The sequence below is a fragment of the Vespula vulgaris genome, chromosome 7, assembly GCF_905475345.1.
Source record: "Vespula vulgaris chromosome 7, iyVesVulg1.1, whole genome shotgun sequence".
Taxonomy (NCBI): domain Eukaryota; kingdom Metazoa; phylum Arthropoda; class Insecta; order Hymenoptera; family Vespidae; genus Vespula; species Vespula vulgaris.
The window spans coordinates 7,489,694-7,752,500 of record NC_066592.1 but is presented as its reverse complement, the minus strand read 5'-3'; the positions used below and the strand labels follow the sequence as shown (position 1 = coordinate 7,752,500).

Here is a 262,807-nt window from a genome sequence, read left to right as displayed (position 1 = left end):
AAAATGGAAGCATATGCGAGATTATGTTTGCACGATCGTAAGAAACGAAACATCTTTTTTGAGAAACTTTAGAAGATAATGTAATAACGTACGTACAATTGTTTTGATAAAATAAAAAGAAATTAACGAGTAAAAAAGATTAGAAAAAGAAGATGAAAGGAAAAAAGAAACAATTTTTTTTTTAATAGCAACAAATAGAGAAACCTATGTGCGCGCGAGCGATAGAAGATATTACACTTGATTAGAAAATTTTGATAGCGCATTAAAATCGTCATTAATTATATAAAAGGTCCTAAGAAAGAACTAACAAATAATTTTATTGTTATTTAGGGTTCATGATCGTGCGAGTCGTCTTATTTGTTAACGTATAAATAAATCATACTTTCTCTAACGTTATGCTCCCAATGATATTATAATTAAGATAGTTGTATATATAAGATACAAAATTAATTACACAATTGTAGTAGTTTATGCTCTATTGTTACTATTAGAATATTTTATTATAGGATATATATACATATACATATATATATGTATATGTATGTATATATATATATATATATATTATACATATATAGGAAGATATACTAAGCGAAGTCCGTTTCTGTGAATTCTCGACGACAATGACAGTGAAATCTCTTATCTTTCTTTTTTCTTTTTCTTTTTTCTTTTCTTTTTTCTATATCAGTCGAATACGACTAATACGAAAATGAATGATTACAGGAGAGGTTAAAATCGTAATCAAGGGACCAAGACACAGGGAAGTGCTCGAGGTACGAGAAAACGATTACGGTTTATGCTGCCTTTCTACGCGGAAATATTTATAAATAAATATTATCTCAGCCCGTTTCTTTTTTATTTTTTCTTTTTCTTATTCATTTTCTTTTATTACTATTATTATTTTTCATAAAAATGTAAAAGATATTATTGTCCGAGTAATTGAATTTTGATCGAAAATTGAAGAAACTTTGATAAGTATATTATGCGGTTAAAAAAAGAAAAAAAAAAAAAGGAAAGATAAAGTAAAAAGAAAAAGAAAAAAAAATATATATAAACCAAACGGGCTCTGTATAATATTTTTTATTAACTCTGAATCCGAAGTGTTTGAAATACTTTTTAGTATTTACTAATATTTACAAAGAAGTCGAGTTTTTGAATTCATTCATTCGAGAATCAACGATATATTATAAAAATGGGATAACGAGAGAAATGACATACTTACTATATAAACTTGGAAAACAATCTCGATTACGAATGAAATTATGTAAATAAAATAAAAATGGCCGAAAGTGAAGCTTTTCGAGAATGCGTAATTCGATTTCGTATTTTCTTCGAACGCTACGATCTCGAAACTCGAAAACTACATATACAAAGTGTTTCGTTTTAAACGATATTACCAAATATCGCCGATCATATTAGTTCTATAAAGAAATGTTACAAATAGAAGTTGTTAGGTTTTGAGGGGAGAAATTTAATATTTATTGCAGTTATTTTCAGGTTGCTGTTGTCGATGTAATTCATAATAATTGTTTTTTATAATAATTTTTTTATCTTGACAACAGCGTGCTTTATGAAATAGCTGCAATAAATATAACATTTTCTATTTAAAACTTAGTTACTTTTGTTTGAAACATTTGTTAATAAAATCAATAGGATCGGAGATATACCATATCGTTTAAAATGAGACACTGTATACAATCACTTGGACGATACTCGAAATTGACCAACTGATAAGCGTCTTCGTTGTTATTCATCCCTCGATCGGAAGATCGAGATACGAAAAAACAAAATACAGTGCAACGCGAAGATATTCGATGACATTCTAATACACGAATCGATTTTATTAATATTCGTTCGAAGAGAAAGAAGATAATTATAAGCTCGTACTATCTCGAACGAAGCATTTATGAAAGCATTTTATCGAAGCAAATTATACATAATTAATAATAAAAGCGAGAGAAAGATAAGAAAAGAACATTGATATCGACTAAATCGTTTTCGTAAAGAAAAGAAAGAAAATGGTGCGTTTTTTGTACGAAATTAAATCTTGATTCCTCTTTCTTCGTCTTGTTTCTCGTTCGATGCAAGATTTACTTTCGTATAAATAATGTTTACGTAGGATATAGAATAATAAAATAAGAGAATGAGAAAGAAAGAAGAAAATAAAAGAATACAACAAAAATGATAAAGTCGATCTATGTAAGTACGTACAATATACATACGCCTCGCTTTAGATCGATAGATTGATTGATAGATAGATAGATCGATCGAGTTCAACTCTTGAACCCCGTCGTCGTTTCTTCGCGTTGATTTCAAAAGCACCAAATAAAGAGTAAATAAAATCGATTGATTTAATTAATAATCGAGAATGTATATTATCGAACTTAAGCGACTCTGTCGAGCGGCGTAAAAACAAAGATACTATATACAATACATGAAATTTTATGTATAAAAAAAAAAAAAAGAAAAAGAGAATGAAGAGAAAAAAAAGAAACGAAAAGATAACGAAAGTCGGAGCGATGGTGCCTTCGATTCCGAATATCGCGATACATTCGAGAATCGAAAGTGCTCCATCATCATCGACGAGTCTCTCGAATTTTTTTGTGTATTATTTTTAACGGAATGTAATAAAGTACTGTTTAAAAGGAATCGTTAATTCTTTTCAAATCGTTCTATTATGTGTATTTATTTTCAAGATGGTGGATAATCATTGAAGGATTTACGCATAAGTGATGGAAGCGATCGTTTCGAGCCATGGATCCCTTCCCATACGATGATATATCAATTTATATTATACAGGATAAGTCATCTAAATATCTCTGTTATTTACGATTTTATATAAAAAAACCTTTGAGAGAAAGTGACATTCGAAGAAGCATATCTATAGACGATTAGAGAATTTTTATATCTATTTATATATACTTTTTTGTTTGCGCGAATTGATTTCTCGTGGCATTTGGAATAAAAAAATATATATGGGTACAATATCGAAAATGATTAATTAACAAGATATTTTGTAAATATTTTTATTTTGTAAATAACAAGCAGTATCTTTGTTTTTAATTGAAGTTTACAAAAAATATTAGAGAAGAAAAATGGTGAATGGTTCAAATTGGACTACGTATTTACGATCATATTTTTTTCACAAGTGAAATAGATTTATTTTAATGGGACCCCATGAATTTGTAAGAGATCTTCGACCTCTCGAAGATTAAATCGATCAATAAATAATGCTTCTCTTTGAGAAAATTAAATAGAAAAAAAAGAGATAGTGATAAATGTAATCACAAGAAACTATTAATTCTCTCTTCGAATAAATCTTCTTCAACTCGGTATATTACGAAGTATATAAACATCTTTATCAGTTATGTTATACTCAGTCCACTTTCAATGAATACGATGGATTATATCAATGATATTTCGTTCTTGATGTTAGTTATACGCCAGACAGCCAAGACGATTGATGTATTCTCATTGATTCTCTTCTTCTTCTTCTGAGTCTTGCTTCATAATCGAAAATTCTTCAACGATATAATATCATTTTATTCTCCACGATATTTCGATTTTTCTGCAGTAAGTTTTTTTCTATTTGATATTTTTAATAATAATAAAAAAAAAAAGAAAAAGAATTATTATAGAAAATAACATCGAACGATTCTCTTTTTCTGTTTGTTACATAATAATTATCTTGCTTATCTTTTCCTTGTATGGACTGTTTACACTATGTGTAAATAGGAAAAGATTAATCTCATAAATATCTTAAGAAATTTTATATTGTCTGTATATGTATGAGTGTGTATATATATATATACCCATACATATATACACTAACTATATAAAATTCCTATATGTATAATACGCGTATGTATGTGTTATTATCGATAACGTAAATGCGCGTTTAATTAAACTGAAATTAAAAAAAAATATATATTCACCCTGATAAGAGAAAGATATTGTTACAATTATATTTAACGAAATTAGAGGATCATGAAATGTGTACATTACGAAATTTCTAAATAATTTATTACAAAATATGTATTCTCGATTCAAATTTATTTTGCTTTTTCATTTTTGTACTTGTCTGTTCTTCTTTTTCTTTTCTTTTTTATTTTTAAAGGAAAATGGCGAGCTTCGTATGCTTGGAAGATTACGAAAAATATGCGACTAACAATCTGCCGCCAATTGTAAGAGATTATTATAAAAGTGGAGCCGGTGAAGAATCTAGTTTACGATGGAACAGAGAAGCTTTTAAGAGGTACAAAGATCGCATTATTTATACGCTTGATAATAATATTGTCTTATAACAGAGATATTATTGTTGATGATACATCATCGACATTCGATACCTCGTTTAAAAATGATTATTATGAAATTATGATAAATTAGGATCGATAACATTCATACGATATATAATCCATCGAATTTATTTGCGAAAGTTTGTCAAAATTTTGTCAAATTTATATTTTCTAAGAGCAAAAGAGAAAGAGCAAAACAAGATTAGATTTGAATTTTTACAACATATGAAATTTATAAATGAATTAATTAAATATATATCGTTTATGTGTCGGATAAAATACAAATATCTTTTGTATGTTTCGAAAAGGGACAAATTCTTTAAAACATTTTATAAACAAAATAAAGAAAGAGAAATTAACATTTTCATATTAATACATTAAAAATTCGAATGAATTAATCAAAATGAATTATATATGTTATCGTTTAGGTATCGAATAAAACCTAGATTTCTTCGGGATGTTTCAAAAAGAGACATAAGCACGACGATATTAGGTGAAAAAATTTCTATGCCATTGGGAGTAGCGCCAGCTGCAATGCAACGCATGGCTCACCCCGATGGCGAATGTGGTAATGCTAAAGGTAGGTTGAAAATTGATATTAACAATTATATGAAAAAAACAAAGTACTCCTAGACATTTATTAAATCATATAAATGTTTTAGAAAAATAATAATCGAATGTTACCAGATTTTTATTATCATAATCGTCATCATAATCTTCGTAATCACAGTCACTTAATAATTACTACGCTTTTGAGAAATGTATGTATATTTATGTATATATTCGTATACACACACACACACACACATGTATATATGTGTGTATATATATATTTAATTATACTAGTCATTTAAAGTGTAGATTATTCAACTAAAATTATTTATTCAATTCGATATAATATTTCATTATGATTATTACTTCTATTTTTGTTCTGTTAAATATAAATAATTCCTTGTTTTACTAATTAAATCCTATAATTTTTATTCGTTTATCTTATCTTCTGTAAACAGTAGAAATATTTTTTCTTTTCGAATCTATATTAACCATTCATTTGAATGGAATTTATTAGCGATATATATATATATTTTATAAAAATATTTAAATATATATATCTTTTTATGATTGTTAAATGTGTGTGCGCATATATATATATATATATATATATATATATATATTTTTATTAAGATATCTTTAAAATTTTTTAAAGCAATATCTTGTTATTTATTAATTTTACAAATTTAAAAAAATTCTTTTCAATAGGTATCTTTTGAATATCTGAGTGCTAAAAATCTTATCTATGATATTATTATCATACATATGTTAAAATATTCAATGGATTCTTTCGAAAGAATAACTTGACATTTTCTCGGCATAAATGTGATAGAAATTTGTATTGTAGCACTTTTTATATTTCCAACTAACGTTATAGAACGCTCTCTTAGAAATATATAGAATATGATATCATTGTTAGCACCTCGTCTTTTCTTCTAAAAATTTATGAAAGCGCAAATTTCTTCCTATGGCAACCATATCGTTAATATAATCTACTTAACATTATATCGTTCAGTCGAATAACAAATCTATTGATGTTTCTAATTTTTTTTTTACATGGTGTTCGTAATAGAACGAGAAGAAAATAAAATATTTAAAAAGAAATTTCTTTTAATATGTATTAGATACAAAACCATATTTCTCACATAGAGCACAAATCTTTATTTTTATATTTACAAACTTTCTTTCAATCGACTAAAGTAACGATAATCGAATCTCAACGTCGAATGACTAGTTGGAAACAGCAGGATCTGCCAATATTTACATTCAATCAATATTGCAGCGCTTAAATGTAACTCAATGTAATATAAAATTATGGCATTCTATGGCAATACAAAGGAAGAAATTTATTTGAGCTTTGGTCCCACGTTCTCCCAATTATTGATAGCTTTCATATTGACATTCTCTATTCTCCATTTTTGAGTAGGAGATGATTGATCGCATGTAGTCACGTAAACCTTTTTACTACCTGGGTCGGTATCCAAACATCTTGGTATATAACCATGCATCAACCATTGTTTTTCTACGTCATATCGCCATAACTGATTACCCTGTTTTCCATGACAAGGATATAAGCTCACCGGGGCTTTGATATCCGATTTAAATACGTCTAAACAATTTGTGCTATTTTTTGGTCTAATATCTTTGCGCCACGTCAATTTAAAATCTTGTTCTCCTGACAATACTGAATTATCTTTTTTACAAGTATCTATATTTATATTCTTATCTTTTTTTATCTTCTTAGCATCAAGACATAATTCTGGTGCTCCCATATTTCTGATTTCTCCTGAAGCGAAGTCATCGGGTTCTATCGGTGGATACATTTCGACAAGGTCGAAGGCTATATTTTCTATAAACCACTTGAACGGTTTGCAATGTAATTTCTTTCGAAGTTTTCTTTGTTCCGTTAAATCACCCGGATCTAACGATCGTAAATGAGGCCGTCTACGATAAATATACTCTGCGTACTCATCCATCCATACTTCTGCTACTCTCTTGAAATTTTTTCCTAAAAAGTCTCCACGACCAGGATTAGGAAAGGGTGGAAACTTCCTGTAAATATGGCCGACCCTTGAACAAGGAGCGTCATAGATTTGACCACCGCATTGCCATATCTTAAATGACAATTCATATTGTTCTCCACCCCATATATCTAAGCCAGAATCATAACCACCTAACTCCCAGAAAAATTTTGCATTTATAGCAAACAGGCCACCAGCCATGACCGGACTCTTAAATGGTTCAGTAGGTTGTTTTAGATCCTCTGGAAGTAGTGGTAGACGTTTATAATACAATTCCCAATCGAAAGAACCTCTAGCACCTTCATCTTGTGCTAGGTATTTAAATGTCTCATACTGTATTACGTCGATAAAGGGGCAGACGCAAGTTTTATAATCTTGAGCAATTGGTTCTAAAAGTGGTGGTAGCCAATTCACATTGGCTTCACTGTGCGAATCTAGGAAGACGAGAATTTTAGATACTGCTTTTTTTGCACCAGCTAATCGGCCTTTTATTAATCCTGATCGTTTTGGTAATCGTATTATCTTTACCTTTGGCATATGTTTATTCACATAATCATCCAACTTCTTTTTTAATTCTATCTTTGTGCTGGCATCGTCGACTAGTATAATCTCATTGAGAAGCGAAGGTGGAGAACGGTTAATAACGCTCCAACATGTGCGCATTAAAATGCTAAAGTGTTCATTGTGGAAAGAGATTACCACAGAGACAGAATCGAGCGTCTTCAAATATTTCTTCTTCTTACATTCAGAATGTCTAATATCAGGGACTGAACGATTCAAAGAAATTTCATCGCTTAAAGCGGCGTTGAAACCATTGGTTTTATATAATTTTTCCTTCAGTGCATCAAGAGAAGGAGATAAAAAGGCTGGCTTTCCTTGTTCTCCTGTCCCACTTCTTTCTGCATCTTCTTTTATCTGTTTATAATTGTGCCAATCGATCTTCTCATCTATATTCTGTATAGAGAAAGAAAATAATACGTTATGTAAAGTACATTTATCTCTATTTCATGCTATTTCTATAAAATATTATACCTACAGTATATAGATAATGTCATTGATAACTGATAAGACCTATTTAATATATTCCACATTTACCCAGATATTACACGTCACATATGCAAACATTTGTTAGAATGAAAAGTCCAAGAGGAAATAGACACAGTCGATACGCAACAAAACGACATATTAAAAATATGTAAGCACAATGAATCGTCAATAAGTTATATACCTGAATTATCAATAGAGTTAAAAGAAAAAGAAAGAAGAAAAAGAAACAATAGATCAATTTATGACATTAAGATATTCATAAACGTGGAGATGATCAGCACCGTCTCAAAAGAGATTCGCTTTCAATGAATACGAGAGAAAAAACACGAAAAACACGTGTCCGGTTCACGATAGTTAAATACGATTTTGCACGAGTGTAGAGTCAGGCTAGTGTGGAATGTCACACAACCTGTTTGACTCGCTTAAATGATCGCGCGTAGGGTGAATGGTTCTTTGACCTTCTTTCGGTAGATGGCTTCGAAACGAACAGAGAAAGTAGAAAGAAAGGAGAATGAAAGAGAAAGAAAAAAGTAGGTAAAGCTCACCTGTTCGTTAACATTTGGACTCAAATCCATCGGAAGCTTTCCTCCATTTTCTATCAATGCGAATGGAATCTGTGAGGTTGTTAATTCACGATATGGTCGTCTGATATATCGAAAGATAATTACGGTCAGAAAAATGGTAAATACCGCTAGAAAGAAGAACTTAACGACACTTATCACATTTCGTCTCATCATTTCTGTTCTGAACGATCTTCTGTCATATCTGATAGCTTATTACGTAGCTTATTAACGTCACTTAATACTATTTATCGAGAAAATCTCTCATCTATCCTTCCTACAAATGAAATTATATTTATTGATGTACATTGCGCGAAAAACGGTAGACCAAACGTTACGCGCCGAACAAACCGTCAACGGTAATAACGTTGACTCCACTAGTTAAAACGCGAGTGGAGGGGATTGGGTAAAGGTGTGTATAGATATCGGTTCTGCGCATGCGCATATTTCATTGTCGTTGATTAATTGCCGCGACGCTAGAGCGCGCTGAGTTTGAATTACGTTTCGGACGTATCGACCAATTGGCGATCGAAAATCAATTTTTTTATTCGAAATTTTTTATTCGAGGTTAGAGTAACTCTTTTCTTTTCTTTTTATTCTTTGAGTTAAGACGATGTATATGTTATTACGTCTATTATTACGTATAAAGAAACTTTTTTAACTGTTATACAAACTTTATATATTAACTCTCATATATTTATATTAAATAAAGAGAATTCGTGTGATTTCTTTTTAACAAAGTGTTTCAACGCGATACCGGGAACTTTGTATTATTTATTTATTTATCTATTTATTTATTTATAGCTGCCGAAGCAATGGGAACGATCTTTACACTATCGACCATATCAACCAGCAGTATCGAAGAAGTCGCCGAGGCAGCACCGAAATGTATCAAGTGGTTTCAACTTTACGTTTATATCGATCGAAACATAACGTTGAATTTAATAAGACGAGCCGAGAAAGCTGGCTTTAAAGCACTCGTTCTTACAGTGGACGCGCCAATTTTTGGCGACAGACGAGCCGATTTGAGAAACAAATTTTCACTTCCTAAACATTTGAGGTACGTATAAATATATTCTTCTTTTTATTTTTTTCTTTTTCTCTCTCAAATCGATTTGGACATATACGTAATTTTGAATTCGTATAATTTCTTTAGATTAGCTAATTTCGAAGGAATATTGTCGAATAAAATAAACACATCTAAAACAGGATCAGGTTTAAACGAGTATGTTAGTGATCTATTCGATCAATCACTTTCTTGGGAAGATGTTACATGGCTCAAAAGGTACGTACATTATTTATTCGAATTCTCAATTTTTTTTTCACACAGGGTATCTTATTAAAAATTATTTTAACTTTCGATTATTTCATTATTGACAAAATAATTAATTTATTAAAAATTCATATTATTTTATTCTTTAGTGTTACGAAATTACCGATCGTATTGAAAGGTATTTTAACTACCGAAGATGCACTTTTAAGCGTGAAGTATGGAGCCGCCGCCATTATAGTTTCTAATCATGGTGCACGTCAAGTTGATGGTGTTCCTGCCACGGTTTGTATTAAAAATTATTTACATTATCAAAATATATTTTTACGTGTTATTTCTTTTAACAAACTATAATTTATCGGTATTATATATAGTATATCTCATTTTAAACGATATAATCGAATATCTTTGATTCTATTGGTTTTATAAACGAATGTTTCAAATAAAAGTTATAATTGTATGTAATCGAAATAATATTCATTATGATTGCTAAAGTTCACCGCGTTTCGAATGATTACAATTTTAATAATGAATTAAAATCAATAAATAAATAAATAAAGCTCAAGACAAAAAAGAAATTAATTATTATATCTATTGATTATCAAATGTTTACAGAAAAATTAATCACATAATTTGTTAAAGTTCAAGGCACCATTACTCGATGAAATATTAATGAAAAAGTAGATGCTCGTTACTTTCACATCGATATTATCTAAACCTTTTGTTATATTTAAAATATTGATTTCCATTAATAAAACAAAATTGTTATGACTTTCGTATCTTGACGACAGGGCTTTCTATGAAATGGTGCTGTAATAAATATTGTATTTCTCTCTCAAAACGTAACAACTTTTATTGGAAACATTTCTTTATAAAATCATTAAGATATTATATAATTCTTAAAATTATATAATTTTCAAAATCAAAAAATATGAAATTTTGAAAAGTAAAATATCTAGTTAATTACTTTTAATTATGTATCTTTTGCCTTTTTATAGATCGAAGTCTTAGCAGAAATAGCAAATGCGGTAAAGGATAAAATAGAAATTTATATGGATGGAGGAATTAGACAAGGCATTGACGTTTTTAAAGCTCTTGCTTTAGGTGCTAAGATGGTAAACGAAAATAAACTTTTGACGCGATAAAACAAACGTATTTATATTATAAAATTATATCGTGATTACTTCAAAACGATAAGTGATCATATAATATTTTTTATAAAGATTATAAATATATTTATATCTTTATTTACTATCAGAAATAATTATTCTTGTATTGTATTTATTATTAAATCAAGTGATTATTTGTAATATATATATATATATATATATATATATATATATATATATAATGATTAATTATTTAATAATGATATAACATACGATTAATAATCATATTTCAATTACTATTACAAATAATCATTTTTTATTAATGTTTACATGTTCGAGCAAAGAATATTATATGAAAATAAATTATGATTATGATAAGTTTATAAATATTAATTTTAACCAATTACAGGTATTCATAGGTAGACCGATGTTATGGGGTTTATGTCATGCTGGAGAAAAAGGTGCATTAAATATTCTTGGTATGATGAAAAAAGAAATCGATCAAGTCTTCGCTTTGACAGGTAATCAATCAAATTTTACACTCTAGTAATTCTTTAATATTTCATATATTGTCACTCTTTTTTTACAGGTTGTACGACCATAAAGGATGTCACCAGAGATATGGTCGTTCACGAGTCATGTTACAGTCACTTGTGATATTGCCTTCCACACGATAAAACAATTTTACGACAATTTATTCGACGTTACGTATACGACAATATTATATTAGACAATAATGGAAAAAGCATATGTTCGTTGTTTATCATTTTCGGTAAGTTAAAAAATAATAACATTAATAAAACTACGATATAACAACAACAACGACACACACATATATATGTATATATATGAAAAAAAAAAGAAACAAAACAGAGGAACTAAGAAAACAAAAACGAACATTATTAGAATTGCAATTGTAGTATAATTCGCAATACTCGTATGGTTGGCATTTTATTGAATATATATCTATATATATATTTTATTTATTTATTTATTTATTTATGTTCATATATGTATATATGTATATCATATGTATACCCGTGTGTGTGTACTCCTTCCACTTCCCGTACTTGCGTGTGTGCGTGTTTGTGTATATATACGTACATAGATACACATACACGCACTACACACATATACATATACACATATATGTACTTATGTATGTCGAGGAAAATTCATTCAATATTTTCCATCGAAACGGATCATGCACGTTCGCGTTATTCACGACATTTAACAGCACCGATCACCAAAGGATCGATTTTTTTCGAAATCTAATCCGTAAAAATAAATCGTTCTGTTCTTTTTTATTTTTCTTTCTTTCTCTTCCTTTCTTAATCATTCACAATGACCAATGGAATTCGGTACCGTCGTCACAAAACGTTTTGAAATTTACAGCTTTTTTTTTTGCAAAGGTACAAGCTAGCCGCTTTGTATTTTCTTTTTTTCGTTTTTTTTGTTTTTTCTTTTTTTTTCGTTTTCTTTTTTTATTTTTCTTATTCTCTTTGCACAATATTGTATTTTCTGGAATCTATCAATTTTTCTTTTGTTCCTTTGGTCTAAGATCATCTTTTTTCAATGTATATGCCTCATCGACACAATTAATATTATGTATAATATGTATACGCAATATACACATGTTTATACGATATATGTATATATAATATATATATTTTTTATTATTATTATTGTTGTTGTTGTTGTTGTTGTTGTTGTTGTTGTTGTTGTTGTTGTTGTATGTACGATATATACACGCATACACACGCTTGTCATTCTGCCTCATTGAACATAGAAATATATTCTATTTCTGACGTTTGTTATATTCTTAGTTTCTTTTTTATTCTTTCACTCGATTTTTTTGTAATTTTTTTCTTTCTTTTAAATCATTTTTCTTCCTTTTTAATATTTATTTATTTATATATTACACGAACATCTTCGAACGGGACGCGCTCTATTTCTTTCTCTTTCTCTCTCTCATTCCTTTTGGAAATTTTCTTTACACGCCTTGCTTGAAATTTTTTATTAAAATAGCTTAGACAAATTCTATGAAAATTCATTTGAAATTTCTAACGAAAGGTTAAGCTTATTAGATTTTAATAAATTCCTCGAAGGTCGCTTGTATAAATTGTTAGAGAAAAAAGAAAGTATATTGATACTAATTCGGATTTAATTTCTTTCTTTCTTTCTTTCTTTTTTTTTTATTTTCAAAAGAATTTTTCTTATTGCATTATTTATCCAACAAATATAATCGAAGAAAATTGTCAATTATAATTTAACAAACATAATAATAATAATATTAATAATAATTCTCATAAGCTATTCATCGTCCGTGTCAGCTTATCCTTTCGATCGATAGAATAAACAATGAAAAAAAAAATATATATATATAAGATTCTATTTCGTACAGATTTCATTCATATTAGACAAATTCTAAGTTCCGTATTCGATGAAGAGCGCGTCCAGTTGTCAGGAAATATGCTATGTAACGTATTACTACATACATATTCGATATATATCGGATTAATCACAATATATTATGATAACGATAGACACACAGTGTTCGGTGATCGATTGATTATGTAGCGGTAGTTCCTGCGAGGATAATACATATGTATAATACACGTACGAAAAAGGAGAATACACATTAGTTAATTATTTGTGTAAGTATCGAAGGAGGGTGAAGAAGTTAATAGTTCATAGTGAATTAATAAAGTATATAGCGAATGTTTCTCTAGTGTTCTTTCTTCGTTTTTTTTTTAATTATTATTATTATTATTATTATTATTATTATTGTTTTATTTAATTTCTTTTCTCTTTATTTTCTTTTTTCTTTTCCTTCCTCCTCCTCCTCAGTATCTTGATATTCAAAGAGATCGGATAGATAGTGTTCCTAAGTGAATTAGTACGTATCAATAGAAGTGTAAAATTTATTGGTCCAGATAATTATTATTGTGTATTTCAAAAAGGGGCGATCGCTTTTTGGCCTATTAGTTAACTCTTTTCTTTTTACTTTCTTTCTCTTTCTCTCTCTCTCTCTTTCTTTCTTTCTCTTTTTCTGTCTCTTTCTCTCTTTCCCTTCTCTCTTTTTTTGTATTTCTCTATGGATGCATACGAAAGCTTAGAAAATTTTTACTGAAGATTAGATCGATCTTATCCTTCGAAAATTTCAGAACAAACGTAGAGATTAAAATACATTATTTATTTATTTGTTTACTCTTCTCTCTTTTTTTTTTTTATTATTTTTTATATCGGGGTCTTGATAGGAACCTAACATCGATACAGCATAAGAAAAACAATTCGATTAGGTCGATCGATAAAGTTTTCTTTTCATTGCAAGTAGCAGATATTTATATATGCATAGTGTATTAATATAATTTGTATAATATAATGTATTAATATATATATATATATATATATATATATTCAAGCGTAAATCAATTCTAAAAGTTAGAGGGTCGTTCAATGTCTAACAAAAATTTAATTTATCGAACATTATGCCACGGCCAATTTATTGCTAATTTCCAAAGTATTTCATTCAGAAAATAAACGCATAATTCTTCTCTTTCTTTTCATAATGAAGTCGATCGTATGTTAAAAAAATAGTAAGTTATATTACTAATCAATAATAATGATAATAATAATTATTATTATTGTAATTAATAATTAATAATAATAATAATAATAATAATAATAATAATAACAATAATAATAATAATAATAATAATAATAAATTGTACATTCAGACACGCGATTATCTATACTTGTATCAATGTTCTCGATCGCGCTTTCAGTAGTATTCATGTTAAGTATGTGTTGTATCATGTAAGTATTATCGTGTAAAAGTGTATATATTTAGAATATCGCTTTACAACCTGCTCGTAGGAGAGAATCATTTTTCATATTAACGTATCATATCTTTTGTCAAATTGAAGGACATTTGAACTCTCGGCAAAGTGATAAAAATTAATTTCATCATTCTGTACTAAGTATATAATTTTAATCTTTTATTTCTCTTTATTTTTGTCCTTTTTTTTAAGATATAAAATTTATCGAAGAAACACAAAATAATTGATCGATCGTCTTTGTTATTATCTGTCAGTATTATTTTTTTATTTATCTTTTTTAAGATCAAATCATTCGTTTAGTTTATATATAAATAAATAAAATTTGGGAGCTATGTGTGTTTATAGACACACATAGATATTTTTAAATAATTGAAAGTTTTAGAATTAATATAAAAGATAAATAAGTATGCCGGAGATATTTGAAATAGTATAAAGAAGTTATGAAAGACAAAATTTAATAAAAAAGAAAATGATTTTGCCCCATAGAGAATTACATACGTATTTATGTGTTAGTGTCTGTATCTATGTAGATCTACATCCAAAACAAAAAATTGGTCTTCGTATGTAATTGTAAGTAATAAAATGTAAGTACGTGTATCATTGAAAAGTGTTTAGTGTAATGGTTTTTGGTGTAAATTTTGTTTTCTTTCTCACTTAATCGTACGATAATTAATTCCGATCCAGTGACGTAACGTAAGCTTTAAATTCATTTAGAAATAATATCGTTAACTTTCATTATTTTTAACGAATTAAAAATATTTATGCATATATGCATATATATATATTTCTCTCTTTTTTTATTTTCATGATTAGAAGAAAAAAATGATAATAATATTTTTGAGAAAATAACGAGGAAGGAATTATTAAAAGATTTCCATAGAAAAAAGAAAAAAAAAAGAAAAATAAAATCTCTCAAAATTTGTTCCTTTTATTTTCAGTAGGGAAATTAAAAAAAAGATGATCTTTTATCCCAACGTTACTTCACTGTTCGAACTATATATACAACGCACGCTTTTTTCTCTTTATTTATTTTTTTTCTTCCGTTTAATATATTATTAACAACGACAACGATATTATGTTTAGCTAAAACATCGAATTAACATTGAATCGTTTATGCGTTTTTCAATCCCTGCGATCAGTCTGAATCTAATTGACAATGTGTACAGAAAAGGGTCTTGTATCTTCCGATGTATCTTTCTTTATTTCGCCTTTCTCTCCTTCCTTCGAATAATTATTTTTATCTTCTCGCTTTACTTTTTTGTTTTATTTGTTTTTTTCTTTCTTTGTTTTTTCTTTTGTTTTCGTTTAAATATCTCATTTATCATCGGCTTAGCTTTCTAAATACGTCTAATACTATTGTGAGTATACCAAGGACATACAAGATTAGTATCAACGACGAGCGTATTTTTAATCATTAATAATGTAAACATTCTTCTTATTCATTCTGATCTTAATTATCAAATCTAATGTCCAATAATGATATCAATCGTATTAATCAGGGACTGAACATAATTTTTATTAATAGTCGATCATTTAACTTCCCATTTATCTTATTATTCTTCTGTACGTACCGAATTAAAATATTAATTAAAATAGATATTAATTATTCCCTATCGATATGTGTTTCATCGAGATCAAGAAAGCAAGATTAATATCTCCGCTAAGAAAAAAAAAGAAAACAAAAAACAAAAAAGAAAGGAACAAAATAGAAATAATTCAAAAAAAGAAAAGTAGAACAATTTTACAAAATATTACAACATTGTTATTCTTTAATACAACGTCGTATCTTTTAAATTTATTATTTATTATGTACCACTAATGGTTTAATTGACGACCGCTAATAATAATTTATATCGAATTTATATCGATATAGAAATTAATATCAATTTGTCAGTCCCTGTTCTTCAACACATACAACGATTCGTTTATATCGAAATAAAACGATGTAAGCGCGTTTTATTTGTTTGTTTCTTTCTTTTCTCTATTTTTTTTCTTTTTTTAATTTATTTTTATTCTTTTTTTGTATTTCTTTTTTTTCTTTCTTTTTTTTGCTCTTTACATTGGAAAGGTCTTTCTTCTTGTCAAGATGTACAAGGACGATCAAGCAAATTTTTATCGACGTACAAGAACGGCCTTTCCTTTTAATTTTGTACATCGATCGACATCAATCTTTTTTCGAGATATACTTCATCTTTTTTCTTTTTCATTTCTTTCTTTTTTTCTATGCTTTTATATATTTTTTATTTCCCTTTTCTATCAAAAAATTCTACGCGGTCGCCTGAAGAAATTGATTGAAATAGTCATTTCAAAATAATATTTTCTTGGTATACCTTTGAAGCTTAGGAACAAAGACGATCCTTTTTTTGTTTCTCTTTTCTTTTTCTTCTTTTAAATTTTCATTCTCGAAATAATACTTTACTCAGCGCCTCTCGATATAATCGAGAGTTCCCTGCTTTCCATTTTTTTGTCTTTTTTCTTTTTTTTTTTTTTTTACTAAATAAGAAGCAGATCTCCTAATTTGTTTCATTCGAAAGAAGGTCTTTACTCGTCGGAATGATATAGGTATATGTATGTACGTTTATATGATATATATATGTATATATATACACATATATATACATATATACACATACACACACACAGATATATATATATATGGATAGATACAGATATATAGATACAGATGTATATATGTTGAGTACTCGTTTCATTTTGTAAGTCGTACACTTTTAATCTACTACTACAGTATTTTTTAAGGGCAGTAGTATATTTTTTAGATCATTTTGCCATTCGTATTACGGCACTTTTTGAAGTTTCAATACAGAATTAATAAAGCCTCTCGCAGAGAAGAAAGAAAGCAGATTTCGGGCAGTCGAAACGATTACAATATATATTTTTACAATAGACAATTATTTTGTTATTGTTGTTGGTTTTTTTCTTTTTTCTTTTTTCTCTTTTACCTTCGAGTTGACATATTCATTCGTTTCACCATTATTTTCACACCACGTCATTTTCTTCTCTTTTTGTTCTATTCTATTATTTTTATTTATTTATTTATTCATAAAATCTATTGTACTTATTATATCCATTTGTTTATCTTCTTTTTATTCGTAATATTTTTAAATAAGACAAAACAAAGGAAAATACATAAAGAACGATTGAAAATTCTTAGAGAATTTTATTTTATGTAAAAAAAAAAGGAGGAACACTTCCAAAAGTAATTGAATAAATCAAAAAGAAAGAAAATATATAAATATATATGTAAATAAATTTTGATTGCGTCAAACGTAAAATAATGTGATAGGCATAAAAAAAAGAAGAATAGAAAAGAAAAATGAGATTTTTAATGCGATAATAATAGTTAAGAAAGAAATAAACAAAATATTCGGATAAATTGCAAAAAGCGAAATTAGGTCGATAAAGAATCATAAAAATATATATATAAAAGAAACGAAAGAGTAAACGAAAAAAAGAGCATTCCTTTTCTTCAGACACACTTCACTTTTTATTTCCTTACAACTTACAATCATAACGTGGTTTTTATTTTTCATTTCAACATCGAGGCTCGTGAGTATGTCGTAAGTAATATGTATGTATGTATGTATATATATGTATGCATGTATATATATATGTATATATGTATGTATATTTGTATATATGTATGTATTTTTTTATTTCTCTCTCTCCCAATCCCCAATCTCTTTTTCTCTCTTTCTCTCCCTCAAAGAAAATTTCTTCAATTTTTTCAAACCTGCCTATTTTATTACACTTAATTTATTATCTCTTATCGTCTCGATTGTTTTTCTCAGTGTATGTAGGTTTTATACATATATATATATTTTTTAATAGTTTCTTTTTGTTCATCATTAATAAGAGAAAGCTGCTTTTTTCAAGTCTGTGTTTCATTGAATTGATATACCATCGAAGCGACTCTCAGTTTTATATATATATATATATACGTGTTTGTTATTTATTTTTTTACTTATTTATTTTTTTTATTCATTCATTTTTTTTTCTTTTTTTTTTTTAAATCATTATCATAATATATAGCAGCAGCAGCAGCAACGTGTACGTGTGTGTGTATGTATGTATGTATGTATGTGTCTCACCTTGTAATGTAACGTATAGTTCCTTGTATTTTCTTCTTTTTCATCTTCATTTACATGATATCACAATAGTATGCACGTACATACGTCTAGATACTAAATTAATATATACTCTAGGCAAAGTTTATCTCTTCCACCCTCTCCCTCTTTTTCTCTCTCTCTCTCTCTCTTTCTCTCTGTTTTTATCTCTATCTCTATCTCTCTCGTTCTTCCATATCTCACAATAATGTCGCTTCACGCTGCTCTTGCATATAACACCCGAAAATATATAATAATAATAATTATATTAATAATGATAATAGTAATAATATTAATAATATTAATAATAATAATATTAATAAGCCGGTTTTGTGTTTCTTTAGTTATATAACACGTTTAGTGAGGATTTTGTGCTTCAGCCCCTCTTCTTCTTTCCTTTTGTTGTTTTCATTATTCGACATTTTGTTTTGAACATCGAACAGCCATATTTATTTACTTTTTTCTTTAATTCTTCTTTAATATTCGTTCCGGCTAATATATTACGCATGTATGTATTTGTTTCAATGTATTTTTTATTCTCTCTCTCTCTCTCTTTCTATATATAGATATACGTATACACAGACACACATGTATATATAAATACAGAAAGAAAGATTTTACTAAATATCGCGTGTGTCATCACATAGTGCGTTTCGTAACTAGTGCACAGAGAAACTACTATATTGATAATATCCTTCCAAATAGAATTAATTTTTTTGTTTTTTATCCAGAGTTTCCGCCCCTTATACACACTCTTTTTATTTCTTTTTTATTCGTACGTTGCTTTAGATTACATTTTTTTCTTGTGTTATTTGCTTTAGTTTAGTTTAGTTTAGTTTATTAGTTTCGTTTCTGGATTTTGTTTGTTTGCTTTTTTCTTTAATACATATACATATATTTTTCTTTTGAATCATACACACTCTTGATCGATACGGCCGTTCAGTCTTACGAAGTTCGAACGTACACATGTATGTTATGTTAACCTTGAAAGATTTCTATGTTGCTCTTCGTCGGAAGGTTTAATAATAATATAAATAGAGCTGGGCTTGTAGTTAAAGTGGGGGAAGGGAAAGAAAGGAAGATAGGTTCAGAGGAAAGTGGGGGATACGCGGAGAGTGGGGGTTGAGGGTAGATTTTAAGGAAACAGACGACCACCAAACTTCGAACGATTTAGTCGTCGTGTTTCTCTCTTCTCGCGCACATCATTTACCGATAGAAAGATTTTCGTTTTATACTTTTCGATTCTTTTCATTGTCTTTTCCTCCTTTTTATTTCTTTCCCGACGCAACACGACAATATCACGCGCTTTTTATTTCTTTTTTTTTCTCTTTTTTTTTTTAGAAAATACACTCGTAAGAATAAGAAGATTGAAAAAATCGTATAATCGTATAGAAACAACTCGATGCTTGTTTCCTCTCTTTTTCGCTCTCTCTTCTTTCGTCCGTAATTTTTTTGTTCTTTGTTCTTTTTAGTAGCAAGTTTACAAACAGTTTGAGATAACTATTATTATTAGTAGTTAGTTTTACAAGGTTCGAAGAAACGTTTCGATAGGTCCGTATTTTAACACGGTCGTCGAATTGGTTTTTTTTTTCTCTTTTTCTTTCCTCTTATTTTTCTTTTTTTTTCCTTTGTTTTCGATATATATAAAAAGATGAACATTTTAGTGGCATACACACGTTGGAGACGTTAATCCGGAAAGATTTATAATAGCAGCACTTTTCTTCCTTTTCTTTTCTTTTCGTTTCGTTTCATTTGATTTCCGAGTTTTAACTTAAACGATACGTCGTAACAGAATTGATCAATCTAACGTTGTTGCTGTCGTTTGTTTGTTTGTTTGTTTGTTTTGTGTCGATAGCTGCGCTTATTCTCACATTTTTCGATGCGAGTTTCGATTTTTATTGTTACTTCGTTTCGAAGGTAATCATCAAAAGAAGGCATTAAATATTATAGTTTTCTCGCAGAAGCTTTTCTCGAATTTTTACCGATCAAATTGTTTTCCTACCTTCCCTCTTAATTCCTCATTCTCTATCCTTAGAACAGTCTCGAAACGATAGTTCTTTATTTTTTTTTCTACACTCATCTTATTCCTTCGTTCGCGTGATATTGTTCCTTCCTCTTTCGTTGATTTGCGACAAAAAATTCTCTTGCGAGACTCTACTCTAAGAAACTTAGTTGGAATAAAAGAAAACATAAACAAATACAATCTCAAACGTAAAATTCATAGAATAATAAATAAGGTAATCATTGTTACTTAAAGATTTACTACGTAATAATTATTGAAGGACAAACGAAGACAATTCACTTGTTTATATGTATCAAATGATAACGATGAGATTCCTTTTCTCCGAAGACAATAGAATATATTATCAAAAATAGAATAAAATAAAAAAAAGAAAAAATGATAAGAAAGTTGAACAAAAAAAAATTATTCTTCAACGTAATTGTCAAATACAAATGAAAACAAAGTAATATTCATCAAAATCTTATAGTCTTGAAATTTTTGTCGCAAACGAAATTCCGATTTGATAGAAGTATTTCTCTCTCTCTCTCTCTCTCTCTATTACATTAGGTTCTGGTATTACATTAACGTACCTTTTCTAACAGTAATAGCTAATGTGTTGACCGAGCCTAAGGTACATATATAGCAGCGATGCGATCATTTTATAAACAATCGGTATCGACAACAACGTTCGCAAGATAGGAGAGACAGTAAGCTCGGATAATCCTGAGGCGTTCTTATTATCATCGTGGTTTTGCGCGAAGAAGAGCATCGAACTGAGTAGATATATCTATATATAATATACACACGCACACTCACACATACACACATATATATAAGTATTTATATTATATTAATTATAATTATTATATATATACATATACAGCATGATATTTATTATATTAATATCGATATAATATATATATACATATATATATATATATATATATGTATATATATATAGTATGTATTATGTATGTATGTATGTATGTATGTATGTATGTAAGTATGTGTACATATTAACGATCATTTATCGGTATGGAAGTGTGAGGTCGCATTGATTCGCACGAATTGATTGCGTGTGTTTCTCAACGATATGCAACAGCAAACGCTCCGGTAATTTGTACAAAGTTCGTACAACCAGAGATAGACAAAGAGAGCGAAGCGAGGCATAGATATAATGTTTGCGTGTGTACGTTTTTCTGTGTTTCGTGTATATATATTTACACACACATACACGAAATATATATATATATATAATATATATATGTATATATTTCTCTTTAATCTTTTTATTACATTATACAGTTTTAAACACACGAACACAGATTAACCATTTACTGACTCGATTCGAGCTCTTTTACATTCGATATATTTTTTATTTTTTATTTTGCTTTATATTCGTTACACAGCCTCTCTCTCTTTCTCTCTCTCACTTACTTTTAATATAACGTTACTTATCAGATCCTACATCTTAAACATCATCATCATCATCATCATCATCATCATCATCATCATTTTTATGATTAGTTTCATCATCATTTTCAGATCACGATCAATTTTATGCAAAACATACATACGTGAGAGTTTTCTATAACGCATTCGTGTATCGGTAGTTCCCGTTTTTACGAATGAATTTATTCCAATCTCTCTCTCTCTCTCTCTCTCTCTCTTTTTTTTTATTCATTCATTCATTAACTATTTTACCTGCATAAAGTGAGAGAACTGACATCTCTCATAGATGCAATATAATAAACATGACATCTTCTATTTTTGACAATTTAATTTTTCCCATCGAAAAATTTCATAAAAATAATAATAATAATAATAATAATAATAATAATAATAATAATAATAATAATAATAATAATGATAATAATAATAATAATGATAATAAGTATAGTAAGTATAATAATAATAAGAAGAATAAGAATCAGAATTAGAATAAGAATAAGAATAAGAACAATAATAATGATGACGATGACGACGTTAAAAATAAAGAATAGATTTTTTTTTTGGATATAGGTTATATTACTTAAAAACAGAAAAAAAAAACAAAGAGAAGAAAAACCAATTTTGTTTTTATAGGTGAAAAATTCATTTAACACAAGAATTCGTCAAGCGGGAACTACCTGTATATATGTATGTGTTTCTCACAAACTGTGTTTCCTTTTTGTGTACCTGTGTGTCTTCGATTATATGCAATTTTTCTTTTTTTTTATATTTTTGTTTTATTTCGTTTAGTTTCGTTTTAGTATTATTACGAGCTAACGGCTACGTAGCAGTGTTCCTCTGCAATGTTACCTAGTGGTAAAATTAATACAATAACATATGATGTATTTACATTAACTATCTACATTATCTACACATCAACAAACGGTTAGATTTAGTTGTAGTGAGTTGTTTCATTATCGTTTTATAATATTTTAGTTTTATCCACGTTTGCTGCTCTTTTTCTTTTTTTATATTTTCAGGAATATATATATATATATATGTATGTATGTATATATATCTCCTTTTTCTATCATACCATTCTTTTTTTATTCCTTCGTATTTCTTTTTTGTCGTTTCGTTTTTTTTAAATATCTATCATCATCATCATCATCATCATCATCATCATCATCATCATAATCATCCATCTAAATCATTCGCACTAGTCTCGCACTCTCTCACTTTCGTTCACACGATTATATCGTCGCTTAATAATGGCGTCACAATCTCTTCGAAAAAAAGAAAAAAGAAAAAAACGTCTCATAATTTCGCGACTAGTTCGAAACAAGTTATCATTGTACAAAAATGCGATCGTCGTGTTCCTTCGACTTCTCTATTTGATTTTTTCAATTAGCAATGTGACGATCGTTCGCAAGAGTGTAATAATAATAATAATAATAATAATAATATAATAATAATAATAGTAATAAAAAAAAAGTAGAAGAAAAAAAAACAACACACGTACACGCAAAATGAAATAAATACGCAAACTTAGAAAAAAGGAAAAAAAAACAGGACAATTAACGTTAATAATAATAATCATAATCATAATATTAATAGTAATAATATAATAATAGTAATAATATTAATAATAAAATAACCGATAGCTACACAGTCCGTGATTTAAAAGACTCTGGCGCTACGTTTCCGAGAATTCATGAGCCTCTTTTCTTTTATATTTCTCTCTTTCAAAACCTCTTCATTTTCTTAATTCTCTACTACCGTCATCGCCATTATCTTTTGGCAGCTCTAAAATAAAATCTGTATCTCCTTCTTATCTCTCTTATTATTCTTATTACAACGGATCTACGTGGATCCTTCGACCTTTCAAAGACACGCGGATTTCTTGATCCATCGATTGAACTCAGTATTTTTATCATATTTCCTTTCTGCTCTTTCTCTCTTTTTTTTCTTATATACTTGTTTGTTAATTATTATTATTATTATTATTGATTTTTTTCTTTAAAATACCCTTAACTGTGTATTTGCGTAAACGACAATCAAAGATTATTAATATTTTAATCTCTTCGGGCAAAAGTGTGGTCTCTTTGTTATTTCTGTTGTTGTTGTTGTTGTTGTTGTGTTGTTGGTATATATTATTGATAGTATTGGTGTTTATTTTATTTTACTTTTTTGTTGCTTCCCGTCAAAAGATTAATTCTTCATGTCTTCGTCGTGTCCTCTTCTTTATGATCCCTCCTTAGAGATTTGGATATCACTGGTGGAGAGAGGTATTCGGATTCAGGTTAAATTAGGCTGCGGTATGGGGGGCGAGGTAGCAGATGAATAATATGAGGCCAAATCCTATATAAACGCCCAACATTCCAAAGTCTTAACTACGAAGTCTTCATGTGGCGCCAATGGTTCATTCCCATACGTGCTACATGATTGTGTCCTTCCTTGATAGAGATCACCGTCCAGCCAGAGTCCAAATTTACCACTACAAATAATATTCAATGTCAATTTTTGTCAGTTTATTCTTTTTCTTTCTTTCATTCTTTTTTTAAGTCTGTCAATATAAGAATTTATATATAAGGTGAATATATAGGTGTATATAAATATTTATAAATATATTTATGTAATATGTATATATACATATATACATACAATTACATATTAATTATATTATAATTTTTTTATTATAATTGTTACATTATAATATAATTGTATATTAATCCTATATATGTGTGTGTGGGTATTAACAGTAGCAGTTATATAGTTATATATAGTATATATATTTTTTTATTTAAGCATAAGAAGACTTACTCTCCGGCACCTATGGCAAGGCTCTCATTGTTGCCTTTGATGAAGTAAAGATTGTCACCAGTCCAATTGAAAGCTTGGAACCTTGGTGTGAACCTAAAGAGTAAAGACTCTCCTGTACCATAAAAGTGATCGCTCACGTGTAGAGCACAAGAAGTCAATGCTCCAAACACCTGCAACATTAATTATTATTACCTGTTGTGTTTGTATAATATATATACATAAAAATATGAGAACAAAGAAGACTCAACTTTTAACAGATGTAATATTAACTCTAATCAAAGAGTTCAATATCTATGTGTGTGTAAGTGATCACTTTTTATAAATTTCATTTATTTAATACGTTTCATAATTCGAATTAAAGAAAAATATGATACAGTAAAAAAATATATAAATATATCTCGTATCAACAAAAATATATAATTTTTCATCACTTTTGGAATAATCACAATTACTAATAAGAAACTTAATTTCATTTTTTGTTGATCCAATCAGATTTTTTGAAACTCATTTGTTTATTATTAAAAGGAAAAAATAATAATAAATAAAATAAGAAATTAAAAAGAAAATAAAACAAAAAAAAAAATAATAAAGAACAGAAATTAGGTAATACTTACGTTACCCTCGGTGTCCTCGATAACGAGCAGAATCGGGCTTTCAATTTTGCCCATTTTTCTGTACATACTGTTCAGACTAAAGCCATGTTGGCTCGTACTGAATACCAACGTCCAAAGGTAGCCTTCCGCTCTCGCTGGTAAATGTCTGCATAAGTGTTCTCTGTGTTCGTCGCTGAGAATCTCCGTCGTACCAACAAGATCCGGTACAATTATATCATTGTCCAACGAGACTGCGCTATTCGCATATAGAGCTCTTCTAAGCTCCTCGCTCATAGACAACACCTATACGAAATTAGAAATAAATCATTTATAGATATTCACGTAAAGAGGCACAAAGAATGTAAAAACATGAATGATAAAGCACATCGTGCTTTTATTATGAAAATTTGATAACACGAAAAAAGAAACCATTGGAATCAGTTTTATCGAGCACATTGTCGAATTTTCATTTATTTGTTTTTTATTTATATTCGTATAAAAATAATTAATGAGAATGTCAAAATGAAATTTTCAATTTGATCAAATCTTGATCATACAATTGTATTTTTATTTTATTACGATTGAATAAAATTTTACGAAGACTATCGACATATTATTCTCGCTATAGATGTATATTTTTTTTTCTATTTTTTATATACAATTTTTAACGAGAAATTGTAAATTTTGTATGTTATTTTAATCGATCAAAAATGTGCATATTCTTTTTCTCTTTACGCAAGAGAATAAGGTATATAATTAATGATTAAAAAAATTTGAGTTCTTGACAATGTATTCGATTAAACAGTCTTGATCTTTCAAAAATTACACGATGATATCGATGATTTCTAATCCTAATCTAAATCTAAACATAGCTATAAACACTTATGGCTAGGAATTCAAACATCGTGTTCTTCATTTTGTTCTAGTTACAGTCGTTTGTATGAAGGTATAAAGAAGTTTCGTGTTTATAATGTAAAATGTGCAAATTCTTAGGGCGATGCTGTGATTAAAACGATATTTTCTTAGATGATAATTAACAAAAAGGACATTTATTAACAAGGATGTATGATAAGCTAGAGGCGAATAAATTTCTTGAATAAATTAATGATATAGAAGATTTAGTATATGTATAAGTATACGATATATATACACATACGATATGTAAATATACATATATGATTATACTTGATGTATATATTTTCTCTCCCACAAAGATTTTTATATATGTATATATCATGTGTATTATATACATGTGTGTATGTGTGTAAGTGGGAGAGAGAATGAAAAAGAAAAAAAAAAAGAAAAAGAAAAAGAAAAAGAAATAAATCTTTTATCACCCCTCAGAATTATTTGTCTAATAAACATATTCACGAAATTAGATCGATCTAATTAAGAATTTGTAGATTCAGTAAAAATTTTCTTTGTAAAATCATTTATATAATCATCCTTCTCGATTAATCGAACACAAATAAATCGATTTATCTGACGTATTAAAAGAAATAATAAAGAAGAAAACGAGAATGAAAACAAGAAAATAAGAAGATAGAGAAGAATCAGCATTAGCGAGCAATATTTATTGTCATTTTGTTCTGGACCGTCTTTTACAGTTGATTCATCGTTTCGAATCGCAAGGCGCATTAAATTGCATATAATATAATATGTACATACAGCTGGCAATTCAAGTTCATATAACAAACCGATAATAAGACCATCTTAATACATATTGCGTTACGATTAGAACAAAAGAAAAGAAGAAGAAAAAAAGAAAAAAGAAATGAAATGATGTCGTAAGAGGCTTAACATGTCATTTTAATATATTATGAAAATTTACATCATAATCGAGACTTTTCTTTTATGGTGTCTCATCTATATTTAATTAGATAGATCGCCATACCGCAATTTTATATCATACCGCGTTACTTAAACGGATTTATTTGTCATCATCGTTATCCCGCAAATTGTTATTGCCTATATTATTTTGCATTTGAATTATCAAGGATTTACTGCAATAGGTCATTACGGTATCAACGTCGACCTTGTTCAATGTTATATCAAAGATCAATTCTTTTTTTCTTTTTTTCTTTTTCTTTTTTTTTCCTTATTAAAGAAAATACTTAAATGCGATCAGTAAATCTTTCGCTTCGAACAATTTTGTTTCCTTTTTCTCTTCTTTGAGAAAATAAATGATCGATTCGATTTTTTTTTCTTTTTCTTTTTCTAACTTTTTTTTTCTTTTAACACTCATCATTCAAACATCGTCTTTTTAAATATATTCTTTACAAGAATAAAAGTGTGTTATTAGAGTGATGTAATATTAAAGTTGCAGAGAAGAAATAAAAAGGGACAAAAAATTATCGTTCAATATTGCAGTTTCGAAGATAACGAAAGTAAAAATTTCAAAGATAATTTTACAAAGATAACGAAAGATTATCGTATAAAAAAAGAAGAAGAAAAGAAATAATATAAAATATATTGAAGTGATGTAATTGTAATATTATAAAAATTAAAAAAAAAAGAAAAGAAAGAAAGAAAAAACAAAAAAGGAAAAGAAAAGAAATATTCGTTTAATACTGCAAATTCTTATAGTTTAATATCAATAAGAATGAATGATATTCTGATCGTGTTTGATTTTCATCTTTGCAAGGATAACCAGAGATCGTCGTGTGAAGAACAAGAAAGAGAGAAAGAGAAAGAGAAAGAAAAAGAAAGAGAGATCAGTGTCAACGACAAAATGGTCATGGAGGATTGGATCGTTCGTTGCAAATAGTATGACGACACATTCCAGTTATCTTACGTACGATCCTTTCGTATAACATTACACGCACATATTCCATTACATCGTATTTATATATATATATATATATGTATCTACATTACTACTAATAAGTAACTACGTTAGATTCGATCGATATAAAATACATATGTTTAAAAAAAAAAATGGATACAACAAGGATAACAAGATGTACAACAACATTTTAATATTAAACGTTTCAAATTAATAGTTCTAAGATAGAGAAAAAAATAATAGTAATAATAATATTATTAAAAAAGAGGAATAAATAAATTTGAGAAAATAAGACGTTCTTTGTTTCTTTAGGACGAGCGAATGTTTAAAATGAAAATTATTTAAATCGCGATTAAAGTTTTTATTTGAAACCTCTGTAATGCAAGCTTATGTTTGAGGTAACATATTAACATACATACATGTATTTATATATTTTTATATTTTATTCCATTTTATTGTAACGATATTAATTGTTACTTTATAACCGAAGATTTTCAGTATGTTCTTTTTTTTTTGTTTATTAATTTTTATTAATTTTTATAGTTTTAGTAAAATACGATTGTAATTGTTACGTTATATAATGTTATTTTAAATGTAAAAAAGAAACTGATGTTACATTTATATTTAATTCATTTGGAATGTAATGAATAAGAGACAATTAAAAAATAGAAAAAAAGAATCACCTCGAATAGAAAAATAAGAAAAAGATTATTCTACAATAATATGTGTAATGTTTTGAGGAAATTTTGTAATCAATTAAAAAAATTATTAATGATTCCTTCTTTTATCATTTTACTTATTCATTACATTCCATGTTTCTTTTGTAAATAAAAAAAACAATTCAAAGAATTTTATTCTAATCATGAAAAAAATATAGATACTCATTCGCTTTTGCTTTTTCTTTATCTTTTCTTTTCTTTTCCATGAATACGATGATAAAATAGAGAGAGAGAGAGAGGGAGAGAGGAGAGAGATAGATAGAAAAAAGTCGCACGAGGTCAAGGTGATAAAAAAGTATGCGAATTTTTTGATACTCTAGACACTCGAGGCATCGAAGAAGAATTATCATGGTTATCTTTCATCTTATTAAATTCGCTTTGTTCGTACACGTCGACAAAAAGTACTGAGAGATACTCAGAGATCCCTTTATTAAATAACGATCGATTGTACGACTGTACATTACGAATGTTATCGTCATTTGATAAGACATCAATATTCCAAGTCAAAGTTCACGTCTCGTTTATTATTCATCTCGTATATATTTATTGTCATTTAATTAAATATATATATATATATACATATTAAATTAATAACAATATTAGAGAGAAATCATATTTTACATATATGTACGTATGTATATAAAAAAAATAATCTATTAATGGTAATTTTTTTTTACATATACACACATATATATAATATTATATAATTTTAATTACTATATAATTTTAAATATATAATATGCTGTATATACATATATATGCAGAAAATGTTCTAATTAAAAACAATTGTTTATTATCGACAATCAAGAAATTTATATTATCCATATAATCGCGGAATTAAAAATAAAAAAAGATAAGAGAATAAATGAACAAATAGGTAATAAATAAAGAATATATAAAAATAAATTAAACAAAAAAAAGAAAGAGTCGATCATTCATCTTGGAGTATTTGCTTCTTAATCCAAAAAATCTAATTATCTTGCATACGAAAAATATGACTAGCATCTTATCCTACTCTTCTTGTAATCACATTTATTATCAATATTAATTAATCTACATATACATATATATACAATTATATCGTTCGTTGAGTATAAGAAAACCGAAGATTTCGAAAACAAAAGCGTATGTTTTAAGTATCGAAGGATTTAACGATTAACATCGATGTGCTCGCGCGCGCACGCACACACAAATTAATACATCGTAATTTGTCATATAAGTTACCCGTGAGTTTGTCTCTTGATGCAGTACATTTCAAATTTATATCCGTCACTTTATCTATTTAACGTTAATTAACATGTCGTACAATGATGGAAGAGAGAGAGAGAGAGAGAGAGAGAGAGAGAGAGAGAGAGACAGACGGATAGAGAGACACATACGCAATCTAAAGACATGATACGAACACATCTTGTCTCGTGCATCATCATGTACTTATACTTAGGACAATGTCGATGGCATAATAACATTCATCCTCGTTTGTTATGCACCATGCAAGCAGAAACCCATGTGCTTCCTTCGCGAACGTGAAATTTAAACCGCTAGTTAGATACACGATACTTGTCAACGTCCATGATCGAAAACCGAGTTCATACATATGTACACGTATACATAAATGTGCGTATGCGTTATATGTACGTATATAATTTTTAATAAAAGCTAGACCTTCGGTATAATGTATCATAAAATTATAATCATTTTGTTTATTTGTTAATGAATTATTATCGAAGGATATTAATATCAGAGATATTTAGTTTCGTCAACTTTATAACAATTCGTTTTTAATATAGATTTTTATGAGAGCATTCATTTTAACGTAACATTTGAGTTTTGTCAGAACGTTGATAATATATTATATGATATTTCTTATACAACTAAATTTTATATAAATCAATTTTTATATTGTATTTTTTGTAATTGTACTTTTATATAATATATTATTATTATAATATATTATTGTACTTTGTATATGACAATCTCTTTTAACAACAACAAAACAAAACTCTTTTTTAATATTTCAATTAATAACAAATTGTCAAAGATCAAAAATCGATTAAAGAAAGAGAAAAAAGATAAAAGATAAAAGATAAAAGAAAAAAAAAGAAAAAGAAATAAATTCTTACCGAAAGCATTCTGGAGGAATGTTGAAACACGTAATTAAGAATTGGACAAGGATCGGCGAACATAGCGTTAGGCGTTAGATCGACAAACGTTTTGATGAAATATCGTCTCTTCGAAATATTTTTAACACTATGTAGGACTTTTCAAAATTTTCAAAAAAGATATTCTCTTTCAAAATTATATCTTATTACACCTTATAAAACTCAACCGAAATTGTGCGTAACAACGATTCGATTCTCGATTCGACTGTTCCGAACGATCGAAACGTTCGATACTGAGTTTGGAGGCAAACTTACCAGCGGATTTCTTTAAATGGCCGTCGCGTTGCAAGGAGTTTGTAAGAAAAAACAGAAATTTACTCTCTCACTCTCTCTCTCTTTCTCTCTCCCTCTCTTTCGATTTAATGTCAAGTACGTATAAATTCCATAGAGTAGCAACGGGGATCCTTGACGACCTTGAGTGCATTATTCTCCAATCAAGATCGTCCTTCGATCTTTCTTTCCTTCCTTCCTTTTCTTCTTTCTTTCTTTCTTTCTTTCTTTCTTTCTTTCTTTCTTTCTTTCGACGCTCAAAGATGCAATTAACCACGAATTAATGAACTCTAGGTAAATAAGAGAAGCGTTTTTACGTACGCGAATAAAAACTCTTGAGCATTAAAAAGAATAATAATAATAATAATAATAACAAAGAAAAGGATCAAAAAGAATCTTTGCTTGTTTGTTCGATAAAAACGATCGATAAATATTTATCAATTGCTTTCATTTTCTCTATCGTTATATTGGAATCAAGCATAGTCGAATACTTTGAACGTGTTACACAGTTTTACTTAAAATATGTGTAAAAAGAAAAATATATATATATATGTTTATATATAATAAGATAAAATAAAATATAATATATAATGATAATAATATCTGAAGAGAAATTGAAGTAATTGAATGGAAAGAAACCGTGTTAAGTCGTGTTAGAACAGAAGGGGACAAAATTCCAAGTCTGCGTCAGAGTTATGTCATATTAGTTAATTATCGCTACCATAACAGGTAGACAACAAATTACTTTCGATTGCGAATTAGGTACTCTGCTCTACCGTCTAGTCGAAATTTCCTTCTGATCACATTCAACACCTCGATAGTCGCTATAGAAAGCGATATATATGTGCCAGAAAGGGGACGAGATTAATTTCCTCCTATCAATTAAGTGCTATGTATAATTACGTAATTTCAAACGCACGTCTATGTATGTATATGTACGTACGTAAATAGAAATGAATATAAGAGCGCCATATATGTATCTATTAGGAATACGTTCCACCATTTTTAATGAATTACGGACAAACTGACAAAGTTAAAAATAAAAACTTATTACTATATGTAAAGATGATCGTCTAAATATATTTCCTTGTAAATATTCTTCAAAATTGTGATATATATATATAAACTTGATTTTTCTGTAGAAAGAAAAAGAAGAAAAAAAAAGAAAAGAGAAAAAAAAGGGACAAGTTCGTAAAAGGTATTAAAAGACGACGAAGTAACGAACATAAACTTTCAAGGAGATCAGGAAATGAAAGATTAAATGCGAAGGTATTCGTTATTGACAATCGTCGAGGAAAAGAAATAATAATGATAAAAAAGGAATAAAAATAAATAAATAAATAAAAATAAAAGGAAAACGATCTTCATAGAAATGTAGGCAATAGTAAAAATATTCGATGAAACTCGCGAAAATCTCATAGCAATCTTTTCACGTGAAATAGATATTATAAGAGATAGATATTATATTGCGAAGTCAACATAACTTTTCATCTTCAAACAAATAAAAAAGAAATAGGAAAAATACTAAAAAGGAAAGATTTATATAAATGTAAACAAGTTTTAAAATAGACATTATACAATTATTATCTATGTTATTGCGAAGTCAATCATTTTCCATTTTTAAACATAAAAAAAGAAACAAAAGGATATATATATATAAATTTTGAAATATAAACTATGTAATTATTATTAATAATTAATTCGCTGTATCATTGAGAATAGCGTCAAAGTTATTAAACAGGCTTTAATGAAAAGAAAAAAAAAAGAAAATAAGTAGAAAATGTATAAGAAAAAAGAAGAAAAAAGAAAGAAAATGTTATCTGAACCGATATTGACGGTGTCAAAAGTTCAATAATTCGAACAATATTAAAATGAATGAAAACGATATATTATGATTCGCATTATTTCTGGTGCAAGGATGAGAACGTTAATAGAACGGTTTATGTTGATAAATAAACTTGATAAACTCTAAATGATGTATGAATGATTTCTGTGTAACGAGAAACGTCTGATAATCAGGTTACCAGCAAATGTTAAATATATTTGATTATGCGAGAATGTTCGTAACGAAATAGAATAAATGTCAAGGATTAAGAGATACGTTCAAAAGTAGAGAAAAAATATGTTCCTCGTATCTTTTTTCTTCTTTTTTTTTTTTGTTTTATTAACGTAAATTAACGTAATAAAACGTTATTGATGAACGTATTGCTTTTTTCCCCTTGTTTCTTGTAAAAGAACACGGATTGTTTATTAATGCTTATCTTCAAAATGTTTCTTTAACGTCAGATTTATTTTTTTTCTTTATTTTTCTTTTTTGTCTTCTATTTCTATTTTTTTTTTTTTGTTATTTAAAATTGTTCTTCGTCCTTTCGTAAGACCTAAATGTCGATGGAAAATAAACGTGTGTAATTATTCTAGGAAAAATAAGAGAAAACGAAGCAATAGAAAAATTATCATCATACTAATTCATTTTTAAATAAGACGTATTGAGATAGATACATACAAACGCACATTCATGCGAATGTAGATACTTCATATGTAATGTCATAAAAGAAATTATATATATATATATATATATATATATATATATATATATATATACATAATAAATAATATATATAAATAAAACTAAATAACTTGTATATCGGAACGAAGAAATAAGCAAAAGAGAAATAAACATATAAACGAGTACATTGACCAATCGAATTTATTTCGAGAAGAGAAACGTTTCGATATCAAAAATGATTCGTCCATTTTATAGTACGAAAAATTCCTCGAAAACAGGCACAACAAGGAGAGATTACAACCCGTTTAAATTCTTAATTATGTACAGGAACTCGGTAACCTGGGTTACACTTGGGCTACTGTTGATACGCTGTAACCCAGGTAACTCGTTCTGGAAGCGAATATAGCGTAAAGGTATAATGTGAGTAGAGTGGAGGTAATTTCTTTGCCGCAAGCCATGCGGTCCTTATCATCAATCAATCCGATCACTTATTACTTAAGTTCACCAGCTACCACTCCAACCAATTATCCATAAATAAAAAGAAACAATAGTTTCGTGGTTCGCCAGGTACGATAATGTCGAATAGTGGGAGGTTGTTTTCTCCCACCTTACCTGAACAGGTAATAAGTTGAAACGACGACGTCGTTCTAACGGACGTTAACGACGACGTTAACACAACGTTCGTTTTATATATGTATATTGTATACGATGTTCTTATACTATATATAGTATAAGAACCTCACGTGTTATAAGTACGTTCAATTAAACGAGTCAGGAAGCATAAACACAAATGCATGCAATAAGATATGTGAATGAATTCACAAACATATTTACAAATCTTCAGATGTTATAATATTTTTCATTCGTGAAGTCAAAGCAAGTTATTAACAATGACCTGTATATATATATATATTCCTTTCAGAATTTAAGAATTGATTATTATCGTTAATCGGTCAATATTTTGTAATATTATATGCATTTATCATGCACTTACCACACGAACCGTTTTATTTACTTCTCTTAACTCGTTTCATTGAACGGCGGACTCTAAAAACGTATGTGTTTACTGTTTGTCCGTGCTTACGGTACAACCAGTAGAATGCAAGTAACTATCAAAGTAGGATTATTGCACACGTAACACACAATGGACGACTGAGTTTGATTCAATGGATTCAAATTCGATATGATAATTCCATATTTATTCGATAATCTCCAATCATGGATTGAATAATTCGATCAGATTGTACAAGAAATATTGTCATTACATATTGAGAATTGAACACGTGCATCGACGTGCGTTGACGAATGTTTCTAATATATCGGATTTACTATATGAAAATATAATTTTAATATAATAACGTATGTATACATGTTTACGTGTAAATATATTGTATATATCTATGTATATAGTATTTGCAAAAGCAAATAATTGAAATATACCAAAACGTAGAAACAACTAATTAAAAGATAGAACCGTAACCGGAAATTATAACCGGAAAAGTTTCATTTTCGATTAGAGGAATACCGATTTAGATTATGAATTGATCCTACGAAGAAACGAGAGAAAAAGAAAGAAAGAAAAAGAGAAAATAATCGAGAATTTTGATTCTCCAAAAGTTAACATGAACAATATATTTCACATTAAAGAGCAGCAGATTTAATAATTTTATTTCTTGTATCATTCATTTCTACGAACCGATCAGACTATTGAAAAATGTTTCAAGATTTATCACCGGTACGGACGAACATTAACGTACAGCATTTTTTTAACTGTCCGTCAAACGTGCGTCGCGACGGACGTGTATGTATTTCGAATATATCAATGCACACGAGAGTGCAAAATAATACAAAAAAAAAAAAAAACAGTACAAGAAGAAAATGAATACTGCTTTAGTATTCTGAAGAAAAAAAATATAAATATTAAACATAAAAAAGAAGTAACAACTACTTCAATATTCAACAGGCATTACATTCGGGATCTCGAAAGTTGCTGACTTTTCAGTCATTTCTTATAATAAATATCTAATACGCACATACACGAACACATACACACACTTATAAGAAAAACAAATGATCCTTTCTTGTCAAGTCGCTCATTCGACAATGAGCAATACATGGCGCCGTAAAAAAACAACCACGCTAAAGAAAGCATCATAAGATAAACAGTCTCACATTGTTAATATATCATAGTGAAATATATAAATGTCTCGAGAGATCGTAATGACTCGATTATAATACGCATGCATGCATGATATGTACGCATCGTTGTGCAAACAATAATTATATGCAAAATAATACATATCCAATTTATATATTATTATACTTATAAGTGTGTGTCGCATATATCTCTTATAATGATCTCGGACATTTGAACGGGAATTGCAAAAAATAAATAAATAAATAAATAAATAAAGATTAAAAAATCTATTTGTCTTATAGTTTGTATATCATATTTTTATGTTGTAATATAATTGCAATTCTCGATTGCTATAAATTATAATAATCACACTCGGGTAACCCTGTTTGTTGTTTGGCAAGTTACTATCCCCGCATTCGCGAACGTTCCACCCTTCTCTCTTTCTCACCCTCTCTTTCTCTCTCTCTGTCTTTCTGTTTCTCTTTCTCTCTCTTTGCCATGACGTGTTAAAGTTATTTTCATACGGTAGCTCCGAGAAAGCGAATCGTGAGTTTTAATGTAGACCTTGCGGAAGTGTCGACGGAAGCGTACTAAATTTGTCCATCTTTGAAGAAAAAAAAAAAGAAAGAAAGAAAGAAAAACAGAGAGAAAGAAGACAACAAAATTGTCCATTCCTTGTTCTTGAATATTCATGGGGAAAAAATATCCTATTTATGGCGAAATTTAAATAAATCAAGTAGATGAATTTAACTTTTAAAATTAATGTAATCACAATATCATAATGTATTAATGTTTAATTTGCAATGTAATGTAGGAGTAACGATCTAATTTATTTTTCATAAAATTTCATAACTACGATTTAGGATTATGTAATTTTGTCGTCCATTATTCTTGGATTTAATATTTACTTTATAGTGTTGGTATAATTACTTTTAATTTCTTAAACTCAATAGTACATGCGCTTGAACTTATTATTTCTTTTTTATTTCTTCATTCAGGTATATTTTTAACGAGTGTCTAAATTAATTTCATTTGAATGCAGCCGTGACAAGAAAGAAGAAAAAAAGTAAAGGAAAAAAAAATTAATGATTGCAAAAGAATAATTTCACAGGAATCTCTTCGTTAACAGATTCGTATCATTCTTAAAATATAATGAAAAATTTAATATTCTTTCATATCTTATATATCATATACAATAACAATAAATTCAAGCAAAAAAGAAAAAAAGAAAGGGAGAAAAAAACTTACATCCATTGCAAATTAAACACGTCACAAATAGTTTCTTTTTAAGCAATAATAACAAAAAAAAAAAACAATTAAAACTTTTTATAGACATAATTAGTATATCACGCATAAAAAATATCGAAAAGAATTCGATCGAAAGAAGAAAAAGGAAAGAAAAGAAAAGAAAAAAAAAAGAATAAATCCATGCTTATTGATCCATTAAAAGATTTCCTTTGATCGTCCTCATTTTATAAGAATTAGCGTGATGTTTTTTTTATGATATATAATTAAGAACAATATGGACATTAAAATCTAAGTGTCCTACATATATAATTGGATAATTTTATAGACATATACATACATACACAAATAAATACATACATATATATATATATATATTATATAAAGACGAGAAATCGTGATTTTTCGTTTGGTTTATTTTCCTTCGAGTCGGCGAGTTCGGTGAAAGGTGAATATAGGCACGACCAAGACCGGTTGTTAATAGCTATCGTAGATATGTATATCAACGCGTTTTCCACGGCGAATAGCCACGAGATGGTATTAAATGAGAGTGCACGGTCGAACGTCAGAATAGATTTTATTACGATGGCTGAACAATTTTCAAAATTGATCTCGTTAACGAGACGAATTTCTGCTAATTAGTGTACAGATTATTTAGACGTATATATATATGTATGTATGTATGTATATACATATACTCACATATATATACATATATACATATATGCTAGTAATTATGAAAATATTCTGAATGGAAGATATATAAATGATTAAGAAGAAAAAAAAAGAAAAAAGAAAAAACCAATTTTATTCTTTTCTATTATATTAACACTGTATAATATATATATGTATGTATGTATGTATGTATATATATGTATGTACCGTATGTCCTATCAATTATCAAATATATAAATAAATATATAAAATTCTATTTATTACGTAAGTTCTATTATATCGATTTACTTTTTAATAACGCTCGCTTAATTTAATATTTTCATGATTATCGGCTTATAGATAGATAAGATTTTATAAATTTCTATGAAATTCTAAGAATTAGCAATTTATTCATTTAACTCATCCAAAACACTTATATATTATTTTATTAATCCATAAGAGCATATCGATCGTTATTTTTAGAATACAAATAAATATGAAGTAATACAGATAAATAAGATAAAATTATAAAGATCGATTTGATATAGAAACAAAATAAAATAAATATAAATTAAGTATATCGTATGATCAATGTAAATACACAAGTAATCGCTTTTAAGCATATTTCTTGGAGATATTTAGAATGGATTCGATTTTCTTGGAGAGATAAGAATTGTAAATGCGATAAGATCGAACATATTCTTTCATAAAATAATGATCATGGATTTGAATTTTTTCAAACGAGAAAGAGAAAGAAAGAGACAAACAGAGAGAGAAAGAGAGAAAGTATTATCGCAGATCATTCATGTATAATTATAAATTATACTTAAAAGAGATTATTTATTCTGAATAAATTCAATAAATAAATTCAAACGAAAGTGTAATGTTTAATTAATATGAAACAAGGTGTCCACGATTTCACGACGAATCACGTGACAAATTGTACAACCGGGTCATGACCATCGTTCTCGTTCGAACGAACGAGAAAAAGGCAAAAAAAAAATACAAAAAAAGGATAGATCAAAAAACTATAAAAATATCGAAACGCTTATAAATAAATAAATAATTACAAAAAAAATTGCAAAAGAAAATAATTACGATAGTCTAAAAATATCTTTTTTTTTACTGTACTTTCGCATTTCTATTTGAGGAACTTTTTGTGATTTTAATCGAGAAAGAAGACGACGGAAGTATATAAATATTTGTAAAGAAGAAAAAAGAAAGAAAAAAAGAATAATTTACGAAAGAAATATATGTAAAACGATTTCGACGAATATCCTTTAAAACATTTTCCCTTCGTTTCTTATCTACATCTTATATTGGAAGAATCTTTATCATTTGAATAAGAAAATAGTATATATATATATATATATATATATATATATATATATATATATATATAAAGAAAAAAACGGCGTGTGTGCAACCAAAAAACTAATTATCATAAAAAAAAAAAAAAGATTTATCATTTCCCTTGTTTTACCTTCGTCTTCTGCTTGAGGAACTTCGAGATCTTGGCTATAGGATTGGGAATTTTTGGCTTTGGCATCTTGATGTATAGAGACTTTTAATAGAAATAGAAAGAAGACAGTTGTCGTTGCTTTAACTTCTTGAATCCTTGTGTCATAAGCGCACAACAGTCTTTAACTTTTTGTTTTTCCCCGGAGAGAGAGAGAGCGTTAGAGATTAAGATAGAATAAAACTTTGACGTCAAATGTACACTTGGAATAGCACCAAATAAAAGAGAATGTTACGATATATTTCCTTCTCACATCGTTACTCTTTTATAGTCTGTCAGACGACGACGAAGCTTCTGCTGTGCATCGGGCTTCGTTCATTTCAGGTTTCATTCAGTAGGGAATGAATCTTTCTAAAAACAACAACTCTTTACGTATTTAAAATATCTCTCATTGAATAAAAAAGAAAAAGAGACAAAAATAAAACGACGATTATTATCCTTTCTTCACTACGATTTTTTACGTAATTTAAAGACAACGTTTGATCGTATATATGTTAATGATAACAATGCGATTTCATCTCGCACGTAAATTATTATTACGTTGATGTATCTTTCTTCGTCTTTTTAATCCCCTTTGCCTAATCTATTTCTCTCTCTCTCCCTTTCTCTCCCTCTCAATGAAGTCACACTTATTTTCTCAAACTTTTCCTTTCCTTATTCTCTTGCAATAAAATATTCCCAACGACGTACGATAAGGAAGATGTCGCGATAATTTAAACAAACAAATGAACAAATAAACAAAAAATAAGCAGAAGAAAAAAAAGAACAAACAAGACAGTTTATAACGAGATTCCTTTATACTCTTTACCTATGCACGTAACTCGCGCGAAGTCGAAGCGAGTACTGAAGCTTTGAGCCTGAAACTTCGGGGTGAGTCTGTGCGTTGGAATAGAACAAAGCGTGAGTGAGAGAGAAAAGAGAGAGAGAGAGAGAGAGACAGAGAGAGAGAGAGAGAGAAAGAGAGAGAGAAAGAGAGAGAGGAGTTTAAAAAGAAGGGAGGAAGTGGAAGGGGAAAAGCATCGATGTGTGTAACCATTTCCATACACACGTATATATATGTACATATATACTTATATATATATAAGTAAGTATACAATATATAGACGGTGAGTTTACATGTCGATGCGCATCTTCGATTGCGCAGCACGTGCTGATCGGCAGGCAGTTCCATTGCCTCTTCATTTTTTTTCGTCTGATGGGAGAAGGGAAAACAGTGGGGAGTAAGATCAGCTAACACACATCCACCCACGCTTTATTCGTCGGTCCCTCTTCCTTCCCTCCCATTCAACTCCCGCTACCCTTTTCTCCACACTTTTCACTCTTTCTATCTCACACGCGACCTGACAAACGCGTTACCGTTCGTACCGTTCGTTTCATGGAAATATGTCTCGTCTTTCTTTCTCTCATTTGACTTTTTTCTTCTTCTTCTTGTTCTTCTTCTTCCTCTTGGAGGTTAAGTCATACAGGATATATATCTAGGTTAAGATCGATCTTGAAAGATCGACAAATTCAATCGATCGATCGATTTATTTTATCTCTGTTATCATTGTAAAGACAATTATATATATATATATACACGTTTAAATATATATATATATATATAAAATTATACTTGATTTTATATATATATAATGATTTTATAAATGCATTACAAAATCATTTAATAGTAAATATGATCAAATTATTATCATAATTCGTTTAAATAAACCACATGTCCTTATCATCGTATTAAAATACTACTATATGTCTATAAAATAAAAGACGATGGCTTTATTATCCGTGACATTTTTAACTTTTTAAAATAAAATGTTAATGGAATCCATAATCTCTTGGAGAATAATTTTCTTCCTTCCATTTTTTTCTTTCTTTTTTAAATATATTTTATGTCATATTTTACGTCATATTTTACGATGCATGTTGCAAAATTAACTGGAACGAAACAGAAACGACTCTATGATGGAAGTTCCTCCGTCTTTAAAAAAAAAAAAAAAAAGAAAAAAAGAAAAGAAAAATGAAGAAAAAAAAAAGGAATTGTTAGGTGATAAGGATAATCTCTTGAAGGTCATTGTTTAATCGAGGGTAAAAATATCCATAAATATCATGAACTTTGCTTTTTAAATATTTTTGTTACTTTCTCTTCTTCTTTTACTATCTTTTTTTCTTCATCGACTAAAGATAACCCGAAATAATAATTAACGTACGATCTTATGATCTTTTTTAAATAAATCGAAAGTCTCCGTGTGAAAAATAGTGTTAATGGGAATGAGAACCCCTGATGTTACATCTTATCCACGACCATTGATATCGGCGTATATCGCCTGTTGGAATACGTGCCAATATGCAGTCGTTCATATTTTATACTAATTACTATGTCAGAAGTATCTATGTTACATATGTGTGTATATATATATATATATATATATATATATATATATATATATTTATTTAAATGTGTGAATGTATGGAGAATATCTATATCGAGAATATACATATAAGAAGCGAGACATATGTGCGAAAAATCTATGTAAACATGGGAACGGTAGCTGAAGGAAACTAAACATCATTATCAGTGACGTATCAACTTCTTCAAATGATCTGTTAGGACATTTACGGTAAAGAACATTAAATTAAATTAAAACCACTGATTAAACTTTGTATCGATAAGCACGAATGAAAATAATAAATGAAAATTTCTTTCATTTCTTTTTCTTTTTTTTTTTTAAATAGAAATTTTCCATTTCGTTCTCTTGATAATAAGATAATAATTATGAAATAATGAACGTGACGATGTTTCTGGTTTTTTTTTTTCTTTTACCTTTTTCACAAAAATAGTTTGCACATATTATGGTTTCATTCAAATATGTAATACGAATAGAAAATATATTAATTAATGAAAATTTGGACGGGAAAAAAAAAGAAAAAGAAAGGAAAAGAAAAGAGAGAAGAAAATAATAAAATACATGGAATTTAAAAGAATCTGTTTTTTCGTGCCGTACCGCGAGTTACTCAGTTCTTTATCGAACGTGCTTGGACAAAAAACGATGACTGGACCTTGGATCAACATCGAACGATTATAAAAAAAAAAAGAAGAATAAAAGAAAAAATAAGAGAAAAATGAAGAAGTCTCTTGGATTCTCATCTCCTTCGACACTGTAAATCGCTACGCATTATGAGATATCACGGAAAGAAACATTAAGAATGATAAAAAGCTTCCGTTCGAAAGTCTCAAATTATAATGTTTTCAGACTTTTCCGATTAAGAAAAAAAAGGATAAATAAATAAAAAAATAAAAGTGCATAAATAAAAAAAGAAAGAAAGAAAGAAAGAAAGATAGACAGACAAACAGAGAGAGAAAGAGATAAAAAAAAATAGAAATAAAAACAAAACAAAATTGTAAAATCATTAAATTAAAAATACTTTTGAAATTTCTTTTCCGAGGAAAAGATTAAATAAATAAATGAATAAAATTAAAAAAATATATATATAAACAGAAAAAAAAGAAGAAGATAATGCAATATTACTTCCCAATCCAAAAGGTGTTGCAGATCTTTTAGGAAGTAAAAGAAAATAAAATAAAACAAGAATAAAAAAGAAAAGAAAGAAATAAATGAAAAAAAAAAAAAAAAAAAAAAAAAAAATAGTAGAGGAAAATAATATCTATGTATTACATAAAATTATGAAATTGTGAAATAATGTGAAATAAAAATTATCATTGACCATTGTAGATCTTCGATAATATTTAATTCTTAATATATCTTCGTTGTTTATTCATTAAATGATAAAAATTAAGTAGAGACGATAATACCGTTAACGTTTCAAGATCATTAGATACGAAACATATGGGCGTACGTGTGCACTGGCATTCATGCGTTCTTTAAATATTCACGCATACATACATATGTATGAAGTATGTAGGCATGGAAATCCACGGAATTCCGCGGGAGAAAAACAACTTTCTATTTTAAGTACACACTTTTGCGTGAGTAATCGGTCTTTTTGGTATTTTTTTCCCCTTATCCCTTCCTTTTTTCTTTTTCTTTCTTTTTTTTTCTTTTCACGATTCTATTCGGAACGTCTAACTTGAGAGAAGTTTATTTTACTTGCGTGTTAGGAAAATTACATTTGCCTTAAACGAATTTCTCTCCTTTCAATTGGACAACATCAGGTGTCCGACATACGACAATATTGTGTAAGAGCTTTGTGTGAAAGTTGTCAACATTTTTCCTCATTTTTTTCCTTCGTTTTTTTTTTTTTTATTTTTTCTTGTCTTTTCTTTTTTACTTTCAAGAACATTCGTTTCGATCGTTAGAGAAGTTATCGTTGGTTTAAGTTTATATACGAATTATAATAATTATATTGCGTACAATTTAATTTAATCGATTAATTTTTATGCTAATTATTATTATTTTTTTATGATCATGAAAAAGTTTAGATGCTCTATGACCTCTCATGTTTATCATTATAGATCCATATATATCAAATTAATTAAGTTAAATTGAATTGAATATATTGAAAACATGTGACTGATCATTCTGTAAGATAATTCGAATGATAATTTACATGTTTGACTATTGAAATAAGTTGTACTTATCGTAACGACTATATTTATTTAGGTCATGGTAATAATTTAATCTTCTATCATAAAAAAACTTTAAACTTTAGTTGTATAGATATCAGCACACTATGGTCAACCATAAAATTACTGTCTTTCTATTCCTTTTTTCTTTTTTATTTTTCATGATTTTAAATCAGATACAATTTGTATTTGTGTATGTGTGTATGTGTGTGTACCTGGTGCATCAGAACTAAGACGTCATCAAATCAAATATTTATTCTTCCAAATGTTATCATACAATGGACGCTAGTTGTGTACCGTTAAGTAAAGTTGAATACGTAGTTATCTATTGTTTTCAATCATGAACGTACAACTACAACAATATTTATACTATGAATACGAAGAAACTTCTGTTCTTGTAAATTAATTTCTATTTTTAAATCATTTTCAGTATTACGATTAAAATCGAATTCAAAATATTTATCACACGTCTTCCTAACTTCGATGTAATACGCATTTAACTTGATTTACTTTTTTATCACGTTCGTACGATATTCTTTCTTTAAATGAATTATTACAATTAATTATAGGATTAATAATAACGATTATCCACAAATTATTAGGATTTTAATTTAAAATAGAGAGATTTTTTATCAGAATTTTTAATTTAATTTGTGCTTTGTACATTAAAAATTTGTTCGTTTGATACGCATGAATTTTTGTTTTTTGTTTTTTGAATTAAAAAATTATCCCGTTTTTTTCATTCTCTCGATGTAAACAAAAATGTACTAATAACGATTTTCTACCAAGTATAAAACCTTTTCTTCTTTCTAAAGCTCTTCGAACTTAAAATTCTATTTGTTAAAGTACATATAATTTAATTCGCACTATATCTCATTGGAATTAAATTGATCTCATTTTGATTTTGAATTTTCGTTTTAAATTAATTACGAATTATTTTCGTCCCAAATTTGCCGACTGATATTATCAGAATCTTGACTTAAATTCCTACTTTGTATTTATATCCAATGTATTTATAATTTGGCTGCTACATTAGAAATAATTTCCAATCTGATTTTCGTACGAATTTTTTTCTTTTTCTTCATAATTAAAAATTGTATCTTTACTGATTTTCTCGACATAAAAATGTATCTAATAATAAAGATTTCCTCGTTATAAAAAAAAAAAGAAAAGAAAAGAAAAAGAAAGAAAAAAGAAGAAAGATATTGACTTAGACATAAGCTTCTTAACTTAATTTCTTTTGAACTCGAGATTGGAAGATTGATAGAAGAAACGAACGTTTAAAAATATCGAAAAAGACTTTGAGAGAAATCATTAGCGAGAGAACACTTTTGTTTATACGAAAGTCTGACCGCCGGAAACAAGTCTAACTTCGTTTTCATTTTCGTTTTCGCCAGTGAATTTTTCTTTTCGACGAAATAAAACGTGTCTTTGGAGGGATGATAAAATGAATGAGGAATTTTGGCAGTAAGCCGAGTGAATAAGAGTATGAAGGTTGAAAATTTAGAACGCTAAGCGTCCTCGAATTGACGTGAGACAGAATTCCGAGATGGAAAAATTAGCCAACGTCTCTTGGTACGTTTAAAACGAGATAAATCCTCTTTCTCTCTTTCTGTCTCTCTCTTGAAATCTCATTTTCTAGATCATTTGATCTAATTCGATAGATATGCGTTTCAAAATTCAAAAGTTTTTCGTGAAAATCTTTAAAAAAGGAAAAAAGAAATTCGATTATAATTTTTTTAAAAAGTATAGACTCAGAAATCAGTAAATATTAAATTTGTCATTTCAGCCATTTCTTTTTTCAAGTAATATAAATTCTGCTATGAAAAATATGAAAAATAAATATATAAGAAACAAAATATGAGTTAAAGTTAATTGTAAGCTACAGATGAATGTCTTTTTATATTTATAATTACAAAATGTTAAGATAAAATTGGCAATATCGAATTTATCATTCGAGCTATTTTTTTAAAGTATAAATCCAACTATGAAACAAAAATGTGTTAAAGCTAGTTTCAACTAGAGAGAGGTATGTCTCTTTTCTATATATATGTATATGTGTATCTATATATATTTATAATAACAAATTTCAATACAGTACAATATCCTCATGAATTAATCAAAAGAAATATCTTAAGTGGAATGACATTAATGTATCTTTTTAAAAAACTACTATAAGTCCATTTGCATCAAAATAAATTGTAACTCCGTACAAAATCAAATGAAGGCTAAAATATGAATAAAATTTATTAATACTATCCTTCACTTAATTATTAATTTATACCTATATGTATATATATATATCTTTTTCATTAAACTTATCATAATAGTATTCTGAAAAATTTTTATCAAATAAATAAAATTTTTTTACGTTTAATAATATATTTGCAATATACTTGTAATTTTTTTTCTGTTTCTCGGAAGAAACAAAAATGGATTTATAATACTTTCAATAAAAACTCCTCGTTTATATTTCGATTAGATCAATCTATTGTTACATTAATCTACTTCGATCATTTTCAGAATCATCTGGCTCAAATAATCAACAAAAATTTTTATAAAATTATTACAAGATCTTTCAAATTTTTCTTCTTCCTCGATTTTCTATCACAATATTTTCATAAAGCTTGCAAGATATCTCGTACAAATATTCATTTTATCGAACAAAACAAAAAAAAAAAAGAAAAAAGAAACAGACTCATATCATTAAAAAAAAAAAGGTATATATCTCGTGTGTAGAGCGTCAACGAACATATTCTTTTTATCGCATTTATCCTTCTTACGTAATCAAAACGACGAGATATATAGAATAAAATATTGCTTTGATTGCCGAAATCTCAACTTTTTTTTATTTATTTCTTTTTTATTGTTTTCTTTTTTATTTTACTTTAAGAGAACCACGTAGGAAGAAAATAACGAGTTATATTAATCGTCCTAGTCGTACGTCGTTGCTTAAGGCGATGTAATAAATAAAATGCAAGCCTTGTGGGACGACATAGTGCAACGACCTTAGCAAGGTCCACCCACTGCTTATTTTATTATATGAATTCAGATAGTAACATACTAAATACGAACTCCTTTATTTATGTTCCGTATCATGGAAGGCAAATAAAAATTATTTAATTATTTAATTATATATTATTAATTATTCAATTAATATTATATAGATATTAAACGTATATCGTGTATATCGTCAATAAAGCGTATCAGTAACATATGTTTTTAATATTTATGGTTTCTTTCTTTTCTTTTTTTAATTTCTTTTTTATTTTTATTTTTATATAGATATATATGTAAAAAAAAAAAAGAAAAAAAAAACGAGTGGATTATCATCGTGAGAAATATTATATTTAAATTACAACATATGTATATATGTATATAGTTCAATACACGCATATCTATATTTCAAAAATAATGATTGTATATACGTATAAAGAAAATGATTCATTGTCAAATCAAAATTAAATTTTATTCAGAGGCAATGATATTCTATAAAAGCCATTTCGAAAAGCTCGTTAAATTTTCATCGAATCACAGATGTCTTTAAAGATCAAGTATTTCGTCAGATCGAGTACGAACGTTAAACGAACGAAATTGTTTTTAAATTTTTATTTTTATGTAAAACATATCGTAAAACACGATCGAATAATTTATATACTTCGAAGTATTTTCGTTTTTATAAAGAAGGTCTTATTATTCGCTTTTTTTTTTCTTTTTTTTTTAAAAAAAACAAACAATCCAGAACATCGCATGCCTCGTTTAACTTAAGAATATAAAAAAAAAATAAATAAATAACCAGAACCAATCTCAAGATTGTTCGTAAGCAATTAACAAAAATATTCCCGTGACAAATAAGCCGGACATAATGTTAAATAAAATTTGATTCGTCAGTACGTCATAAGGTTTAATTCGAAGAATGAAAATGAATAGAAACGAATAATTAATAAAATCTGTTAAAAATTCAATCAAATACAAACGTAAATGTCTTACGAAAGACACATCGTTGGACGAAAATTTTGGGAAAAAGAAAAATAATGCTGAATATACAGCAAATATATAGAAATGATTGAATACTATACGTAAAGATGTGACAATTGATTTCACAAAAGGGTATTTAATCTTCTTTTTTTTTTTTTTTAGATTTATGCGATCTCCATAAAGAAATTTTAAATGAGCAGAACAAATAATTTTTTTCTTATTACGTTCAAACCAACCCCTCTCCCATTTCTTTATTTGAGTCTAGACACGCTAAATCATTGGTCAAATATCTTATCCGAACAGTCATCCGGTGAGATGGCTTTTTTCATGGGGCAAACATTCTCTCTTTTATTTTTCTTAGAAAAATCCAAAATTATTTTATTATGATTATTCACGTATATATTTTTGCAAAATTTTCTGTTTGCAACAGAAAATTCAATTAAAAATATCGATTATTATTTCGATCTTTGATAATATATCGATTTGCATAATACCTTTATCAATATCATAATGATTTTTAAATTACTTTTTAAATTATAATACCGATATCAAAATCATATCGATCTTTAAATTATTTCTCCAAGTTAACAACGATCAGATTCATAAATCATATCCCTTAAAAGTAAATAAATAAAATTAAAAAAAGAGAAACAACTTCGAGGAGATTTTTTTATATAGATAATAATTTTTGTATCGTTGTATACGTGTTCGGAATATATTTAACTCTTTCCTATCGAAATTTAAGATTTTTTTGAGTAAACGTTTTTACCGCTTACTACTGTTTAGAAGGTGACCTTTAATCAGCTGATTTTATTGTGTAAAACGTTCACGCACATTTTTTATTACACCATATACATATATAAAATATAAATGAGAGAAGTGAATCTATTAATCCGTAAGATTAGAATTTCTAAGCAACAGAAGATTGAGTCACACGTTGTACTTACGAATAGAAATAATTTCGACCAATGGGATATTAAATGTCTATTATTATTATTATTATTACTATGACGGGAAAGAGTTAATATATTATTTTGATATGATAAAAATATCAACTTTTCAATCGTGCAACCATGCCCATTCAATCTACTTCACGAGATACACGAGTTCTAATATCTAATCAAAGGAAACACACGGAATGCTCTCGACGAATCAGGAAATAGCAAGCGATTCCGTACATGCATTTAACATTGATTGTTGTTTAACGAATGTATCGATTCGAAAATGAATTATATGAAAAGTGTGATTTTATGTAAGAATTAACAAATGAAAGGAATGAAGAAAAAATGGAAATAAAAAAGAAAGTAATAGAAAAATTAAATGAAATATTCGAGACAAGTAGTGAATAAAATTTCTTTATCGAGAATGCATCTTTGTTTTCGTAAATACAAAACAAAAATATATGTAGCATGACTCATAGCGATTACTTTTAAATTTAACATCCGCGCGTCGCGAAAAAGAATTTGACTGTATATTCTATTTAAAGAAACAACGATCACGATCGAAGGATTTCTTTACGTGAATTAGTGGACGAGATTATTTTCATCGTCTTTCTTTTTTAAAAATGAGCGAATACGATGTGAAAGCATATGATGATGTCACCAATGATTGAACGAGGGTCGAATATGTTCGAGCGAATACAAGAGTTAACCTATTAACTGCCGAAATATTTTAAAAGACGCGCGAGACTCACGTGACGTATATCACGTGGTACGTCACGTGACGTAAAAATATTACAAAGTTAAAGAAAGACAAAGAGAGAAAGAGAGAATATAAGTTAATTATAAATTAAGGGCCAATTGAATATATTCTTTGTTAGAAGTAATAGAAATATATATATAATATATATAAATACATATATATAATATATGTAAATACAAATATTATATATATATAAACACATATAATATATAAAACTCTATTGCTATATATTGTATATATAATTATAATATTAATATCATACTATTACATATTATTAGTATATTGCTTTCAATAAAGGAGATATTCAATTGATACATTAATTTATAATCCATCTGTATATTTGGACGAGAACAAGAAGTAACAGCAGTTCATAGGTTAAAAAATATCTTCGAACGATAAAACGATAGTAGTAGCACCAGTAGTAGTAATAGTAGTAGTAGTAATAATATTAGTAGTAGTAGTAATAGTAGTAGTAATAGTAGTAGTAGTAGTAGTACTAGTAATAATAATTGTAATAGTGCGGTGCTGCTTAAAGAGAATATGAAACGTGCTATATATAATATGTTTAATAAAACATATGTATATATATATATATATGTTAATATATACAGGGTGCGTAAATCGAACAGATAAAATCGAGCATAATCAAGGGTGCAGATCGACTATGAAACATCAAAAAAGGTGGACTTTGGGGGATATCGGGGTAGTATCGATACCTCCGGGTCCTGGGCCTGTTCGGAATCAGCCGAGGTGCTCGATGTCTTCAGGATGGTGTACAGCTTTACGTAGGGGGCCTTGATCAGCTGTTAGCCAATACAATCGCCCATTTTTAGCAACAATTCTCTTTCGAAACCATTTTTTCTCTTTTTTTCGTTCTTTTTTATTTATTATTATTATTTTTGTTTTCGATCTTTTTCAGAGGATCGACTATTAAATCGAGTCGATAACGTAAATAAGATCGATCATCGCATCGATATATTCAGTTTCTTTTTTCGAATTTAAATGAAAGATTACATTACTCGATTGTTTACGATTTCAAACAAAGTAGAAACCTATTATCGATCATTTAGAAATTGACTTTATCGATGTTATCAAGCTAAAAAGTTTCGAAATATGGGAAAGAAGCGAATCGATCTTCGAAATGATACATAAAGTATATTTTGACAAATATATAATGTATTACTTCGTAGGAAATTGTAGAAAATCAGATCGAAAAAAAAAAAATATATATATATATATAGAAAGAGAGAGAGAGAGAGAAATATGTCGCGTGTTCTTTACCTGTGTAATAATGATATATCACGGATTGTTTTTTTTCTCTTTTTTTTAAAAATAGCAACACGGGTATTCTTCTTCAAGGACGTGGAAAAACAACAGTACTTTGGAATTATTTAAAGATCCCACGTGTGACCGGCTTGCACGAATGGAATACTACACGCGTATATTATATTGTGTGTATTTACGACAGATGATTTAACACATGTTGAGATCGAATTAAAAAACATCACGAAAAGAGAACTACTATGTTCTAGAAAATTATATAACGCGAATATTGCGAGTTTATTTGTAGACCGAGGAAAGAACGTATAGGTGAAATTCAAAATTCAAACATATTAAAAAATTGCACGAAGATGTCTAACCATTATTTTTTGTTTTCGTTTTGTACTTCTTTTTTCTACAATTTCCCACGTTTTTTTATCTTCATTGATCTTAATTCTCAGTGACTCAATCAATGTCAATAAAATTTTTGTTAAGAGTTAAGAGATTTCTCGAAATCGATAATCCATGCAATCGCGAATCGATCGAGTTTATCGTTTTCAATAATTTAATTCGCAAAATATTGTCGATAAGATCGTAATCTTCGTTATCGATGCGACGATCCTAAGATCGAAATAACTAACCTCTTTTTTAATTATTTTCGAATGGATCGAAAATAACAATACAAAAACTGAAGATCTCGAAAAAATACATCGACGATTGATACGATCAATGTATTTAAACAAATTTTCTTTCGATAAAAGACAACAATATGACTGAATAAGAGAGAAATTTTAATTATACCGGTGCATAAGAATAAGAATAAGTGAGATAAAAAAGTCAACTACATATTTAACGTGATACATATCGTCAAGGAGCAATCACTTCAAGACATTGAAAGTTATAATCGATTAGAGATTCGATTTCTTTTCGAGAGCATGCTCTCGTTCATTCGAGATATTAAAGTATTTAACACAGAATATAAATCTATGTTCTCGTATATATGTATGTATAGATATATAGATGATTTCATTTTGAATTAGTTCGAGATATATTGAAATATATTGAAAAATATATTAAAAATAACAATTATCGAATATTTGTTAACGAAGATATTAAATTTCGTATTGTTGCGTAACGCGTAACAACATCGAGCACAATTTTCTCGTTTATATATATATATATATATATATATATATATATATATATATATATATATATATATATAAACTGGATCGTATAAATGATCCCGTCAGAATTTTCTTCGTTTTTCTTCTTATCATGTATTTAATTGAACTTACTCGAGAAAGGGCAAAAAGAGTAAGTAATAAAATTTACGATACGAAAATTAAGTTATTAAAAAAAATATATTAATAGTTTATAAGAATAAAAAGACTCACCTCCCAGGATTCTCTCGTTAATTCGGATATCTCATCGCCGTCTTGATTGCGAGCCTTTCCCTCTTCAGTTGATTCTCCACTTTCGCCAGATTCCTGTGGTGTCAATTCTGGCGATAAATCTGTGTCGGTGTCGGATAGAATATATCCACGTTCCCTCCAATAATTTTCATCGAGTTCACCGTAAAGGTTAGGCACCCACGCGTGAATAAACCTATAAAGATCATCGACCCTACGAAGAAAGAAGAAACGTATGACATATACCTTGATTACACGAATAATGAAACATCTTAATATAAATTCATAATTTTAATTGTATAAAATTTGTCGACAAATTGATCCTTTGAGTAATATTATATCATAACCTAAATCAATCAAACGAATCCGATTATCGGAATTTTAACAATTAAAAATTTATCTATACACACGAATGTTTTTAAATCATAACCTAATCAAACGGACTTAGTATCGTTGAAATCGATTATATGAATTTTATATAATATATATAAAATCAACAATTGTTTTAATATAAAATTACCTGTTATAAATAAAAGGCATCGTTCTTCTAACTGTATCTTTTACATGATTATTATAAATCGCATCGACGAATCCGCCTACGGTACTCAACATCCAACTCATTTTTAATTCTGTATTATACATATATATATATGTGTGTGTGTATATAGATATATGTATCCTCTCGTTTTGCGCATTAAAATTCCAGACGATTTACGCAAGCATTTTCTATCGCATCGTAGATACGAATAAAATATATGAAAAAATATGAAGCAAGAATCGAAATTTCTTTTACGATTTCTTATTTAAAATGATCGATAGAAATAAACTTTATATAAATTACTAGAAATTATAACGAATAGTGACAATGACAATTACCCGATAAGTATAATTATATTAAAGTCGCGCCCTTGTTAGTTTCATATTGTCACGTGATCAGCTTAACCTCCAAATAGTCAAAAAAAAGTTCTTTAAGATCGTTCTCTTTTCATTTCGATTACCGAGCGAGTATCGATCACGATTTTCTACGACACATATAGAGGCCGCTACCGATCTAAACGATTTTTATTTGGTTAACTTATTAATATTTAATCGAAGAATATATTGTCACTTATTTCCTTCTTATTCTGTATCGTAACGACAACCGATCGCGGAACATAGAGAGAAACTTCTGGAAAACTTGCAAGCGTTTGCTTTGCTCTGCGAGTAACTAACGGCTTATTGGAGCATCGCTAAAGTCACATGACCAACTTGCCGATAGAAAACGTGCACATGCACTTTCGAAGGTTGCTTCAAGTAAGTATTTATACCTGTTTCTCGCATATGCGTAACACGTTCGAATCAATGGCGCAATAAGTGACGCGCTTGAATTTATTTAACATATTTTCTTTTATCTCTGTATATTTAATTATTAAACGTTCTTTAATCCGATCCATATGTTCGTAATCGTCTTATTTTAATTGTTTGTTCCAACACCATATGAAAAATTATGGAATAATTCTTCTTTGTTATCGCTCTATAATTGCCTATATTTTTTGTCGTAATAGACTGTATGCGTTAGATAGGTTATGAAGAGTATAGAGTATATGTAATGGAAATGTTACATACCTATTACGTGGAACGCTAAACCAATATTCAGGACGCAGCTTCTTCTTGCCATAACTCATAATAGGCGTAGATCGTGGTATTTTTTTATCTTTAGGTCTACCAGTCCGTAGTCTCAGGTACAACGGAGGATCTTCGCAAGATCGTGCAGGTCGTGGTATCAGTTCTGTATAATTGGAATAAAAATATTTCATTGTAATAGATTAAAGTACATAATTATCTTAGATATAGCATTGTACTTTTATTTTATAACGAATCCTCTCAAATATTAAAATTAAACAATTAGTGTTATTTTGGATTTGTATATACACGAAAGGTCCTCACTCTTCTGTACAATAAAAAAGTTAATGTCATCTTAAAATAGCTATAAGAAAAAAGAACACTGCGTAATTGAATAAAATGATTATTTTCAACTGGTCCTCTCAGTATTAAGCTGAATATATCTGTGTAAGAAATACCACACTAAACGTTTGACAATTTTATAATTGCTTAAATATTTTTTGAAAAAAAGAAAAAAAAAGAAGCGTTTTACAATCAAAGTTTATCATATTTATAAAAAAATTCATGCACAAAATATATATAAATATTGTATTTAACATCAATAATAATATATGATATTTAAGATTCAATTTCGTTCAACTACATAAAGAGCGGTTCAATAAACTGACAATTATTACACCCAAACTAACATCATAAAAGATATAAACATATATCTTCAAAAATTTAAGAAAAAATTCATTACTGTAATTCTAATCTTTTTCATTAGTGTGATTTTAATTTTATATTATTTGATAAGAGATATACAGAGGGCAATATCTAAACCAAGATAATGAAAAGAGTCGAGATAGAAAATTGAGAAATATGATATCACACATAGAAGAACAATTTAAACAACATCGATAATAAATTATGGTGTAAAGTAAATGATCTGATATATTCTTAAATATACTGTGCACCTGTAGGCAGCAAACCGAAGATAGTAAAAATATAAATGTTTATAATGTTGGTCATTAAAACTTAGCAAATAAAAGAATCTTTTGCATGGTAATATAAAGGGAAAATAAAAATTTAGAATTAAGCTGAAATATAATGTCAAAGAAAAAGAAGAAAAAAAAATGGATGGTCATAACACAAGAATAGGGACAGAGCAAGCTAATACAGTATGAACCTACCGAGGCCTTCAAGTTCAGGAAAATTAGGTGCTTGGACTAGAGGGACAACAAAAACATGTAACATTACTGCATTAGTATGAATTTGTTGCTAATGAATGATGAAACCCGTCGTGCTAATGAAAAATTCCCTATCTGTATACATTCATGCATATTACTATCAACATGAATAATGTATAAAAAAGTAATCTTCTGAAAGATAAATATTATACTATAGAGGAAATGTTAGAAGAGCATTACATTGTTATAACAATTGTGTGATCATACAATGAACAATTCATAATCGTCTTAAACACGTAAAACGGCACAAAGGGTTTCAAGATTCTCAATAGATAATCATGTTTCTTATCGAAGAAAGAAAATTTGGCATTCCTAATATTTTATGTAATGAAAAAGCTTTTTGTATAATGAGAAATTTACAAAAATAATCTGTTTACATGTACCATTTATTATTAGATATAAAATTAGGTCTTGTAATTATATTATGAAGTAACTATCTTTTTTTTTGTACTATCCATCTAATAACTTTGTTCTATATTACTAGATTTTATAATATGAATATAATAAATAACATTACAGTCTCATAACCCTTTTAAATTAAAAGGAAAAGGATATAAAATTGTAACGCACTTAATATAGACTCCAACATGACAAATGAGCATATTTCAAAACTATAATTTAAAACGTACTTCAAAAATATAGAATACGTAAACTACTTGAATATAGAATGAAATAAGCGCATTTGGTTACTATTTATTTACATTATGTTGAGATAGAAATATTATTATATTTTCGATTTAAAATCGCACGTATCAATTTTAATATTTATTTGTATCCAAAAGCGCCCAATGTTTATGCAAAGGGACACTAATACATTAGCAACGTAACATTATCTAAAAAGCCGTCTAGCATATACGAGCGAGTGCAGTGCGAAACACGTAGTTCCCGTTTGCCATTCTTACCGTTAAATGTATGTGTTTTTTTCTTATATCAAAGTTCTTACGAAAATTAGCCCAACTAGTATGGAATCGCGTAAATGAAAAAAGTTCGTCAGAGAAGGAAAGTCTATCTTATTGTAATGTGTTAAGACTAGTATCGTTATTCTTTCCGATAAGAATGTATAACTTCCAGACTAAAATGTTATTTCAATCACAACGATACTTACTGTCAAAACTAACGAATAGTCCTGGCATATCCTCAACCGAAACCATACTGCGGTAATCCAGTCGTGGTGCTTGCGTTAAAGTTTTACTTCCACGATTGCTATCAACACTGCTACTACCTGAGGATGTTAGAGGTTGTTGTCTGATGAAAGTACCCACGGAAGAACGCCTGAAAAATAAATCAAGAATGAAACTATATTCATAAAAATGTGTTTATCGACATTACGAGTGTAAAATCAACGAATGTCCCTTGCATCTTATGATAACATTCGAACGACATCATCGTAATGCTAAAATTATTTTGATTAATATAAGTAGACAACATCGACATTGAGTAGGAGATACATCCAATGCAAAATTTGTATGTCCAGTGTATGCTGCGAACTAACTTTGTGGCTATTTCAAGATACTATATATGGTGTGTAGATTAATAATGTATTGTATTTGATTGTAAGCAGTTTGTTAAGCTTTAGTATAGCAGATCGTAGTATTTGATAAACTTGATAGAGTTCTGGAGAGATGTAACATTTACCTGAAAGCAGGAACCATCTTCTGGGGGACCCTTAACCCCAGAAAGATAAAAGTTTAAAGATACAAAGGTGAAGGTTAAAGAAGTGTACGATACGATAAGCATAATATATAGACATATACATATAAAACATATATAAAGAAATAAAAAATATCCCTTTACAACGAATATAATATCGTCCAAAAATATTTTTAGAGATTTTTCAAGACCATACACAATACTATACATAATCGTAATAACATTCCACTCGAGTACACAAAACAAAATATAATACAATCAGAGTAAATACCAAATGATAAAATAACTAAGGAGATCACACATTTTGACAGACAAATACCAAGGATCAATATATATATCCTATATAATAATGCAGGTTGACGATCAGGGTCAAACTCACCCAATTAGGCCTCCTGGACCTGGTGAAAATTGGGCATTGCTGGAGTCCTGGGAGAGAGAGGAGGCGATAAGTGGAGGAGTTCCTCCAGCTCTACCGCCCCCACCACTCTCTTCGCTGGGAGTTTTAGCAAAGAGGCCCGAGCTAAAGTCACTCACCAGGTTGATCGGCGAGCTTTTACCACCACCATTACATATTTTTTGTTAGTTATGTTAGAAATCATAGAAAAACTTCGAACAAATAATATTGAAACTGATCATTCTTATTAGAAAAATTAAGAATGTAAGCTCCGTTTCAAAATTAAGAAATCATTTTTGTAAGAATATTCAGTTTCAAACGTTAGCAGCATTTCGTTATCACAATTAAAAGTTGTTAGTATTGCAACTGCTCTGAGAACTCTTTCCTTTCGCGTGTCTTCAGATTTGTGTATTTCTTCATTTCTCTTTTGTTTCTTTTTCTGCTTTTTCTTTTTATAGAAAATAGATTTTCATAGTGCCTGTTAGAAATGCAGGAAGCCACTCTCTATGCATAAGTAGCTACTGATAGTTCTATTTTACAATACCTGAGGATATTCAGACTGTACGTTTGTAGAAAACTCAACTTGCTCGTTGCTTATATCGTAATGTATAGATTGAATATATTTTTCTATGTATCATTTAATGGTCGACGAATAACCTCAAGTATATTCTATGCTTTCTAAAAATTTGCGAATAAGCAATCACACGTGATTGTAAATAAAAATTTTAACATACAAGACAGATTTCAGCGTTCCAATTTATCAATCCTGTATAAAACATATGCTGTATATATCTGTTTGAATTTTACACAATCCTAGGACAGCTGAATACAATAATAAATAACATAAGCATATATTAAATTTATGAAGATTATCTTACAAAAATAGTTTTAAAAAGACGCTGACTAGTAAAGAAATAATTTGAAAAGGATAAATATAATATGAAAATATGTTCACCTTGAGAAGACTTTACTGAAGACAGACGAATGATGCGAATCAGCACTATTCGGCAAGCTTGAAACTCTATCGGAAACGGATTTATTTTCTTCCTCTCGGTCACCTGTGAGTCCTTCCATTCCAACCCACGACAATGGATAAGACAAACGCTTTAACATCTTAAAAAAGATATAAAAGTATAAGGATATCAAGAATCATATTTACAATTGCACAATTATCAATTATATTTCTTTAGAATACCTTATTTTTTCTAGATTCTTGTTTATCATCCTCCTTATGTTCTTCGTCCTTTTCGGGTTCTTCGCTATTACTATCTAAACTAAACGATACTGAACTAGCTTTCTTTCTACCATTGATGTTAGGACCGCTATCTAACGAACTAGTTGTGATATTAGTTGGAGCTATTGTTATTGGTGGGACCCATTCCGAAGATAAAACAATGTCTGCGTCCGAATATACTTTCTTCGATGGCATAGGTTGAACAACTGGAAGCGGTGGGTTAGGATCACGTATATCTATGCCAGAATCATGGCACGACAATTTGACTAGAGATCCTTCTTCATCTTCAGGAATGGCATTGGATTTTGCTGATTCTGTCTGTGAAAATAATTGATATTTATTTTGACGTAATTAGACGAAATCCGTTATTAACAAATAATATAATATTATTTTTACCTTATCAGAATTCAAGGAATCTTGTTGTTCGTCATCAACCGAAAACGTACTTCGATCTTTACTAGGAACTGCCCAATGATGATCTAACATCGATCTCCTACGTTCTTCTAACGTTCTACTTGCTTGACCACCAACACATGGTTCTTTCTCAGTACTATCTTTCTCCTTTTCTTCCTTCTCTTTGGTTGTCGCTAAATTATCGTCCTGCTAAATAGAATCATGTTTTTTTTTCATTTCATTAAAGGAAAATTCATTTATATATTAAAACAACATTCGATACATTTTACGTATACATACACTTTGAAGATTGGTAGGTGTTACGAGCTCTCTATCGAAAGCTTTTGGAAAAGCATCACCTTCCCTTTCCGCACAACTGCATACACTTTCATTATCGTCACCTGCCAATTCAGGGAAAGTTTCATCTTTGCCCGGTGACTGAGATTTCTGACTATCCCCTTGAGAAGGTTTCTTCATATAGTATATATCAGGCTTTTTGTCTAGATTTCCGGATTTTGTGTGTCCTACTCGCATATGAGCAATATCATAATATATCGCAGCATTGACCACAAATTCCATTGGAGCGATAACTCCATAAGATTCAGCACCATGTTCAATGACAAGAGGATCCGAGACATTTGGATCAAACATAACTGCATTTGGTGTAACCAATAATACACCGCCTACCACACCCTACAATACAAAAAAGAATTCATAACTTTATAAAATTTTTTAATATATATTTCTTCATTTCGCATTATCCGTTTTAAATCATTTCAATGTTGTAAGTTCACTTATCAATTCAGAATATTTCAAATTTATGAAAACCAAAACAATTAATATATAAATTACCTGTCCGTCTGTAATATGGCGTACATTGATTTTCAAAAATCGTTCTTTAAATGGTTGTTCATCATCTTCCGTAACAGCATTTCCACTGCCAAGAGGAGTCTTCACTCTTTCAATGTGGCCCGGCTTTGGTGACACAGGTCGCAAATTATCTAGAAGTTCTGCAAAATTAAAAAAAGAATTACCTAAGTATAAAATTTATATAAAAATGCATAAATATTGTATTTTCTTGATTTAATAGTATTTCATATTAATTGAGATTAAAATTAACTTTATTTATCAGTTACAAAACACGTATGTTTAAGAAATCATATCGAATTTATGCTTTCCAATTGCATATACGACGTGTATCTACAAAATATGGTTGTTATATGTCTATATTGACTATTGACTATTTATGATTGACCTATCTATCTATCACTGGACGTAGGAACGTGATTGAACGGCCTCGAATAAACGTGAAATTTACTAGAGATGGAACTAGTCAGCAGTTTGCATTTACAATAATATAATCGTATATGGTAGTAATCGAGCAAACGTGGCTAATGATTGATTATACGTTAATCAAGTAAGAAATCTATTATTCATAGAGTGTAATATATAATGAAAATTCATCTTTATTTAAGAATAATTAATTTTAACAGCACAGTAGCTATTTGTTGATTGACTCTCACAAAGTCTCTCTTCTTTTTTTTTTTTTAATTCATCAAACAAAAAAGAAAATGAAGTAGAGATCGTTACATAAAATACTTTCAATGAAACCTCATCGTGAAAATTGTTTTAATCATAATGCACTCTTTGTTGGAAGCTATCGACTATATATATATATACATACACACACACACACACACACACACACACACAGTGCATGTGACAAATGGTTCAGAGTCGTAGCATCAATCATTTATTATTACAACGGCTTATAATGTCGGAAAGCAGAAGCTGCTTCTTGCCGACTACGCCAGGATTATTTTTTTATGTCTATCGACGTAAAAAGCAGTCTATGACAACGTGGCAAAAGTATTCCAGAATAAAATAAAATAAAATATAACAACAGAGAATTTCATATCGTTAAATTGTGACATACAAAATCGATGAGATTTCATAAATAAAATTAAATAAATATCGGGATATCTTTAATTAGAAAAATCGACGATCGATAGGTGGATAAATAATTAAATTCGACTTTGACCTTTTACCGTAACGTTACGTATAGAAAGACGAAATGGAAAAGTTTCGTAGAATAAACGAAATTTTTCCAAATCACTTCCATAACAATTTTGAAATGGGAACGTTCGTTGAGAAAAAAAAAAGAAAGAAAGAGAGAAGTTGCAATTTCGTTGATTTCGAAACATATAACTTTTATATGAGAAAGGGTTCCGTCTACTTGTCCTACTCGGTCTAGATATATTGTTGTAATGGTAACGCATTAATATGCAATAGGAAACCTTCCTATTCTAACATGAGATAACATCGAGTTCCAATTCTTTCTAGACGTTTGGCCAACCGAACCACCGATTTTTACCTTGGGCTTTACGAAAATCCTGTTCCATTATTCATATCGTACTATCCATATCGAGAAAGAGAGAAAGAAAAAAAGAAAGAAAGAAAGAATTTCAATTTCATATTATAATAATTGACAATAAAGCATTTGAATTGATCGATAGAAAGCGAAAATCAAATTATCGTACAGATATTACACGTTCGTCGTCGTTTAAATAATAAGATCAAACGTGAATTATAAATCGTAAGTTCTTTCTCGAATTTTTAAATCTCGCGTATTAATATTTTAATCGAGTTTGAAAACATTTCAGGCAATTTCCTTTAACTTTTAAGTTTGTTATAAAAAAAAAGAAAAAAGAAAATAATAATAATGAAATAACAAATACAAATTCTTTTTTCTCGATCTAAATTAAATCCTAAATTATAGCCTTAGCTTCTAACATTTTATTTGGACCCATACTACGTCAAGTTTCAAAAGGGATAGAACAAACAAAACGAGAGAAAAAAAGAGGAAAAAAGGACAGAAAAAAGATAGAAAGGGGAAGAAACAAAAATAAAAAAATTCATTGTTAAGAGTACCTTTCTCTTCCGGTGGTAAATCGTCCTGCGAGTCGTGATCCTGTGGAGGATCTGGACTGGGCGCGTCTGTTATGGTACCGCCTCCAGCACGGCCTTCTCCTTTGTTTGGAACCCATAATTGCTGTCCTGAATAGATAAAGGTACTACCGAGCCTGTTGAGTTTACTCAGCTCGGAGGGTGTGGTGTCAAATCTGGCTGCCACTGACGTAAGCGTATCTCTGTCGCCCACCTGCAACGAATAAAAAGAGAAAACATTTATTAGAGAGATAGAAAGAGAGAGAGAGAGAGAGAGAGAGAGAGAGAGAGAGAGAGAGAGAGAGAGAGAGAGAGAGAGAGAGAGGGGTTCAAAGGACAAGTTCCTTTGAAGACTATTAACTGTACAACGTTCAACCGAGTTGACTACGATTAGGATCGTCGAAATAACGACTACGTATATCTGACCCGTGACATAACAACACGACGATGAAATATTTTTTTCTATATTTTTTTTTTTTATTTTTACTCTTTTTTTTTTAACGTCTCGTTCGGAGATATCAATTTTGATATCGTGTACAGCCGATAAAGCAATTATTATTGGCTGCAAAAAAAAAGAGAAGAAAAAATTGTATCGGTGTAAAAAAAAAAAGAATAAAAAAAAAGAACCATTATTCTTTTCGAAACAAAAATTTCTCCGATTGATGTCGCATTTAATTATTTTATATTTTCAATATTTCATTCAAATTCAGTATTTTATAGGTCGTACAAATATTACAAATTACTTTCGTACAATATCAAGTCTATGTATATATTATATCAGACCGACGCTCATATGTTGCAAGTATCAATCTATCTAATCACGTACTACGATATTGCAATATTCTAATATACTATGCGTGATCTAACGACAGAGAGAGAGAGAGAGAGAGAGAGAGAGAGAGAGAGAGATGATAATGCATTATTGGTTAATTACTTCGTCCTCACTTTAAAGGTCGATTCACACAATTTTAGTTCGGTAGTCTCCGCGTTTCGATGTAGTTCTCGAAGCATAGTGATTTTAATTACTATTAAAATTTATGATTCTAATGATTAAAATTTATGATTTTAACTATTATTAAAATTATCGTTTTAATTATTATTACACGTAATTAAAATGTATACAAGATTCACATATATCCCTGTTCAATATTAGTTAAATCATCGTCATACAAAATTCATTCTCTATATCAAAAATCAAAAATTTATAGACATGATATTTGTTTTTCGTTTTTTTTTCTTTTCTCTCTCTCTCTCTCTTCTCAAATAATTGATGAAATTTCGATAACTTAGAGTTCTTTGTTGTATAATAAATTGTCGCGTTGCAAAGAAGTAACAAAGTATCAACTGACATATAAACCATTCATTTACCAACTCAATTAATTCCAACAAAAAAGAAAAACAAAAGGAAAGGAAAAGAAAGTAGAGAAGATTAAGAAATAATATTAAAATTAGTATTAAGAATTATTATAAAAAGTTGATAAAATTATACACATCGTACGTTTTTTATTATTCAACGTCCATAAAAATTTTTGCCATTTAATATTGTTAAACAAGATTATCAATGAAATTTATCTTAAATATAAAAAGTTAAGAATCGTGTGATCGCTCCGGCACTAAAATTAAAAGAGAAAAAGAAAAGAAAAGAAAAAAGTATCTAAAAGTCGAGCTAATCGCTTTGATCTGTGTGAATCGAATATATTCTTGAAATATATTCTAATGGATACATCCTATAGAATAAAACAGGCACGTGTAAAATGTGAACGATTGAAAATTACGATAACTGAGAACTATGAAGATCGAACTGAAAACGTATGAATCGACGTTAAAATTTCCGAGAAAAGAAGAAAGTTAGTTTCTTCTTCCTTTTCTTTTCTATCTTTCCTCTGAATTTCTCTTTTTTCTTTCTCGTCTTTCTTTTTTCATTTTATTAATACGAAAAGGAGATCGAAAAGTTTCTCTTGTCCGTAATCGATCCAATTCACTTGTTATTTCAAATAAATTTATCTCTTGAACTCTCTTTTTTGTATAACAGAGAAAACCTGTCTTCTCTTTGCGTTATCAAGGGATCATAAAAAGGAAAAAAGGAAGATAAAGAAAAAGAAAAAAGAAATTAAAGAAAATAAAAGAAAGGAAACAAAATGGCCGCGAGCTATAGGACGAATAAGGAAGAGTCCACGACGGTGTCAGGGGTGAAATAGTGAGTAGAAGAAAAAAAAAAAGATAGTGGGGGCAAGAGTAAGGAGCAATGACGAAAGAAGAGAGTGGGGATTAGGTCGAAAGTGATCGCAACGGAGAAAAATTAACGCAGAACAGCTCCAAGGTTTTTTAATCAACGTCCGAAAGCCATTCTGGATGAGAACACTATAGGTAATTTCGTATAAGCTATTGTTATCCAATGTTTCGCATAAACAATCCGATGCGCGTGCGTCACATGCATAAATGAGAAATCGATAGACATCAGTTACTACGTAAGCTGATTATTATCGATCGCAGTGAATTCTCTCTCTCTCTCTCTCTCTCTCTCTCTCTCTCTCTCTCTCTCTCTCTCTCTCTCTCTCTCTCTCTCTCTCTATCTCTCTATCTATCTATCTATCTATCTATCTATCTATCTATATATCTCTGTCTCTCTCTCTCTCTTTCTCTTCTATACCGTGTGTTCAAAGTTTTATTCATGTATGTTCTAATAACGTTGAACATGTTTGATGTTAAACACGTCGTATAAACAATTTCATTGATTTTTCAATATGATATGATATTTCATCGAAGCTTTGAAATTGATTGGAACAGAAATCGTAGGAGAGTCTATAAGTGGATTAGAAAAAATGATATCTACGAAATGAGAATATTTTCTGGTGAAATAATATTAACTTTGATATTGGATGTAAAATTTTGTAAATGATCGAATAGATTGTGTCGATAATAATGTAACGCAGCATTATATTTTCGTGGAGATAAATCTTTCTTTTATATTTTCGTCGAATTAGATTTTTTGATTTAGATTTTATATGTGTCTGCGTATATGTAATATTATATTTGTATTAACCTTTTTATTCTCGATTATATATTTATATAGCGTTTACTTTATCTATAAAATAAATTCGCGTTGTACGTTCTCAAATATATTCCTTTCCATTATGGTCAAAGGTTTGCTTGAAAACTGAAAGTTAGGAAATAAGAGAGCTCATTTACAAGATACGTATGAAAAATATATGATGCAACGTAATGGACGGAACTCGCCGTCTTTATAAAATATAAATAAATTATCACGTAGAAAGGTCTGTAAATCGTTTGGTTCTTTACGAAACCGGAAAAGAACGATTTACCACTTTGAACGTGCGATACTTTAGAGTCTTCAAAGAAACCGTAAAATAAATTAGAGAAGTTCGAGAAAAACGTTTTCTCGACGTCAAAGAAAGATAAAAGAAGAAAAAGAAGAAAAAAATGCAGAAAAAAAATGGTCGAACGTAAAAACGAGATGACTTATTTAAAGCCAATTCGCAGAGTTCAATATTCGTTCCGATTATTAGGCCATAGTGATTTTAACGTTATATAAATATACTTACACGATTTTTTAATGTATGTATGTAAAATTTAAATGTACACATAACACATTGTATCAAAAAAGAAAATCATCGTTCGAGATATTGGTCAACGATGGTCTTTTTCTTTTTTCCATTTTTATTTTTTTTTATTTTTTATTTCATAACACACGGTATCTTTTAATATCGAATACCTCGTAAACGCGGCATAATAACAACGATATAATTTTGATTGCAAATGGCAATCACATCATATGAATATGAAAAAAAAAAAAAAGAAAGAAAAATTATGGGTGCCTATTAAAAAAAAAGAAAGAAAGAAAAATAAAAGAGAGAGAGAGAGAGAACGAAAGAAAAATAATAAAATGTTTACATGCACTTTGTAACTGACTCAAAGCAGGGCAGCGCAAAACTTCTCTTATTAAACTTTCTTGTAACTTCAACCAGTCGCGAGATATTTGCTCGGACATCTATGGACGACGGAACTAGCTGTATAATTCGTATTTACTTATCTATTTTTGGTCTTCCCTTCTTTCTCTCTTTATTTATTTATTTTTTTTTTTTTTAATTTTCAATTCGAACATCGAAAGATCATTATTTAATTGGACAAACAAACAATGTCCTCGGCGATACTTTCATTAGAGAAAAATTGAAGTGGACAACGGATACTTTTAATCTAATCTTTTCTTTTCCCCTTTTTTGCTTTTTTTCATCTTCTTTTTTTCTCCCCTATGAAATCCAAATGAAACGGATCAAAGGATGTGTGGATTTCATGAAATTCCATGGAATTCGAGGAAATTCCTTCTGGGTATTCGGCTTGGTAGCCAGGGTATGCCGTGTAAATCAATTAATTAACTGGAGAATGAACACGTACGTGCATGCGTGATATGTATGTGTATATATATATATATATGTACATGTATATGTACATACATATATATACATGCGTGGAATAACGTACATAGATCGAATCTTACACAATGATTATCTTCTTTTTCTTTTCTTTCGATTAATAACACGAATTGCAATTAGAAAAAATGTTCTTTACCCAAGACACTCATTAAACATTTCAGTTTAATTTCGACGCGTTAATAAGCGACGACCATTTTTATTCGTTATTTCCAACTTCCCATTAAAAAAATTTATTTAATATACGTGAATCTACGATAACATTGCGATGTGATTTTCGTTTCTTTTCATATTCTTTTTCTTACTCTCTTATATTCTTTCTTTTTCTCTTTCTCTCTTCCTCTCTTTTTCTTTCTCCATCTCTGTTATTTCATTGTATTTTTATAACTAGAAATTTACGAAAAAATATTAAACAGCTTTAAATAATAATCTCCGATCTTTTATTATCTTTAATAGATGAATAGAGAGCAGACAAAAATATAGTGCACAAACCTAATTGCTTTTATATTTTCAAGTGCACAGATATATACTTTTGGCATATTTTTGGTATGATCCATAAGACGAGATAAGAATTAAAGAGGAGAGGAGAGAAAATAGACAAACAGAGAGAGAGAGAGAGAGAGAGAGAGAGAGAGAGAGAGAGAGAGAGAAGGAGAGAATGAGAGTGAGAGAGAAAAGAAGATAAAATTGGAGCAGGAGAATAGGAAGTGGTTTCTGAACCATTAAGAGAGAATGCAAAAGGAATCATCGAAATATTAAAACGAGAAATTAGGGCCAACAGAAAGTTGGCTTGGATAATGCATAGCGATTAGAAAGAGTAGATAGAAAAGAGATAAGCAGAAACAGAAATAAAAGAGAGAAAGTAGAGAGAGAAAGAGAGAGAAAGTGCGAGAAACAGAGAAAAAAAGAGTGAATAAGAGAGAGTGCGAGAAACAGAATGAGAGAGACAAAGACAGACAGACAGATAGACAAAGAGAAGGAGAGAGAGAAAGAGAGAGAGGAGGAGAAAGAGAGAAAGAGAGAGAAGAGAAGAAAGAGAAAAAGAGAGAGAAAGAGAGAGAGAGGAGGAGAAAGAGAGAGAGAGAGAGGGAGAAGAGAAGAAAGAGAGAGAGAGAGAGAGAGAGAGAGAAAGACGGAGAGAAAAGGAAAGAAAAGAGAAAGAAAGAAAAAGAAAGTAAGACGGGGAGATAGAAAGAGAAGGAGAGGGAGAGAGAGAATAGAAAGAGATATAAAGAGATATAAACAGCATAAAGAAATATAAAGAGAGACAATAGAAATTAGGGACTATTGTTTATATCTTCATATATCAGAGCCTTGAGTATTTTCGATTGGTATATACGCATATTTGTTTAACCTTCGCTAAACTAATGCCTTTGTTATTTTGATCCGACCATTACAATGTTACCCTTAACCGTGATAGATACAATATTGTTATCGGTTATACATAAACAATCGACTTAGTCATCGCACGGATGGAGGACGTTGTAGGATATCTACAACAGTAGTGTACAGCATCGAGTACGAGACACACGTGCTTAATATAAGACTCCATAGTATTTTTAAGAGTGCTTCGCAAGAAAGGAATATTGCAGTACTACGCAGAATAATCGTTTAGGACTACTAAAAGAAAAGGACAAGGCGATTCGTCCGCACGAAATACAGCCGTAAGTACACCCTTAGAAACGATCTTTTAAAGTAAGTTCGCCATTAATTTCATGTTTCTTTTTCCATTTTTGTCGTCGCAAAAGTCTCCATTAATCGTTTAAAAAAGAGCTTCGTACAACATTTAAAGACAAATTATTATCTTTGAAATCATTATGAACTTCGTTTCTTCGTTAACTTCGAGCTTTATTATTTACGGAATAATGATATTGTCCTTTAAATCGTACATTAATAAATTCGATTTGATTTAACCTAGAATTTTACTAATACGCTTTACTCTACGCTATTTTTAATATAAGATACTCGTAAAATGTAGGATAGAGCGATAAAGACACAGAAAGAGAGAAAGAGAGAACGAGAGAGAGAGAGAAGTTAGACAGATTTTATTGTTACTATAAAAATAGATAGTAATAGAAATTAGAGAAAGAAATATAGAGATAGATAGATAGATAGATAGAGATAAAGATAGAAAGAGAAAGAGAGAGAGAGAGAGAGAAAGAGAGAGAAGGTTAGATTTTATTATTGCTCAGGATCTACGGATATATCCTAACCTTGATTTTATAGCTCGAGCAGTAGGATATCCTTATAGTAAAAGCTCTTTACTATTGCATGGATTTACGGATATTTTAGGGTCTTGAATATAGTACTCGAGTACTCAAATATCCGGGTAGTAAGAGAGTCCCTAGTTCGAATTGATGAGAAGAAAGTAAGAGAAAGGAGAAATAGAAGAGGGATGATGTTTTCTGTAACGAGAGATGAAAAGGAAGTAGAGCCTAGCTAGAGATACCGGCCGTCGCCATTGTTTCACTTTTTGCGTCTTTTTTTCTTTTTTTACTTTTTTTCTTTTTTTATTTAAGGTACGACATCTCCTCTGACTTACTCAGGCGATCCTCGGTGGAGCTATAAAGGGTGGTTTTCGTCGAGTACACTAAGGGGTGGTAAGGAGGGACTTCTATTCGACAAAAGAAAAGCTAGAAAAGCTACGATCGTCCCAATTTCACTTCTTGCGCCTCTCTTCCTCCCCCTCCCTTAGCCCTTGCCACGAGCTTATCATCCTTTCTCTCTCTCTCTCTCTCTCTCTCTCTCTCTCTCTCTCTCTCTCTCTCTCTCTCTCTCTCTCTCTTTCTTTCTTTCCAACAGCCGATATATAACCATCTTCTCCTAATCTTTTTTCTCCTTCTCCTTCTTTTTCTTTTTTTATTTTGCTCAGTAGGTCAGCTCGTATATTATATTTCAGCCGCTCGACTAAGAGTTTCAAGGTTTAAATGCATTTAATATATAAATATATCTATGTATGTACATATGCATTTATGTTTGTGTCTGTGTATGTGTGTATGCGTTAATTAACGTTCTGCGTGCATAGCTCCTCGAGATATTCGTGGTATTCAGTGAGTCTTAACCATGCATATATATGTGTGTATGCGTGTGCACGCTCGCTTATATGCGACATATGTACATATGCGTGTATTGTATAAGAGTATATATATGTATAGAAGATTGATTATAAATTAAGAGATAATTAAAAAGAGAGAAAAACTAAAAAGCATTAAACTTTCGATTTAAGCAGAACTGTTGATTTTTTTTTATTTCGTACTATTAAAATATTCTACTTGATCATTTTTCGATTCGATCTATACATTTTTATTAGTTTTAATAAATGAGATATTCAGTTGACTGTTAACTTTGTAATCAACCAGTATACATACGTATATGCATACACGTTATATATATGTATGTTACAAGTGCATATATGATGTATATATATATTACGTATTTACGTTGGGCAAACACAAATCTCGATTAGTATGCTTTGCTACGAACGAAAATATATCACTGAATAACATAATCTGCTTTGTTTTTCGTAATTGCACGCGTGAACTATTCCTTTTTTTCTTGTCTTTTTTCTTTTTCCTCTCTCCTTCCCTTTTTTTACTTTTTTAATTCTGAGTAAAAAAGTTTAGTTCCCACATAATTGGTGTTTGTTCGGAGGGGATGCAAGCGTACATGTGTCTAGTAAAATATTAAATTTCTCTTCAAAATAGACGAAAGATATCTCGACTAATGAATTTATGGATGTTGGTATATAAATAAGTACGTGTAAATGAGAAACGGTAAAGCATCATTTTGTGCTCCATTATTTCGTTCTCCAACGTTTCTCCGTGTTTCATTAAAATATATTAAATAATGTTAATAAAGCTATAACGCGAGCGTTTTACTTCGATATTCCTATTTTATTAAAATCGAATTATTAATTCGTATTTGTCCGAACAAATAATAATTAATTTCATTTGATTATCTAACACGAATGTTTTCGAATATTAAATACAGATAATAAATAATGATAGTAGTAATAATAATAAGAAGAATAATAATAGCAAGTATGTAATAGCAATACTTGAAAATATCATTTAGAATCTTTTGTATGTAGTTTTTTTCAAAAAAGAAATTGTATATATCATTTCTATATATATATATATATATATATATATATATATATATATATATATATATATTTCTGGACTCGATGTTTATAATATTTATATTGATCAATAACGTCAAAATTTGCAGTTTTATATTTAACATAAACTATAGATTTATACATTATAACTTTATTATATATATAACTATATATAATAAAATTATTATTATTATATTTATACTATATATTTATATTAAATATATATTAAATATACATTATATATTTTCTTTTACTGAAAATTTTGATTAATATTTATTAAGCAAACCAATTACAAATATAGTCGATATTGACTAAACATATCCAGCTTCACGGCTCGCGGGAGATAAGAGGAATCACCAGATTAGAGACATTAATCGATCAACGAGGTGAAAGGGACCGAAACAGACTGGATAAGCTGCTCTTAATTGTTCAGGGAGCATCCTGATCGTGATTATAGAGTAACACGGGGATTATACACGAGTAATGGCGATTACGATACCGTTATATGCTACAATAAGACCAGACGATGGTGTTAGTTGCGTTAAATCTCAGCCTCGCTTAACACACTAATTAACCTCAAAATTCTGCATCGATTGGCCCGGCCTATTGTTCGAATTCGGAAAAAGAAAAAGAAAAAGAAAAAAGAATATAACAAATAAATCGTATCATTATCTTTTAATTATCATTTCGAACGACTTAAATTTATCAAATTGATAATAATTATATAATATATTGATGTATATAATACATCAATTTTCCGTGATATTATAATGAAATATCGACATTTTTGGAAAAGTATTATTATTATTATTATTATGATTTAATTAATGCCACATTATATATACATATATATATATATTTTATTTATATGTATTATAATATATAATTTATCATATTGATAATGATATTATGCAATTTAAATGGTAGATATTACTGAACGGTATTATTCAAGAAATAAAAAAGAGTAAAAAACGTATCACGAAACATTATTTATACGAACGATTCGAGAGAGAACTCTTGATTCTTTCGTTCATCGGAAAACTGTACATTGTTGCATGTTACTATGTAAGTAGTTTCTTTATGAGGTATGTGTTAAAGAAAAATCTGGATCGAGATGAAAACGAAGAAAATATTTCCTTTGTGTTGCATAATACATGCCCGATAACGTGTCTTTTCTTGGCGTTAGATTTTCATTCAGATGAAAACCGTAAAATAAAATCGTTCTTCTTTTCAAGAATCATGAATTCGATTTTACATTATGTAAATGATAGAATAAATTTCATCTAATATGAAATAAGATATAAATATCTATTTCTTTTTAAATATATATATATATATTATCTAAATATTGAAATATCTTTTCGTTTGATAATTTAAAAAATTGATGTTTTTTTTATTATATAAGAAAATATATAATTAATCTGCCAAAGTAATAAATGTAATTACGTTAATCTTTTACGACCGAGTTTTTTATATAAGAAAACACAGAATTAATCTATCGAAGTAATAAATATAATTACTTTAATCTTATATGACCCAATTTTTTGTTATGTCTAATAAATTATATAATATGAAAATTATAATAAAAATTATAGTATACTGTAAAATGTGAATGTAACACACATACACATACACAAGTTTAATTATATTAGTATAAATAATATTATAATTTTATATTTTTCTTATTTATTTTTTTATATTCATATTTATGTAATAGTATTATTATATCACTAGTATAATATAGTATAATATAATTATATTATTAATATAGTATACTACAATACAATTATACTATCGATATAGTAAAATATAATCATTTTATATATATATATATATATATATATATATATATATCATACTAATATATAAAATCTTTTCTCTGTTTTGCTTTTCGTTTCGGAATATATTTCAAGCTTACATTGTCATATCTCGAAACATATTAGTAACTTCTCGAGATGTTTTGTTTATTTTCTTATATCGGAAAAACCGCAGAGAATTCTAAAACGAAAATATCCTTCTGTCGAATAAATAAAATTTTTGATTATCGATAAAGTACAAATATAAAACCAAGAAAAAATGATCTCCGTATATTTTTCTTTTCTCCGAAGATAATAGAGATATTCAGAATAAAATGTCCGAACACATTTCATCTAAATAAATCGCTTTCTTTTTCTTTTTTTTTTTTGTGAACAGAAGGAAATATTTCGAACAGAAATTGTGTAATCTTTTAGATAAAATATAACAAACTTCAAAAATCATTCTAAAACCAATCGTTTGAGATTAATAATATTTTTTATTTTTTTAATATACTTTCAGTATCTTGTAAAAAAAAAAGTCATAATAGCATGATACGATCAATGCTATTAATCAACATTTAACAATTATTTAAAAACAAATCATTTATTTTCAATTATTTTCACGTTTGAGTATTAAAATTTACCACTTTTAATAAAGAAGTTTTGTTTTATATACATATAAAAAAAAATTATTAAAGCGTGTTTGAAAATTCTATCAAAATTCTATTACATTTTTCTTTGTCTCGTTACACATAAGATAATCGATCTATTTCAAGCTTCCAAGCATCAAATATTGTTTACATTCGAGGAATCCAGATCTCCGAGAATTTAGGTTATATTCCACGAATTCCATTCGATTGGTAATACGCAAAAGCAAAACAATGATGAATCGTCCTTCTCAATGGCCTACGAAACTACTCTTTTGATATCACGTATGTGTACATATATACATACACACATATTATAGGCCAGGCCAGTACTTCGACCTTACAAACAGTTCGTATCGTGCGTATCAAGATGGCAGACGGGTTTCCTGCGTACTCTCCAAAGGAATTATTCAATCAAGAATACAAATCAGAATCTTTAAGTATAATATCTACATATATAATATAAATATAATATATACACGTATATACGTTTATCCGCATAAAACATATCGGATTTTTAATTCGCATACTAATATTAGCATTAAGTTAGTAATATAACCTACAAACGTTAACAACGTTTTTAGTAAATTTATATACGTATTCATGATTTCGAACGTTCGTAATGGTAATTAAGTTATATGTATATATTCTATGATATATTAATTATAATGTATAATGTGTGTGTGTGTATATGTGTTTGCATAAATGTATATATAAGAATTATATGTATCATTATCGACAAATCAAGTATCTACTGTTTTGTTTTGTTAGGAATATATCATTATCTTAGTTATATAGTTGATCCAATATTTTCAAGTTTAGAAATTATAGAAGGAAGATGAAATAAAGATTATTATTTATCTCTGCTTTAGTAAATAAGGCTGTACATATACTTCATCTTCCTCTAACCTAATTTTCTCAACTAAAAAACTTTGTGAACCAGATCTTGAACTTGGCAAAGTACCGGTGATTTAGATTGCCCCATTGCTAACAAATCTAATTTTGGATTTAACTACAATCTCTTCCAAGGGACTCTGAATAGATAAACTTTTAGAGCCATGAGTGACTTCTTTTGCCAATTTTATCGACGCCTCGCGATATAAGCTTACTTTGTTCATTAAATTAATCATCTTATTACTGAGAGCCGTAAAATTAGTCTTTAGGTTTTTATAACTTTTCCACACGGATCTAAGAGAAGATTATACATCACTTCAAAGCTTTTAGGTAAGGATTGACCATTACTGGATTAAGATGAAGATATCCAGCAATATATTATGGCACATGTATTTCATATTTTCTCATCATAGAGAAGAATTTGGCTATTGCAGACTAGAAACTTTTAGACGTAATATAATCTAAGTAAGAGATTTATAACCTAACCTGTCTTAGATAATTTACAGCGTCTGGATATTTCGGGATATGAGAAAGATGAATTAAGAACTTATTGGTTATGTTTTCCTTTAGAATTAAACTTTATGAGAATTTGTTAATATAAATAGGGAGGTCTCTTAATTTATCTTTTCTAATTTCATAGATTAAGATGATAGATTCAATAATATATAAGCATTAAATTGTGCCACATCAATAATAGCTATTAGAATTCCAATTTTGGAAAAATCAGATTCTAATAATATATCTCTCGGGATGTAATTTTTAAGTACTTTAGCAAAAACTGTCATAATATTACTTGGAACAACCGATTGTTTTTTTAGCTATAGTACGTATTATCATTAGATCAGAATATCATTTCTTTTTAGAAAGAGATTAATATTTATGAAATAATTGATGGAAGCATTTTATAGAATTCGTAATCGATTTGAAAGTAGAAGAACAACGATTAAATCAAGTAAAGTAATATAGTAGTAACAATAATAATACGACGTGATGAAAGATGTCCATCCGAATATATTATTATCCTTTTAATGATATATATTTAATTCCTTTAAAAAGTATATATATATAAATATATAGTTTTTCTTTATTTTTAAATGTAGAAACTTAATTTTCTTAATTTAACATTATAATGTTCAACAATTGATTAATAATTTTTGTGTTAATTTTTAATCTCCTTTGAGTTTACAATGTTTGTCGGATATTTCGATTATACGTTTAACGAGAATCGTACGATGAAGAATATGCAGGAGCGCGTATAAAACCGTAAGAAAAGTTCACGACTGCAGTGCAAAGGTTAGGATAATTCTCCTTGGCTTCTAATCGTACGCTCGACATCGTCGATCGTCCGATTGATTCAATAACGAGGAACGTGTCTTATGATTTTATATTTTATAAATTACTCGATTATATAAAAAGAAAAAAGTAAAATAAAATAAAAATACAATAAGGGACTCACCGTGTACGCGATAGTGTTGTTTGGTTGAGAAATGCGACCATGTCTTTTTTCTTGTGTCGTAGAACCATCTTTGCTCTCATTATCGGAATCTGAAATATACATAAAAAAATTAAATTATTATTATTATTATCATGATTATCATCATCATCGTGATATATTTTTGTTTGAAATAAATTATTCGAATAAAACTGTTTACTGTTTTATTCAATAACAAACTTTTAATTTCTTCGTACAAAATGAGAAAATATATATATAAACGATTTCTTTCTTTCATATAATAGTTAATAGAATAGTTAAAATCATCGTTCATTTAAAAGGAAAATTATCTTAGATGTAATAAACGAGCGAACGTTTAAAATCAACGACACGTGATTTTCCGAGTGTTACTACTGATCTTGATAAACAATTGACGGTTGCTTTTAACGATCATCAATTCGATTGCCTCGTTCTCTTTCATTCGATGTATTTTTTCGTCACGTGTTAAACGATATATAAAGCAATCCAAGAAATTGTGCGACGACAGGATCATAGAAATAATACGTATTTAACGAAACAATCGTAATTTTGCTTACATATGTATATATAAAATTATTTACAGGCCGTTGAAAATTTCGATATAAAATACTTATAGTAAATGATCGACTTCGATTAATCGAACTAACATAGTCATAAACGTATTCAATTATATTGATATTTTCATATTATTATTATTATTAAAAATACCAGTATTATTTCTAAATTCAAAACGAACGGATTCGTATGCAACCATTATTGTCTTTGTTTTTCTTTTTCTTTTTTCTTTTTCAATTTCTAAACAAGCAGATTCATAAACGGATCGACAAGTGATACAAAACAAAACGATAAAATCTAACGAACAGATATTACGAGATATCGAATTCAAAAGAAAAACAAAACCTTAATATCTAAGCGATATTTAATGATTTAGAAGAACGATATCATTTTTTAGCATCCTCAGCATACCTGCAATAGGAGAAGAGTATTGAAGCGTGGGCAAACGAAGCTTTGGATCTCCTTTAACGACGTAGTAGACAACATAATCTCCAAATGATTTTTCATAAATACGAACATTATTCGGCAAATACTCCTTAGATTCACCAGAATTTAACATTTTCGTATCTTTGCAATTCTTCCTTATCGAAAGAACGCAACGATACGAGACGATGTTATATTCATTATAACATCTCTCTTATTCTTATTATTTTTCTTCTTTTTCTTCTTCTTCTTGTTATTATTATTATTTTCAAAAACTTAATTTTTCTCGTTAAAGAATATCACACACTAATAATCACACAAAAAAAAAAGAAAAAAGAACATTTGAAATAATATCGAACAAATTCAACGAAATTTACCTAAGTCAACCTAACCTTCTTTTTATTAATCGATTAAACTAACCTCGGAATTGATTAGTGGACATGATTTCTTTTTCAAGTGTCACTGATTAAATTTTCTTTTTTATTTTATTTTTTTTTTCTTATTTCACACTTAGAATAGTTCGTCGAAGAATTCATTCGAATTTATTTGAGATAGAAACGAATCTTTATGTATAAATATGATATATATATATATACATATTACAGATAGGTTAATATCGATGCAACGAGTTTCTAAAAAGACAAAGAAGAAATCGAACAATAGAAAGGAAGAACTTCGCGGCGAAAATTTGACATGTTAATAAAAATATCACAAGAAACTTATATATGCATATGCAATAGATTAACCATCTCACGTTTAAAAAATAAACGAACTTACAAAAATTCGTAGCCGAATCGACGATGAAATGTTTGTTATTAACAAGCTTGACGAGGAAATCGATGATTAAAGAAAAAAGAAAAAGAAACAGAATTATAAAGATTATTTCTAACAGATATATACTCGGTAACGTAATCTGTGAAATAATTCGAACGAACTCGATGATCGTCGCGTAAAAAGAATGAACGTCGATTATTCTCGTAAGATCGCGCACGTGCGTTGTATTGTTGCGAAAAAAAAGAGAAGAAAACACAAAGAAAAAAAGAAGGGGAAAGAAAGGAAATAGGATTTATAAAACGAATAAAAAAAGTAAAAAGAAAGATGAATTAAAACAAAATACTCGATATTCTCGATCGTTGTCAAAAGCGCTATCACTATACAGATTTATACTCGTTCGTAAAAAGAAAATAATTGCATCTGGATGGTTTACAGATCATTCGTTTTGTGATAATGCGGGATAATGGTGGGGAGGATGAGGAGTAGGGGAAAAACTATACGAAAAAAGCCGAAAAAAACCGAAGAAGTCCGAATGTACCTGTCTCGATCGTAGTAAAAACGATGCATCACTTTCTACTTATGTTTCCTCTTATCTCTTCTTTCTTTTTCTCTTATGCGTTAATTTTTTTATCGCATGACGAAGAAAAAGAAGAGAGAAAGAAAAAAAAAAAGAAAAATAAAAAAATAATAATAAAAAAGAGAAAGATAAAGAGAAACGAAAAACGCGATATTGTCTTTTATGCGCGAGTATTTTTTAATTATTATTATTCTTTCTTCTGTTTTCTTTTTTATTTTCCTTGTATCTGAATGCTTTTTATAAAAAGCGATGAACTATTCTCGTAACTCGACATATGGAAAGAGGAAGGGAGAGAGACAGAGAGAGAGAGACAGAGAGAGAGAGAGAGAGAGAGAGAGAGACAGATAGAGGAAGAGAGAGAGACGTGAGAAGTGAGATGCTTAAAGCCTACTTCTCACGTGACGACTAGTCGAAGGACAATTTGTGATTCGTTGAAACTTATCATCTATTGGTTCTCACAAAATCGCATATAAAACTGATAGAACTTCTTTCTTCGTACCGTTTTCTTTCTTTTTTTTTCTTTTTTTCTTTTCTTTTCTTATCTCGTAAGATTTTCGATAGATTAGATACAACTTTAAAGATAACGTATTATGCTTTGCTACTTTATATCTCTTAGTATTTATTTTCTCTCTCTTTCTTTCTTTCTCTCTCTCTCTCTCTCTCTCTCTTTATTTGTCTTACTATTTTTGAAAAGATATTTAAGGCTCGTATAGCGTTCTCACTTTTTGATTTCTAAAATCACATAATCGTGATCGTTAATAACGAAACTAGAATGTAAGAGTTCGCGAATTAAAAATTAACGTATGTAGTAACGAAGACGAAGACGACGACGACGACGCAACGACACAACACGACGACGACGGCGATAACTATAATGACAACACAACACTCATGCAACTATCTCGAGCGTTCGCCAATGACTGACGTTCGTTACTCTTGAAGCGGCCATATTTAATGCTAGATACGTCATAGAAGGTGCAATGAGTTAATATTAATGTATTATTATTATTATTATTATTTTTATTATTATTATTATTATTGTTGTTTTTTTCCTTCTTCTTTTTAATGTCTCACAGAGAAACATTTGCATACTTAGTACGACGAATTTGAGATGGTATGGTTTATTAAGTCGTCGTGCGAACGTGTACCGTGTATATGTCCATCTGTGTGTACTGCTGACGATTATATGTAATACGATTATATGTAATACGAATCGGATCAGAACTGATATTATTCACAAGAATGCATTTGAGACGGAAATATGTACGTAAGTATGTGTGTACATATAAGTACGTTTGTTTAATTACATATGTCATGAATCTTTTACCTTTATCGAATGATTGAAATATTCTTTCATTCATATAATATCTTTGATAAGAATGTATATTATTTCGTAAGAACAATCAAATAAATGTTAATTTCGTTTTAAAATCGTTTAAAATTAAAATGATGGAACACACACACACACGCACACAGATACACACACAAATTTTCATTCGTATTGTAAGGGATAACTTTGACTCGTTCTTTTTTGTAAAGATTTGTAATAAAATAGGAAAATATTAATTAGATAGAATTTCTGTATCAAACTCGTACGTTTTTATCAATGTTAAGATTTATATTCTCGCTTATGTCGATCTCACTTATCAAAGGAATGATTCTAAGAAAAGATTAATAGGAAAGTTTCTAAGTTAGAAATATGCAGGTGTGTACATAAGTATAATATTAAGTGCTATATACGCTATAACGTAAGAAAGTATCGTTAATTCGAACGAAATATAATCACAAAGATCATTTAAATATTTTCATTTTCGAAAGAAAGAGTTATATGTATGTGTGTGTGTACAGGGTGTACATTCATATGTATTAGAAAGATTAGTTTTAGCCTACTAAAAAATGTATATAAACAATTCTTTTTTTACTTGCGACCTTTTCGAGTTATAGAGATTAATCTAGTTTTTTTTTCTTTCTATTCTTTTTAAGATAAATAAACTAATATAATAATTTCAAATATCAAAATTATGTATAGTAAAAAAATTGATAGTACTTATCGATTATCAGATAATCGCTATATTAAGTATAAAAAGTAATTAATATTTTATAGAACGATTTTTAAAAACAATCGTCGAACCATATAATATTTTGAAATTGATTATGTCGTACAGAGTTATGGCACAGAGTGTATATCACAGTGAAGTACGAATTTGTTGATCAATCGTGAAGGTGTCAATTATCCTGTAAATCACACATAGTAAAGAATTTTTTTATTAGATATCATTTTGATAGTAGCATATAATTACTGCTATATAAGTATGTAAACAAATTATAAGTCTATTTAAAAAAAGGCAAAAAAAGAAAAGAAAAAAAGAATGTTTACAAGTACTTCGTAGAGATTCCAATTTGGAGACATACAAATTTTTTTAAATAAATTTTCATATAACTAATCGGTCATGTAATATTTGCTGATGGACATTTGTGAATGGACACCCTATGTATGTGTGTGTGTACGTGTATGTACATATATTTCAGAGAAGTTAGAGTCGTATGAAGTAAGACTTCTTTTCTTTTTCTCTCTTTCTTTCTTTCTTTCTTTCTTTCTTTCTTTTTTTCTTATTGGTCCCATCGTATTCTGCATGATGATGTAATCTAATAAATGTAGACCTATTTAGAAATATAAAAGCCACTTTGTGCTGATTAGCCAATTATAGGTGTATCACGCCTACGTAACGTCCGATTGCCGATTGAGAAATAAAATTATATAAAGAATAAAAAAATAAAATATTAATAAAAAACTAAATAAATAAAAAGAAAGCGAACATAACTTTAATAGACGACGAAAGATCTTAGGTGTCCATTTTATTTTTAATTATTTCATTGTAATTATTCGATTGTGAAGTCTTACGTTGAAATTGATAAATATATTTTTAATAAGATTAAAAAATTCGTTCGGATAAAATGTGCCGTGAAAAACGATCAAATTCAAACATCAAAAATTTGTTATCGTCGTGCGGAATTATGTAAATACTTACATCATCATTTAAGTTCGTCGTGTTACGACTTAAGATACATTGAACGATACGTGCAATTAAATGATGTTAATTAAGTGTGTTTCATTTCAGTAATAATTTGTATGATACGTGTGCATGCGCGTTTAACGAACAGATTTTGCACAAATTATTTATTAAATGTTCGTTATGTACTTCCTTTCTCAACCGCGCGAGTTTAATCTATTAATCTGTTTATTTTATTTTAATTTATTCTTTATAAAAATTTGATAAAACAATATCTTTAAATGGAATGATCTTTTGGATAAAGACAATACTGATAAGTAAATATGTATGAAAAAATTACGTTTTTTAGTGAAAGTGAAAAATAAATAATACGTTTACTCTTTTATTATATATTGTTTTTATACGTAGATCATTAATTATTATATACATATTTTATTATTTTATATAAACTATATATATATAGTTCTAATAAATAAAATTATTATTATTATATAATCAATTATTATATAGAGATTATTATATTATATATTATAGATAATGTAAATTATTTCCTTATTAATATATATAGATTATGTATATATAACAAAATTACCTATATATAAAAATAGTAAAATAAATATTATATAATCTGCATACACGTACATACATAAATTATACAAAAAAGATTATAATTACAAAATATCTTTTATATTCATTTACTTCATTCAAATTTTATTGTTAACTCGAAGATAATAATATTAATAAAATTTTTTAGATTGTACCGTGGAAAAGCTAATGGTCTAAAATTTAACGATTTCGATGTCAATCTAATCGTAAAAAACAAATTGAGATTCGATAATATTTTAGCGATCGTTCTTCGCGATTGAAAGACGTTAGGTATTAGAAAATATATCTAACACTATGATACTGTGACACTTGTTAAAAATTCGTTGTTGTTACGGTAATCGCCTTTAATAATTAATTATTCATTAAAATATGTCGGTATTAGTGTAATACGTAACGTATCTCTTTTAATCTTATCTAATATTAGCGAGAATCATTAATGATCATTATTTTACTTTATTAAAATATTTAAACGTTGAATCATTATCACATCATATGTAAATTTAAAGTAAAGTAAACAAAAATTTCATTCGAGAGATATTTAGATTTGTACAAGATTTCGAAAATTTTTTTTCATGAAAACGAAATCGGATAAAACTGACCAAATGTTTTTTTTTTTGTTATTGTTTAATTTTTTTTATTTCTTACGAGTTTAACAATGTTTCGTACGAAACAGTGATCGACTTTTTTCTTTTTTCATATCAATCACGATTGATATTAAATGAATGAATCATAACGAATGTTTTATATTAATTGTTTTTCTTGTAAAAAATATTGAAAAATGTTTCGCGCTTGAAAACGGATAAAATTCCCATTTATCTTTTCCATTTTCTTTTTTTTCTTTTTCTTTTTTTCGTCGGCCTAATTTCAACGAACTTTCAACAATGTTCCAAGATGATGTCAGATAAAACGATGAACAATGAAAAATAAGTTGGCAAGCCTCGAAGAAATTTGGCCGATTTCATAAATCTTTCGTTTTATTAGGTCAATTACACGATCCTTCTCTGTGTAAATATATATATATATATATATATATATATATATATATATATATACATACATATATACACACACGTGTTGCACTTACATACTAAAGCATTCCAACGCGTTTTTACGTGGTAGAAATAATATAATTATACGAAAATAAAAATCATATGAATATACGGGTGTGGATATAACGACATATAAATATACGTGTTGTACTTACATACTTACGCATTCCTGTGTTTTTACGTGGTAGAATTAATATAATTATATGAAAATAAAAATCGTGTGAATATAGGGGCGTGGATATAATGACACATACACACACACATATATACAAATCCTTTAATCGAATGGAATAATCGCGATGTCCCGATAGAAAGGAACATGGCGTCCGTGCCACTTTAAGAAAGTAAGTCAATGTAATTCGTCGGATTTGTAAGGTTGCATAGTCGTTAAATAGCCATGATCTCGAGACCTTCGTTTTAGTCTTGATATCTCGTTACAAGGGCAACCTCTAATTCATTTTTCATTTGCTACCTTCTAATCCTATGTTCATGCTTCCGCCTTTTAACAGAGACTTTTTAATGTAGGTTAATTTGATTACTAGTTAAATATGTCCACGATCATATATTTCGAAATTTTCGATTTAATTCTCAAGTTTTAACACCGTTCGACCTAATAAATATACAGATTTTTCTTATAGATATTTAATTATTGTTCAAGTCATATAAAATTAGTATAATAATAATATGACTTATGAATTGAATTAATGATCGAATAAAAATATTATTCGTAATTTTGTAGATCGATTTGATTTAAGATTGATCGATTGATACATTGATCGATATTAATTAGAATCAAAGTCTCACCTTTCGATAGCTTGTCGACGGATTCGAATCTTCCTTCGACCTTGTTCCTCAAAGTATCCAAATCAAATGGTGCTGTGAATCCGTGATCCACGCTACGGCTTTTACTCCTGTAAAGATTCCAACGATAAATAGATTAGACAGAAGAATAATCATTTTAATTATTATAGAATTTCAAACATTAACACAAATATATTGCCCCATATCGTCGAACGTTGAAATATTTAAATGACTGATCTAAAAAGTTCGTCTATTTTTTTTTTTTTCTTTATTATTCATATTTTTCTTTTTTTATTTTCTACGTAGAAAACATTAGATACATAAACGACAACGAATATCTAGCTATAAATCTAACATATAGATGCAGCATAGCATGCACTATTCTTTATATGCTATATATATATATGCAAATGCGTGTATTTGTATGACTCTTTCTCTATATATGTGTGTGTTGTGTTGCGTTGAGCGGGAAACGTGCATACGCGTGTGTATAAATGCCGTCGTATATAAAAAAAAAAAAAAAAAAATAATTCCAAAGATAAAAGAGATTTAAGAAAGAATTTTTTAATTTATTAACACAAAATCTCAATTTAAAAATGAACGCGATCGATAATCGATCGTATGATTTATTCTCATTGAGTATTAGAAATTTCTTATTGATTTAAAATTTGTTGTATTTCAATCTTTTATTGTTTTACAATATATAAATGATAATTAGTAAAAATTAAAGTTACCATTAAAGACTAGCGTGGAATTAAAAAGAATTTTTTCACAATTTTTGTACTAATAAGAAAAAGAGAGAGAAAAAAAAAGAAATCATTTCGTTTTCGAACAGTGGCACAGCACAGTGTTTCGCTCAATGGACACACATAAAAAATTTCAAGTCTAAAATTTAAAAAGATCTTAGATCCTGAAATATTAGTAACGACAGTAACGAAGTAAATAATTGATAATATTATTTATCTATAATTTTTATTAAATATATCAATCTGTTGTTTAAACTGAAGAGTAAAGTTTAATGCAAAAATCAATGCATTTTTTTTCCAATATAATTTTATTGAACATATCTTTAATATAATTTTATAGAATATAATGTCAATACGATTTTTTTTTAATTATTTTTTTTTATATAAACTTTGTTAATTCAATGTCAAATTTATTCGTTCGAATTTCCATTTTTTTTTGGCGTTCTGATAATTTCATTTTAATATTTTTCTTCCATTTTTATTTTATTTTATTTTATTTTATTTTATTTTTAATACAATAAGTAAACGTAACTTTTTTCATGTTTTGGGAATTACGTAACACGTAATTAATTATAAAAATAAGTAAATAAATAAATAAATAAACGAACGAATTGTTATGCTTTTATTTTTCTCGGTTACGAACATCCATTTACACGAAACACTGTGCATCGATGAAAGCTTTTGTTACGATGTTACATACGTACCTGGTGTAAGTCCCTATAAGACTCTCCGTTGATCTCGAATGTGTGACATCCTGGGACATTCGCCTGGACCTGATGTGTAACAAACAATCCAAAACAAGGCCAATAAGAATACATGCAGTCTACATGCAGTGGAGCTTAAAAAATGATAAAATTAAAAATGATTGAACAAAATTGAGAAAAAAGAAAGGGATATAAAAGAAAGGATAATCTAAAGAAAAGAAAGACTAAAAGGAATATAAAAATATAATAAAATCTAATAAAAAGATTTAAATAAGAAAAATAAGAAAAAGAAAAAAAGTAAGGATGGAAAACTATATTTTGTTCGGAGTATCGATCTCTTCTCTACTTTTTTTTTTTTTTTTATTTATCCATATACGATATATCAAACGATGACAAAAATAATTTATAATAATAACATAATATATATGTATATATAAAATACATATATATATATTTTATTTTTATTAATAACAACTATAATATCGATAATGATAATTATGGGAAGAAGAATTTTTTCACAAATCATGTGAAGAACATTGCATAAGTATCGTTCTCTAAAGCGAGAAAGCGGTCGAAATATAAATAAATAAAAAGAAAACAAAAAGTCAAAAATAACAGTAAACATTTCAAAAACACAAAAAGGCATAGGCGTCAAAAAGCGTGCGGGTTTTTTTAAATCATTACCACGCAAAAAACAATCGATTTACAAAATAAAACGAGCGGGCTGGGATAGGGAAGACGAGAAGAAACAGAAAAAGCATGCTTTAAACAATTATCAAACAAATTATCAGTATTTCTGATGCTACTTTCTTTCTTTCTTTCTCTTTTTTTTTTTTGTAAATAATTCAACTTTGTAACTTTTTTTATTTTTTCTTTTCCTTCTTTTTCCCTCTCTCTCTCTCTCTCTTTTTTTTTTTAAATAATGTAGAATAAAACATCTAAATCATTTCTTAATAAAATGATATTATTATAAGTTCGGTCATACGTATCCAATATAATTGTTTTCTATATTTTACGAGTGAAATTACTGCGAATAAATGAAAAAGAAAAATAAATAAAATAATATCAGATAATAATATTTTTTCTCATTACCGTTTTTTGTTACATGTTTTCGTCGGATAAATATCGCAAACAAAGATATCACTTTTCAAGTTTTTTATTTCTTCTTTTCCGTTTTCTTTTCTTTTCTTTATCCTACTTTTTTAAAGTTAAACGAACGAAAGCTACGAAAACGTTTCTTTCGATAGATTAATTATCTTCCGGTAGGAAGTGAAAAGCGTTTATCGCGAATGTATTCTCCAACACCCATCTCACCCATCATCACAATTCCTACTCGCACTCCTACCCTCTTTTCGCCATCGTGCTTTTGTTTGCCGCGTTGAATGTGTCAGGGAAAATTTACGATTGTCGAAAGATAATCCGTCATTTTTTTTCTTTCGCTTCCGCCAAATCAATCCTTTTAACGAAAACATGGAAAATCTTCTAATTTATCATTCTAATTTCAACTGCTCTATTTCTTCTGCTCTAAACAGGATCTTCGTAATACGATAGAAATAGAATATGATGGCGTATAAAGAACTTATTAAAAATTTCAACCGTAATTGAGAAAAAACTCACGATAGATTCAAAGTGCGTATCAAATTAGAATTAATAGTCGCATGAATTTTCTTACGAAAAAAATTGTTACACACAGGTTCGCTTAAAATGCAATACTATGAAAGGTAACACACGTTAGATCTATTTGAATACAATATCTATCTTTTTATACTCGCACGTGTACCGGCTGTAACATAGTAAACTTTCCAATCAATTGCGATAGTTAATTGTATGTATTGTACGTATCAATTAGAACACATCAAAATAGAGGGATATAAAAAAAATATTTAACTCTCCCTTTGTCACTTTATATCGGTTTGGCCCAATATAAGTGATATTGGAATTTTCAATATATGTATATATATATATATATATATATATATATATATATATATAAAAAGAAAAAAAAACTAGTATTGTTTATTTACACGTGAAACACTAAAAAATATTTCACTGAACGAAATTCTTTCTATAGCTTTATTTTTATTTATATATAAAATACTCCGTTTTCAATAAAGAATACTCTATACTATTAGTTATTTATTAACTTTATATATTCGTACACACGTAAACGCACGCACATATATGTACATACGCATATTATCTGTAACGTTGCATTTTCTCTAGTAATTGTTTGATAACTCTATTGAAATTTTTACAATACTGTAATAATCAATTCAAAGAAGTATAATTATATGTGTTACGTGTAACAATTAGAACACGAAAATTAGTAATAAAAAAGAAAAAAAAAAAGGAAATGGACTGTTCCTTTCGAAATTATTAGATTGGTGAATACAAGTGATGTCGGAACTCTATTAGTATTGTTCATTTAAATATAAAATACTAGAAAATATTCCATTAAATAAAATTCTATCTGTGTTATTTTTATTCAGATATAAAGTATTAACAATTTTCTATAAAAATTACCCTATATTGTTATCCATTTGGATATAAAATACTAAAGATTTTGTCGATAGAACAATATCAAAATATACGATTTATTTTTATATAAGATATATTCTTTCATTATTTCGATATAAAATAGTAAACATTTATAATAACAAAAAAATATATTAATACAGTATTATTTATTTAATACTTATATTAATATTTAATATCCTGTATAAAACAGTTATCGCAGTCGGTAAGAAAAAAGATAAAGTGAATTATAGATTTCGTTATTACCGACTCGAATAACAGGTAAATAGGAAGGAAAGAATATTAAAATACGAAAACATTAAAAAGTATTCGCCAAGCTAATCGAAACGGAATAAGTTTACATTTTTATGCGTGGAAGGACGAATGAGAACTCGAAAATCTTTAAGAGATGTGTGTTACGAAGATAAAAATAGGTAAACGATTGGCAATTTGCCATTACTATGAGTAATCTATTCGTGCAGCACGAGACTTTCGAAATCGCATAAACGCACATAGGTGTAATACTTGTATATATTTAATACATAGATACTATATATGTATATATACATGTATGTATGTATATATGTGTGTATGTATTTATGTACATATTTAAGAAGAGAGGAATTGATTACCGTGGAGATGTTTCCCTCGATTAAAACGACTAAGAAGTTCTTTGTGCATCCAAGTAAAACAGGTGCTCGGTTTACTTCTATTTATGAAAGACTATTTCTAATTAAACTAATCCATTATTTATGACGTCAACGATATTTATTTGGTCAGTTTCGTATCATCGATATGCGACGTTCTTGTAAATGAAATTTTATTATTTCTTCTTTATTATTTTATTTTATTTAATTTCTTTTTTGATAATTATATTCCTTATCAGAACCGAGAGTGCGATTTTATTGAAGGGTCGAATTCACCCAGTTTCAATTTCATTCGAATCGAATCAATTTCGATTCGAATTAACAAGATCCTCTGGATACTTTTTCGATTTAAACTTTTGCTTTTCTATTTTTTTCATTTTATTTTAATTTTTCATTTCAATGTATTCCAATTGTTTGGAGCATGCGAGAATAATAAAATAATAAAATATCGACGATAACAATGAATAAAATTTTTATATGTATATATAGGTATGTGTATATGTATATACGTATCGATAAAAATTTTACTTGTTATACTATAATAAAAAAGAATAAATAAACTATATGAAAAGAGTATGTATATATATTATACACATACATACATATTGTTTATTTATTTATTTTTACTCTTATTTTTATTTGACATACACATGTTCCATTTAAATCAATCCCTATAAAATATCTGCGAAATAAAAAAAAGGAAAATGAAAATTGAATGGTTTCGATGTAACAGTAATATGACATAAATACTTTTTTCTTTTTTTTTTTTTTTCTTTCGATCAAGCCATAGAAGATCGTACGGTAGAGTCAATTTCATTTTATCAAATTAAATCACGTATTTTTTGATTGCATTCGTCGATGTTGATTCGTCATAACTTTTTTAATAATACCTATATATGTACAATATTAATCTATACACATTGATATATGAAATGTACATATATTCGTACGTATAAAACAATTTCTACGAATTAATGAATAAGATAAAAATTCGATTTACAAGATAAAATTCGATTAGAATCGTTCTCGTAGAAAATTGAATTCAATTGATCATCATTAAACGCGAATTCATGCACAATTTGCTTACTTCGTTCGAGAATTTAAGGGATTAAACAAAGTTCATCTCAGATAGAAAATTACGATTGTTAATTAAATAATTAATTAATTAATTATCTAATTAATTAATTAATTTCGTAATATTAAGACCGTATACTTTACTATTCGAAAGTGGAAATCCTACGGAGTGTTACTAAGAACTTTTTATTATGGCCGATCGATCGATTCTCAGCCAAGTTATGTGTCTTGTAATTAAAGCTGCACCACGACGAGAATAATCGTTCATTCGTTCGTTCGTTGGAAAAGAAAATTAGAGAAAGTAGTATAAATTACTATGTCGTAATTACGTTAAAACAGACTATTTTATAAAAAAGAATTTTCCTTCTTTCTCTTTTTTTCTAAATACAGAATAGAGTTTAATCAAGAACTTATAAACCTACTTAAATACTTTTCTGTTACGGTGATTTGCATTTTGAAATTTTCTTTTTTCAAACGATTTTTTAAAAATAAATATTATCGAATCGATAATTCTAGAAATGACTTTTACATTCTTTTTTTATCGTGCATCGCTTAGATTTTTTTTTATAGAAAATAAAAGTTCAATCAAACGAGAGATAACAGTCATTAAGAGATTATATACACCTTGATGCTTACAAAAAAGAGAAAAGGATAATTTTTATGATGCTTTTTTTTGCGTGTGATTTACTTTATTAATAAAACATTATTAAATGTATGTACTTCCGGGAATATTTTTCAACCGAAAAATTTTAATAAGTTATCTTCTTGGAATTATCGATGTCGAATCTAAACAGAGTTCTATTGTTAAAAATAAGAAAAAAGAAAAAAATGAGAAGCTCTTAAAGTACATTAAAAAAAGAAACATGACAAAAAACTAATCCTTTACGACGTTGATTTTTAATGTTTTCATTGAATAACGAAAATATCGATTGATTGAATTAACAATTAAAAGATTTCAGTTGTCTCTTAATGATCTCAAAGAAGTAAAGAAAAGGATAATTATATCTCTCGAAAAAAAATGTTCGTATAACAAAGAAGACTAAGATAATGATATGAGAAAATAATCGTATTATAAATAGTATTTAAAATTTAAGATAAATATTATGTCTAGAATTGGACAATCTTTCAAATTTTTCGAGAATATTTTTAAAGTATAAAATTATCAAACGGGTATCAAAAGAAAATCAAAATCAAAAGAAAAAAAACCGATTCTTTTTTTAATTTAACTTTTTAAGGTATATGTAACTCGTTAAGGTAGTTTTTTGTTGTTGTTTTTTTTCTTTATAATTCTTTTTTTTTGCGGTTTCCTTCACACCATAGGAATTGCAAATTGCATGCCCTTTTTTTTCCTTGCCTTTCGCCCGCAACCTTAACCCACAATCTTAACACAATAGCAGCTAATTTAATACGGCGTACGTGATTTGTCTTAATCTTCAAGTTTTATTTTCAAAATAGGCATGCTAATATATCAAGTTGATTTGATTTCATTGTGAAAAGAAAAAAAGAAATGTACGTGATTGATGAAAACTGAGATTAGTTCTTGAATAAGTTGGAAAAGAAAAAAGCGAGCTAATAACATATATTAGTTCGCAATCATTGCGATCATTTGATATCATGTAGCAGGATGGTATTATTATTGTATACAAAAAAAAAAAAATGAGTACAAAAAGAAAAATGGCCGAATGAACTTGCCAATGTCATCCTTTTGTTCATTCTACGGTTTTAAGAATTTAGAAAGATAAGAAAACAAATAAAAGAAACAAAAAAATAATAATTCAGTACTACAATCGGTATAAGATAAGATGAATTCAAGTTTTTTAGATTTCATCTTCTTTTCCTTTTCTTTTCTTTCCTTTTTATTTATTTCTTTTTTTTCTTAATTTAAAACTATATAATTAATTGCATAACTTCGCTGTCGCAATTAATATCCTTTACGCCATATTATTCCAAATGGAAAAAGTTATTGAAGAAAGAAAAAGAAGAAAAAAAGAAAAAATGAAGGTAAGAGGTAGGTCTTGAAGAAGATTATTTAATTCAATCGACAACGTGACACATTGACGAGATGAGATTAAAAAGAAAGAAAAAGAGAAAGAAACACAAAAGAAACGAAAGAAATATTCGCAATAAAATAATTACCCCGTTAAGCTGCCATTATCTTAATTGAATGACTATACAAAGAGAATTAAGAATAAAGTAAAAACAAAAATACAAAATACAAAATAAAAGAAAAGAATAACAAGTTTTAATACTACAAAAAAATATAAAACAGGATGGGTTGAATCTTTTTTTCATAATATTTTTCTTCCTTTATTCTTCTTTTCTTTTTTTATTTTTTCTAAAGAATTAAAACCACATCGAATTGCAATTTAACGTCGTTATATAAAATTACTTGTCGCAATACAAAAGATATTATCTCGTAAGGAGACAGAAGAGGATTAAAGGAGATTAAAAAAAAAAAGGAAGAAAGAAATAGAAAGAATAAAAAAAAAAATGGGGGTAAGAGATGGGTGGGTGTGTATGTGTGGAGTGGAGCAGGGTGATTGAAAGGGGTAAAGGAGTGAAGGGGGAAGGTTGAATGCGTAACGCGTTTTCTTTTACGTCGTAGACGATAAGCGTAGGACGAAGGCGAATCAATAAGCTTCCGTTTCACGAGCAAGTGCTCGTTCTTGTCTCGTTGGATATAAATAATAAGACCGATGCACGTTGCCAATCCATGAATTTCCTTATCCAATAAAAACATCGACACTTTTCTTACGAGTAACTTTAAGGCAATTTTCAATGATTTACATGGTTTGCTCGATATCAAAATTTCGAGATTTCGATCGATCGTTATCTCTTTTCTTCTCTTTCTCTCTCTCTCTCTCTCTCTTTCTGTCTGTCTTTTCTCTTTGTTTTTAATTTTCATTTCTTCATTTTTCTATTTTTCTTTCAATTCTTTTCACGTTTGTTTTGTGTTTTGGTTCATCGTTCTCTTTTTTTTTTTTTTATCTTTTTTTCTTCTTTTTTCTTTCTCCCTTCTTTTTTTTTTAACGAACTATCGTTTCGTTAAGGAAAACAAGAAGAACGTACAGTGCCGATTTTACAACGAGCAACTTTACGGATATTTACGCTGGATGATTTAGTAACGCATCTGCAGTTACTATGTGTCATGGCGATTCGTTTCCTCCGACGTAAGTACTTAGTTACTTACGTGTTCAATTTCGACATCGATTTTGTATGTAGGTAGATAAAGTAGACTCACTAACATATGAATTAATGGAAAAGACGTAAATGATGAAACGTGAGACGTTATGTACTTGGATGAAGTAATTTTTTCTTCTTTGTTTTCTTTTTTTATAATTATTTGATAAGCACGAAATTAATTTTGTCAATATTATATATATATATATATGTATATATATACACACATATATAATTTTAAAAGAGAGTATGTTTTTGAATAATAATGAAAATGTATTTTGAATAATAAAATGTTCGAATGAGAGACAATTTAAATATGTAAATGTACGGATAATGAAAGTTCCGTATTTTTTTATAATAATGGTTTTACTGCTTTTTTTGTCTTTATATTTTCTTTTGTAATAATATGGTTTCATTTGATCGAACAAACGTAATCGATTTCGACATAAATTTTGCGCGTAGGAAAAACAGATGAAATAATGAAAAATAGAAGACGTGAATGATGAAATGTGAGACGTAAAATGTGAGACGTAAACATGAAGTAATTCTCTTTTTCTTTTATTTTTATAATAATTTGATTGGAACGAACGTAATGTTTTAATTTTATCAATAATACATGTGTGCATATATATATATATATATATATATATATATATATATATGCACACACATACATATAGAACGTTTTATAAGAAAATACGTTTTTGAATAGTAATGAAAACGTATTTTGAATAATAAAATGTTCGAAAGAGAGACAATTTAAATATGCAAATTTACAGATAATGGAAGTTTCATATTATTTTATAATAAAAATAGAACAGTTTTACCATTTCCTTTTTTTTTTAATTTCTTCTTTAGTTGTATTAATGCTTTTACATGTTTTCATCTTTTTCTTTCGATTTATAAATTTTTTTTTTTAGTAATAATCATTCAACCAAATTTTCGATTTGTTGTTGCCGCTTTTTCACTTTGGTATCTTCTCTCTCTCTTTTTTTTTTTAAATGATCATTAATTCAATTTAATCATAAGTAATAACAATAATAATAATAATAATAATAATAATCAATAATAATATAGATAGATATAATGTTTCCTCGAAATGGATACACGTTCTCGTTGAATGCAGAAGGTTAAATTAAAAATTCTCCCGACGTGTAACGGTAAGCATATGCTAGAGAATTAATTATAACTAACTCGGTATGATAATATATCACGATGGATAGAAGAAAAAAGAAAAATATCGCATTGAATTCGTTTACGGCATTAATATGATAATTCCTGTATTTTATATTTTAACCCGACCCGATACGATCTCAACCCCAATGCATTTCTTTTATTTATTTCTTTTTCTTTGTTTTTACTTCCTTCTTTTAATACTTATTACGTGGATAATAATACGATGTAATAAAGATTCTTTTTTAAATTATGCTTATACAAAGAATTAGAGAAAAATAATCAGAATTAAGAAAGAGAAAAATAAATATATTACTACGATATTATAAATAAAATTAATATCACACAAATTATAATAATAAAATTATAATAAGACTTTTTTCTTTGTTGTTGGAAATGATTTCTCTTTTTAACTTTGTTACTTTTGATCAATGACATTTTCGAACATTATATATTAATGTAATTTTCTTAGATGTTAGATTGATATGAGATATGATTTTCATATGTAATATATCTATGTGTATTTATATATATATATATGTGTGTGTATATATTTTATTTAATAAGTAAAATACATTTATAAACATTTTTAATAATTTAGTAAATATGAAATAAATAGAATAAACAAATATATAAATAAATACATGTATTGTATAAAGAATGAAAGATGAAATAAAAGTATAGTAATCAATAATTACGGTAAAAGCTTTAAAACGTTTATACTATTCGTTCGCGTTTCGGTCGACGGACTTGAAAGGAAATAACGTTTTCGTAAACTAAACGCATTAACATTAAAAAGCTATTTCAAAGTGGGTAGGAACGTGCGAATATGGTACAGTCGTAAAAGAAAAAATACATCGATAGTTTATATTTAGATCCCAATTCCGTTAATAGATCTCTTTGGTCTTAAACATTCACTTATTTTTCGATTCAAATCCGTTATATTAGTTATATTAACAGTAAATAACAGCTCTTTTTTTTTCTTTTTTCTCTTTCTTCGTTAATTCTTGCAAATTATATTGCTCCGACGATAGCAACATCCTATTATGAAAGAAAACATAATGATCCAGAACGATCGATAGATTAAAAAGTTACGTGAACATATTACGTGATTTTATTAACAATTTGTGAACAGTTATTTTGGTATTATTACAATTTTTTTTTGTATATACATGTGCATAAATAATTATGAAAATGAAAATGAAATATATATATACACACACATATATTTAAATATTATTTATTTACATATTATAATATTAAAGTTAGACGGTTTTACTACGTATTAAAAGCAATTATTGTTTTATTATATAATTTATTTCTTTTCCATATAAGAAAAATCTCTCAACAAATAATAAAAATGATTAACGAGTGAAGAATACCAAAAAATTAAATTTCTACTTGAATCTACTCTGTGTTACATTATAATAATAACCTGAGATCATAACGAAAAGAAAAAAAAACGTACATAGACACACACACGCGAAACAAATATATGATATGTGCATGTATGTATATGTAAATATACTATATATATATATATATCTAATCAAAGAAATGGCGCGTATCGATAATTTCTTACTTACATCACTGCGATGTAATAATAGTAGCAATAATAATACAAAAAGAAAAGAAAAAAGAAAAGAAAAAAGAAAAAAGAAAGGAAAAACAGAAGGAAAAAAGAACTTATGTAGCTACTTCTTTTCCTGATTACTTTAGCCACTTCGTCAGTCACGTTCAGCTTTCTAACGAATTACATATTTGTATTATAACATGTCGAAAGAGTTGTTTCTTTCTTAACGATGTATGCATGTAACTATATATACATATATACATATATATGTATATATGTATGTACGTATGTATTTATGTACTCGAACTCGATTATGATCGGTGCGTGACTTCGAGCACGCATGCATGATCGTAACGCATGTACGCGGTTACGAACGATTTCTCAGGGCCTTTCTTGTTGTCCCTTTTTATAAGACAGATAACTCTTTCTCTCTCTCTCTTTCTCTCTGTCTCTGTCTCTGTCTCTCTCTCTGTCTGACTCTTTTTCTGTTCAGACAACTTCCATCGAAAGAGAGAAAGGCGATCGTGCGGTGCACGAGAACCAAGTTGGCCATTTCGAAATATCCTGCAACACCTTCAGCAGTCGATCTTCCTGCAATCGATTACGTTACGACTTACGAGTATTCGACAATGAGTATCGTCTTTCGTATCTCTTGCAATCGAGAAATGATTTTATTTTTTCTAATATCTTCTTTTGATTTTTCTTTTCTTTTCTTTTTCTTTTTTGTTTTTTGTTTTTTACGGTAAACGAGAAAGATTAATTAACGATGCCATTAACATAGATCAATGTAATATAGGCTGATGCTATTAATATTGGTTTAACGTAGACGAGTAGAACGAGTTATATGATAAGGCGGAAAGAATATTTTTTTAATATTGTATAATTCTATTAATGTAAATTCTTTTTATATAAAAATCATAGTTGGATCTATATAATAATAATATAATATTGATAATGAAATTATTGATAAGAAAAAGGAAATCTTTTAGAAATTCTTTAATTGTTAATTTTTTATATTATAAAAATTATCGATTGATTTATATAATGATTTTACATTGATAACGAAAGTATTGATAAGAGAAAAAGAAAGATCTTGTAGAAATTCTATAAATATACATTTTTTTTATATAAAACTCATTGATTGATCTATATAATGACCTTACATTGATAACGAAAGTATTGATAAGGAAAAACAAATATTCTTCTAAAAAAACAACAAAAATGATCAATTGATTTATTACATCTTGTATATTATATACAATAGATTATTATATATTATATATATTATATAAATCATTATTTAAAAAAAAAATTGAATAGCATTAATAAGTAATATCAAAATTTTGTAACACTGTATCTAAACGAAAAAGTATTTTCTATTAACAAATTTTATTATTATTCATTAACTAATTCAATATTATACTATCGTTATTAATGTAGATATAATCTATTGAAAATTTTCGATAGTTTAAATCTATCTTTTGAGTTTATTATTATAAATAATAAGAATAATTAATTAATATTATTTTATTAATGAGAATTAGCAATTATCTATATACATATATACTGTAATATTCCATACGTATACATATATATATATATACAATATACATATATGTTGTATTAAAACATATGTTACACACGTATCATTATCACGCAATATCATTGATTTACTTGTTACTGCAAGGAATAAGATAGGAAACTACTTTACCGACTGACCTATATTCAGTCGATAATAAGATACGCGACCTTATTAAAATCTATTTGAAAACAAATGATTACATTATTCATTTTATTATACCAATGGAAGAAAAATAAGAGAAAAAAAAAAGATTAAAAAATAATTCGTAATTGAAAAGAATTCAAAGTTCGCTGTGGGATAATGATCGAAAGGCGGATAAACGAAGGACGATCTATCTATGATTTTCTTCCTTATTCTTGGCCTTCCAGACCTCTAATCAACTCTGAAATAAGGAAGTTTTATTTTCTTACATTATATTATACTTTAAGACCAGAAAACAATTATGGTTTAGGACTAACGAGTTAACGATAAGTTAACAACAATTGCCATTTTTGCAAGAAATAAATAACGATACGAAATTCATTACTAAATAATTTTATTTTACTGTTTAATTACCATTTTTGTAAAAGAGAAAAAAAAAACAAAAAAGGAAAAAGTAAAGATGAAAATAAAGATAAAGATAAAAGTAAAATGATAAATCATTCTAATGTCTTTCAAAACGATAAGTTATTTTCATGATTTTCAAAACGTTAAATCATTCTTAATAATTTTCATAATCATTAAATTATCCTCATAAATTATTGAAACGTTTTAATTATTTAGAAAATATTAAATCAGAAATTCAGAAAATTGTATCGTCCTAATGATTTGTCGAAATATTAAATCATATTCTCAAAAACATTCGAACGATTTTCAAAATATTAAATAATATTCATAATATTAAATCATTCTAATGATATTCGTAATACTACATTAGATAGTCACAATATTAAATCATTTAGAGATTTTCGTAATATTAAATATTACGATATATATGATAATAATTTACAATATATATATATATAATTCTAATAATAACAACGATAACATTAAATCATCCCACCAATATTACAAACATTCTAATGATATTCGAAGACATTAACATTTTCTATGATCGTTCTAAAATTTATAAAGCTAATAATATTCATTCCAATTATTTTGTTTTCTTCTTCTTTATCTTCTTCTTTTTTTCTTTTAATCAACAACAATTATATGGATGATATATACTTACATATATATCGTACGAATAATCACGATCGAAACGGTAATTGCTCGTTAATCCGATGCAATACACAGTTCGATCACTCGAGTCTCGATCGATATCGATGACTCATTCTATGACGTAGGAAATACCGTTCTCGAATTAATCTCGAATAAAGTTCTGTAAGAAACGGAACAAGGAAAAGAAAAGAAGATGAGAGTTAACGGAAACCCAGTTTTCGAAAAAAAAGGGAAAAGTAAAAAAGAAAAAAAAAAATGTATTCCTTAGGTGGCATTATACTTTGCAATATACTTTGCAATAAAAAAAGAAAAAAAGAAGAAGAAAGAAAGAAAAAGAGAAGCAATTGTCATTCAGAGAAAAAGAAGAAAAAAAAAAAGAAAAAAGAAAAGAAAGATAGATAAGTAGAAACGTTCGTGTAATGCAAAATTAACACATCTTAGTTTTACAATAGATGTATCTTTACATTGTAAGTCATCGGACTAATTGAAATATATCTGCAATTTAAATGTAGTATTCATATCCGCACAACAAGAAATGTATGTGTGTGTGCGCGCGTATGCGTACGCGTGAGAGGTGAGATAATCCTAAAAAAGAAAACTTTAAAAAAAAAAAGGAAGAAAAAAATATCAACAAAGAAGTTGACGTGATCGTTGCCATAATAAACTTTGCAGATGCATTTGAAAGTTTTATGATATATTCGAGAGTATGCAAATTTTACGAGTGACGGTTATATACATATATGTATCATGTATATATATACATATATATATACATAGTTTTTACAAAAAGTTGTTTCGATCACGTAATGATTACTCAAACATTCTCCGTTATTTTTAACACGTTTTAACGGAATTCTTTCTCAGTTTCTCTTTTTTTCTTGTTTCATTTTTTCATTTTTGTTTTTTCAATTTTTACATTCTTTTTCTTTTCACATACGCGTTTTATGTTTTTCTTTTTATATTTACAGTTTTATTATCTTTCAGACATTTTTTTGGATGGAGTTAAAGCTTTTAAACGAAGGATGTATATTTTTGAACCTAATCCTACGTAAGTTGCAGGGGTCAGTCTCTTCTTTCTCTCTCTCTTTTTCTTTCTCCCTCCCCCTCCCTCTCTCTCTCTCTATATCGATCGTGAATAACATTTCCTTTTCTAAAAGTGACCTTAAACGGGGACAGTGACCTTCTATAGTGATCGAGGCGTCGATCGATCCTACGAAGGAAACGGCCTTGAACGAAGACGATCGGTTTTCTGTGTTCTTTTGTTCGTCCATCGAAGGACGAACGAGTTTCTGGCGAAAGCGAAAGATAAAGGAAAGAAAAAAATAGAAAAAAAAGAAAAAAAAACAAGAAAAAACAAGTATATTTTTATTCTTTTTCTTCTTTTTTTTTTTAGATAAAATTTGAATTTATTTGTAATTGAAATGAGACAGATAAAGAGATCCAGATAGATAGATACAGAGAGAGAAACGAAATATTTTAATTAAGTTTTTTGGGATAATTACAGATTTCATTTTTAATTTCAAAAATTATTTTTATTTGCGATAGAATTAATTAACTCTTATCGCACCAATCGACAGTATCTAATACTGTCGACTGCCATTTTTTATTTTCATTCGTTTTTGATAATTGCGCTCAAGCAAGGTTAATAAATATTTTTATTAATAGACGACAAAACGATATACGAATTTTGATAAAACTATAATTTGTATAAAAGACTTTAATTTTTGAAGTTACGATTTTTAACTTTAGAAATAGAATTAATAATTAAATTAGAAAGATTTTTTTTTATAACATCATAATTTTTATTTATTCTCCTTTAGAAAATTAAAATGAACAAACTTTCTTTTAAGTTCCGTAACAAATAATTACAATACTCCTTCAATAATAAATAGTAATAATTGTAAGAATAAGAGAGAAAACGAGAGAGATAATTAACGAGTTTCGTGAATAAAAAGATAATTATTTATTTAGTTAATAAGAATAAAAAAAGACAATAATCGAAACAAAAAAGAAAGTAAATTCAATACGTAGACGTCCATATTGTTTTAATGTACGATACAAGTGTTAAATAGATTTTTTATAAATAATTTCTTTTTCCTTCAGTAATTAATTAAATTTGACGATAAAACCTCACCATACGATGATCAATATGTATTCGATAAAATGTCCCTGTCGATGTTTTCGAAGAAAAAATTTCATTCTTTCAACGTATATAATAGAATGATGAACGAAATTGTGATTTGACTTTTTAATTAAGAACATATCTTATTGTAGAATCGATCGAACGAGAATCGAACACTATCGATATGTAACACACTATCGACTGTGACGATAAACAATTCCTTAAAGCGATTGCCAATCGGCCGACTTATTAGGTTTACCATTTCCGGCTTGTGTCCTTTCGTATACACACGCATACGCACATACGTTTTTAAACACTACTAGATAAACCAGCTGCGTACAGATAGCGAAAGAAACTTAGGACAACCTGTGTATGTGTGTCTGTGTGTATGTATATATATATATATATATATATATATATATATATATATACACGTAAATATATATGGCAACATATATTTATTATATTTATAATATTGTATATATATACATAAATACATATATACATGCATATATATACACACACACATATATGTATACATGTATATAATATGTATATATGTATATGTAAACACGTGTGTGCGTTTGTACGCATACATAAATATCTTCCATTAATTAATGCACGTCGCTCTCGTGTCTTTGAGAATGCGTGACCTTCGTTAGTGATCGTTAATGTGGCATAGCAATCGGATACACACTTCGTTTATCTTTCATTCGATATTTTATTTATTCGACTTTGGTCATTCAGTGTTCATTAGGTTGATTCGTTTAAATTTATTTTTAAGAATTTCGTTCTTTTCTATCTTTTTCTTTTTTCTCAATATTGTACATGATAATTCGTTCATTAGACTTTAGTTATTCGCGTGTTCGTTTAAATCGTAAAATATTTTTTTTAAGGACACGCGTTATTTTGTCTTTTTTTTTGTTTCTTATTTTTCTTCCATGGTATAGTCTTAATTTTCCAGATATGATTTTTCTTTTTGCGATTGATGATATTTATAGCCCATTTGTTTTTTTAGAAGGGGGTTGTTTTACTACTATATAAATATGTAAATGAAAATTTATAGTTATTCATTTAAAAAGAAAAGAAACTATGTTGACCTTCGTAAGTACAGTAAAGGTGACGAGTAAAAACAAATTTTTATATGCACTTTCTAATTGATTTAGAACCGTGAAAATTTTTCTTAATAAATTTTCTTGTAATTTCAACCCATCGCGAAATATTTACTGGGACATATATAATTCTAAACATCATAGAAGACATCGTAGAAGAAATCTTGGAAAGAATCCGCCAAACTTCCTATTAATTAATACTTATATATATATATATGTGTGTGTGTGTGTGTGTGTGTGTGTGTACAATATTTTAAACATAAAAGAAGAAATCTTAGAAACGTTTCAAATGAAATCTTTAAAATCGTATGTCGTTCACACCAACATAAATATAATGTGAAATTTTGTGATAATCGAATATTTTTCCTGAAATTATTTAGTTTGTAGTATATGGCTCCTTAAAAAAAGAAAAAAAAATAAATAAAAAGGATAGAGAGAGACAATGAAAAATATTCGACTAAAGTGCTGATTGCAAATCCACCGGAGATTTCTTAATGCGATCGTTGGATAATAATATCCCTCGGTTTAAGTGACTCCATTTTGTAACTCGCGTAAATTAACGTCATTGCATAGTGCGGCAAGGTAAAGTAACTAACACAAAGAAACTTTTGCAAACATTGTAGCTGACAGCACACGAGTTGTTATTAAGCGCATTACCGTTAGAATGATTAAAGCTCGAACACTGATACGATGACGAAGGAAAATTGTGATTAGGGGAACGTTGTATAATGAGACAGAAAGAGAGAGAGAGAGAGAGAGAGAGAGAGAGAGAGAGAGAGAGAGAGAGAGAGAGAGGAGAGAGAGAGAGAGAGAGAGAGAATTTGTTGTCTTTCTCTGGCTTGAGGAAAAGTTTAACAAAAGTTTCATCAAAAAAGAGAAAGAGAGAGAGGGAGAGAGAGATAGGGAATGAGAAGAATAAAAAGAAAGAAAAAAGAAAGAAATAAGATGCCATAATATAATCTTTTAATTGATATAACTAATCGTTCAATTCTTTTTTTAAATTTTCAAATAAAATATTTATCATTTATTAAGTTTCTCAATAGTATTTTATATAGCTTCAATGAAATTATTTCGATTATTGTATTAATTATTGATTGAAAAATATTTATAACACATAGGGACATCATCTTGATCTTTCAATTTGGATAAAATTATAAATGAAACATATATCACGTTTCATTTCGTTAATTATTAATCGAAAAATGTTTGATAATAATTAGAGCTCATCAATTTGTTCGTTCGCGATTAAATTAAACTGCGTAAATGCAGTAATGTCCTTATGACTGTTGAAGTACAGATCATAACTTAAAAATCGTAGGAGCAATAATAAATTAATATAAAATAAATTGATATAAAAAGAAAATATCAATATGATTCCAGATATTTTATCGTATTTTATTCGTTAAAAAACGAGACAGTTACACGCATTATATCTCGTTTTCTCTCAGGACGTTTTCTTTTTTCTTTTCTTTTTACGAATTTAATGATCTTTAAAAAAATTATAAGAACATTTCGAAATGGATGATTCGTTCGTTATTTACGATTACTAAAAATCGATATTAAGTATTAACACGCATTAATAATTTCTTTTAATTCACTGTGAATAATCATAGATAGATTTTACAGTTATATTATGCCAATGGAAACGCTTTCTCTGATAAAAGTCATCGATGTGAACGCCGATAAAATTCTAAAAATAACTTGTACGTCCTAGATTGAATAAACATAAAGATGGATAAATGTAGCTTCATTATCATTCGTAAGATCGATCGGCATGATTGCTCGGCACGAAAATCAATTGCAATTCCAATAGATATGACAGATAAGAAATTAGAAATATCAAATTATTTACGTATATTTATATATATATATATATACTTATATACTTATATATCGATTTTATATATTATCAGTAATCTTAAGAACCGGTCTTAGGTACTATCTCAAATCATTTTGTTTTCTTTGAAAAGTTAATTACGTAATAGGACATACTCGAGATAAGAATTAGTATAATATCTATATAATCGATATTATCATTTAAAAAGAGAAGAAATATATAAAAAGAAAAAAAAAATCATGTTCATATTTGTATTATTAATATCGTTTATATTATTATGGTTTATATTAATTATATTTATTATTAATAGAATTTATTTGTTTTATATTATTGATTAATAGATTACTTATATCGTATAATTTTAATATTATTTATATAGAATATAAAATAATCTAAATGATATATATATATATGTATTGTTTAAATGTATTAATTTATTATTAATAGTATTTATGCTTCATATTATCGGGTATTGACAATATATATTATATATTATTAATATTATGTCTCCATATTATATATATATTAATATTATGTATATTATATACATTTATAAAAACGACACACACATATATTTTTTATATTAATAAGTAATATATAAATTACTTTTTCTACTTTTAATTTCTTTTTCATAAATCTCAATCTCTTAATTTGTAGGCGAAAATATTAGAAAGAAAAATAAGAGAAAATAATAATAAATAAATAAATAAATAAATAAAAAAGAAACAAATAAAAAGAAAACGAGGAGTCAATTCAATTTCTAAAACGTAAAACTTGGTAGTGTAAAAGAATCGTTTAAAGTTTTTAAATGTATATACAAGAAGACTATTGCGAGACCTAGGAGAACGGAGAAGATTTAATTGTCCTTTAATTAGTCACTTCGTACTTACCGTCGTCATTATCGCAGACAGTCGTACACGAGAATATTTAACCGGCAATCGTCCAATCATAATTCGTGTCGTCATGAAGTTCGCCGTTAACATCCTCTTAGAAATGTATGCATGTAATTAATTTTTACAGTTCCAAACGAAACGAAACGTAGATCGACCATTGTTCTCTTCTAACTTCGAAGTTGAACCATTCTTCGATAAATACGTCATTGTCTTTCTTTATGAAGTCATTTGAAAATTTTCCATTTGAAATTTTCCGATATGTTCATTACCGTTGTAGTAAAATTATTATAAAAAAAAAAAAAAAAAAATAAAAGAATTATTTAAAAGTATTATAAGCGTATACCCACACACGATATATAATTTTTCCATCTTTATCGTGACTCGTTGAAAGATTATATGGAATTATTAATAATTATAAAAATTGCTTAATTAATCTATAGGTTTAGTAATTTTATTTATAATTATTAAGTTTTTCAAGTTTTAATAATAACGTGTAATAATTTTTCAGATGTCTCAAAATCCATTAATGACTTATTTGATTTTTTATATTGAACGCTAACATAAATAATTTTCTAAAAATCTAACAATAACACAAAGATCGATAAAATTTTTTCAAAATCAAATAAATTATATAAATTTTCAATAAATTAAATCATATTTTCAAAATTCATCTAGTAAAGAATTAAACGATGTAAAAGATTTATTAAAAATTCCTTTATATTAATAATATATATATAAATAAAAAATTAAAAAACGAAAAAATCTTTAGATCGATCGACTATTCGAACACGTTAAACTATGCATCTACAAGATACGTAAATATGAAAAATAGAAATAAAATTCGCACGAAAGACAGTGATTAAAGCAATTAATTTTTGTTCTTTTTTTCTTCTTCTTTTTTTCGCACAAAAACAACTTGGTACGCGACAAGTGATTGCCAGTATTTTGTGTTATAACACCTACGACATCTTTTATATCTTATAATGCGTTCATTAAACCTGGCCACGAATCAGTTCTACTTCATTCTTGAGAATTCTTGGCAAACAAAAGTTGGCAAATCGCCTGCTATCTATTCATCCAACGAGTCAGCCAACCAATCAACCAACTAGTCAGCAACCAACCGGCTAACCAGTTAAACAGTTAACCAACTAGCCGGCTTGGTCTCTCTCGTTTGAAGATTCAAAAATGAAATGAGTAACAAGGTACTGTTGACAAAGTTAAACGTCGAGTTGCATGTACTCATATGTAGGAGAAAATAAAGAAAGAAAGAAAGAAAGGAATAAAAAAGAAAAAGGAACAAAAATTGTTAGTCATGTGCTAGGAAAATCGTTTGAAATTGTCAACGCTAAAAGTTTTTTCTTTTCACATAAATACAGTGAATCAAGTCTTTGTAAAGTGATATATTACGGTGACGAGATAGATAGATTACTATGAATTAATCTCATTTTTTAATCATCAAGGAGTTAAAGAAAATTGAAAATAAATAAATAAATATATATATGTACACGATGTATACATTATTAAATGCTATATACGATATGGTTTAATATAAAATATTTGTATGTATTAATGGAATATTTTGTATAATTGGTATATTATTGATTTCACTTATTACGTTAATAAATATATATATATTTATTTATTTATTATTAATTTATAATGATGAAAAACTATTCATTTTATCGAATTCACATGTAATAATATTCACGTGTACAAGTTTTTGGATTAATAATAAGAATAAGAAGAAGAAACAAAAGAAGAAAAAGGAGAAGAAAAAAAGAGAAACGCGCGTTTCATTACTTGTTATTTTCCTATAATTTTTTACGAATTTTGTTAGTAAATAATTATAAGCATTTGAACGATCCTAATTATTGTATAATTACACCTTATTATATACACGTAAGAGTTCGTTAAAACATAAGAGAATGTTGGAAAAACGTGTCGCATCTTTCGTTATCTCCTCTATATGTATGTTTTTCTTTTTTTCAATTTTGCTGAATCACGTTTTGCAAACGTGCAATTTTTTGAACGGGTCAAAAAAACATTTTGTTTACGCTCATCCCTCGTTTCGTCATTTATTTTTAAGCAAAAGTAAACTTCATTTTGCGAGACGATTTTTCGTAATAATTCTCGAAATGTTTGAAAAGGTTCGTTGCTCCAAATTATTATTAATAAAATACTAATTTATTTATTAATAAAAAAATGATTAATAAAATACATTAGATTTATCTCTGTTGGATCATTTCAAAACGCTGTTGAGTAACGTGAAACCTATCGAGTATTATGACGAAACGTACGGTATATAGACTCTACCAAGAATACGTATAGTAAACAGCAAATCTGTAAAACATATGGCAAGAAGATGATAGTGATATCGGGCGCCAAAAAATACTTGGCTCGACTTATGAACACTCATTATTATTATTATTATTATTAATACGAAAAAGATCTGTTGGAAATAAATTCGATTATGTGCACACAAATGACATTATTATTTATGCTGCTTAAATTGAGTTATTCATTAATATACCTATCCATATATATATATAATATATATATATATATCACAACAATAACAACAACAACAATAATAATAATATATGATTTAATTATTAATTTTAGATTTATATTTGTTTAATAGTTCTTTTTCTAAAGATATTTGATCAATTGATTAGAAACATATAAGTATGCTTCATAAGAAAAAAAAACGTCAAATAATTAAATTTCTGGTTTAATTTAAAAAAATACTGGGTGTTTTATCTCGTACTCTTAAAACATATGATAAATAAAATCATGAAACTTTTCTTAATATACTTCTTTTTTCCTGTTGTTTCTAACAAACGTGATATTTAACTGAACCTTAATTTATAATCAACTTATATACATATGTATTTATATGTGTGTATGTATATGTGTTCTAGATCTTTTATCTTTAGATTTAAATTCCTTAGATTTTTTCTCGTCGAAACTATGTCAGTATGTTTTACGTGTGTAGAAATAAAAAAAGTATATATGTCACATAAACAATATACTTACAAATACCTCATTAAAAGTTACGACACAAAATTAAATGAAATGATAATACGATTTGTTATATAGTTATTAATACTATATTTACTGCAGGAGCAGAGAAAAAAGAATAAAATGAAATGAAATAAAATAAAAGCAATTACAATTTTATGAATAATATTCGTGTAATTCGATAAAATAATCATTTTTCATTATTTGATCTATGAAGTAACATTTACAAAATATTATATTACATAATAATCATCTTTATGAAGGGGAGAATATTAGAAAATTTCTTTCAACAATGATTAAAATGTAACTTAGTAAATGGTGGACATTTTCAAATGAAATAATAATGATAAATGCAATAGATCGTTCGTAACGCATCAATGATAAAAACTTAATTTTTGTTATAATTATTGTTTTAAGAAATAAATTTGTGGGTTTATATTTTGCCTAACATATTTTTCTTTTCTTTTTGTCTTTTTTTATTTATGTATCTGTTTTACATATGTATCTATGTTTATGCGCCTTCTTATGCGCGATTACTTCTTTTCTTCCTTTTTGTTTTTTTTTTTTCATTTTTATGCACGCTCTCGAAATTTATTTTTATTTTTGATCGAAAATATTTTTCTTTTCTTTTTTTTTTTCTTTTTCTTCTGTTTTTTTCTTTTTTACACTTTCAGTTAAATTTATCAACATCAACAAGACAACTCGTAACCTGTCTGTCTGGTCGATGATGATACGCATATAGTATGACGATTAAAAATGACGTAAATGTTTATAAACGTTATATAAATTAACATAGATATACTATAAATTTAAACAAGCGCGTAAATTAAAAAAGAAAAGAAAGAAAATAAAATAAAAACTATTTTTATCATTATTACTAATAAGATAAAAAAAGATTATTCGTAAATATTGAAAATAACACGAATTCACATAAATTTTATAAATGACGTATAAATGTTATAAATATGAATGGACGTAAATGTTGAAAATAATAAATGAATGTGCATAAATGTTAAGAATAACATATTAATGTTATAAATAAAAATTAATGTGTAAACGTTAAAAAATAATAAATTAATGTATGTAAATATTAAAAATAATGTATCAATGTTATCGATGTAAAATACTTATGTCGAAATGAAAAAAAAAAATGAAACAATTTTTTTTCTTAATGAAAATATATTTCAATAATTAAAATTTAAAATTAAAAAAGAAATATATATATCTTTTTTACTTTCGTTACGATAAATAAAAAGAAAAATTTTTGTAAATTATTAAACGTGTGCAAATATAAATAAGTGTGTTTCTTTCTGCGCTAGAAAAAAAAAAATAAAAATAAAAAAAAAAAGAGATAAAAAATAAAAAAAGGAAGTAAGAAACAAATGAAGCAGACAATAAAAATAAAAAAAAAAAATGAAAGAAAGAAAGATTATTGTCGAAAAATAAAAAAGGATTATTGTCGTTGTCGAAAATAGATGGAAACTAAAATACTTTTCGTTCTGATCAATATCCTTTGATCCTTAATCTTCTTACTTAATCTTCTTTCTTTCTTTTTTATTCTTTATCTTAAACAATATAATAATAAATCAAGTAGAAATAACATGTTCATTAAAAATGGATGCAAGCGTGCGCTTTTGCGATACGAGAGAGTCATTTTCAAGGAGCGATGAAATAACACGAGGGGGTATGATTGAAATTTCAAATCTATCGTGTGAACGATCAGAAACATAATTTCGAAGTATTTCGAGCGTGAATCGAAGTGAATCTGTTTTCCTCCTTATTCCATTCGTTACGAAATACATACGTCGTTCTATAGTAGTACCTTTCGTCGGGTTTGTTAACTTCGACGGATAGAAAAAGAGATAGACAGAGAGACAGAGAGAGAAAGAGAGAAAGAGAGAAAGAGAGAGAGAGAGAGAGAGAGAGAGAGAGAGAGAAATAAAGACAGAGATATAGATAGATTGTTAGAGAGAGAAAAAGAAATAAAGATAGAGATATAGATAGATAGACTGATAGAGAGAGAGAGAGAGAGAGAGGTGACTCGAGACTTTCTAATGGTTTTACCACGCTGCTACAAAACGAGTCCATCGTGTTTCTTGTATTTAGAGACGGTCGACGTTTATGCTTGTTAGGTGGAAAATAAATACGCTCATTCGGCCGCGCCCCATTCTTACTCGAGCGAATATCAAATTTTCGATTTCACGAATTAAATTTTCATTAAACATTATCTGTATCCCGATTTTATCTCGTAACGTTCCCTTTCTTATTCATGATATTAGTCGTTTTGTATTATCGATTAATATAATATATATTTATCGTTTTATTTTATTTTTTTATATCTTTTTTTTTATTTAATTCTTTCTCTCTCTCTCTCTCTCTCTCTCTCTATATATATATATATATATATATATATATATATATATTCGTCAATTTTATTTTTATTCTTTATTTCTCTTAGAAATAACAGCCCTTAACATCTTCAATTCATCCATGATTTTTAGGACATTCTATATATATTACACGCGTGTGCGTGCTTGTGTAGATATATCAAAAACATTTTTTTATTTAAATCATCTTGAATCTATTTAATTTTATATATAGGTAAATATGTAAATCAAAGAAAAATTTTTTTAATTTATTCGAACTTTGATTAAAGACGATAAATCGTATACGTTATATATTATAGATTACTACAATTTTTCTATTATCTCTCTTACTTAGAATTAATTTTATATATATATATATATATATATATATATATATATATATATATTTATATTTACCTACTTACGTGTTATTGTGTATCGAATAAATTAAACAAAAATTTTTTACGAAGTCTCGATAATAGAGAACAACTTTTCTTTGTCAGTTTTATTTATCTTTCTATTTTTAACATCATCATCCTTTCCCCACTTTATGCATTTGTCTACCGAACACAAAAAATAACGAGAGAAAATGAGAAAGAGAGACAGACAGAGAGAGAGAGAGAGAGAGAAAATTATCGTGATAGCTCGATCGATAATAGCACAAACGGCCCCTCTAATCCGGCCATAATCGTAAACTCAAAATTGCTTTTCGAAATCTGGGCCGGACTATATATATATATACATATATATACACACTATGCAGACATATATACATGTATAATACACATGTACCAGTTAAATGCAAAACATAAGTTTATTCTTGATATCGTATACAAGGAAAGACTATTTTTAAAGATTTTTATCTGAAATTTTATCCGCGTTCGAAAAAAGGCGATGCAGTATGCGTCGGGTGCAAATAGTGGGGGATGGTAGGGTTCAGATAATCGAATATATATATAACGGCGAAAGAATTAAAATATATTTTTGGTGAGTCAATCTGAGAGTCGTATAGCATAAGTATTTATGTACATACATGTATTCATACGTACACATGTATGTATGTACATACTTATATATTAAGCTTGATCTTCATCGTATACTCCTTCATTCGAGTTTATATATATATATATATACACACACATACACACATATACACATTCCATATCGTTGTTTGTCGATGTTCAAGACGTCTTTGGCACACTTTCAGACACATTCGTGATACAAAAGTGCATTTGCAAGGAGTTACGAGACATAGCGCGTGTTCGTATATAAATGCATTCGTAATAACATATGAGAAAGCAGAAAATTAAATACGGAAATATCTATGTATGTATGTATTTCATATATACGTACACGATTTGTAATAATTATAGACTTTACATTGTATGTACTCGCTTCGATTTTTTTTCTCTTGTTTTTCTTTTCCCTTTTATTTTTTTTTATTGCATACATATGATGCAAATCTTCGTAGTTTATCGTAGATATTATCGTAAAAATCGATTGATTGAAACGGGGATCAAATTCTAAAGATACATTCAAAAAATTAATCACAATTACTCCTTTATCAATTTTAATTATAATTTCGCTATCACAAGTAAGAAATAAGATAATTTAATATTTAATTGAGATTGTTATCATTACTTTCTTTTTTTTTTCTTTTTTCTTTTCTTCTTTGTTTTGTTTTGTTGTTTTTCGTTTAATTTTTCAGCAAGATTTTTACAATTCTATATTATATTATATTATATTATATTATATTATATTATATTATATTATATTATATTATATTATATAAATTGTACTTTCACTTGATTTGATACGATCTACATAATCATTATTAGATTATAATCATTTATATTATCCCAGTTATTTTATTATTCAATTAGATAATTAATTAAATCAAATTAGTTTATTGCAATAAATACATAATAAGTTTAAGCAAGTTTGACATTAAATCGAATCAACTAATGTTCGTTCAAAGAGAGTACAATATTGAAAATACTAAATAATATAAACCTAATCGATAATCTAATCTCCGACCTAATTTCGTAGCTTCGACGTTCGAAACGATAATGCGAACTTGTCGATGATCTAAGACCTACATAAATATGAAACAAAATGTATGACGAAAGAAAAAGTTGAGAAGAGATTATTGTTTTGACCTTTAGAAAATAATGCACTGTGAATACTATCTGACTCAAACGCAATATAAACTCTAATCATCATGTGGCACGCCCTCGTCTAGTCCGTTACATCGAACTATCTCTTTCGTCGTTCGCCATATTGACGGACAGGAATGACCACATGGAATGTCGTATGCGGTTAGACAGTCGATATATAAATCAAAAGAAAAATATAGAAAGAGAGAACGACGTAAAAAGAGAGATAAAGAAAAAAAAGAAAAGAAAAGAAAAAAAAAGGATAAAGAGAAAAGAAAAAAAAAACAATGATAAATATATAAAGAGTGAAGAAGTGAGATGGAAAGAAAAACAGTGTGACAGGGTGACAGAAAGAAAGAGAAAAGAGGAGAATGGAAAAGAGATTAGAAAAAAAAGAGAAAAGGATAGAGAGAAATAACAATGAGAAAGGAAGATAGAAAGGAATACATAGAGAGGGGGGGGGGGGGGAGGGACAGAAAGAAAGACAGTTAGAAAGTGAAAGAGGAAGAGAGATAGTGATAGGAAAACAGTTAGAAAGTGAAAGAGGGAGAGAGAGAGAGAGGGAGAAAAAGAAAGAGAGAGAGAAATGGAAATAGGAAGACAATGAAAAAGAGATAGAAAGATAGTGGGAAAAGAGAAAGATAGGCACATAGAAAGACGGTGAGAAAGAGAAAGAAAGACTGATGGAAAGACGGTGAGAAAGTGAGATAGATAGAAAGATAGAGAAGTAAGGATGGAGAGAAAAGTAGTGAGAAAGATAGACGGAAAATAAGACATTGAGAAATAGAAAAAAGACTGATGGATAGATAATGAGAAAGAAAAAGAAAGACGGATAGGGAAACAGTGAGAAAGAGAGATCGAAAAATAATGAGAAAGAGAGACAGATAGAAAGACAGAAAGAGAAAGAAAGAGAAGTAGAAAACCAGGCAGAGAGACAGGTAGACAGACAGTAGGAAAGAGAAAGATATAAAGATAATGAGAAGAAGAAAGACAGGTAGAAAGATAGTGAAAAAGAGAAAGATAGACTCATAGAAGAAAGATAGTGCAAAAGAGAAAGATAGATAGAAGAAAAACTGTGAGAAAGGAAATTAAGCTAGAGAGAAAGAGAGAGAGAGAGAGAGAGAGATGCAATTGATTCATATAGATCTATGCATGTTCGATTGATCGAAACACAGAGAAATATAACAGAATAGAAGAAAAAATATAATAAGAAAGGATGAAGATACAATTGATCCATATGGATCTATGTTTTTTTATTTATCTTCCATTAAACGTTAACCGGGCTATCGGAATATATATATATATATATATATATATATATATATATATATATGTATATATATATATATATATATATATATATATATATATATACAAAAGTGAGTGAGTGAGAGAGAGAGAGAGAGAGAGAATAATCAGAGCATAACGACGGTGGGATCCGCTTTCGTCTTACTCGCTCGCGTGTGCGCGCGATCACATATTTCTTAGTTTTACTTATCTCTGTCTGTCTGTCTGTCTCTTTCTCTCTCATTTTAGTATTCTTATCGTACACTCGATGTCTTCTTTCTAAAAATTTATGATAATTTCATATCCTTAATCATAGTATTGTGTGTGTGTGTGTAGGTACGCATAAGCACGCGCGCCCACGTTATTCATATTCTTACTATATTCATACATCTTTTTAATCATGAATATATATCGTATGAATTCTTTTTCTTTCTTCGTCTTCTGCTTTTTCTCCTTTTTCTATTATTCAAAGCGATATTCATCAATTGAAATCGTACGATTTATTTGTAATAAAATATCAGTAACATAAGTGTTAGATAGTAATTATTAAGTGTCTCAATTGCATTTGGAATTATTATAAATAATGTACCATTTGTTTATGAAATATTGAGAAATTATTATGTTTGCAAATATTTGAATTATGATACTGACAGTCTTTGTATTAATCAGTATAATATTAATCATTTATTAAAAGTACTAAATAAAAATGATTTAAAAATTCTAATCCAATAAATGGTAGTATTTTTATTAATATTTGTCACGAAGCTACTAGGTGAAATAATAAAAAAGAAAATTGTTCGATATTTTGTAAAGATATTAATTAATTATTAATTGATCAATGGTTACATTCATTCGATTGAGATCGAACAAGTTTAATTATCTAATGTTTGTTCGTAAGATTTTAGTCCGACAAACTATTAAAAGCGTTTCTTTTTCTGGTTAATTATATTTAGAGCGTATGAAGCAATAAGAAAGAAAATTCTTAGAGATATTTTGTAACAAACTTAATTATTAATTACTCAATGATTATTTTCATTCATTTGAAATCGTACAATTTATTATCGTAAGATTTTAATTATACTGAATATTTCTTTATAAGATTTTAATTCGGCGAAATATCAAAAGCGTTTCTTTTATCTTTTATTTACATTTATAGCGAATGAAGCAATAAGAAATAAAATTTTTAGACACTTTGTAACGATATTAATTATTAATTAATTAATCAATGGTTACATTCATACAATTGATATCGTACGATTTTCATTATCTAATGTTTGTTTATAAGATTTTAGTTCGGCGAACTATTAAAGTTCCTTTCTTTTTTTTTCTTTATTTATATTTATAGAGAATGAAGCAATAGGAAAGAAAATAGCTAGATACTTTGTAATGTCGGGGAATGCACTATGCAAGATCGTATATATGTTTGTATATATACATATATGTGCATCTGCATGTACGAACATATGTATGTAGGTGTATATATGTGGGTGTGTGTGAGTGTATGTATGCATGTATATAAATTTAAACATCTCGTTCGTTCTATCGATAGTGCTAATTTTCTATCTTCTCTTGTCACTTCTCCAATCTCTATCGAGATCTCTTTAACGAGAAAAGTTTCTATCTCTTTTTCTCGCTCTTTCTCTATTTTTATCTCTCTCTTTCTCTCTCTTTCTCTTTTACTTATTAAATTAGTTCTTCTCTTTCATAAAACGACCAACCAGTTCTTTCATAGCAATTTACACTTTCCTTTTATCCATTGTTATCCGTTTTACGACTACTATTCGAGTTTAATCACGACATTTGTTTTCGTTTTTTTCTACACGCTTCGACGATTGACCTTTTCGAAACAATTAGAGTTAGAAACATAAATGGGATAAACGAGATCGTGAATATCAGTCGATATGAACTTTCAGCTTTTCTCTTTTTTTTTTTTGCGGATTTCTATTATTTTCAAAGTCTGCCGGTTATTAATTTATAAGAAAAAACAAAAAAAAACATTTGATTTAATTTATTTTTCTCCGCCAAATCCGTATCAAAAAAAAAAAAGGTGGTAATAATAATAAAAATAAAAAAAAGAGAGAGATCTATTTCTATCAATAATTGAAATAAATTCCATGATAAAAGAAATTTTTATAAAACTCTGATGGCTTGGTGAACGAGTATTAGTTAGAATTATGAAGTTTCTAGATAAATTTATTTACAGATAAAATATATTTGCAAGTGTTATTTATTTAGTCGGTATTTTTAAAAGATCATTCTATCGGTGTTTTAAATAGATGATTAGTATTTATACAAAAATATTTTATAATAAAATATCAGTACGTAATATAATATATATATATGTACTAAACTTATTTTAGAAAATACTTATAATTAATTAATATGCATAAATAAAATAAATAAATAAATAAATAAAGAAACAGAGAAACCCTTATAAATTATAATAATTAAAATTCAACGTAATATCAACAAACATTGGATTTTGAAGGTGAAAGTTGAATAATAAATGAATAAATACTATAAATAAATAAATACCATTCCTCCTTCCATGGATAAATACCATACGCGAAGATAGACATAAATGATAAAATATATTAATATAATTATTATTTTTCTTTTTTCACAAAAATTGTTTCTTTACACAAAAGATATAATTTATATTCTTTCGTACACCCACTAGAGAGATATTTACGAGGTGAGATTACTCTTACGAGGAAAAAGAAAAATAAAATAAAAAAAAGAAAAAAGACAAAAGCCATTTATAGTAAGCAAAAAGTGTAACGAGGCAATTTCCGCGTGTTGAATTCCCCGTCGCGGAGTCACTATCGCAATTATCGATCGTCTTTCGATCTGGTACCAAGCTTCCTTCTGGTACCAACTAACCTTCCTCATTCTTTTTCACACATTGTCCCTCCCACGACTACGTATTTGTTGGCACACGTTAATGTTTTTTATCTAAATTATTCGAATATTTTCAACAAATATTCATATAGGCTATTTGATTTTTTACTTTGATCGCGATAACATTCTCTCGTAACGTCTTACGTTTCGCGATATTTTTTCATTTACACAATTAAAAGTTCATTATCAATCTCAGCATTATATTGTTTTATGTTGAAATATCGCAAGTGTGCACTTTACAGATCGATGCAGACGAACGGTTAATGACGCACCGTTAACGTTGCGTTGACGGTACGTTACCGTAAACGAACAGTGAAGATCGTGCACGTTGCCTTCACGTATAGTTTATTTTTTCTATTTTTTGTTATTATTGTCTAAGAAAAATAAATATGAACTTTCAAGATATTTAATTTTTTCATCAATATTATTAGTACATTTTCGACGAGTGTTCATAAATGCTATTTCAGTTTTTATTTTGATCGCGATAATATTCTCTCGTAACGTCCTAAATTTCGCAATATTTTTTAATTTATACAATTAAAAGTTCATTATAAATCTCGCCATATGTTGTTTTATGTTGAAATATCGCACGTGTGCGATATTTTACGGACTGATGCAGACGAACGATTAGCGACGTACCGTTGACGTTGCGTGCACGGTGCGTTACTATAAAAGAGCAGTGAAGATCGTGCGCGTTGCATTCGCATATAGTTTTTTCTAGATTGTTATTATTATCTAAAAAGAACAAATACGAACTTTTCAGATATTTTTTTGAAACTCTTTTGTCATAATTATTCGAATATTTTTGACAAATATCCATTCAGGTTTTTTCACTTTCTATTTTTATCGCGATAATAATCGTGATTTGTTATTAAAAATTTATGTATAGTTTAAAAAAATTATATTTATATAGTTTTCATTTATAACGATGAGAAGTAGGATTACATGTTTTTTAATTTTTGTTCGTAAAATAAGCAGTAAGTAGTTTTTCATCTTTGCAAATGTTTTAATCTTCCTAGAAGACAAATGAACTAAACGGTAATTAAGTGAATGTAATAATTTAGATAAATGATACGTTCTCATTTTCGAAGAGGTTACCAAAATATATTATTCTTTTTAGAAAACCGCGAAACGTTCATTGTATCGTGGCTAATGATAAACGCGTTACTTTTCAAAAGAACAAAAATTCGATACGTGCTTCTTATCGTGATAAATTGAAATGTTCTACTAGTTCACAAGTGACAAATGTAAAAACGTGCTACTTTTACGTTAAAGCGGGTCAAATATGTAACTTAGGAGGTCGACTTTATCGTAGAACGTAGTTGACCATTGCTTCCAGATCAATAGTCCTCAAAACGCGAAAGGAAAAGAAAAGAATTTGAATATTAGTTGCAACGAGGCGAACGATGCGAAACTAGGTTGCTTTAAAAGATAAGATCTTTTTTTTATATATATTATTACAGATATCGTTTTGTTTTAACAATCGTAAGCTCACTGTAATTGTCGACAAGTTCGTAACGATCAGTATCACTGAAATAGTGAATACCTTACATCATATAGTGTTTCTCGCAAACGATGATCCCAATTGTAATAAAACATAAACTTGACTTTAATAAATGTAATATTTTTATCGATAAATAAGCTTTGCTTATAGATATGATAAATAGACGGAACCTATTGTTGCGTGGAATGTACTTAGATATTAAACAAATGTGATTAAAAAAATTAATAACATTAAATAATATTAATTAATATTAAATCAACATTAACAAGATATATTCTTTTTTCTTTCTTATTCCATTTAATAAACGAGATATTCAACCGGTCATTAATTAATAATCAACTTGTGGTTAATGGTACGATATAGTACCATAACATATGATATTTATATGCCGTGTGAATTATATAGCTTTTGTTGCTGACTATTTCTGGATAGTCGTTTGGAATGGTGGCTAGTTAACTTACATAAGCAGGGTGGGTTGGGGAGGGAATGAAGGGGGACAGATTGATTGATGATAGGGACCGTGCTGACCGCAACGAAGAAGAAGAAGAAGTTACCCCTTGCCTTAAATCATCGTTTCCCGTTAATTATATCTTATTCATGAAATATTTAAATGTATTTGCCACGTCCTTTGTCCCTTATACGACCTACATTACGGACGATCATCATTTAATCTGACGACTTTGCGAGAGAGTAAAAAGAGTTTTAAAGAATTAAATTAAATTTATTTAAAAACAAAATTTCCTATCTGTCTCTTTCTCTTTTTCTGTCCCTAAGTTATTATAATTAACAGTGATAAAATAGTTTTTATAAATAATTGATAGAAAATTTATAGATACAAATAAAGATCTCTTTCTTGCTCTTTCTAATTAATTGTAAAAATACATTTCTTGCAAATAACTGAAATAAATTTATAGTAAAAATCTCTTCCTCCCTCCCTCTCTCTCTCTAATTAATTGTAACTAATCGTAAAAATATATGTCATAATTGAAAAAAATTTGTATTTAAAAAGACAAAAATAATATATGTACACTTGAAAGGAAAAATAGAAAATATAAAAAAAGGTATCGCTCTCTATGAATATTTAACTGGGTCATCCTTACGTCTTGTAAGAAAATGAAAGAAAAGAAGTAAAAAAATTAAGTAAATAAAAAACGAGCGAAATTATTAATTAGAATCGAACGAATCATTGCATGTTAATTTCATATTTTTCTTCGTAATGAATTACAATGCGTCTCTATCGGAATCGTTTCCCTGTATGTATGTATGTATGTCGTATATAATAATATTGCAGATGCACGACTTACTTAACCACGTTTGTTTTATTCAGCGCGTACATCTGCTCATGTCGCCTATCACGAATCCTCACGTTCCTTCGTTAAAGTTTTTGACGTCATCAACGAACCGACACGTGTTTTCCCTACTGATTAAGAACCCATCCTCGATGACGATCATTTTACGACGAAGGAAAGTCTGAACTTAGAAATCGAATTATAAATGTTCGTAAAGTTTATTTAGGAAAATTCATGGATATTAATGTAATTAATTGCGGAATTGGAAATCCGAGGGAAAGACATAAAAAAAAGAAAAAACCAATAATAAAAAATAAAAGCGACAGATAAATGCGTTGAGTTCCCCGATCGTAATTAAAATTTTACAAGTATAATAAATTACAAATAAACAGGTATTAATCTTAGTCGATGTTAAATCTAATAGTTAGTGATATGCTCGGTTTCACGAGAATTTTAAAAACTTGTAAGTCTGGTATATAAAATTATTTTACACGCATATATGACATACATATTTTACACATACACATATACATAAAGAATAATTTAGAAATTATTTCATATGCACATTTTGGGTCATATTTTTTGTACAAAAATTCGAAAGTATGTATATGTATGTGCGTGCGTATGTGTAAGAGCGATTTTAAAATTATACGTCATTATAGAGAATTAACGATCATTAACAAGTTGCTGTATTTCGATCGTTTATTATTCACCATAGCATACTGAAACGATAAAAAAATAGAAGAAAAAAAGAGAAAAAAAAACATACATACATCCATACATACACCATGTGTCGGAGTTTATGTTGTTCGATAAAACTACGTATTACAATTACATAAGATTAATACACAGACAGTTGATCCCAGGTGCAACACCTGCGTTCAAGGACCGACATTACCATTTGCAATGCAAACATAAGACGTTCTTTAGAACGCAACGTATCAAAAAGTTTATGACATTTCTTTATCACGCGTAATTCCCTTATCTTTCTCTCTCTCGCTCTCTCTTTCTCTTTCTCTCAATCTCTCTCTATCTCTCTATTTCTCTTTCTTTCTCTCTATCTCTATTTCTCTCTATCTCTTCCTCTTTCTCTCTCTTACACATACACACATATACACACTTATATATAGATATACATAATGTATAAAACGTGTTAAACGAGAGTACGAAATCAGTTAGATGTTACACACGTTATACATTTATTATCTCTGAAATACTAGTAGATGATTAAATAAAGCATTTGGGTTCAAGGACGTATTTAAACACATTTAATGTTTGTCTACTTATCAAGATAATTGAGATATCTAATATATTTTATAAAATAACATACCATTCTGTATTATTAACGCTCGGTTAAATTCTCAGTTATCGTGAATTTCATCGAATAAATTTCGAATTTATCGAAAACTCGAGATAAATGGATAGATAAATAGATAGATAGATAGACAGTGAGACAGACAATGAGACAGTGAGATAGAGAAAGAATAAAAGAGAGAAGAGAAAGAGAAGGAGAGAATATGGGTTTTTTTTATTATACATATATATACCACTTTAATTCCATTACGTCAGTGATAAATTAATCGACTATAATCGTTTACCTATGTCGCATGTGTTGCGATTATTAACGACTCAATCGATTCTTTGTTTACGTTTCGTGATATTAAACGCAACGAATTGGAAATGATTTTTTTTTCTTCTTCTTCTACTACTTCTTCTTTCGTCGAAATCGAATCCTACGAATCGTTACAACGTTTCCACTTGAAATTTCATGATAACGCGATAACGACGTTTTATTATATAGTAATGAAAAATTGTACATTAATTTATACAGTTGGCCCTCGTGTCAATTAGTTGTAATAAGATTAATTAAAACGAAAAGAATTATATTTCGTATAAGAAAGGAATTCATTTGTATTTATTATAGTTTGAATTAATAGAAATTTTAATTAGAAGTTTATCAAATTAAACGTTAGTTTTTCTTTTTTTTTTCGATCAATGAATTATATAATCAATTAAGAATAATTTTTGTTTGCATTCATAAGAAAGTATTTACTTATACACATACACACACACATATATTATAAACTAATAACTTGAATTTTTAATAAATCGTCATTCAATACAATCTATTTTTTAATTTTATCGTATTAGTTCTATTTTAATTCTTTTACGATGATCCCACAAAATCGTTTTGTTTTATTTTCTATCTTTTTTTTCATTTCTTTTACTTTTTCTTCCCTCTTTCTTCTATTTTCTCTTTTTTTTCTATTTTTTTCTTGTATTAAAAGTCTTTAAAACGACGGTAATTAAACAATCGATTAAATATTAAAACACAAATTCACGTGAATTTCATATAATCATTTTAGAAATTATACGAAAAGATAAAAATTCGAGATTCGATTAATATTATTAATCTGCTATGAAAATTGATTAGAATTACGATATGTATGATTTATTAATTAATTTTATTGATCCATCGTCAATTAAAATTTATATATTAAATTTATAATTTTGCGTGTAGCGTGTATATTCAATACATATTATTAATTTCGATCGAGAAGAATGAAATAAAGAAAAAAAGATATTATTTTCCTACCCCCCTTTTTTTTCTTCATACTCATTGTGCAAAAGGTCAAAGTAAAATATTTTCTCACGTTGCATACATGAATCACGTAGAAAAACGAACGATATGTATAAAAACCTTTCGAAATTAAGTAGTGATAAATGATGATGATGATGATGATGATGATGATGATGATGATGATGATTATTATTATAACGAAATAAAAAAAAAAATAAATAAATAAAAATTCTATCTAAGATTATTTTAAGAGATAAGATCTGTCTTACGTGCCATTAATTTCAAATATTAAAATCTATATTCTTAGATCTTACATCTTTGCTCATTGCTATGTTAACCATTAAGCAAGAAAAACAAAAAAAGAAAAAACGCGAAAAAGAAATATAAGTACTGGTTTAACCGTTAAATAAGAAAAAAATAAAAAAATAAAAATAAGTACTTTAATAAGGAAAGATGCGATATTAAAAAAAAAAAAAGAAAGAAATCGCGTTTCTTTATCATCTTGGAAGAATTTCAAAAAGTGTTGTAAGGTCAGAAACTTATTTAAAAGAAAAAAAATTAAATAAAAAAACGAAAAAAATAAAAGAAGAAGAAGAAGAAGATAAAAAGATAAAAAGTACGTATAAAAATATATTGAAGTAACAATTTTTTTTTCTTTTTTTCTGGTTTTCATATCTTTATATAATAATTTTCATAAATGTTCGATTACTGATTCTTTCGAAATTTAATTCGATCAACAAAAAAAGTGAGACATTTTGTGTGCTTGTGTGTATGTGTATGTGTATAAATACATAAAGAAAATATAAGTAAGAATAATCTCAATGAAAATTTGACTAAAAAATTATTATTATCATTATTGTTATTCATTATTATTATTATCAACATGTAAATCTTGACAAGAGCAGTAACCTTATTCGCATAAATGAATAAGCACAAAGATGAAGTTACGTGTCACGAGGCACGTGACGTTTCAATGCAGTAAGGAAAAAGTATGGGAATATAAACCGAATGATTCACAGACGATACAAAACTCTTTCACGTTGGTGCTAACTATTGAAAGAAGAGGAAAAAAAAATAAAAGAAAAGAGAAGATGAGCAAAGAAAGCCGTAGGAAAAACCATAAGCTTTTTCTTTTCTTCTGTCCAGAATTAGTCACGTTTGCATTGAAAGATCGTTTCAACTCAGTTTTTTTATTCTTTTCTTTTTTAATTTTTAATTATTATAGTATTTTTTTAATTATTTTCCGATGTCGAGCAGAAAAGATATTTTTAATTAGAAAATCATTCGTTTTGCTAATAAAAGAATTAATTAAGATTATATTCAATAATATTCGTAAGTCTTTTCAAAAAGTATTTCTAGCATAATCTTATAATTAAAATTAGTTTCGTTATTAGAAATCAAAAATTTTTGATTATTAATAGATCCTTTCTTTTTCCAATTTCATAATAATGAAATTATTATTAATATTACAAGATTTATGGTTCACAAATAAAAAACACGATTTTATATCGTTTTTAAGAAAGCAAAACTTTTATAATAACGTTATCATTAATATTATAATATTTTTCGTTCCCCTAATCGCAGTTTTTTTTTCTTTTTCTTTTTTAGGAATCACAAAACTCAATTTCAAACTGCTCTTAAAAGATATCAGAAGATTAATAATAATAACATTATTATTAATATTATATGATTTATCGTTCATAAATCAACAACACGCTTTTAAATCATTTGAAAGAAAAAAAAAAAAGCGAAACTTCAATAACAAGATTATTTCTTCTTATGTAACTTCCATTGATATTAGATTTCCCGTTAGTATAATCTTAGATTTTTGTTAGAAATCAAAAATACGATCTCGAATAATTTTTCGATAAAAATGAACAACTTGATATTAATAAAGTTATTATTAATATCAAGAGATATCCTGTTAGTCTAATCTTAGATTTTTCTTAGAAATCAAAGGCTCGATTTCGAATTGTTTGTATATATAAAAATAGGTTAGATTTTTAAGGATAACCTAACAGTTATCATTAGTCTAATCTCACGTTTCGCTAGTTAAGATTAGATTTTTAAGGATAATCTAAGACTTATCGTTAGCCTAATCTTATGTTTCATCAGTTAAGAATCCAAAACTTAATTTCGACGATATTTCTGAAGAAATCAAAACTTCAATATAATAACATTGTTAAGAATTATTATGACTCATCGTTAGTCTAATTACAGTTTTTTAATTGAACTAATTCAATTATTCAAATGGTTTCGACTTATCGAAACTTTTCTAAAAACGTATTCGAGCTACGATCGACTTTGTACATTCGTTAAACCGTAAAATCATTTTATTTTAATTCCCCATTGCATCGGCATGTGTTTCCATACACCGTTAACTCTTACGGCAAATCAAACGAATAGATAAGTTTCTCCTTCGACATTACAGTGATTTTATAATCCCCCGTTTGATCTTCTAACGAACGTAATATTTCCCGGAGTTCTCTATTCAATTTCTAATCTCACGGGAATATTTATCGGAGATCGTATACATTAAAAAAAAAATATATATATATATATACGAGAAAATATGATGAACAGAAAGAGAAATCTAATTCAATCGTATTCCTTGGAAGGAGTTAGTCTCTTCTTTTCTAATTCTCAAAAAAGAAAAAAGAAAAAGAGGCGATAATAAAATATCTAGAAGCAATTTTGTAATATCTTAGTAATTATTATAATTTATAATATTTGCTATACACACACACACACACACATAAATGTAGATTTATATAGGTATATAGATGTGTGTGTGTGTGTGTGTGTGTGTGTATATATATAATATATATATAAACTCGAGAACAATTCTCCGAACATTAAAAAAGGAAATTACTCATGTTCCAAACGCGAAACAAAAAATAAAAAAGAGAGGAAAAAAATAAATAAATGAAGAAAGAAAGAAAGATAAGTAGATGAGCAAAAAAAAAAAAAAAAGTAAAAAAAGAAAAGAAAAAGGTAAAAATACCTGGAAACTGAGTCAGGTACGAATATATTCCACCAAGACGGTCTCTTCTGTCTCGTATGGGTGTAAAGTGCTTCGGCACTGGCGACTTGCTCGGGAGGTGCACCGACAACGGCCTTCTTTCTTTTTCTTTCAGATTTCGATGGTTTAACACCGGCAAGCGGATGCCAAGATTTTCTTCGTCCCTTTTTCGCTTCGATTATCGCTGCTCTTTCCTCTTCCTTATTCACGATAACATCCTGTTTTTCTTCGAGTAGATCATCGGTAACGTAAAAAACGGATCCTCTTCTGGCGGCGCCACTATCGCTACTCCTTCTCTTTTCCTTGCCATAAACGATTTTCTGTTGTTTCGCATTTTCTTTTTCCTCGAAGGTACTAGTACGGCGTGCCCTTTGCCAAAGACTGTCCCTACGTGCTTTCAAATCCTCGAGTACGCTATACCTTCTAGCTTTAACAGCTGATACAGTGCTCGGATTAGTATTAGTTGTAGTAGAATTAGTAGTAGTACCAGTACCAGTAGTACTCTCTCTCAAGATGGCCGCCGATGCCGCCGACCTAACGCCGGCAAATCTTTCACCCATGATTCTTCTATCGAACGTATTTTCATTTTCCTCTTCCATAGTCGATGGTATCGAATTAGTCGAAGCGTATTTCATCGTGATTTGTTGTTGCTGTCCGTTCTTTTTACTATTCAAATTATATTCTATCACCTCTTCTTCGTTTTGGTCTTTAATGTACATCTCGCTTTCCATAATACGGATAATTACCGTATTATATTTATTATTATTGTTGTTATTGTGAAATAGACGAGGATAATTCAACAGACTATTAACACCTATCAATATATGCGTATATACACATATATATATATGGATATAAGAACATGTATCAGATAATAGGACAACAATCGTTTCTCTTTATCTCTTTATCTTTCTTTCTTCTCTCTTCTTGCTCTATGTAATATATATATATACTATATAATATATATATATATATTCTTGTTTTTTGAAGAGCAAAGAAACTGTTCAAGAGGCGAACGACTCGTCGACGAAACGGAAGAACGTTATCATTTCTTCTTTCTCTGTACCGCGTTCGCGAAAGACCGTTAACGTGCCGTCACGAGTCAGCGGGGGAGCAACAGAGAAAGAGAGGAATAAATGTATATATATATATATATATATATGTATGTATATATATATATGTATGTATGTGTATGTATGTATATATATATATAGATAGATAGAGAGAGAGAAGGAATACTCGGTGAAAGCGGCACGACCGCCTTTTCACTCCGGACGAGCTCGTCGTCTTCCTCTTCTTCTTCCTCTTCTTCTTCTTCTTCTTCTTCTTCTTCTTCTTTTTCTTCTATTTTTTCTATTAATAGTCTTTCTCTCTATATATATCTATCTATCTATCTATCTATTTATCTTTTTCTCTCTTTCTTTCTCTCTTTATATAGTAATAATCCGTGTGCTTTCTTCTTCAAAAAAAAAAAAAAATAAGAAAAAAGAGACAAAGATAATTATCGATCTTCGATCTTTCTTCACAGTTGACTTCCCGCGTTTGTTTATTATAGTCAGTCAGTCAATCAGTCAGTCAGTCAGTCAGTCAGTCAGTCAGTCAGTCAGTCAGTCAGTCAGTCAGTAAGTGCAGACGGACAGAGCAGACAAAACATGAAAATGATATTCCTCTTTCTTGGCACATGTGAAATCTTTCTCTCTCTATCTTTTTCTCGCTCTTACTCTCTCTTTCTCTCTCAGCGTTTTTCGTACGATATTGAGAGAGATGAGAAGAAGACCGTCGAGAGTTTATGATGAAGATGAGGAGTTTTTATTTACGTGATAATGTGAGAACAGGAATAAAAAGAAAAGAAAAGAAAAAAGTTGATTACCAAAAAAAAAAAACAAAATGGCGCCCACCAAATTCAGCCCTCACCCGCGGAGGGTTGAACGCACGAACGCTTCCGGTTTTCACTCATCGCTTTTCTTGGAGTTACTCGACAACTCTATCTCTTGCTCTTTCTCTCTCTCTCTCTCTCTCTCCGTTTCTCTGTCTCTCTTTCTCTCTCTCTTTCCTTCTCCTTTTCTTTCTCTTTCTCTTTCTCTTTTCCTCGAAATGAAACGGAGCCCTGCTTTCTTCGAGAGAGACACACTTTCGCGCCGGAAGAATCTAATGTAATAATTCTTTTTATTATTTATTTATCCTTTTCTTTTTATGTATTTCTTTTTACTTATACACACACATATATATTTTTTTTCACACGTTCTTTTGCTTATTTCATTTCATTTCATTCAATTTCATTTAATCTCATCCTTTTGCTTTCGTTTAAAATTTTCTTGAACCAATTTTATTATTCTCGTTCGTTGATTCGTTTCTTTTTATCGAATCCGCGGCACACTCGACGGGTAAAACGACACCATATCACCAGCACCACTAACACTACCTATGATACGACAATGACGATGATGACGACGACGACGACGACGACGACGACGACGACGAACAACAACGACACAACGACGACGACGTCGACGATGACAACGACGTCGGATGATACTATTTCGTTCACGTATCTTCTTTCGCGCTTGCAGACGAAACGACGAACGTCACGAGAATCATGTATCGCGGCGACTAAACCAGAGAGAACGGCCCCGCTCGTATTTATACGGCTCGAAGAGAGCGAACAAACTGTCTCTCGTGTTCGCGTCCTCATCGCTCGCCTCTCTCTCTCTTCTCTCTCTTCTCTCTACGTCTCTCTCTCTTTCTCTCTCTTCCTACGGCTCCCCCTCATCACCCTCACCACACTCCCCCGCCCTCCACGGTCCCGCCACTACCACCCGCCAACCGCACGGCACGATCGCTGCCAGTAAACGCACGATTCTTCGATAGAGTGAGTGAGTGAGTGAACGAGCGAACGAGCGAACGAGCGAGTGAGCGAGCGAGCAAGCAAGTGAGAGAGAGAGAAAGAGAGAAAGAGAGAAAGAGAGAGAGAGAGAGACAGAGAGAGACAGAGAGAGAAAGAGAGAGAGTGTACGAGACTACACTGTTGCCAATGTTCAGCCCTTTACAAACCAACAGTACGAAGAGAAGGTACTTACTTGAACGTACATATATACATCTTTGATATACGTATTAAATTTATAGAGACGACAGACATCATATATACATATATACCTATACTAATTTTCTTTATGTATAATATATAAAAATTACTAATGCCAAATGAAAGTCATTTCTTTCTTTTTCTTTTTCTTTTTCTACAGAAATTGTATCTCTATCGATTATTATTATTACTTTATTATATTTGGAGAAGTTATTACTATGCAAGTCGAAATATTATTTTATAGAAGTAAATCTCTTTTTCTTTTTTACTTCCTTTTTTTAGAAATTATTATTGTAATTGATGAGACTTTATTCTTCGGAGATTGTTAGTTAATCAGGCTTTATTATTTAAGAATTGCGGAGATATAGAACTTTAATTTTTTGCAGAAATTATTATTAGATATAACCAATAAATATTTTCAAAAACTATTTTTTAAAGAAAATTTTATTTTTTTATTTATTTTTTGTTCTTTATCAATAGATTCATCGAAAAGCTTTGTTTGCGCGATGCATAAATGTGTTTAAATAAAATCCTATCTTCGAACGATCTTTCTTCTTTTCCAAATAGAACTATCGTTTCAAATTTATTTCTTAGTGTTAAATAAATTAAGATAAGATTGAAATTTCGTACGACATACAACTACATAACATGTATATGCGTGTGCGTGTGTGATCTTAATGTGATTTTTTTTCTGTTTTTATCTTACACGCATCACACACACACACACAATTAATCTAATAATAAATATCATCGATCTATGATTCCCATTTCTAATAGTTAATGGATGATTGATTAGAGCGATTATTTTGAATCAATAAAATTCCTCGACAAATTGATTTTTATCGTATTGTGTAATATTAATCGATGAAAAAGTTTATGATCGATATTCGATGCTCTCGCAAAAACAGAAAAAAAAAGAAAAGAAAAGAAAATGACAGAATTAGTTAGATACGATTGAACGAATCTATAAAATGCAATGACATTTGCAATTGCAATTACAATTTTGTTGTAACTCCTACAAGAAAAATTGATGGTTAAATGTTACTAAGTACATACATATGTAGTTTAGTCGAAATGAGAACGGCTTGGTACGAAGGAAGTTAATAAATGGCGTATCTCCTCGAAGACGCTTGTAAATAAGATGTTGTGATGCGTTTTAATTGCCTCCCATGAGGAAGAGAGAGAGAGAAAAGGAAAAAAATAAAGAGAAAAAAAGAAGAACAAAATCACGCGAGAAACGTCATGCCTTTATTAATGTCTCTGTCTCGTTTCGACATCCACATGTACTTATGTTAATCATGTATATTAAAATTATCTTCCAATTTTTTTTGTCTTTTTTTTGTTTGTTTTTTTTTCAATCAATTCTGTTTTCTTTTCTGTTTTTTTTTCTTTGATTATTTATTACTATCACTTATTACACGTTCGATGAAGAGTAGTTTCATTTCGCGAAAAAATTTTCCATGGGAAAGTATTTTACAACGAAAGCTCAAATAATAATACTTCGAATAATTAATTAATCGGTTCTATGCGTTTTGTTCGAAAAAAAAAATGAAAGAAAAGAAAATGGAGAAGAAAGACAATTAATTTAATGGACGTTATTACAATGCAATTCGTCGAGGACGAATAAGCTGGGAATATTTTAATCTCTTTTAAAAAGATATCTCTTGTGTTATAGGTCATATAGAGGATACATACGTCATGGCAGCTTTGAAGCGTCCATATTTATTATCTAATTTTGCTCTTTTTCTTTTTCTTTCTTTCTTTCTTTCTTTCTTTCTTTCTTTCTTTCGTTTTTCTTTCTTTTCTCTTCAATTCTCTTTTCTTTTTCATTTCTCCCCTTTTCTTTTTTTAGTAGCACGAAAAACGATCGATTTGTTTTTCTCTTCATTTCGTGAGGCGCACGAACGAATTGTTTACAAAGAACGCGGAACAACGATCCGCATTAGATTATTTCTATCTTTTGCGTGATAGTAGATGTATTTGCATTATGTAAAAGAGATTTACGAGATGCCATAAAGTTTCTTCCCCCTTTTGAATCCGTAGGAAGATCCAGTATAATAGGGAATATTATCTCCTTTGGTTTCTTGTTAAATAAAATATCTTCTTTGTTATCATCGTTCATCGACGCTGATGATTCCCCCTATCTCGAAGAGACTTTCTTGATAATATCGCTATACTCTCTCATTGATAATACTGAATAAACTGCGCATGAGAGACTACCTGCCACTTATTTTCCTTCTTCTTCTTTTTTTCTTCTTTTTAGTATTATGTGTGAGTATTCACTCCAAACTAAAATGTAAACAATGCATAATGAGCAAGAAAGCTGTCAGGAGGTAGCTTCGTTAAACAGAATTTTACTTCGCATTAAAAGTTTCTTAAATTAAAGAAATTGTTCGAAGTTAATGAAAAAGAAAAAAAAAAGAAAAACCAATATTTTTACATACTGTTTCTTTTTTTATCAATCTAGAAAATAAAATATAATGCGAATAATCAAAAAGAAAAATGATATTAATAAGTATATGATCGAATTATTTACTTTAAAGTAAAAGATAAATTTCGAAAATCGAAATTAACTCGATAAAATTCGAATAAGAATATTGACGAGAGATACAACAAATGTAATAATTATAAATTCTACGTACGAATTGTTCATGTTTTTTCTTTGAACTTTTAAAAATAGATAAAATTTAAAAATTATAGGTTCTTACATTAAAAAGACGTAGAGATAACAAAATTTTTGTAACATCGGTATGATATATTGATAAAGCCAAAACTATATGATAGCTGGTCAATTCTTTTTGTTTTTTTCCATTACAAGAAAATTATAATACGAATCTTTTATTTAATACTTTTATATATACGTACGATTTATACTCGTATTAAATTAGATATCGCCGTTGATTTGCTGTTTTTTTCTTTTTTCCTTTTCCCTATTTATTTGTTTATTTTTTTACTTTGTTCGAGAAAATATATTTTTATCGAAAGATTATTACACATCCTTTATTTCTTTAACAAAACATTCACGTACAAATGTTCGTCGATATATTCTTCATTTTTTCATTCGAAAGAAATGTTACATCTATCCTTTTTACTGTTTCCCTCTCTTTATATTTTTAAAAATAAAAAATCAAAAAGAAAAAAAATTAATCTACAACATACCTTGACGCTATAATTAATCATTAATACAGTATATTTACTGTTCATTTTATTCCTTCATCAAATAAAATTTATTTTTTAATTTTTTAATCACATTACACACATGATATTCTTTATTAAAATAAATAAAAAAAAATCATTATTTCGAAAAATAATTCGATATATCGTCTGATAAAGAGAAAAAGGAGGAAAAAGAGATAAAGAAAAAAAAATATTTGTATTATGCAATTATATTTTGTTTGATAACCCTATGCAATTTGATTCATCGTCGTTGCACCGGCATATCGACGCTACACTTTTTAAACAGAGACCGTTCTTTTCTTCCTTCTTTCCTTTCCTTTCTTTCTTTCCTGCATGTGTTTCATTGCATTGGATTGCATTGCATTGCACTGCAATGAACTGCACTGCATCGCGTTGCATTGCATCGCGTCGCGTCGCGACGCGAGCCGACCTTAACCCGATTTTAAAAGAGCGAACTCTGGCCACGCCCGACTTCTCCCCTCTCATCCCCTCGACAAACTCACTTGACTTTTCTTTTCCTTTTTTCTTCTTCTTCTTCTTCTTTTACTACTATCACTACTACTACTACTAGTAGTGCTTCTTCTCCCTTTAATACTGGTTGCACTTCAACCCTCCCTCACTATACGCCACACGTTTCTTCTCTCTCATTTTACTTTCATATTTTCTCTTTCAACTCGTACCTGTTATTCCTCTTTCTAACGTTATTTTCGTTTTTTCTTCTTTCCTTTTCTTTTCTATTCATCTTTTTCTCTTCTCCTTCTCCTTCTCCTTCTTCTTCTTCTTCTTCTTATCATTATCATTATACGTTATTGTTGGTTGTGATATTATTTGAAAGAATTACTTTTTCTATTTTTTTCTTCTTTTTTAAGTAATTTTTTTTAATATCTACGCGATGTACGTGATGTATATTCGTGATCTACGTGTACGCGTATGTGTGTGTGTGTGAGGTTAACGACGTTAAATTTGTTTTTACCGCACGTTTCTCGACTTTTTCTTTCATGAAAAATTATAAAAAGAGAAAGAAAAGGTTTATAATTTGTAAGAACCGAGAATTTTCTCTACAATCATGTTTCTCTTATTTTCCTTTGATTTTTTTTCTTTTTTATTGTTTCTTCTTTAATTTAACACGTTGCACGATTTAATGTTTGTATATAATTGTATCAAGAAATAGATTATACACACACACACACACACATTTTTATTCTTAATTTGTCATGTAATATGTTTTAATTTATAGATAATTTAAATAGACAAAGAAAATGTTTCTATTTTTCAATAAGTTCATACACGTACAAACGCATAAAATATGTGAAACTATTAAATTATTGCTTCGATAAATTCGCTCGTTTGGTAACAATAAACGAAATATTGAAATCGATAATAACGACTAGCAAGGTGTTAATTAATCATTAAAAGACGACGAGAATAAAAAGTAACATTTGTCTGCCCACGGACGTTCATATATCCGAACAGTTTGACGTCAGAAACGCGCGCGCGCGCGAGAGAGAGAAAGAGAGAGAGAGAGAGAGAGACAATTGATGACAAAAATCTCTTTCTCATTGATACATATCGATTTTCATTTACTCATACAATACACAGAGGACATGTAAAATAAGCTACGACATTAGTTATTTATAATCGAAATGTCAAAACGGGTTAAAACCAATAAAATAGTTCTTTAAAAATGCAAGACCTTTATGTTTCGATTATTATCGGCCGATTGTTAAACACTTTTCCATTTCAGAAGATTTCAAAAATAAATGAAATAAATAAAATCATTTCTATGATCTTCAGACGATTTTGCAACCTTTGGAGGATTTCTATCATCACGATTATTATAATAATTTGCGATATAATCAATTGACCAATAAAGTAATGGAAATAATATTTTTAATCGTTATTTAAAAAAACGAAAACATTAAATTTTTCTCAAGCAAAAGAAAGGAACGAATGAAAAAAGGAGAAATTAAAATAAATTCAATAAAAAATGTTTAAGATAAATAAAATCGTGTATTCGTTATTTTGTAAATCTCATGATTTCTATCATTATAATTATTATAATTTATAATACAATAAAAATTAAGAAATAAAATAAAATAGCCATAATATCTTTTACCCTTATTTAAAAGAACTAAATGCATACATTTTTGTCAGAAGAAAAAAAGAAAAGAAAAAAAATAATTAGGATATATTTGGTTAATAAAAAATTAGATTACATTTATTTTACTCAGTGTAACATTTACATGGTTACTCGAACAAAATAAATAACATTTGTAGAACAGAGAAGAAACAGACATTTTCATAGTTACACACATACACACATGTAGTGGAAGTTGTTAGTTCCTAATTTTAATGATCCTACGTTAAAACTACAAGAAAATGTTTCCTCTAACTCTTTAAAACGATCGTATAAAAGCGGGGCTTGTGATATTCGTTGGCTTGTACAACAGCTTAGGAGCTTTAATTGGCTGAATCGAATTAAGAACGAGCGGTGTATTTTCATGGTGCAATTCTGTAATTGGTCGCGGACGAATTGACCAATTGTTTGGACAGTTTCGTACGTCCGTATCTTGTTAACTCTGACGGTCACTCAAATTAGAAAAGGAAATCTAGGAAGGGAAAGATGATCAAAAATAGCTCGCTATACAAATAGAACTTCCGATAGAAAAAAAAATAAATAAATAAATAAATAAAATAGAAAATAAAAAAGAAATATATAGAGAAGTAGACAGAGTAATTACAAATAAAAAATAAATCGAAGATATTAAGAGCAATGATAAATATAACAGCAATAATAATAATAATTATTATATTATATTATATTATTTATATATACATTTAAGCAATATTACAACTTGCATGTTATATAATTTTATTTTTCTTCATGGTAAACACGAAAGAAAAATTTAATTACAGAGGGTTAAACAAATTTATTGTAAAATTAAGACTAAAAATTAAAATTATTTATATTCGAAATATATTGTGTAATATTAAAAATTTTTCCATTGTTTGTCCAGTAGTTATTAACCAATTCAATAATCGTTACTTCCAACAATATAATTTATTAGAAATTATAAATATAAATAAAAATGTATAAAGAAATAAAATTATAAATAAATCAAAATCTTTTCTATACCGTTAAAAGATTTTGTTATAAATATCTATCGTATTGTACTATATAATGATAATAAAATAAAAAGTTTTCGAAGTATGAGTGAATTAATGTTACGCAAGTACTTTTCTAAGAAGCAATAGATGACTATAGTTATCATTAGAATCTAGAAAAATATATTTCACGCACTTTTACTTTTGTAACCATAGCTGATAGTGATTTTACAAAACGCAAGCATAGTATTTGATGATAAAAAGAGAAAAAAAGAAAAAGGACGGTGGAGTGCATCGACAACGATTAAAGTGATCACAATGATTACACATATAAATATATATATATATATATATATATATATATATATCATATATATATATATATATATATATCAATGTATATATAACTTACGTAATATGAATCCAACGATTTCGCACCAGTGAAAGTCATCGATCGATAAAAACTTAAGGTCTGAACCGCACGATCGTGTCATTCTTATCATTGCACTACGATGACTTTCGATTTAATTATCGTAAAACAATATTCGTTTTTCTATTTTCGTTCGGAGATTGACGTTCCATAGATAATATATTCCATTAAAGTATATATTTTATATACGTAGATAATAATTACATTAAATTTACAGATACGTATAAAAAATGAATTAATTTTTATGAATAAAAATTCTTTTTTATCTGTAAGGATCGATATTTAATTTTCTTTTCTCCTCTTTTAATTATATATAATGTACACACACACACACACACACACACACAAATACTATAATAAAGAATTTAAAGACGAAAATTAATGAATAATTAAATTAATAAATTTTGAAAAATATTACATTAATAAATACGAAAATTAAATATAATTAATAAAAATAAAATAAAGCGAAACCCCGATATAGTTGAAGACAAACATTTATACTGATACAATATTTTTCCACACATATAAAATGAAAAAAAAAAATAAAAAAACTCAATTTAAAATATAATTTAAATTAATGCAAATTGAAATAATACAATACAAAAAGAAAGAAACGAAGTTATACAATCACTATTTTATTTAATCTTTTTCCTTACCATTACAAAAACTTCTTCGTCTCCCCTCCCACTCTCACTTTCACTCTGTTTTTTTAAATAATAAAAATAATGCAAACAAACTATGTTTTAGGAAAAAAAGAAAAAGACAAAAGAAGAAAAACAGGTGTGTCTATTGGAAGATCTAGGATATCGATCGTGATGGTTAATTTAATATCGACTCACGGAACTATTTGAAAATATCAACGCGTATCGGATCATAAAAGAAAATACGAAGAGGATGAAGAAGACGACGAAGCCGATGAAGATAAAGAAAACGAAGAAGACGAAGATAAAGAAAACGAAGAAAACGAAGAAGACGAAGAAGATGAAGAACACGAAGAAGTAAAAGACGAAGACGACGACAATAAAGAAAACTTGTCACAGTATCTGCCCCCTCTACCGCTTACTCACTCCCACCGTGTGCGCATGTATATTTATACACATATATCTTTGTCGTCCTCATACGCTTTCGAGGAAGCGAAGAGAGAAGTTCGTTGCGATTCCGGTGGTCGTACGTAAACCTGTTTCTCCATTATTTGATTCTCTTTTATGTATTTGTCTATATATATGTATGTGAACGACGATAAACAGTTAAACAATAGTAACACATGCATTGGAACCTCGATTTCTCGATAGACTGTATATAGTCTTTATGTTAGTAAAGTTATTTCTTAAGAAGAGAGATCTAAGCACGCATATAAATGCTATATATATGTGGATATGTATATATGGAGATATGTGAATATATATATATCCACATATGTAATCAAATATATATGTACATGTACATGTACATGTACATGTATGTATGTATGTATGTATGTATGTATGTATGTATGTATGCTTGTATGTATGTATGTATGTATGTATGCTTGTATGTATGTATGTACGTATATATGTATGAACGTATATATGTATGTACGTATATATGTATGTACGTATATATGTATGTACGTATATGTGTATGTACGTATATATGTATGTACGTATATATGTATGTACGTATATATGTATGTACGTATATGTGTATGTACGAGTGTGTGTGAGCGTGCGCGCGCGCGCGTGTGTGTGTACGTACGTATGTATGTACATATGTATGTATGTATGTATGTATGTATGTATGTATGTATGTATGTATGTATGTATGTACGCTTGTATGTACGTATGTACGTATGTACGTATGTACGTATGTACGTATGTACGTATGTACGCATGTACGCATGTACGCATGTACGCATGTACGCATGTGTACACATGTACGCATGTGTACACATGTACGTATGTGTACGCATGTACGTATGTGTACGCATGTACGTATGTGTACGAATGTACGTATGTGTACGAATGTACGTATGTGTACGCATGTACGTATGTATGTATGTATGTATGTATGTATATCTGTCTCAATCATTCCCTTCTGTAACCATTTTCGCATGTTCTTTTTCTTTCTTTCATTAAATCTTTCCTTTTCCATTCGTTTCACCTTTTGAGTTTTTCTTTATTTATCTTTATCCCTATCTCTCTTTTCCTCTCTCTCACTTACTTGATGACCGTTTCTATTTATTTACCTTTATGTGCTTTCTTAGAACTCCATAACAAATTTTGTGAAGTTAAATTCGAGATGCCTTTTCAAATGCAAAGTGCGAGACGCTCGTCACAATAAACGCTAAATGAATTTAAATTAACAGAAAGTATCGTTCTATTGTACTTTTTTGCGCCATTTTGTTTCTTACGTCTGCTTGATGTGATGTACTCTTCTCTTCAAATTTTATTAGAATAGACAATTCGAGATTTACATTCCATCATAGCAAAATAAAAACAGCTCACACATTCACACAATACAGATATATAAATGAATGTAAATTATTATATGATATTACATAAACGATATATCATACAATATAACAACAATAAACAACTGTTAATAAATATAATTATAAAAATGTATTATCATAATACAAAACAATAGTTATATGCAAGTGAATACATTTTTATATGTACTTATTGCAATATACAATACAATACATATTATCATGTATCAATTGAAATATTAATTACATTATAAAATACCTAATTCCTTGGTATTACGATCTCGCATCATTAATAAGTCAGCATTTTAAATAAATATCGTAAACAAAGGACGAACTTCATACGAAATAAATTCCGTTTACATAAATAGCTATTCTGAAAATCATGAGAGAAGATAAGAAATTCCTCCTTTATTTATATGAGGAACATTCATGCACTATATTGTATTATACTACAGCGTAACATGTGAAATAAATGATTTATACATATAATAATTAAAAATAATGTAGTAATCAAGAATAACTAATAAAAGTTATATCAAACCAGATAATATAAAAAAAATTTGAGCATTCTTTATTACATCCTATCCTTAAACTTCATATCCAAATCAAGTAAAATCCAGCCAAATAGAGGTAAGCTATCATCTCCTGTTAATAATTAAATGAAAAACAAAGCGTTCAGGTTCCCCGCAAACCGAGTTTAGTATTAGGATCACATGATGTGACAAGAGGTAGCAGGTGAAATCCTGCCACCTCCAGGTAAGTCATCATCTCCTGTTAAAAATTCAAATAACTGAAAAAGCGTCCTATTTTCCCGCAAACCGAGTTTTGTACTAGGATCACATGATGTGTAAAGAGGTGGCACGTGAAATCCTACCACCTCCAGTTACCCTATTGTCTCCCGTTAAAAATTCAAATTTCTGCAAAAGCGTCCAAGTTTCCCACAAACCGAGTTTTGTACTAGGATTACATGATGTGACAAGAGGTGGCACGTGAAATCCTGCCCCCTCCAGGTCAGTCATCATCTCCTCTTAACAGTTCAAATTCCCGGTAAACCGTCCAAGTTTCCCGCAAACGGAGTTTTGTATTAGGATTACATGATGTGACAAGAGGTGGCACGTGAAATCCTGCCCCCTCCAGGTCAGTCATCATCTCCTCTTAACAGTTCAAATTCCCGCTAAACCGTGCAAGTTTCCCGCAAACCGAGTTTTGTACTAGGATCACATGATGTGTAAAGAGGTGGCACGTGAAATCCTGCCCCCTCCAGGTCAGTCATCATCTCCTCTTAACAGTTCAAATTCCCGCTAAACCGTCCAAGTTTCCCGCAAAGGGAGTTTTGTATTAGGATTACATGATGTGACAAGAGGTGGCACGTGAAATCCTGCCCCCTCCAGATCAGTCATCATCTCCTCTTAACAGTTCAAATTCCCGCTAAACCGTGCAAGTTTCCCGCAAATCGAGTTTTGTATTAGGATTACATGATGTGACAAGAGGTGGCACGTGAAATCCTGCCCCCTCCAGATAAGTCATCATCTCCTGTTAACAGTTCAAATTCTAGCTAAACCGTCCAAGTTTCCCGCAAACCGAGTTCGGTACTAGGATCACATGATGTGTAAAGAGGTGTCACATGAAACCCTGCCCCCTCCAGGTCAGTCATCATCTCTTGTTAACAGTTCAAATTCTAGCTAAACCGTCCAAGTTTCCCGCAAACCGAGTTTCGTACTAGGATCACATGATGTGTACAGAGGTGGCACGTGATATCCTACCACCTCCAGTTACCCTATTGTCTCCCGTTAAAAATTCAAATTTCTACGAAAGCGTCCAAGTTTCCCGCAAACCGAGTTTCGTACTAGGATCACATGATGTGTACAGAGGTGGCACGTGATATCCTACCACCTCCAGTTACCCTATTGTCTCCCGTTAAAAATTCAAATTTCTACGAAAGCGTCCAAGTTTCCCGCAAACCGAGTTTCGTACTAGGATCACATGATGTGTACAGAGGTGGCACGTGATATCCTACCACCTCCAGTTACCCTATTGTCTCCCGTTAAAAATTCAAATTTCTGCGAAAGCGTCCAAGTTTCCCACAAACCGAGTTTTATACTAGGATTACATGATGTGACAAGAGGTGGCACGTGAAATCCTGCCCCCTCCAGGTCAGTCATCATCTCCTCTTAACAGTTCAAATTCCCGGTAAACCGTCCAAGTTTCCCGCAAACGGAGTTTTGTATTAGGATTACATGATGTGACAAGAGGTGGCACGTGAAATCCTGCCCCCTCCAGGTCAGTCATCATCTCTTGTTAACAGTTCAAATTCTAGCTAAACCGTCCAAGTTTCCCGCAAACCGAGTTTCGTACTAGGATCACATGATGTGTACAGAGGTGGCACGTGATATCCTACCACCTCCAGTTACCCTATTGTCTCCCGTTAAAAATTCAAATTTCTACGAAAGCGTCCAAGTTTCCCGCAAACCGAGTTTCGTACTAGGATCACATGATGTGTACAGAGGTGGCACGTGATATCCTACCACCTCCAGTTACCCTATTGTCTCCCGTTAAAAATTCAAATTTCTACGAAAGCGTCCAAGTTTCCCGCAAACCGAGTTTCGTACTAGGATCACATGATGTGTACAGAGGTGGCACGTGATATCCTACCACCTCCAGTTACCCTATTGTCTCCCGTTAAAAATTCAAATTTCTACGAAAGCGTCCAAGTTTCCCGCAAACCGAGTTTTGTACTAGGATCACATGATGTGTACAGAGGTGGCACGTGATATCCTACCACCTCCAGTTACCCTATTGCCTCCTGTTAAAAATTCAAATAACTGAAAAAGCGTCCTATTTTCCCGCAAACCGAGTTTAGTATTAGGATCACATGATGTGTAAAGAGGTGGCACGTGAAATCCTGCCCCCTCCAGGTCAGTCATCATCTCCTCTTAACAGTTCAAATTCCCGCTAAACCGTGCAAGTTTCCCGCAAATCGAGTTTTGTACTAGGATCACATGATGTGTAAAGAGGTGGCACGTGAAATCCTGCCCCCTCCAGGTCAGTCATCATCTCCTTTTAACAGTTCAAATTCCCGCTAAACCGTGCAAGTTTCCCGCAAACCGAGTTTTGTACTAGGATCACATGATGTGTAAAGAGGTGGCACGTGAAATCCTGCCCCCTCCAGATCAGTCATCATCTCCTCTTAACAGTTCAAATTCCCGCTAAACCGTGCAAGTTTCCCGCAAATCGAGTTTTGTACTAGGATCACATGATGTGTAAAGAGGTGGCACGTGAAATCCTGCCCCCTCCAGATCAGTCATCATCTCCTCTTAACAGTTCAAATTCCCGCTAAACCGTGCAAGTTTCCCGCAAATCGAGTTTTGTACTAGGATCACATGATGTGTAAAGAGGTGGCACGTGAAATCCTGCCCCCTCCAGGTCAGTCATCATCTCCTGTTAACAGTTCAAATTCTAGCTAAACCGCCCAAGTTTCCCGCAAACCGAGTTTGGTACTAGGATCACCTGATGTGTACAGAGGTGGCACGTGATATCCTACCACCTCCAGTTACCCTATTGTCTCCCGTTAAAAATTCAAATTTCTACGAAAGCGACCAAGTTTCCCGAAAATCGAGTTTGGTACTAGGATCACATGATGTGTACAGAGGTGGCACGTGATATCCTACCACCTCCAGTTACCCTATTGCCTCCTGTTAAAAATTCAAATAACTGAAAAAGCGTCCTATTTTCCCGCAAACCGAGTTTAGTATTAGGATCACATGATGTGTAAAGAGGTGGCACGTGAAATCCTGCCCCCTCCAGATCAGTCATCATCTCCTCTTAACAGTTCAAATTCCCGCTAAACCGTGCAAGTTTCCCGAAAATCGAGTTTTGTACTAGGATCACATGATGTGACAAGAGGTGGCACGTGAAATCCTGCCCCCTCCAGGTCAGTCATCATCTCCTCTTAACAGTTCAAATTCCCGGTAAACCGTCCAAGTTTCCCGCAAACGGAGTTTTGTATTAGGATTACATGATGTGACAAGAGGTGGCACGTGAAATCCTGCCCCCTCCAGGTCAGTCATCATCTCCTCTTAACAGTTCAAATTCCCGCTAAACCGTGCAAGTTTCCCGCAAACCGAGTTTTGTACTAGGATCACATGATGTGTAAAGAGGTGGCACGTGAAATCCTGCCCCCTCCAGGTCAGTCATCATCTCCTCTTAACAGTTCAAATTCCCGCTAAACCGTCCAAGTTTCCCGCAAAGGGAGTTTTGTATTAGGATTACATGATGTGACAAGAGGTGGCACGTGAAATCCTGCCCCCTCCAGATCAGTCATCATCTCCTCTTAACAGTTCAAATTCCCGCTAAACCGTGCAAGTTTCCCGCAAATCGAGTTTTGTATTAGGATTACATGATGTGACAAGAGGTGGCACGTGAAATCCTGCCCCCTCCAGATAAGTCATCATCTCCTGTTAACAGTTCAAATTCTAGCTAAACCGTCCAAGTTTCCCGCAAACCGAGTTCGGTACTAGGATCACATGATGTGTAAAGAGGTGTCACATGAAACCCTGCCCCCTCCAGGTCAGTCATCATCTCTTGTTAACAGTTCAAATTCTAGCTAAACCGTCCAAGTTTCCCGCAAACCGAGTTTCGTACTAGGATCACATGATGTGTACAGAGGTGGCACGTGATATCCTACCACCTCCAGTTACCCTATTGTCTCCCGTTAAAAATTCAAATTTCTACGAAAGCGTCCAAGTTTCCCGCAAACCGAGTTTCGTACTAGGATCACATGATGTGTACAGAGGTGGCACGTGATATCCTACCACCTCCAGTTACCCTATTGTCTCCCGTTAAAAATTCAAATTTCTACGAAAGCGTCCAAGTTTCCCGCAAACCGAGTTTCGTACTAGGATCACATGATGTGTACAGAGGTGGCACGTGATATCCTACCACCTCCAGTTACCCTATTGTCTCCCGTTAAAAATTCAAATTTCTGCGAAAGCGTCCAAGTTTCCCACAAACCGAGTTTTATACTAGGATTACATGATGTGACAAGAGGTGGCACGTGAAATCCTGCCCCCTCCAGGTCAGTCATCATCTCCTCTTAACAGTTCAAATTCCCGGTAAACCGTCCAAGTTTCCCGCAAACGGAGTTTTGTATTAGGATTACATGATGTGACAAGAGGTGGCACGTGAAATCCTGCCCCCTCCAGGTCAGTCATCATCTCTTGTTAACAGTTCAAATTCTAGCTAAACCGTCCAAGTTTCCCGCAAACCGAGTTTCGTACTAGGATCACATGATGTGTACAGAGGTGGCACGTGATATCCTACCACCTCCAGTTACCCTATTGTCTCCCGTTAAAAATTCAAATTTCTACGAAAGCGTCCAAGTTTCCCGCAAACCGAGTTTCGTACTAGGATCACATGATGTGTACAGAGGTGGCACGTGATATCCTACCACCTCCAGTTACCCTATTGTCTCCCGTTAAAAATTCAAATTTCTACGAAAGCGTCCAAGTTTCCCGCAAACCGAGTTTCGTACTAGGATCACATGATGTGTACAGAGGTGGCACGTGATATCCTACCACCTCCAGTTACCCTATTGTCTCCCGTTAAAAATTCAAATTTCTACGAAAGCGTCCAAGTTTCCCGCAAACCGAGTTTTGTACTAGGATCACATGATGTGTACAGAGGTGGCACGTGATATCCTACCACCTCCAGTTACCCTATTGCCTCCTGTTAAAAATTCAAATAACTGAAAAAGCGTCCTATTTTCCCGCAAACCGAGTTTAGTATTAGGATCACATGATGTGTAAAGAGGTGGCACGTGAAATCCTGCCCCCTCCAGGTCAGTCATCATCTCCTCTTAACAGTTCAAATTCCCGCTAAACCGTGCAAGTTTCCCGCAAATCGAGTTTTGTACTAGGATCACATGATGTGTAAAGAGGTGGCACGTGAAATCCTGCCCCCTCCAGGTCAGTCATCATCTCCTTTTAACAGTTCAAATTCCCGCTAAACCGTGCAAGTTTCCCGCAAACCGAGTTTTGTACTAGGATCACATGATGTGTAAAGAGGTGGCACGTGAAATCCTGCCCCCTCCAGATCAGTCATCATCTCCTCTTAACAGTTCAAATTCCCGCTAAACCGTGCAAGTTTCCCGCAAATCGAGTTTTGTACTAGGATCACATGATGTGTAAAGAGGTGGCACGTGAAATCCTGCCCCCTCCAGATCAGTCATCATCTCCTCTTAACAGTTCAAATTCCCGCTAAACCGTGCAAGTTTCCCGCAAATCGAGTTTTGTACTAGGATCACATGATGTGTAAAGAGGTGGCACGTGAAATCCTGCCCCCTCCAGGTCAGTCATCATCTCCTGTTAACAGTTCAAATTCTAGCTAAACCGCCCAAGTTTCCCGCAAACCGAGTTTGGTACTAGGATCACCTGATGTGTACAGAGGTGGCACGTGATATCCTACCACCTCCAGTTACCCTATTGTCTCCCGTTAAAAATTCAAATTTCTACGAAAGCGACCAAGTTTCCCGAAAATCGAGTTTGGTACTAGGATCACATGATGTGTACAGAGGTGGCACGTGATATCCTACCACCTCCAGTTACCCTATTGCCTCCTGTTAAAAATTCAAATAACTGAAAAAGCGTCCTATTTTCCCGCAAACCGAGTTTAGTATTAGGATCACATGATGTGTAAAGAGGTGGCACGTGAAATCCTGCCCCCTCCAGATCAGTCATCATCTCCTCTTAACAGTTCAAATTCCCGCTAAACCGTGCAAGTTTCCCGAAAATCGAGTTTTGTACTAGGATCACATGATGTGTAAAGAGGTGGCACGTGAAATCCTGCCCCCTCCAGGTCAGTCATCATCTCCTTTTAACAGTTCAAATTCCCGCTAAACCGTGCAAGTTTCCCGCAAACCGAGTTTTGTACTAGGATCACATGATGTGACAAGAGGTGGCATGTGAAATCCTGCCACCTCCAGGTAAGTCATCATCTCCAGTTAACAGTTCAAATTCTAGCTAAACCGTCCAAGTTTCCCGCAAACCGAGTTTGGTACTAGGATCACATGATGTGTACAGAGGTGGCACGTGATATCCTACCACCTCAAGTTACCCTATTGCCTCCTGTTAAAAATTCAAATAACTGAAAAAGCGTCCTATTTTCCCGCAAACCGAGTTTAGTATTAGGATCACATGATGTGTAAAGAGCTGGCACGTGAAATCCTGCCCCCTCCAGATCAGTCATCATCTCCTCTTAACAGTTCAAATTCCCGCTAAACCGTGCAAGTTTCCCGAAAATCGAGTTTTGTACTAGGATCACATGATGTGTAAAGAGGTGGCACATGAAATTCTGCCCCCTCCAGGTCAGTCATCATCTCCTTTTAACAGTTCAAATTCCCGCTAAACCGTGCAAGTTTCCCGCAAACCGAGTTTTGTACTAGGATCACATGATGTGACAAGAGGTGGCATGTGAAATCCTGCCACCTCCAGGTAAGTCATCATCTCCAGTTAACAGTTCAAATTCTAGCTAAACCGTCCAAGTTTCCCGCAAACCGAGTTTGGTACTAGGATCACATGATGTGTACAGAGGTGGCACGTGATATCCTACCACCTCCAGTTACCCTATTGCCTCCTGTTAAAAATTCAAATAACTGAAAAAGCGTCCTATTTTCCCGCAAACCGAGTTTAGTATTAGGATGACATGATGTGTACAGAGGTGGCACGTAAAATCCTGCCCCCTCCAGGTCAGTCATCGTCTCCTGTTAACAGTTCAAATTCCCGCTAAACCGTCCAAGTTTCCCGGAAACCGAGTTTTGTACTGGGATCACATGATGTGTACAGAGGTGGCACGTGATATCCTAACACCTCCAGTTACCCTATTGCCTCCTGTTAAAAATTCAAATAACTGGAAAAGCGTCCTATTTTCCCGCAAACCGAGTTTAGTATTAGGATCACATGATGTGTAAAGAGGTGGCACGTGAAATTCTGCCCCCTCCAGGTCAGTCATCATCTCCTTTTAACAGTTCAAATTCCCGCTAAACCGTGCAAGTTTCCCGCAAACCGAGTTTTGTACTAGGATCACATGATGTGACAAGAGGTGGCATGTGAAATCCTGCCACCTCCAGGTAAGTCATCATCTCCAGTTAACAGTTCAAATTCTAGCTAAACCGTCCAAGTTTCTCGCAAACCGAGTTTGGTACTAGGATCACATGATGTGTACAGAGGTGGCACGTAATATCCTACCACCTCCAGTTACCCTATTGCCTCCTGTTAAAAATTCAAATAACTGAAAAAGCGTCCTATTTTCCCGCAAACCGAGTTTAGTATTAGGATCACATGATGTGTAAAGAGCTGGCACGTGAAATCCTGCCCCCTCCAGATCAGTCATCATCTCCTCTTAACAGTTCAAATTCCCGCTAAACCGTGCAAGTTTCCCGAAAATCGAGTTTTGTACTAGGATCACATGATGTGTAAAGAGGTGGCACGTGAAATTCTGCCCCCTCCAGGTCAGTCATCATCTCCTTTTAACAGTTCAAATTCCCGCTAAACCGTGCAAGTTTCCCGCAAACCGAGTTTTGTACTAGGATCACATGATGTGACAAGAGGTGGCATGTGAAATCCTGCCACCTCCAGGTAAGTCATCATCTCCAGTTAACAGTTCAAATTCTAGCTAAACCGTCCAAGTTTCTCGCAAACCGAGTTTGGTACTAGGATCACATGATGTGTACAGAGGTGGCACGTGATATCCTACCACCTCCAGTTACCCTATTGCCTCCTGTTAAAAATTCAAATAACTGAAAAAGCGTCCTATTTTCCCGCAAACCGAGTTTAGTATTAGGATCACATGATGTGTAAAGAGCTGGCACGTGAAATCCTGCCCCCTCCAGATCAGTCATCATCTCCTCTTAACAGTTCAAATTCCCGCTAAACCGTGCAAGTTTCCCGAAAATCGAGTTTTGTACTAGGATCACATGATGTGTAAAGAGGTGGCACGTGAAATTCTGCCCCCTCCAGGTCAGTCATCATCTCCTTTTAACAGTTCAAATTCCCGCTAAACCGTGCAAGTTTCCCGCAAACCGAGTTTTGTACTAGGATCACATGATGTGACAAGAGGTGGCATGTGAAATCCTGCCACCTCCAGGTAAGTCATCATCTCCAGTTAACAGTTCAAATTCTAGCTAAACCGTCCAAGTTTCCCGCAAACCGAGTTTGGTACTAGGATCACATGATGTGTACAGAGGTGGCACGTGATATCCTACCACCTCCAGTTACCCTATTGCCTCCTGTTAAAAATTCAAATAACTGAAAAAGCGTCCTATTTTCCCGCAAACCGAGTTTAGTATTAGGATGACATGATGTGTACAGAGGTGGCACGTAAAATCCTGCCCCCTCCAGGTCAGTCATCGTCTCCTGTTAACAGTTCAAATTCCCGCTAAACCGTCCAAGTTTCCCGCAAACCGAGTTTTGTACTAGGATCACATGATGTGTAAAGAGGTGGCACGTGAAATCCTGCCCCCTCCAGATCAGTCATCATCTCCTCTTAACAGTTCAAATTCCCGCTAAACCGTGCAAGTTTCCCGCAAATCGAGTTTTGTACTAGGATCACATGATGTGTAAAGAGGTGGCATGTGAAATCCTGCCACCTCCAGGTAAGTCATCATCTTCTGTTAACAGTTCAAATTCTAGCTAAACCGTCCAAGTTTCCCGCAAACCGAGTTTGGTACTAGGATCACATGATGTGTACAGAGGTGGCACGTGATATCCTACCACCTCCAGTTACCCTATTGTCTCCCGTTAAAAATTCAAATTTCTACGAAAGCGTCCAAGTTTCCCGCAAACCGAGTTTTGTACTAGGATCACATGATGTGTAAAGAGGTGGCACGTGAAATCCTGCCCCCTCCAGATCAGTCATCATCTCCTCTTAACAGTTCAAATTCCCGCTAAACCGTGCAAGTTTCCCGCAAATCGAGTTTTGTACTAGGATCACATGATGTGTAAAGAGGTGGCATGTGAAATCCTGCCACCTCCAGGTAAGTCATCATCTTCTGTTAACAGTTCAAATTCTAGCTAAACCGTCCAAGTTTCCCGCAAACCGAGTTTGGTACTAGGATCACATGATGTGTACAGAGGTGGCACGTGATATCCTACCACCTCCAGTTACCCTATTGCCTCCTGTTAAAAATTCAAATAACTGAAAAAGCATCCTATTTTCCCGCAAACCGAGTTTAGTATTAGGATCACATGATGTGTACAGAGGTGGCACGTGATATCCTACCACCTCCAGATCAGTCATCATCTCCTCTTAACAGTTCAAATTTCCGCTAAACCGTGCAAGTTTCCCGCAAATCGAGTTTTGTACTAGGATCACATGATGTGTAAAGAGGTGGCACGTGAAATCCTGCCCCCTCCAGGTCAGTCATCATCTCCTCTTAACAGTTCAAATTCCCGCTAAACCGTGCAAGTTTCCCGCAAACCGAGTTTTGTACTAGGATCACATGATGTGTAAAGAGGTGGCACGTGAAATCCTGCCCCCTCCAGATCAGTCATCATCTCCTCTTAACAGTTCAAATTCCCGTTAAACCGTGCAAGTTTCCCGCAAACCGAGTTTTGTACTAGGATCACATGATGTGTAAAGAGGTGGCACGTGAAATCCTGCCCCCTCCAGATCAGTCATCATCTCCTCTTAACAGTTCAAATTCCCGCTAAACCGTCCAAGTTTCCCGCAAACCGAGTTTTGTACTAGGATCACATGATGTGTACAGAGGTGGCACGTGATATCCTACCACCTCCAGTTACCCTATTGCCTCCTGTTAAAAATTCAAATAACTGAAAAAGCGTCCTATTTTCCCGCAAACCGAGTTTAGTATTAGGATCACATGATGTGTAAAGAGGTGGCACGTGAAATCCTGCCCCCTCCAGATCAGTCATCATCTCCTCTTAACAGTTCAAATTCCCGCTAAACCGTCCAAGTTTCCCGCAAACCGAGTTTTGTACTAGGATCACATGATGTGTACAGAGGTGGCACGTGATATCCTACCACCTCCAGTTACCCTATTGCCTCCTGTTAAAAATTCAAATAACTGAAAAAGCGTCCTATTTTCCCGCAAACCGAGTTTAGTATTAGGATCACATGATGTGTAAAGAGGTGGCACGTGAAATCCTGCCCCCTCCAGATCAGTCATCATCTCCTCTTATCAGTTCAAATTCCCGCTAAACCGTGCAAGTTTCCCGCAAACCGAGTTTTGTACTAGGATCACATGATGTGTAAAGAGGTGGCACGTGAAATCCTGCCCCCTCCAGATCAGTCATCATCTCCTCTTAACAGTTCAAATTCCCGCTAAACCGTCCAAGTTTCCCGCAAAGCGAGTTTTGTACTAGGATCACATGATGTGTACAGAGGTGGCACGTGATATCCTACCACCTCCAGTTACCCTATTGCCTCCTGTTAAAAATTCAAATAACTGAAAAAGCGTCCTATTTTCCCGCAAACCGAGTTTAGTATTAGGATCACATGATGTGTAAAGAGGTGGCACGTGAAATCCTGCCCCCTCCAGATCAGTCATCATCTCCTCTTAACAGTTCAAATTCCCGCTAAACCGTGCAAGTTTCCCGCAAATCGAGTTTTGTACTAGGATCACATGATGTGTAAAGAGGTGGCACGTGAAATCCTGCCCCCTCCAGGTCAGTCATCATCTCCTTTTAACAGTTCAAATTCCCGCTAAACCGTGCAAGTTTCCCGCAAACCGAGTTTGGTACTAGGATCACATGATGTGTAAAGAGGTGGCACGTGAAATCCTGCCCCCTCCAGGTCAGTCATCATCTCCTGTTAACAGTTCAAATTCTAGCTAAACCGCCCAAGTTTCCCGCAAACCGAGTTTGGTACTAGGATCACATGATGTGTACAGAGGTGGCACGTGATATCCTACCACCTCCAGATCAGTCATCATCTCCTCTTAACAGTTCAAATTCCCGTTAAACCGTGCAAGTTTCCCGCAAACCGAGTTTTGTACTAGGATCACATGATGTGTAAAGAGGTGGCACGTGATATCCTACCACCTCCAGTTACCCTATTGCCTCCTGTTAAAAATTCAAATAACTGAAAAAGCGTCCTATTTTCCCGCAAATCGAGTTTTGTACTAGGATCACATGATGTGTAAAGAGGTGGCACGTGAAATCCTGCCCCCTCCAGGTCAGTCATCATCTCCTTTTAACAGTTCAAATTCCCGCTAAACCGTGCAAGTTTCCCGCAAACCGAGTTTTGTACTAGGATCACATGATGTGTAAAGAGGTGGCACGTGAAATCCTGCCCCCTCCAGGTCAGTCATCATCTCCTCTTAACAGTTCAAATTCCCGCTAAACCGTGCAAGTTTCCCGCAAATCGAGTTTTGTACTAGGATCACATGATGTGTAAAGAGGTGGCACGTGAAATCCTGCCCCCTCCAGGTCAGTCATCATCTCCTTTTAACAGTTCAAATTCCCGCTAAACCGTGCAAGTTTCCCGCAAACCGAGTTTTGTACTAGGATCACATGATGTGACAAGAGGTGGCATGTGAAATCCTGCCACCTCCAGGTAAGTCATCATCTCCTGTTAACAGTTCAAATTCTAGCTAAACCGCCCAAGTTTCCCGCAAACCGAGTTTGGTACTAGGATCACATGATGTGTACAGAGGTGGCACGTGAAATCCTAGGTTAACTATTGTCTCCTGTACAAAATTCAAATTTCTGCGAAAGCGTTCAGTTTTCCCGCAAACAAAGTTTTATATCAGCATCGCGTTATGCGCGAAGTGGTGGTAGTTGAAGTAATGCCATCGCTTGATAAGTGTTATTGTGCTATGAAAAATGTTGAATGCTGGAGAAAACAAAAATTTCTCTTGCAAATCTAGTTTTGTATTCGGATTATGTCATTTGGGAAGAGTTTGTACGCAAAATCGTTGCACCATCTTATCGCATTAGATAACAAATTGTTTACTTGAATATAAAAACGTTCCGTTGAACTGGATTCCATATCTTTCTCTCTGGTTTTTTGTTGTTTTATTTTTTGCAAGTATACATTGCTTTATGCAAGATTACGTTTTCAAGAATCATTCAATCGTAAACTATATTAGATTTATCACATCATGAAGTACGATAACATGTAGTTTTTTTTCTGTTTTATCTTTTTTTGTTCATTATCAATACTTCCGTTACTACTAGATATTTATTAGATGGAAACACTTCGCATCAACATGCAATATAGCTATCTTTTCTTATTTCTATTTTTAGTTTTTATTCGTTGTATTTTGTTGTATTCCATTTCATTGTATTTATTTCGATTTAATTATTTTAAAAGTAACGTATCAATTGGAAAAAGTTATTTTATTATTATTATTTTTATTAAATGAATTCGGCTGGAAAATTCGTATCATAGGAGAAAAGAGGAGAAAAAGAAATGAAAAAATTGGCACATGAATCGAATGTTACAGGAAAACGAATTTTATCTTTCTTCTTCGTTTCAACAGTAATGAAACTTGAATTAATTGATATTATTCTCACCTCGTAATAATACGCGAATGAAAATTTCTCTTAACGATATCGTCGACAATAAAGCTGCACGAATAATATGCATTTAATAGCAACATAATTAACTTACTAATGAGAACTCTGGGATGATTTAATTCGAAATTCATTTTAATCGTTTCGATTATCGAGATGTGTCCTATCTAATTTTCTCCCTCTTTCGCTACTCCCTACTCTTTAATTTATTTATCATAACTATTCGATTTTTCTTCTAATGTTATTATACGTTCAGAAATACTTATTGTTTTCTTTATATTTTTCTTTTCTTTTTTATATATAACTATAAACAAATTAACCAACAAAAATTCTATTCTTTGAATTTATGGAATTTGATAGAAAAATGTGATTAATATTTACTTAAATGAATATTAATATATTTATATACATATGTATGTATGTATGTATATATGTAATCCATCTTATTATATATATATATATATATATATATATATATATATATATATAATCGGATCGAGTATAAAATCCACAGTGGCAGATTTGAAACGTTATCTTCGTCTCGTTATCCCTGTAATATAGAAAATGAAGTTGATCTACGTGTTTATTACGATAAGGAAGATAAATATAATAAAAGAGAAATGAAGAAAAAAAAAATACAACAAAAGGAAAAAATAAAAACTCTGACGATGCAGTTTCATCGTTCAGATCTTAAATTCTTGGTAACAATATCAACGTTAGCTAATGCTTCAAAGTATTACTTCAGAATTACGATGACAATCCAAGGGGAAATATTTGATTACGGATCAAAAAGCAATTGAGCAAGTATCTTACGAATACGCGCGCGCGCGCGCGTGTGTGTGTGTGTGTGTGTGTGTGTGTGTGTGTGTGTGTGTGTGTGTGTGTGTAGATATATATACATACATACACATATATATATGTATATATGTATATAAGTACTATATCTACGCAATGTGTCTACGTAAGAATACTAATTGTAAGATTTTTAGGTCAAGGCCTCTCTTTATCGTTCAACGTTTCGTGCAATTCGGTGCTTACTCCACATTTTACATATTATTTCTTTTTTCAAAAAGAATACAAAGTTATAATTGTGCGAACTATTAACGACCGAAGTAACATTCGGGAAACATGAAATGTCATAGTCGTCGTGATAATTTATAATCGTAACATTAAGATAAAATATACGAAATATTAAGTAAATAATTGATTTTGTTCTTTTTTTATTTTTTATAAATATTGTTTTATTTTATAAATATTACAATTATTATAAATATTTCTGGCGAGAACGAGTAAGATGTTCTTTGTATTTTATTTTTTCTTTTCTATTAATATTGAATCAATAAACGATCTATTTCCTCGGGAAGCAAACTTGGAAAAAAACTAGGAAAAGTTTTTAATTAAAAAAGAACAAAAATACAAGCGAAAAGGAAAAGAAAAGAAAATTTTTAATTATGAAAATTCATAAATATTTATTATACACAGAGCATTCGTTCATAGATATCGGAGCAAATATTTCAAAACCGATTGCAAGAAAGTTTTAATAAGAAAAAATTTGCACCGTTCTCATTCGAATTACGAAGTACATGTAAAAATTTTTTTCACTTTCTTCTTATTTTTTTTCTTTTTTTATATTCCTGATCTTTCAAATTACGAAGGTCAACATAGTTTTATTTTTCTTTAGTACCGTGCAAATTTCTCTTAACAAACTTTCTTGTAACTTCAACCGATCACGAGATATTTGCTCTGACATTTACAAATTGATACTCTGTACCACTGTATACTTACATTTATATTTATTATATAATATATATTATATATATGTGTGTGTGTATAAATATAAATATATATATATATATATATATATATATATATATATATATATATATGCACACACACACAATATATTTTATATTACAAAATATTTAAAGATCTTAAAAGAATAATATTTATAAGTATTATAATTATACTTCATTATACTATACTTATACTTCATATATCATACTGCAATTATAATTATATTTCAAACTATAATTATACTTCAAATATCACACAACATACCTATAAGAATATAGATCGTTCAAATACGTCTAGATAAACACACGTTTACGTAACAAGAATCAAAAGTGACTAGACGAAAAAAAGAAAAGAAAAAGAAAAACATAATAAAATCCCGTGTAAATAAGAAAAATAATCAACCAAAATTGTCGGCCAAAAGCGAATTAATGAAATTTACGATCGACTAACGGGAAGAGATGAAAATCTCGCATTAGATTTACAATAGTGATAATAAATTTTTTTTCTACACTTTGTTCGCCTTTCTTTCTTTATTTCTTTCTCCCTTTCTATTTTCTCTTACTACAATTTAAAAAAAAAAAAAAGAAAAAAGAAGAAAAATAACGAAGATATAAGAGTATTAGAGTAGAAAGAAACGTTTAAAGAAAAGCATTATGTTAGAAATTCAATGGAAAAGTCTAATTAGCGTGACAAGGTGCACGACGTATTATTGATTAATTATCTATCCCATAAGAATTGAGATACGAGTTAATATCGAAGAAAACGATATCATCGTTCTTGACCCACGACACTGATCACCTTTCAACGATGAAGTATTACCCCCCCCCTCTCTCTCTATTTTTATTGCTTTCTTTCTTTCTTTCTATCTCATGGGAGAACAAGATCAAATATCTCTCTCTTTATCTATCTATCTCTTTCTTTCTATCTCGTGGGAGAACACGATCGAATTTCTCTTTCTCTCTCTCTCTCTTTCTCTCTGTATATCTCTCTCACGACTATATAATTTCGAATCAATAAATCCGTTCTGCTCGTTGAACCGTTGGAATTTCAAAGCTTGGATCACACCCTTCCGGATGTTAATACTTAATCCAACTACGAAGAAAATGGCTTTGTTGATATCCTTTCGTTCAAATCACCTTTTGAGTCACCTATTGTCTATGTCTATCGAGTGTTAAGATTAAAGAAAGGAAAATACATTTATCTTTTGATACCGTTATACGTTTATGTGTGTGTATGTTCGTATGTTGAATCTTTCATTCTGAAAGTGTCTTAAGAGTCCATTTTTCTTTGCAAATTTTGCTTGCAAATTGCTTAAAAAATGAATAAATTATATAGAATATGAACTATTATAAATACTAACTGGATTTCTTTTGGGAAATGAAAATTTCAAAATAAATGTCTTATAGATATACTTGTTTGTGTGTTTGTGTATGTGTGAAATTGTTTTATCGATATAATACAAGTGTTATATGAATTAAAATTTAATAACTTTATCTTCAAGTCATCTTCCACTCAACGATATTAACAATTACCTTGTTTTGTAGGAACTCACATGAACTGGTCATCTCAACGATAGTCGATAAAGTCGAAAAAGAAAAAAGAAAGAACGTTTCTATTTTTTAACAATAAGTGGATTGGGTATGCAGAATTGACAATCTCTCGTAAAAGAAAGCAGAGAGAAAAAAGAAGAAAAAATAAAGAAAGGAAAGCTTTAGAAAATTGATATAACAAATGTGTCTCAACTAATGAAATCATGGGAAATAGACACTAAATATAATCTGCACCACTTAAATATAGTTTTCTCATTTTAATAAAGAGATAGCCACGGTTCATTGATCTTACATATATGTTTATGTTAAACATGTTATGTTTAAAATGATCCTTCACTACTACACATATACGCATATATATATATATATATATATATATATATATATATATATACGTATTTATATGTACTTAAATGTGTGTGTGTGTAAACTCTTTAATTTAATTATATTGTAATTATTCTAAATAATATACACGTCATATGATTTTATCTCGAAACACTATTTATTAATAAATTCTACCTACTAATATTAAATTAATTATTATGCATAATAACAATACATACTTTATTTAATATTTATTTTCAATAGTTATTATATTAATCAATTGTAATCATTATTTACTCTTTCTTTCCAAAAACAATTCTGTCCTACTGTATTAATATATTTAATACGTACTTATTTATTATCAATCCATATAAATTATTCTGAATCATTTCTCTATTTGTTATCATTCCATAAGAAAAAAAATTCTTTTTTAAATATCAAATTAAATTGGATACTCTCTGGATATACAGGATGCTTCAATAGGTATCATTATCATTAATAATAATTTTGTTCTAAAATATTCCCTTTATAAAGAAAAATAAATTTTACTATCTGATTATATGTTATATCCTTGTTATACGTGGTGTCCCTTAAATAATTTTTTCTTTTTTTTATTACGAATAGAACGACGACCGACATACTTTACGTGTAGAAAAAAAGAATAAAAATTATTTCACATACATGTGGGCACGAAAATGTTTCGTTAAAAATTAATACAGAAAAATACGAGATAACAACCAAAGACTGATTTTCGTTTCGACATATCGTAATACCTATCAACACATACATATTTTAAGAACGGATTGGTTGTATTTATCTAATCTGTTTATACAAGCTGTGTTTAATACTTGTGGTCGTTTTAAAGAGTAATGTGGTTCGTATTAACAACAGTTGATCATTAGAAAGTTATACGATTTCGTATCAACACATGCCCCAGAGAGTGTTCTCATATGGTTGAATAATAACAACATGCATTTCATTTTGTGGTTTTACCAAAGGAAATGTTTTCTAACTGTTATGTTTTATTGGAATATCGACAAGGATTACAGAAGATTTCCGGTTCTACAAATGTCATCAATTTGTTATTTCACCTGCTCTTACATAGAATGGTAGAAAATTATAGGTCATGACCAATACAGTGAGATTCTAAATTCTTGTTAAATTTTGGTGATTCGTTGAAAGATAAAAAAAGAAAAAAAAAAGATTGCCCTCAAACATTGACTTTGATCATGAAATACGAGATCAAAACAAGCTTTTTTCTCTTTTAATTTTTTTTTCCCTAATCAATAAGCAATGACGGAATTTTTAATGGTTTAATACCGTCGTGAACTTTAATCGATCGGTAAATAATATTCTGTTGATTCGAGATGATAGAAAATCGAAGAAGAATGATTAATTCGTAAGAGATATCCAAGACAGTTCTCATCGAATGTTATTGCGTAGTTCACCGGTAATACTACAATAACAGATGTATCATTGACATAATATACAAGCGACTATGAACCACGAAACTTCTTAAAAATGTTATGTTACAAACATTCGGAAGGGTGATAGAGGAGAGTGGGGGCGGGAAGAGCGGTTCGTGATATATAATATTACAAACGAATGGATTGATTGAGATGAAAGAAGAAAAGATAAAAAAAGAAAAAGAAACAGAAAAGAAAAAAAGAAAGAAACGACTGAGAAATAAATCACTGATCTAGAGTATCTATAGAAGATCTATATGTATGATCGAACGATGAATATTTCGTTTAAATATTCGACCAGAGATATGTCTGAAGTCGTAGACATAGAAGAACTGAATGTTCGAGTGATTTAGTTAAGAATGGGGTGGTTGATCGGGGGAAAGAGAAGAGAAGAAGGGAGAGTCGAAATGGCGTCCGATTTCACGCTTGGAAACCAGACGCTCGACGGAATTCCTTTCGGAAACCAAAAATATCTCTTTAAGCGTAAACTAAAGGCATTTTGCAATAACGATTTCCGAGGGAAAACAAAAACAGTTTATCTCGCGGAAACGTTTGTCCGTAGACTTTACTTCGATCGTACATCTTCTTCTTTTTTTTCTTCGTCTTCTTCGTCTTTGGGATTTCAACGTGATGGACGTAAACAGAAGACTTTCGAAAGAGAAAGAGAGATAGAAATAGAGATTTATATGGTTACGAATGATTTTTACGTGTGTGTATATATACATTCATATATATGTATATGTGTGTGTTTGTATGTGGGTGGATGGATGAATGTAAAGGAATTTTATAGATCTATTGATAGAACTCATTGAGAGGATCAAATATTCGGATAATCTTTGTTATGTACGTATACGTAACTTCGTTATAAATTCGAATTTCATAGATTAAAACAATTAATTAATTTATTAGTCGTTCCTCTGTTTTCTTCTTCTCTCTCTCTCTCTCTCTTTCTCTCTTTGTCTTTCACTCTCTCCCTCTCTCTCTTCACTCGTAATTACTCTCTGTACTAATGTCTTATAATTTTTAATTACATTTTAATTATATTTTAATTACATTTTAATTACGTCCCTTTCTTTCACGCTCTCTTCGATAACAACAATTAACAGGTATTATCGTTTCTTTTAATTCTACATAATTTAATTCTTAACTTTTTTATAGATTGTTTGCTTTCTTTATAATTCCATGCAATTTTATGAATTGCGATACAATCAACGAACATGGGCTTGTATTAGCACAAATATACACTTATTATTGTTAAAAGATAATGTCATAAATCTTCTTTTCTAATATATTAAATCTTTTAATATCAGGTATTATTAATGTGTATATACATATACATACATATATATATATATATATATATATATATATACACAAATGAAAAATAGAATATAAAAGAATATACAATATTGCATTGAAAAATTTATTGGATTATTTCCATTGGGTATATGTATATGTGTGTGTATTTATTTTAATTTTGGTCAAAGCTTTTAGATGAAGCATCTTTTAAAATATATTTAAAAACTATATCTATTGTATGTGTATATGTATGTATGTGTATATATATTTTTTTTGTTCTACTCTTTGAACATATATTAACGAACCACATTACTTTTCATTTCACGTTACTATAAATTATCGTAAAAAATAAGTTTTCTAGACTTTATAGAAAGTATTATGTAAGGAAAAGAAAGTTTGTGAATCCAATGATATAAAAATTCTTCAACATTTATTTATAACTATACTTAATTCATCTTCAAGTAAGGTAATTTATCAAAGAATATCGTGTTATTTGATTTTGATCGAAAAATGAAATATTGATTTTTACTAAAAGGTAATATTCAAAAAATAATTTTGCAAATAAAATCAGATTATTTTAATGTTTTAATTTTTGTCTTTAAACTTTTTCAAATTTCTTCTTATAATATAACTTTCAAATTTAATATACAACTTTTAATCGAGTATAAATAATCTCACACACACTTAAAGCAATATATATATATATATATATGTATGTATGTATGTATGTATGTATGTATATCACCGTACAATATATCATCATGCTCGTGATGCATAATTCTCAAATTTGATGTCTTAAAGTTTAATCGTTTTCGATCAAATTTAAATAATTTTTCGTATATACAATGTATGTATGTATGTATGTATATATACATATATGTATATCGCACATGGTTCATTGTTTCGACTAAAACGAGGTTACAAGAACTTTTCATGATCGAAATCGACGTGTTCGTGACACGACACACGTAGCCATTCGATTATCGCTCGTCTCAAAAGCCAATAGGATTCGAGATCGAGCAATTTGTGGAGAAAGTCGTTTTTTCTTGCAAGGCAGACTCTTCGTCATTTGCAAGGTGATATTTATACTACTGACATTGGCTCGCCATAAAAAAGAAAGAAAAGGAAAAGAAAAAGAAACAGAAAAAGAGAAAGAAAAGAAAAGAAAAGGAAAGAAAAATTAACTCGTATCTTTTAAAAGCCTTATTATACCTCAAGTCCGTTGTCGTGATTAATGATATCGATATTACGATATCGTAAGTTGTAGATAAGGAAAGCAAAAAGAAAAATAATAATGATAATGTGATAAGAACAAAAAGAAAAAAAGAACAATTGACTCATTCGAACAAGACTGTAATTATTGTAACAATAATAATTAATTGCATCGTACGATACTCGACTTTCTTGAAATTTTCTTTTCTTTTTTCTTTCCTTTTTTTATATTAATTATATATCATAAGAATATTAATTAATAATATTTATTGGATCATTTGACTTTAAGCTTTTTGAAAATTACTTTTTTTTCTTTTTATATAATTTATATGTATATATAATAATTAACGACACTAATTGTATCATACAAAATTACACTTTCTTGAAATTATGTTTTAGATAATATTTATATAAAAAGAAAACTATACGAGCTTTTACGTATAAGTATGTATTGTCATTCGAGTGTTCAAAAGTCGAAAGAATTTCTCAAAAAAAGAAAGGAGAGAAAAACAATCGAACAAAAAATATTAAAAGAAAAATTGATTAAAATGAATCGATATAATAATAATCTATGAGTAAATATTTTAGCTAATAATAATCACTGACAATAAGATAATTTTATAAAACATTATACCGCAAGAATAAATAGTATAAATTACTAACAAAAATAAACAGAAGAAAGAAGAAAAGAAAGAAAATAATATTCGGACTAAAATAATAACCGAACTAAACGAACAACCAATGAAACGTCGAAAATAATGTAAAAAAAAGAAAAAAAGAAAAAAAAATCGATTAAGATGGTATTGAGATAATAATAAGATACAAGTGGATTTTTCAGTTAATAATAATTATGAATATGATAAGAAAGTAAGATAATTTTCTTAGTAAGAGACCCAACGAAGCGGAAATTCGTTGAATGTTAGTTCTCCGAACGAACGAGCGAACGAACAAACGATCGCGATCACGATCGTGATCACTTAGAATGGAAAAGATCGATTCTATATATTATAAGTGAATCTCTATAGAAAGTTTGTTTTTGATCGATCGTGTTACTTCGTAAAACGAGCTTGGGTAGTTCCTTACGAACGATCAATAATACATTGATCGTCGTTCGATCGTTATTAAAAGCGGAAGTTACCAAGACTCGTTAATGTACTCACGAACTCACAAAACTACTCACAAATCCCTATCTCCATTTTCTCTCGGTAAACGATATTTCCAAAGGAAATTTCATTAGAGCTTAACTATAAGCGCACATAAAAAAAAAGGAAAAGAAATTGTTCCATTTACACTGAATCTATAAAAATCAAAATGACCGAGTTCGATATTAAATTTTTGTTCTCTTTTCTTTTAAAAATTATCAGACAAATGTTAATCGAAAGAGTTGTTTCTTTATTAATACACGTTATCTCATTTCATACGATAGAAATTTATTATCTTGTATCGATTTCTATTTAAAAAAATTATTGTGACTTCCGTATCTTGACAATAGTATGATGACAATTGCGAAATAATTACATTTCTCTTTGAAAACCAAAGCAACAACATTTATTCGAAACGTTCGTTTATAAGATAAATAGGAACAAAGATATTTGGCCATATCGTTTAAAATGAGACACCCATTATATATTATTATGAGATTAAATATAAAGATACACACATATACATACGTACACGTAAGAGAAAATTGTTCTATTAATACTTTGTGTGTATGTGTTTGTGTGTATATTTCTTATGTATTTGAAATTTGCTTCTTTTACGATTAATCGAAATAATAATTATTAAATAATTGTTAACATTAATGTACCGTAGCAATTTTTGTTTTATTTTCTTTTTTAATTATTTTTAAATTAAACAAATAACAAATATAATAACGTATAAAGCGTATGGTTTTTTTTTATTATTAGAATAATTATTTGTTTAGATATTTATATTATAATACAATATCTAAAAAAGAATAATCTTTCTTCAAAACGTTTCATTATTTGTCATGTGTTCGACAAATATGAAAGTTCAATAGCAAATAACGCGTTCAGTCATTGATCGAAATCTTTCTCAAAAAAAAAAAGAAAAAGAAAAAAATGTTCTCTCGTGTTACTCACCACGAATAAATGAACCATGCAGATATGATAATTGGCTGTATACATATTAGCATGTAACTCAAAACCGACACACGAGGGAATAATATTTTTCTGAAGCTTACATTGAACATAATCATGTGAAACATACTCACGCACAATTCATACCGGTACAACGATACACAGATGATGATTACTCACCTGAAACAGAACACCAAATTTTTGCATTAAAAATAGAGAATGGAAGATACGATGTAAAAAAGCAAAAAAGAAAAAAGAATTGAAGCAAAATAAATTAATTAATATTATTAAAAAATTCATTTCGGTCTTGCTGGAAACGTATACAAATTTATTTCTTGTTTTTCATATTAGAAATAATCTTAATGTTTTGAAAATAATAATTTCGACTATTCAGTATTTAATAAATAATCATTAAATACTGTAATAAATTATAATATATATTATATATATACATAATTTATATATATATAATAATTATTAATAATTATATATTATTAATATATATTTTATAATAAATTGTTAAATGTATCAATTTATTACGTTATATAAAATTGTATTTTTTATTCATAGTCTAATTTAAAATATATTCACGCTAAAGCAATATTATTTATTAACAGTATAATACACTGAAAACAACATAATATAACAAATTACATATTTATTAACAATACATTAAGTATAATTCAATTATACTATTATACTTATTATATTATAGTTAACATTAATGAGTTATATTGCATCGCGTTTTTTTCTTTTTTCGTACAAACATATTACAGATATCGTTAAAACAATTTATTACATTATATTATTTATCGTGTGAAAAATTCATTTACTTCTAATATAACAATAATAATAAAAGAATTTTGACATAAAGTATAACGTCGCTTTAATATTTGATACGTATGATACGATTGGCTTTTAAACGTTAATGCGTTGACCTTGATGCTCAACGTTTGTTGTAAAATCAATATATTGAGGAAAAAAATAAAAAAAGAAAGAGAAAGAGAGAGAGAGAGAGAGAGAGAGAGAGAGATATAGTATTAATTCTATTATTAGAACAAGTAAGTACGAAGGAAAACGTCGATTGACGTTGATATCGGTAATCAGTGCAAATAAAGTCGAAACGCGTTCGACATAATGAGATAAAAATTTGCGCGCGAAGGATTCACAATTCAAATTGAGGATTCAACGAGCGAAACACGACAGCGAGCGAGAGACAGAGAAAGAGAGAGAGAAAGAGAGAGAGAGAAAAGAGAAAAAAAGAGAAAGGAATTCGCATTGCTACGTACGCAGGAGTCATCGTCTTCCATTGGACGATCTAACGATCCTTACGTGGAAGGAATAATTGAAAAATTCTTAAAGCATTCTTCCGTTTGTTCACGAAGTAGACAAATCCGATCGAAATTCACGCAGGAAGCATGAATCATAATGTCATTACGTCAAAGTAAGTTCTGTTTTGTTTTGTTAGATTTTATTTTAACGAGATAATTTCTCTCTCTCTCTTTTGTTTTTAATATTAAGATATAATTAATTTATACGAAACGATTATATATATATTCTTCTTCTTTTTTTTTTATTTATTCTTTATCTTTTATTTATTTGAAAACATTTTGCTACAAAACGAAGAACTCGAAGGAGTAATCATAGCAATTTTGTTCGTTCAAATTGATTTTATTTGTTTCATTATAAAATTCTAAAACACTAAATCTTCGTTCATACAGAGAGAAATAAATAAATTAACGTAGTATAATACTCCAAACGTATTAATTTATAAATGATAATAATAAAAAAGAAAAAAGAAAAAAGAAAAAGAAATGAATCTCAAAGGATGTAGATATTTTTTTAGAACAAATTAAAATTCAAAGAAACTTACTATATAAATATAAAAATAGAAAAGAAAATAAAGCTACAATCGCAATTAAAAATTAGTTTTTTAAATCATTAAAATGACGAGTGAAGAAAGTTTAATCTTTTTTGTGGAAGAAGAAAAAGAAAAAAATAGGAATGAAAAAAAAAGAAAAGAAAAGGAAAAGTAAAAAAAAAAGTTTGTTTTAACGCCTTACTTTAACTAGTACACCGAAAGGGATCATTTTTATATACATAGGTATACATTATGAAATAGAGAAGTCTTTGAAGATTTATTAAGCGCACGACGAACATTTATTTTCACGTTCCGTTTACGTTAATCCCGTAGTTCGGACGTTGGATAAGCGTGAATCGAGGTAGATTTTAAGTTAGAGCAGGTGCACCTTTCGAAATATAAGCCTCGTATAACACGTAGAAGCACACATGTACATACCTATGCGTATAAACGTATACGTATATATGAACATAAATACACAATCGTTTCTGCAATACTTCTCTTCCGGGTGAAGGTTTAAATCCCGAAGGAAATTAAAATCGTGCCAGCGACAAATTACAATCTCACTGTTCTCCAACTTTTCTACTTCATTCTCTCTCTTTCTCTCTTTCCTTTTTTTCGTTTCTCTTCTTTTTCATTTTCTCTTCATTTTTTAAACGACCCGCGTAAACATACGACAACCACAATTATATCGTTAACGCGATAAAATTACTCGTGTCCTATTTGCAATATTAATAACTTGACTGGTTTCCGTGCGTTAATTGGACCAGAAAATATTTCAACAATTTTTTAAAATGATATTACAAGATATCAGAATTTTCTTTTTTTTTTCTCTTTTTTTTTCCTTTTTTTTGTGTTGTTGAAATTTATCAATTAATTGATAAAATTCATATAATGTTAATGCTGCTTAACCAATTTATATTACTACATAGAATTTTATATCTACAATATAATTTATTTTATTAAATAAATATAAAATTAATCTTACAATAGATACTTTCGTAACAAACTAAAACCAAACAAAAAGAAAATTCTAATCAGAATTAATTAAGAATCATTATAAAAATTCGCATATGATAGATACCTATATATAATATCGTTTATATAATGGTAATATTAATTAACGATTATTATTTAACGTTTTCTATTTAAAAGTATTTCATATTTAAACTAATAATTATTAATAAAATAATGATAGAAACGATCAAAAAAAAAAAGATGGTAAGTTAGTTTAACCAAGAAGAGGACATACGAGTTAGTCTTTCCTTTGTGCATACACGATTAGGTGCAGTCCGTGAAGTCACCCAATGGTAGGAACCTGTTTGACACCCTGCAGACGCATCCAACAAAGATTTTTTTATTCAGGTATAGCAAACTATAGATAGAATTCCCGGAAGGCTATGAAACAGGGAAAAAAAGAAAGATAGATAGAGAGAAAGGGAAAGAAATAGAGAGAGAAAGAGAAGTCGATGAATCTTTCGAGTCTCTCTCTCTCTCTCTCTCTCTCTCTCTCTTTCTCTCTCTCTATTTATTTCTATCTTTTTTTAATTCGTCGTTTTTAGGTTTCAGCGGTGAAGAAGCGTCTTGCAAAATATCCTAAGAAAAATTAGGTTAATGCAAACGACACTCGGAAACTCAACAAAGCGTGTTACGTAATAAGAAGAGTGTTAGACAAACTCGAGATTAACTAACGACATTCATTATGTTCTAACGTCGCGCGTCGTCTAATCTTTACGTACGAAAGGAACCTTTCAATTTTCTTCATGCTATCATTAAAATTATTTCACTTCGGGCAAGATAAAATCGAAAAAGGGTCTTGTAGTAAAAATTGTTATAGAGGTAAAATTTATATCGTATATTTTTACTTTTTTTTTCTATTTTTACTTATTTTTCTCGTTTTATCTTTCTTGTTTATTCTTTCTTTCTTTCTTTCTTTATTTTCTTTTCTTTTCTTTCTTTCCTTTTTTTTTTTTTTGATTTATTTTACGACATTTCATCGTCATCACATATTTTAATCGTAAATTTCTATTTTATTAGAATTTAATTCTCATGATGAATCTTATTCTTGAATTTATTTATTGCGAGTTATTTATTATGGTGAATTTATTCTTGTTTTTCTTCTTTCTTCTTTTTCCTTTTTTTAATTTATTTATTACAGCTAATTCATTTTTGAAGATTTCTCTTTTTTTATTAATTATGATCTAATCGATATACAATGTCGTTTTTAAATTCGTTTATTATTACGTATTGTTAAGCGGAAAAATCATTTATGAAATATTATATAAAATTAATAAAAAAGAAAAATAAATCGAACAAAAGATAAATAAATAACAATAACAATAAATAAATATTCAATAATGTGTAAATCATTGAAATTTTTCTCAATCTAAGCGAATATAATTTTAGTATTATCATTTTTTATTTTATTCTTTATTCATTTATTTTCTTCTTTTAATAAAATTCATTGTTATTAAATCGATCCTCAACAATACATTGATTTTTTTTATTAGAATTCTACCTTACTCTTTTTGAATAGAACAACCAATACATAAATGCGATGCGCAAAGTTTTATACATTATAAACGAATGAAACAATTTTTGTAATCCTACGCAATTGACTAAACATACATTCATATATATATATATATATATATATATATATATATATATATATATACATACACATATATCTATTTTATAAATAATCATGACTCAGAACCGGATACTGAATTTCTACAGGAACATTGAAGTTGACCTTGTTCCTTTTGATCCAAACAATTTATGGATAAGTCATCGATAGTTCGAATAAAATTAGAATCTGTGAGAAGAAAAAAAAGAGAAAAAGATAAAGAGATACAGAAAGACAGAGAAAGAGAAAAAGAGAGAGAGAAATATAGAGCTCATTAAATCGAAACATATTTTAAAGAAACTTCGAAACATTATCATTAAAACTGATTTGTTTATGTGATCGTAAACGAACAAAATTATTATTGATCATTCATTATATCATAATTATGTTAATTAGATTGAAATAATGAATTATAGTCAGATTAATTATTTATTTGTTTAAATCAATAAGATGATTAATTTTGGCCAGGAATTAATATACCTTTATAAATAATGATAATAATAATATCAACGTTTATTAATTAATGAGTATTATTATTATTATTATTGTTTCTTTCCTTTTTCTATTTTTTATTTTTATTTCGTTTTACATTTCTTCACTCATGCTATTAATTTTCCTATATATGTACGTATGTATACGTGTGTATGTGTGTATTATAAATATCGTACGTTAATATCTATTTGAAAATTAATAAATAAATAATTATCTCAGTAATAATTCGATAAGCGAATGTTCGATGAGTTCAATGCAAGATGTTTAATATGGAATTTAATAATATGAGATTCTCTCTCTCTCTATCTATCTATCTATCTATCTATTTATCTATCTATCTATCTATCTATCTATCTATCTATCTATCTATCTATCTCTTTCATCGTCGGCTTTATCGTAGCGAATAGGAAATATTAAACGTTCCTTGCATAATTTCAATTTTATTTATAAGATGACTTTAAAACCTGCCAGATGATTATTAATACCGACATAACGATCGATTTATGATTCGAGAAATTTTTTATAGTCATATACAGTAGTTCATAGAGGATGAAGCATGTAATCAAGATTTACCGATTTCGATTGCATTACTTTAATAAAAATTACATTAATTGATCCAGCTCCTTATTCTTTAGGAATAAGTATTTAAAACAAAAAAAAAGGAAAATACCAAAGCATTTACGTCAAACAACCGTTATAGTTTAGGAAATATTTTAATTGAAATATTGCAATAAGAAATCACGTACACGTTTATTATAATATATAGTAAGTAAACTTTAATTAACTTCAACGACGTTAGGTTGAAATAATATTTAAGATTAATTTAGTTACTCGGAATTTCGTTTATCGGCAAAGGATGGTTCTCGTAAAAACGATCAAGATTTTGCTTCAAAGGAGAAACGACGAACGATAGATAGATCGTTGCTCGTAAATCCGAAAATATATTTCCGCGGAACGAAACGGAAAGGCTCAAAAAAGGATTGGGAGCGTTAGCACGAACGATCCTCAGCCGTCGTTCGTCGCCAATCCAGTTTATTTTTCTTCGTTACGCTACGGATCCGTTCGATTTCTCCTTCTATCTTCTTCAACTTTTTTTTGTACTTTCTTTTGTTTTGTTTTTCTTTTTCATTTTCTTTATTTCATTCTTTTATATCTTTTCTACGAATCGTAGTAGCCGAATCGACGATAAAAACCGTGTTACCAATGACACGACGAATCGTAAATCGATCATTCTATGATCTCAGATCAATCATGTTCTTTATATAAATAAACAGACAAAAATAAAGTATTATGTTTCAATAAGTTATTCTATACACACACACACACACACAAAATGTATTGTATATATCTAATCTAAATAATTCATTTCGACGAATTATAAATCGATCATTGTTTACATCAATCATATTGTTTACATAAACTGAACATGAAATTAAAAATAATACACACTTACATATCCACATATAAATATATATATATATATATATATATATATATATATATATATATATATATAAAATTTATATGATTTCAAAGAAATCTTAATCTCTCGAAAAGAAGATTCAGAAAAAGAAATCGAACAAAGGATTCGAGGTAAAGGACAGATCCAGAGAATCGAGAAAAACGAAATACTATAAAATCAGATGCTTCTCTCAGATTCTATACCTATATCTACGTATTTATGTATCTATATACATACAGATCTATGTATGTATGTATATATGTGTACACACACACACACACACACACACACACACACCTATATCTCTAAATATACATACATACATACATACATACATACATACATACATACATGTGTGTGTGTGTGTGTATATATATATATATATAATATGTATGTTGAACCGGTCGTACGGCTCAAGAGCAACCACATTCCTCGAAATTTTTCTGGAACTCTCGGACGAATAACGCTTCGAATCGGAGCAGCCATCCATGCTATGCCACGTCATTGTACTCTGGGATTGTATCCGGTATTCGCAAAAAGAATTAAATCGGTCGATGATCGCGAATCTCAACCACCCCACCTCTCAATTCCCCCATTCCTCTATATTCCCTCTCTCCCTTCACCCATTCCATTCGTACGCCCATCATCGCACCCGGACCTACCCAAAAAAAAAAAAAAGAAACATGTAAGATCCACGAGAAAGGAAAACAAAAACATACAGGACAAATCGTTTCGTTCTATTTCTCTCCCATACTCTTATTCGCTATCTTATTTTATTATTGTTCATTCAAACGAATTATTTAGTTATTATTTTTTTTATTTGTTCTTTTTTTTTTTTATTACGAGATCACCTGATACCCCTTTTCTTTATCTCCTTTTACCTTTTCTCATTTCTTTTTTCTTTTTCTTGTGTCCTTTCTTTTTAATAACAATCGATTTGGCTTCCTTAGCTAAATATTTGTTTAGAAAAGTTCATGTGTCGATCAGGTCTCTTTTTGTTCGATTCTCATTTTATCCATTAAGAAAATCGTTTGTTATAATTTTGTTGGAAATTTGTTTTCTTTTCATTCGATGAATTTTTTAACTGATGAATACATTTCTGTTTTCTTTTCTTTTTTTAATGAGGTTTTTCGATAATGAGGCGTCAATGTTTGTTAAGAATACGTAATTATTTTTCCCTCCGTTCTTTCTATTTTCTTTTCTTCTATTTGTATTAATTACTTTAAGTTGGTCAGACGGATTTGTACTGAACAAACTTTTTGAAAAATAATTAAAGTACGAAGCAATCTTTTGAAAAAAAAAGAAAAAAGAGAGAACCAATTACAATACTTATTAAAGAATCTTTTAAAAGAAAAAAAAATTATATGAAACAATCTTTCTAAATAAGAACAAAAGAGCTTTAGCAGAAAACAATCTTCTTTAAAAGAATTATGATACCGAAGCAATTTTTATCAAATACATTATACTCGGAGGAAATTTTCATCTTTCTTTTTATTTTTAAATTATAGCAAAAAATAATTTTTCTCGAAAAAGGAGAAAGAAAAAAATAAATTAAAGTACGAAAGAATTATAATTCGATAGCGTGAGCGGAAACATATTAAAATATAATAGTACGTAAATTTTACATTAGCTTTCTCTTTACGTTAAGATAAAAAAAATGAAAAAAGAAAAAAAAAGAAATAGGAAAAGAAGAAACTACATACACGTGCACATAAATATTTTATTTAATCGCATAACTTCCCGTCGTGTTGGTAAAAATAATTATTGATAAAATTGAATTGACTTCACGTAAACACATCCGATTTTATTTTACTTTTGATCACTTCTGTGTGTTTTAAAGACCTCCTTAACCCCTCTCCTCTACACCCTTTCTCTCACTCTCTCCATCTCCCTCCTGAATAATCTCGTTGCACTTTCACCATCCTTTACGATTTTACACTCGTTACATTGTATATAAGTAACGTCAGATTAAAAATTCGCTACAATAATAGCGAGTTTCATGGCATGAGCACACACTAATTGTAAATATGTACGATCTAATCGAATTCCTAATATAAACATGAAAGTTACTAACGTTTAATAAATTAATACAATAACTGACAATAAATCCTACACGTTATACTATATTAAATATGCATACATACATACATATACATACATAGATATGTATACATATATGTATAAGTAAATTATATATATAAGTAAATAATATATAATTAACGAGATATCATAGTAAATAGTTATATGATCAACAGTATATATAATGAAATTATATATATATATATATATATATATATATATATATATATATATATATAAATGAATAATGTTGAGATAATGAAAAAATGGAAAGCATAGAAAAAAAAATATAGGATGTTCCATAAAAAAGAATTAAAGATCATTGAACTTCTGTTTTAATCGAAAAATTCCACGATGTTTTATTTCGTACACTTAATATATTTGAGAAATGATGAAACTTTTTTTAATTTATTTAAAAAAAAAAAGAAGAAAAATATATATAAATATCAATTTTTCTATTGCTTCTTTTATTTTGTCAAAGGAGATCTTCGACTAGTTCTTAATTAATAAATAAACCTATATATATTATACATATATGAATAATACATGTACATATATATGTATATATATATATATATATGTATTATACTATATTATAATTCAACATGTGGGTAATAATTTTTAATAGTAAAAGTAGTCGAATGCAGCTGCGTTTGAAATTGACAGTTTCGATATGAACCAACTTTGATAAATAAAATAATCAAGTGGTCGTTATTGAAAGACGCGGACGTGCATAACAAATAGAAATAACAGTTAATTAGCAATAGTATACCAAGCTTACGTAAGACATATTGCACTCTCTCTCTCTCTCTCTCTCTCTCTCTCTCTCTCTCTCTCTCTCTCTCTCTCTCTCTCTCTCTCTTTCTTTCTCTCTCTCTCCCTTTCTTTCTATCTTGCTTCATTCTCTTAGTTACTCTGGCATTTATTTATTTACAGGATTACGGTACTTGGCAGCACTTTGTTCGCCAACTTCTGACAGTAACTAAAGAAACGAGAAACCGCAGGGACCAACCTGTTGTATGAATTTACTTAGGAATGAGTTTCGTAAAGAGAAAAAGAAGAAAAAGAATAAGTAAAACAAAAAGAGGAAGAGGAAGAAAAAAGAAAGAAGAGAAAACTTAAAAATCAAAATTTATCTGTAAATACGTATAATTAATTTAACTGGCAAAAACTTGATTATATTATTTCCGTATAAAAAGTGTGATAAAGTTGTAATAAAACGATTGTATAAAATTGTATAAAAATTATAATAAAACAATTTTTCTCAAATATTTGACTTGTTAAATAGAATTATTCCGTCTATTATTTATTAATTACACACACGCACATACACACATACACACAAGATATAGATTTTGAAAATATCAAACTTTTTTTTATAACAACGTATTATACAAATAGGATCTATAATTATATATTTATATACGTGAGAAGTACATCTGCTGCAAATAAGGATATGTACTTAGATGTATTATATTTCTAGAATTCGTTCAAAAAATAAAGAAACGAACAAAGCAAAAATCTACAATGAAAAGTTCTTTTCAAAGATATGTGTATACACATTGATGATCTTAGCTTCTAAATTAATAAATGATTAAGAGCGAGTGGATTCGATTGGAAATAATGAGCTGATGAAGCGGCTGCATCAAGTTTCATATCACAGATGCGTATGTATATACTTATACACAATATATATGTGTATATTATGTATGTATGTATGTATATATGTATGTATGTATGTATGTATGTATGTATGTATGTATGTATGTATGTATGTATGTATGTATGTATGTATGTATGTATGTATGTAATGTTTGCTTTTACGTTATGCACACGTGTATATGTATATACATATATGCATGCTATTAAGTTTGCATACGTGTATATATGTACATATATACACTATGCTTTTATATTATATACATATGTGTATACGCATATATATATATATATATATATATATATATATACACATGCTTTTTTTATGTTATATACATATGTGTATACATGTACACATATATATCTATACCTTTACATTTTATACACATATGATACGTATACATATAAATATATATGCTTTATAACATATACATGTATGTATGTATATATAGATATGTATATACATATACGTAAATAATACCTATACAATCTTAAGTTCTAAATTAACGTCATCTCGTTGCAGTTTAAAACGATAAAATTAGAAACGTTGTTGTTAACGTGGATCGATCGTTATTTAGAAAATCGTTCAATAAAACGTAAATAGAACGTTTCCAAGTGTCTAACCAAAATTTATTACATATACATAATAATAAATATTTTGTAAAATAAATGGTCTGTATACATATATGAATATTTTGATTAGTATTTATAATAAAATATCAATACGTAATATAAATGATCAATATAAATAATTAATTGTCTGCTTTGTGTTTAAATTGCATCTGGATTTATTATAAATATCTTTATTTATAATAACCATCTATTTAACATGCTGACGAATTATCATACGTATATACAAATATTTTAATTAAGATATTAACAATTTCGATCAATATAATACGGTCCACTTGTATCAATTATCGATACTTTATCATAAATATCGATGATTTATTTAAAATACTGACAAATTATTATATATAAATATTTCATTTAAAATATTGACAAACTTTGTATTAATCGATATAATACCGATCACTTGTATGAATTACTGAAATTTTTTATTATAAATATTGATCGCTTCATTTAAATTAATTACGGATTAAAAATGATTTCAAAATACTAAGACAGTAGTCAAATAAATAAATGTTAAATATTGTTAATATTGTTATATATGGCAAAGACCTGATTTTTTTAAATCAAATAATTTAATAAAATAGAAACTTTTAAAAATTGCGGACTCTAGGGATGACTGTTAAGAATTCTCCTCAGTGAATGATATAATCGATGAAAGCAAGTTTAACACCCATCGATAAATAATAAATATACACTATATATGAAAAATATGTTATTTAAAACGCATATTACGAGTACGTTGAGATTTAATAGAAACCATTCTAAAAATCATACTTATGGAAAAAAACAAAACTATAATATGAGGTAGCAGATCGTCGTAAACAATAAACAAGATTTATGATACCGTGATATACAAAATCGATGTAACATCTAGGATATCGTCATTTTATTTAAAAAAAAAAATAAAATAAAAAGAAAAAATAGAGAAGGTAAGTACTAAACTCAACATCCTGTAATAAACAAGCATTCTCTTAAATGTATGGGCACCATAAATGGAAGGATATGTATCTATAACCTTCATATAACGCGGTACTTAAACACGCGCTTTTGATATAACGCTGTCTTGAAATGCAGATAGTAAATCTCGTATAAAACGATACTTAAATAACGCGCAGTTTCTATATAATAATATTTTTATATTCTTATCTTCTCGTTTTATATATATATATATATATATATATATATATATATATATATATAGACACACACACTTTTTAAATACGTACATATATGCATTAGTTTCTTTTTTAATATGAATTACTTGTTTCTTTTTCTTTCTCTTCTTTTTTTTTTTGTCGATAAAAATATATTCCTGATCGTCGCGTTAACGTGTTCTTTATATAATTAAAAAAAAAAAAAAAGGAGAAAAAGAAAAAGAAAAAAAACAATTTAAATAGAAATTTTGCAACCTAATCCTGTTTTTCTTTTTTTAGATCTGAATATGCGAATATATATATATATGTATTTTTTTTTTCTAATATTGATACGTATTATGAACTTATCTTTGTAAAATTAACATCGAAAAAGAAACACAGATAGAAATGGAATATCGATCGTTATTTCGATAAGTCGAAATTCTATAGTAGATATTAGAAGACGTGTCCGTTAATAGTCTCGTCTGAATGAATTCTTACATAACCGAGTTAAAGAGACCAAAATGGTAACGATAATACGTCGGAAACGATTAGATCTCCTCCATATACATACACACATGTGTACATACATACGCATACATATATCAGACATATATATATATATATATATATATATATATATATATATAACAGTCATACATACATACATGTATACATACGTAGATATAGATATATACATACATACACACATCACACATACATAGATACACATATATATATACATATACACAAGCATATATATAGATCTGTCCACTCCTTCAGAGCTTCTCTCCATAACGAACTAATCGCTTAACGAGAATAATTAGACTCGTTACGTTGTACGTGGCCGAAATTGTTATCGCTTTTGGTATACGATCCAGTCTGCGGTGTTAATACCAGCCATAAACGTTTTGATATAGGAGAAGATAATTATGAACAGGTTGCCTAAGGGCATACACGGTTGAACTACTTCCTGATCTAGGTTTGTGAATGTACTTAATATGTAATCAAGGAAATATGTCATATCGAACGATCAAATATCGTCTGCTAGATACAGATATATATATATATATATATATATATATATATATATATATGTATATAAGTATACATATATCTATCAATAACAATGGAAATAACAGGATGAAATTATCGAATGAGTAAGGTTTAATTAAAAATACATTCTTCCTTTTCTTTTATTTTTCTTCTTCTTTTTTCTTTCTTTTACGATAAAAAAGAATATTATAGAAATGATATAGGTATATGTAGTTGTATGAATAATATAAATATATGACACATCATTATTTATCAAATTAAACTTTGATTCATGTGTAACAATAGAAACTGCAAAATAAAATTGTAACTTCTATATGATTCCATTGAATGATAATTTTTTTTACTGTAAAAAGAAATACACACACACATATATTATAAGATATATGTATATATATATATATATATATATATATATATATATGTATATGTGGAATAATCTATTATATATATATAGATGTAATCTATATACTATAATGATTATACTCCATAGATAGATAAAATTCATATTTCTGTATTATTCGATAAGTAATTATAATCTATAAATCTATTATTCTATAAATAGATAAAATCTCTATATATCTATATTATTCAATAAATAGATAAAATCTGTATATCCCTATTATACGCACGCGCGCGCACATACACACACACACACACACAATATATGTATTATTAAATAATTTGTGGATACTAATTAATAGATGAAAAAAATGGACGAATATTTCGCTTTTTCAATAATTTTTGTTGTATCGTATTCTTCTTTTTTACGATCATTATTGCAATCGATTTATGATCCTAAATGAATTGATAATAATTATCATTAACAGACATTATAAAATGAATAAAATCGCCGATTGAGTCATTAACAATTATAAAACATGTGCGAAAATCATTTTACATGTGTAAAAATCGCATAAAAATGACTTCGAGAAAGAATCGACCACGAAAACGATTTTTTTTATTAGCCAATTTAATTGCAACCGTTCGTTCAGAAATTTCGTGGAAATATCGCTCACGTTACACGAAAAAATAAAGCATACAAATACAGTTAGTAAGTACATCTGTGTAATTTTATGATATATATACATACATACATACATACATACATACACACATACACACACACACACACACACACAACGCGTATATGAGAGTATACATTTATACATACATACAGTCAGTCACAGAAATATTGAAACATTTTTTATTTTGCTTTAAGTGAAAAATTTGCTTTTATTTATTATTTTATTTTTTATTTTTCTCTTCCATTTCTTTCTTCTTTTTAATAAAAATATTTCAAATTCGTCGAATTCATCGTACGAAAAAATCTGTTTTTTTATACGAAATATAGCATTTATTTTAACAGGTAAAAGATAAAAAAATATTTTTTAATTAATAATAGAAACTTTTCAAAAATTTGTTTTAAAAAAAGTATGGTTACATCTTGTATGCGTTAAATACAAAAATATTGTTAAAATTTATCCATACAAATAAGGAATTTTATCATATATGTACTAGAATATTTATAATCATAAATATATATATACATAAGAAAATATATATTATTTAATTTTTACAAGATCTTGGAAGAAAGAATTTATATATATATATATAAAAAAAAAAGAACAAATTCTTATTTTTATCTTTTTTCTTCTATCTTCTTCCACAAGAAGATACTGATCTCTTTTCTTTTATTATTTTCTTCTTTTTAATTTCATTTTTTTTTTTTTTTTTTTTTTTTTTAATTATTTTTTTTAATCTTTGTTCAATTTGAAAAAGTACTAAAATAATTCTATCTCCGACTGTATGCACGGTTACGTACACACATATATACATACATTCACTCATTCATACATTGATACATAGATACATACATACATACATCATACATACACACATACATCATACATTACTCATTCATATATGCATACATACATACATACATACATATATACATACGTATTACGATGCGTGAACGTGTTTACAAGCGATATCACTCGAAGCAGAACATTTTTCCGAGAATCGTATCGTTTGGTTGTTAATTCGAACATATGGGCCGCACGTGGGGCCACGATACTTTTTGCTCATCCGTATCGCGACCTATTTATGTCGACGTTCCTAAAATTCAAACGAGAAAGAAGAAAAAAAGAACCAAAAATAAAAAAAAAAAGAAAAAAAAATATAACGATTTCTTGAAACGACAGCTTGGATACAGAGATCGAGAGAGGGAGAGGGAGATGGAGAGGGAGAGGGGGAGAGAGAGAGAGAGAGAGAGAGAAATAAGAAAAAAGAAATAAAAAAGAAAAACACGACGATTATTTCTCATTCGTCTCATGATCTCATAATCTCGTGTGATTAATGATAATAATGATAATAAACAAATCGTTTTTTACATTTTAATCAAAATTGCCGTTTATCAGAAATAAAAAAGAAAAAACGTTGACCTTCTAAATTAATCTTCTTAAAAGAAAAAAGAAGAAAAAAAAAACAGAAATACTACCAACAAATATTTTTCGATCCAATTTTAATTCTATCACTTTTTTTTCGATGATGATTTTTCGTGATACCAAGTATTTGCAAATTAATCAATTTTTCTTTTATTATAATTTATACACAAATATTGAATTTCGAAAAACATATTCTCGTTTATCGTTATGAATATATATAATTTATTTATAACAAATCAACTCTTGATTAACACGTATCACTCGAAAAATATAACAAATTTAATGATAATAATTTTCTAATCGACTATTTAAACATTTATCATAAATCATTATTTTTCTCTGTTTGTACTTTCTGATATTTTCATAAATAGGTTGGCAATATTTATAATAATAATAATCATAATAATTATACTGATAATAATAATAATAATAATAATAATAATAATAATAATAATTAATAATGTACATATACAGGTACCCACAGGTGGATACACATGATATAGAACTATGATAATTTAACTTGGTATAGTTGAATATATTTAAACGGGAATTTCCAACGTCTGTTGCATCTGATAATGTTTACGAATTATGCAGCTGCAACTCTTCTCATCATATGTATTAATACACATATGACACATACTTGTCTTGTTTATATGTGCACGATGATAAACAATTATACGATAATCATCTCAAATATCGAACGATATGATTTGTAAAAATGATAATTACAGAAATTGATAATATTGTAAAAATAATTATGATTATTTTAATGCATAACGCATAAAAACATGTTAAATAATCGTGTAAAAAGTGGTGTGAGCGCGCGTATTGCATATATGTATGTAACAACAATTATTATGATAATTATTATTAGAATTTGTTACAATTTCATTTTATTTTAATTGTAACAGTTTCATTTTATTTTAATTAATACATATCTAATATATTTAAAGGATCCATTTTTGTAAATTAAAAATCATCCAATTTATATACAATTAAAGTAAATTTTTATATATGCTGATTTAATCCGAAAAAAATAAAATAAGAAGAAAGAAAATTGTCTACTAATGTTTAATTTACTGTAATAACTAAAAGAATTAATATATATATATATATAATATTATACAATTAATATAACAATTAATATACATATTAATATCGCTATGTATAAAACACAATAAACACACAAATGTTATAGATTCGCCTTAATTATACAAAAATTTAGAATATATATCTATAATCAATCAGCATATATATTTATGTGAGAGATAATTTCTTGAATGTAAAAAATCATTCGAAATATATGCATGTATACTGGTATTTTTCTTCGTCATAAATTCCTTGACCTAATTTTATTCGTCCGTTGACTATTTTCGCAAAGATGGTAGATAGATGGATATATAGATAAATAGATACATACTCGTAAAAAGTTTTGCATTACTATGCGCGCTCTCTCTCTCTCTTTCTCTCTCTCACTCTCGCTCTTTCTCTCTCTCTCGTTATCTCTATCTCTTTTCCCGATAAATGATGAATTCAATGAATTCACTGGAGCAGATAAAGAATTCTCGATTCATGTTACTCGAATCGAGTTGGAGATTTTCAAAGGAGTGCTATATGATCTCACGATATCGAAAAGCAGAATCCGCGTTGAAATGGAAACGGAAACGGAAAGACGACACATGGAAACTCTCGGAAACAAGAAGATAAAAAAAGAAAGAAAAAAAGAGAAAAGAATAAAATAGAAGAAGTAGAAGAATAAAAGAAAGAAATATGACAGATTTCAATTTAAATTCTGCAATCTTCTTTCTTACGTACAAAAGAATTTTTAAATTTCACGTTAATATCCATTATTCAAAGGAATATTTGCATTTTCTAATTTTTCAGGTCAGTATCTCAATAATATATATATATATATATATATATATATATATATATATATGTCTTTGTTGGATATAGATTAGATTTCGTTTAATTTATTTCTATTTTATATAGTTACTCACTAATTTTTATTTCTTTTTTTCCTCCTTTAATTCTCCACATCATTCCATTTTAATAATAATAATAATCAATATAACATCTTCGTTACAATCAAAAATCAATATAATAATAATATTAATATAAATAATAATAATAATCAGAAAAGAAATCTAACAAAAATTAGCCTACAAATAATATATAGGGAGTAATTTATTCTATGAGATATTGCGACGAGTTCATTGTTAATAACATAATTAACAACCAATATCCTTTCGCGTTTTGTTATTCGTATTCTATACATACTCCTTATTTTAATAACAATAAGACGACATCCTATTGTTACAATGATCGTTCTTTTACCTTTGTAAACACATACACACAGAAAAAGAGAAAAGGAGACAGATAGATAGACAGATAGACAGCCAGACAGCCAGACAGCTAGACAAACCTAGATATATGAAATAATGTGTCATGAAATATCGATCATTACGAAGTACACGTACACACACACACGCAATATATATACACACACACAAAGATAGACAGACACACACAAAGCATATGAAATAATATGTCATGAAATATTACGAAGTACACACACGCGCACACAATTTATACATATATATATATAAACTTCTATTTAAGAAAACTTGTCGTTGTAAAAACGAAGAAAAAACTAATGTGTAAATATGTAGGCGTCTATAAACTTTAAAAGACAAGCTATGCTCATTCATTATCTCCCGTATGTATTCATATATATATATATATATATATATATATATATATATATATATATATCATATATTCATATATATATATATATACATCATATATATATATACACACACATATATTATATAAAAACTTATATACTACAAGATGATTTCATGCAAATAAGTATCACATATAATATGTCACTGACCTATATATCTCTCACGGTCGGTCATAGACTCATTCTTTCTAACTTGAAAGAGGACGGTAAGGTGCAGAAGGAAGGCAAGTGAGAATAATGAGAGAGGGGGAGAGAGAGAGAGAGAGAGAGAGAGAGAGAGAGAGAGAGAGAGAGAGAGAGAGAGAGGAAGTTTCAATTATGTTCTTATTTCTCAGAACTCGTGTGATAATATCACACGTAGAACGATCAATGGTTGCATCGTGATTCGATTACGATAGAACGTTGAAATCAGACGAACATTATCTATGTATTATGATTTTCTACGCTTATGAAACATTCATTATTCGATAAATATTAATGCATTAGAATTATTTTATAGAAAGAGTCATAATCGTTAAAAAAAAAGAGAGAAAGAGAGAGAGAGATGGAGAAATGTTTTAGTAAATATCCAAATTTATATCTATATTATTTTATCTTTTCATAAATTGTATATAGTATATTCATTATCTCTTTTATTTTTTTTCTTTTCTTTTTCTTTTTAAATGAACGATGACAATATCCTAATAATTATCGTATTAGATCGTTCTAATGTATGATTATAAGAATAATTGTCGTAGAACGTAGCACGAAAGTCATAAAGCTTTGAATTTTTCCATTAGAAATACACGAGAGTTCGACGGACAAAACGTAATTTATTCTTTAACGACCTCAACCATGCGATTCCCCGTGGAAATTGTTAATGGGAGTGCAGAAATAGACGAGCCAATGGAGGCCGAAGGGTTCTCAATTTGGACCAATTGAAATAGAGGGTTATATGGAGGGGGAGAAAAAAATGTGTAACCACAGCGACCGCTAAGGAGAGACGTCGTTAAATGGAAACAGCGAGCCTAACGATGTTTCCACTAGCGGTCGATCGATAAAATGGCGAGCATTTGTTACCGTATGTACATATATATCTTGTTAAAGTCTTTTAAAAAGACTGCATCTATTTAAATTCAAGAAATCCTATCTCGAATATATGTACTTATATATGTATGTATGTATGTATTTATTATACATCAAATTATAACTTTCATCACGATATTCTAAATCGCAATTGATTTTATCTTTCTTTTATTTTTCTTTTTTTTTATAACATAAATAATTGATAGTAATTATTGTAATAACTGCTAATCATTGATTATAATAAAAAATAGTAATAATCACAATAATAGTGGATTAATAACTAATGATTAATAATAATAATAATGATCGCTATAATATCTATTAATAACTAATGGTAACACAACGATAAAATAATAGAATTATTAAACAAATGTACTGCATTGGTAAATAGGATAATTATTTAATAATTAACGCCGTGAAACAATGAAATCACGACCACTCGTTCATTATTATGGCGGATAATTAAATTACGGATTGATTTCTATTTTAAAAACATTAATTTTCAAACATTTTAATTTTCTCGAACATTTTGATCAACATCTAGTAATTTTTTATCATCAAAAAATATAAAACTATATCTGATATGATGAGAATGATTTTTTTTTTTTTTAAATCAAACACCCTCAAATAATATCACATCCAAGAATAGATTTAACTTGGTAGAATACAAATATTATTAAAATATTATAATAATATATGTCGAGGAGAACATAGAGATTCAACTTCATTATCATCAACGTCAACCATACTGAATTTAGAAATTACGAGTACAAGTATGGAGAGAGTTATAGATTAAGGTTAGAGATGTATTTGTAGATAGTTGAACTGAAACTAGATTTCACGAAAACGATACTATATATAAACGGGTAGATAGGTAGATAGGTAGATGGTAAGTAGGTAGGTAGGTAGGTATGTATGTAGATAGATAGGTAGGTATCTCTGTTATACGTCTAAAGATCGTGCTTCGAAATTCTCAGTTTTCCTCGACCTTCGCAAATTCTTCCTTTGAATACAAATCGAGCGAAAAGAAGGAAAAAAAGAGATAGAAAGATAGAGATAGAAAGATAGAGAAAGAGAAAGAGAATATTACGATGGCCTCTCGAAATAAATCAAATTTCAAGATCACATCTTTTTTGCGAGCAAGGATTATTGCCAAGTTATTATGAATAATATAATACAATACTTGCCAAGTTATTATGAATAATATAATACAATACAGGGTGATCCAATAATTGCTCTCAGCTTAAAATAACGAAAAAAAGAAAAGAAAAAGAATTTATTCAATGAAACCACTTGAATAATATTTCCTAAGTCAAAGAAAGGTGATCTGTTGTAAAAAAAAAAAAGATAAAGATAAAGAAAAAAACAATATCTAATTCGTTGAAAAATAATCTAAATTTTACATAAATTACTTACTTATATTAAGTAATATAATATCCTATTACTACTAGTATGAATCACACATACATTCGTATATATATATATATATATATATATATATATATATATATATATAAAATCTTAATATTTTCAAAGCGATCTTATCGTACAAAAAAAAATAGGATGAAATAAAATATGCAAAAAAAGAAAACGAAAATATCGCCGACAATAATTTAAATTAATAATTAGTGTATCACCCCGTATAAAGGGATCTCGAAAGAAAAATCCATATGTATATCAAAATATCGTCTCGAGAAACGATTTTACAAGATATCTCGCGGGAACAAGGATTTAAAAGTCCTTCGTCTTCTTACCAAAGTAAGAAGTACGCGAACTCCAAGGATTACCAGGATACCAGTATCTACCACTGAGGATAATGTTCTATACGAGTTTCGCGTAAAGAAATCCTACAAACGCTTTTTGCTTTTTCTTTCTTTTTCTATATTTTTTCTTTTTCTTTTCACCTACAATCATCATAAAGGAAACTCGAAAAATGTAAATCCTATCTACAAAACTTTCTTACACATATACGAAAGTCGTAGTATATGTACTACTCGCTTGAGCGACATACAAATATTTCCTAGTAACTTTAGTAAATTTTATTGATATTTATACTGTAACAAAATAATAAAATTTACTACTACTTTATTATACAAAGTAAATAAATGAAACGAATAAATCATCATTAAAAATTTTCTAACATTTACTATAAACTCGTGAATTTCCTCGATGTTCCCTGAAATTCATTGATTATTTGAATATTTTGAAAAATTCTAGGGAAAAATTAGAAATTTGTTACTTTACTATTGGATTAAGTACTCGTAAGTAAAAAGTGAAATAAAAATATATAGAAATAATAGGCATTAGATAGAAAAAATTTCTTATTTGATTACAGTTACATTATTTAATTTATATTTAATATATAAGTTACATTATTATTTGTATATTAATTTGTATTAATTTTTAATTATGATATTAATCAACTGTAATATTGATTTTTTATGTATTCTAATCAATTCTTTTACAATTGATTTGTCATTCGTCAATCTAGTTTTCTTTTTGCGAATAAACAAATTTATTACTCTTCAATTTTCTACTTGCATTAATTGAAACTGATCAACTTTTTCGCCATTTTGAAAAAGTTTCGAGAAAAATTAGACTTCACTAAGATCAATAATAAGAAAAACAATAAAGTTAATTTAATAAAAAAAGTCAGTAGTCAATAATAAATAAATAATAAAGTCAAAGTAATAAAGTCAATGGTAAAAAAAAAATATACAGAACACTCATTTCAAGTGAACAAATTTCTTATTTGATTGGTTAAATTATTACCATTCGTTTATTGATCTTTATTTCACTTTTCACATATATATGATTTAACCTAATTTTTTTCAACCGATTCGTCATCTTTCGTTTGAGGCATTTCTTTTTTATGATAAAAAAAGGAAAAAAAAAATAGATATATATACATATATATTCGTTGATAAAAAGAAAATTTACGATGAAATTTAAGATCTATGATAGTTATAAATCAAAGAAACGTAAAATTACACACTAAAATAATTTTCATCGTACTTTTACATACACGCGTAAGCAAATATAATACATAATACAATACATAAGTCTTTCAACAAAGCACACAAGTGTTATTATCGTATATATCATACGACTAAGATATAAAAATCATTTTTCTCGTTCGTTCTTTCTGAAACGTCTGCTCGAATTATTGGGCCCGAGTGACCTTGACATATTTATCGCGTGAGATACTTTCCTTCGCACGCGCGCGCACTTTTCTTTATTTCACATCGTCGATCTACGTCCCATAAATCTCTGTCCGATTCACTACTTCGTTCACCGAGGATAGATCATAAGAACTTTAAAGAAGAAGAAAAAAAAAGAAAGAAAAAACAATAATTTTGTAGGCGTTGATTTGTACTCTCGAAATAAAAAGTTCATATTTATTTAATTATTTTTTGCAGGTCGTTACGAGAAATTTTATATAGAAGTATTGTTATTAAATAATATACATCTAACAAGTATATTGAACAAATATATATGTATAAGTTTTATTTAATTTTTATTTGATTATTTATATCAAAAATTATATGCGTGTGTGTGTGTGTGTATATATATATATATATATATATATATATATTCTTTTAATACAATATAATTATTAATATTACATATGCATCATTTGATATACTGCATTTTTATATAATTATACATATTTTATTTTTATACATTTATAATATTATAATTTTTATTAAATATATTGTTTAATCTTTCTTCATTCAATTCAATATTATAAATTATCATTACACGCGTAGTTAATAAATACATTTTATTATATAAATCGACTAAAAAATAGATAAAAAAAAAAAAGAAAAAATAGAATAATTTTAATCGGAAATAAGAGAGAAATGTTTCGTCACTCTTAAATAATGATTCTGAGGAATCAGTAGGCGCGAAATCCGTTTTGTCCTCATTGCACTTCTTTGCAACATACATGAACGACGCCATAAGCGAATCGAAATTGCCGAGCAATTACATTGATTATCGTGTGAGGTTCGAGCGTTCTCTTTTTTCCTTTATATCCTCCTCCTTTTACAGCCGATTGCTCGAGAGTCACGGTAAAATAAACGAAAAATTATCCCTTGTCACGTCTTTAATCCGTTATACGTTTTCTACACGTATTATACATATGTACCATATATATATATATATATATATATATATATATATATATATATATATATATATATATACATACATACATAAATACAATTATATTATTCATAAATCATTCGACACTTGTTCTCCTTCCATTATATGTACATATATGCAATATAATTGTATCCACTATATTTATGATTTATGTATTCCGAATTTTTATTTCGAAATTCATTTTAATTTTTAAATTAACCATATCGCGGGTCATTAAAAAACAAAAAAGAAAATCGATACGATCATTTATATTAAAAATAAAAAATAAAATTAATATAAACATAAACTTTTTAAAAGTACAAACATTTGCACACGATTCTTTATAGAGAAATATTAATATAAACATATAAGAAAACAATTATTAAAAAATAATATGTATATATGTATATATACGTATTTTAATTTTTATAAATATTAATTTTCTAACAACATTAATATGTATATATGCATATATAGACACAAACACGCACACATATATACACAATAATGAAACAAGAAATGAATAATGAATAAATTAAATTAAATTAAATTAAATAAATTATTGCAAATCGTTTCATAATTTACAACGAGTGATATAAATATCAATTCATCGCTCTGTATAATAATAATAAAATAAAATAATGACAAGCAAGAGTATAGTAGAGAGGCCACGTGTCTGCAAGATCTTTTGAAAGTTGATAATGTAGCGAAGCAAGAGGAAGGAGCAGATCAAGTACGTCCACTTGTCAAATCCTTGAGCCAAATCTTCAAATTGGAACCCTTCAACTCACTCATTCACTCTCTCTCTCTCTCTCTCTCTCTCTCTCTCTCTCTCTCTCTCTCTCTCTCCCCACTCTCCCTCTCTCTCTCTCTATCTCTATTTCTCTCTCTTTCACCCTCTCTATTTTTTTCTCTTTCTCTACCTCCCTTTCTCTTTAAGGACTGTATGTCATCATTCAGCCTTATCTATCATAATCTTTATCTTACAATCTTGATGGAAACGACAAGAATTAACTTAAAATAGATATATCCTCGTTTAAAGCTAAATAAATATCGGTGATGAACTATCGAAACGATTAATCGAAAACTTTCACTTCATTCAAATCCTTAAAACTTTAATATCAAATGTCAATTTATCAATATTTTCATCATCATCATTATTATTATTATTATTATTATTATTATTATTATTATTATTATTATTATTATTATATATCGTTAATTCAAGATATTATATAATATTTCAAAAAGTTATTGTCCTATTACTGAACAAGAAAAAAAGATTATTATGTAATTTTCATCCATATATTTTTTGTTTGTAACGAAAAAAATTTGATTATATTATTACGCTTTGTTTGTTATAATAAATGAATTATTATAAATAAATTGTTATGATAAATATATTATCTATATTAAATAAAGTATTATATTAAATTTCTGGAACGTAGACTAATACTTATTTATTATTCCATTATTTATTATTTCTTTTTCATATTACAAGAAACTTATAAAATATTATTAAAAAGATATCAACTAATCTCTAATCCAAATAAAAAGAAAAGATTATTACATATTATTAATAATAAGAGCTCATTATATTGTATACATTAATCAAATGCAAAATATAATTTACTTATACCATTTTTTATTTATTTATTTATTTATTTGTTTGTTTCTTGTTCGTTTTTTTAATTTTCACGATTACGATTAACTTATATAATAATTAACACGTTATGATAATTATAAAGTTTACCATCTCTGTATTATCCTATATTACGATACATTATATTTACTAACTACGTAGTTGCGGATAACAAACCAAAATTCAATTAATTACGTGTACCTGACCGACGAATAAATTTATCTAGATAGAAACAATAATGAAAGAGAGAGAGAGAGAGAGAGAGAGAGAGAGAGAGAGAGAGAGAGAGAGAGAGAGAGAGAGAGAGAGAGAGAGAGAGAGATGATACTTGTTAACGAAAGATATTTTTTCTAATTATAAATCGAACAATGACAATTTTGAAAAACATGAAATTACTTTATTGATCGAAATTCTAGTGATAGTCGATAATTATGTTTAATTAACTTAATGAATTATTAATTAAATTTAATTATTTTCGATCGAGATATTCTCGTTTATTTTCTTTTGTTTAAACATTAAGTTTAATTAACTTCAATTAGAACGTTCACAGTATCATTCACAATTAATTTTTTCAATTAATTAAACAATACTAAAAAAAGTTATTACTTTAAAGTGTTTATAAATGAATGAAATGTTTATAAAGAATAATTGAAGAAAAGATAATAAAGAATGAAAAAGAAAAAAAAACAAAAAAACAAAAAAAGAAAAATCTTAGATAACTAAATAAAAAGATGTATAGACGAAATATCGTATTTATACGTATTTTCTCGTACGTTGTTGTCGAATATTTATTTTTCTTTTCTATCTTTTTTCTACTTCTTCTCCCAAAAAGAAACTTCTAAACTCAATTTTATTTCGAATCGGAAAGTAAGTATATCAATGGTATTCCTACAACATCAAGATATTTTCACTTTTACGCAATAATCGAGTAACAGATACCAAATGGTATTCGTTATAAGAAATGGTCAATTATGTATGTTACATGTAATGTCGTTAAAGAGTGATAGAAAGCTCACGACTAGAGGCTTGGGAAAACACGTTTAGACGAGATCTAAACTAGTTTAATATGTCCAATTAATCCACTCGAGCTCGATCATTATTCCTCCGATCCACTATTCGACATTACGTAACGCTGATTCAAGTTTTCAACAATGCTATTAATTACCTCTCCCAACACCCCCCTGTAAACGCATACGATTCATCAGTTTCGAATGTCTACTTGTTTTTCCCCAATCTCCATCCCTTTCCCTCTCATTCCTCCACAACTATTACCAACAATAACATTCCGTTCCCTCCTACTTTTATAATCCAAAATAATATCGATAACATCGATACCTCATACGAATTATCGTTCATGTAGCGATATTATTCAGTTTATTCATCGATATTTATTTAATAATATTATAATCCATAAATTATTGATATAATTCAGAATTGTCGAGTGTCCATATCTTTTATTTCAATTTGTTATCATTTTATATATAATATATAATATAAAATTTATTTATTATAATAATATCGAAGTTACATGTTTTTTATTTAATTTATTGTACGATTATCAATGTTTCGTCGTTTAAAAAATAATTTTCTTTGACTTCGTCGTTCTTCCCTGTTCGTTTATATCTTATTTGATTTATTTTTCTTTTTATTTTTCAACCTTTTCACATTTCCTTACCTCTCAGGAGAAAGAAGGGTATAGCTCTACCTTTCAAGCATTTGTATTCCTTCGCCGTTTATCTTTCGAATGCTCGTAGGTGTTAACTTTGACATGGGTATTTACCAAAGGGACAGGAAACGATTATTTAGTCGACATTGACCCAAATAAACACAGAAAGTAACCGACAGTCATTGAATCTTGACATTGAAAAGCTACTACATCGCTTTGTTAATGTTTATTCTTGGTCCTCGATTTTGTAATTTTAATATTTTCGTTATTTTAATATAAATATTTATTTATTTATTATTTTTCCTTCCAATTATTTCCTTTTATTTTTTATCTCATGAAATTATCGTACGTTAAAAAAAATCAACACGTATAGTGTTTAATAAAAATATAAAATATCTATGTATGTAATATCAGATATGTTTATATATGTATATAATACGTAGATACTGTGTATATATGTATGTATGTAAGTATATTTATATCCAATATAATAAATACATAGTATGCATTGCATATATATATATATATATATATATATATATATGTATTAGTAAAAAAGAATTTATATTCCTTTACCTCTTTTTCCTTTTCATAAATATCACCTTTCAATTTTATACATATTCTAGGATATCTTAAAAAATTCTTGGAAAATATCGTACTTTAAAAAATAAAAATACAAAAGATATAACTATCGAATAAATATAGACACAAATATATATATATATGTGTGTGTGTGTGTATATACTATATTTATGTATATATAAATATAAATATATACGTATCTAAACCTTTAGAATGTCAGTAAAAGGAATCCAATATCTCTCTTAATCTCTCTCGATGGAAGAATAAGCTGTAACTATTTCTATACTTTTTCCCTACGCCTAGTACCGATTTCTCGCTCCATTTTCTCTTTTTCCACGATGAAAAGAAAGAAAAGAAACGAACGAGAAACTACGAGGAAGCTTAACAATACCCACAACGAAACATCGACGAAACACTATCTACATTGTAATAAAGAAGTAACTATATACATATATACATATATATATATGTATATGTATATATATATATATGTACGTACTCATCATTTGTAAATATATATCATAACACAAATAATTATCAAACATGTCCACCTAATAACGAAATTACAACATATTAAATTTGAATGATGAAAATAATAAAAAATCAAAGAAAATATAATATAATAACACAATAGATAGATACTTTTCACTGATAAAACGAACTTCGTAAACTTACAATTATAAATTATTGTGACTTGGTAATTCGATTTTAGTTCGTTGCTAATCGAAAGAAAAAAGAAAAAGAAAGAAAAAGATCGCATAAACTTCTTCCGGTATCTAAATAATAATATGCGTGATGTTCTTGGCTACTGAACTTAAGTAGGTAACAATGTGGGTGGGAATGATAAGGGGCAGGGGGATCGATTGTTCGATGGCTAGAATTATGCGACTCACGTCGAAGAGGAAGTTAGTCATCCCTGATTTACATAAATGATTAACATTTATATATCAACATTGTGTCCTTCATACTCTTAATTAAAACGTTTTAATAATTCTAACGAAGTAGAAATAGAAAAAGAGTTTTACTATCGTCCTTGTTAATTCGAAATATTATTAGATGTGACTCCAAACATGTCAGTTCGATATCATTATCTTCGATCGATCATAACAATCGATTTAAATTCAAATAACTTTTGTTCGATGGGTTTTCAAACTCAAACCTTCAAGATTTATTAAAACGAGCTACATACCTCAATAATACGCGCAATATAATCAGAAAAATATTATCAAACGTTACGACGTTGTTCGAATTTCCATCCTTTTTGGTTTTTCGATTAAAAAAGTAAAGAAATATAAAAGAAAAAAAGAAAAAAAGAAAGAAAGAAAAAGGATACCTAAGAAATGTTTTTGAAGGCTAGCTGTGCAGGAACGGGTTAGGTGTTGTTACATATAAAACTTGTTTATAAGAATAATATTTCTAAAGAAAATATTTCTAAGAAAAATTTCTAAACGACAAAAGAACGTATCTACTGGTCAGTCAAAAAAAAACTTTGACGACGACAGAACTGTGATGCAATTATTCAGTGAAAACTCAACGGAGAAACTGAACTGTGAGCTTCCTGAACAACTTGGGAATAAATAACCTGACCGAGTCAATTTCCATTCGCTTACACAAGCTGGGTAAAATTCAAAAGGAACTCTGATATGGGTTTCGCACGAGGGTCAAACTGGAGAACAAACAGCAAAGATTTGATACTGCGATGTACTTGCAAACAAGTTAAATATACACGAACGAACATTCAAAATTCTCTGTGGAAAATGAAAAAGTGAATCTCCTGTGACAACTTTTAAACGAAGATAATCGTGGGTACATATATAATATTATAAAGATATAATATTACTTAACGATAAAAAAAAAGAAAAAGAAAGAAAGAAAACGAAAATATTACGAGACTCATAAAAATTGATCGATTACTATTAAAAATATCAATAAATTTATAATGCAAACAATTTGCATACCTTTTCTTTTCTCACCTGTAAATATTGTCATAAACAATAATTGTTTCTTAAAATCAGACATATATAATATAAATATAATATTATGAAAATTAATAATAGTTATAAATAAATAAATAAATATATATATATATTGTAATAAAAAAAGAATAAAAAAGTAAAAAAGAAAGATTACAAATTTTCTTCTAAAAAAGAAGAAAAAAAAAAAAAGATTTATTTCTAACGTTAACTTAAAACGTAACTTATCTTCTCTTTATTAATTTTTTGAAACAACACTAATTTAGAAATTTGAAAGATATTTAAAAGGATTTCTAACCGAGATGCGTCCAAGTAATTTCATGAAAAGATCAATGCAATAATAAAATGAAGGACTAGGATATGACACGCATGCATCCTCTTTCATAAATAAAAATCTAATGCCACGCAGTAATTATTAATTAAAGAGGTAGAAAAGAAGAAAAAAAGAAAGAAAAAGAGAGAGAGAGGAAGGAAAATTCTCTTTGACAAAACAACACTCAAACGTGCGTGTAATACCTAAGCTGAATGCTTATAGCACATATACATAACTATGTATATATATCACATATATATACATATATATATATATGTATGTATGTATCATAAATATATATATATATATATATATATATATATATATATATTGTGAATGTGTGTGCTTCCAATCTTACAAACACATTTACGTAACTAGAATCTGCATAGCAAAGTTCACGTCAAGTGTACCTGCACATCTACTTGACCCATTTACCCAATGACCTCGCACCGAGACATTTTCAAAGGGAGTAGTATCTGCTTAATAGCATTGCTCAGCTCACATTGAGAATTAACTGGCAATTCGAATATACATATACGTATGAACGAATTAAAATGACGTTTATGTTTCGTAAAAAATGTGTTCGGTAAAACCGGATGAATTATTATCTGAAGGAAAAAAATGATGAAGGTTTAAAAAAGAAAAGAAAAGAAAAAGGAAGAGAAAAAGAAAGAAAATTCATTGGATAAACTTCCGAATTTTCGACGATGATAAAGTAGCATCAATTTGCCCTCTTTCTCTACCCATCCGTCTCTCATTATATGAAAGTCGATCATACAATTTGATTTAATCAAATAAACATTTTCTAATTTATTTCGTATCGTCTGAAAGTATCATACGATCTTGAATGAAAATATATTTCGACGTGCTTCATATGAATTAATTAATTCCAACAAAAATTGCACATATTAAAAACAGTAAAAACATATCAAATTTGCCTCAGGGTCTTCCCTACTACTACATACACGCGCGCGTACATATACAATACATACACAAAAAAGAAAAAAAAAAAGGAAGAAAGAAAATTAGGAACAACATATTAGGAACGATCGTAGACGATTTTAATTAGGTCAGGGACACGTCAGAAAGGATGCTTTAGATGTGTTACCAAAACCAATGTCACTCCTGATCACGAATAATACTGTTGATAGGAAAAGGGAGAGGGTTGAAGAAGAAAAGAAAGAGAAAGCGAGAGAGCGAGAGAGCAAGAGAGAAACAGAGAGAGAGGGAGAGAAAGGCAGAAAAAAAACAGAGGGAGGGAGGAACAGAGCGAGAGAGAGAGAGAGAGAGAGAGAGAGAGAGAGAGAGAGAGAGAGAGAGAGAGAGAGGAAGGGACGTTGCTTCGTTAATGGAAACGAAATGACGCGTGTCGGAATCTCCGAGCTTTCGCAACGAATGGAAACAAACGTGGAGGAGTCGAAACGGTCGAGAACAATTTGACGCGTCGTTTAAAAGGGAATACGTAATTATCGGATGGCCCAGTTCTAGTCTGTGACGAGTATATATATATATATATATATATATATATATATCTACATACATTTCTATATATCTACTACATTTCTATATATTTGTGAACATCGTATATATGCGTATATTTATGTATATATGTATATGTTCGTTTATTATACTTATGGCTAGAACGAATTCATAATACATAGATATACATAAACACATATTTGCCCTCACATATACTCTGAAGATATTTACATGAGGTTTGAAGCAGCCTGGAATACATAATATATACTTATGCATTTAAGTACGTACTCTTACATATGTTTACTATGTTAAACATAATATTCATAGATAGGTGTTCATTTTGATCTGATTTCACCGTATATTCTTTTCTATTATTCATGAATTCGATATTTAAATATGTGTATATCTAATTGATATATTTCAAATAATATGTATTTATATCGATATTTGATAAATTATCGTATAGATATTTAATAATAATATGCATTATTTAATATATTCACGTTTATATTAATATATATTTACATATGTACATATTTACATATGATAATGTTACATATACATTGAGTGTGTGTGTACATATTTATACAGATGTATATTATATATATTTATAAATAACTAAATATATATAAATAAATTGTAAATATATATTTATATAGGCACATATTTCTAACAAGATATTTATTGTCAAAATATCAATATAGATGTGTGTGTGTGTGTATCCTTAACGATATATGTTATTTTATCATATAGCATTTATCTACATAATATATCTCAGTATAACATTGGTTTTTATCATTCGAAAATACGTGACAACCAATAACAGAATAATATATAAACTTTATATATATATATATATATATATATATATATATATATATATATATATAAAATAGTCGATACGATATGCTTGTATATCTGACAGCTGGATCGACGTATGCACACAAATGCATCACGTGCAGAACTAAGGGACGTGCTCTCTCTCTCTCTCTCTCTCTCTCTCTCTCTCTCTCTCTCTCTCTCTCTCTCTCTCCCTCTCGCTTCTTTCAATCGTATCTCGTATCTCGTTCATGTCCTTGATCGTCCTTTTTACTATTCGATGTAGAGCATCATTTTTCTCCCTTATGTGTTCTCTCCTGCGGCAATCTTTTTTTTTTCTTTTCGATCGTCGAGTTCTTTATATCAGAAATATAAGAGCAAGCAAGTATCGGTTTTATAGGAAAGAATTGACACGTACAAATAATTTCTATTTTTCCTTTCTCTTTTTTTTTCGATTTCATAACGAACGATCCATATGAAAATTAAAAATTTCGCTCAATTTTTCTATTTCATTTGATAAAATATAGCGATAAAATAATGTTTTATATATATATACTGTTATATAGACATATTGTGTATAGTATTATATATACTGTTATATAAATATTCCGTTATATATACTGTAACATATACCGTTATATATGCTGTTATATATTCAGTCTTAGAACTGTGTGTGAGTGTGTGTGTGTGTGTGCACATATATATATAATGTAGTTTAAAAAAGAAATACTAATTCTATATAAGTCCCAAATATAACGCGTGCGTATGTGTGCTAAGACTTACATAGGATTAATATTTTTTTAAAAACCTACATTATATATACATTATATATAAGATCTATATAATATAATTAATTTATATATATATATATATATATTCTATATGAAATAATTAAAAAAATATATACGCATATTTAAATATCTAATAATAAATAAGAACTATGTATGTTATAAGTAATAGAATTTCCTGATAAAATACAAAAGATTTTCCGTCGAAGAAGAAAAAGAAAAAGAGAATAATAAAATTAAGTAGGAATGATGTAGTAGCCTAATAATAAAAAGAAAAAAAGAATTTCTAGGACAAGCACGAAAATTTATCGATGGTAAATTCAAGACTTGCCAATATACCAAAAGGATTGTCACGAGCAATAGGTTTAAAATGGCCGCTGAGAGGTCCATGTAGATACGAAGATAAAAATGGCGAATGTCGACAGCTTGGACCTCGAGTATCGGAATAATTTATTACGTCGACCGAGAAATTGGCCCGATTTTCCTCAATAATTTATAGTTTGTGAAGGAGAGACATACGACCGGTCGTTCGTGCTTAACCTCCGTTAAATTGTTCTTCCTTCGGAATATTAAGCTAACACGATCGGAATAATATCCGCATATGTATTATCCAATAGAAAGCAATATGATGAACAACGTTTTTAAAGGTTATGTATATGGATCCAGTTTATTAAAACATAAAATATCAATTATACATGCTAAAACATAAAATTTTAATTGTAAGTAAGCACTTCGCACGCATTGTCTCTCTGGATCGATGGAACGATCGTCGCCATCTAGTGGCCATTCTACGTACCATTAAGAGTTCGACTAAAAGATAATGAAAGAGAAAAAAGAAAAAGGGTAACATTAATGTATCCTACATATCGATCGAAATTCTCCAATAGTAAACTACGTCGCTTTAATATCAAATCTTCTTGCGGCGTACTATTCGCCATTTCTTTTTCCTTCTTTTCACTTTTTTCCTTTCATTTTCCTTTTTTTCTTGTCGTACTCTGTCGAATTCAAAATAAGCAAATTAGATAAACTTTGACATTTATCTCCACTGAACTCTCAGCACGACTCTCTCTCGAAGTGGCACATCATATTTTTCAATTTTTCATATTTTCTGATTGATTTCGAGGATAATGAAAAAAAAAACAAAACGAAAGAAAGATAATCAAAAAAGAGATGAAAGAAATAAAGAACAAGAAAAAAAAAAAGAAAGAATACCAATTAATCCTATATCTAAATTTTAATCGATATCACTCCGCTTGACAAATACGAATGGATGATTTCAATTCGTTCTTTAAAACACAAATCTCCTCGCTAAAAGATCGATTATCTTTTAACCTAAAAATAAATAATCTCGATAAGACGAGATATAAATAATATTAAGCGATTTATCGAAAGATTTTTTCTTCTTTTCTTTTTTTTTCGAAGTACACGAAGAACGATATAAAATAGAAAGGGGAAATAGAAAAATGAAGAGAAAAAAGAAGAAAAAGAGATAGAAATAGAGAGAGATGACGAGATGACACAACCGACATTCGAGAACATACCTCTCGGCGCAAATAATAATTCGAAGAATATCTCGCAGATAATAATAATAAAAAAAGAGGATAGAAAAAAGACGAAAAAAAAGGAAAAAAAAAAATAGATTAAAAAGGTTGACTATGATCGAGAAATCCCTGGAAAGGGTTCCCACTCGAGACTCACCCATCACTTTTCTATCACGAACAACCACTCCCATTGAAGCTTTCTCTCTCTCTCTCTCTCTCTCTCTCTCTCTCTCTCTCTCTCTCTCTCTCTCTCTCTCTCTCTCTCTCTCTCACTCTCTATCTCTTTATCTCTCTATCTCTTTTCGAAGCTGAAGTCTTCACATTTCTCTAGCTATATATCGTTATCAGCCGCCAAATATCGAATAACGAAACGTCTCTCGTGGTGTTTCACTTGATACGATTGCTCGTTAGAAAGAAGGGAGAGAGAGAGAGAGAGACAGAGAGAGAAAAGAATAGAAAGCGAAAGAAATAGAAAAGAAATAGAAAAATTGACAACAATAAAAAAAAAGAGAAAAGAGAATAGTAAAAAGAAGAGAAGAAAAGAATAGAAAAGGAGAAAATAAAAAGCAAAGGAAAGAAAGAAAATAGGGAAAAAGGGAAGAAATTGATAACAACGGTAAAAAGACAGAAAGAGATGAAAATAAAAGAAAAGGAAGAAAACCGAACGGGAAAGGAAAAGAAGAACAAGCCAAATCAAACAAACAAACAAGCCGGACCAACCACAAAACAAATAAAAATAGGAAAAAGAGAATAAAGAAATTAACGAGCGTAGGAAAAGAAAAGGAAAAAAGGGAGAAAGAAGATAATGGAATAAAAAGAGAAAAGAAGAGGGAAAAGATCGAAGAAAGGAAAAAGATCAAAAGAGGAAAGAGTAAAAGAAGAAGAAAAATAGAAAGAGAATGGGAAGAGAAGAAAAGGGAAAAGCAAAGCAAACAAATAAAAAATAGTAAAAAAAGAAATGAAATTAACCACAAACGGAAAATTAAAGAAACAAAAAGAAAAAGATGGAAAAAATGATGGAGAGAGAAAAGAAAGAAAATACAATGTATAGAAATTAAAATCAAAATACCAATGGCAATAACAACGACAAAAAACAAAAAAAAAGAGGAAAAGGAAAAAGAAAAAGAAAAATGACGAATATAAAAAGGTTACTCACTGCCAAGTGAATCCACCTGCGATGCCATCCCGAAGACGATCTTTCAAACTTCGTTGCCTCGATGGCAAAGAAGAAGACGAAGAATCCGTCTGCGTGGTAATAATAGTAGTAGCACTAGTAGCACTAGTAATAGTAGTAATAGTAGTAGTAACGGTAGTAACAGCAACAGTAACCGATGATGATTCTTCCGTTTTAATCGATGTACTTCCGGGATTATCGGACGCAGCGCCACCCTCGGATACACCGGGTAACAACGACATCTTTGTTATTCGAATAATTTTCGTTAATTGTCTCGCGTAAACTAACTACCCGATATCGATCGAATCCGATCCGACCCGATCCTTCTCTTCTTACACTCGCCTTCCTTCTTTTCGTCACTATTAAATTCGAGAAGAATTCCTCCTCCCTCCTCCTCCCTCCTACTCCACCTCCTCCTCCTCCTCCTTGTCTTCTTTTTTTTCCACAAAAATCACTTCGTATATATTTTCTATAGAGTTCTATATATAATGTGTGTATATATATATGTGTGTAATGTGCGTAGGTTCAAGTTACTATAATCTAAGTAGTCGAATAACCGGCACGCATTCTTGACGAAAGCTTTAAAAGAAATTCTCACTTTTATTAAATTGTTGTTTTTCTCATTCTCTCTCTCTCTCTCTCTCTCACACACACACACACACTCTCTCTCTTTCTCTCTCTTTATCTCACGCAAATGCGTCTAAGCAACACGCGACACGTAGAGGACACGGCATCGGATAATCTACGACGTATATATTTAAAAAATATTTTCTAAACGTAAATAAACGGAATATTTCGAAGAACAACCGAGAACTTACGAGGAAAAACTTCTTCAAAGTCAAACGTTTTTATATCCATTTGTATGTACACACTGTAGAAACTAATACGCTACGTATACAAATACGTATGTATGTATGTACATATCTATGTATGTATGTGCGGAAATACAAAATTATATTAAATACGACGTTACGTATACGAATATTCCAAAAATCCTACATTTAATCGTATTCCGTGATTTTAAACATTTATCGAACGTATTATCATTTACTCGAAACTTCCTGAATAATAATAATAATAATAAGAAGAATAATAAGAATAATAATAAAAATAATAATACCAACTTATTAAATCCTAACAATTATACTTCCGAATATATATTTTATCTAATACCGTTACACAGAAAAACACGCGCACATTAACATTGTTCAACACACACACGTATATTTTATGCACTTTTCAATCACGTAAACGAACAAAATTTTGACGATCGAATCGTCGCGGTTGCTACGACATCTGATGATCGTTTAAAATGACCGAGCTTAGTTTCTCACCCCTCCATTATTCTCACTCACTCACTCACGCTCTCTCTCCCTCTCTCTCTCACCGTATTTTATTCGTTCGCTTACTCGTTCTCACTCGCTCACTGGTTCGCTCGCTCGCTCGCTTACTGTCTCTCTCTTTCTCTTTTTCTCTACCTATCTCTATCTCTGTCTCTCTGATGTGCCAATTGCTTCGCACCCCGAGTACGCGAGCACTCGTCTCTACTACAGCGCCGATCAAATCCGATTAAGGTCGACCGCTCAACGACGACGTGACGTTCGAACGTTGGGAACGAGCTTAATGAATCTTCTTGATCCTTCTGAAATTATACCATCCCCCACCCCACCTTTTGCTCCCTACTTATTACGTATTTTCTTTAACAACAACATTACCTATTCTTCTACGTTTTTCTTTTTACTTATAGACAAATATACACGCATACGTACCTATATTTACTTCGCATTGTAAATATTGTACACGTGGTAACTAGCATCGGTTCTCTTTTTCTTTTTTTGGTAAATACGATAACTCGTAGATAAATAAATTTTTAATAGGTTATACTCGCTACTTTTCTAAAAAAAAAAAAGAACGAAAAAATTCTCAAACGATATAAATTATATTCATGTATATACAATATTAATATGTAGACATATGTATGTGTTCATGACGACGTATGTGTGTGTATTTTGTGCGCTTTTTATATCCGTGCTTTCACTTTTCTTTATTAATTATTAAATAAAAATATTTATAATTTGTGAATATTACTACGAGTAAATAATCGTTTTCTTCTTTCTTTTCGTGTAAAATATATCTATGTACGTGAAAACCAACCACGTGACGACGTAACGTGAAGATATGAAAAAAGAAAAAAAGACAATGAAACATGAAATTCACTTTGACATTAAACAATCCGTATTGAAGAAACAAACAACATATTGATACACGTCCACTGAGTTCTTTGTCTTTATAAAACTACGAAAATATCCGACGATTCTTTAAGAACATTGTCGAACGCGTTGTTATCGCCGTCGTTGTTCTTCTTATACTGAAAGTTTCACTCGATCAGCAAGAAACTCTCAAATCTATCAATTTTCATTGGACAACCAATCATAATGATCCATCGAAATTCTCGACCAATAGGATGCGCGTATTCTAAACAGTTACGAATTACACTCTTAATTACTTTTATATAAGGTTAAGAAAAATCGAAAGAATATATTTACATATTAAAATACTATACAAGTTATATATATACACACAATAGCCATATAGACAAAGTATATATACATATATATGCATACTTTATATAGCTATATATACATATATATGTATGTGTCGGTAATGCTTTTATTTAAGGTTAAGAAAACTTGAAAGAATGTTTGCATATTGAAATACCGTATAAATTTTGTATATATGTTTTCATGTAAAATATATCAATACATACTCACATTTACATACACATGTCTACATTGATGATGCTTTTATTTGATATTAAGAAAACTTGAAAGAATATTTGCATATTGAAACATGGTATAAATTATATGTACCTATCCTATGTGTGTGTATATATATATATATATATATATATATATATATATATATATATATACACGTACATACATATATGCATATATATATATATATATATATACACATATACATAACGATAATAGTAATCTGCAGTCAAGATGCTACACCGTTTATATAGAATCAAGTTGTCAGGAGAAAATTGATCGAATACGATCATCCTTGTCTCTGTGTCGTCATCGTCGGTATAAGACGACGTTTCTTTGACGGCTATTCAACGATACCATCGATAATATCTATGTTATATCGTATCTGACGGATTTTATACGCCTTCAAAAGAGAAATAGCTTATATAAAACTTTTCATAACAATAGTTTTTAAATAAATCTTTTTAATTTACTTCTTATATATCCGAAAACAATTCAATTGTATAGATATATAGAAGAAAATAAATATCTAAATTCTTTAAATTAGAAATCATTATAACAATATAATATGATAATGCAATCATTACAAAATATAATAAAATCATTATAAAATTCTTCAAATTAGAAATCATAATAAAAATCATAAAATCATTGTTAGAGAAATATGACGGACAAAGAAATATTTGTATTTCGTTTTTCATCAATGAAACAAAATAAAAATGAACGAATTTTATTTGCTTCTCTTTTTCATAACGGACAACATAAAAAAATGTTCACGTATCGATCATCGCCAATGAAAACGACGTGTTCTATCAATTTGATTGTAATCGCCAAACTTTTTCTATTTCTATTTTTTCCAATTCTGATTTTTTTCAATGTCAGTTTACAAATTTGTACAACTTTTTTTTAAAAAAGTCATTACAAAACAAAACATGAAAATTAACAGAATGAAGACAATAAAACATGAAATTCATTTTAACATTAAAACAATCTGTATTGAAGATCTGTATTAACAACAGAATTAATACTTTATTTTTTATCTTTTTTCATGAAGAAGAAGCAAAGAAAATATTCATGTATCGATCGTTGCCATTACGAAGTGCAGCTTCACTTCAAACATCAATTTGTTTGTAATTGCACGAAACTCCTCTCGTTCGTTCGAGCAATATTCTAAGCATGAACCACCGTCGCTTCGAGTATTACGAGCAAAAAAAATCTTTTCTCTTTTGTATCTCTCGTTATTTCGATCTCCGACGTTTTTAGTTCGATGGAAGAGATGGTGAGAAAAAGAAAACAACAAAAATAAAAACAGAAGGAGAAAAAGAGAGAGAAAGGGAGATAAAGAGAGAGAAAGAGAGAGAGAGAGAGAAAAAGAAAAATGTATGGGCTTATTGCCGGAGTCAAAAAATGCGAGAAGGCGGGGCCTAACGCAAACGTGACATTGGTCGACGTCAAGTACCCGCCCACTAAGCTAGTGCGTGCTCATTGGTCGACGCGTATGATCTTCGATAACAAATCCATACGTCGAAATAAAAAAAAAAAAAAAAGAGAAGAAAAAATATTCCCTTTTTCTCTTTCCTTTTTTTCTTCTTTTTTTTCTATCTCCCAGAAGACCATTGTCCATTTTCGTGTTTTAACCCCGAAATCGTAAATCGTGGAAAAAAGAAAAAAAGGAAAAAACGAGAAGAGAAATAAATAAAAAAAGAAGAAGAAGAGAATAAAAAAGAAAATAAAAAAGAGATCGACGTAGACACGATAAATTAATGAGATTGGTTGGGTCGTTGTTAAATAAAACATGAAGTACAAAAATATACACGAACGACATTTCAATGATGTATGTATCACGACAGAGTACCGACATAAAAGATATCGCAAAAATAGAATAAAAAATTAACGTTAACGCAGGATAATCCTCGAAAGCTCGCATATGAAAATGATTATATAAATTATAAACATGGATAGCATTATAAAGAGAGAGAAAGAGAGAAGGAGAGAGAGAGATTCAAGTTCGTAAGCAGATTATTATACTTTGAACGTTAATGGAATACTAACCTAAAAACACGATAATCTCGCGTTCCCATTTGGAGATTCAATGTCTCTTTCTGTCTCTCTCTGTTTTTGAGATGACCTCAGATTCCATTAAAAACCTTATCACGTTAATTTCCGTATGTATTTAGATACTAGTCAACACGAAGGAAATAGTATTCCCTTTCGAAGGGAAAATGATATTTCGAAGGATGATGAACGAGAAAGGGAAGAGAGAGAGAGAGAGAGAGAGAGAGAGAGAGAGAGAGAGAGAGAGAGAGAGAGAGAGAGAGAGAGAGAGAGAGAGAGAGAGAGATGATGGGGAAATTCGAACGACATAGTTCTTTCGTTAGGCGCGTATCAAGGTCGAGGTCGTTGCCAAGGTCAGGCTGTTCTTGTCGTTAATCCTGAGGCTCGAGACGAGTGGAGAACACACCACCGGCCTACGCCTCTACTTCTACCACCTCCCCCTCCTCCTCTTTCGCCTCTTTCTCCTCCTTCTCCTCTATGTCGAAAGCCTCCAGGTATTGATCGCTTTTCACCCACCAAACTCGACCAATCCCGGCCGATCTTGCATAGTAACCAACAACGCGCTCCATTGCCGTTTCTTTTCGCGAAAGCGACCGACCTAATACAACCCTTTAACCAGTCGATCATAATTCACAAATTTTTTATATTTTTCAAATTTTCATAACTTCAACTCTAATGCGAAGTACTCAAGTAAGTACTTATTTATTTACGACTGATCTCACCCACAGAAATGCAACGTAACCGAGCATGTATCTTAATAAATTAAAGCGATTATTATTAAAAAAAAAAAAAAAACTCTAAATGGCGTTTATACGCTTATGTAGGAATATGAACTTTCAACGAATAAGATTTTATTCGAATTCAAAATGATCTGTAAAAATCTCTTCCTATCGAGAGAAAAAGAAAGAGATTTTCAACTGTCCATCTTTCAATCTCTTTTTTTTCTTTTTCAACGAGAAAACTTTCTTTTTATCGACCGAGTCGAACTTTCGTAAGTAAGTAAGTAAGTAAGTAAGTAAGTAAGTAAGTAAGTGTAACTACTTATCGATCGGTCGATAATAAAGTTCAATCGGTATTGAAGATTCTCTCTGAAGAGGATAGCACGCACTTGCAACGATATTTCATAGAAACTTTTTCGTTACTGAAATTCTAGTAAATTATTTTATAAATATAGAAACATGCTCAAACGAGCACCGTGAATATTTTTATTGAAGCAATTAAAAAGATTATTATTTTTTATATTACTTTAAAAATGTGATTTTTATTAGTGATCAATACCGCGAATCAATACTATCGATACCAGCGTGCAAATTTGGATGCCTTATCGAATAGTATCTAAGTCGTAGCAATCAAAAATATTTATAATCGTTTTTTACTTCTATGAAAGTGTCGATAAACGTTCGAGACTTCTATAAAAGATTTCAACATGAACACGACTCTGTCTTTTATTTATTTTTTTTTATTTTGAATTTTTATTCATCACAATCGCTCTTGGTTTGTTCCTGTATCGATACATTAGCAAAAGTAACAAACAGATATCGATACTTTCATGAGGAAAAGATTCGATGTAAGCAATTTTCAATTTGATATCAATTCGAGAAGTATTAGTATCGAAACTTGATATCAAATAATTGATACCTAAAATTTCAATATTTATCGATTCTTCTCACTGAGTGTTTTGGTATCGAATTGATCGAATAACATCAATATTATCGGTATCGATTTGATCATTACCTGCTATTGCAGTATTATCATTGAATCCTTCACGAAAAATTTCTAAAAATTTTTTAGACACCAATCATTTTTTTTCGTTTTAATCGATAGTTAGTATTACGTGGTTTAATAAATTCGTTTATAGATAATAATACTACGTTTAAAATATAAATATAATTTTTAAAAAGACTAGTAGATTAGAATCACTATATATTTTTATATTATTTTAAATCTATAATATTTACTAGTATTATTATATCTTAAATAAATACTATCGATACCAGGCCACAAAATTATGAATATTATCAATATCGATTCGATCGTTAACTGTTACTGCGGTATTATCGATGAATTTTATTAGAAAAAAATTGATGAAATTTTCTTAGAGATCAACCATTTTGCTCGTTTTAGTTTATGTTAAGAGCTATCATTTCACGGTCCATTAAAAATTTAACGAGGCCCATAGATTAAGAAACGAAGGTTTATATATCACTGGCAATTGTTAACACACCCTTGGAATAGAGCATAACGTAATTTTTTAATTGCTGCAATTAAAATGTATCATCCTCCGTGCAAGTATATATATATATCTATATATATATATATATATATATATATATATAAGATAATGCTTTCCATTATTTCGGCAATTAAAAAGTTGCTTTTTTATTTTTTGTTTGAAAAATTGCCAGTACGTGACTACATCGCATTACCTTCTATTTTCAAACGTGGAGAGAAAACATTGCTAGTACATGTTCTTGCTTTTTGTCGGACACCAGTGATTTTTCAATTGTTCTTTCAACAATATACTCATAAACTACGTCAAGAAAGTAGCAAATTAACAAGCTTTTTAGAATACAAATCAAGCAACGTAGAGCGACAAACACATGTGCCTTCTATGAAATCCATTTGATAAAATGGTCCAAATAAATAAGTACCAACAACTGTATTGCAACAATTTGGTCGTCGAATTCAAATGACCAAGTAAGTTTAAAAGAAGAGAGTAACTTTTATATTATCGAATTATTTAATTATGAATCATAATAAAAGTTGTCTAGGTTCGATCGAAGTAATTGTTTTATCTCGTGCCGTTCGAACACTAATATAAAATTTTTAATAAATGTGAAAATGTCTCGAATAAAAAAAAAAAAGAAAAATCTACAAAAACGAATCACAGAACAGAGCTCTGAAAGTCGTACGTAGCGCTATAATGATAATGAATATGAGACACGTGCGCTTCGCACAAGATCTCCCATAGTACATCCACAAGGAAAGCCTGCAATACTACGACTAATGTCTAGGACTATTAAAATAAACGACAATGCGATTTGTCCGCATGAGATTCTCCAGTTCACGTGGAAACGATTGTTTCGATGAGACCACCATTAAGTTTGTTTCTTTTTTTCTTTTTCCTTTTTTCTTTACTCACGTCACGAAACTTTTTACAGTCATTTACACAAAAAAGCCTCGTACGACACATCAAAGACGAATTATCTTTGAATCAGTTTCGTTGTTACCTTCGAGTTTTATCATTATTAAATAATTCTATTATCGAATATTAATAAATTAATTATTATTTTTTTCTTAATATTTTAGAATGTTCCTGATACAAGACCATACTCCATTTCTATATGTACAAATCAAGAGAAGATAATTGACCAAAAAAATATTACAATTCTAAATCAGAATGTTTATTCTGTTGATATCTTTCATTCTAAGGATAATGATGGTGATAAATATGGGTTGAATGCATCATCAAGTGTTAGAGATGGACATCAATGAATATTATGGTGCTACAAATGTTACCTTTATATGTTGAAATTATCTTAAAAAAACAAAAAAAAAGAAAAGAAAAGAAAAGAAAAGAATTTTTAGAAAGAAAAGAAAAGAAAAGAAAAGAGTTTTTAATTTCAAATGATAATACCAACTTTTAATTATAATTTCAAGCAAGATCTCATATTAGTTTCTTTACTCATTTATAGTTTCTTTACTTTCATAATAAGTGATAATATATATGTAATATATATGTAATATTTTTCTTTAGTATGTATAAATAAAGAACGAGTACAATAACAACAAAACTTTTAATGTTCTACCCCTATTAATTTCTTGATATTTAATCAAACATAAAATAAATGGAATTTCATGTTCCGTGCCTATATATATATGTGTGTGTGTGTGTAAAAAATGTGTGTATGTGTGTGTATGTATGTATGTGAAAATGCTGCGACATGATCTTGAATAAGAATCACTTGAAATCAAAGAAAGAGAGAGATAGAGAGAGAGAGAGAGAAAGAGAGAGAAAGAGAGAGAGAGAGAATTATTTCGGACTCAGCAAAAACTATCGAAGAATATTAAGTTACGAGGGACGAGTAAATAGACAACGTAAGGTCTAAAGAAAACGAAAAAGGGAAACAACAAAGGGAGAGAGACGTTCAGAATCCATAATCATCAGGGAAAGCTTTGGTACATAGAGTAAATTTATAAACGTGGGCTGGCAAAGCGCCGTAAAAAAAAAAAACTGTAAAAAAAGAAGAAAAAAAGAAAAGAAAACGTAAAGAAAAAGAAGAAGAAGAAAAAGAAAAAAAAGGACAAAAAGTTAAAAGAGAAAGTTTATCCGGAAAAAGAGTGGAAAGAAAGTGGGAGGACCAATATTTTTTCCATCAATCAAGTAGGACGACCTTGATAGGTACGAGTAGAAATGCCAATACGAGTAAGGTTTACCTATGAATGAATGATATCGTTACCTTTCAAAAGGTCGCTTACCTTTTTTTCTTGAATTCTACTAAGATATTCTAAGGGTTCTATTTCAATATTAACCACCTTATACATATATATATTTATACACATATTGGAAATATTGAAAACTCGCGTTGATTTTCTTGAAGAAATAAAAATATAAGTTAACGAGATTTCATGTATGTATATATATACATAGCAATGTAATGTGTGTGTGTGTGTGTGTGTCAGAGTGAGAAACTGTTATGTATATGTATACCAAATATATATACACAGGATGAGTGCATTTAAATTAGTTTATATGTATACGTTTTTAAAATGTAATAAGAGTAATAGTAAATAAATAATAGTAGTAAGAAAGTGGTGGTTTGTTACAAAATATTTTAATTACAATATCTCAAACTAATAATTTTTCGACAAACATACGTGACAACAATATCCTTATTTAAATGGAAGATATGGCTGTTACTGATGTAGATAAAGTTTGTTTCTTTGGTAAAAGAAAGTAATTTGTTTATTAATTATTTATGAATTTATGTAACTTTATATATCAATCGTAATCCGAATTCTTTTTTCTTTACGTAATAATATGAATCAAGTTCGTCAGAATTTGTTTATAAAAATTGTTTATAACAAATTGTTAATTAATTATTAACAATGAGTTGAAAAAATAAAGAAAACTTTGCCCTTTAGAATGGCGTTCGAATCATGTCCCTACGACATTTTCTTCCGAAGATATTCTCACGTAAGTGGAGGATGTGGCTATTAATAATGTAAAAAAGAATTGCACCTTCGATAAAAAAATTAATTTGTTTATTAATTATTTATTAATTTATGCAACTTTATAAATCAATCGTAATATGCCTTCTTTTTCCTTTGCAAATGAAACGGATCAAGTCCGTAAAAATTTGTTTATAAAAATTGTTTATAACAAATTGTTAATTAATTATTAACAATAAACTGAAAAATAGAGACAACTCTGCCCTTTAAAATGGCGTTCGAATCATGTTCCTACGACATTTACTTCCGGAGATATTCTTATATAAGTGGAAGATATTTACGTTGACCCACTGACCTATATAATTTCATTCAAATTACTTCGATGACCCACTAACCTATATAAATTCCGAGAATTTACGCGAGCCTACTACTACTCTTACTATTACTACGAACAGCTGTTCTATACAAGTTATGAATGAAAATCTTTCGAAGGCGATATCTTCGGAACGGAAAGTCGTAGAGACTTGATACAAACACCGTTTTCAAGCGTAATTTATCCTTTATTTATTTAAATATTGCAATAATATTGATATAATAAAATCGATTTTGTTAATAACTTTTTAAATTGAATTTTTTTTTTCTTAACAAAGACATTACTACAATGAAATTATTTGAATTATTAATATTATAATTATGTAAATTTTTTATTTTGTTCGTTTAAAATAAAGGATAGAAAATTCATTAATAGCCAATAATGTACGAAATTGAAACATGGAAAACTCGAAAGATTTTTTTTTTTCTAACTCACTTACTACTACTATTTATTTATTATTATTTTTACTAAATGTTAATACTTCTCTCTATATGGTTTTTTTAGCAATATTTAAATTAAGATATGTTTTAAATTAATAATTAACGTTAATACTTTTTTATAAAGAATAGTAGTTGTGTTAGAAGTAAAGAAAGTAGAAGTGCACCGACTAATATATTTTAAAAAAAGAAAAATCATAACAAAACAATCTCTTTCAAAAAAAAAAAAAGAAAAAGTAGTGATTAATTCAAAATCTCTAAAAAATGTCCTTCAAAAAAAAAAAAATAAGAAAAATCTTACCGCTGCATGGTGCCCCTTCAAATAGTGCAACCTTGTCCTAAGAACTTTTTCCATAAAACCGTACATAACGGAGATATTTAGGTATGACGATTAAAATGCTGTGCACTTTATGTATAAGGTGATGAAGAAAAACGTATTCGATACTCCAAGGGTTTTTACTACTCACGGAAAAGAATAAAAAATGTTTAATCAACATAACGTAGTTATAAAACCAAGTCGTTCGACTTTTCTAAAAAGCATTTGTATTTTTATACGTCGTAAAACTTTACAACTTTTATTATTTATTATCTAGAATTTGGTATCATAAGAATGAAACTCTTAGCAACACATCGAATATACATAAACGCTTCGTAGCTTTAAATGTGTTACTATAAACATGTTCACAATTGCAGATGTTCGATATATTTTTCCTTCCATTTCGACAAGATCACATTTGAGTGATCGTAGATCGATATACATATATACATTTTCAAATATTCCTCTCTTGTTACACGTATCCTACGACGAACATTTTTTATTTGTTGTCGTAAGTACGGCACGTTATTTATTATTATCGATGAGTAAAACAAAGATCCTCTCTCAAAAAAAAAAAAAATATCTAAAGGGTTCACATCAATATACAATAACACAGACAGACTCACAATAACGAACTCTGATAAATAATAAAAGTTGAACTTTACATTGGAACGATTATTTTTATAGAATCTAGATTGATTAAAAATTTTTTATTAAAAGCCCTTTAAGTATCGGACAGTTGTATCTTCTCTTTCTTTTTTCTTTTTCTTTTTCTTTTTTTTTTTATTAACCTATATACAGAATGAAACAGAACTACACGACAAGAGAAAGTGATTCTTCATGTATCAGCGGAAAAGAAAAAAAATAGGTTCTACCAACAGAGTTTCGAAAATGCTTTGAAATTTTTAAGTTATAATATTTTCAAATATATTCTTGGTGTATTACCATTCGTCAAATACATAAATGAAATGCATTTGATGCGAATGTATTTATTTGATTACATCGTCTTAATAAATCTTAATAAATGAACAGTACTACGCACGTTCATAAGAAAAGAAAAATTTAAAAAAGAAAGTGTAAAAAATATCAAGGACAGCAGTTATACAGGATTATTCGAAAGTTAATGAAACGAGACGAACTGTCCTTTATTCAGAACCGAATGTGGATATTTCGAATAGACTCGAGATAATCGAAGTAGACTCATGAAACTTTTGTAATTCAGAAATTAAATATTTACGAGTTCATGCTTGATAAAACTTATTTTTTTTTCTTCTCCACATATTACTAATTCATTCTTCTTAATGTTTCACCGCGTAATTTTCTTACACCCTGTATATAACAATCGATCGATTCTATGAAAAGAAAAGGAAGAAAAGCTACATTTTTACGATTATAAATAATACTCTCGAACGAATCTTCTATATCGCTGACTAAATCTCACTTTCTTCGTAATAAATATTCAAATTTGATCTTCGTATAAAGGAGAAAAAAGAAAAAAGAAAGGAAAAGAAATGATAGACGAATCATCGTTTTCTCGATAATAGCGTCGCTTAAAATGTAGTATTTTCTTTACGATATTATTTCTAATCAAAGTCTTACTGGAGTTGAAAAGAGATAAGGATCGATTTTACGAACGGCACTACTCGCAGTTGGAAACCTTTCAAATTTCCGTATTAATGATTGGTCAAAGAATTCCAATTTGCTCTCTTTCTCTCTCTCTCTCTCTCTCTCTCTCTCTCTCTCTCTCTCTCTCTCTTTCTCTCTCTCTCTCTCTCTCTTTCTCTCCCTCCTTTACTCTCTCACTCTCTCACTTTACAAGGAAACTCATTTCCTAGGTCGAGTTACGCGGAACAACGACGGACAACTACGAAGACGAAAACGAAGAGGAAAACGAAGACGAAAACGAAGGTAACTCGTCGTTCTTTCGTTGAGCAAGAACCTCGATGAAAAAAAAAAAAGAAAGAAAGAAAGAAGGAAAGAAAAAGAAAAAAGAAAAAAGGAAAGAGAAAAAAGTACAGACGAGAAAGAGGGTGAAAGAATCGCAAGAGTAGGGCTCGGAAAAACGAAAGGACTGACTACGCGAGTAGAATAGAAAGGAGAGAGTATAATAGAGCGAGAGTTGCTGAGAAGAAAAAGAAAAAGAAAAAGAGAACACGAGAAAGAGAGAGAGAAAGAGAGAGCGAATTGGGGTAGGTGAGGGTAGGTAGGGGGTTAGTGGATTGGGTAAAAAAGAAAAGAGCTACGTTGACGTCGATGTCGACGACCTTGAAGTTGTCGTTCGGCCAACCGAAAACGGCCCTTCCTCGTCCTTTTTTCGCAAGTATTCGAATTGATTGGGAGAGAACGAACGTCACCGACTACGTACGATCGTACACGAAACTAGGCCAAAGTGTGATCGTCTCTTCCTTTACTAGAGTTCGTCCACCAATAGAATCACTTCGATTATTTCCTTTTCAGATAATAGAAAAGAACATGGCAGATAGAAATGGCACCTATGAGAAATCAAACGTTGATTTTATTTCTTATTATATATTTTTCTTTCGCAATTTTTTCTATTTGTTTTTCTTTTTTATCGTTATCATTATCATCATCGTCATTCGAATCCTCGATTTAATGACATTCGCTTTACCGAAAATTCAAATCTCACGAAAATCTATATTTTGTAATCGCTTGTATTTATTCAGTCAATATTGTGATCGATTAATTAATTTTTCTTAAATATTTTGTATAACGAAATCAATGCTCAATATATACGAATGTGTTGATCGGAATAAATAATTAATTGTCAGGTTTGCATGTAAAGATTGCGTCATTTATATTATGTACTGTATTAATTTCATTATTAGCATTTACTAGCATTTATTTAAAATATAAAATTAACAAATGTTATGAAAATACTGAACGAATAAATAGCAGTCTTATCTGATGATGTAGTACTTTTCTTTTATCGATTCGTTTTGAACGACATGACATATATAGAATAATTATACTACAAGATTATATCGAGTATCAATCTGTAGACGTATCAAGGTCTCTATTTTTTTTTTTTCATAATATATTGTAAGACGAAATTTATTAACCTACGATTTATCATAATTTTTCTATTTTTTTTATTATTATTTTCTTTTTTTATATAATCTAAAAGATGCAATTGAAACCAATGAAAAATATTTTACAATCGTATGCAATACACGAATTCGTTACTTCTTTTTTGTTCTTTCTTTTTTTTCTTTTAACTCAAATTAATTATTTTTCGATCGATTAATTTAATTCATCACAAGTAAAAAATATAAACAAGACTAAGTAGCCCATACACAAGCACATACATTTATGTGGCTCATATATATAAAATATGTAACACAAGAAAATTATGGGAGAAACGAAAGATAAGAGCGAAATAATGTTTCTCAAAGTCCGACATTACGTCTTCTCTTCATTAATACTCAAATACCCGTGAACTCGATGGGTTCTCACACCACATCGACTTTGCTCGACTCGTAAAATATGACCAAATCGTTCGTAAAATATACACCACTGCGCCGCGTTTACCCTTTAGTTTCGATAAAACGTATTCTTGAGAAAGATCAAGTTTGCTCGAAGAAAACTAACAAGGCGTCATAAGACATAAACGTTTAAGCGTTTGAAAAATGACAGTGATCAAATGTAAGTATTATCCAAATGACCCGACAAAAATGTCAGCATAATTCTCTTCTCTAAATGATATTAACTATTCGAACCTCTACAACTCCATTTTTTTTGGTCTCGAAATGAAAATACATTTCAAATAAAAGTTACCTTTCCTTTTTTTTTCTTTTTTTACGTAAAATATAATGTCGCCGTTATAAGAAATTTAGGTATCTACTTAAAAAAGAAGAATGAAGTTAAAATGATCTTGAAACTTTCCATTAAATAAAAAAAAACAATAAATGTCGTAATATTTCTTCCTTAAAATTAAATAATTCTTATCCTTTTTCTCAAATTCTTTTCAAAAATTTCGACATAAAAATTTAAGAAATTTAAGAAATTTGTGTGTGTGGGTATATATATTATACAATATAATAATGTTAATTAATATAATATTATTATATTATTTTAAGTATAATTTAACTTAAGAAGACTTAAAAAGAATATAAAAATTTCGTATATAGAGTATATGAAATAATTGTATGAATAAAGTAATAAAATAAAATAACATTTAACAAATGTCAGCTCGAATATTTTCCGCGAAATCAAATAGAGTTCCCGAAAGTATCGCGACATTTGAAGATATGCCGTAATTTCTTAAAATTTCGAGATAATTTTCACGTTTCACGAGAACTTTAATCACGTTTCGGAACTAACTTTTATACCGTATTCAACATTCTTTAAAATAAAATATTACATTCATCACATATTACTTATTACAGTTTGCTATTATAGTTTGCAATTTTGCTTCGTATACGTCTTCTATATATACATAACTTTATTTTATAATTATATATTAAACATTTTTATATTAAAAATTTTTTATATTAAAAAATTTTTTATATTAAAAATTTTTTAATTATATATATTAATAATATATATTTCTCTCTGTTTCTCTCTTCCTCTCTTTTTCTTTCTCAAACAAAAAATTCGAAACCATAATCGCATTTATTTAACGAAGCTAGTCCCGAAACGTCGTTCGGGTTCTCGAAATTCTCAGAAATTCCAATATTCTCGAGGAAAGCTAATTCAACCTGACTCGATCTACCCTGAGCATCGAGTTCCCAATATTTTCAGATTCTCATACACTACTACTCCTATTATACGCTAACATATTTCTGTCTGAAAATTAATACAAAATAAATATCTCGTATTACGCGGATACTTAAACAACGCAGTTTTGATATAACGCGATATTTAAGATTTGTAGATTTTGGTTTCTTCACTTTATCATATATTTTTAAAAATATATGTGTATGTGCATACATACAAATATTGCATCGGAATTATTATGATGCGTTCGACAAGATGAATTCACGAGACGTAAAAAAAATAGTAAAAGATACTGATTGTGAAGAAACTGTTAAAGAATTAAGTTAAATATATATATATATATATGAATATTTCTTAATTTTTTTTTTCTAAAATGATTCCAAAAAATTTTGATTTTTTCTTAACCAAGACGTCATGTTAATTAACTATGAATTTCTAAGCTTTCTCGCAATCTATGTTAAAGCCTATCAGCAACTCGTAACAACCGTACGCAAACATATCGTCATTGTTATAACAACGATTCTAAATCACAGCACGTGACATATATTGGATTACTCTGGAATCCTCTTACGAAGCAGACGGCTTTCAAGGTTACGCGAAGACCACTCCGGTATTATGTTCACTGCTTCGAAAGGGTTGAATTCCGTTGGATCTTAATGGCAAAGAATTATCTTTCCGATGGAACTGATTTCTAAAGCCAACTTCCCGACGTTTCTATTGATACGATATACATGATTTCTTCTCTTCTTTTCTTTTCGTTTCTTTCTCTTTTTATTTCATAATTCTCGGATATTCCAATACTCAGAAACTCAAAAATGTTGTTTTAATAAAATCTCAAATATATAAATATTCATGTGTATGTATGTGTGTATAATATTATTCTTACTAAAAAAAAGAATGGTTGAACGTGTATAATTAAATTAGTTAGATAATATATTTTTATTTAAAGCGCATAGAGATATACATAGTATACAAATCACGATATTTATCATGTTTCATATCAGGAAAAAATATATTGATTAACCGATTACAACTAACTATAATTTCAACCAATTTCATATATTATTTATTTTTTAAATATATTTCAATGAGCATCTATACATACTGTAGTACGATTACATGTAACTATTCGATTATTTAAGTATGGAGAAAATATAAAAAATAAGAAAATAATAAAATACCAGCTGCGTTTTCTGTTAAAACAAATATTTTCTTTTTTCTAATTCATGATAGAATAACGATTTAAGATTTTTGAATCAAGGATACACGAAACAAATTTTATATTATTTCATATTTAAAACAATTCAAATGTATCTATATATTTTAATATGATTAGATATAAGCATAATTGAATAATATTATAAATATATAGGTGTATAAAAAACAAGAAGAAAAAATATAGGACGATTATACATATATAGAATTATTATATATATAGAATTATATATACAGAATGAGGCAATAACTTTGATAACCTTAAATATCCCATTTCTTTTTAGAGATATGGGGAAACTTTGTTTACAAAGTCGTACGATACGGAGAAGGCCATAATATGGTAGTAATAAATTTTTTATGGGTGGACACATGAAAGATAAATGAAGGTCAACTGTTTTTTTTTTTGTAATATGTTTCGAATTACATTGGTCCATGCAGCTCAATATACTCTATAAAAAAGTATTAACGTTAATTATTAATTTAAAACATATCTTAATTTAAATATTGCTAAAAAAACCATATAGAGAGAAGTATTAACATTTAGTAAAAATAATAATAAATAAATAGTAGTAGTAAGTGAGTTAGAAAAAAAAAGTCTTTCGAGTTTTCCATGTTTCAATTTCGTATATTATATGGCAATTAATAAATTTTCTATCTTTTATTTTAAATAAATAATATAAAAAATGTACATAATTATAATATTAATAATTCAAATAATTTCATTAAAGTAATGTCTTTGTTAAGAAAAAAAAAAATTCAATTTAAAAAGTTATTAACAAAATCGATTTTATTATATCAATATTATTGCAATATTTAAATAAATAAAGGATAAATTACGCTTGAAAACGGTGTTTGTATCAAGTCTCTACGACTTTCCGTTCCGAAGATATCGCCTTCGAAAGATTTTCATTCATAACTTGTATAGAACAGCTGTTCGTAGTAATAGTAAGAGTAGTAGTAGGCTCGCGTAAATTCTCGGAATTTATATAGGTTAGTGGGTCATCGAAGTAATTTGAATGAAATTATATAGGTCAGTGGGTCAACGTAAATATCTTCCACTTATATAAGAATATCTCCGGAAGTAAATGTCGTAGGAACATGATTCGAACGCCATTTTAAAGGGCAGAGTTGTCTCTATTTTTCAGTTTATTGTTAATAATTAATTAACAATTTGTTATAAACAATTTTTATAAACAAATTCTTACGAACTTGATCCGTTTCATTTGCAAAGGAAAAAGAAGGCATATTACTATTGATTTATCAAGTTGCATAAATTAATAAATAATTAATAAACAAATTAATTTTTTTATCACGTCTTCCATTTACATCAGAATATTTTCGGAATAGATGCCGTAGAGATTTAAAATACACTAAATTAACAAAAAGTAACCATAGTATAAACACTTATAAATATATTCTAAACTAATAATTTTTCGACATAGATGGATTAATATTATTTTCTAAACAATATCGAGCTGTATCGATCAATACAATTAAGAACATATAAATCTATGTAAAGAAAGACAATTGACCTTCATATGTCGTTAACTTTTATTAACTAAGTTTTTCCATATTCCCAAGTATGGGAATACTTAAGTTGATCAAAGTTATTGTCCCATCTATACATATGCATATGCATGTATATATATACATATACATACATATATGCATATATGTATATATATATCAACTCTGTAATATATAATATAATATAATCTATTATATTAAATAATGTCCATTTTGTTAATAACAATAATTTAAGATTTTAAGAATGCGAAGAATATTCAAGATTACACACACACACATTTAAAAAATTCTGCGAACGATCTCTGCGATGATCATTGAAACATATATATTCCGATTCAGTTTCGATTCACGTTCGACCTAAATCTAATAAAAAAGCTTTGAGAAAATCTAAAATGCCGTTTCAGTTGATAGTGGCCTATATTTGGTATCTGAACTGACCTCAAATTCTTCGGTTATGGCACGTGCGACGTTCGTTTCATCGGTCCGAAAAAAAGGAAAGAAAAAATGAAAGAAAGAAAGAAAAAGAAAGAAAGAAATGAAAAAAAGAAAAGAAAGAAAAGGAAGAAAAAAGGAGGCAACAGCGGTTCGAGAAAAAAGTGGGACGCGTTAATGAATATCCTTATCAAACGATGTCCTATCTCTCTCTCTCTCTCTCTCTCTCTCTCTCTCTCTCTCTCTCTCTCTCTCTCTCTCTCTCTCTCACTTGCTCTTGCGTCCTGTATTATTATTATCTTCTTGTATCGATCGATACGATACGAATTGTACTATCGACGCAGGACGACAAACAGAAACTTAATAGACTCTGCATATATATATATATATATATATATATATATGTATATATATGGATATATATAAAATAGATATGTGTTATATGTATACGCAGTATATATAGTATGTATATATAATACGCAGTTTGCAAACGAAACGATTGAAGGTAAAATCAACATGGGATAAATTGATACATTTTGATTTCATGAAATAAACATTTTTTAATTTATTTTCCATGTATTATCTCACAAAAGTTTCATTTACAAGGACGTCTAAAGTGGAAGGACCAAAATAGATTTCAGCATATTATTTTTATTAATTAATTAATTCAAAGAAAAGCTGCAAAGATAAAAAACTATAAAACGTATTAATTTGTCCCGATTTACCACCAAACTTCTCGTTTAATTTGTCAAATCAAAAATTAAAAAAAAGAAAAAAGGAAATAGTAATTCATAAAGCAAAATTCCTTATCGAAACTTTTAATAATTATTTATATTAACCTCGCAATATCATTAAAACGAATACAACAATGATAAAGTTTTCAAGTACTACCGATGTGAAACAACGAAGTTCGATAAATTTTGTTATATATATATATATGTGTGAGTGTATGTTTTTACATAGTTTGCAAATGAAACGATTGTAGGGAGACAAGTATCTACTTCAATTCTCTTTTTTTTTTAATTTTTCGAATAAAAAATAAAAAGCAATTCATAAAGCAGACTTTGTTATCAAACTCTTATCAATTTCGAACATTTTTCCTACGATATATAACTATAACTAAAAATAAAAAGAATTGTAAAATTTTTAAGTACCATCGACATAGAACGACATTAAAGTTTGACAGAGAAATATTTTTTTATTTAATTTTACTAAAGACAATGAAAAAAAATAATAATAATAAAGATAATTCATAAAACAAGCTTTGTCTAACTCTTATCAAATTTATGTCATTTTCTCACGATATCATTAAAACCGAATTTAATATTACTATGAGATGAGCACACGTTTAAGTCACTTATCTTTCGATTGACTAACGAATTTAGAGACACTTCGATATTTGAACATCGTCTAGATTATCAACTCTCGTTACTTATTAAACATTTATCTAACTAAACACAAACTTATCAGAACGGATTCTTGATATACCTATAATACATTTTCTAACTTGAAAAGTGAAAAATTTTGTTTGAACATAACGTGAATATATTTGTTTAAAAAATGAAATTAAACAACTTTACGTATATTTTCCATTAAGTTATCATATAATTAATCTTTTTGTAATAATTTCCAGGGAGGAAAATAGCAAGAAAATGTTTTTATGATAAGTATCGAATTAAAAGCAAAGAAGATTCATTAATTTGTGATATTTGAATTTTCATTGCAAAGAGTATTCGCACTATCCGATTGAGTAATATAACGTAAGGAGTAATTCAAAATGGAAGATCATTTCCCAAGTAGTGCTCGCTTTCAAATAAAGCTACGATTCTAGAGATGCTTCTTGATTCACCAGAATTATACCTTTACTCGCTAGCTATCCCATTAGAGCGCTTAACCGGATATCGAGTTTGACGTCGAGCAATTAAAACTCCGTACATCCTTGATAAGACACTTTGCAGACAAGAACAGTCTTATATATATATATATATATATATATATATATATATATATATATATATCCTTTCTTTCAAAAATCTTTAAAAGTGACATCATGATAATCTAACTTGCATATTGAAAAGCATTATAAGAAAAGAGATATTTCGAATAAGAATTTATAATATATTATTGTCAGAAATTTATAAAATGTTATTATTTAAGTAAGTACCTATCTGAAGATTTTGAATTTTATAAAAAGAAATATAAAAAATATTCTTAAATAAAGAAAAAGAAAAGATAAGAACAAAACGAAACGAAAAGAAAATTCAAAGAAACGAAGAAAAAAAAACGAATATACATAAAAAAATATATATATATAAAAGTGTCTCACCAGGCGAGAGAACGTAGAATCACGTATATAGTCCAAAAATCATAATTAATCGTATTTGATAATAGTAGATAAACAAGGTTTTTCACGAACACTTGGTAAAAGAAAAAAGAAAAAGATAATTTTACGAAAGAAAAATAGATTCGATAATTCATTTGCAAGAATCCATGATAAATAGCCGACAATCTAGGGGGAATTTTGTACTTTTCATTTTCGTTCGTGGGAACATCTGCATTGAATTAATCACGAGCCTAAGCGTCATCAGGTATTGACAAATGATCTTCCGCATTGTCATTCGTTTATCCTCGAGCGAGAAGAAATATTTTAATCGTTTTGTCCTCGTCCTCCTACATCTCTCCTCTCACAAACCCTCATCCCCAACTCCTACCGATGCTCCATTAACGAGCGACGAACATTTTCCAAAATAGACCTTTCACCTTTTATCCCGACTAAAAGGTATTACGGTTTTGTTAATTTTTTTTTCTTTTTTCTTTTTTTTTTCAAAGAGATTATAATTACGATACTCGTCGAGATTAACTAAAGCTAATGATTTCTCTTTTCGTCTCTCTCTCTCTCTCTCTCTCTGTATTTTTTTCTTTTTTATTATTATTAATGATTTACAGTGAAATCACGTAACCATAAAGATAACATTTATGTGATATTAAATTATTGAGAGTAAATATTACAAAAGATAAGGTTCTTCTATAATAAACATTTACATTAATTGAATAATGTTATTATAATGTTATAGTAATATCGTAAATATTTTGTTATGTAATATTATGATATTAATGATATAACTTTATGTATAACATTTTTTACTGTAATAATTCTTTTTATAATATTATAATATTACTATTCGAAACGTAAACGAAATTCTTGTGTTTCCGTAATCACGTTTTTCAAAACTTATTATTAATAATAAGACGTATAACTATTAGTGTTAATAAAGGAAATATTTATGTCATTTGAAGAATATATCTGTAATTGATTATTATGCTTTACTCCTACACACTCACGCTATTATTATTATATTGTTATTATATTGATATTATTATTATTATTATTATTAATGTTTTCTACGAAAAATTTCCTTTGGTAAAATATTTGTTACGATCGTAAAACGTAACGTTGATGTAAAAAAAGAAAAAAAAAACAAGGAAAATATCGATGCAAGAGTGCAAAGAGAAATACAATTTTGTCGAAAATTTTTTGTGAACATTGTCGTACACGCGTAAATCGTGATGGCGGGAAATTTTGAAGGGCGGGGTTAAAGGAGGGTTAATCCGCGCGTAAGCGTAACGACGTTAATCGCGATAATCGGGTAAACGAATCACCTCGAACAAGCGCATGAGTATTCGCGTCGTCGAACAATTTTAACGGATGCGAATAAAAATCCATTAACTCGAACACAATGGACAGATTTCGAAGGAAGACTTTATGCGATCATCAATGGACTTTGATTTCTATTATTTTTGAGATCTCAATATAGCTCGTTATAGCACGTTAAATCCCCAATATTATATTACCTTTGATAATTGAAAAAAAAAGTCGATCGTTTTATTTAAAATAATTGCTTTCGATATTTAAGAAAAAAAAAGGACAGGTCGATCGTTTTATCGTTTTATTTAGATATATATAAACAAAAAGAAAAAAAGAAATTTCATTTATTTCCAACTAATTCGTAAAAAAATAACTTATTACTTCCTTCTATAAAGACACGTTATGGCATTAAAGATTAAAAAAAAAGGAAGCTATAATTCATAGAAAAGAATCTTTCCCTTATTACAGAGACATGTACTCTCGAACTCGTTAGGATTGATTTTAAACAGTTTCGACTTGGTAAATATCTCCTTTTTTCATTCTTTTTCTTTTCGATGGATGGAGGAGAGGAACAACTGAGCGAGAGGGAGGAAACTTATAGAAATTTTCTGAGAACATTCTTAAATAAAACGATAAATATTGTCGGACAAAAATATTTTTTTCTTTTTTAAATCGACTTCCTTTTCTTTCCTTTTCTTCTTTCTATTTAACTATCTACGTGTACGTAACAACGTTTACAACGAGAATTCGATGCTAATGCCGTCGAGGAGTTTTGAAAAGTGAAAAGAAAGAAACAGGTGGAAAGGCCAAGGGAAGTGTGTTGAGGATTTGAGACATAGGCTAAGGGGGTGGAGAGAGAGCTAAGGTAGGTAGATAGGTAGGTAGGTAGGTAAAAGGTAAGAGGAAAAAGGAAAAGGAGACGAACGATCGTTTTAATTCGACGTTAATGCAAAGTGCTCGGGTCGGGGCTCCAGCTTGGGCTTGGGCTCGGGCTCGGGCTCGGGCTCGGGCACGGGCACGAAGGTGAAGGTTATTATCCCCAACGTTGGCAGAAATCCAACGGCTGAGAGCATTCGAGAAAAGAGAGCTTTCCCAACGCACTTAACCCGTGGTGGATTGAAAAGCGATAAAGCTTCTCTTCTCCTTTCTCCTACTTCCTACTTTCCCTCTCCTTCCCGTTCACTCTCACCCTCACCCTCCTCAACCTCTTCGACAGCATCAACCGGCTGTTTCTATCGACATACAGGTCGTTCTTCTCTCTCGATTATATATGTATGTATGTATGTAGATATGTACGTATGTATATATGTATTTATTTCTTTCTTTCTCTATTTCTCTATTTTTCTCTCTTTCATTCTCAACAACGAACGAGCAAGGAGTTCCATTTCTATCCAAGATTGGTCTCGTAATCTGTCAGTGATTCGATAATTTGATTGAAATATGCCTATCGGCTGATAGTGGCATCGACAAAAAGTAATATCGGAATTTTTTCCTTTTCCTCTTTTTGTATTATAATTACATAAATAATACTTTAATATTAGTACTTTTGTTTTCATTCTTTCTTTTTCTTCTTCTTTCTTTGTATTTTTGTATCTTTTTTCTGTTTTATATATATGTATATATTTTTTTTAATCGTATATAGCAAAATATTGAATAGATTAATAAGTAATGTTAGAATTTTGTACATTTTATATCTGCAGAAACAACGTTAATATCTTTTCATCAAAAATTGCAATAATATAATCAGAAACTAATAACGGAATTTTCATTATTCTTTATTGAGAATTCCGATGTAGATACAGCATTTGGTTTACCAATAAGTATTGTCGACATTTTCTGTATTTTATATGTAAATAAGTAATATCAGCGTTATTTATTTTAAAATTTCAATAATACATACACGTAATAAAATAGAATATTAGTCATGTACCCTTATTTCAGTAAAAATTTGAATTTATTTAAATAAAAAATACATAATATTCCAATATCATTTATTAACCAGTTCAATAAATAACAACCGAATTATTATACTTTCAACTTTGGGATATCGAAATTCGAATAAACAATTTCAATTCAATCTGCATTAATTTTCAACAACTAGAAATGAATTATTTATTTTCAAAATGTTTATTCGAAAATATTCATAATTGTCTTTGATATATATATATATATATCTTATATAAACTTTCGTATTTTTTATTAATATTAACTATTAATATCTCGTTTTTTTCAATGATCAGGATTTTCTTTCTTCTTCTTTTTCTTTTTTGCTTTCACTACTCGTCTAGTGATATTATCGCATAAAGAATTGAATAACGATATTCGAAATATCTCCGATCAAGAAAATATTTAAACGTCGCCGTGGGAGCCGTTCGATCTCTTGCTTCGTTGCAAATCGAATCGCCACGTTATGGATTATTTTAGAATCGCGAACGGATGCAAATGGCTACGTAAATACGAGCTTTTCGTGATAAATCTCTACATATATACATACATAGTCGTTCTTTCGTTACGAAGCTGAACAAACGTAGGTTATACGGGTTTCAACTTTCAACATCCGGCGATAATAAGATAAAAGTTGGAACAAAAATCAAACTAAACTTCTCGTGCGTACATGAACATTTATTTTTCTGAAAGAGAATAAAAAGAAAAAAAAAGAAAGAGAAAGAGAGAGAGAGAGTGAAAGAGAGAGAGAGAGAGAAGAAATTTTAACGAATCCAATACGAAAGTTCTTTTCGATATTTTTATTTCGATAACGTTTTGGTCGCATCGTTCGTGATTTTGTTTTCACAGAAAATGAAATAGCAACTCTGAATGGAATATATCTATGGAAGATTATTAATAAATGTCGTCGAGATAGAGATACAATATTGTGAAATAGAAAAACAACAAAAACAAGAAAGAACAGAAAAAGGGAAATAAAAAAATCATTGACAAGAACGTATACCTATACACACGAGACATGTGATATCGATTGATAAAATTTAAACGAATTCGTTTTCGGATTTCACTTCGATCAATTTGATTTCGAATTTCACACAAATCGAATCAAATCGAATCGAATGGAATCGTTTGTAATCGAATAAGTCAGCTTAACGTTGTAGGTATCCAACAAGGATTAAATTTATGTGAACACACTCTCTAGGAACAAATGTTTTTAAGAGGAACAACCATTCTTCCTGGTGGATTTAATCTCAATCGATTAAAATCGAATTTATATTTCTCTTTTCTATGATTCTCTCTTCTATGATTCGTCGAATCGACGAATTAGTAATTGTCGATGAAACTAAAAATCCAACGATTACTATCGATTATTTAAATCACTTATAAACATTTATTCTTTTTCTTTAAATTGAGAGAGGAGGGATGGAAAGAGGAAAAAAGAAAAAAAAAAGGAACTATCGAACGGAATAATTACAAATGTTTGATTTATATATTTTCTTATCTTATACGATCGATATAAATTATTCTTTGATTGAAATTGTCTTTTTTCTTCTTTTTTTTTATATAAAATATTTATCGCGAATAAGAATTTCTTTTATTCACGAGTTTACGACACGTAAATTATTATTACTTCGTTCATAAATTATATAGATATATCAATCATTTTTACTATAATTCTATCTTCTTTGATCTTGATAAACTTTGATTTAATCTTTGTTCTTTTTTATTTTTGTTATCTGACATATACGTATATGTAGGTAAGTACACAAGAAATATGAAATATTGAAATACATTAGTTACATACTTAAGTTTCCAACCGTATATCACTTTCAAAGCAATTTTTCTATGAAATTATTTTCTACTGTTTCTTTTTATTAACTCAACGAAATGTTACGTCAACGATGATTCAACAATTCTATAAAAAGAAAAAAAAATAGGATTTTCGTTTCATAATGGAAAGTATTAATAAATCTATATATCTATTATTATTACTATTATTATTATCATTATTATTATTATTATTATTATTATTATTATTAATTGAAAATTTAATAAAAAAATAGTATCGTCTTCCATAAACAAACACTTAAATAAATCTACTTGCTCATTTTTCTTTAGTTCATATATAATTACATATAATTGAATATCATTTTCAGTTATGAATAAAATACGATCGTACCTGTGTGTGTGTGAAAATTCTATCGATTTCACCTAACTCTTTCCTACATTATTATCTATATATTTAGGCACTCGTACGTGTACATAAAAGACACGTTGTTCTTAGACTATCGGCACGTTCGACTCACAATTTCGCATCTTTGCGATAAAGAAATAAAGAAGAAAATAAACTTTATCTTCGAATAGTAAGTCTTTTAAAGTTATCGTTCAAGAAGATGGAACTCGCGGATGAAACAATACATAATAATATGATATAATAATTCGCAAGATCTAGGTATAAAACATCTTCGAAAAATTCAATAACTATGTGAACATAGTATAATATATGCAAATTTCCCTCCCCCTCTCTCTCTAAGAATTTCTCTAAAAAAAAGTACCTAAGCAATAAATGAACGAATGGAATGCAATTTTAAATAATAATAAAAAGAAAACAAATCGATACTTTTAAACAACGCAAAACTCTTTTTTATATTTGTATTATCTTCTTCTTATTCTTGTTTTATTATTGTTTTCTTCTTTCTATTTTATTACGTAACGCAACATCCCGCTGAATCAAATCTACATATATAGATTCCATTAGAAACAAGACATTTAGCCGCTTCTCGTGTTAATTCCAATGAAACTTACATCGTTAGTATGAAACTTGCATTAAACGAACCATTAGGAAGATTGAAAGCATAATAGCGAGTCGAGTATAGAGATAATTCGATAGAAATGTGCACTTGGCGCTAATCTACAACGTAAATTAGGAAATTATAAAAGATAGAAAGAAAGAAAGAGAAATAAAGAGAGAGAAAAAAAAACGAAACATTATTTGTAAGATTTATGATCCGACGACTTAGGAAAAAAAGAAAAGGACTAAAAAAGAAATCATTATATTCTTCCTTTAGGCGAATATCTTAAACGGAAATACCCGAACATATGAGTATGTAACTTAAAAGAATCTCGACGTTTTACACAAGTTAATAAGGGCATGCTCTCCCTCGTGGAAACGACGATGATTATCGCAGACGCCATAATTGGCAGTAGTGCGACGTGGAAATCGTTTTTATCGTACCGACCATCGCACTGTAAGTTAATCTCTATTTAATCGAGGTACATCTAAATAATCACCTTTAACAAACACGAATTATGTGTGCAACACGCGTTATAAGATAATCGAAATTAGAAAAAGAAATAAAGAGAAAGAAAGGGAGAGAGAGAAAGAGAGAGAGGCAATCGTTCGATCAATTGAAAAAAATATGCTCATGTATCTTTATCTTAATGTATAATATATAATTAATAATGTACAAGACTTCTTCCAATTAAAAACACATACATACATACATACAGACAGACAGGCAGATATACAGACATACATACTTACATACATACATACATACATAAACAGATGTAACCAGTTTCATATTTAAATCATCTTTTAATTACTGAACTTATTTATCGATTATATGTTCTCGAGTCAAATAAAAAAAAAGAAAAAGTTCTACGGAAATATCGTTACTTTAATAACAAATTAAGATGTCATCATCGATTTCATGATGCAAGTAACGTTAATTTAAACAAAAAAGAAATAGAAAAAAAAGAAAAAAAACTCATAGCAATCAGTGTAAATCTTGGAACGTCATATAATTAGTCGTATTCTTCAGAAATAGCCTCACGATCTAATCGAGCTAATACCAAACTTATCAGCTCGGAATCAACATCTTAAATCCTAACTCTCATGATAATCTCGATTATGCGAATTTTCCAAGTCGAGGAAGAAGCATCATTTTAAACGATGATCTTCACTCTCTATCGACTACGATTCCGATAAAACGATTTAACATCGGTGAGAAAAAGAGAGAAATAGAGAAAAATAAAGAAAGAGAAAAAAAGTCACGTCGCCCTCAGAATCACACAATTACACAAAGTAGATTTAAACATTAACGTTAATGTCAAGAACAATAATAACGACGTTAACAGCACACACATCGTGACACTCAAGAAAAGAGATTGACGTTTCCCTTTTCTTCTGATCGTCGGACACTTACCGAGAAGCACTATCGTAACGTATACGAATTATTCTGATCGAAAAATAAACGCACAATTCCGTTGAATGACGATCCGTAACTTGAAACATAAAATAAATAAAAAGATTTCTGAGAAATTCGATGCAATTCAAGAAAGAAATATATTAAAATAAAGTGGAGAAACTATCGAACTAAAGAAATCGAACATAAATGGTGTTTCTGAGAAAAGAAAAAGGGTTGGAGATAGTAATAAAGATGAAGATAAAGAGAGACAACTAAACGGAGAAAGAGCAAAAGATCAAGAGAAAAAGAAAAAGACAAGGATAAAAATAAAGAGAGAGAGAGAGAGAGAGAGAGAGAGGGATGAAGATAGAGATAAAGATAAATTATAAACAGAGAGAAAGGGAGAGAAAAAAAGAGAGATGAAAAGAAAGATAGACAAAGATATAGATGATAATAGAGAGAGAGAGAGAGAGAGAGAGAGAGAGAGAGAGAGACAAAAAATAAAATAGAAAGAGATAGAGATGATAATAAAGAGTTAAAAATTATAATAAAAGGAGAGACAGATAGAGAGAAAGAGAGATAGAAACCGTACTCGAGAATGAAATTGCAGGGACGAGTAGAACAAAGTCTGGTTATTGTGGTAACACGAAATAACTCGAACGTATTAAACCCTCACGGAGGGATCGTCGCGAGGTAACTGACGTTTCACCGATGTTCATAGTTGAACGGAAGCGCGCACCTCTCGACCCACCACCACCTGCCCCTCGTCCTCTTTCTCCCAACTTCTCTTCCTCTCAACCTCCCTCGTATCCGTACGAGCCTCCCCTCGATGTCGCCATCTAGCCACCCTCGTCGGCACCGTAACCACCCCGACGACGTAGATACTTCATCCTCTTGCGATATCTACTGCACGCGAGCGCGCGCGCACACACACACACACACACATATAAATATAAGTATTGTAGTCAACTCTTTCTCTCTATCTCTTTACTCTCTGGCTATCTATATCTCTGTCTTTTACTTTGTATACGTATTCTTGTTAGCATAAAACGTATGTTGGCATACGTTGTTAGCTCGTAAGAGAAGATCTTTTTTTTTATTTATTTATTTTGTCTTAATTTTTATTTGCCTAGTTTTTCCTTTTCTTCTTCTTCTTTGTTCTTTTCTCTCTTCCTTTTCTTTGTTTCCCTCTTTCTCTTTTTTTACTTTTCCTTTCTTTTTTTTTTTTTTTTGATTTTATTTCTCGGATTTATTCCTATCGCAATTAGCTCGTTTTTAAATATATCTCGTATTACTTTCGTATCATTTTTCGTTCGACATATGTTCCTCTCCACGTGTTAATTACTCAGTTATATATTTATTATGTTATCTTGTTTTCTTTCTTTTTTTTTATACATAGTATCGTCTTTTTTTTCTAATTTATCTATTGGATTTTGATTGGTTTGATTATAAATATCTCGAATTATTTCGTTTCATTTTTATCGAAATAGTACGCGTCAACTATTTGGTACATATTTAGTATACACCTTGCGGTTTTTTCTTTTTATTTTTTTATTTTTAATTATTTTTCCAACTTATATATGATTATGACTGTACCGATAAAATATATCAAATCGTTTTATTTCATTTTCGTTGAAATACTTTTAAATTACTTGACTATTTATTACGTTATTTTCTTAGTATATATCTTCTCTTTAATATATTTTATTTTTGATTTTGTTTTTTTTCTGTTTTTTCTCCATTTTTTTTATTCTATCATTAGACTCTATGTATAGAATAGTTGAAAGAGGTATCTCACTTTTCTTTCTTTTTTTTTTTTAAGAATAACCTTGCTTTCTCGCTATTCCTTTTTCTGGTATATTGTTTTTGATCGTGTAACCATCGAATAAAGTATTTTCTTACAAGTTGAAATAGAAAAAAACAAAAAAATCAGAACAAAGGGATAAAGAATTTTGATTACAAGTATAAAAAAGACGAAATTTGTGTGTTTGGCTCGAAATATTTGAAGTTTTGGGTTGTTACGTAGAATTCGTAGGGATAAAAAAAAAGAGAAAAAAGAGAAAAAACGAATATTTCTCGCAAAGAGAAAATTTCGAATACTCCTGTACGAGAATATTCAAGATACATACTTCAATTTTGTGTTCGAAATACTAAAAGATAAATATTCGAGTTGGCCGAATTTTATAGATAAGTGTATATGTATATATATGTGTACGAAAAAATCAAAAAGAAAAAAAAATGAAAATAAATAAATAACAATAAATAAATGTATATATATATATACAATTTTTTTCAAGTAAATATACGCATATCTATAGATACATAACATGTAGAAATATATACGTATATACACACCAAATAAAATTTTGTAAAATCAATATCATATGTATAACTGCATTGCAATACATTTGGACTGAAGTTAAAAAAAAAATAAAAAATGGAAATAATAAAAAATAAATTAACTGTTAACCATTGTGAATGTTTTTCGTTACTGCAGATGAAAAATTTACATATGTATATATATACATATGTGTGTGTGTGTACATATATATGTATGTACATATGCACATGTATGCTAATGAAGCAAACTATTAGATAAAATATAAAAAATTACTATTGTATTCGACGAAAATTATTATTATTATTTTTTCTTTTTTCTTTTAAAAGCAATCGAGACGTATCGTTCTCGAGATGAGAATTTCGAATAATTGAAAGAAAGAAAGAGAAAGAGAAAGATGGAAAAAGAGATTTTCGCGAATGAAAGGACATCGTTGTTCGTGTGCAGAAAGGTAAGAGGAAAATGGGAGAGTGGTCGATGCCGCAAGGTCGTACGATATCGACGGCCTATCCGAGTCTCTATGTATGTAGTATATATACATATATATATAGGGTGTCTCGAGTCAATTCGACGCTTCAGTTTCTTTACATCGACTCGTTTGCTTTCAAACGTTTCTGCGATTGGATGCATGTTAAATGTTAAGCCCATTGTCCGTAGTTATGGCACGTTGGGTATGCATGGAAAAATAGAAAAGAAAAAAAAGAAAAAGAAAAAAAAACTTGTGAATTTAATCATCTAACCTGTGATATAACAATCGTCATGTATATACGTATATACGTGTGTGTGTGTGTGTGTGTGTATATATATATATATATATGTAAATATTCGCTCTATAACGTAGAACATATGTAATATATGATTAAAATAAATTTTCCGATATTGTTCTGTATCTCTGATATTTTTGTTTATCTTGAAATTTAATAAAATATAATCGATATTAGAAATAGATAATACCAAAAAATATTCGATAATATTAGATAATATTAGAAAAATGTTAAAATAATATTTTACATTAAAATGATAAAAGAGTGAATCGTTATATGTGTGTATATAACATATTTATACGAAAATTATGCATTGAAATATTGTTTAATATTTAAAATCTATTTCTATTAATATTAATTTTTTGATACTAACAAACGTGTTGGTCAACAGTTTTTATAAAAATTAATTAATATAAAATTAATCAATTTAATCGGAAATTTTCTCAGAACATTCTGAGAAATTTATCTGTAGTATTAAATATAAATAAATTCCTTTTTTTATTTTATTCTGATTTTTTCTGAGATATATATATATAAGATATATTTAAATATAGTGCGGAACATTTTATAGCCAACTATTTTTTATGTATTAAATATTTTTAATCAATAACCATTATTACAACAACAACAATAAAACTGAAATGGTCTTATTCTTATTATATAGTTTAAGTTACCAATTAGAATAAATACTTTTTATTTTTATATCGATTATTATGATACGTACAAAATGCAAGATATCTTCTGATTAGAATCATCATCTGTAATTTGTTAATATCTATATATCTATACGTGTCTAAATAACTGTCGGTAATTTTGTTGTTGAGTAAACAAAAGATCTATTTTTATTAAAAAAATAAAAGAAAAAAAAAGCACATAATATTTATCATTTATTTACAAACTCCCTGAAAATATTGTGTTCGACAAACCCTGAGGATCCTACGTAAAAGCACCCTTCCGAATTGATTGGCTCGTTCCAAGAAAAGCAAGACGATATTACGACCAAAAGTAGTCTTCGGCTACTCGAAGGGACGAGCTTCGTTCGACGATAATCTCGTAAATTTTTCTGCAGGATTGGGATGGGTGAGGTAGGTAGAGTAAGAGGTAAAGGGGTGATAGGACGGAGGGATGGGATAGAATACGGGCAAAGTCTCGCTCTCGTTTCTGCTTCCTTGATTTGCGATAAAACTTCGAAATGAGTCGACCTAAGAGGACTATACTAAAATTCGACCGGACATATTCTTAAGATATCATGTGTGTGTAAAATTATAGATAAGAACTCGGCCAAGCAGGAACTTTTACTGCAAAAAAAAAAAAAGAGAGAGAAAGAAAATACCTTCTACCATTATAAAAATCGAAATACGAGAGTACCGTTATTCAAAAACAACGCGATATTTTTAACCGATATTTACAAATAATTATTTTCGATTTTTCTATCTTTTTTTTATAATTTTTAAAATATTTACAAGAATATTTCGGCATTGTGTTAAATTTATACCAAGACGATATAGTATCGAAATCGTTATAATACCGAGACCAAAGTAATTACTAGTATTTCTCTGGTAATATGTATAGTGTGATATCGCGTATGAAAAATAATACGATCTTGCAATCGTCAGAACATTATAATTCTTTCCTACATCCATTATTAGTATATAATTTGTTAGTTGATTAAGTATACTTCTAATGGCCGATCAAGACCAGGGATTCAAATATTTTATGACAAAGCTATTACAGTATCGTATGTCTTACGACGTATATTTTTTTAAACAACTTGCTAAATTAAATTTACCCTTGGAACCCTTGGAAAAATGTTCTCATTCTCATGATCAAAAAATCTTGTAGTTTTTTTTTCCTAATCCGTCGAGCAATGACGCATTGTCGTGGAACATTTCATCACGACGGAACCTATTCTTGCAAATGTCACTAGGGGTGGTTTTTCATTTTCAATCTGCCCTAAGAACGGTCTAAAGAGAATATTTTAAAATTCTCGAATAAAGGAAAAGTGATTTTTTTTTTCAGAATTGTATTCGCTAGCTAAAATTGCTTTAGCAGTGCCACCAACGTAAGTTAACGTCGAAATTGTTCTCGTCTTTAAAATATCTATCTATTATCGCCATTAAGATGCAATTTATCGAATAATATTCGATAAACGATAAATTAATAATTACAATTAACAAAGATCTAAATTTATAAATTGATTCTTGTTATATATATTTTTATCGTTTTCAATTATTCAGAAAGAAAAATATGTTCTGATCTTAACCAATTATATTTGTACTAAAAAACTTTTAACGAAATAAATACTTGTATTTTTCCGATTTTCAATAATATATCGATTTCGGTAATAACGCTTGATAAAATACTGGTATTAAGTCCCTGTAGTCAAGCTTCTAGCAAAGAACAAATTAACTGCGTGATTAATACCAAAGTAAAAAGAAAATATTAGATAACGTGTATGTGTGTGCGTGTAATCACCTTAATTAAACGTCTATATATTATGACAAACAAATTATATCTATACACTTATTTCGTAGAAAATTTATTATACAAAAGTGTGTTGATAAACATAAATAAATGAACTCTTTATAACTTCAATATTTCTCATATCGCAAAAATAATTGTAATACGTAGCAAAACTTTGTTCGATAGATCTAATATCACAACTGAACATTAACGCTTTCGAATATCATAAAGAAAGATTAAATTCTATGATGGAAGAAAGAATGAAATAAAATTTAGAAAGAAAAAAAAAATACGAAAAAATACAAAAACGTATATAGGTTACATAAGTTACATATGTAAATATCATTGATAAATATTTTAGCAGAGAAAATAAAAAGGCTGGCAACGTTTGACGGAAGAGAAGTAAAGATAAAAGTGATTAGAAACTAGTGTGGAGAGATAGAAAAGAAAAAAAAAACCAAAAAAAAAATTGCAAGTACTATAATCGACGCTGTCGTAACCAGATGGGGGAAGAGATAAAAATCTGAATGAAACGTGCATATGTAAGTAAACGAGTGTTAATATATGTAGCTAGTGTCACTTACAAACATGAACGGATGGCCACGAAACGGGCATGTAAAGATAGAATGAGCGTGCCTTATCTCTTGATTGTCCATGTCATTCTTTTGAACACTTTTACCTTTTGAACATCTAATTAGAAAAAATAGGGAGAGAGAGAAAACCAATCTGAGAGCTTCGAAGAGTTCGAAGTACTCGTTTATCACGGTTTCATGAAATTCGATCAATTATATATTATAACTTGAAACGAAACATCGTAAAAAATTGATAGAATTACATATTGTCCTTTATAATGTCATGTAATTTTCAAATTACATTTTGTTCTCTTTAGTGCGAGAAATAATTGAAAAAATCAATTAAGATACTCCAATCTAATATTGCATCTGTGTTACTACGGTGTTCACACAGTCACAAATTCGTTGCACGTCTTTTGCACACATATGGCGAATGCATCTGCTTCAATATTCTTGAAACGTACGTTTGTACCAGATAAGAATTTTCTTATTTATCCAAAACTCGTTGATGACGTTACTTCGTATGTGCGATACATATTGAAAACATGCTGAATAAGCCTAACCCTGATGTAGATCTTGAAAATCAAAGATATTATTCTGAATAACTATGAAATAGATTTAAACGAAAAATTTAGAAAAAATTCAATTTGTTAGATACTTATTTTGATATTAGTTTGATCTATGTTGTAATAATAATTATTTAAAAAAGAATATGTATATGTTATTATTTTATGTGTTATAATGATATATATTTATATTATACAATAAATATATTTATAACAAATATATATATATATACTTAAGTCACTTCCATGATTGATTAATTTTTTTCAAGAAAAAACAAGATCGTTTGAATTTATTAGATCGTTCGTTTCGTATATTAATCTTAGTAATTTATCCATCAATATAACAAAATTTATTTTCATATAATCTCTCGAAGGAAACTTTCATTTTTCCAGGATCAGATGTATCCTCAGAAATGTAAGTGCTCATTGTCAACGAGCCTCGAATGTCACGAATACTAGGTATCGTTTGGAGTCTCCTGAATCTAGTCCGAATATCGATCGGTCCTTAAAGTGAACCGCTCGACGATAAGACCGAAGGAACGATCAACTGATCGTAATAGTCTTTCTCTTATAATCCATTTTAATCGAAAGTATCGTACGATACCAGCTGATCAGATCTATAACTTCGTTTTCTTAAACTCATTTATCATCCCTTCTTTCTTTATCGATGAGTTTCTTTATATTCAATTTTCTACAACCTACTGCAATAGATACACACAAAATCGATTGTTTATTCGAAACAAAAAATCAAAAACAATTTCAATCACAATACCATAATTTTTCACTATAAAAATAATAAGTTAACTTTATTCTATAAATAAAATCGTTGATTTATAAAATTATCTATGTCTTCAATAGTCCTTTACTCTTTCTTCTTACTATAATTTGTTATATATAAATAAAATAAAAACCTAACTCATATTTTAATTTAACTCTCTATAGATACGCACTTATATAAACTAATATAAATATATATATATATATATATATGTGTGTGTGTATCTATATTTTGGAAATCTTATTTTATTGTTTTGTCACAAAACTATCAGAATTCATTCACATTAATAACGAATTAATTAAGTTTAATTATTAAACATTGAATAAAATTATTCTGGTTAAACATGTTATAATAAAATAACACTTACTATATAATATTAGTTATAGTATAAATTATACTTATTATATTATAATTATGTTTATTATATACTATTAGTTATATTATGTGTTATACTAGTTATAGTATAATTATACCAGTATACGTAACTTACAAAAACTATAAGTTTAATATTATATAATATCTATTTAGAACCAAGGAAAAATAGGGTCGAATTTATAAAAGGGTTTAACATGATCGTTAACTTATAGAGACGATCGTTTCTCTCTTTCTCGAGTATCTTCGCATCTTCATACATTATAAGAAACAGAACTATAATTTATTGTAACATAGCCGATAGAAAAATCGATAGCCCGTTTGACTTTCAAGTAGCCAGTAGAATATTCTATGCATCTATGTCAACGTACGGCCTTCCTACAGAAAATGCATAGCATAGATAAATCAGAGAATACAGGCAGGATCTCTTCCTATGAACAGACAACTCGGCTACGAACAAGTAACGTATAGATAAGTTAACAAAGCGAATTTTGTGGTCGATTTTCCTATCGTAAAGATCGATACCAAATTTATAATTTCTCTCTCCTCTCTCTCTCCTCTCTCTCTCTCTCTCTCTCTCTCTCTCTCTCTCTGTCTATCCCTCTTTTTCTCTTTCTGTCTCTCTTTTTATCTTCTTTCTCTGCCATTGTTATTCTTAAAGGCTATTCAGTGCAGACAAAGTAAATTTTCATTGAATGATCACAATGAATATAGGAGTTGTTCTTCGATCGTCCTAAATACTAATATTTTTCTAATACTTCAGTTTATCTAGTAAAGAAGCCATAAAAGACTTAATCATTTTGACTAGTTATAAATGTTTTCATAAAGATACTTACAATTTTATATAATATTTTCTCAAGACATTATGACATATATGATATATGTTATGATACATGTACATATTATAAGGAAAGGCAAAAAAGAATTTATAAAGGAGAAAAAAAGATATATTATAAAAGATAACTATAATAAATATATATTGTATATATCTATATCTAATAAAAAATATATATATGTGATATATAAAATATTATAAAATTATATATTTCATATATGGAATTATATTATTAAAAAATTATTATTAATATTCATATTTTAATTATTTAAATTTGAACTCTCTTTATAATATATAAATTCTTGTTTTTTTCTTCTGTTGTTTTTTTTTTTCGAATCGTAAAATGTAATACACACACACACACATACACAGAGAGAGTATATATATATGAAATATATCTTAATGCTTCGGTCTCTCAAATGACAACTCTGATCTATCATGGTAATCTAATATGACAATATACAATAACTCATCATAAAGTTTATGATAGTAATTATATTTACATAAACGAAATAAAATCTAAACTAAATGACACGTCAATGAAATTAACATCGAAATAAATTGTCGACAATTCTAATACTAATGTTTTCTAATATGTTAAGCATGTAACATATGAATTTGGTTTGTAAATATAATTGTATTTTTTTCATATATTTATTCTAAAAATATTATATACATACATGTATATATATGATCGATTTCTGTACTTTTATCGATAGGAAAAAAGTAACTCTATTTATCAAGGTGAAAGTGACGTCACGAAACGAAAAAGAAATATATAATATGTTATAATATATATACATGATCGACGTTTGTATTGTTATCGATAGAGACGAAGTAATTCTATTTGTTAAGATGAAAGTGATATCATGAAAATTTACAAAAAAATTCAATAGTTTAAATAACACAATTGACATTGTACGTGAACGTTTATATAAATGTTTCAAAAATATCAATCTAAAAATAATCTTTTACGATCGTAAGACACTTTTAAAAACCTTTTTATCGGCAAAATTGAAGAACGTTATCGTTAAATACATACATACGTATAACGTATATACAGGATGTACGCTCATAGACGTCCGAGCAAATATCTCACGACTAATTGAAGTTACAAGAAAGTTTAATAAGAGACGACAGCTCTGACTCGATTACAAAGTACATGTAAAAAAGTTTTTTTTTTTCTTTCTTTTATTCATCACTCTTCTTAGTTTCGAAGGTCAACATAGTTCTTTTTTTTCATATCTATACAGCCAATAATCATTCGTAATCAAAATCATATCTAGTAAAAAAATGTGCATCGATTGCCAAAAATGTATCGTTCACGAAATAATCATAAGTATTCTTACACATTAAAGTAAAATTTATTACTTAATTTAATTAGAGTTAAGTATTAAAGTATAAGTGCTTTTCCATATCACAATTTGAAAAATAATCGTCAAGCTATATAATATATTACGTCGAACAGTATCATTGACATTAAACTCGTCAAAATGCACGATTCCTTGATTTATTAAATAATGTATATACGTATTTCCAATGCACGGAGTATGAATTACATTACAAAATATGTATCTGTTCAATCAATCAATTTTTTATCAGGCATAGTTTCGATTACAAATGACTATTAACATAAAAATATGTAAGGAAAAAAAAGATTACAGGTATCCATTTAAAGAGATATCCCTTTAGGAAGGAGAAAAAAGAAGAAACTATGTCGACCTCTGTGAATTGAAAAGATAGCGAGTAAAAAATAAATAAAGAAGAATGAAAAAAAATATTTATATGGACCTCGCAGCTGACTCTGAATGGTGCAAATTTTTCTTAATAAACTTTCTTGTAAATTCAATCAGTCGCGTAATATTTCCTCGGACATTTATGAACGGACACTCTTTATACATGTGTATATACGTGTATATACATATATACAACATATATATATATATACATATATGCATATATACATATACGCTGTCATCTACAAGCGGCTACCCGTAATTTCCCGCTCATTACGTGGGCGTGTTAGAAGGTCGTATTTCCACAGAAGAAGAAAAAGAAGAAACAAAAAAAAGGAAGAAGTTTCGCGTACTCTTCGGATCTTTCAAACGTCGATAACAGAATTATCATCTTTTTTCTATTGCCTCTCTTATCTATACTTTTTCGAATAATTTCACGTATATTTTTTATATAATATTATTAAACCTTTAACGAACGTTAAAAAAAGAAAAAAAAAACGTTCTTTTCGAGAGTTTCAAATATCCTTTACTTGGAATATATCGAAAAAAGGAAGAAAGAAAAAAGGGACAAAAAAAACTAAAAAAGAAAGAAAAAAGAAAGAAGGAAAAAGATTATTCAAATCTTTATGCATATTGACTCTAAATTTAAAAAGATTGTGAGAGTAGTTATGCTAATACGATGGAACTCCGTCGTGGGAAACGTCATTTCGAGTAGGATCTATATATGCATATGTATATATATATATATATATATATATATATATAAAACTTGTACATATATATATATAAAATACATAAATGTATATGTGTATATATATATATATATATATATATATATATATATATATATATGCAATTTGATGTCAACGAATTAGTATGAAAATGAATAAAAATGAGGTTAATAAAATGTTCTTCGCTATCTCACAAACAGTGACTTAATTTTATATATTACACATATAAATATGTAAATGAATTAAGAAAGGTTAAGGAAAACAAACAAACAAAAATATTATTCGAAGAATAAAATCGGTAGAGAACATCGATATCTTTGAAGTTGGCTACAACATGGCCATCCTTAGGATTCACCGTAACCTCTAATGAATGTGCAACGCACACATTTTATATTAAACGACCGTTCAATTCACATAGCCGGTGCATAAATTCGACGAAACGAAAAAAAAGAAAAAGAAAAAAGAACGATACAATGATAGGAATGATATCATTCCCAATTAATTCGATACATTTCGAAATCCATTGAACGTCCACGACGTACTTACATACTTTCTATATAATTTCTCCATCTCAATCTATCAATCAATCAATCTATCTATCTATCTCTCTTCTCAATCCTATTCTCCGTCTATTTATCTATATATGTATGTCTCCATCTCGCGCATGAATACACGAGAATAAAAGAGAAAGAGAAAAAGAGACGGACGACGATGGATAGTTTAGCTAGACAATGACAGAGAATGAGAGAAAGAGAGAAAGAATGAAAGAGAGAAAGAGAAAGAAAGAGAGAGAGAGATATACACATATATATATATATATATATATATATATATATATATATAGAGAGAGAGAGAGAGAGAGAGAGAGAAAGAAAGAGAAAGATAGACGATAAATGAACAGAGAAGAAAAAGATGGTAAATAAAGGTGCGAAAGAAAGAAATATCGTTTAAAAACTCACATTTTTCCGTGATCCGCCGCCATAGATCCTGACAAAGAATTTGACGTTTCAAATTTAACGAGACACGTCGTCGTCCTTTCTGGAAGTCTTCTCTTCTCCTCGCCCCCGCGAGTTTTCAGGATGTCACACCTCTATCGCAATGGGCACCGCCATGCGCGGGGCTAAACGTCGGGAGGGGAATGTGAACACACCAGAGAAAGGTAATCAAGAGGTCGTATAATCGCAAATACGTATATACACACACGTACACACATATATATGTATAATATATATTGCGTGTTATCGGTTAAAACCGGCTAACCAGACGAAAACTCTGACAGCAAAACCGCGTGCGAGTTCCACAGTGATACAAGTCCACGTTACCTGTTTTTCTCCCTCCTACTTAATTTCTCTCTCTCTCTCTCTCTTTCTTTCTTTCTCTTTCTCTTTCTATGAGATGCGCGTTCTCACTCTCTCCTCCCCTCCCCCCTCTTCGTCACCTTCCGCGCAACCACACACGAAACCGCGCGAACTTACACGAACAACACTCTCCTCTTTCTATTCTTCTTCTTTTTCTTTTTCTTCTTCTTCTCCTTCTTCTTCTTCCCTCTTTTTATTCTCCTTCTCTTTCTTCCTCTTCTTGGAGCGGTAACACGATAATCTTAACGAAAACTTACGATCGAACAGCTGACGATTACTTTTTCACATGTATATAAGGACGAAAAAAAAAGTAACGAATAACGTTTCTCACGGCACAGTGTCCTACATAAATACGTACGTATTATGTTCGCGCCTACGAAATTTCTTTTTCGACTCGAAGAAAAGCTCTCGCCGAACGCTACCCGACTCCCGGCCTCCAAGCTGTCATCGATCGTACAGGCGCGAGCGTCGACTCAACTACTACCGCCATCTACCGACGGGATGTCAAACTTATTAAGATTCCGATACTTCGTTTAATAATTTGAAATTCTATATCGTACATAACCAATCAATATGTGTTCTATATCGATGACATCGATATCATTCTAAAAGTGAAAATGTAGAACTTTTTTCAATTAATGGAATTTGTTTTGTCCAAAGATAAAAAGGATTCGTGTTTAATGACATCAATTCTCTTATTTGCGATTTAACGATTATCACATATATTTTATTTGTTTTATTTTATTTCTTTTTTTTCTACTGAAACGAAGTTATCGTTCATTATTACTCAGTCACATTTTTTACTACTCGTTATAACTGTTTTGTTACATAAAAAAACTGTAATGTACAGGTAATGCTTCGTGTACACGATGAAACTGTTACAAAGTAACAGAAATATAATGCAAACATGAAATGTCTCATTATATATAAACGTTTATATTTATACTTCTGCAGAGAAATATTTTTTATGCTGTTCTAAGCAATTTAGATTCTTTAGCCAATTGAAGTTCTTTTCTACGTTCTATGACCTTTAGTTCTCTCTCTTGCAAAAATTCTTCATATTCTTTTGGATCTAATTCTCGTACTATCTCTATGCCACAAGTTCTGGCTATTCCTATTACCATTCCACAAATTTGTTCTAAAGACATTAACGCTAATGGAGGATCTTCAGATTTTATTTTTGCAATTTCGTATAAATGTTTTAGAGTTATCTTGCCCGCTATTTCGCCTATAACAAATAAATTAGAAATAACACGTACTAACTAATTAATATTTTGCCTTTAACAAGTTATTACTTTATATTCTCTTTACTATAATACTGACGTCAAGATTTTATACCTTTCTCCATTTTTCCTACTTGTATTCCAGCTGCTTGTTTCAAAAAGTAAGTGACTGGTGGTTTATGTATGACTAGATTATAACTTCTATCAGAATTTACTTTGACTCTACAAGGTAATGGAACTCCTTCTTTGATATTCTGCGTTCTTTCATTAAAATCTTTACAAAAATTAGGGATATTGATATTTCTCTAAAAATATAAAAGATATTAAATTAGTATAAAGCACTCACAAACTGAATATAACTGTAAGAAACGAGAAAAAACGAGTTAAAAATATTTAACCTAACCTGTCCAAGCATAGGACCTAGTGGTGGACTTGGCTTCGCCATTCCTGCAGGTATATTCGTACGTAATTTAGAAGAATGATCTACTTTTTCCATTACTTTTTTAAGCGTTTTCATTTTCCCTGCCTTCGACATTTTGATTGATATTAATAAAAATTTAAAATATAACTTCAATACCAGCTTCTTTCACGTTGATACATTTGCAGTCTGGTTTACCGATCGAGCAATTCTATCTAACCTTATCACGATATATCATACCTTTATGTCGAAATAAAAAATATTTAAAGTTGGTAGTAAGATTTTCTTACAAATGATTATAGTTTAATTTGATTTACGTCTTATTTAATTCATTAAAAAAAAAAAAAAAGAAAAACAAAATGTGTGTCTTACGATATAATTAATCATGTAGAAGCAATTGATTATTACTTATAGCGTAAATATGTATATATGTTATTCGAAATAATGCACATAAATCTTAAAAAATTATTATCATATCATATGTGTGTGTATATATATATATATATATATATATATATATATATATATGTATATAAAGCTCTATATATTTAACTTAAAATACCAGTAGTCTAGCGCAGGCTTGTAAAACCAACTTTGTTTTGTACAACGTAACTATGACTACAATTTATGGAACACGCGAAGAATTTAGCATAAGTTCTCTCGTGGATAAGAAAAACCTAAGGATAGATCGTCAAAAACATTACATATTCTATCGCAGCATTATCGATAAAATCAACATGAACGACAAGGAAGACTGTGCATGGGTCTTTGATTCATTAGTTGGATTTTTGCAAGGTCCAATTTGGTCTGCACCATTGTTGACCTTCATAGAAGAAAAATCACTGAGTACGTATCCCTGTATATGTTGTAATAATTATATAATTGAAAAAAAAAAAGAACAGGAAAAAATAGTTTTCACCTATTTATGTATCGTTATGATATGTATTAATACGCAAAATTACGAAACAATAATATATTTTTACAGTCTTCGAAGCAGACGAGGAGGATAATAATGAAGAATATCGTAAAATATATCAAGAATACAAAAATTTGGTGGACCTATTACTTGGATGTTTCATGGAGGACATGGGTATAACACCGGAACAATTCGAACACGCATGTAACATTAACAAAAATACAAAAATGCCGATACAATTTCAACAAGTTAGTGAAACGTAAAAAAAAAAAAATAATAATAAATAGACAAAAAAGATTCAATCCTAAATTTTACGTAACGTTTCAGAGTTTATTCGAACAAATATGGGCGGCAAACGAGTACGAAATTTTTAAAAGAATGATGATACAAAAGAATTTAGAATTGCAATTACAGGCATTGAACATGATAGAACAAAAATTTGGTCTAACTCCAGCTTCTCTTATGTACGAAACGGAAGGTTTGCAGGACGAGGAATTGGTAATGGAGGAATTAATTAAGTGAGTTGTTTTCATATTGAAAATGACGTCGTTCAAGATTTTCCTTCTCAATAATTATAACAATAATAATGATAACAATAATAACAATAACAATAATAATAATAATATTAATAATAATAATAATAATAATAATAATAATAATAATAATAATAATAATAATAATAATAATAATAATAATAATAATAATAATAATAATAATAATAATAATAATAATAATAATAATAATATGAAAAAGAAAACAATTAACAGATATGTTTTCGTAGTAAACATATTATAGAGAGGCAAAAGGAGGAACGAGCGATACCTACGGAAACTTCTCTTGTCGAAGAGCACGAACGTCTTGCTAATGAGTATCGTAATGAGAAGACCTTGATGAAGGAAGCTTTGAAGGCTACGACACGATCTCCTGAAAATTCTTCTCCAGAACCAGAAACAAATATTACTCGTGAAAAGATCAAAGCTCGAATTGAAAAATTAGAAAAGTTACCACCATTGAAAACATTTCAACCACTTGATCCTATATCTTCAACAAAAATGGAACGAGTTCGGAACAATGTATATATATATATATATAAAACTATATGTGTATATGTATCACACATACATTATATATATAGATATATACACATACATATATATATATATATGCATAGATATATACAAGATGTCTCAGAACTGATAGTATAAGCTGCAAGAAAATGAATTTGTTAAAAAAATACAAGTTTAAAATGTAGAATAATATTATTATATAAACAAAAAAGACTTCGTTTTCGGAAAAATCGAGCTTTTTAAAATACAATACGTGCGTATGAAATTACGACTAATTGTAAGCTATGACTCACCGATCGACAGAGCGAACACACGTATGATGTCGTCGTCCTGACGAGTCAACGAAAACTAACTGTGGTCACATAAATAACATATCGAAGGAAGTCGCAAAGTATTGTTTATAAACACGATGAATCATATCTTAATCGTAATTACATACGCACGTTACGACGCAATGTGTTTTCAAAGTCGACCTTTTCGAAAACAAAAGGAGAACGTTAATCTATATCTTCAACTTATTTTTCCATGTATTTACAATCACCTTTTTCTTCCTTGTATCATCAATTACGAGACATCCTGTGTGTGTGTGTGTGTGTGTACACATATACACATATTATATATATGCATATAAAAATGTTAGAATTTAATTCTTTAAAAATCGATGTAATTTTATACTAGCGTAGATATGGAATAACGTTTAGGTATTTTCAGACGAAAGAAGAAGATATAAAAAGACGGCAAGACTATCTAAAAGCAAGACGAGACGAATTGGTAGCCCTAAAGAAAGAAGTACGTAGTCAGCGGCTCGAAATGAATGCAACGCGTCCGAGTTCTGCTCGAGTAGTTGCAGATGCAACGATAAAAGGCGAGCAAGAATTAGACGTTGGTCAATCATTGGAACCGTCGATTCTTCAAGTACGTAAAGCTTTAGCAGCACGATTGAAGGCCGAAGTTGTGCACAAGTGAAGTGAATACATAATAATATATTTATCGTTATTATACGTATGTTCTATTGATCGTAATCGGGGCAAATTGATCGATCGATTGATTAATTGATCGATTAATACTCATAGGAGGATGTGTTTCGTCTTCTTCCGTCTCGTTTTAAACTTAAATATTAAAACATTTTTTTCTCTTATTTTTTTCTATAAGCTTTTTCACTATTAAAACGAAGAAATAGAAAACGTAGTTATACGCAAACATGTTGTTTCAGTTTATTCGTATTATGAAAGGTTTTATTTGTATATAAATGCCTAACTTGTTTCAAATATAATACTTGGATTGCTCATAAATTACATAAATACTATGCATACTACTTCATTCCTCAGTATCTCGTTCCCTTTAGCGATATAAATAAAATTATTCGATCGTTTATCTCGAAGAATAAAATTTGTAATTATTGCCTACATGATCATCGAATACAATCGACGTTATCTTTTTTCAATTAGCCAGATTAATATTTACAATGGTGTTACAAAATATGAGCAAAGAAGATTATATGTTTCACCGGAGGAAAGGTAAATATAATGACGAAATATAAAATGTTTTTTTACGAGTAAGTCGATAATAATAAAGGTAATAAGATTGAATTCGCTGATTGCGCCCGATTCGAAATAACAATTTTGCGAGTACGCTTTTTAAGGTAGGGTCTGTAACTCTATCTAATAGACGCTTTTGTCTAAATTTTTAATTTTATTTAATTAAATATTGTTCGCACTTCTACACCACACATATTTTGCGTCAGTCACACCATCATTTTCACCTTTACGATCATCTTTAATATTGAATAAGACAGATTGGTAGCAAAAAACAAGCAATAAGTACTCTAATGTGTAATTCTGTAATTATTAATTACTGTAACAATATGTACATATTAATTACACATATAACACGATGATAATATTTCTGACATATATTAATAATAATGATGATAATAAAGAAAAAAAAAAAGAAAAAGAAAAAGAAAAAAAACAAAAAACAAAAAGGACAAAAATATTACAAAAATGAAAACGACACTACGTCTAACACACGTTATAGATCACGAAAAGCAATAATAAAGAATAAAATTACATTTGATTAACATTAAAAGTAAATAATTATAAATCCTTGTAAAGGTCGATAAATTTCGTTATTAATAGTCATCAAATAAAATAACTTGAATTAATCGACTTTTACAAAGATACTCTCTTTTTTTCTCGTTTAATAATGCAATGTACCTATTGCATCCATTATAAGTTTTTCTTTATTACAACGTTGCTTGTTATATGCTACTTATTCTGCCTATATAATATTCGGCTTAGTTAATCTAATCCTCACATCATTCATTCTCCGACAGAATAAAATGCAAAATATGATCTTTCGTTTGTAGTCCATTCACATATTTATCGTCGTCATGCACACTGATTTTTTTTTTATAACTGCTCATTAACTTATAGAATCGATGAACTTCATTTTCTTATAAAAAACGTGTGATTTTCCGCGTTTGTGTGTTTTGTATGTGGCTACATATGTCAGAGAACAAAAATGTCACATTCTGTTGGTATTTTAAATGTAAAACGCACGTTATCGTTAATATTAATATCAATATTATTATTATTAGCACGTGTGGTATTGTACAATGTGTAAATTTCCGTTCTTTGATTAACGTTACAATGTAGTGACTGTGTAACATTGAATACAGCAATCTTGGTGATAAACTGGCCAGACAAAATGTTTTAGATTTCTCGATTAAATGAAATTTTTAAGAGTGCCCCTGAAAGTGCTGCATTTGTTTTCTTTTCCTTTTTTTCACATATTTACAACTTAATTGTCCTAACGAATGCCCTTCGTAACGTTTTACGATATGATTAAAATTCTGTGACGTTTCACGATTTTTTCGTAGATTACAATCTACGAATATTTTTATGTATTATTATTTTTTTGTTTTAAATTTTTATCTTCGCTTTTGTTGAAATGATGAGTAAACATATAGTACTCTCGGAAATAAAATAATATTCGAACTTAGGACGGTCTAACGATAATTTTTTCCTAACAAAGTATAGGAATTTTACTGCACTTAATTTTAGATCCCTTTATTTCCCCTTTGCCCTCTTCTATCCATTGCATATCTCTCTCTATATATATAATATATCCTCTCTATTATGATTATTCAATAATACATTCTTAGAGAGTATGATACAATAAAGAAAAGAAAATGTATATCAAACTATTTACTAGAAATATGCCACAAGGACATTCTGACTTCTCTTGATGGCAAGCATTTAAAAAAATAATGGAAAATGATAGCGACAAAGCCTAAAACACTCTGTACAAAAATACATTGAGTATAATTTAAATAGCATATGATTGCATCTTTACTTTAGTATCACTTAGGTATTAATTCATCCGTTTCATTTACTTACATTCGCCGCACCCAATGTAGCATTCTATGCCTAAGAATATCTCTTTCTTATTATGGAATAAATTGTGAATATATGCAAAACACACGAAATACATTACTCGATATTCTGTTACTTAACTACCTAATTAATATATTCAGTTACATTTTCTGTGGTCATTTCAGAATTAACAACATTTTATATATACACTCGTTACTCAGCTCCAGCGAATTTGCCTACTTGAAATATTCACAATATACTAATCTCATGACTGAATTAACTTCTATCACCTTTTGTAGTATCATAAGTTAACATATGCGTCTGTTTGTTAAAGTTTGTCAATATATGCATACGAATGTTCTTACATCACAAAAATTTCAAACGTTCATACTTACAATTATACAACAGTCTTGGAAATTCTTTTGTGTTAGACGTATTGAAAACTCTGTACATTAGCTTATAATACTTTGTTATAAAGTCAACTCAATCAGTAAGGCAATAATTTATTTCAAATTGGTCGCTGTATAAGGCCTGCTCTAGTTAAATGATTATTCAAAGTAATAGATTTCTCTTCGCTATAGATCTTAACTATGTTAAAAATTACGGATTAAACTAGAAAGTAGACACTCTTTTCTGGAGCTGGCGTTTCCTGTAATTTCATGACATACAGAATCTCAATTTAAACAAAAATTAAGATTTCGTATTGCAGTATCCGAGATTATTCTCATCTCATGGCTCTACTACATAAAGTAATGTAAGTAGATATGAATATTTTCATAAATTAGACATTCTTATTTCAGTGCACAGAGATTATTCCAGGCTTCTCATTTTGCCCTTATGATTAAAAAAAAGATTTGTAAAAAAGATACTATACTACATTTAATATTCAAGATTCGTTAAATATTCTTTAAAACATACTTTTTATATCGAGGATTGCTATCGGGCATGAAGTGCAAACTGATAAATATACACAAATCAAATATTTATTGTACAACTTCTACTACTTACATTGATAACCAAAAAACTCTTCAAATGTATTTTGAAGGAAACTGAGATTGTGAAGTAGTCGCATATTTTCTGCTTAATCCAAGTATGTGGTCGTTTTACAATCGTTACAAATATACATATATATACAAACTAAATATTATTTCCGTCGAGTTGGATAAAGATTCATGGTATCTGACCTTTGCAAAAACAGATTTCAATCGCTCGTCCCACTAATTCAATTCGTGGATAGCTAATCAAAAACGTAACTGTTTTTGTGCGGTAGATCATGTACTTTTACATGCAAAATGGTTTTTACACATCTTGTAGCAAGTTCCTTTTCGATGGACTCATACATGTCATAGTCACAGTTTTTAGATTTATAGACCTAGACCAAAGTGTATACTTAGACATTAATGTCTATAGAACTCACCAGGTCTAGAGTTTTTCACCTTATCTGTGAAAATTTTCCCTACTACGTAGATTTCCAGATAAGTGGAATAAATCATTAATCCTTTTTAAATTCATTTAATTCATTGAGTGAACTTCCAATATTTCGTCAATATGATAATACAATTATTTTGGCTTTACCTTCACTTCTGTTTGTCGATCCCGTTGTCCAATATGTTTTTCCTTTTTTTTTTCTTTTTTTTTTTCTATATCATTTCCAATCACTGTCTTTTCACATTCATTTCTTTGTTTAATATACACAATTAAAGAAAGAAAAAGATGTAAAAGTTCATCACGCATTGTGTTTTAAAAGCACTTATTCATTGCGTCTATCACTCAGGATGAATAAAGTACAACCTGTACTCTCCTCATTGTAAATTAATAGATTGTATAACCTTTCGATCAGCTTTTTGTGCACATAATAGGGGCCATATTTTACTAAAAACTTTGGAGATCGCACATTCATTTTGAATTTCCAGAATGTCTACCACGACAATCGTTGCCGTTTTGGCGAAGGACTTAGTCCAGAATCCTCATCTTCTTCATCAGAATCTTCTTCATAATCGACCAATCCCTATAAAGTTATTTGTTTATATATTATAAAACGTTCAGGTATATTTATATTTAAAATTTTGTTTGACTATCTTAGAACAGTCCAATCACCTTTCTAATTATAATTCCTGCCTTTTCTACGGTACCAATGGTAGAACTAGGAGTAATCTCAGGTGTAACTGGATTTTCATTCGTTGTTGATGTACTATTGTTGACCTGGGTTTGCTGAGGAGTGATATTATTATTTGCTGTATTATTATTTAATACAGATTGTTGTTGTTGTTGTTGCTGATGATTTTTCGACTCTGTAAGGGAAGGCCCAAGGGCAGAATTAGAAGATGAAGATTGTTTTTTAGCTGAAGCAGGTGGTACCAAATCTGCCGTGGCTGCAGGTACCACTGCTTCTCCTTCATCAAAATCTTCTTCCTCTCTAAACCACATTTCTTCTTCTTCATCCAACTGTCTCTGATCTCTTCGATATCGGCTATTTCTTAATATTGATGGAACACTATACAGGTAAGTAAACAGAAACATTGTTAAAATATTTTTAACACGTTAAGTGACGTAAAGGTCACCGGTGACCGGCACTCAATTTGCCAGTAGAGCCGTGGGGATCATCGGTGACCGACGATACCATAACAAAACAATAATAACGGTTTCATTCCAGCGTTGTGGGCAAATTATATAAAATTGGGCCGACATTCAAGTAAATTCACGTATAAGTAAATTCAACTGTAAGTCGGCACTAAGTAACAATCTATGATGTACAAGAATTTATGCCATGTTAGGAAGCAAGGAATATTTAATTCACAAGCAAGTTCTTGTAAAATAAAATATATTGCACCTTGAATACATGTACCTGTCGAGCGTTGTTCTATCACGGTCCTTTAATTTATCCTGATGTTGTTCATACCTCAGCTTTAGTGCTTTGAATGTTTGTACATAGTCAATAGCTTCCAATTCTTTCGAAAAATTTTCTACAACGTGTGAGCAAAGTGATTTGATATCTTCCTGTAATGTAAAAGACACATACATACATACGCGTATATACATCAAATATAAAATGACTGTAGGAAAATATTTTAAAAAGTAAAATTTAAAGTTTTTATAAAGTTATAACTTACCAATTTAATGAATTCAAACATTTCCAAGATAGCAGAATCTAATAAATTGTATCTACCGTTGTTCCTTACAAATGCATCAAATACAGGTGCAAATAAATTTCCTTTTATTATATACCTATTATAAAATTCATCTTTCAGAGCTATAATTTTTCTCATAAACCTTAAAGCGCATAGTACTAAGAATGTATGTGTTGACTTCATTAAAACCAATATTCTTCTAAGTAAATCCTTATTTAAAATGCAATTTTTAATGTGGTATGTATGATGTTCTACACAAAAGGATAATAACTCTAAAATCAATCCTAAAAGTTGCACTGTTCTATAATCTTCTCTTGCTGGTCTTTCCCCAATTGTATTAGCTAATAAAGGAGCTATCAGTGTTCCAATACTATTTTTATAGAAATAATTCAAGAAATCAGTCTTTTCTGATTTGTTGACTGAAGCCAACATATTTTCTGGATCAAGAAGCAGGCGTAACACACCAGCTAACTGTACTGCTCCACCCAATTCAGGATCGCTATCTCCAACGAGTTGAGCGACTATTACATTGACTAACATTTGGTCCTGTTCTGTATTATTTATTTGTTGTAATGTATAATCTCTAACGACGCTAGGAGAATATTCCACAATATACGTCAATATGTCAATGCTCGCAGTTTTTGTTTGCGGATCATTTATTGCCAATGTTATTTCCAAGGCAGGTAATATGCCCAATGCTGTTAAATTTTTATAGAATGATTCTTTACCTTGTGGTTGAAGATTCTGAGAAAAATTGCAAAATTCTTTTAAGAAAAGAACCATGTCACGTCTTTTACTGTCTGATGTCGATTCATCCGTAAACTGACGAAATAATTCAGTAAGAAATTTTTCATCATCTTGTATAAGAGTTACTATTTCAACTTTATTAAAAAATATAAAACTACTCAATGTACTAAGCATGTTGTCTTCAAATACACTAGGAGTTGGTAAAACAACATCTTGTATATATTGAACTCTATATGTTTGATGAATTTTAGCTAATAATTCAGCATTTGTAATTGGAATTGCTTGCTTAAATCTTGCTAATTGTCGAAGATATTCTCTATGTCTTTTTGGTTGAGGCAATGTTGGTTCATATTCAAGACATCCAACAACATCAAAAATTGTATCGTCGCTGAACATCACTTCAAATAGTGCATTCTTGTTAAGTAAGAAAATATTTTTAAAAATATCATAAAGATGATGTAAGCCTTCAATATTTTCTAAGTCCTCACAAGTGTGGAACAAATTTAAAAGTTTCTTGATATAACCTTCTGATTCTAATGCCACAGCGAGTTTTTCTTTTCTCATTGGAGAAGCTAAACAATTCCCTATTAATTCATTAATGTCTTCTAATCGACTTAATTCGCATGGAGGCAGTTCTATGGGCGGTGCAGCATCTGACATATCATCAAAGCGTTCATCTTCCGACTCTTCAACAATATCTTGAGTAATTTCTACTGATGGATCCTTTCCTTGAACTTGACATATTTTTTCCCAAATTTCATCACATCCAGCCTTTTCTTGAAAACTTAAGGCTAAGTCAAAATTATCACCCTCTGACCATACTATCAAAGTATCCTGTAATCATAGATATGTAAATATTTTAACTTTATTTCTTATAATAATAACATACTACGCATGCATATTTCAAAATAATTAATACATTCCTTAGAATTAGTTAGATTCATATCAATATTCATTCAATCAAATAATATAAACATGGTTATGTACAGTCTCATAATTGTACAGATATCAATAAAATAATACTTATTATTATAAATTTCATATACATACACGCTAAAAAATATAAATGCAAGAAGTATATTTCATAGTTATACAATGTAATGAATATATAATTACTTGCTGCTTCTGATATGCAGTATCCGGATGTATCTTACTTTCCAATAAAACAGTTCCATCACTTTCGGCTCTAACCAAAAGTGAAATTCCTTTTAATCTATCTACATAGGAAGAGGAAACATGACCTGTACCACGATCATCCCATTGTCTATCAGCATTAAGTGCATAAAGCTTTACTCTTCTGCGTGTATCCGTCATGTTGTCAAAAATATTTTACGCAGTTGTTTTTGTATTATCACCAACTACCTTGCATGCCTTAGAAGTTGAAAAAAGTCCTTGGCCTTTCTGTTCTTATAAAATTTCTATTAAATAAATTCACACACAAAAATCTATATCTACCAAACTTTTATTTGTTCTCTCATAATCCACTAAGATATAGCACAATGCTGTTGTATATGATGCCGTAGAATCAGAAGTCTTAACTTATTTGAAAAATGTCTTTCGGAGTAACCACTCATTCACCTAAACTCAATGCTCTCCTTGGGTGGTCTCCAAGAAACTACAATACTAATGCCAATGAGTAGAAAATACTCATATATCACCATGAGTGATGCACTTTGATTTATATTAATAATGAATAACAATCGTTAACGATTTTCAAAATTACGGATATCCTCTTGGTCTCTGCACAAATATATGGAATTGCTATTTCATGAAGATATTTATGATGGTTTAAAAACGGCCGCGCATTAGTCGAATTTTATTACGGATTATCACGAAGCGGTACCTTTATTCCGACATATACTCGGAACAATGAGATTGTTTACCGTTGCTGGATGTTTATAAGCTCTTCAGTTGCATAAGCTTGATACCTGCGCCAACAGTAAAGCTTTTGGGACGCGCGGGAAAAGTTAGTGAAGTACACGCTCTTCCGTGCACGTGTCACAGTCACGTAAAGCTAGAAAGTGTCAAGCGTGTCTCAGGTCGTTCATTTGAAATAAGTTCGTCGTCGTGGAAGGTCAGAAAGAAACGTTGTGCCAGGGAAGCCGAAGCCCTGTGTGCGCTCTTGCCGCCTGTATACGATTCCCGCGATGAGCAAAACCGATGTAGAAGAACTCGCTCGTCACTTACAACGCAAATATTTCCAATCACACGATTATCTTACACGAATTCTTTCAATGGTATAATTGCGGAGCATCGCCGTTCTTCCGTATTATTTGCGCGAGATCACTCTAAAATTGACATAGACATCGAACAGCCACAACACTACATTCCGCCATGTTAGATCACAACAACGCGCCACGGGGTTCACCGTGTATATCCCAAGGACTCTGGCGCATAATACAATTTTACTTTCTGTATTATTTTTCGTTCAATCAAGATACTTCTTGTTTTTCAATGAACTATGAATTTATGCATTGTACGCTTTTTCTTATTTTTTGCGATAGATATAAAGAAATTATTATTTTTAAAAAATCAAAATTTCATTTCATCGAAGACACATGAAATTATAAATGTTTCAATACACTATTAATTTCATTGAATAATCAGTAGAAAGGGTTGAAACTACTATTCTCTGTCCAAATGTCAATTTTTTTTCAAAAGATATCCTTCATTTCACATGCTCGTTTAATACATATTATTCGTTTTATATAATCAGCACATGATACTTCAGATGAGTTTTAAAACAATATACTAACCATTATGTCTTGTTAGATCGCGATAAATATTTATGACGTATTTACGTAAACATTAATGTCGTAATAACTATAATATTGTTAAAAGAAGGCATTCGTATATATGTTTAATGAAACGTCCAAGTATGTGAATAATTACATATACACGGTTACAATTAATTGTAACAATGTACTGTTTATATTATCTACGAAAATATGCGTGTGTGTGTGCGTGTGTGTGTATTTTCGAAAAAGAAAATTAACTTCGTAAATAATTTTTTCCGCGAATAAATCAATAATGCTGATATTTAAACTGATTGATTTGCTTGTTATATCTGCTTTATTATTACATTATATTTGTAATACTAAATGTACAAATTAATAGATTTAATAGTTTAGTACTTCATATATATGCGTGTATATACATTGTATGTATTATTACCAAATGAAAATTATAATTAAAATATTTTCTTCGTTTGTTAAAAACGAACAGATCTATTATTTTGATGTTCATATATAGAAATAAATGTTGCATCTTTGGATGTATAAGAATAGGTTATAATCGTTATCCAACGTAGCATATTGTCGGATCAATAAAGTTCAATGTACAGCACCTATGGGCTTTTGCGTAATCCTTTCTGAAATTCTCATTAATAATTATGAACATCGTTTAATATTGTGCAATAGTATATTAAATATACTCTTGAAGTGAAAATATTTCTTATTATCGCAATATTCAGATTATGTTCACCATAATTACAAATCATGTATGCACACGTGTCATGCAAAGGTTATAACAATTTCTATTAAAATTGTAATTTCCATTATATATATATACACAATACTTTATTTTGTTCATTTATACTAAATAATTATATATTGTAAAGGGAAATCTATAACATAATTAATTTATTACATATATTGATTATTATTTATTGTTAATTTGTAGTCACTATGGTAACATACAGTAATGTTTTTATGTTCATGATAATTGGAAAAAATATAAACAAATATACATAATCCATTATACAATTTGTGTAATTATAATGCCTCGTTGCACAAATATTTAATCTGTGTCAAACTTCATAGAGAAATAATGTATCCTGATAATACCTAAAGCATTGTGCAGGCCTACATATTACATAGGCAGATGTCAATATTTATAGTAGTTTCAACTTTTACATATATTTACATCTATGAATTATAAATTGTTAAAATAGTTGGATTAATAGGAAAAAGTATATCTCTGAATAATATGTTAGGTTTATAATAAGAATTTAATAGATACAGTGGGAATAAAACAATACCTTAATAGTTCAATCAGTTTTGTCCAATTTTACTATCAATGTATATTAAAGAAAACCACATAAGATATTAGAAATCTGTTGCAGTGATCACATCTGTACATTTTCATTTTATGTATGTATAGTATAAATATATAATCATAATAACAGAAAATGATATCACATATAAAAAATGTTTATTTCAGGACAAAATTAAATGATCACTGCCTATAATATATATTAATATCCAAGAACACATTGACAGGTTTTAATTGTACATTGTTCTTCCAAGGAATCGCAAAATTGTAAATTTTTTTCTGTATTTATGTACCCACTCTTAATAATTTATTTCATAGTTGCAGTCTATATTCAAACAGATATCCTTCAATCATTGATCATATCTGTAATTGAGAACAGGCATTAATCAAAAACTAATTTGTTACATAGTTTAAAAACTACTTATTCTGTTGTGTTCTGAGCTGAAAATTTCTGTAGCCTACGTCTCCTTAACATTTCTTGCTCATTCGTGGGTTCTGTTTCAGCTCTCGATGATGTTTCTGAAGCTATTTCAATATTTCTTGTGCATGATTGACTAACTGTATTATCATTAACTGTGTCTGGAACAGAAATATTTGCATCTATTACAGTGTAAGAACTCCCACCTTCATTTGTACTAGCTAGCCATGTATTTTCTTGGTTTGTAGCCATATTTGGAGCATTTATATTTTGTTCTGTTGTAGTAGAAGGGATGCTGTAACATAAAATAAATTGATAATTATTGATCTCTATTTTATAAATGATAATAGAAAAAAAATTACTAATATAATATTTATTCTATTTTTGGAATAACAGTTAGTTTGTATTTATACTGACTTAACAGTAGCAGCTGCTGCTTGATATTGGTTCATCATAGCATTAGCAGCATCTAACAACAGTTGTACTTTCTGTAATGTTCGTATTCTTGCTTCTACCGCTTGTCGTAAATTACCCTCCATTGCTCTGAGTTCATCTTCAGTAAGTTCTGTTAAATTAGGTGGAGGTGTAGGAATAGGTGGCAATGGTACCATAGAAGAAAATGGTGGAGCAAAAATCGGTACACTTCCAGTTGGTAAATTCTGGAATGGTGTCAAAGGAACATTTACAGCATTATTTTGACCTTGTTGTTGTGGCATCATATTTGGAGCTTGTAATCCAGCCCAAAAACCTGGCAATTGGAAGCCCTGGCCTATATAACATCATGAATATTATTAAAATTTTACTTTAATTCATGATGTATAATATCATGAATATTAATCTTAAATTAAAAATAAATTATCATTATATACCTTGTGGATTTAATCCTGCTGCTGGAGGAGGTTGGGGAGCTTGTTGACCTTGTTGTGGATTTTGTTGTCTTGTCTCTGTATTATTTGTAGTTGGTCTCAAAATATTTAAACGACATGTTGGACAAGTTTGTTGACGTTGAAACCAAGAACGAAGGCATGCAGTATGAAAAATATGATTACATGGCAATTTTTTGCTTGCTGCTACCATTTCTTCTCTGCAAAAAACTTTCTTATATATATTTATAACAAAATATATTATTAAAGAATGCTGAAATTATTATGTAATATTAACTTACCGACAAATTATGCATACATTATCAGCAGCTGCTAATTCTTCAGGCGTTGCATCCGGATAAAGAGTATTCATATTTCTAATAGCCCTGCGTGACATTACAATGTCATGGAATGCCTTTTTAAAATCACGCATTGTATAATACATAGGACGAAGTGCAAATAAAGGTAAAGTAAACAGTTTTATCATTAAAGTTACGAAAGCAACATATAAAGTGACCTAAAAATAATTGGATTATATAGTATTATATATAATAAAAATAATATGAAGGTACATATTTTACTATACCTTTAATAAACCAATAACCAATTCTGTATATAATAAAAATACTGGCTTATTGTCCCATGGATTTTCACTTTGCAAATCTATTGTGTGCAATGCATATTTTAGAATAATATTTGTTACACAAGTCAATAAAATTGCATATTCAAATCCAAATACAAGTTGTACTGAAGGACCTTTCGTAGCAGTTGTATAATATGCATAATGAATCATTGTTAAATTAATGGAAAATAGAAGTCCTAATAAAGTCACAACTCTAAGATGAAACAGCCATGTTATCACTGGACTTCTTTCCATCTATAAAATTAATAACAAACTATTAAATTTTTTTATATGCAAAATATATATTATTTTATAAATGTTTAAATATTATTAATTATCTGAATAAAGTTTTATATCCTTAATTGTACGTTCACAGAAATAATTTATATTAAGAAATATAAAAAAGATAAAACGCTTACGTAATCAACACGATCTTCGGCTAACCAGTGAAATGATTTAAGAAATAATAAAAGTGTAAATAATGCTATAAATTTTGGGCTGAAATCGTCCCTAAACACTGTAAAAGCTAAACACGTCTCAGTTACTGCATACCATACTTTCTCTACCAAATGCTAGAAATAATGATCAATCCGTTAATCCCATACTGTATAAAAGTGATAAAAAATATAAGTTATATTCCATATTCACCTCGAGTTCAGCAGCACGTAAAGTACCAAAAAATAACTTCCTAAGGAATGCATTTACCATGAAAACGAGTATCAATGTTTGAGCGTAAATTACCTAAATAAATATTATTACAAAACAATAAGAATACATAATTATTAATAAAATTATGAAAACTGTTGAAAAGATTTATGATAACTTACAGTCATGCTCGGGTTTGATTTGGTTATGTGGACTACCGTCGGATAAAATTGTTTTCTTTGATAATAAGCATTGCCAATTACGGCGCACGTTAATGCAGCACTTATTAACATTATCCCAGCTTCTCTCATTTTTATAACCGTAATATTTTTCAGCCCGAGGGCTACGTTTTTACCAAAAAAAAAAAAACAGATACAATGACACTTAAGCACTAAAAATTTACGTTTCAACCAGTTTCAACAGCTGTATCTATCAAGGCGCTGTTATCAAAACGGTGTTACTGACAACTATCCAATATTACGTTTACACGCAACAAGATTCTACCAAACCTTATAACGAAATACGATTTTTCTATAATAATATACATAATATTTTATTTATAAATAATAATTCTTTTTAACATAAACAAATTATAGATTTATTAACGTGCACTCGTATACAATTATATATTACAAATATTAATTATAGAATATGTAAATATAGTATTGAAAAGAAACAATATATTTTTAAACGTTTTCGAACTGATAGTACATTAAGTCTGTCATCACATTGTATTGGTTTTATTAACGGTTTGCGCCAACGATGAGTATAGGCGTGATTCATGATCGATTTTAATGAACAAGGTTTCATTTTAAAGATGAAAATTCAAGTGAAGACATGGCTTTTTCGAATTTTTGAGAAAGCTTTATTTTCTTCGAAAAGAACATAATGTTTTTTCAAGAATAGTTTATGTATAAAGATAAAGTTTTTTCCAAAATTCGAAAAAGTCATGTTCTTGATTAAACCTTCGTCTTTAAAATGAGACCTCGTTCATCAGAATCAGTCAAGAATTACGCTTTCATTCACTGTGATGTAAACGCGCTGTTTTCGACATTGTTCGTGAAAAAAACGTTCCGTATAGTGGCGCCCCTTGAACTTTGCGACAAAAAAAAGAAGCTCGTATTCCCATTTCTAATTACATATAAATGCTTGACCGATACGCATTTGTTTCTCTGTGAAGTATACAATGCAATGTCTGTTTGTTTGTTTACGTAACCGAGGCTCATATTTTCTTGATCCATTCCAAATTCAAAAAAACACTTTTCGCAATGTTCACACGGAGAAAGTACTGTAATTCATTCGGGTATTTTCATGAATTTTAGATAGATGATTCTATAGTAAAAATAAGGAAATACGTGTTCACTCATTCGTGCCAATAGGTTTGTTTTTGAGATATTGTTAAATTTTAGAAAACTGTGTAGTTCTTTATATACTTTATATACCTAAGAGTAATCTAAGAATTTCAACAAAAACGTTCAGAATAATTTAACGCAAGCATTTAGATTTCTATATCATTTTTATAAAAACCAAAACACAAATTCGTTTCCACACTATCCATGAGCTCCTTAAATTTTCAAGTTTAAATCGTTGAAGACAAATGCTATAAACAAAATAAGCTAGTTATATTTCGAAAAGTAAACATGTGTTTTCTTTTTCTATACAAGTAAGCTCGAATAATCAATACTTTTCATTAGTATACAAATTTTATTGTCGTTGTCGTTATCGGTTAATGATGTAAACAATAACGAAGAGGAAGAAAGGTTTCAGTAACTTTGATAGGTAACAAACAATCAGTCTAACGTTAAATCTCAAGTAGGAAACATCGCAGCTCTCCTATTTCGCAGATTGGAATAAATAATTCCTTCGATTATTCAACATTCATTTAAGATATGTATAATATTATAGTGAACTATATTAGTTATTAATAGTTATATAACAATTTATAATTATAAAATCAGTATATTTGCTTAAACACTATATAGCTCATAATAAACGTTAAATATAAAATAATTAATGTAACCTAATATTCCGACATAATTAAATTTTGAACTTGCAGTCGTTGACTTCATCTAATATCAACGAAAACAAACTTCTTATTGACTTGGATAGTTATCGAATTAATTTTCTTTCGCCTTCCGACGAGTAACATCGAAATCTTCTCTTTTCATAAGGCTAACCTTAAGAAATGTTTATTCGATAATTTTATAATAATTTAAACAATGTATAATGTACACGGAGCATACAAAAATTTTTGTTACACTAACTCGATTATTGAATTACGCATCAAAGAAATATAACCTACACAATTTATACACCGATATAATAGGCGTACAATGGGGACAGTACTTTTGCGTTTGTAGTTCATATTTTGCCCACGCTTGTCGCTGTAGTCGCATATGCTACGAATTAAAAGTGATGAACAGTTATAGATATAAAAGACAAACGGCGCAATGTGATTGGTCATTTACGGTTTACGTGTACATTATTGTATCACGTGAATTATTTTCATCAAGTATAAGATGTTTTTATGAAAGTACAATTTATGTAAAGTTTATAATTTATAGTTGACATCCATTTTCACAGATTTTCTTTTATATTATATCAATTTATTAACACTTTTCAGAAAATTGATATACAAAATAGTAAATGCAGTATAAAAGTACAGTATTATACAAAACTATGTTAATAAATAAAATAAGACTAAATATTTCCTTAAAGAACAAATTATTTAGACTTACATCTATGGTTTATATTTATGCATACAATTACAAAAAATAAATTTTTATATGTATAATAGACTGTGTGACATCTATTTTGAACTTGGTTAGTAATACCTTCACGATATAGCAATTGTAGATGACTAGCTTTTAGAAATTTTCAAAATCCAAGATTTTAAAATAATTCTAAATACAAAGCTTTCTGGATGTAATCTTACACACATATATGGCCACATATTGGAAGCATTCATTATTATAGTTTTCTATCGAAAACTTAGTACTTAATGTTCATTCATTAAATTTTTAGGTTTTGAAATACGCTTCGGACTTTGATATTTTGATACTTCTAAATGTGCAATAGCTTTCAAAGGTGTTCTACGTGTATCTATTGGAGGACGTCTCACAAGAGATTTAGAACTTTTAGGCGTTTTAATAGCTAATGGTCTTTTGATACGTGGAGTTTTACATATTCCATTTTCAGACTTATAAATATTCACATTTGATTCCTCATCTACTTTGTTTGTAGATGTGTTTTTCAATATCGAAGGACTTCTTATCACTATATTTTCTTTTTGAGGACTACACTTTTTTTCTCTATTGTTTTGATCATTTGAATAGTACGATTTCTGCATTGGTGATTTATTACCTTTTTCTAATAAATTTTGATTATATTTTTCAGAATGTCGTCTATTATAATGTTTTTCAAAGTCTTCTTCATTTATTTCTAATGATATATCCATTGAATTATTCTTATTTCTTAAAGAAATTTTTGATGATTGAAATTGAGTCAAATCTCTATTTCTTGAATGTCTTTCAAGTCTTTTGTGCATTGAAATATTACGTTTAGTTTCCAAATCACAACATGACTTTTCTATATTCATGTTATTTATTTTTTCACTTTTAGATTCTTTTGCCAATTCTTTTTTGTTTGTATTTACTACATAACCTTTTTGATTTTGACCATTATCAAACGTACACGTAGATACCTTTATTGTATTTTCATCAAATAGTTTTGCTTTAGCTAACACCATGCCAGCATTTTGAGTTCTAAGTTTAGCAACAGATGCTCGACCCGTTTGAGGAACTGGCGTACGTATCTGAACAGTAGATTTGAAATAATCACCTGCATCCTTCCAAGAAATCGATGTTTCTTTCCAATTTTGAGGTATGTTGTTTTGTCTATCTTGATAATCATTATTTAAAAAGACATTTTGTTGGCTATTGGTTTTTTTCAATTCTTTGACTTTTCGATTAAAGTAAAATGAATTGTTTATAAACTCATTGCCATGAAAAGACGATGCTCTACGAACGGAGAACTTTAAAGGACTTTGTTTTGGTGTATGCATATTAATGTCTTTAATAATTGATTCATCATCAGTTAGTGAATCTCTTGTATGTTCTGTTGTATGAGAAATTAGGGCATTTAACTGTTTTTGTAATAATTCCAATCTTGTATTTGTCTCTGAAGTGCATAATGAATCATTTCTCAAACTTGATACTTGTTTTGTTAGCTTGACAGCTATATCTGGATCTTCATTTGCAAGACAAACTAACTCTTGTTCATTAGATTGATTTCTATATTTATGTTGCCACTCTTGAGATGCATGCCATGAATCGGTACGATTAATACATTTACTACAAATGAAAAAGTTATGATTAATGTTTTCTATTAATTATTTGATATACTTTGCCATTTATATACATATGTGTATACGTATATATATATATATATATATATATATTGTATATATGCTATAATTACCTTTTAATTTTTTCTTGCGATCGTCTTCGTAAACTTCCTATTTTTCGAGCACTTGGGGATCTTATTACTTTACGTTCACTCGATCTTCTGATTTTTAGCTCTTTACCAAGTTTTCTTGCTAAATGATCGGCTGTCACAATATTTTTTATACCTGCTTCTTCCAACGTTTTTTCATACTCTGTTTGTACTTTATTTACAGAATTTTCTACCAAACTTTCATTTCTTACATCATCAATATATCCAAATTCTTGCGATATACGAGATTCGATAGCAGAAACTCTATTTTTTATTTCTTCATATTCACTCTTTGGTATCCTTACATATTCTTCACATTCATCTTTTGTTACTGCTGTTTCTATAGATGTCTCTGAATGTTTATTCGTATGTTTTAATTTCTCTGAACTCTTATTAAATTTAAGATGCCAGTGATTATCAGTATTATTGTCTTCCTTTTTTAATGATACTTGTTCATTATTATAATCTGATAAATTGATATCAGCATCAACAAATACATCACTATAATTGTTACGATTATTAGAATTCGAAGTTTCTGTTTCTTTTAATATTGACTTTTTTAGATGCAATGAACCATCACTATTTGTTCTGCGCTGTTCAAATGATATAGGAGAATTATGTGCCAAACTCCACCGTCTATCAGCATATGGATTAAATGTAAGTATACTTGAACTTGAATCTACCTTCTGAAATATCAAGGAGAGTATGTAAATCTAAATATGTGAAAGATACAAATTAAATAAAATGATTAAATTATAGCATAATAAAAATATTATTAAGTATTATTTATTAATTTATACTTACTTGTTTATTTTTTGATACAAAACGATCTATACTCAAACCAGTTTTTTTAGATTTTTCTATTTTGTCACTAATCCTCCTAAAATATGAGATTGTAGACTATAGTACACTTATTTATAAGTAAAAATTCTCTGAATATTTTTTTTCATACATACTTTTTTTTAGTACTTTGTGGATCTAGCCATTCAATGACTTTCCTTTTCTTTGTAGATTTAGTGGATGATGTACATGTCATATTTGAGTTTGTAACAGAATCTTGATTCTCGTTTATTTCTGCATTTATAGGTGAATTACTTTTTCCAACTATCTTCTTTAAACCATGGAGCATTCCTATACAAAATGTAATATGAAATTACATTAGATAATATAAATTACATAAACAATATTTATTTCTACTATGTACAATTCAATCCATAGTCATGTTAGCAAAGATTCAAATTAAGATATTGTTAGTATCTTTACACATGTATTTACAAGATCAATCTAGTAAAGCTCTTTATTATAATGTATGAGGGTTAGTATTGTTAATTGTTGAAAGATAAATAAAAAATTAGTCTTCTATATAGAGTATGTGAATAGATATGTTAGGTTTATATAGACATACTTAGATTCAGGTTAGAGGCACTTAGATGTGGCTTACGCGTAAGACTTCCACTGCGATATTTCTTTTTCTTCAATTTTCCATGTAGTTGTGAATCTGATAGATCCAATTCGTTATCAATGCTACCAATTACTTCAGATAAAATAAGATGTGTTATATGCTCTGGTAAAACGCCAATATTTTCAGCATTTTCTATTAAAATCTAGAAAAAAGATCAATATTTCAGCATGTATTTATTTTTTTTTATAATTTCAATCCAGAACTTTAAAAAACTTAATATATTACCTTCACAATAATTAAATGCAATTCAAGTCTGCTTTGAACTGCCATCATAGTAACTTCTCTTAAAGGCATAATATTAGGACCAATAACTTTCGCTAAATTATCAATACTCATTTTGTTTTGTTTCTCATAAAGAGATACCTTTTTTAAAAATTCCATTATGAATGCTAAAGTATTTAAATGATAAGGTGGTAACAATACACAAGCTAATAACAATGCTTGAACACGGTGGTTTTTTAACATTGCACAGTGTAAAAATAAATCATGATATGTATATGGAATTAGTGGCTCTGGAAGATCCCTGAAGAACGTTTTTAAACAATTAGCAACATCAATCGCATGGTTTTTTTCTCCTAATAAAGAACCTTTATCCAAATATGCCATTAATTCTTTCTGTCTCATATGAGATCCAGCTTTTCTGAATAAACCTTCTTGAGTTATATGTTTTTCAAGAAATGCAGATGCCTGACTGACGAATACAGGCACATGAACTATGCCACCTGATGATAGATTAACAACATCTAATGGTTGATATGATAAAGGTGTTCTGAAGACTTTCTTTGAAATATTTTTACTTCTTTCAAATTTATCTGTTTTAATCGCATTCTTTTTAAAGCGATATTTTATCCCGATGTTTCTGAGATCGTTAATAACGATTTCATACACTTTTTCTTTATGTAGAACATCATAAATCAACATATTTGATGTTGGAATTATTTTACTATTCTGCACAAAAGTACAATATAAAGTTTTCACACATAAATATAAAAATATATTTCAATTTTACATTGTATTACACTTTGTACGAATCAGTACTGATAAACAGTTTTCGATATAATTCAAAATGAATATAGTCGCAGAATTAACAATGATAATTATTTTTGTTACTCATCAGAAAATATATCGAAAAAAATATTTGTATTTGATATATAATTCCAATATATTAATTATTACTCTCAATATGTAATTATAATTTTTTTAATACTTGAAGAAATAAAAAACAATCGTTTTAATTCTAACTATTACAGTTGAGTGAAGTTGTCGTTTATCGAATATACTTATGACGTAGGTCATGTGTACGTATGACTAACACTGCCATCTATATCGCCGCGGGAGAAACTTCCATTACGTATTTGTCATAATCTCATATTTTTATGGTAATAGAATATATTTTTTAATTTAAAAATAGTATTAAAGGAATATTAAACTCCCCCGCCTTCCTCTCCTCTCTCTCTTTTTCTCTCTTCATTGTAATCTATCGTTGAAGAGTTGTAAAATAATCAGTGGACATCTTACTATTTTATAATCTTGTCTGTAGTTTAATAGTTCGTTTACAATTTGTTTTTTTTTGTAACAATGAACTACCGATATTCAATTTTATGCTTTCAAACTTTCTTCGTAAACAAATTTGTTAATACAAATCCTTTAAAAATCTTATATAAAGTGCAATTTGTTAAAACATTTCATAGGAGCATTCATTTCACCACTAATTTATCGTACGGTAATTAAATAATTTTCTTTTAATAATTTGCTTTACAAAAGAGAACGTTTATTGTCACGGAAAATGCATTTGCCAGACGTTAATTTCAATAGTTTCATGCGCAAGACAAGCTGCAAATCGATACTTATACATTGAACTACATATATATGTAATACTCTGCATATACTGCTTGCAATCTATATGTGAGAAAAGAGGGACAGGTCTAACTTTAGCAACAGTCTTTACCGAAATATCAGTAGTACTTAGAAAACTAATTGCGTGTTTGCTTAATATTAATATCATCAAAAATTATTTATTGAAAACAGTATATTCTGTAGAAAATTAAAGCATAACATATCTTCCTATGAATTGTATAACGTAACTAAACATTATTTCCAGATCTCAACTGTAGAAGACCAAATATGCATTCTGTAAAATTATCATCTGGTCATGATATGCCTACTGTAGGTTTAGGAACATGGCAGGTGATGAAATAAGAACTTTTTATATAAACAAAATTTTTAATAATTAATATAATAGAAAAAATGTATTATAATCATTTATTTACAAACTAAATATATCTTCTCTTTTATTACATTTACAAGGCTAAACCTGAAGAAATTGAAGCTGCTGTTGGGACTGCTTTAGAATGTGGTTACAGACATATTGATACTGCATTTAATTACAATAACGAAGAAGCAATTGGAAAAAGTTTAAATAATTGGTTTAATAAAGGTGGTAAACGTGAAGAACTTTTTATTACGTCAAAGGTAATTGAATTGTATATAAAAAGAATAAGATTTTTATATTTTTTAATAATTTTATTAGAAAATATATTATCTTTTTTATAGTTACCCCATTATGGTAATCGACCATCAGACGTTGAAAAATTTCTTAAATTATCATTAGAACGTCTTGGCTTAGATTATTTGGATATGTATTTGATCCACATGCCATTTGCCTTTATATTAGATAAAAATGTATATGCTCCTGCAACTTTAGAAGACGGTAGTTACATACTTGATTTAGATACGGATCCAGTTTCTGTATGGAAGGTATAACATGCAATTGATATTACAGATACAGGTCCTTCTCCCTTCATTTGCTTATAATAATATTATAATTAATTTACATTTTTAGGAAATGGAAAAACAAGTAGCAAAAGGACTTGTTAAATCTATAGGTTTAAGTAATTTTAATGAAGCACAAATATTAGAAGTATATAAAAATGCACAAATAAAACCAACCAACTTGCAGGTATACATGTTGTTGATATCATGAACTTATTATATAATTTTATGATCAAAAAGAATAGTCAATGTAAATATCTTTTTTTAATAGGTTGAATTGCATGCATATCTACAACAGAAACCAATAAGAGAATTTTGTCAAAAGCACAATATACATGTAACAGCTTACAGCCCATTAGCATCACCTGGAGCTAAATTCCATTTTCAAACAAAATATAATTATAGTACAGAAAACTTTCCTGATCTTCTTGGACATCCTGTTGTACTTGAAATGGCTAATAAATATAAAAAAACAACAGCACAAGTGTTGTTACGACATTTGGTACAACAAGGAATTATTGTTATTCCAAAAAGTTCTTCACAAGATAGAATTAAATCCAATATCAATATTTTTGATTTCGTTTTAACAGAAGAAGATATAAATACTTTAAATGCTTTAGACAAAGGTACAGATGGCCGAATATTCAATTTC

General features: G+C 29.1%; 10 protein-coding genes and 3 long non-coding RNA genes across 72 annotated transcripts in view; 7 read left to right on the top strand and 6 right to left on the bottom strand.

Moving 5' to 3' along the window:
• The window catches only part of LOC127064991 (probable ubiquitin carboxyl-terminal hydrolase FAF-X), a 23,162-nt gene extending 20,513 nt beyond the window's left edge, over nt 1-2,649 (top strand). Inside the window, exon 34 of the transcript XR_007781883.1 lies at nt 724-2,649. The gene's annotated coding sequence lies outside the window, so the exon portion shown is untranslated. The remainder of the gene's footprint in view (nt 1-723) is intronic.
• LOC127064997 (uncharacterized) lies at nt 2,527-13,579 on the top strand. 3 transcript variants are annotated; one of them, XR_007781885.1, is made up of 11 exons: nt 2,527-2,624; nt 2,697-3,573; nt 4,118-4,255; nt 4,724-4,875; nt 9,280-9,535; nt 9,632-9,760; nt 9,898-10,030; nt 10,744-10,860; nt 11,264-11,375; nt 11,444-11,626; nt 13,401-13,579. XR_007781885.1 is itself a non-coding variant. In XM_050996769.1 (10 exons), the coding sequence occupies exons 3-10, from the start codon at nt 4,122-4,124 to the stop codon at nt 11,509-11,511; spliced, it is 1,101 nt and encodes a 366-aa protein (XP_050852726.1). In that variant the 5' UTR covers nt 2,527-2,624; nt 2,697-3,573; nt 4,118-4,121; the 3' UTR covers nt 11,512-13,579. The 3 variants fall into 3 exon arrangements, 1 of the variants encoding a protein (XP_050852726.1); XR_007781884.1 differs by having other exon boundaries at nt 13,259-13,579; XM_050996769.1 differs by having other exon boundaries at nt 11,444-13,579.
• LOC127064994 (N-acetylgalactosaminyltransferase 6-like) lies at nt 3,012-9,057 on the bottom strand. Its single transcript, XM_050996765.1, has 2 exons — nt 8,461-9,057; nt 3,012-7,822 (listed from the first exon to the last, which is right to left on the bottom strand). Exons 1-2 carry the CDS (start codon nt 8,650-8,652, stop codon nt 6,194-6,196), a joined length of 1,821 nt encoding a protein of 606 aa, XP_050852722.1. The 5' UTR covers nt 8,653-9,057; the 3' UTR covers nt 3,012-6,193.
• A 9,304-nt stretch (nt 13,580-22,883) lies between the features above and the next one.
• Nucleotides 22,884-126,311, bottom strand: LOC127064992 (TLD domain-containing protein 2). Of its 9 annotated transcripts, none has more exons than XM_050996752.1 (18): nt 123,677-126,311; nt 84,661-84,729; nt 83,214-83,320; nt 75,400-75,488; nt 62,024-62,252; nt 59,945-60,102; nt 59,393-59,785; nt 59,096-59,302; nt 58,661-59,017; nt 58,421-58,578; nt 57,451-57,621; nt 56,527-56,693; nt 54,196-54,358; nt 52,576-52,804; nt 50,635-50,721; nt 25,691-25,972; nt 25,077-25,246; nt 22,884-24,750 (listed from the first exon to the last, which is right to left on the bottom strand). In XM_050996752.1, the coding sequence occupies exons 1-18, from the start codon at nt 124,423-124,425 to the stop codon at nt 24,615-24,617; spliced, it is 3,921 nt and encodes a 1,306-aa protein (XP_050852709.1). In that variant the 5' UTR covers nt 124,426-126,311; the 3' UTR covers nt 22,884-24,614. The 9 variants fall into 9 exon arrangements, with proteins under 9 accessions (XP_050852709.1, XP_050852710.1, XP_050852712.1 ...); XM_050996753.1 differs by having other exon boundaries at nt 59,096-59,299; XM_050996755.1 differs by lacking the exon at nt 50,635-50,721.
• Nucleotides 53,801-54,418, top strand: LOC127065004 (uncharacterized). The gene is made up of 2 exons (XR_007781929.1): nt 53,801-53,883; nt 54,135-54,418. It is a non-coding gene; the product is annotated as an uncharacterized LOC127065004 (long non-coding RNA).
• Nucleotides 126,312-126,466: 155 nt separating the features above from the next.
• LOC127065003 (uncharacterized) lies at nt 126,467-135,619 on the top strand. The gene is made up of 2 exons (XR_007781928.1): nt 126,467-126,763; nt 134,236-135,619. It is a non-coding gene; the product is annotated as an uncharacterized LOC127065003 (long non-coding RNA).
• Nucleotides 135,620-136,680: 1,061 nt separating this feature from the next.
• On the top strand, nt 136,681-148,451 carry LOC127065001 (uncharacterized). Of its 42 annotated transcripts, XR_007781888.1 has the most exons (12): nt 136,681-136,810; nt 137,065-137,219; nt 138,998-139,096; nt 139,986-140,140; nt 141,792-141,918; nt 142,681-142,807; nt 143,189-143,287; nt 145,447-145,573; nt 145,828-145,954; nt 147,098-147,224; nt 147,479-147,633; nt 147,761-147,839. It is a non-coding gene; the product is annotated as an uncharacterized LOC127065001 (long non-coding RNA). The 42 variants fall into 42 exon arrangements; XR_007781887.1 differs by lacking the exon at nt 139,986-140,140 and having other exon boundaries at nt 141,764-141,918; XR_007781891.1 differs by lacking the exons at nt 141,792-141,918; nt 143,189-143,287 and adding an exon at nt 144,840-144,938.
• An 88,189-nt stretch (nt 148,452-236,640) lies between these two features.
• Nucleotides 236,641-237,811, bottom strand: LOC127065020 (39S ribosomal protein L11, mitochondrial). The gene is made up of 3 exons (XM_050996819.1): nt 237,577-237,811; nt 237,289-237,478; nt 236,641-237,178 (listed from the first exon to the last, which is right to left on the bottom strand). Exons 1-3 carry the CDS (start codon nt 237,706-237,708, stop codon nt 236,916-236,918), a joined length of 585 nt encoding a protein of 194 aa, XP_050852776.1. The 5' UTR covers nt 237,709-237,811; the 3' UTR covers nt 236,641-236,915.
• A 105-nt stretch (nt 237,812-237,916) lies between these two features.
• LOC127065017 (cilia- and flagella-associated protein 36) lies at nt 237,917-240,614 on the top strand. Its single transcript, XM_050996812.1, has 5 exons — nt 237,917-238,437; nt 238,577-238,755; nt 238,835-239,025; nt 239,289-239,580; nt 240,286-240,614. Exons 1-5 carry the CDS (start codon nt 238,206-238,208, stop codon nt 240,538-240,540), a joined length of 1,149 nt encoding a protein of 382 aa, XP_050852769.1. The 5' UTR covers nt 237,917-238,205; the 3' UTR covers nt 240,541-240,614.
• Nucleotides 240,615-244,562: 3,948 nt separating this feature from the next.
• Nucleotides 244,563-249,550, bottom strand: LOC127065007 (serine/threonine-protein phosphatase 4 regulatory subunit 3). Of its 2 annotated transcripts, none has more exons than XM_050996784.1 (5): nt 247,943-249,550; nt 246,062-247,660; nt 245,782-245,948; nt 245,049-245,445; nt 244,563-244,959 (listed from the first exon to the last, which is right to left on the bottom strand). In XM_050996784.1, the coding sequence occupies exons 1-5, from the start codon at nt 248,138-248,140 to the stop codon at nt 244,870-244,872; spliced, it is 2,451 nt and encodes an 816-aa protein (XP_050852741.1). In that variant the 5' UTR covers nt 248,141-249,550; the 3' UTR covers nt 244,563-244,869. The 2 variants fall into 2 exon arrangements, with proteins under 2 accessions (XP_050852741.1, XP_050852742.1); XM_050996785.1 differs by having other exon boundaries at nt 245,797-245,948; nt 247,943-249,547.
• A 916-nt stretch (nt 249,551-250,466) lies between these two features.
• LOC127065010 (E3 ubiquitin-protein ligase synoviolin A) lies at nt 250,467-253,885 on the bottom strand. 3 transcript variants are annotated; one of them, XR_007781930.1, is made up of 9 exons: nt 253,610-253,880; nt 253,431-253,523; nt 253,202-253,354; nt 252,747-253,037; nt 252,463-252,677; nt 252,167-252,381; nt 251,715-252,066; nt 250,866-251,592; nt 250,467-250,752 (listed from the first exon to the last, which is right to left on the bottom strand). XR_007781930.1 is itself a non-coding variant. In XM_050996795.1 (9 exons), the coding sequence occupies exons 1-9, from the start codon at nt 253,736-253,738 to the stop codon at nt 251,226-251,228; spliced, it is 1,716 nt and encodes a 571-aa protein (XP_050852752.1). In that variant the 5' UTR covers nt 253,739-253,885; the 3' UTR covers nt 250,467-251,225. The 3 variants fall into 3 exon arrangements, 2 of the variants coding, with proteins under 2 accessions (XP_050852752.1, XP_050852751.1); XM_050996795.1 differs by having other exon boundaries at nt 250,467-251,242; nt 251,342-251,592; nt 253,610-253,885; XM_050996794.1 differs by having other exon boundaries at nt 250,467-251,592.
• A 1,429-nt stretch (nt 253,886-255,314) lies between these two features.
• LOC127065005 (rho GTPase-activating protein 24-like) lies at nt 255,315-260,444 on the bottom strand. Of its 2 annotated transcripts, none has more exons than XM_050996778.1 (6): nt 259,609-260,444; nt 259,327-259,525; nt 258,878-259,052; nt 258,726-258,801; nt 257,907-258,607; nt 255,315-257,779 (listed from the first exon to the last, which is right to left on the bottom strand). In XM_050996778.1, the coding sequence occupies exons 1-6, from the start codon at nt 260,302-260,304 to the stop codon at nt 256,426-256,428; spliced, it is 3,201 nt and encodes a 1,066-aa protein (XP_050852735.1). In that variant the 5' UTR covers nt 260,305-260,444; the 3' UTR covers nt 255,315-256,425. The 2 variants fall into 2 exon arrangements, with proteins under 2 accessions (XP_050852735.1, XP_050852736.1); XM_050996779.1 differs by having other exon boundaries at nt 259,363-259,525.
• The window catches only part of LOC127065015 (aldo-keto reductase family 1 member A1-like), a 4,594-nt gene continuing 271 nt past the window's right edge, over nt 258,485-262,807 (top strand). Inside the window, exons 1-6 of one of the 5 annotated variants that reach the window (XM_050996806.1) lie at nt 258,485-258,578; nt 261,485-261,570; nt 261,691-261,855; nt 261,937-262,140; nt 262,226-262,342; nt 262,427-262,807. The exon at nt 262,427-262,807 is cut by the window's right edge and continues 14 nt beyond it. In XM_050996806.1, the coding sequence (XP_050852763.1) occupies nt 258,539-258,578; nt 261,485-261,570; nt 261,691-261,855; nt 261,937-262,140; nt 262,226-262,342; nt 262,427-262,807 (993 nt within the window). In that variant the 5' untranslated portion in view covers nt 258,485-258,538. Of the gene's footprint in view, nt 258,579-260,945; nt 261,107-261,277; nt 261,411-261,484; nt 261,571-261,690; nt 261,856-261,936; nt 262,141-262,225; nt 262,343-262,426 lie in introns of those variants that run through there. The other 4 variants (XM_050996805.1, XM_050996808.1, XM_050996810.1 and 1 more) reach the window with 4 other exon arrangements.

Coding starts and splice junctions, on each gene's coding strand:
- LOC127064997 (XM_050996769.1), top strand. CDS start 4,122: ATGGCGAGCTTCGTATGCTTGGAAGATTACGAAAAATATGCGACTAAC. Junction 4,876..9,279: donor CGAATGTGGTAATGCTAAAG/GTAGGTTGAAAA, acceptor ATTTATTTATAG/CTGCCGAAGCAATGGGAACG. Junction 10,861..11,263: donor TTGCTTTAGGTGCTAAGATG/GTAAACGAAAAT, acceptor AACCAATTACAG/GTATTCATAGGTAGACCGAT.
- LOC127064994 (XM_050996765.1), bottom strand. CDS start 8,652: ATGATGAGACGAAATGTGATAAGTGTCGTTAAGTTCTTCTTTCTAGCG. Junction 7,823..8,460: donor GTCCAAATGTTAACGAACAG/GTGAGCTTTACC, acceptor TTCTCTATACAG/AATATAGATGAGAAGATCGA.
- LOC127064992 (XM_050996752.1), bottom strand. CDS start 124,425: ATGGAAAGCGAGATGTACATTAAAGACCAAAACGAAGAAGAGGTGATA. Junction 83,321..84,660: donor CTTATAGGGACTTACACCAG/GTACGTATGTAA, acceptor GAATCTTTACAG/GAGTAAAAGCCGTAGCGTGG. Junction 24,751..25,076: donor CTTGCCATAGGTGCCGGAGA/GTAAGTCTTCTT, acceptor TATTATTTGTAG/TGGTAAATTTGGACTCTGGC.
- LOC127065020 (XM_050996819.1), bottom strand. CDS start 237,708: ATGTCGAAGGCAGGGAAAATGAAAACGCTTAAAAAAGTAATGGAAAAA. Junction 237,479..237,576: donor TAGGTCCTATGCTTGGACAG/GTTAGGTTAAAT, acceptor TTATATTTTTAG/AGAAATATCAATATCCCTAA. Junction 237,179..237,288: donor AGTAGGAAAAATGGAGAAAG/GTATAAAATCTT, acceptor TATTTGTTATAG/GCGAAATAGCGGGCAAGATA.
- LOC127065017 (XM_050996812.1), top strand. CDS start 238,206: ATGACTACAATTTATGGAACACGCGAAGAATTTAGCATAAGTTCTCTC. Junction 238,438..238,576: donor CATAGAAGAAAAATCACTGA/GTACGTATCCCT, acceptor ATATTTTTACAG/TCTTCGAAGCAGACGAGGAG. Junction 239,026..239,288: donor GTAATGGAGGAATTAATTAA/GTGAGTTGTTTT, acceptor ATGTTTTCGTAG/TAAACATATTATAGAGAGGC.
- LOC127065007 (XM_050996784.1), bottom strand. CDS start 248,140: ATGACGGATACACGCAGAAGAGTAAAGCTTTATGCACTTAATGCTGAT. Junction 245,949..246,061: donor TGTTTGAATTCATTAAATTG/GTAAGTTATAAC, acceptor TTTACATTACAG/GAAGATATCAAATCACTTTG. Junction 244,960..245,048: donor CAGGAATTATAATTAGAAAG/GTGATTGGACTG, acceptor ATAACTTTATAG/GGATTGGTCGATTATGAAGA.
- LOC127065010 (XM_050996794.1), bottom strand. CDS start 253,738: ATGAGAGAAGCTGGGATAATGTTAATAAGTGCTGCATTAACGTGCGCC. Junction 253,524..253,609: donor AATCAAACCCGAGCATGACT/GTAAGTTATCAT, acceptor ATATTTATTTAG/GTAATTTACGCTCAAACATT. Junction 252,382..252,462: donor AATGTATGCATAATTTGTCG/GTAAGTTAATAT, acceptor AGTTTTTTGCAG/AGAAGAAATGGTAGCAGCAA.
- LOC127065005 (XM_050996778.1), bottom strand. CDS start 260,304: ATGTTGATTTATGATGTTCTACATAAAGAAAAAGTGTATGAAATCGTT. Junction 259,526..259,608: donor TGCATTTAATTATTGTGAAG/GTAATATATTAA, acceptor TCTTTTTTCTAG/ATTTTAATAGAAAATGCTGA. Junction 258,608..258,725: donor TTGTATCAAAAAATAAACAA/GTAAGTATAAAT, acceptor TTGATATTTCAG/AAGGTAGATTCAAGTTCAAG.